This window comes from Triturus cristatus, chromosome 4_2 (genome assembly GCF_964204655.1).
Source record: "Triturus cristatus chromosome 4_2, aTriCri1.1, whole genome shotgun sequence".
In the NCBI taxonomy this organism is placed as follows: Eukaryota; Metazoa; Chordata; class Amphibia; order Caudata; family Salamandridae; genus Triturus; species Triturus cristatus.
In genome coordinates this window covers 213375981-213664338 of record NC_140586.1, presented here as the reverse complement: position 1 = coordinate 213664338, position 288358 = coordinate 213375981, and the positions used below count along the sequence as shown (strand labels likewise).

General features: G+C 47.1%; 3 protein-coding genes across 12 annotated transcripts in view; 2 read left to right on the top strand and 1 right to left on the bottom strand.

Moving 5' to 3' along the window:
• TNRC6B (trinucleotide repeat containing adaptor 6B) overlaps positions 1-31610 on the top strand; it is a 1192955-nt gene extending 1161345 nt beyond the window's left edge. For all 10 annotated transcript variants that reach the window (XM_085601248.1, XM_085601251.1, XM_085601245.1 and 7 more), the window contains one exon: positions 19930-31610. In XM_085601248.1, the coding sequence (XP_085457374.1) occupies positions 19930-20302 (373 nt within the window). In that variant the 3' untranslated portion in view covers positions 20303-31610. The remainder of the gene's footprint in view (positions 1-19929) is intronic.
• Positions 31611-63363: 31753 nt separating this feature from the next.
• On the bottom strand, positions 63364-64938 carry LOC146833426 (actin, cytoplasmic 1). The gene has a single exon (XM_085601240.1). The coding sequence runs from the start codon at positions 64856-64858 to the stop codon at positions 63731-63733; it is 1128 nt and encodes a 375-aa protein (XP_085457366.1). The 5' UTR covers positions 64859-64938; the 3' UTR covers positions 63364-63730.
• Positions 64939-138830: 73892 nt separating this feature from the next.
• Positions 138831-276446, top strand: ADSL (adenylosuccinate lyase). The gene is made up of 13 exons (XM_085601239.1): positions 138831-139146; positions 231497-231700; positions 232090-232134; positions 239555-239634; positions 242997-243168; positions 263560-263606; positions 268221-268311; positions 269689-269758; positions 270105-270252; positions 271726-271816; positions 274338-274427; positions 276022-276198; positions 276308-276446. The coding sequence occupies exons 1-13, from the start codon at positions 138997-138999 to the stop codon at positions 276392-276394; spliced, it is 1452 nt and encodes a 483-aa protein (XP_085457365.1). The 5' UTR covers positions 138831-138996; the 3' UTR covers positions 276395-276446.
• The last annotated feature ends 11912 nt before the right edge of the window (positions 276447-288358 follow it).

Here is a 288358-nt window from a genome sequence, read left to right as displayed (position 1 = left end):
GCGTTCCAGAAGGTTGCCGGAGTTTGTGTCTGTGGGGGTCGTCCAGGTGGAAGTTGAGGTCTCCGAGGAAGATGTAGTGCTTGGACTCGGTGGCTAGTGGGGCTCTGAGGTCGGTGATTGAGTCGCAGAAGCTGGTGCGTGGTCCTGGGGGTCTGTAGGCGAGAGAGCCTCTGACGGTCATTTGGTCATCGTGAGAAGTTGGAATGTTCCATGATCGGTGTAATGTCTTCGGTGGTGCATCGGATTATTACTTTGTGGCTGGTGGCAATACCTCTTCTGTGTTTTTTGGTGCAGTCCTGATGTGTCATTTTGTAGACGTTGGGTGTTGCTGTGGTGATGTCAGGACGGAGGAGGGTTTGAGCCAGGACTCTGATGAGGCTAGCCACCGCTATTTCGGAGGACTGCTTTACAGTCTATTCACTTCATGTGCAGCTATAGCTACACATGCCTTGAACGGGAAATGTTACTTAACCAGTAAGCATCTGTTCGTGGTACGTAGTGCTGTAGTTTCAAAAGGCATATTCATCACAAGTCTGTAAATAAAAAGCTTACAAGGTGTCATCCTGTCACCCAGAAGTCCATCTAATTACGTTGATTCTGATACGTATCCCTATCTGTGTCCCCTTACTTTTCTCAAATAGCATTCTTCTCAATTCAGAGGACCCGTTCGAAACCCTTCTAGATATTGTGAGATACTTAAATCGAAACCGAATCACTGTTATTTTCTCCCATTCTATTTTCACATTGTCAGATGGGGAAGAATTAACAGTTGCAAATCATGTATTTACTACAATGTTTTCAAATAAATGTGACCCATAAGGAACGATACATCAGTTTCCATGCGACCCAAGATCACATGCATACATATCCAAATAAAATGCATCCCAGCACAATGAGTACTCTCCGTGTTCAAGCTAAATACATTACAGAGAAAGTAATATTTATTGTAATTCCTCCACATTCTCATTTAGAAAGGTCAATAGGGGAGCGATCTGTCTAGCTTTATAAAAATTACTTAAAAACGTATACATAGCATTACCTTGTGGAGGTCAAAAAAAGCGGACACCTCACCCAGATATTGAGGATTTAAACATCAAGCCACAATAGTAGATAAAGGAATCAAAGATGGAGCCACCCGAAGGCGAGTGACAGCAAGCCCTCTTTCTAGAACTAAGTACGCAAGAAGTGTGAATATAAAACGAGATCAGAGATGGCGCTCACCATGAACGTGGATGGAGAGCACGCCGTATGCCGGGAAGGGTTTGACTTTGAAACGGGTGAGTTGAGATGTCCATTTCTTTTGAACCCTGCAAAGTGACACTATGAATGCGATTTTAAGTAATGCTTATTAAGCCGGACAGATCTCTCCTATGGACCCTGCTGTTCTTGGATACTTAATGACAATGTAGAGGAATTATAAGAATTATTACTTTCTCTGTAATGTATCCACCTTGAACACTGAGAGTACTCTATGTGCTGGGATTCATTTCATTTGGATATATGTATGCATGTGATCTTGGGTCTCAGAGAAGCGCATGTGTTGTTGCTTATGGGTCACAATGATTTGAAAACATTGTGGTAAATGCATGGTTTGTAATTGTCAATACTACCCTATCTGACAATGTGAAGATAGAATGGGAGAAAATAACAGTGATTCGGTTTCGGTACATGGTTTGATTTTAGGTATCTCATGGAATTTCTAGAAGGGTCCCTAAAGGGTCCTCTGAATAAAGTAGATCAGTAGAACGTTATTTGAGAAAAGCAAGGGGACACATAGAGATACGCTTTACAAGGAACTTAATCATATGGACTACCGGGTGACGTGATGACACAATGTATGCTTTTTATTTACAGACCTGTGGTGACTATACCTATATGAGATCTAGTGTGGATATGCATCATGAGAGAATGTACTTAATTTGAAAACAAGAAATTATACAGTATTGCTGTCTGCATTCATTCTTGTATGTTGGTTTGGATGAGATTGCCCCATAGTGGGATATGTGGGAAATTAATACATCTATCTGAAAGAAACACGTTAGTAAGATTCCTTACCTTAGAATATCCCCAGGCGTCAGGCTGGATCCGGAAAGATTTTTCGTCAGCAGTACCCCTGCGCATCGGTAGGCGTCGTCTGCAGCTCCGCGTCCGTCGTTGGCGTCGTGATCGCTGGGATTGCGTCGTCTGAGTACTTAGACGCCGCCCTCGCGCGCTGACGTCAGTTTTTCTTTTTTCCGCGCCAGCAAGCGCAGATCCGGGAAGAGCTTACCCTTAGTCATTTTTTGACTAACTTTTTGGACTTTTTGTCTATCTTTTTTGAGTCATCTTCAACTCCTGGTGCCGGTAGGGATGCCCGTGTTCCAGCCGTGTGACGTCTGTAACCGACTGATGTCGGTTACCGACTCCCACCATCGGTGTCTCTGCTGTCTTGGGGCCGACCACGATGACAAGTCGTGCCCCGACTGCCGGGCCTTGATCCGGCAGTCGGCTCCGCGCCGCTCGAGGTCCCGGTCGAGGAGAAGTCGAGGGACCGGTCGCGAAGCCGCAGTCATCACCGCTCATCGGGATCCAAGTCCTCGCACTCAGGTAAGTCGAGGCATGGCAAAAAGGTCGAAGAAGCGACATCGCTCTTCTGACTCCCCTCGGCCCAGGGTTCGGGTGGCACCACCCGCGTGGCTCTGCCGGAGCCGCAGGAGTCTCGTCCGGCCCCACACCCTCCGGTCCCTGGGCTTCATGCGACTCCGGGCGAGATTCGAGACTTCCTCGTGGCCATGAGGACTCTTTCCGCCGTAGAGGCCTGCCGGCGCGCCTCCGGGCCCCGCAGGTTCAACTGGGGGGTCATAGCGAGCCGGCGGCTTCGGCCCCGGCGCGGTCGTCGACTTCGACGCCGCAGACCCCCGTGGGATCAAGACCTGGATCCCGGTCGACTCCAGTTGACCTCACGACTCCTCCGCTGGCGCCGACCCCATTGGAGTCGCTCCTGGCGCTGTCCTCGGACGCCGCCGTCCCTGGTTTCAGTCTGGCGTCGGAGCACCGGCGCCGATGGGTGAGCTGTTCGCCTATGACCCGGCTCCTTCATTTCTACCTGATTACCAGGACGCGGATGAAGGGGAGGACAGGGAGGAGTCTGAGGACCCTCTGGCACAGTAGTGCCAGTTAAGTCAGGACTAGGCAGATGAGCTGGGTGAGGCCAGTGGTCTAGACACTTCGCCTGACACTGGTTTCATCTCTCCTCCTTCCGTGGCTACGGAGGAGGGTGCTACTTATGCTTTGGTGCTGCGCAAGGCGGCCAAGGCCTTGCGCCTGGAGCTCCCTGCAGCGGCCGTGAGGACTAACCTCCTCACTGAGGTGCTTCAACCGCCAGTAAGCTCTTCGGAGCCTCTGCTGCAGTTTAATGAGGCCCTCACTGACGTTCTGATGGGCACTTGGTCCAAGCCCTCCACATTCTCTCCTGTGGATCGGAACGTGGCCCGGCTCCGGGTGACCCCTGCTTTCTGTCCGTACACCCCACCCCTGAGAGTCTGGTTATCCAGGCCTCCACGTCCCAAACCGCTTTCCCGTCCGCGCCTCCGGACCGGGAACCCAAAAGGATGGAACAGTTTGACAAGGAACTGTTTTCCTCCCTCAGTCTTGGGTTGCGGTCCATTACCATACCGCAAGCCTTTTGGACCTTAACACCCACTCTCTGTGGGATACGGTGGCGGACGTGCTGCCCCAGTGTCCAGAGGAGGCCAGGACACGGCTCGCCCAGGCTCGTGCTGAGGGGTGTGATGCAGCACGGTATTCCATTAGATGTGGACTTGACACCACGGTCTCGCTGGCAGAGCGATTGCAACGACGGTGGCGATTCGTCGCCACGCCTGGCTGAGGTCCACAAACTTTTCAGGGGATGTCCAGAGCACTCATGGAAATGCCCTTTGATGGCCGTCGCCTTTTTGGCGACAAAGCAGATGGCGCGCTGGAGCGCTTTAATGACTCTAGGGCTACGGCCAAGTCCTTGGGCCTGTCGGCCCAGTGCCAGCAAACTTCTGCTTTTCGCCCCTTTCGTGGCCAAGGAAGGGGTGCCCCGCACGTTCGTCCAGCCACAGGCCGCAGAACCAGCCTCAACGCGGTCGCAGACGTGCATTCCGCCGTGGCGGAGCAGGGGAACAGGGAGCCGGTCAGTCCACATCCGCTCCCGCAGCATCTGCCTCAAAGCCTTCCTAGTCCGAGCTTTCAGGCCCATTTCACGCCAGTGGGAGGCAGAGTTCGCCATCACCTGCTCCACTGGCATGCCATCACTTCGGACAGGTGGGTGCTGCAAATCGTCCGAAGGGGCTACTCCCTCCCCTTCGAGGCGACCCCTCCAACCATGCCACCGCAGTACCACCACATGTCGGGGGATCACTTGCAACTTCTGCAGGAGGAAGTTATGGCCCTCTTGGCCAAGGGGGCCATCGAGCGCGTTCCTGGCCCAGAAATAGGACGGGGTTGTTTCTCCCACTATTTTTTGGTTCCCAAGAAGAGCAAAAGGGGCCTACACCCTATCTTGGACCTCAGGAGCGTCAACTCTTTCCTCCGGAAGGAGAAGTCCAAGATGCTGACAATGGCTCAGGTTCTGTCTGCCCTAGACCCTGGAGACTGGATGATAGCGTTGGACTTGCAGGATGCTTATTTCCACATCCACGTCCTGCCGGCCCACCGGCGTTAACTGCGGTTCACGGTAGGCCACGAGCACTTTCAGTTTACCATGCTCCCATTCGGCCTCACCAGTGCCCCTCGGGTCTTCACGAAAGTGATGGCGGTGGTCTCAGCTCATCTGCGCAGATTAGGGGTTTCAGTCTTCCCCTATCTCGACGACTGGTTGTTGAAGGCGGGCTTGCCCCGAACAGTCGTCTCCCACCTCCAGACTACGGCCGACCTCCTGCATTCGCTGGGGTTCTCCATCAACGTGCCGAAGTCACATCCGAGTCCCTCCCAGAAGCTTCTCTTCATCGGAGCGGATCTGGACTCGGGTCAGTTTCGGGTCTATCCTCCCGAACAGCGGGTTCGGAATATTCAGGCTCTGATAACGATCTTTCAGCCTTTATCCCGGCGGATGCGTGCTCTGCAGTGGGACCTGAAGGTCCAGTGGGCTCAGTATCAGGGCAACCTGTCCGAGATAGTCCTGATCTCGGAGGGCACTGCAAGACAGTTGCAGTGGTGGCTCACGTACCGCGATTGGGTCAGTGGCAGACCCCTCTCCCTACCCCAACCGGATCACGTAGTGGTGACGGATGTGTCCCCCCTGTGATGGGGGGGCCACATGGGAGAGGTGGAGATCAGCGGCCTCTGGTCTCCGGCGGAGTCCTGGCTCCATATCAACCTATTGGAGCTGCGGGCGATCCGGCTTGCACTCAAGGCATTCCTTCCCTCTGTCCGGGGAAGTGTAGTGCAAGTGTTCACGGACAACACCACTGCCATGTGGTATTGCAACAAACAGGGCAGGGTGGGGTCATGGACCCTCTGTCAGGAGGCTCTGTGCCTCTGGACATGGCTAGAACATCAGGGCATCACCCTGGTGGTTCAACACCTGGCGGGCTCTCTGAACGCCAGGGCGGAAGTACTCAGCCGTCGGTGCATGATGGATCACGAGTGGCGTCTGAACTCTGAGGTGGTGCAAGGTCTCTTTCGGCAGTGGGGATAGCCTTGGTTAGATCTATTGGCCACCGAAGAGAACGCGCAATGTCATCAGTTCTGCGCGTTGGATTTTCCAAGGCGGCACTCACTTGGAGACGCTTTTCGTCGCGAGTGGAGTTGCGGTCTGTTATACGCCTTTCCGCCTATACCACTTCTGCCCAGAGTGCTAAAGAAGATCAGGCGCGACCGGGCCCAAGTCATCCTTGTGGCTCCTGATTGGGCACGAAGATACTGGTATCCCGAGCTACTCAGTCTGTCAATCGATCCCCCGATTCAACTGCCTTCGTTACCTTACCCACCTTCTTTCCGCATCCCTCGAAAGAGGAAGAGAGGCTCCACCGTCTGAACCCAAAACGTGCGCTCTCCTTTTATCTGGATCGCACAAAACAGTTCCGAGTGGACGACCAACTCTTCGTTGGCTAGGTGGGTGCTAAGAAGGGGCGAGCAGTGCACAAGCGAACCATCTCTCGGTGGGTCGTTTTGTGCATTAAGGTATGTTATTCTTTGGCTAAGAAGGATCCTTCTGTGGGGCTGAGGGCCCATTCCACTCGGCCACAGCAGCTACTACTGCCTTGGGGCGGGGAGTCCCTCTGCAGGACATTTGTCAGGCAGCTACGTGGGCCTTGCTGCACATGTTTGCCAAGCATTACTGCCTGGACAGCAAAGTCCGGAGAGACGGCTTCTTTGGCCGTTCCGTTCTCCAGGACTTCCTGGTCTGATCTTGGTTCGCAGACCCACCACCGGGGTTGGTATTGCTGGGGTATCTATTCTAAGGTAAGGAATCTAACGTGTTTCTTTCAGATGCACAAGTTACTTACCTTCTGTAACGATATATCTGTAAGAAACATTAGTTAGATTCCTTACCGCCCCACCCATCCTCCCCGTTCTGCGAACAGATATCTAGGGTTAAGGTCATCCCTTTCAGGTCCCTAGTTTCATGGAACCAGTGTCGGTTTCTTACATGGCTCTGCGTTCCTGGCGCGGAAAGCTATGTACAGAACTGACGTCAGCCCGCGAGGGCGGCGTCTAAGTACTCCGACGTCATCACGCCGCCCGACGTGGAGCCACAGACGACGCCTACCGACGCGCAGGGGTACTGCTGACGAGAAATCTTTCCGGATCCAGCCTGACGCCTGGGGTTATTCTAAGGTAAGGAATCTAACTAACTAATGTTTCTTACAGATATATTGTTACCGAAGGTAAGTAACTTGTGCATTAGGGGTTTTATTAAGGATTATGAGAGACACTAAACTATGATTATAATAACTTATGACATGATTGCTGAACCCTCAGGATGCAACGTATTTTAATGGTCCACTTTCCACATTAGGATACAATTGTTGGATAATAATGTTTTGTGATTGATAATTGAGGTGCTCAGTGTTGTGCAATATTGATTACTATATTAGAAGTAGAATGATTATATTTGTTCTTTTCTCTTTTTTAAAGAATGTGTATATTGAGGATTTTAAATGAGTTTAATGTATGTATGTGGATCTTATTTTAGCCCTGAAGTGGTTCCTAGAGCATGAAACACATTGACTCTGCTACAAATGACAAATTATGACTGAAAATGTAAACATCAATCAAGGATGACGCATTAACTCAAAACTGTGGATCATTACTACTTTTTTGGAGACTGTCTCACTGTACATTTGAATGTGATATGTTCCTAGTTTATTAGGTCTCGCCTGGCGAAAGCAGCGCATGCGTTGCTCTCGCTGTGGAGAGCACCTTTTGGAATCGATTCTGCGAGGGCTCGCATGCGCGCGTCTGCAATGGACAAAGATGGCTGCTCTCGCCATTTGTCCATTGCAAACAGCATGCGCGTGTCCGTGGGACTGTGGACAGTCCCTCGCCATTTTGTTCCCATAGCAACTAAATTCCGCTTTGCGTGTGATTTTCTTTTTTTTTGCTGTCAGTTCCCCCGGGCACAAGCAGGCATCCACTTCTGTCTTTTTGATGCAATCAGCTTTCCTGACAGAAGTGGATGCCTGCTTGTGCCCCAGGGTAACTGCAGGACAGCTCATTGGCACCGAGTCTCTTGCTTTAAAGCTGCAGACGTTTTGAATCTATTTTGAAGATCAAAATTATTGCTTCGATCAGTCAGAATTTCGAGTGGGCATTAGGAAAAATGGATCAGTGCTCCACATATGTTTTGTGAAATAATACACCATTACAAGATAACTATGGGATTATAGGTTTCCTTTTGTGAGTTTCAACGTTTGCATGCTTCATCCAACACACGTTTTGCTCACCAGATGCTCCAATGAGTTTGTTCAAGGCTCCCGGAGTATGCAGAGTCAGGGTTCAGAATCAACAGAACAGACGTCACGAGTAACAACCTAATTGTCCCACTTTTCTGAATATTAGTCACAATGTTGTTCCTCGTTGCAAAAGTGTTTAACAGTAATCTCACACATGCTCATGTAGATATCAAGAAGTTGTGCCTTATTCCTCTTTCCTTCCCCTAAGACAGAGAGGTGAGGGGAATCCCGTGGTGGCAGTGACCGTCCCAAGAACATGCAGAGCAGGGTATCCCTTCCTGGGAGAGGAGACCTAGTGCAGTGTTTGGGAAGGGGAGGAGGGAGTGCAGGAGCAGTTTGGGTTGGGGGGTTGAAGTGTGTGTGTGTGGTTGGTTGTGTGTGTGGTTGGTTGTGTGGTTGGTTGTGTGTGTGGTTGGTTGTGTGTGTGTGTGGTTGGTTGTGTGTGTGGGTGTGTGGTTGTGTGTGGGGTTGTGTGTGTGTGGGGTTGTGTGGGTGTGTGTGTGTGTGTGGGGGTGTGTGGGGGGGGGGTGTGTGTGTGGGGGTGTGTGTGGGTGTGTGGGGTTGTGGGTGTGTGGGGGGTTGTGTGTGTGTGTGGGGTTGTGTGTGTGTGTGTTTTGTTTTGATGTTTTCCTTCCTGGAAGATGGAAACTAAAAGGAAACTCCGATACATTCAGCGGTTTCCCAGTTTCAATAATTATCAGGTGTAGGAGAGTAGGGTCTGCTTTCTATGTTCACCCCCACTTTTTGCTTTTGCTCCACTTAGATGTGGCTGTGGGCCTGCTAATCAGACCCACAGCCCAGCTGTTCTCTCTCTAAACTGATACTATGTACTTTAGGTGCATAACCCAATTGGATAGGATCACCTTATTGGCCCCTGTACAGTGTACCATAGGTACCCAGGGCATAGGTGTACCCTAGGCCTACCAGGGGCTGCAGCATGTATTATGCCACCCCTGGCCTGGCCTTCCATTATGACACAACTGGCTGCTCACTCAGCTGGGGCAAGGTCGTGTAATCACCCCTTGCTTAGGTGTAATATTCCTATACCTACCTTATATATAGACACATGTGTACCTATCAGCCACTCCTATGGCAGGCCTTAACAATCCTGGAGGCAGAGTGCTTGGTAACATGTGAGATGGTGCTCTAGCATGAGCTGAGCCTGTCTGCAGCTTTCGGAACCATGTCCTTATAGCTGTTCCATGATATAGCCTACCATATACTCCTAAAGTACCTTATAATCTTAAACGGTTATGGTAACTATGGTTTGGCTTTATCGAAACATGTCGTGTAAGGTGTCTAACACTTTGGAATAATACCCCCATACCATTGCTGGCAATGAGGATATTATTCCTCCCTTCTAGAGGGAGAAGACATGTTGAAACCTACTTACCCGGTTAAAGTTAACCAGAGCCCCAGCATCACAAAATGGATGCTGCTGCCACAGACACAAGTCTGACCTCCTGCTGCTGGGAGTCCTTCCAGCGAGGGAGGCTTGGACAATAGGTTTCCTGCCTCGGGAGGTGCGAGCACCACCCTAGACAGGATTTAGTGTATTGGGGCAGGGAGGGTTAAATGAAACGAGATACTGCCTGGGGCACACAAGGTGTCCCATGCATAGTCCAGTTCAAACCGGTGCTGGGGCACTCCAGCCCCAGCTCTGGCGCGAAACTGGACAAAGGAAAGGGGGTGTAGCCACTCCCCTTCCTGGTCCCACCCATAGGAGGGACCTTGCAGGTAGCCCAGCCCACTAGCCCAGTATATTAGTAGCTAGTTGAGCCCTGCTAAATTAGATTAACCTGAATCTGCAACTTGAACAGAATCTCTGGACCTTCGACATTCGACCTCAGGACGAAGACTGAAGAAATCTCCCTTGTGGCCAAGGAGTGACCACCCTGGGCAACCAGGCACCATCCAGCGACCGCTGCTTGCTTTGCGACTGAATCCTACGAGGGACGACTGCAGAGACTGACCAGCGCCGAGACTTCCAGACACCTCTGAACCAGATCCACATCTCCAGCGAAGCTGAGACCCGTGGAGGCGACGAGGGACGTGGGACCGGCGACTTGGGTAAAGTGGCTAGTAACTGACTAGCGCGACTTCTGAGGCTTCCTCAAGGCTGTGCTTGGGGAATTGAGAAGCCCCACTCCCGAGCATCATCTGCAAAGAAGATCACCCCCCACACTTCACGTGTTCTGCGTGGGGCCCTTCTGCACCTGTGTTGCTCGACGTGTTGTCCGGTTGCTGGCCCGTTGGCTAGTAGCCTCTGCGACGACGAACCTTTGTTTTCATCTTGCTGGTCCGGCTCCTCCAGACTGGCACCCGCTCCTCTGTGAAAGAGAAGCACCCCAGACCTTCCTGGTCTGCACCAGAAGCAAGTCCTCCATCCTGTGTGGGTTCCGCTTGCCAAGGCTTGTTGGGTCCTGACTCGACTTCGACGCCGCCGACAGCGAGTGCCTTCGTGGGACAGCTCACCTCCTGGTCCTGGTCGTCCTCGACGTCTCCTGGTACCCGTGGCTGCTGCGACAAGCTTCACCTCTTCACCTGCATCTTCACGACATCGCCTGGTTCCTTACTGGTCCCTTCCCGGCTTCTGGCTGGTGACCTAGACTCTGTCCCTTCTGCTTGCAGGTTCCTTCCTTCTTGATCCCCACCTTGGGATCCACCGGACACTCTTCAATGACTGCCTGTCAGCAACTTTCCTTCAGGCATCCATAGAAGTCCACGACGAAACCCGACGCAAGTTCACACCTATGCACCCGCAGCCCGTGGGCTAGGTAACTTGGGTACTTCGGTGCTCCCAAGGGTATTGACTATCCTAGGGTCTAGTTTCCGAGTCTTGACTTTCTAGCTATACCAGAAGTGTCCTAAAACTGCTTATTTCTAACTGCTAATGATTCCATCGACTTTTACGCATTACGCGTGAGTGTTTCCACTCTGCACCAGAATCCCGTGGGCCTCCCACTTCCTAACTGTTGGTAGTATGGTGTAGCCCCAGCGATGGCCTAGGCCTATCCTGTGTTCGTGACAGTGGTCCTTATACCACTTACTTAGTATATGGTTTGCGTGGCCCCTAGGGCCTAACTGTATTACTTACCTGTGTGACTTAATGTATGCTTAAATAAGACTGTTGTACTTACCTCGAATCTCATAAAGAGTGCTGAGGGTTTGACTAGAATAAATAGATTCTATTTTTATATATATCTGTTGTGGTGTCCTTTCATTTGGTATTCAAGGGATTACATATGGTATAACAGCTGGCTTCACATGCCATTCAGAGTTTAGCCTAAGACTGCTCTTGTCCATGCTACCACTAGGATAGCTGGTCTATAAGGTTGACTTTACAACCAATCACCATAAGGGTTGTTTGGACTGATACAGGGTGCACACTAGAATTAGTGACATCATATATCGGGCCAACTTCTCACATCAGGCGTGAGTTACAAAGCTGACACTGATGCCTGAGCAGTAGGATTGGGGGGGGAAATGCTTGAGTATTTCGCGATGGTGACAGTCTTTTTCTTTACTCTACTTCTAATAAACCAAGGACAAACGCCACTTAAAACATGGAATGTTTTGGCAGTGAACAAATGACAGTTATTATGAAAAAGGCTAGTCCTTGTGGTTAATGATGTGGAATGCAAGAATTAGCATATGCATTCTGTTGCCCATTATATTTGTATTATAACTCACACTAGTGCACCTAAATGAACAACTGGTGTACACATTTATAAAGGGGAAATATACAATTGTATACATGGAATGCAACGGGGGGGATCCATAAGCAGAAACGCGGTCATCCTTTCAATATCCCATCACAGCGCACTCAGCATGAAGTGAGTGGTACTACGCAGCAATAGGTGAGGGCCCTTTGGAGGGCTTAGTGCCTCACAGGAGAAAATCCACCTGTCGGTTCTAGATAGATTTTCATTTCCTCTCATGGTACCTGTTGAAGCATACTGGGTCAATAAACTGTTTAATTAAATCTGAAAGAAACACGTTAGTTAGATTCCTCACCTTAGAATATCCCCAGGCGTCAGACTGGATCCGGAAGATTTTTCGTCAGCAATACCCCTTGCGCGTCGCTAGGCGTCGTCTGCGGCTCCGCGTCCGTCGTCGGCGTCGTGCGCCGGGATGACGTCGTCGGAGTACTTAGACGCCGCCCTCGCGCGCTGACGTCAGTTCTTCTTTTTTCCGCGCCAGTAAGCGCAGATCCGGGAGAGCTACCCCTTTTAGTCTTTTTTGACTAAATCTTTTTTGATCTTTTTTGATCATTTTTGATCCTTGTCTGTCGACATCTGGTGCCGGTAGGATGCCTGGGTTCAAGGCTTGCGAAGATTGCCATCGACTGATGTCGGTGACCGATCACCACCGCCGGTGCCTTTACTGTTTAGGCCCCGACCACGACGCGGAGTCGTGCTCCGATTGCCAGGCCCTGACTTCGAAGGCTAGGCGGGAGCGGTCCCGCAAGCTTCTCGAGCTTCGCCACTCGGCTCCGCGTCGTGCGCGATCCCGGTCCAGGAGGAGGTCCAAGGATCGCTCGCGGAGCCCTAGCCGACGCCACCACCGATCGTCCGGCTCCAAGTCGTCGGGTAAGTCCAAACATTCTAAGAAGTCCAAGAGGCGACATCGCTCTTCGGACTCCCCTCGACGGTCGCGCGACTCGGCCGAGGGTCAGGGTGGTTCCACCCCCGCGCCGCGTTCGTCCCCACACCCTCCGGTCCCTGGGACTAACGCGACATCGGCGGAGATCAGTGCCTACCTCTCGGCCATGAGGAGACTGGCCCCGCCGTCGACGCCCGCTGGTGCGCCTTCGGGCCCCGCGGGCTCGACTGGGCGACCTTGCCTGCCGGCGGCGCCGTCGACGACTCCGGTCTCGACGCCGCAGGTCCCCGCGGGGCCCATGCCTGGGCCCCCGTCGACGCCGGTTAACCTAATCACTCCTCCACCGGCGCCGGCGAATGAACCACTGACGCCTTCGCCTCCGGCGCCGCCGACGCCTTCGGCGCCGACTCCGGACGGCGTCCAACCCCAGTTTAGCCCTATTCCGGACCCGACGCCGCAACGGCGTCGACCGACGCCGCGGCCGGCGCCGCTTGAGACCTATCATCTCTACAGTCCGGGTCCGATCATTCCTCCTGTCTATCAGGAATCGGAAGACGGGGGCGACTGGGAGGGGTTCGAGGACCCTATGGCTGTTCAGTCACAGCTTTCACAGGACTGGGCAGATGAACTGGGGGAGGCCAGTGGGCTGGACACCTCGCCAGACACTGGATTCACTTCTCCTCCGACTGTGGCTTCGGAGGAGGGTGCAGCATTTTCTGTGGTGCTGCGCAAGGCAGCCACAGCCCTTGGGCTCGAGCTGCCAGCCGTGGCTGTGAGGACTAACATCCTCACTGAGGTGCTTCAATCCGCAGCAAGCTCCACTGAGCCTCTGCTGCCGTTCAATGAGGCCCTCACTGACGTTCTGCAGGGCACCTGGTCCAAGCCCTCCACAGTTCCTCCTGTGGATAGGAACGTCGCCAGGCGCCACCGCCCTGCTCCGGGCGACCCCAGTTTCCTGTCCCAACACCCCACCCCCGAGAGTCTGGTTATCCAGGCCTCTACCTCCCAATCCTCCTTCCCGACCGCTCCGCCGGACCGGGATTCCAAGAGACTCGAGCAGTTTGGCAAGAAACTGTTCTCGTCCCTTAGTTTGGGCCTGCGGTCTTTGAACACCGCCTGTCTCTTGGACCGTTATTCCCATTCTCTGTGGGATACGGTGGAGGACGTGCTGCCCCTGTGTCCGGAGGAGGCCCGGACACGCCTTACCCAGGCTTTGGCCGATGGGAGGGATGCAGCACGGCACGCCATACGCTGTGGGCTTGACACCACGGACTCGCTGGGTCGGGCGATTTCCACCACGGTGGCGCTCCGCCGCCACGCCTGGATGCGGTCCACGTCATTTTCCGGGGATGTCCAGTCCACCCTCATGGACATGCCCTTTGATGGCACTCGCCTGTTTGGTGAGAAGGCGGACAGTGCGCTGAACCGCTTCAAGGACTCCCGGGCTACGGCCAAGTCCTTGGGCCTCTCGGCTCCGCGGGCGCACACCTCCGCTTTTCGCCCCTTTCGTGGCCAAGGAAGGGGCGCCTCCTCGCGTCCGCAAAGCCACCAGCCGCAGAACCAACCTGCGCGCGGTCGCGGACGTGGTTGCAGCCCACCTCCACCCCGGCAGCATCCGCCTCCAAGCCCTCCTAGTCCGAGCTTTCAGGCCCATACCACGCCAGTGGGCGGCAGAGTTCGCCATCACCTGCTCCACTGGCGGTCCATAACATCGGACAGGTGGGTGCTGCAAATCGTCCGAAGGGGCTACTCCCTCCCCTTCGAGACGACCCCTCCAGCCATGCCACCGCAGCACCACCGTATCTCGGGGGATCATTTGAATCTTCTCCGCGAGGAAGTTTCGGCTCTCTTGGCCAAGGGGGCCGTCGAGCGCGTTCCGAGTCCAGAAGTAGGTCGTGGTTGTTATTCCCACTACTTTCTGGTTCCCAAGAAGGGCAAGGGGGGCCTACGCCCTATCTTGGACCTCCGGAATTTCAATGCCTTCCTCCGAAAGGAAAGGTTCAAGATGCTAACGTTGGCTCAGGTTTTAGCTGCCCTAGACCCTGGAGACTGGATGGTAGCGTTGGACTTGCAGGACGCATATTTCCATATCCCCGTCCTGCCGGCCCACCGGCGTTACCTGCGGTTCACGGTGGGCCAAGAGCACTTTCAGTTTACCGTGCTCCCCTTCGGCCTCACCAGTGCCCCTCGGGTGTTCACGAAAGTGATGGCGGTGGTCGCAGCTCATCTGCGCAGATCAGGGGTTCCAGTCTTCCCCTATCTCGACGACTGGTTGTTGAAGGCGGGCTCGCCCCAGGCAGTCATCTCCCACCTCCAGACTACGGCGGATCTCCTGCATTTGCTGGGGTTTTCCATCAACGTGCCGAAGTCACACCTGAGTCCCTCTCAGAAGCTCCTCTTCATCGGAGCAGTTCTCGATTCGGCGCAGTTCCGGGTCCATCCACCGGAACAGCGGGTCCAGGATATACAGGCCCTGATTCCCATCTTTCGGCCTCTATCCCGGGTTTTGGTCAGGCTAGTGTTGCGGCTTCTGGGGCTGATGGCCTCCTGCATCCTACTAGTGCATCACGCCAGGCGGCGCATGCGGGCTCTGCAGTGGGACCTGAAGTTTCAGTGGGCCCAGCATCACGGCAACCTGTCCGACCATGTCTTGATCTCGGAGGGCACTGCACAACAGTTGCAGTGGTGGCTCACGGACCGCGAGTGGGTCAAGGGCAAGAGCCTCTCCCTTCCCCAACCGGAGCATGTCGTCGTGACGGATGCGTCCCTCCTGGGATGGGGTGGCCATATGGGAGAGGCGGAGATCAGAGGCCTCTGGTCTCCGGCGGAGTCTCGTCTCCACATCAACCTGTTGGAGTTGAGAGCGATCCGGCTTGCACTGAAAGCCTTCCTTCCCTCTGTCAGGGGAAGTGTTGTGCAGGTGTTCACGGACAACACCACCGCCATGTGGTATTGCAACAAACAGGGCGGGGTGGGGTCGTGGACCCTTTGTCAGGAGGCTCTGCGCCTCTGGACATGGCTGGAACACCAGGGCGTCACCCTGGTGGTTCAACATCTGGCGGGCTCTCTGAACGCCAGAGCAGACGTACTCAGCCGCCGGTGCATGATGGATCACGAATGGCGTCTGACCTCCGAAGTGGCGCAAGGTCTCTTTCAGCAGTGGGGAGAGCCTTGGTTAGATCTATTCGCCACCGAAGAGAACGCGCAATGTCAGCAGTTCTGCGCGTTGGAATTTCCAAGGCGGCACTCGCTCGGCGACGCTTTTCGTCACGAGTGGAGTTGCGGTCTGTTGTACGCCTTTCCGCCTATACCACTTCTGCCCAGAGTGCTGAAGAAGATCAGGCACGACCGGGCCCAAGTCATCTTGGTGGCTCCGGATTGGGCACGAAGATACTGGTATCCCGAGCTACTCAGTATGTTGACCGATCCCCCGATTCGTCTGCCCCTTCGGGAGGATCTTCTGTCGCAGCAGCAGGGGACGGTCCTCCACCCGAACCTGTCCAGCCTCCACCTCCATGCGTGGAGATTGAGCGGCGGCAGTTGATGCCATTTGACTTGCCTCCTGAAGTCTGATATCATTCTGGCAGCCAGGCGTCCCTCCACAAAGTCGGTATACGCCTGCCGGTGGAACAAATTTGTGGCATGGTGCACAGCAAAGGCTGTGGATCCCCTTTCCGCCCCTCTTTCTGAGGTTCTCCTCTTTCTTCTTTCTCTGGCCCGGCAGGGCTCTGCCCTGGGCACCCTGAAAGGTTATCTTGCTGCCATCTCCGCCTTCTTGCGGCTTCCTGATCAGCCTTCTCTTTTCAAGTCCCCTGTGGTTACACGCTTTCTCAAAGGCATTACACACACGTTCCCTCCGGTCCCTTTTGTAATGCCTCAGTGGGACTTGAATCTGGTCTTGACATTCTTGATGTGCGCTCCCTTCGAGCCTCTTCACAATTGCCCTCTTCGTCTTCTGACTCTTAAGACTGCTTTTCTGGTAGCCATCACCTCGGCTAGACGGGTGAGTGAGCTCCAGGCTTTATCTTCAAAGCCTCCTTTTCTGTCTGTTCATCCGGACAAGGTTGTCCTTCGGCCTCGTCCCTCCTTTCTTCCTAAAGCGGTGACTCCATTTCACCTTGGGCAGTCTGTCACCTTGCCCACCTTCTTTCCGCCTCCGCATCCTTCCAAAGAGGAAGAGAGGCTCCACCGTCTGGACCCAAAACGTGCGCTCTCCTTTTATCTGGACCGCACAAAACAGTTCCGGGTGGACGACCAGCTTTTTGTTGGGTACGTGGGCGCTAAGAAGGGGAAAGCTGTGCACAAACGGACCATCTCTCGGTGGGTCGTTTTGTGTATAAAAATTTGCTATTCCTTGGCTAAAAAGGACCCTCCTGCTGGGCTGCGCGCCCATTCTACTCGGGCCACGGCGGCTACTACTGCCTTGGGACGGGGAGTCCCTTTGCAGGACATCTGTCAGGCGGCGACGTGGGCTTCGCTACACACGTTTGCCAGGCATTATTGCCTTGACAGCCAAGTCCGGAGGGATGGCTTCTTTGGCCGTTCTGTCCTCCAGGACTTTCTGGTGTGATCTTGGTTCGCAGACCCACCACCGGGGATGGTATTGCTTGGGTATCTATTCTAAGGTGAGGAATCTAACTAACGTGTTTCTTTCAGATGAACAAGTTACTTACCTTCGGTAACGATGTATCTGTAAGAAACATTAGTTAGTTAGATTCCTCACCGACCCACCCATCCTCCCCGTTCTGCGAACTGACATCTAGGGTTAAGGTTATCCTTTTCAGGCCCCTAGATTTTATTTTTGGCACCAGTGTCGGTCTTTGCATGGCTCTGCGTTCCTGGCGCGGAAGGCTATGTACAAGAACTGACGTCAGCGCGCGAGGGCGGCGTCTAAGTACTCCGACGACGTCATCCCGGCGCACGACGCCGACGATGGACGCGGAGCCGCAGATGACGCCTAGCGACGCGCAAGGGGTATTGCTAACGAAAAATCTTCCGGATCCAGTCTGACGCCTGGGGATATTCTAAGGTGAGGAATCTAACTAACTAATGTTTCTTACAGATACATCGTTACCGAAGGTAAGTAACTTGTTCTTTAATGCATGTTTACGTTAGATTTGTTAGCCTTTGGGTGGTCTTCCCCCCACCCCCAAACTTTTTGCCTTCTCCCCTTTTATTTAGCTGAATTTGTTTTTGTTGACCGTAGGACTTTAGCACAGGTCAGCAGTGGTAAAGTTATGTTAAGAAGTTTTTTTAAGCGCTTGAATGCCCATGGGTGTCATGGTGCTAGCTGAAACACCATATGAGAGATACCCCGAAGAGATTGTTGGCATGACCTGAGCCAGGTTTTTAGTGATTTCCTGAAAGCCAGCATATTTGGTATCGATTTGATGGAAAAATTAAGTTTATTCCAGGCTTTAGAGGCACCCACGACAAAGACTCTACTTCCCCAGGTGGCTCGCCTGTACATGGGTATGGATACTATTTTGGCAGAAGCGGATATTAAGGATCTAGAGGGTGAATACCAGCTAAGGTTCTTAAAGAATTCAGAACCTTGGTTATGCAAGGCCTTGTAGACAATGCAGAGAGCCTTAAAAAGCACTCTGTCTCACAGAAAGCCAGTGTAGCTTTTTGAAGGGTCCTTGCTGCCCTATTCTGTAGTGTCTGCAATTTGTTTAACCCGTCCTGATGGGCATTTAGGTACAGGCCATTCGCATAGTCCATTCTAGACCACACCAGAGAGCTAACTACTGATTTCTGTAAGGGTTTAGGTATAAACGTAAGCATTTTTTAAATTAGTTTCAAGGTATAACAAGCATTGGCATAGCCAATAGGTCTCGCCTTTGGGACCTTATAAGTGTTTAGCCATGCTACAGTTGATGTTGTTGCACCAAAGATCTTGTGCTGCATAACTAAAAACTTATAAGGTCCCAAAAGCGAGACCTAGTAGCTATGATAATGCTCTCTGCCCCCCAACACACACTTTTTTTTTTTTTTACTTTAATAAGCGCGGCGAAGTCTTCACGGACACCGCGCTATGCACTGCAATAGGTGTTGCTTTTGGTATTGTAAAAAACAATGCCTTTTAAGTTTTTTTAAAGACATTGCCATTTACAATGTCAATAGCTCAAAATAATGTCATTGCGAGACCTATTGCATTGCAAATGCTTGTTATATTTGCACTGTATAAGACACTATTAGCACAAGGCTTTGATACAAAGACAGTGTGCTGGGCCAAATATGCATATCATTTGAGTTGTTCTCATTTAAGTGTGTGGTGTAATGACTGCTTCCTCAGTCCACGTGCACCTACTGTGACATGGAATAATTGATTTTGGTGATAGGGGCATGAGCAGCGGTGGTCTTTGTAAAGCCTCAACCATTTTTTTTTTTTTTTTGTAAAACCTTCATAATACTGATGATTGGCATATGATTAATTGTAGGAAACCAGACGATTTTTAGGTCAGTATTACCAAATGCTAAAAGTTTGTTGTGGACAGTTAGTAGTATTCCTTATTCATTGGTACAAATCTGTCTCAATTGTGATTGCTCGATTATGAATCTACCCAGATTGGATTCATCCACTCCCCCATATTTTGATAAACGGTGAAGCTTGGTTAACTACTATTTTGAATGTGAAAGTATTACTCGCAAAAAGAGCACTTTAGGTACGATGCAATTTTTAAGGGTTAGAGACCCTTTGAAATGTATATTTTAAATGAGCATTATTTAGCCATTGCTGCTCCTTCTATTAGCTCGTGTATTTAAGTTGCTAGGAAATGGCCAATTGAATTGTCTTCTCCTGTTGGATACATTCTTCTAACTGTTCATCTTGATCTGATGGTGATTGTGTATTATTGAATATTGAATTCACTTAAAACAGTTTTATTAAAGGTGGCACTCTTTCTTTATCTGTAATATTTTTTTTCTCTGTGTTCCCTTTTTCTTCGAATAAAAAATGTGATGTCAAATGCACCCAACCTCACCTTCAGTGAAATTGAAGATCAGCAAAGAAGGGGCACAGTGCTCGTTAAAGTCCTTGACCTCTCTAAATGAATACAATTTCATGGAAGAATACAATTTCAAGATGGTGTCTGGGGCTTTGTGGATTTCAGGTCAATGTCATGGCCATTACAAACATGTATGATCTAAGTCTATTTTTCAAGTTTTTATATTTAAAAAAATCCAAACTCAGCCATTCGGTAGCAAAACTATGCACTTCATTAGAATTTGCAATAGTGAAGGTATAAAACTATTGTAACAGGCAGTCATTTCTTTTGTCTCGTTGACACATCATCCCTCGTCCAAACATCCTTGAATGGAAAAATTGCCTGGAGTGGACATGAATTAAAAGCCTCAAGCAATACCTAACTTGTCGTTTTTTTTTTTCTTTCTTCAGGTGCGTTTTGGGGAATACCACCATTCTGGCAGAGTTTGCTACAGATGACGAAGTTAGCCGCTTCCTTGCACAATCCCAGCCTGCTACGCCAGCTGCCACTCAGACTAACCCCAATGCCGGTTGGCAGTCCCTGGAGACTGGACAGAACCAGGCCGACCCGGTCGGACCCACCCTCAATCTCTTTGGCGGATCAACGGGGCTTGGACAGTGGAGCGGTGGTGGTGGTGGTGGAGGGGCCGACCTTGCTAGTGCATCACTCTGGGGGCCCTCTAGCCTATGGGGTGTCTCTAGTGTGGAGGATCCCCATCGGATGGGCAGCCCGGCTCCCTTACTACCTGGCGACCTCCTAGGAGGGGGGTCAGACTCAATCTGAACTTTGAACCTTCAACTCTGACCTCGTGTGACCTTTTTTGGAGCAGCAGCTGCAGCACTAACTTAACCTTCACCCCCTCCTCAACTTGCAATAAACACCATTTTCTTTTCTTTTTTTTTTTAAAAAAAAAGACTTAAAAAAACAAAAAGAGAGAATTTGGAGCCAGATTGAGTGACCGTTCAGAGGTGGGTTTGCTCCATGTCGTGGATTTCAGAACATACCGTTTGCCTCCCTGCATTTATAAACATTTTTTGTCTTTTTTAAAATTGGGAAACCAAAAAAAAGACAAAAACAAACATTAAAAAACCATATCACTCTAGAAATACTTGAATTGTGCAAAAGCTATGGCCTAATAGGACAATGTGAAGCATGAGCGCGCATCATTTGAAATTCTGAAAAACAGGAGTGGGTGGTGGGCGGGAGTGAGGGAGGGAAAAAAGACACAGGGGGAAAAAGACAAAAAAAATTAGTTTCTAGTTTTTCACTTTTTTCATGTTATACTGAAGTTGTTGCTAAGAAACATATATTCTGACAAGACGAAATAGCTTTTTAACTTTGGTTGCACTGGGTGTGTGTCTGAGTGTGTGAGTGAGTGATTTGTCTCCATACTTGGGGCGCTGCGAGCAGGTATTCACCAATATTTGTCGTTTGTAAGGGAGGGGGTGGGGGGGTTGTGTGTGTGCGTGTGTAAAGGACATCTACCAAGACCTCACTTTAAAAACACACGAGAGGGTTTTTTATTGGTGTGAGTGATTAGTCCCGGCATATGGAACTGCCTGGTTGCATGTGCAAGGCGTGTAGTCTTGCACGGGTGGAGGCGTTTGCGTGCACTTACATGCCTCTCGTTCATTATGGCTCTGCGACGCTGATGGTGTACAAGCTGGCATGAATCCCTAAATCTCCGCCTTGATTCAAGCCCCTCTGCACCATATGTTTTACAGGAGGTGGTTGATAATAAGTCTGTTGCGTTATAAACGCTATTTCTTTTCTTTTGTTAAAGTAATTATTGATGCACAACTTGGTTCCACGGTTCGGCAGAAGGTATATACCGGCTGTGGCTCGAAACTTTCTCTTCCACTGTGAAGAATACTTGGTAATATATTTCAAGTTTTGGTGCCCTGACTTAACGTTGTTGCATTAGTGTGTATTTTTTGTTGTGTACATGGTCAGTGTGCGGCTCCCCCTGGAAGGCACTTCCAGCTTTCTAAGTCTCTTTTTTTCCTCTTGAATGGACTCCCTATTTGTGTCTATGCCATCTATTTGCAAGTATGCAAGGATGCATTAACAAACATGATTGACAGACGCACTGTATAAAAGGGTTTGCACCATTTTTATCATGTGCTCTTTAAATCGAGCAAGGTTGAAGGGGTCCCACAATGCACGTGAGATTACAGGGACAAAAGAAACATGAGCCGGTGTTTCAGACGGGCCTCTAGATGTGTATTGGCTCGTCCACAAGTGTCCCCTCTTCCAAAATAAAAGGTGGAGTTTGAAAACAATTTACATCTGACTTTGGTCAGTGTGTCGTCAGCTGGCGATTTTCGTGCACTCAGACCGCACATACTTTTGTACTAATGACTGCCAGTCTGAGTGCTCTGAACAAAGCCCTTAAATGGGTGTCTAGCAAGAACTCACAACACCATGCTTCCATCTTAAATTCAGTGCCTGCTATTTAAGAGGCCTCTCCCCTTTAGGGTGCATACACTGTACACCCTTCCCCTTTGACTGCGGTGATCATCGCAAAACTACTCCTTAGGCGATGTTATGTTGTAATTTTCCAAATTGTCCATGAAATTGACAATGCCAGCTTGTCATCTTTCAGTTTGTAACCATGAAACCAGTTTTGGGGACACTGGATGGGACGGGGAAGAGTGTTCATAAGTTCTGTCCTTTCAGAAGAGCATTGCCTGTGCCAGGTCTAGGTGCTTGTCACCGTAACTGAGCCTTCACCAATGAGGGCTAGGCGCTAAGGTGGGGCTTAAGAAAACGTTTACTTAATGTTCTTTAAAAAAGAAATAGTGCATACTTCAGGGCGTCTTACGTTTCATGTGCAAGGGGTTTTTAATTTCATTTGTATTTGTGTCTGTTATAATCTCTGCCTATCTCTATGTTCCCTGCCAACCACAAATTTCTGCTTAGTTTTTAACGAGCAAAGTTTTCCCTTTTAAGTGTTGCACCTTTTTTAAATTACCTGTACTTGCTTTTAAAGAAAAGACAAAAAAATAGAAATATAATTTTTTTTTGTTTTGTTCTTGTCCTGTATTTAAAACGAATTGTTGGTATCGCGTAGTGTTATTTCCTCTTGGCAAGTCAGGCAGCTTGTGGCAATCCGTATGCCTGTGTTTGCTAATCATACAGATATATATTTTAATATTGATTGCGCATTGGTGAGGAAGAGATAGAGCCGAACGGTGACTTGAGCCTGACCAACTGGGGAGCCAGTGACTTGAACTTTCCAAATAGGGCTCCTCCAACCCATGAACTTGATTGTGGTGACAGAGGATCAGGCAATTCACCGGAGCACATTGGGTAGCCATCCTGCCACAGTACCACATTGGCTTCCAGGCTTTGAATGATCCGAGTGCCTAGTAAGGTTGGAAGGCATACCTCAGAGCTTCTACATTCAACCACTTTTATCATTGCTGGATGCCCAGCTTTACTTAAATGGTAGTGGTTGAGTAGGGAATGGGAATTTGGACCCTGAAGCAATTAAGCACCACTCCATCCCCACATGTCCCTTAAACCCAAGACTCCTGTGTATTTTTATTGCTCTCCTTCCCCTCTTTCTCAAATGTCCTGTCAGGCTTCTCTAATCAGTCTTCCTGCGTGGACTTGCAAGACCAAGTAACTGCATATTGGAACTCACTTTGGTCTGCTCCATTGGAAGGGACCAATCTGCATCACACCAGGTAACAGTCTGCTTTTTTGTGTATTCTTGCTGTAGGAGTGTATGTTCTGGTTGAAGGACGGGGGTGGTTTGCTAGTGTCATAGTGAGTCATGTTGGGAGGGCATAGCAATCCAGTGTGGTATATTTATTATGGAAAGCATCTGAACTCCGAATGGTTCTCAGTCGCCTTCTTCTATCCAATACCCTTGTATTTAGGAAATGTTTGAATTTGTTTTGGTGATGTTGTCTTATCCTTTTACTACCTCCTAGCGACTGGCAGACACACACACTATTCCTGTGCCTTTTTGAATGGTTCTTGCCAGAATAAAAGAAACTCCCTTTGTGGCATATAACTGCTTTGCCATACTAACGCTAGCTCATGAGCTTGTAATGATGGAATCCGTCTGTTCCGTTCTCTAAAAAAAAGTGGCAGGTGCAAATGCTGGTAAGCCAAGTAGGTCTTGCTTGCTCCTTTGCTGAGTAGGTATTGGAAACTAACTGTGTAAGACATTCTGAGGATGGCAGCTCTTTTCAGGCTTTGTGTGTTAAAGGTTGGGAGCACACTACCAGACCTCTGTGCTGCTGGTTAATTTTTCAGGTCCTCCACATACCCATCATTTCAAGTCGTCACCATTTGTTTATGCTGTTTCTTTATCCAGCCCACTTAAGCCATTGACCCCTTTTCTTACAGCTTAATTTTTCCTGATTTTGTGTTATTGATGCCGGGGTATCTTGCCATGCCGATGCAATATGAAATCCCAATTGCAAATGTTCGACCCTGATATTGTGGTGCCACATGTCTGCTCCCGATGCAATGACTAACAATGTTGTCCGCTGTCCTTTTGGTCTCTCAGCCTATATTGGATGTAAGATGGGCATAATTGGTGCATATTTAAGAGCACCGAATAGATTATTGAGTCAAAAAATGAACACCCATCTCTAGTCCCAATGTTATGTTTGAGGGACTAAATCATCAAGCGAAGTAAGGATACCTTTTGAGCACCCTTGGCTGGTACAGAACAGAATGCAATAGATGATAATTTCGCTGTGATCGACACATACTTGGGGTTTCAGGTACATACATCTACATCTCAACACTGCATCTGCTGTAGCATCCCCCTTTGTCTCTGCGTGAGCATGCCTATTGCAGATCATATCGCTTTGATGTCTGTGGGACATTAATCACTAAGAAGTCTGGTGTGCTCGCATAATAAATTCAGTCTTGTTTGCTTGGGCACCTCGGCTAGCGTTTCCTGGCTGAGGCGACGGTGAATGTCTGAAGTAGCACGCTCATACATTGCCCCATACAGGTTGCTAAGGTTCTGGGCTTCTATTTGTCTACATATACTACCTTGCTAGATATTGCAAATTGATGTCTGCTGGAATATGTATGTGTTTGGTATGGAGCTTCTCATTCTCTCATGTGCATCCATTCTACTGTCATTACCTTGCCCACAAAAAATTGGCCTTAAAGAATTTAAACATCCAATTCTACTTTACTCTGTCTTCCAGAATGTTCTTAGTGCCCTTTATGTGGAAACCTTGCACCCACTGCTAAATCGTGGCCCTCACCCTCTCCTTAGCTTGCTAACAGGGTAGCTAACCATCCTGTGCACTGCCATCTGAGCTTGTGAGAGATTTTCCACACTGTTCCTAGTGTTACCTGCATTTCAGAGAGGCTATCTGGCAAAAGGTCTTCCAATAGCCCTTCTAATCTTGACCTGTAACTTACTCTGCCTCAGCTGCATTGGATTATTGGGAAAAACAACCAATTGCCAGCCTTGCAGCACCTTCCCCGGGAGCCTGATTTGTCATTATCCAATCACTGCAACCCATTTCCGCACCATGGTGGCGTAGCCAGTGCCCACAGTTCTTGTATTAGCTGGGTAAAAACAGGTACTGGTGATTAGTTTGTCTTTTGCATCTAACTGATGCTACTTTTCAAAGGCTCTGTCTGCAGTTTCACCTTTGCGAGGAGATGTGTATAGCTAAACAGGTGGTCTAAGCTCCGGTACTCGCCAGTGTTAAGGTTCTTTACAGGTTGAACCTTAGCCCCAGAAGCCAATCCTTTTCTGCTAAAGGTGGGATTTGCCATTCTCAGATATGTAGAAAATTAATCTGGTCTTTAAAGGTTTGTGTATCAGAATTTCTGTGCCTAAAACCTTTTGCTTCTTCCCCTGAACAATGTTTTGGTATCTGCCAGAGATGTATTTTCAGTTTTCATCTGGGATCATATTAATGTTTTCCTCCGTTGAGTAAGAGTTGCTTCCGTGCTGGATTTCAATTCGACTGACAACGTCTGAGCTTTGTTAGGGTCTGTTCATTGTTTTTCCTATTTGGGGTTAGATTTCCAAAAATCTATCTATTTTTCCCCGGAGGGGTGAAGGTGATTGAGATGCAGAACGAACTCAGATTTACAGTGGAGTTAGCTGAACTCTGGTTGGGGGAGTTGGCATCTCTCATTCCATTGCCTCAGGGGTCAATACTACAGTTGTTTGTTTGGAAGGCTGACCAAGATTGGTGTCTTTTAGGCTACCTGCAGTTGACAATGAGTTCTGGTTTCTTAAAGTATAAAAGATGCACTTTCAGCGCAAAACTTAAAACCTTGCCACTTTAGACGTATGTGCCTCTGGAAGGCATTCACCAGGCTACTTTATTGTCATTTTAGTGCTGCAAAGAGTTGTGTATTGATCGTCAGTGCTGTTGTCATAGTGTCCGTTTGATGCATTGCTGCATGAACAGAGGTTTGTTTTTACCAAGACTGCCTTTGAGCTCCAGAACCCATTGACGCATTATTTCTTCCCTTGCCTCCGAGACGGAAATTCCACAATAGAGCTTTGTTCAAAGAGTCACACTTGAAAGGAACTGGTCTTCCCTGATATTTGTTGACCAACTCCATGTTTACATCTAGCTGCAGATGTGAAGCTAGTGGTGTGTACAGGTTGATGCAGGTGTTAATTTACTTTAAATAATTTTGCCCTAGAAGAGTCTGTTGGTATTAGTGTGCCTATAAATGTGTGTGATACAGCATAGAGCCCAGTGAGGAGTAGATACAGCAGCAAATGCTGCATCTTGATTCTTCTGTTAGCGGCAGTTGCTATGGTCTCTCTCTGTAGAGTAGCTGCACCTGCAACGGGTCTTGTGGCTTCTGTTGTGGGCAGTGATACCGTGAGCTGCCCTCTGGTGTCAGAAGGTGGGACAGGTCTGCTCTGCAGGACAGAGCCCCCCACCCCATACAGGCACTTGATGTAGATTTAAGTGCCTGTGTTACTGCTTTTACTCTGTAGGAAAGAACTGTCGGCACCACTGTGAAATGAATACATAGCAAAGTTGCAACATAACCCAGTGCACAGGAATATTGGAGATGGTGGATATAACTGGAGGGGACGAGAGCACTTGTTTAGTCAATTTTCTTAACATTGTTTTACCAGGTACCTGGTGTAGTAAAGCCAGTAGCACATGTTCATGTACTTTTCATGATGAATGTGTTGTATGCGTCAGTCATGACATTTTATTTAGACTTTGTTTTTCATTATCTGTGTTTATGGTAGGTGCTTTTAAATCTGCGCAAGTGTTTGAAATCTCGGAAAATATACAAAAACTCAAATTCCTCTCTGGTGTCTGTACATTTGCAGTGTGTATACTAAGACCACAACCTGTGACTGGACAAGCCTGAGTGTCTTTCAAACAGAGGGAGGCTATCCCTGTTGTACCAAAAATAAAAAGCCAGTCCATTACCTAAGAGAAGTTTGGTAGAAGACGGCTAGGCCTCCAGCAGGTGTACTTTAGGTTGTGTTAGGAATACGTATGTGCAATAATGCACAGATACGGCCTTAAACTGCTTACATTTTTTTGACACTACCAGAGGGCAAACCTTTAATTTGTTGTATCATAACATTCCCCAATAACCCCTCAATCGTAACATGCATTCATTTCCACAATTAAGCAAATCTTTCATGACTGTTAACCCAATGAAAGTGTTCTTAATAATTGTGTATACATTGAGTGCTCTGCAAACTGAGGGAACGTTCAAGGAGTGGAAATAGGTTTATCAAAGCAGTCTCCTACACAGAGCTCATGTGTTTTTATGTTTTTTAAGGACACTCCCTTGGCCTTTTAGCTATAAAGAGATTTTCCTTCTGGGCGTTGCTGAATTTTTGATTTGCAACCAACTGAGTTAACTTGAGTTAGGTAGATCAACTGGTAGCCACTTTACTGTGGGAGGGAGAGGAGAGGAAATAATGCAAAAAGTCTTCAGTCAGTAAAACATCTGTCTCACCATGTTTCAACATTTAGCTGTAGTAGGATTGTGATTGCAGATAAAAGGCGAAAGAAGCAAGTGGAACTTATGTTTTTTAGTCTCCACTACTGGCGTTCTGTGTGTGTGTGTGTGTATATATATATATATATATATATATATATATATATATCTTCCTCTACCTTCCACAAAGAGGAGACTGCACCAGATTTCCTTAAAGCCCAGGAAACAACATTCTGCCTGTTTCAGTGTCCACTTTTCCTAGGCTCTTTCAGCGTTAGTTGGGAGAGCTCATCCAGGCTTTCTGAAGCGAAGCCAGGGTGGGTAGGGGGTTGGATCGAGAGGGAGGTGCACAGCAAACCAAATGCAAAAAGTTGTCCTCATCTGCTTACACTCCATCTCTGTGGTGATGTGTAGTTGTCAAGCCATAGAATGTCAAAAGGGTGGTAGAGTGAATTGGACCCCACACAAAAATGATAGTTGGGTGTGTATGTGTGTGGGTTTGAGGGGGAACTCTAGTATAGTGAAGGAATTGACTTTAGGCATATGAGAAAGACATTGTGAACAACTTATTCAATTTGCAGACTTGTGACTGATATCTGAGGTAGTTGCTTATTAGCAGTCAGTTTCTCAAGCTCATAGAGGGATTTACTTGTGCATTCAAATGCTTTGTAGGAAACCTGTCAAGGTAAACATTGTTTGCAAGTAATGCTGCACTCGGGAACTTCTACATTTGCAGGTTCTTTTGTGTAGCCACACTTACATAACCTCCACAGCATTACTGACTGTGGATCCACTGGCCAGTTTTCTTCTCTGTTCTTGGTCCACATCATACAGCCAAATCAAAGTCCCTCCTTTCTGTAAAGCTCCTCTTCCCATCTGAAGTCACGAGTGTTAGTGAGTAAGGTTTGTAGGGCCGGGGCTCATTACACTATGAAAAGCCCTTTTCCTACAAGTGCTGTATTCGTCAAGTAAACATGCAACTATTACTGATGCAACGTGTGTGCTACATTGTGTTCATGCAGCCTGCCTTCGTGTTTAAGCACGGGTATTATTTATTATGATTAGTGTATTAAAAGGGCACAGCCAGGTGGATTTCTGTTCCTCCCCCGCTCAGGAATTCCCTCCACTTTCCTGTGCTTTGTTAGCAAACTGTTTAAAACTAGCATGTTCCCCCAACTCCTGGTACCCATTATGTCTCGTCTACAGTCGATGTGGAAGGGTAGGGCTACTGGAGGTTCGAAGCCATAATTCTGTTAATGCAGTGCAGCTGTTTTGTGAAATACTTTTCTCTCAGACCTGAAGACTTCACTAGACACTTCTTTTTCTCAAACCAACAAACTTTTTTTTCCTGCCTGTCATTACTTTCTTGCCATTTTGAGAGGTGTTGTGGCTTATTGGTGAATTCAGGCTTGTGTAGTGTCTCATTTTAAGCAATGCGACTTCCTTCAACAGTTACAATCTAAACCATCGGATCTCCCTGCCTTTTTGATGAATCCGGTTCCTTGCTCTTAGCAACTCTGTCTACCCCACAATAACCTCGTCCAGTTAGCTTGCTCAGATTTGTTCTGTGGCACCAAAGTGGGTGTCTGGAAAAGTGTTTTCACAATGTCCCCTCGTCCTAGTTCACAAAAATGCTCTCTAACTTTCCAAATGACTCTAGGTAAAAGTTGGTGTGTCGGCAATCAACCCCTACTCAAACATACTTGGAAAAGGCACAATTTCTACCTAGTGGCGTTCAGGCTGTGCTTGCATACTGGTATTCCTGGTCAGTTCTCACTTTTATTTCCGCCTGGTCAAAGTGTCCATCACTGTTTTTGCTCTTTTCTTGTGGATAGAAAGCCTGCTTGTGAAGGCTGCTACAGAAAACAGGGGTGGGTGAATTTGTAAGTCAGGTAATCAAGTGAAATAGTGATAGTGCTAATGGGAGTTAGCTGTATCTCAGACACAGCCTGACTGGCCTTAAGTAGTGAAAGAAAGCACAGTCTTTGCTGATGGATAAAACCCATTACTGAAGACCCTGGATAAGATCCACTCCTCATCTAACATCCCAGCCTCTGTGCTGTTGCAATTTCCATGCAGTACACATATTGGCCCAGACTCCTTGTGCCTTCTTATGGGATGCAGCATACATGCTAGTGTCTGACTAGGATGAGGATGGAGATTTAGCAACTCTGTGGTCACTATGCTTGAAGTTATATGTGCATTTGATGTCAGAAGGCATGTGTTACAGCTTTCTTTAACACAGTATTTACTTTAAGGAAGATTTTACAAGTCTTTGCTTTTTGGGAGCAGAATTAGGGGGGAGAGTGGACTTATCTTCACTCACCAATTCACTTATGCTTCCCCACATTCTAGCCCTAAAAGGTATTGGCATATGCATTTTCCCTCAAAAATCATTGTTACTTGAACGGTGTAGCTTCCACACAACTCAGCTGTTTCCACAGGAGGGCTATGGGAGAGGATGGGGGAGGTGGAGCAGCCACAATAGATAATTTGTTGTTATGAGCGAGATGAACGATAATGTTTACAAAGTAAGTGTAGGTTGTTAGTGTATAGTGGCCTGACACATGACTGGTCGATCTTTACCCCCTTCAGGGTGAGAGTTCGATATGTGTCAGATTCCTCTCCTGCCATCTTTTCGCAGGCCTACCACTATTGGCAGTAGTTAGACCACGATCACCTGGTTTCCTCTAGTTTACTGAGAGGCTTTCTTGTTCCTCACCTTCCACAGGGAACTTGAGGACATGCTTTTATTTCTAGCTGGCAATGTTTCATAAAGAAATGGTGGCAATGTAGAAAGCTTTCTGCCTTTGAGCAGATAATGACTGTCAGCAAACTACCAATCTGGGAAACATGCTGTAACACGTTGGTGAGGGGAAATGTTATGACAAAGTAATGTTGAAGTTTGAATACATAACTCATTCGCCAAACTTGCTCTCCTGTATCTCTGCCTATATATGAAGTGATAGGTTGGCTTTGTGATAAACTGGTATATGTGTGGGCACAAGAGATGGTGACTGATGTACTTGACAACCTGCATTCACTGGGTAGAGGAGCCTGCTGGCCCAGCCAATACAAGGGATTGGGGGGTGTAGATAAGTGTGACAATTGCCATTACTATGGGTAAAACTTGTGAAATGTTCATTGACTATTCACTGATGAGATCTTTTGTGTTTGGGGGGCATGGACGCAGGGGCAGATGTGGGGCACACCCAGAGGTCTCAAGATCAGAAATGCTATACTTCATTCCAAGGACTTCTCGGCCCACCCACAGATTAGGATGACCTGGAGCCTTGCCGGGCCTGCCAAATTCCTGTTACTGCCACAAACCGATGCCCACTGCAGCTATGCAACATCATCTTTCTCACTTTTCTGCTCACTGCCCCCCTTCTGTGCATTTGCCTTCCCCAGAGCCCAAACCCCAGTTTTCCTCCCACTGAGCCTGTATTTGTCTTGGCCCCTCCTTCTGCCATATCAACCATGCATTCATCTCAGGCTGCAATTCTAAACTACAGTGCAGCTGCCTGCTTACCCTCAAGTTGGCAGTGACATTGTCTAACATCCCCTTGCCTGTTATCATTGATTGTTTTGAGTATTTGCGGTACTTAAAGCGAGAGACAGCGGCAACATCCAACAATCACTGGGTCACTAATATTTTTATTCTTGCCGAATGTACAAATAAGCTTTATGTGTGGTTTACTTTCAGGAGGGGGTTGGAATGGGACTATTGAGGATGTTGCCATCCAGGTACTGTATTGTTGTATTATTCCTCCTTTATGCTGGATTTTAATTGAAAGGATTATAAAAAATATTTGTTCATTTTCTGTTCTCCCTTGGTCCCCCACCTCCTCACTGGCTGGCGTTTGTCGACTTTTCTGCCAACATCTACAAAATAAAACAGTTGGAAAAATGCCTTTGACAGATGGTGTAATAGCATAGATTTTCAAAAGAGCAATGTTTTTGAAAGGAGGGGAGAGATGGAGAATGGCTTTAACAGCTTATCTATTTTGTTTGTTTTCCCCCTTGCTTTAGAAAAAAGACTCACATGTATTATGTCCGACAGTTGCTTACAATATTAATACATGAAAAGAAATATTTTTTTGGTTTCTGGAAAAACAAAGACTTATAAAAAAAAGTGTTTGGCTGCTAAAGCATTTGATCTTGTGGTCTCCTGTCTTATTTTTTGCTTTTTCTTTTACTTTATTTACAGAGACTAAAGATAACAGTTGTGTGAAGTACTTCCCTTTACAATCTCCCTGGAACTTCAGTGTCTCTCTGTTTGAGCACATGTACTGTGATGATCGCACTAAAGACTACTCTAAGATACACCACCCTATAACTAATTACCTCATAATGAACAGTGCAGAGTCCCCATGACTTAAATCTTTTGTTCACACAACACTCTCTCTTCCTTGATTACAAACTAAGGAAAAGAGCGTAAAAATAATTACAACTGGCTTAGGAGGATATTTTTGCAGTGATTTACTAACCAGGAAAAGAGTAAAGCCTGATAGTTTGTAGCTCTTAGTGATGTCCAAGGGCCCCCCCTGAGTTTGTCATTGGTATAAGATATTCATATGGACATCCGCTTTACTCATCTCAGGCTGCGGGTATGCTGCCACAAAGTGAGGAAAATGGAAACTGCTTCATAAGTAAAAATACATAGCTTTGTGTTGGTGCTGTGCTCACATCCTCGCTTAGCTCATGCTGAGCAAATTCCTTATGCAGGAATATTCTTGATAATCACATTTTTGCAGCATAAAATGTCTTCTAGATTCACATGCTTAGCAGAAATCCGCCTTCTAGTGGTTGGGTTAGGAAGTGTTTTTATTGTAAAACATTTGTATTGTGAGTTGGCGTTGAACTAGGTAGCGACGTAGTATGACATCAACCGTAATCTCACAATGCCCCTGTGTGTGCGCCCACCATCTTAGATTATCTTTTTCACCCCTTGGGTGCAGAGGTGTATCGAGCGAGAATTTGTAAAAATCATTAAAAGACTTTGGGAGAACTTCAAAGCAGTCAAGTGAGTGGCGGAAATTGATGTTGGATTGGGATGTCGGGGGCTTTATTGGGTAGGATTCAGCTTAGTTGGAGAATGATAATGTGGAATCCCGAAGGTTCTTCAATACACATACTATAAACACGCTCTATACATTTTGCTCAAACTGCCATTGGAAGTGGACCCAAATGACGAGGATCTGATATGTATGTTCTGCCTGCCAAAAAAACACTAGTAGCAGGATTGTTCTGCATGCTCATTTAGTCCATTGAGAAGAGTTTCTTGGACCATTAGGCGGCTGCCGACATTGCATGGGTCTTGGAGTCAGTAAAACAGTAGAGGTGCTCTGTCAATGGGTTTCTCTGTCAACATTGAGGAGGTTTAGGGGGAACAGAGACCTTGAGAAAATTACACCAGGGGTAAGGGAATCCAGTAAAAAAATAAGCAATGTGAAGCCTACAGTGACCCATACTAGAAAACCCTTGGAGCAGTTGGAAATGTGATCCAAGCTACTACCTAAGATGACAAAGCACACATGTTCGAGTGAAACCAGAGTCCCGTAAAAATCAAGCCCTCAGCTCTGAAAAATTCTACAGTCAGAGGAGCTACAGTCTTCCTATCCTACCGGGCAAGATAAGAGAATCGGTAAGGGTTTGCCAAAAGAAGTCACTACGGCTTCTTAGGATGACAAACTGTGAATGTAGAAGAAAAGATAAGCACCCTCGAAAGAAAAGTCCCATGTGGACAGGAAAACTTCTGATATCATTGACATAGAGAGGAAGAAGTGGCAATTGAGATAGCAGACTTGATGGGGGGAAAAGGAAGCCTTTGAAAACAAGGTCTCTACTGAGGGATGGTAAGGTTTTTGAGGATCAAGAAAAAGGAACGAGAAATGCACCAGGACATAGAGATGGGGTAAGAGAATACACTTGCACTCAACGTGATTTGGAGTAAATGGGCTTACACACACGAGGAAGCGATACTGACTGAAGATAATGAAGCAGATTCTCCACAGTTAAATTTGCTTGTGTGATGGAAATGGAATTAGTAGAAAGACACCTGTTTTCTCCTAGGAAAACACTGAGCCCCATCTACAATAGAAATCAGTTCCTCCCCTTGTCACCAAACTTAATCCAGAAAAGGAGAGAAGTGTTCACAAAACCAGCAACATCTAAGGCAATGACCCCTCATATAGAGAGGAAAAGTAAAAGGCATCTTAAAAGGACCTAAAATGTATTGAGGGACATGTTGAGGCAGACTCGCTGTCTCCTCAGTGAGAAAGAGCAATGTCACCGGCCACTGACAGAGTAAGAGCTTGGAGGCAGTGGGTCGGAAGATTGAGTGACCAGCTGTAATCCATACCAGCATAGGGAGGTCATAGAGGACCTTGGATCACACTTTCTGGGGGAGTATCAAAAGAGACAAAACTACTGTTGAAGGCAAGAACATTGACAACTCTCACCTAAAGTTGTCACTTGGACACAGCAAGCAGACAACTCTCTAAATAGTGCAGCCCTTAGAAGACTGTGTCTGCACATCTCAGTGTGGTGATACCCACTCACATGAGGCTACCTCTTTAGCACAGGAGTAGATCAAACTCTGAAGATAAACGAGACAACTAATACTATAGGGATTCTACAGAGTTTCTATTATAAGCGGAATCGCATCTGACTGGAGAGGCCATGGAAGGCCAGCCTATAATATGCAGGCCTTAGGGCAAACTGCAGGTAGACCGTTCTCGTACTCCACCCAGTGGCAGTTAGAGAAGCAGCCAAATACCTTTTTCCGAGGCAGAGGAAAACCAAGAGGACGCAACTCCAGAATTCATCCAAATGACTCATGCCTGTTTCTGGACTGACACCCCTCCCCCCGCACACTCTTCTGTTGGGGGGAATTATAAAGGACTTCTTAAACAACTGGAATAGGAAACAAGTGGATATTAAACAGAATAAAGAGACAGCTACCCTACAAAAAATAATTGTAGGTGAATCCTACAGTTCAAAAATTGCTGCAGAAGGATATCATAGAAATTGTTGCACTTAAGGAAAATAAAAATGGTATACTCCCTTCTAGATCCAAAACAAGACCTGAGTATGTGATCTATATTTTATCTATTGTTTGTAAACATGTGTCCAGGCATATGGGCTGCAATCGCACACTAGTGCATAGATCTCCATCTGATGGTGGGCCCGGATGATTACACTTTGTTGTTGTCCTGGAAGAGTCTTTGTATGGTAGATGACTCCTCCTCTGGAGCATAGTGCGCATGGGCATCGGCTCCATCTTCAGATTGTTTTTTTCCGCCATCGGGCTCGGATGTATATGTCGGTCCCACTCTGTTAAGTTACCGATCTCTCTTCGACGTGGATTCCCTGATCCGTACCGTCGGCATTGTTTTCGATCGAGACTCCCTTCTACACGCGTCTCGAACAACCTGCACTTTTCGATTCCGGTGCTCGTCGAGGGCCGTCGGGCCCAACTGCGCCATTGGGCCTTCGGCTCATGGAAAGAACACCATTCAAAAAGTGCCCTCGGTGTGGACACAAATTCCCCCACACTGATCTTCATGAGGTGTGCAATCTGTGCTTGTCCCCAGAGCACGAGAGCAGAGATTGCCAGGCCTGTGCTTCGTTCCGCTCCAAAAAGACAACAAGGGACCGTCAAGCTTGGGGTGTCATGGAACAATTGTCTTCATCGGCACCAGACCCCCTCGTCCCGGAGACTCCAGTCCAACCGGAGTCCAAAGAAGTGCAACAGCAGGAAGAAGTCATCATTTCCGAAGCAGAGGATTCAGCTTCCGTAGCCGACGAGCAGGCAGATGATGACGATCCCCTTCCAGCTGGTCAACCGGTCGTAAGTACAGATGACCCTATTCCTACCCCAACACCTCGTGAGGCTTCGGTTCCACCTCCACCTTCAGGCCCAGGTGCACACCGATCACAAACTTCCGATGCCCCACCTTCGGGCCCGGCAACGAAGACTTCCAAAAAGCCTCTACACGACTCGGGCTCGAGTTAGCCTTCACTCAACCCCGATAAACAAAAGGTTCTCAAACCGAAAATGAAACCGATACAGACTTCGGCACCGAAGAAAACTTCGGTTCCCAAAATTGTCGAACATACGTCCAGTCCGACACCGAAACAAACTTCGGCACCTAATACAATCGAACCGAAGCCATGCCTGGCGCCAAAACAAACTCCGGCACCGAAAACGGTCGAACCGAAGCCAAGCTCGGCACCGTAGCCAACTTCCACATCCAAGCACACTTAGGCACCGAAAACTGTCGACCCGAAACAAACTTCAGAACCAACAACTCCGAATCCGAAAAATTTCTCCGATCCAAAGAAAAAATTCGAGCCGAAAAAAGCTTCCGTCCACAAGTCTTCAGAACTCAAACCTCAATCTGCTCCTAAGACTGTACCGGACACCGGTAAACCAAGCAAACGGCTCGATTCCAAACAAGACAAATCGTCCCTGAAGAAGGATTCGTCCATAGAAGAGCTTTTCCGCCCAGACCCAAAACAAAAGACTCTTCATATCCATCCAAAGACTAGGCATCTAATCACTGTACCTTACAAAAGAAAACTGGAACCTCCTCTTACACCTTTTGTTACACTCAAAAAACATGCTCCAACTTCTCAGTCAGTCAAAATATCTTTATTCGACTCAATTAAAATCATACAAAGAGATTAAAAACATTTCATACAAAAAGTTAGGAAATTTCATGCGTGTTAAAATATGACAATAAAATAATTTACATTAAAACAAATCTAGGCATACAAAAGTTAAAAAGGAATAACGATGGATCTAATGGGTATGTTTTTTCATCCTAACTGCAGCTACCAAAAAATTGGCTATACAAAAGGTAATATGTATGTTGGGCAATGATTGCAAGAAGAGCAGAGCCGGTCTCACTTGTGTGAAGCCCGCCTCCTTCAAAGCTGATACCAGATATTTTTTCCTTGGCTCTAAATAAAACCCACAAAACATAACAAAATGCATGGTGTCTTGGGGTGAGAAATGATCGCAACTGCAGGGTAAGGCTATTTCCGGTTTTTCCCATGTTTTAAAAGTGCCTAAATAAAAATGTAACAAATTAAACCTGAACTTGGTTAAAAGAAACCTATGGAATGGATTTGTAACGAAACCAAGATACGGTGCTAAAGAAAATGAATTAACAAGTAAGTAATGGCCCCTTACTGATGGTTTCACTAATTCCCTTTCTTCACGAAGTGCTCTTGCCCTCCCCATAAAATGCTTTTTGACAAGATCGATGTCTTGGACCTTGATATCTTGGGGGGAAGTAAAGAGCTCTGGTCGTCCCAAATCCGAGAATACCTTCAACAGATTGGCCAGCCAGGGGATCTTTTTACAATGGTCTAGGGACAAGACGTCGGACATGATCTTTTGGTTCAGTGGGAGGTCTTCATTAAGCCACGTCTTTAACCAAAAGATCAGGGGAGCCATATTCAACCCATCAGTAAGGAAATCTTGGCCCACCTCCAAGTGTATTGAGTAAGTTGGTGTTGACTGCGCCACAGAGAGGAGTGTCCGTATGAATCTGTTCTCCGCTCTCTGGATTGGTTCCACGTTTACATAGCCCCAAATTTGTGAACCATATAACGCAACGGCGACAGGTTTACTCTTGTAAATTTTTAACAACGCTTCCATGGGCCTGGCACCCAACCTGCCCGCAAAGCCCATGAGGGCAGACGATGATCTAATAACCGCCAACCTCTTCGCCCTCACTTGAGGACCCCAAGTTCCTCTCTGGTCAAAAAGTACCCCCAAGTAGGGAAAAGTGTAAACTCTAGAAACCATATCCCCTCTACACGTAAAGGTTATTGTTCTCCTCTTACTACTTTCTCGGCCCACCACCATGGTATGCGATTTACTAGCATTTATTTTTAAATCAAGCTGTTCCATGAATGTGCAAAAGGCATTTAAGAGGCGTTGAAGGCCGACACCCGTGCGCGCAATTAGCACGGCGTCGTCCGCGTACAGGAGCGCTGGGATCTTAACTGCTCCCGCACGCGGAACGTCGACTTCCTTCTCCTCCAAATGTGCCCCCAGACCGTTAATATAAATTGTGAAGAGCAGAGGGGCCAATATGCAGCCCTGCCTTACCCCCCTCAGGGATTTGAAAAGGGACGTGCACCTACCCTCATTTGTAACTCGTACGGCCGAAAAAAGCTCCTGGTGTAGGGAAGCCATAAATCTTACCAATGCCTCGTGGATCCCCATTTTCAGCAAGGTCATCCATAACTTAGCCCTGCTCACCAAATCGAAGGCCGAGGAGAGGTCCATGAATGCTAGAAACAAGGACCCCTCCTTGGCCACCGTATACTTTGATATGAGCAGGTGTAGGTTGGAGCATTGTTCGATTGTGCCTTTCCTCTCTCTAAACCCATACTGGATCTCTGACAACCCTCCACAACTCTCAACATTATCCCTCAGCCTGGACAAAAGGACTCTGCCTAAGATCTTCACCGACGAGTCCAAGAGGGATATGGGCCTATAACACCCGGGGTCGTCCCGCTGGCCCTTTTTAAAGATGGGGACGATGGTGGAAATGTCCCAGGAAGATGGTGTAGGGTTGCTATTAACGGCGGTAAAGACGTTGGCCAATACCTCTGCCCACAACTTTGGGGCATGTATGAAAAAATCGGCTGGCACCCCGTCGGGGCCCGGGGCCTTATGCTTGGTTGTGGCCAAGATAGCTTTCTCCACTTCTGTACTATAGAAATGAATAGGAGTGGCGTCTAAAGTGGCCAGCGACACACCCTGGGTTGCCTGATCATTATCCCCATACACATTTTTAAAATGATTCAGCCACTTGTCATCTGGGATGACACAGTCCATGGCCTCGTTATTTTGGTCGGAAAAGAATGGTTGTTTAATTATATCCCAGAATTTCCGACTGTCCTTCAGGACAGCCACGGATAGGAGATTTTCCCAGGCTTCCCGTTTGATGCTTTCTTGTCTGATTTTTATAGCTGACTTATAGGTTTTCCTCAATCTAACACTCTCACCCCTTACCCTAGGTATTTTTTTCAAAGCTACCATCAGAGACCTGTGTGCTTTTGAACATGCGGTGTCGAACCAGGGCTTCTTATTCGGTTCTCCTTTCTTTGATTTAGCCTGGAGGTCATGAGACACCTGCCCACAGATCGACTCAAAGGCCCCTATAGTTTCACAACCCGGGGCACGAGGGTTCTGGCAAACCTCAACCTGTTCCTTAATTTTCGGGAAAACCTCAGCATAGAAGTTTTCTGGGACCACCTTAGCCCACTTAACTCTCCTACCCTGATCAGAGGTACGCAAAGTATGGTCCGACCTCACTTTCCCCGGATTTGGCCCCATGTAATCTCCCCAAGCCACTTCAAGTAAGACAGGGTTATGATCACTGTGGTGAGATAACACAGTGCAGTAGGAAAGCACCGGGTTTAGAATACCTTGTGTGGTGAAAATATCAATTATGGTTCCGGGATTGGTGCCAGTGAAGGTAACTATTCTTGGGCACCCCTCTGGTTCGTACAAGTTGAAATTTGCCAGGAAGTCCTCTAGCTCCTCTCCCTCTGTGGTATGTTCAAAGTGAGGTCCCTCGGGACCATCACCCCATTCCTTATTACTTAAACTGCATGCTAACGTGCAGGGATGAATGTTAAAATCACCTAGTAGGATATACTCTATGTCAAGCTGAGTAATCTGGCTGCCTGACCTTAATATAGCGTCTAAAGTGGCGATATTGCTAGCGCTGTTGTCCCTATTTCCTGAGTTATAAAAATTGATGTATAAGAACCTCCTAGTGGGGTTAATCTCTCTCTCTACGATAAGTATGTTGTGCGAGTCAGTACTAATCTGTTTTAGGGAGCCCTTCAATTCTAGAGAGAATAACAATAACAGGCCTCCCTTAGCTCTGCCGCTGCGGCTAGGAATAGCTGCCTTGGCGAAGCTAGTGAACCCATCCCACTAAAAGTTAGCAGTTGTATCCCAGGTTTCCTGGAGGGCAATAATGTTATGTCTTACGACAAAGCTTGACCACTCCTTATCATTACGTTTGGAATTAAGTCCCGCTACATTCCAACATAGTATCTTGCATGTTTCTACAGTTCTCTTCGCCACAAAATCGGTCAAGGAGACCCCATCTTTTGCTCGTAGGTAGGGGCTTCCATTAGCCGATAAGTTTCCCACTCTCTCTACTGCATTTAACTGATCATGCGAAATATCATTATCATTAACAATAACATTCTCGTTCTCCTTAAGGGAGCCACCAACGATCACACCCACAATTTGGTCAGGAGCAGTTTCTCTTTCTGGAGCAACTTGCGCTTTGCGGCCTTCCAGATTAATTGTCTCAAACATGTTTATGCCATCTATAAGACCTCTGCCCCTATCTTTGGTGTGGCTTATTATGCATGGGACCCTTGATCCATTTTTTAACGTATTTGGGCCCCCCATACGTCAATCGCAATCATTTAAGTTTGCCAAAACCCCATACCTATTCACTGTACCAAACCCCCAATCATAGGGTGGGGCCTCCAATCCCCATCCATTTGTTGCTACATTCCACCTTGGTAATGGGGTATTGGGACGCATCCAAGACAGCTCATCAACCGGCCAAGCTCCAAACCCATTTCCACAGATCCCGGGGTCATTTCGGTCGTTTACCGGGACACCTGCCCCCCACCTATTCATTATATTCCAGTTTGATCTAGGGGTCTTAGAAAATAACACATTCTGATGATCACCTGGCCCTACAGCGAATCTATTTGCTAGGCCAATACCATGGTCATTATGTATGGGTCCAAAACCCCCACCCCATCTGTTACTTCTTGTGACCCACCCTGGTCTTGGAATATTTGGATGGATCGCGTTTTGCTGCTCACTATAGAAAAATTTTAACGCCTTGCTTGTCAGAGATGAAATAGATTTTGTCTGGCCAGGGGGTAAGATGGGTACATTCGCTAGTACCAGTACCAATGGTGAGGCTTCCACTATAAATTGTGTGGGGTTATCCCCTAGGGATGGCGGTGTTGGTGCGGTAGGTGGGGGTATAGGGGCCTCTCTTGCTGCTTCCTGACTAGGTACAGCTGGTGGTGCCTGACCAGGCGGAATGGTCTCTGATAAGCCTTCATCTGCTACTATATCACCCCCATTATTTCCCAACACAGTGTCTACTGGTTTAGTGCCAATGGTTACTACATTCTCTGTTCCTTCTACTACTCCCATAAGGGTACCTTCACCAGAACTGCAAGATCCTATATTTCCCCCACACACTCGCCACTCAGCCCACATAACCCTGATGACGATATTTCTGAGGAAATAGAAGATGAGCAACCCTTAGAGGACACAGACGATATTCCTGGCCCATCAGGTGATCCTTGGGAAGAATACAATGCACCAGATGCCCCTGATCTACCCCAAGATGATGTATACCCCTCTAGGCCATCTCCTCCAGATGACAGCATCGGGTTTACACAACTCATTCACAGAGCAGCAGCCTTTCATGGGGTCGCTCTTCCTACTGACCCAGTGGATGACGACTTTCTTATGGACACACTGTTGCCCTCTCATAAGACCACAACCATCTTACCAATGCTCAAAGGGGTTACAAAGCACGCACCAGACGTATTCAAAGATCCCGTCAGAGCTAGAGTAATTAACCCCAGACTAGAGAAAAAATACAAAGCCGCTCCATCTGACCCAGCCTATATCAAGGGCCATCTGCCATGAGACTCTTTAGTGGTTTCCAATGCACGGAAAAGAGCAAATTCTCAAACAGGGGACGCTCCACCCCCTGATAAAGAATCCAAACTATTAGATGCTTCAAGCAAACGCATGACATCTCAAGCCGCCAATGTCTGGAGAATTGCCAACACCCAAGCTCTGTCGGTGAGATACGATAGGACTCATTACGATGAGCTTGAAACCCTTATACAACATCTACCAGACAAATACAAGACCAGGGCTACTGATATAATACAAGAAGGGAAGGTTATTACTAACACTGGGTGGCTGCGTATTTCTGGTTTCAAACCAGAAGTACAAACATCTATTCTTAACCAACCCTTTGACCAACAGCATCTGTTTGGCCCCTCAGTTGATGCCTCTCTTGAAAAAATGCAAAAGGACACTGACACCGCAAAATCCATGGGGGCTTTGCAAAATCAGACTCCCAGAGCGTCCTTTAGTCGCTCCTCATATAGGGGCACCTCAACAACTTTTCCTACCAACACTGCATCCTCTTCTTATAAAACTCCCACCCAATCCTCGCCCAATAGAGGTTTTTACAGAGGAGGATACAGAGGCAACAATACTAAAGGCAGAGGTAACAACACCTGTGCTACCTCCGCCCCCAAACAGTGACTGCCCTCCCTTCCCCCCAGACCATTCCACTCCTGTCGGGGGAAGATTACAACGGTTCAAAAGACGGCTCCCTCAGACCTATACTGGACCTCAGACCCCTGAACCTTTACATAGACCACTTCCATATGATCACATTACAGCAGGTCCTTCCTCTGCTAAAACAAGGCGACTTCCTTGCTACCCTAGATCTCAAGGACGCCTACTTTCACATTCCCATTCGCCAAGCTCACAGGAAGTACCTTCGGTTTGTAGTGGACGGTCAGCATTACCAATTCAAAGTCCTCCCCTTCGGGGTCACTACAGCACCCAGAGTTTTCACAAAATGTCTCCCGGTAGTAGCAGCACACTTGAGAAGGGTAAACATCCATGTCTCTCCATATCTGGACGTCTGGTTAATAAAAGCCAAGTCATACCAGCAATGCGTCCAGCACACACACAAGACCATTCACCTCTTACACAAACTCAAATTCACTATGAACAAAACAGTCGCACCTCCAACCATCCCGGTCTCAACAGTATCTAGGTGCCACAATAGACTCCTCCAAAGGACTTGCATCCCCCTACCCAACAAGAATATAGGCCAAGCAAGCTCTTATACAAAAATTTCAACTACAACGCTCACTAACAGCTCGAGTGTTCATGCAACTAATTGGAATGATGGCCTCTTGCATTTTCGTAGTACCGCACGCAAGACTCCAGATGTGTCCCCTACAAGAGTGCTTAGGAAGCCAATGGAGCCAGGCTCAAGGTCAACTAACAGATCTGGTGGTGGTGGACGGCCGGACACATCGCTCTCTGCAGTGGTAGAACACCATAAATCTTCCCAAAGGAAGGCCGTTCCTAGAGCCAGTTCCACAGGTGGTGCTAACCACAGACGCATCCCTCATTGGCTGGGGAGCTCATCTGTCTGAGCACACAGTTCAAGGCAGATAGACACCGCTACAAAAGCTACTCCACATAAACCATCTGGAGTTGCGAGCCATTTTTCTAGCACTAAAATCCTTTCAAAATTACCTATCGGGCAAGCCTGTCTTAGTCTGCACAGACAATATGACAGCCATGTATTACATCCAAAAACAAGGAGGAACACACTCCTTACAGCTCTCCCAGCTGACGCAGAGCATATGGAGGTGGGCCATTCTGCAAAAAATGTACCTACTAGCTGAGCATCTACCAGGAAGTCAAAATCAGATTGCGGATCTGTTGAGTCGTCTGAGCCAACAGATTCACGAGTGGAAACTTCATCCGCAAGTTCTTCAACCTTTCTTTCAAGTATGGGGACAGCCACAAATAGATCTGTTCGCCACACACCTAAACTCCAAATGCCCAAGCTTCGCCGCCAGGTATCCACACCCATTGTCCAAAGGCAGTGCGATATGGATGAATTGGTCAGGCAAATTTGCATACGCTTTTCCGCCTCTCCCACTCATTCCGTTAGTGGTGCGCAAGCTGCAGCAACACTCCCTCACACAGATCCTAATTGCACCAACATGGGCTAGGCAACCGTGGTACACCACACTACTGGAACTTTCAGTGGTACCACATCAAAAACTGCAACTCTCACCACATCTGTTAACACAGAACCATGGAGAGATCATGCATCCAGACACCATGCAGCTCAACCTAGCAATTTGGCTCCTGAGGTCTTAGAATTTGGATATCTCAACCTCCCACCTGATTGCATGAACGTTATCAAAGAAGCCAGACGTCCTACCACTAGAACTTGCTATGCAGCCAAGTGGAAAATATTTGTTATCTATTGCCCCAATAACAACATCAACCCACTAGATATTTCCATCCAAAACATCATATGCTTTTTGCTGCATCTCCACAAATGCAATTTAGCATACTCCTCAATCAGGTTACATCTTGCTGCCATAGCGGCCTACCTGCAAAACAGACAGCATCTATCATTGTTCAAAGTTCCTGCCGTTCAAGATTAAAGCCTTCATGGAAGGCCATAAAATAATAATTCCTCCCAAAGTACCACCCTCCCCTGTATGGAACCTCAATATTGTTCTCACCTGGCTCATGGGCCCTCCAATTGAGCCTTTACACAAGTGTGAATTACAATTCCTTTCATGGAAAGTTGCCTTTCTAATTGCTATTACATCACTCAGAAGGGTGAGTGAGATCCAGGCACTAACAATTCAAGAACCATTCTTGCAACTACATCACAACAAGGTGATTCTAAGGACAAATCGCAATTTGTTTCCAAAAGTCATTTCACCATTCCATCTCAATCAGTCTGTTGAGTTGCCAGTATTTTTCTTCCAACCGCAAACAGTAGCTGAGAGGGCTCTCCAAACCTTAGATGTTAAACAAGCTCTCCTCTATTATATTGATAGGACAAAGGACTGAGGCGTGTGCAGCGTTCCTACCAAAAACGCCAAGGACACGCCAAAGTCAGACAGGCCCACTACGCCACAATGTCACAGACATCGAAGCAAACCTCCCTGAGAGACCTGGGCTTCTCGAGCGATGAGGAGGAACACGGAGCACCAGTGGAGTCGATGCACGAGGGATCGGACGGCGAGGTCCTAGAGGGGATTCCGAAAAAATCCACGCCGAGAAAAAGAAGATGGAGAAGGTTAGACACCATAAAGATTTGTCGGAACCAAAAGGCCACGAACATAAGGTGCACAAGACAGCCCCTATGCAGAGCAAAAAGGCGAACGAAGGTCAGCCGCAATTGAAATAACCCCACGGAACCCAACCGAAGGTTACCGAGGAGGCAAAATCGCCGAAACAAAGGGTCGACACAGAACCCACAAAAAAGGGCACTACATCGCCAAAGACTAACGTGGGGAAGAGAAGAAAATCTCCAGCCACCGACGCCGAGAGGGCCCTCGAGGTTGAAAAGAAGACTCGAGGAAGAAATGGCAGCGCTCCTACAAAAGAAGGACTTCGATGCCTCACTGAAGGATTTTTAAATCCCGAAAATACTGGCGGCCTAACCAGAGAACGTCGGCGCCAAAGAGGCAGAAGACGCCCAAGGAGAGGAAGAAGGGATCTTCGACTCTCCACCGACACCAGAACCTCGAGGCGAAGAACCCGAGGAATACGGAGACCTACCTGAAGAGGAGGAAAACTCCGAAAATTAAGCCGAAGAGTGGAATGACCTCGACACAGACTGAAGAGATTTGCAGCTACCCTTCAAAAGCTTCACCGCCAGATGACATAGCTTTCTACAATGATATTGTCAAAAGGGCAGCAAATCAATTTGGAGTACCCTTAGAGGAGGAAAAAGGGGACACATGTTCCTTGTTAGAAACACTGGCACCAGCTTCAAGAGGAACACAGTATCTGCCTATGCTGCCAAGTATCCAGGACCAAGGCAAAGACACATTCAAAGAACCAGCTTCAAACAAGGGGGTAACCCCCAGAGTACAGGAAAAAGTACAAACCCCCCTCAAAAGACCCAAAATATATTCATGGAAGTACAGTACTTGACTCTATTATTGTCACCACAGCCAGGAGGAGAGCCAATGCAGTCTCCAACACAGGGCCACCACCTGAAAAGGAAAGTAAGAGGATTGACATGGTGGGGAGGAGAATGGAGAAAGAGGCAGCAACACAGTGGCGCATTGCCAACTCTTATGTTTTGTTAAACAGATATGGCCACCAACAGTGGGATGACATAGAAGAGTTGCTGAACAAACTCCCAGAGGAGGACAAAAAGAGGGCAACATCTATTGTCCCAGAAGGGAAATATGTGGATAACACCTGCCTAAAGTCAGCCCTAGATGTAGCAGATATTGCAAGCAAGCAAATGTGCAAAGGAACCATCCTCAGAAGGCATGCCTGGCTCAGGATTTCTGGCTTTAAACAAGAACTTCAGACATCAATTATCAATAGACCATTCAACGGAGAAGCTCTGTTTGGCAAGGAAGTGAATGAATCCCTTCTGCAAATTAAAAAAGAAAATGAAACAGCAAGGGCAATGGGGGCCCTACAGCAAAGAAGTTCTTTTAAAAGAGGAGGCTTCTCTAACAGAAAACACACAGGTAGAGGCAGCTTTGATCAAGGACAACAGATGCCCCGCACATCTACCACAGAGCCAGGGTCGTCTTCGCACCCGAATTATAACGCACCATCAACACCACCTTCAAAACAGGCCCCTTCCCAGACAACTGGAAGCACGCACAAGTCAGACCCCTTCTCAAGAAGCCCACAGTTGACCCCACCGACCTCAAGAACTATCGGCCCATCTCGCTCCTCCCCTTCGCAGCCTAAGTTGAAGAGAAAACAGTCAACTGGAAACTGACATTATTCATTGAAGAGAACGCCGTCCTCGACCCGTCCCAATCTTGATTCTGAAGCAACCACAGCACAGAGACCGCCCTACTCGCCACCACAGACGACATCCGCACCCTCCTGGACCAAGGCCACTCCGCAGCCCTCATCCTACTCGACCTATCAGCGACCTTCGACATCGTCTCCCACTGCACACCAGTCGCCAGATTACACGACGCAGGCATACAAGGAACAGCCCTGGACAGGATCTGATCATTCCTCACCAGAAGAAGCCAAAGGTTCAGACCCACCCTTCCTCTCCGACCCCATGAAAATCACCTGCGGAGTCCCACAGGGTTCATCAATGAGCCCCACCCTCTTCAACATCTACATGGCCCCCCTCGCAGCCATCGTCCGACAATACAGCCTCAACATCGTATCCTATGCCGATGACACCCAGCGCATCCTCTCCCTCACCAAAGACCCCACCACTGCCAAACTCAACTTCCAGAAAGGAATGCAAGACGTTGCAGTCTGGATGACCAACAGCTGCCTGAAGCTCAACGCCGAGAAGACAGAGGTCCTTGTCCTCTGTACCACCCCTTCTGCATGGGACAGCACCTGGTGGCCGACTGCCCTCGGAAACCCACCTACCTCCTCAGACCACGCCAAGAACCACGACATCGAACTAGATTCATCACTCACCATGAATCGACAGGTCAAAGCAGTCACCTCCAGCTGCTTCAACACCCTCCGCATCCTCTGCAAGACCTTCAAGTGGATCCCCCCTGAGTCAAGGAAGAGAGTCACCCACACACATCACCAGCAGACTGGACTATGGAAACTCACTCTACGCCGGCATCAACAAGTCCCAACTCCGCATACTCCAGACAATACAGAACACCGCCGCCAGACTCGTCCTCGGCTTCCCCCGACACGAACACATCAGTCAACACCTACAAAGTCTCCACTGGCTCCCCGTGGAGAAGAGTCACTTTAAAAATCCTCACTCATGCCTACACAACAACGGACCCGAATACCTCAACGACCGAATCAACTTCCACGTACCCAAAAGAAACTTCCCATCTTCCAACCTCGCACTGGCCGAAATCCCACGCATCCACAGAGCCAAAGCAGGCGGAAGACCCCTTTTTCACATTGCAGCCAAGACCTGGAACGAGCTACCGGCAGACATCAGACGCGCCCCCATCCTGAACACCTTCAGGAAGACCTTCAAGACCTGGCTGTTCGGCTAAACAGATCTGCGGACCCCCCTCAGCGCCTTGAGACCCTCATGGGTCAGTAGCGCACTTACAATTCCCTGATTGATTGATTGATGCCACAATAATCTCAGGGACAAAACCCAAACCAACAGATGGGTCAACAGTCTAGCTACCAAGGTTGGCAACAACAGCAAAAGCAGCCCTTTTGAGGAAGAGGGAATGGCAGAGGAAGAGGCCAATCCTCTAGAGAAAGAGCAAATGGGTCTAACTGACTTGATCACGGAAAAGGACCCACACAAATCACCAGTAGCGGGAAGAAAATCCTTTTTCCACACACAATGGAAAAGGATCACAACAGACAATTGGATATTAAATTTGGTACAATACGGATATTGCATAGAGCTCACAAAGACACCACCTGCAAATCCACCCAAAACAAGACAATTAACCAGATCAGAACACACTGCTCAACGCAGAAATCTAAGAACTATGCCAAAAACAGGCAATAGAAAAGGTACCAACACAAGAGTGGTACAAAGGAAACTACTCTCCATACATCCTAGTACCCAAGCAGGACCAGACTCTAAGGCCAATCATGGACTTAAGATTCATAAACAAGTTCAAACTAACACAACACTTCAAGATGTGTACACTTAAAGAAATAATCCCACAGATTCAAAAGGGGGATTATTTGGCAACAATAGACCTCAAGGACGCCTACTTACATATCCCTATGAACAAAAGACACAGAAATTACCTAAGATTCCTACACAACGGAACACACTACCAATTCAAGGTACTCCAGTTCGGCATAAAATCTGCTCCACAGGTGTTAAAAAAAGTGTGAAGCTGCAGTGGCGGCACACCTGAGAAGAGAAATAATCCACATCTACCCCTACTTTAATGACTGGCTAATAAGGGGGCACATGAAACAAATATGTCACCATCATGTTAAAAAAACAATTCAAATTCTACAAAGCCTGGGTTTCTCAATAACTACAAGAAATCTTCTACAACACCAGAAAGAGAAAAAACCTTCCTGGGACCAAGACTGAACACCGCAAACGCCAAGGCTTATTCCACATAAGCCAGAATACAAGCTATCCATCACGAAACAGCCCTCTACCAGAGGGGTCAGTCTCTGACAGTCAGGAAAGTAATTAAACTAATGGGCATGATGGCATCATGTATCCCACTCATCCCTCACGCTCGCCTACACATGCGCCCATTTCAAGAATGGCTCACCAACAGCTGGTCACAAGCCACAGGAAGTTGGGTGTAACTAGTGGTTCTTACACAAAGGGTGCAAGCAGAGATACAATGGTGGGCATCCAACAACATAGCACAGGGGAGACATTTCAGGGACCCAACTCCATCTGTGACAGTCACCACGGATGCATCCCTCAACGGATAGGGTGCACATTTCAGCAAGCTGAAAGTTTATGGTCAGTGGAGCAACCAGGACTCCACAAAACATATCAATTTTTTGGAGATAAACAGTTTTTCTGGCACTCAAAGCATTCCAGAAACATATTCAGGGGAAAACAATCTTAATGCAAACAGAGAATACAACTACAATGTACTACCTGAACAAAAGGGGTGGAACAAAGTCCTTTCCCCTGAGCAAACTTGCATAGGAAATCTGTCATTGGGCGATGCCACAAAAAATCTATCTATAGACAGTACACCTACCAGGGGTAGACAACATTACAGCAGACCGACTGAGCAGACAAAACTACTCCCACAAATGTTAGTTGAAACAAACAGTACAGTATCTATTCAACATCTCGGGAACACCAGTGTTGGACCTGTTAGCAACAATACAGAACAAGAAATGGAAAAAGCATTGCCTCAAGGTTTCCACACCACCTGTCAAGGGGAAATGTACTTTCACTCAATTGGTCTCAGACATTTGTTTACGCCTTACCACCAATACCTCTGATGCAAAGAGTGCTACAAAAAGCAAAGGAACCAGGAACAAATATGATTCTCATTGCTCCTCATTGGCCAAGGCAAACATGGTACTCAACTCACCTAGAACTATCCAAAGGAGAAATGGTCAGGATCAAAGCAGAGAAAGTCCTGCTGACAATGCAACCGGGCCAGATTTTTCACCCGGAACCAGCAGCACTACAACTAGCAGCCTGGCTCCTGAATACATAAAATTTGGGCATCTCAATCTACCGCTCAGAACCATGGAAATTCTAAAAGCAGTGAGAAAACAGTCAACAAGAAAACGCTATACAGCAAAATGGAAGTGATATACCACATGGTGCACCGCTAATAACGCTAATTCTATAAATACACAATAAACAGTTATTACATATCTTACTTACCTCTTGGACAGCAACATCAACTTTCCAGCCTTAAAGTGCACCTTGCTGCCATAGTGGCATACACAAGAGAAAAAGCATGCACATTTTTACAATGCCAGTCATCAAAAGGTTCTTAGAAGGAGCAAAAAGAATAGCTCCACGAAGAGTTACTCCTGTACCAACATGGAGCTTAAATACAGTACTTTCTCAACTGATGACAAAACCCTTTGAGCCCATGCATGCAGCGGACCTCAAACACATTACTCTCAAAACAGCCTTTCTCATTGCTATAACATCACGACGAAGAGTAAGTGAACTACGGGCATTAACTATACAAGAACCCTACTTGCAAATCCCCAAGGATAAAGTAATCTTAAAGACTAGCCCACAATTTTTGCCAAAAGTGGTATCTAAGTAGCACTTAAATCAAAACATTCTCCTGACAGTTTTCTTCAAGAACCCAAAAGCTAAAGCAGAGAGAATCCTCCATACTCTGGATGTAAGGAGGGCTTTACTGTATTATTTGCAGAGAACCGATCAGGAAAACAAAGCAATTGTTTGTTGCTTTCGCACATATCAACACAGGATCAGCTGTCACAAAAGCAACTATTGCAAGATGGTTAGTACAAGTTATCCAATTATGTTATGCCAATGCCAAAAAGGAACTAACAATGCAACCAACAGCTCACTCTACTAGAAAGAAAGGAGCAACGCTGGCATTTATGGCCAATGTACCCATTGAGTCCATTTGCGCTGCTGCAACATGGGCATCACCACACACCTTTACAAAGCATTATTGAGTGGATATACAAATGAATAAAGAAGCTCAAATTGGACAAAGGGTGCTTCAACACCTGTTTGCAAGGTCTTCCTTTCTCCACAGCCTCCCAAACACGGGAGAAACTGATGCATAATCTGTTGCACAGCATGTAAATCCAGAAAAGGATTCACGCTGCAAAACGAAATGGTTACTTACCAGTAGGAGTCGTTTTTCAGCTTGAATTTTCTGGATTCACATGCAACCTACCCTGTCTCCACTATAAGGAAAACAAAGAGGTGGGGAAGCAAAGGACTACATCAGTATTTTTACAAAACCATCTCGAGGATTACCCAACATAAGAAAAACAGAAAAAAGAATCCGAAGATGGGCACCACGCACATCGACCTCCAGGATACCGTCTGATGTCACACAAGGGACGTACCTGGCACCAAATGGTGGTCGACAGCAACCAAAACAAGAAAAAAAACACAAAGGCAATTCCGGACCCAACAACTAGATGGCAGAATGATGCCCAGCCTGTGAATCCAGAAAATTCTTCAAGCTGCAAAACTACTCCTACTGGTAAGTAACCATTTCGATCTCCTTTACCAAATGTCTCAAAATGACAGTGACTACAGTAAAGAAGTTGTTGGGGATGGTGACGTCCTGCATTCACCTTATTCCAAACCGAAGACTAATTATGTGACTGGTTCCAGATTTATTAAACAGCCAATGGTCAAACGGGGACATTTGGAGGATCTATTAGTTTTAACAGCCATGGTCCACAGGGAAATCAAATGGTGAAATGCAGAGAGCCTGCTTAATGGGAGACACTTCTCACTAAACTTCTCCCAGGTCATCAAAACACCAGAAGTCCCACACACAGAATATGGAGTACACATGAAGCCCCTCAAAATAAGGGGACTGTCGTTCACATAGTAACAAGCCTGACACATCAACTACTTGGAAATTATTTCTATTTTCCTAATACTGAAAGCTTTCCAGAGTCTAGTGCACAACAAGACAGTAGATGTACTAACAGGCATGTATGCTGGCAATGTTCTACCTTAAGCAGAGGTGAACAGTATCTTTACCCACTCCTAGAGATAGCACAAGCCGTCTGGAGATGACAAATGCACTGATGGCCAACTATGGCCCAGGAATAGAAAACTTAAGCAGATGAGTTGAACAGACAGACCAGCAGCATTCATGGGAGCTAAAACAATTTATAGCAGGCACATTTTCCTGTCATTGGACAATGTCACAAATGGATCTTTTGAAAATTGTAAAATGCCATTCCTTTGCATCTATTCTCTACCACTTTCCACACTCTGGGGAAATCTCATGAGTATGCGGATGCAGCATATTTCCTTGCACTTTTCCCCTGTACCACTTATTCCAACAGTTCTAGAAAAATTAAGAGTATCCAACATTAAATTGATCTTAATAGCGACCTGCTTGCATTTACAGCCCTGTTTTTCACACCTAGTGCCGCAACTGTCAAAGCAGCATTATGTAAAAATAGCTCTGCACACGGACACTCAAATGGTGCAGCTCAGGAGGGTGTTTCATCTGAACCCAGTGAGACTTCAGCAGATAGCTTGCGTCCTGAGATAGCAGAGTTTTATTATTTACACCTAATTAGGAAAACACTAAAGATCACCAGAGACACACTCATACCTTCTACTAGGAAGGTGCTATGCCATCGGGTAAAAAATATATCTAGCATGGAGGTAAGCTGAAAAACTCCAGGAAAGCCTACATCTGAAAAGTCATAGTTGGGTACCTTACCCACTAAACTTTTTGTAAGCTGTCGTATGCTTCACTGAGAGTACACTTATACGCTAGTGTGACTTATTTGAGATCACTGCATACTAAGTAAATGTTATTGATGCCACTATCTAAAAAGCATCCATAGATATAGTCAAAAGGCTATTCCATATATTATCAGTTCCTTCGTGGAACCACAATCTGGTATCATCAGTATTAATGACGGTGCTATTTGAGATTATACACAAGGCTTCACTTAAACATTTCAGATTAAAGACTTTCTTATTAGAGATCGTATTAAGAAGAGTAAGTGGGCTACTGGTATTCACAGTCCAAGAACCATACATAATCATGCATAAGATAAATGAAAACTCTTAAGTTCTTGTCAAAGGTGGATCACCTTTACATAGCAATCAATGCACAACCTTACTTGCTTTTTCCAGATGTCCTCCAATGCAGCTGAAACAGCCTTAACCTAGTCAAAAGGGCAATTATGCACTCCGTGAAGATTACTCATAACAGAAAAAACAAATAGTTTCTCGTAGCACACTCCTTGAAGTTCTTGGGTACAGCACTAAGTGAAAAAAACAATTGCTAGATGAATAGTACAGATCATTGAACTGTGTTTCTTGTTCGCCAACAAACCATTAGTGGCCAAACCAAGAGAACATTCAGCCAGGCAACCAGAGACTACACTAGCCCAAATGGCCAACATCTCCATGCAAGACATCTGCATGGCATGGTCATCAGAACACATCTTAACAAAGCATTAGTGTATACACCTACAATCACTCTGAGGTTGCAGTAGAATTGAATCTATTTGCATGCACTCTCTGCTAAGCCTCCTTCCCAGTGGAAGTAATACCACTATATAGTTTGTGCGAAGCGTAGGAATGTCGAAGAGATTCCATGCTGCAAAAGAAACCAGATTTGCAGCTTGAAACTTTTCTGGATTCAAATGCCTTGTATCATTCCGCCATCTACTTCTTCTTATTTCTTGTAGACTCATCCCCTGCCCTCACTGGGCTTTGTCGAACATATGACATCAAACACCTACCTCAGAAGCCTCAGTGTGATCACCATCTTTAGTTTCTTTTTTCAACCATTGGGCCTGGAAGCACAACCTAGAGGTCCAAAGCAGGAGAAGAACATAAAGTAACGTTTTTACAAAGAAATGTAAGAAATCGCAGAACACTGAGGAATTCAAATGACCCGTCAACCCGTTTCCAGGAAGATAACCAAGGCATCAAAGTCAACTGCATTTTCATACAGTTTCCAAATAAATCTCCTCAACTACATTGATCAGAGAATGAGCAAGGGGTATGGAGCAAACCCCCTTTACAATTTGTACGTAGTGGTACTGCAGGAATCTGTAATCTGTATATACTATACCAAAGTAAGGTATAGTGTGCACAGTTCAGTGGATACCCAGAGGTAAAGCAGAGGCTGAAGTAGATAATACTTTACTCTCTTTTGTGATAGTGTAGGTGAGCAGTCACGCTTATCAGGAGTGTAGTGTTAAGCATTTGTTTTACACACTCGGGCAAGAAATTATTTCACAGTCAGACTGAATCCAGACCAATTGTTTGTATAAAAAGTTATTCTGTTATTTTATTTGTAGAACCAAGTTCTTCTTGATAGCAGGTATGTTAAACTCTTCATACAATGTTGCTTTCCGCAAGACAGTGAATACTGGATTTGCAGGAACATTCGGATTACTTTTTGCAGTAAAGAAAACAGTTTAAAAATGTTGGTAAGTACTATTTTGCTTACTTTTGGTTACTCTTGGATTTCAGTTTTGGTTGGGTACGATACACATGCATGACTCAGTTTATACCAAACAGGACATTTCTAAGCAGGTTAACGCTTGTGCAAGCGATTGATTACTCTTTGTGCAGTACAAGAGAGTTCAACACTTAAAATAATTTTTAGAGAAAACCCACCATTCTATCCTACGGGAAAAACAAAGTGTTAAGTTGCAGGTGAGTGAAACGGTTTTGGAATTGGAGTTTTGGGGGTGGAACCAAGGTTCCCCAAGATTCAGTTTGGCACTCAAGGGAAACCGCCAGCGGCACTAGGGCGGCTGGTGTGCAGGGTGCCACTGTTAGCATATGGAGCTAGGGGACACCTTGGTTGGGGACTGCTCACGGGCTGGCCAATCTGTCTCAGAAGCCAAGCTCCTAGGGTTAAGGTCATGGCAGACGTCGAGGTGAAGGTCCTCCAATGCTGGGGACCTTGCTGGGATATTGAGCCACTCATGCCGTGGGCGTCAGGTGCAGAGAGGTGAGGACTTGTGGATCTAGTCTGATCTGGAGTTCTTGTCCTGGGTTGGTTTTGGACAAATCCAGTGGCCACGGGAGATGGGAGTTCTTTGTGAAGGCAGGTCTCTGGGGTTATTGGAGGCTGCTGGCTGGCAGATAGGCCGCTAGGTTCAGCTAGCAGGGGTCCTGAGCAGGAGACAGGCCGGTAGGGTTGGGGCCAAAGCAGTTGTCATCCTCCTCTTCTGCAGCACGGCTCTTTGGTTCTTCATGTCATGTCGAATCTGAAGAGGCAAAGTTCAGGGCTGCCCCTAAATACTAGATTTAGGGGCACCTCCCTTATTGGCTAGGTTTTCCCGATGGTTCTCGTGCCCAAAATGGGGGACAGAACGGGTGAGAGCCGGCTGCTGCTAGCAGCAAAAGGCTGGGGGTGCTAACAAAGGTGACAGGCCTTTGAAGCTCCCTCCTCAGGACCCTGCCCATCCCAGGGGAGGAGGCATGACGCCTCTGCCCAGGATGTGCTTTGTTCCCGGACCCAGAGAGCAGAGGGCTCTAAACCCAGCGGTCCAGAAACCTGTTTGATGGTGGCATTTAGCTGGGGAGCCAGTCAGGAACCGCACCAGAGTTTGTCGTTTTCCAGGGGACATCTCTGAGATGCCCTCTGTGTTCATTGTGAAGGCAGGTCTCTGGGGTTATTGGAGGCTGCTGGCTGGCGGATAGGCCGCTAGGTTCAGCTAGCAGGGGTCCTGAGCAGGAGACAGGCCGGTAGGGTTGGGGCCAAAGCAGTTGTCATCCTCCTCTTCTGCAGCACGGCTCTTTGGTTCTTCTTTTCATGTCGAATCTGAAGAGGCAAAGTTCAGGGGTGCCCCTAAATACTAGATTTAGGGGTGTTACAGGGGTGTGCAGGTTGGGACCAATGGGTCCCTTCCTTGGGATGTCTACACCCCCTAGTATGCTACCCTCCAGTTCGGGGGAGGCATAAGCCTCTTCCTGATTGGAGGAACCCCCCCCATCTTCAAGATGACAGGGACTCGGATGTATGCTCAACCATGCCTCCCCCACCTGAGGGGTGGGGTTGGTAAAGGTGGGCACACCTCCCTTACTGGCTAGGTTTTCCCGATGGTTCTCGTGCCCAAAATGGGGGACAGAACGGGTGAGAGCCGGCTGCTGCTAGCAGCAAAAGGCTGGGGGTTGCTAACAAAGGTGACAGGCCTTTGAAGCTCCCTCCTCAGGACCCTGCCCATCCCGGGGGAGGAGGCATGACGCCTCTGCCCAGGATGTGCTTTGTTCCCGGACCCAGAGAGCAGAGGGCTCTAAACCCAGCGGTCCAGAAACCTGTTTGATGGTGGCATTTAGCTGGGGAGCCAGTCAGGAACCGCACCAGAGTTTGTCGTTTTCCAGGGGACATCTCTGAGATGCCCTCTGTGTTCATTTTTCGTTAAATCCAACACTGCCATCAGTGTGGGTTTAATGTGCTGGCAAGTTTGATACCAAACTTCCCAGACTGCAGTAAACCCATCATGGAGCTGTGGAGTTAGTGCTGACTAACTCCTAGCCCATATACTCAAAATGGCTTCACTTACAATGTCTTGAATGACACAGACACTGTAGGGGATTAGTGCTCATGCAGCTATGCCCTCACCTGTGGTATGGTGCCCCTGCCTTTAAGGCTGTAAGGCCTGCTAGAGGGGTGACTTACCCATGCCTCAGGCAGTGTAGGTGAGCATGGCACACAGGTGTGTGTACCATTTCCACTCTTTAGTTTGGTCTACACCAAAGCAGCCAATCTGCACAGAGAGGAAGGGTGTGTTAAGGTGTGAGACGTCTCTGAGGGTGGCATAATACATGCTGCAGCCCTTGGAGGCCCTCTCTGGTCACACGGACCTTGGTAAGAGGGGCACCTTTTATAAGGCACTTGCATGTGGCCCACAGGTGTCAATTGTGGGTATAAAGGTACAGTTTGGGGAAAGAATACAGGTGCTGGGGCTGGTTAGCAGGATCCCAGCACACACTCAGTCAAGTAAATTGCAAAAAGTTAAGGGGTTACCACGCGAAAGGGGGCACTTTCCTACACTCCCCTCCTCCTTTCCCCCCAAATTAACGAAAGGGGATGAGACTAGCCTTTTCCAAGAGTCTTCATCATTTAAGTGGAAGAACTTGGAAAGTCCATCTGCATTGGCATGGGCAGTCCCAGGTGTGTTCCACTGTAAAGTCCATTAAATCAACCACCTCAAGAGTTTGAGGTTTTCACCTTTAATTTGCATTAGCCATCTGAGAAGTCTGTGGTCAGTTTGAATTAGGAAGTGAGTCCCAAACAGATAGGGAGGGTCTCAGCTTCTTCAGGAACCAAACTACGGCAAAGGCCTCCCTCTCAATGGAACGCTGTGAGAAAGTGGCTCTGTATATACTGTTCCCAAATAGGTACAGGGTGTACAGAGTCCACAGTCCCCAGAGGTTTGGCAGAGGTTAAAGTTAGATATAACCTTACTCTTTAAAGTGGTAGCTTGGTCGAGCAGTAAGGCAGTATCAGAGGACAGTGTAAAGCATTTGTTGCACACATTCAGCCAGCAAATGGTCTCACACACTCCATAACTGAACTCTAGGCCAATGGTTTATATATAAAAAAAAATATGCTTGTTTTATTTTAGAACCAACAATAGGTATTAAAATATACTTTCTCAGAATGAGATGCTTTATATAAATACTTTTGCAATATGCAATTGACTTTTGTAGAAAGTTACAAGTGGTTGCAATAGGCAACACAATTGTAAACACAATAATGCATTGAGTTCAATGGAAGTTTCAAGTTAATTGCCACAGATTACTTTTAGGATTACTTTTTGAATTACAGGACTGGATCCTAGATTCAGTCCTGGGTCAGTACTTGGAATCAAGTGATAAAAGTCGACTTATGTACGGTATGTTCTCGTTACTTTTGTAATCCAGTACTGGGTGCCTAGACTCAGTACTGGGACCTTTATCCAAAACAGGTAAGTAATTACTTTTTGAGATATTATACGATTTTTAAAAAATATTAAAGATTGAAGAAATTTCACAGAAAAACAGTCAATGATTTCCTATGGGAGAAAATTGGGTTACTGGTAAGTACAGTTGTAAGTATTTGTCAGAGTCCGTGCTGGGCACCAAGATCCAGCACTGGGAGCTCACCTAAGAGCAGGTGAGTGTTTTCGTTACTCGGCTGATTTTTGGTGAATATTTTAAGATTTGAAAAGTTCACACTTGTAAGAAATTTCAGGAAAAAGCCAGTCAATGTTACCCTATGAAGAAAATAGAGTTATCGGTTTAAAGGTAAGTACTCGACTGGCAGAGTTGAGGTTCTGGGCATCGACTCAGGGGTCCCCCAGTGTCAGGTAGGTACAGTTGGTTCACCCTCAGCGACTCTAGGGCGGCCGGGTGCAGAGAGAGTTAGGCCCAATGTTATCCTATGAGGGATAGGGGGGGCCCTTGGTTGGTGGCTGCTGACTAGCAAGCCACGCGGCTGTGAGAGCTGGGCTCCTGGTCACTTACTCAGGGCAAGTGGGGAAGTAGGTAGGCGTAGAGGTTACACTGCCAGGGCCACTCGGGCGGCTGGGTGCAGGGTGGTTTTGAGCCTTCGGGCGTTCAATTGGTTTCAATGGGAAATCTCCGGTTTAGAAAAAGACTGCAAGCTCGGGGACGAATATTCTTCAGGTGCCACCACCACTTCGAGAGCTAAGTTGGGTAGATGGAGGATAGGTAGGTACCCCGGGATTGGGTACAGGGGGCCGCGGGGCGCCGCGTGCAGGGGTGCCTTTTGGTGTCTGGAAATCTTACCCTCTGTTGATCGCGGTAGGGGGGGCACCTTGTTCTGAGGCTGCAGGCTTCTTCAGGAGTGTCGAGGGAGGTCCTTGGGTGCCGGACTCGGGGTCACAGTCGCCGTGGGGTCGTCCTCGTGGTCTTAGTTCACTCTGGCACTGGCCAGGCTTGGCTGGTGCAGAGACTGCTGGGTTCGCGGTTCCGGGCTGCTGCCAGGGATTAGAAGTAGGTTTTGAGTAGAGCTTCTACTCATGGGAGTCCCAGGGGCTTAGAGCTAAAAGGTATCCAGGTCCTCCGGGGTTTGTGAGGTTGCTGGCCACAAGAGATGCCGGTTTGGAGCAGGTTCGAGGGTCGACAGGCCGGTAGGGCTGGGGCCAAAGCAGTTGGTGTCATTCTCTTCTTAGCAGCTGCAGGGCAGGTCTTCTTTCTTCTTGCTCTTCTTTGTATTTTGGAATCTGGGGAAGGAAGGTTCAGGGTGCCCCTAAATACTAGATTTAGGGGCGTTACAGGTAGGTGAAGGGCAGGGACCAATGGGTCCCTGTCCTGGGGTGGGTACACCCCCTATCCTGCCTCCTTCCTGTGGGAGGGGGGCAGGAGCCTAGTCCTGATTAAGCAGGGCTTCCCATCTTCAAGATGGTGAGGGCCCGGAGATGTGCTTCACCTCGCCTCCCCCACCTGAGGGGTGGGGTTGGCAGGCTGGCACATCCCCTGTCCTTATTTGGGGTTTCCGGCCAAGCTTCCCACCAGAGTGGGGGGTTGCAGTGGCCTGGGGAAGCTCACAGAGGCGGCATGCCTTTGAAGCTTTCCCCTGTCCATCCTGGAGGCGGAGATTTAGCAGCTCGCCCAGGATGTGCATTGCTGCAGACCCAGGAGAGCAGGGGCTCTCCTACCCAGGGGTCCAGCAACATGTCTGCTGTGTGGCAGCCTAGGCAACCTCAGAACAGACGTGGATTGTAGGTTTAGGTTTCAGGGGGCCTCTCTAAGATGCCCTCTGTGGTGCTTGGTACATTAAATCCCACACTGGAATCAGTGTGGATTTAATGTGCTGAGCAGTTTGATACCAAACTTCTCAGTCTTCAGTACTGCCATTATGGTGCTGTGGAGTTCGTGTTTGACAAGCTCCCAGCACCATATACTCTTAGATGGCAGCACTGCACTTACAGGACCCAGGAGTGGACCTGGGTACTGTAGGGGCACAGGGCTCCTGCCTCTTTGCCCACACCACTGGCATAGGGCACCCAGCTAGAGGGGTGGCTGATGTGTGCCAGGGCAGTGTAGGTGTGGGCATGGCACACAGGGATGTGTGCCATGTCGACTCTCTGTTTTGTCTTGTATCCAGACACTCAGCCTGCAAGAGCAGTGTGTGTTAGGGTACAGGGCCTCTAAGGGTGGCACAATGAGTGTTGCAGCCCTTGGATGCCTTCCCTGGTCACAAGGCCCTGGGTACCATTTACCAGGGGCTGACATGTGGCCAGGGTTTCCCAATTTGGGTTTTTGGCTGTTAGGCAGTTTTTAGGGAAGGAACTCAGGCCCTGGGCACCTAATTGGCAGGAGCCCAGGGCACAACAAGAAAAAGTGCATCAGCTATTAGGCAAAAAAGGGGGGGGGGTTACTGCAACAGAAACCCACTTTCTTACAGAAGGTTTCTGGGACCCACCCTCCTGAACAGGGTTTTGGAGCATTTAGAAGACTCTTGGTTTTTATTTTTGGCCGGGGGTGGGGGGGGTGTAAGAAAGTGCCCTCTTTCTACATGGATGCCCCCACTTTTTGCTGAACTGCTGATGTACTTTGACTGAGTGTGCCCTGGGCTCATGCCAATCAGGTACCAATGGCCTATGTTCTTTCTCTAAAACTGCATTGAAGACAAAACCCAATTGGCGCACTCTGGCCACAGGTCAGCCCCTGGTAAATGGTACCACAAGTACCCAGGACACTGTGACCAGGGAAGGCCTCTAAGGGCTGCAGCACTTATTGTGCCACACTTCAAGGCCCTGTACCTTTACACTCACACACTGCTTTTGCAGGCTGCGTGTTTTGGTGTAGAACAAAGTGAAGTCAACATGACACATTCCTGTGTCCCATGCCTACAACCCACTGCCCTGGCCTAAATCAGCTACCCCTCTAGCTGGGTACACTTACCAGTGGTGAGGGTACAGGTACATGAGCCCTGTACCCCTACAGTGTCTAAGCCTATTCTTTGACATTGTAAGTGCAGTAATAACATTAAGAGTATATTGTGCTGGGAGTTTGTCATTACAAACTCCACAGTACAATAACTGCTTTACTGAAAACTGAGAAGTTTGATATCAAACTTCTCAGCACATTAAACCCATACTGATGCCAGTGTGGGATTTAATGAAAAATGCACACCGAGGGCATCTTGGAGATGCCCCCTGAAAAATGACCTAACACTAGTGTCGAGACTAAGTGGCTGCTCCCCAGCTGCCACCACCAGACATATTTCTGGATCCCTGGGTTGCGAGCCTACTGCTCTCGGGGTCTTAAACAATGCACATCCTGGGACGAGGTGCTAAGCCTTCCCCAGGATGGGCAGGGTCCACGAAGGGGAAGCTTTAAAGGTTTGCCACCTCGGTGAGCTTCCCCTGGCCTTTTCTGCTTACAGCAATGAGTCCCCACCGGTTCTGACCTTCACCTTGGGCAGGAGAACCGGCAGAAAAGCCAAGTGAGGAAGGGAGGTGTGCCCACCTTTGCCAACCTCACCCTCTCAGGTGAAGCGCAACTCTCAGTCCCCGCCATCTTGCAGATGGGGGGGACCCAGCCAGCCAGAGTGAGGCATATGCCCCCCTTCCACTAGAGGGTGGCACAATAGGGGGTGTACCCACCCCAAGGAAGGGACCCATTGGTCCCAACCTTTACTTGCCTGTAACGCCCCTAAATCTAGTATTTAGGGGCACCCCATAACCTTAACTCCTCAGACAAGCAACGACCAAGAAGGAAACAAGCATTTACAATGCAATGGTCTCGGCATTGTTAAAGTTAGAGCTATTGGCATTGCTCATAACCCCCACCACAAATATTCAACACAACACTTAACCAGCACTCTGAACTGCCACCCAAGACAGCACAGATATTCCACATGGGATTGGATTATGCCGCGCCTATGTCTTTTTACCAATAGTATGCAGCATAGCCGATGCTGTGCAGCATGGCAAAAGGGAAAAAATGCAGTGACAGTCATGTACATGCATCACCATGCTTGTGCATGCGTACCAAATGATACAGGTGCCTTTTTTATTTACCAATATGAGTTGTATTGATGAAAAAATAACAGGAGCGTAAGATCAAACCTTTTTTACTTCAAAATCTTTCAAAAGAGGAGCCGGTCATTTAGAGGATGGGGGATGCAACAGCATAGAACACAAGGCAAAGGGAGAAGCACATAGGTGAGAGATGCACACAGACAAGAAAGGAATATCGAGAGTGGGGCAGAAATGTACATGGGCAAGAAAGAGAAACACGGAGAGCTGTGGCAGAGAATCACGAGCGCAGGTGGTGTTTGAAAAGCACATGGTCAAGAGAAGCACACAGACAAGAGAGCAACACTAGCACAGGAGTGGCAAGAGAAACACACAGGCAAGAGAAAAAAAACACACTGAGTAGGTGGCAGAGAAGCATATCGGCGAGAGACGAATACGGTGAGCTGGGTCCAAAAAGCACACAAGATCTGTGGGTGGTTGAGAAGCACACGGGTGAGAGAGCAACACAAGCACAGGTGAGGGAAAAGAGGAACACAGACGAGAGAGAGCAACACAGATAGGAGGGTTGGTAGAAATGCACATGGTCGAGAAGAACAGAGTTAGGGGGCAGAATATCGCACGGGCAAGAGTGCACATCAAAGCAGAAGAGGACAGAGGCAAGTAAGAGTGACAAGTGCGGGTGGGGGGAAAGCACACAGACGAGAGAAATGTGGAGCATGCAGGGTAGCACACGGGCGAGAGGGGATTACGGAACACAGAGGGGAGAGAAGCACGCTATCAAGACAACTGGAAAACACATGCACTCGCATTGAGTGCTTAAGCTACAAAAATCCAATGGCTCTAGATTAGTAGCATCAAATCACCAGAATATTGGGTCGGCACTGTTCTGGGCTTTAAATAATTACCTGTTGGCACTGATTTGTTAAATGTAATCACGTAAATGGAAACAAGGTAGCTAGCATTCTGCGACAACCCACTTAGTCTTCGTGAACCTACAAACACTTTATTCCCTTGACAGCTTCTGCCATGACAGCTTCGGCCACAACGCCCTTTAGCTCGCAAGACAGTACCGCTCCTTCACCATCACCGCTGCCAACTCCTGCTGATCCACCGCCTGAGCCCAGGAGTCCAAAATTTTTAGTTTGCAAGCGGCAAAGAGCCGGCAATCTTCCGCCGAGCCTGGTATCAGTGCAGTCACTCGGGCTAGGCAGGGTAAAAGAGCATCCGGCTCCGGAAGTACTTTGTGGGAGAAATTAGAACGTGGAGCCAACCGGAAGTTGCTGTCAGAAAGAGAGGACTGGGAGGGAGCGCAACCGGAAGTAAAAGAGTGAGAAAACGTAGGGGAGAGCGACGCCGTCATAGGCTCTTGCTAACCACAGTGGGTTGTAACCAAATCGCTGTGTGTTTTTACCGGAGACTGCAAGTTAGGCTTAGCAGTGCCTTCCATGAGGAGGCACAGTAGAAAGGGAACGGTGCTCAGGCTGAAAGCATTTACACTGTGGTTTGTAACCGAATCGCGATATGTGTTTACCGGAGACTGCGAGTTAGGCTTAGCGGTGCCTTCCACGAGGAGGCACAGTAGAGAGGGAACGGTATTCAGGCTGAAATCATTTACATTTTTTAATTAGTAAATTGTTAATATTAGGTACACATGACAAAACACAAGATTAAGGGAAAAGGAACGTTCTTTACGGAAACGCTTGAACATCATGTGAAATCGTCAACATGCATTCTCTTCAGTTATTTGCAGTATTTCGATTTGCGAATACATTCTTTTTTTTTTTTTTTTTTTTTTTTTTTTTCACTCCTTTAACATGTACACTTTATTTGAATGTCTTCCAATTAAGTGTACAGGTAAGCCCCCCTCCCCACATAATGGCACCACATCTTACTGATGTCAGAAGAAAGTTTGTAAACCTTCAAACAGCTAATTGGGGATTGTCCATAAAGGACTAGAGGAACAAAATTGAAGATACGGACCAAGTGTTTTAAGGCGAAAGATACAAAAGACTTGTTGGGTAACATAACTTCACATACAAGCAATACTATCACCAATATATGATTTCCGTACAAGTCCCATGGAACTGGGCAGCCTTCACAGAGGCAAGTAATGTCCTGTAACAATGCATTTGAACAATTTGGAATGACAAAGTACAATCAAGTCCTCCATGCATTGTAGAACATGGGAATGTTTGCTCCACAATACTGCCATCCTCCTCTGTTCCAGTTTTCAATCCTGAGTCAAGCGCCAAAAACAAAGTAAAAAAGCCATGCCTCGTCTTGGTTCTTTTTTGCGAAGTTACGTTCGTCAAGTTGCATTGAGCTACAGTCATTTAGAAGCATTTACGGTGGACAATTGAAGGCCCAGATTCATCGTACTCCTGCTTGCTGATCCACATCTGCTGGAAGGTTGACAGGGAGGCCAGGATGGAGCCACCAATCCAGACAGAGTACTTGCGCTCAGGTGGGGCAATGATCTTAATTTTCATTGTGCTTGGTGCTAGAGCTGTGATTTCCTTCTGCATTCTGTCTGCAATACCGGGGTACATTGTGGTACCACCAGACAACACTGTGTTGGCGTACAAGTCTTTTCGGATATCAACATCACACTTCATGATGGAGTTGTATGTGGTTTCATGAATACCACATGATTCCATACCAAGGAAGGACGGCTGGAAGAGAGCCTCTGGGCACCTGAACCTCTCATTGCCAATGGTAATCACCTGACCGTCAGGCAATTCATAGCTCTTTTCAAGGGAGGATGAAGACGCAGCAGTGGCCATTTCCTGCTCAAAGTCCAGGGCAACATAGCAGAGCTTCTCCTTGATGTCACGCACAATTTCTCTTTCGGCTGTAGTTGTGAAGCTGTAGCCTCTCTCTGTCAGGATCTTCATGAGGTAGTCTGTCAGGTCACGACCAGCCAAGTCAAGGCGCAGAATGGCATGAGGCAGGGCATAACCTTCATAGATTGGCACAGTGTGGGTGACACCATCACCAGAATCCATTACAATACCAGTGGTACGACCAGAGGCATACAGCGACAGCACAGCCTGGATAGCCACATACATGGCTGGAGTGTTGAAGGTCTCAAACATGATCTGTGTCATCTTTTCTCTGTTGGCCTTGGGGTTGAGTGGAGCTTCAGTTAGAAGTACAGGATGTTCCTCTGGGGCAACACGGAGCTCGTTGTAGAAGGTGTGATGCCAGATCTTTTCCATATCATCCCAGTTGGTGACAATACCGTGTTCAATGGGGTACTTCAGGGTCAGGATACCACGCTTGCTCTGAGCTTCATCACCAACGTAGCTGTCTTTCTGGCCCATGCCAACCATCACACCCTGATGTCTTGGGCGCCCCACGATGGATGGAAAGACAGCACGTGGAGCATCATCTCCAGCGAAGCCGGCCTTGCACATACCGGATCCATTGTCAACAACGAGTGCGGCAATATCATCATCCATTTTGATCTTTAGGTGGGCGGTTCCGGGGAGATGAGAGACAGGTCCTTAGGCACGAGAGTGGTGAGGAAGCTCAGAGCGACTGCAAGAAAAAATACATTCTTAATAAGGGTGCAGCAAGACCCTAGCCTCGGAGCTAACAGGCCAAACGATGGAGGCGGAGCTATGCTTAGAGTCATTACAAGCCAAGCGCCCGCCATTCCCGCTGTTTCTTTTTGTATCGCGCTTTCACTTAAGCGCGATTCAAAAATAAACAACGAAAAGCTATATTTTAATTTTCAAGGTTGCTGCTTCTAACAAGTCTTACGTGCTGCCGCGGCGAGCGAGCCCAGCTGCCAGTCCTTGAGGGAATCGCCCTGAACACCACCGCCTTTCTCCGAGGTCAAGTAGAAATGCCTCGGAGAAACGCAGTGGTGTTTTCGGATTCGGGGGCGTGTTTTTCTTTCTCAACTCTTGCCATTGGCTGGAATGTTTACATTCCAGAGGAGAGAAAGAATCGAAAAAACACGCCCCCGAATCCGAAAAAGACAGGGCTTGTTTGGAGAGACAATGCTCTTCTCCAATGGCTGACCAGTATTTCAGAGGCCAGCCAATGGAGAAGAGGTAAAAAAAAAAGGGGTGGGTTAAAGCCCCACTCCTAAACATTAAATCTCGGAGCGAGACCTAAAACGGAGGACTGAACAGCTGTGCCGAAGCTAAGAGGAGGACGCTCACTGACTTGGCCCCTGCCCTACCGGCCTGTCCCCACCTCAAACCTGTAGAAGCGAAACTCCGGTGTGTCCTGCAGCCAACCACCTCAAGAACCCCAAGGACCTGCCCTGCCTTCCAAAGAAAAGACTTTGTCACCTGTGAACACCGCATTTGTTTACCCACAGACTCCAGCTCCGGCCAAAGCTGTGATTCTGCACCCATGGCCCGGGTTCGAGTGGCCCAACACCACGTTGAGGTCTCCCTGGTGATTGTGACCCGAGATCTGGTTATCTCTGACCTGCCTCGAATCTCCCAGGTAAGCCTGCAGCCTCTTTCAGGAGGATCCCCCCGACGGGAGCTGGTAGAGAAACCTTACGCCTTAAGCCACCCCTGTACCCAAAGCCTTGGGTGGCCCAACCGATGGTGTCCTAGCATCCATCGGCATCCCAACTTACCCCTCTAACCGGTGGTCACCTCCAGAAGATCTTCCTCCCTGAGCCTGCAGCCTTTGTTGAAACCGGAGAATCCCCATTGCAATCAACCGGGCACCCGACGCCAAATCAGCACCCTGCACCCAGCTGCCGCTGCGGGTGTACTTTTTGTGCCAAACCGGATCTCCCTTTGCGCTGAGCCTAACAGGAGCTTTGCTTCCACAACCCAGTGGCCTGCTTGTAAGCAGCCACCAACCGGAGGCCCCCTATCCCCATTGGATAACATTGGGCCTCAGCACTCTGCACCCGGCCGCCCTAGTGCCGCTGAGGGTGTAACAAGCTTGCATCCTTGACCCTCGAAGAACCCTTGTTCTAACCCCAGAAACTCAACCCCAAAGACAGAATACTTACCTGGTAACCGTTAACTTCATGTCTCTCCATAGGAACCTGTTGACTTTTTTTTCTAGGTGTGGAGTTGATTTGTATGGAAACCTTAAAAAATTACAATTGTGCAAAACTGATTTTACTCCTCTTTTCTCTAGGAATCCCAGTGTGATATCTAGGCATATCACACGGAGTAGAAAAAGTAACTTCAAAAGTAATTAAAACGTAATCTGTACAGTAATTTCAATACCTTGACTTACCTGTATTTCAAACAACTGCATTTGAACTTGCATTCACTTGTAAACACTGCATGATATTTTGCAAAGCATTTATTTCACTTACCTGTGCCAGGCTTGGCTTGGTTCTAGAAATAAAATAACTTAAAAATATTTTTATACAAACAAAATTGGTCTGAGTTCAGTCTTTGAGTGTGTGACCTCATTTGCTGATTGTGTACAACAAATGCTTAACACTACCCTCTGATAGAGCCTTACTGCTCGCCCACACAACCACAAATATGAAGAAAGGTGTTATCTACTTTTACCTCTGCCTACCTTTGGGGTTCCACTGGACTTTGTGCACACTATACCTCATTTTGGTATAGTATATACAGAGCCAGCTTCCTACTGGGGGGTATCACCTCCTTTCCCCTGGGGAGGTATTGTAACCCTTTTCTTTTGGTCACCCCAGTGGACGTTTTGGTCAACCATGTCTTGACCCAATGGTCTGCCGCCTTTCCTAATTCTTGGGGAGAATTTAGACCTAGGTCTACCAGATACTGGTGCAACTTTTCATTAGTGCAAGTACTTAACATGTCCATTCATCAGGAGGTTGTAAAGCCCAATAAAGTCATGCACAGCACTTCCAGTCAACCAACCATGTAGTGTTTATACTGAGTAGTCAACGAAGTCAACTCTGGATTGGCTTGGGGTTTTGTGAGCCCCCCTGAATGTAATCCTATATGCCTCAGTTGTGAGTCCAAAGCCCTCTATCATGGTGCCCTTCATGAGGTCATAGGACTCTGCATCTGGCCCACTGAGGGTCAGTAGTCTTTCTCTGAAGTTACCAGCGAACTGTTCCCAAAGTAAAGCCCCCCAGTGTGACAACTTCACTTGCCTCATTCTACAAGCCCTCTCAAAGTCTGTAAACCATTTGCTGATGTCATCGCCTTCCTCATGTTTGGGGCCAATCCCTTTGGGGACTTTAGCGTAATAACGTTCTCAATCTCTCTCTAGGTTTGATATTGCTGCCACCATTGATGGTGGGTAAGCCCATCTCTAATCTTTCTTTTTCTAGAGCCAGGAGCCTGGACTCTAGGTCTAACCTTTTGGTCAACCTTGCTAAAATGCTGTCCTCTTCCCTGAGGTTTTCCTCAGTGATCTCACCCAGACCTGGCCCACCTGTGTGGGTTCTAGGTGCTGTGAGCACTATCCTTTGAGTCAGGGGTCCTGTCCTCCCTATTTAGTGGTGAGGGTTGGATGAGATCCTCTCCATCACCGGTTTTATCCACTTATGAGGTGGAATCTTCCCTAGCAGAAGGGTGGTCCTTTGAATATTCTGCCAAGAGCTCCTGGAGCTTGACCTTGGAAAGATGTCTTGAGTTTGCATAGAGATCTTAACTCTGCCATCTCTAAATGGAGGTAAGGGGTGATGTTGAGTTCGTCCACCCTATTCTGTCAACTGTTATTGTATTCATGTTTGGGATCTTTTTAAAAGAGGTCATAAAACTTCCAAATCTGTATACCGCTAACCATAGTGAGTTTGAGACTTTTTAAATATCTAGAGACTTTACCAAGGCCCTACCAAGACTTTTAAGAATTTAGAAAGAATTGTCAATTCAAAAAATGAGTTTAACTGAAGGGATATATCTGGGATTGTAGTTGTTGACAGAGTAAACCAACAAATGTAAAGTTGTATACCCCACCGCTGATCCACCAAAGTAGGAAACTGGCTCTGTATATACTATAACTTAACAACAAGATAGAGGGAAATTATTTGGAGCCACACTTAGTCCCCCAAGGCTAGTATAAGTAAACAAAAGAAGAGTGTATCCGTCAGGACTGAGCAAGTGAAAAAGTGTTAAAAAGGTGAATCACTGTGTTTTAAAAGAACCCTCACTCACCAACCTAGTTGGTGACATGCTTCTTCATTGGGTTCCCACCGGAGAGACCGAATGTCTCCCCGGTGTGCTGCGACGCCTGATTTACAGCGTAGCTGGGTTTTTTTGTGTGAAGACAGTGCAATCTGTGAAAGTGCTGATTTAAAAAGGTGTCACAGTTTTAACCAATTGATAACTTTAATGGTGGTAAACTGGATACGGTTAAAAAGGGTGAGGTGGACGTGTAAACTCTGGTGACAATTAGACCAGCTACGTCCTAATCAAAGTGCAAAGTGGTCAACATGTTTCTGCTTCTGGTGATAATACACGAAGCATTCGTCAGGGCCTAATTGTGGACAACCACGGCGGTATGCGCACGCTAAGGCGCACCCTAACCAGTAGTGTCTAGAACCGCTGACACTTACGGTTTTAAGACAGGCCTTTAGGATTTCTGAAAGCTTTAAATGAGTTCTGTTGAAACAAAAAAAGAATGAAAAGACAAAACAAACAGTGATTCACAACATACATGTATATCAACAGGAAACAAAACGTGGAGAAAATACCAATCTGTAAATACTCTCCACGTACATAGACGGTAAGTTGCCATAATACCTGGACGAGTGGGAATAGACATTCATATCAGCCCATGCCGGTATAGTAAGTTGTGGTGGCGCAATTGTAGTGATGCCAGTGAAATTGACAGGGAAACAACTGTGTAATGAGAGCAGCACCCTCATTGGTGGTGATTATGACAGAGGAGAAGTTTACCCATGGCGTGTGCTCTATACAAAAAGTAATAGCCATCAAACTATGAATCAGCAACAGAGTTTGGCTGACTGAAGGAGGCAAAATAGCAGGCTTAGGTACAGAAATGGAGAATACAAGGCTTTACATACTAATTTGAAACGCAAAAGCGGGACAATGAGTCTGATGAATGGCGCTTACGTGATGTTGAATTAAACGTCACAGCATGAGTCCAGGTGGGGGGGGCGAGACTTATAGTCACACTCTAGGTAGAGAAAATGAAGTAGCATCGTTAGGTATAACTTAATGCCTACACAGCAGGGTCAAAAAGCGGAGCCTCTACTTACTACGCCAAAATCTCCAACCCACAGGAAACCTCCTTGTCCCTCCTTCAGACTCGGATGTTATCGTTAGCCCCGTGAGCGATGTAAATATAGGAAGTGCTTTGCTCCGGGAGCACGTAGCGTCATCGCGCTAGTCACGTGGTGTGCGTAACGCAAAATCAAAGACTAGACCGCTTGGATGACCATTGGAGACGGTCTAGTAATCGGGGCTTCGCTATCGTAACTATTAAAGCATTAAAAATTAGAAGGTAGAAATGTTCTTATCGGAACTGAAACAGCAAGAGGTCTACGGATGTAATCAATTTTTAGGGGCTACAGCACAAGCATAGCTTCATCACGCTAGTCATGTGATGTATCTAACGGAACACAAAACTCGACCGCTCAAATGACTATTGGAGGCGGTCTAGTAGTCAGGGCTTCGCTACCATGACTAATAAAGCATTGACTGTAGAAGGTAAAGAAGTATGTTTTTAAAATTGAAAATAAAGCAGCGAGAGATCTGCGAATGTTATAAGCTTTGTGAAGGAGCAACTACACGAGAGGAGCTAACACGCAAAAACGTGAAAGACCAGTAATCTGCGTAGCTTCACAAAGGGTCAATAAAGCATCATTGAAATTAGGTGCCTTAACTAAAGTAAAAGATTAAAAAGAGCTTGAAAAAAGCTTGAAAAAAAGCTATGGCATTCTTACCAAGGGCAATGGCATCATTAGCGTGAAACAGATAGACCCATTGAGTTACAGGATTCAAGTATATTAAAGAATTCATCAAAATAAAAAACGAGAATGAGGGGATGGCATGGTTACACATAGGTGCCTGTATGTAAAGGGTAGTGTAATGTAACCTAGCGTCTGAGCACCGTGCCCTAAGAAATATTATCATTGAATCCCATTGTGTGAGTGGAAAGGCGGTAAATCCATCTTTGTTCTTTTTCAAACAGGATGTTAGCTGACCTGTTTCCTGGTTTGATTTGTTCAATTACTGTCTAGTTTAGATCGTTGAGGGTATGTTTAGCACGTGCATAATGCTCAGTTAGTTTGGTGATATTTTTCCCACATCGGATGTTGCTCCTATGTTCTCCAATACGCTGTTTTATTTTTCGTGTAGTCATACCAACGTATCTTGTACCGCACAGGCATGTTATCAAGTATATTACGTTGGATGAATTGCAATTCGTATGTGCACGTTGGGTCCAAACTTTGTCTTGTTCAAGATTTAGGGTTTTGCTGGCTTTTGTGAGGTGACATACACTGCACGAACCGCAGGGAAAATGGCATGTCACTTGTGAGAGCCCCCAGGCCTGGAGTACAGAGGGAGTGTTGTCATTTGGTACTGGCCTTGGTCTAGTGTGTACTAAAGCATCCCTGATGCTTCTTGCTTTCTTAAACGAGCAAAGGGGTTTCTCCCATTTCAAGTTGTTACTTACAAGGTTGCCCCAATGCTTGCGGATGGATTTTGTCACAGCATTAGATGCAGTGCTGTATGTAGTCACACATGTCAGTGGGACTTCCTCCACTGGTCTTACTGATTCCTTGAGGAGGGCTTGTCTATGTTGGTTCTTTGCCCTCTTGCAGCTCCGTTTAAGGATTTTGGCAGGGTAGCCTCTATTTTTCAGCTTTTCAGATAGACTTTCTGATTGGGAGCGATAGTCTTCCATGCGACTACAGTTACGTCTGATACTTAAATATTGCCCAAACGGGAGATTTTCTCTCAGGTCGCGGGTGGAAGCTGGAAAAAGCTAAAAGATTATTTTTTGAAGTTGGTTTATAGTAAGTTTTTGTCAGGAGTTTTCCTTCAAATTTGGTAATGACCAGGTCCAAAAAAAAAAAAATTATTTCATTTTGATCATAGGAGTTGGTGAATTTTAGGCTGGGGTCACATGTGTTGATCCAGTCAAAAAAATACAGACGTTGGCTTTCGGTTCCTTGCCAAATCAAAAAAATATCGTCTACATATCTTTTCCAGAAAGATATATAAGACGAAAAGGGGTCGTTAGAAGTTAGAATATACTTTCGTTCAAAATCGTAAACGTAAAGACCTGCCACACTCGGGGCAAAGATACTCCCCATAGATGTACCGGTGGATTGAAGGAAGAGGGTCCCTTTATATTCAAAAAAATTATTTTCCAGAGCGAGAGTAGCACAATCTACGATGAATTGTTTAGATGTCTGGAACTCCCAGGGGGTAGCTTCCAGGGTATCATGGATAACCCTGATGGTGTCTTCCTGGGGTATGCTGGTGTACAGACTTTCAATGTCTAAAGAAACCAGGAAAGTGGGGTCGTCTTCCAGAGTAATATCTTGTAGGAGTACCAGCAGGCTTTTGGTATCCTTAAGATAAGTTGGTGTGGACTGGATCAGTGGTTTAAGAAAAGAATCACAGTAGATGGATAAGGGTTCCAAAAGAGATCCGATACCCGAGACAATCGGACGGCCAGGAGGTGGAATTTTATTTTTGTGGGTTTTGGGCAGCGTATAGAAATATGGGACGATACCCTCACTTTTAGTGAGAAAGTCAGCCTCATGTCTACTTATGTACCCGTTGGTTTCAGCATCTTCCACTAGGTTGAGGATCATTGCTTTTAGCTCGAGTGATGGATCAGTGGCTAAAGGGGTGTAGCTGATTCTGTCATCAAGAAGGCGTCTGCATTCCTTATCATAAGCAGAGGCGTCTTGAATAACAAGGCCGCCACCTTTGTCTGTTGGTTTTATAACAACCAAAGGGTTAGACTGAAGTGTTTGTAAAGCCTGGAACTCAGCGGCACTCATGTTCTTAAATGTGCCGGTATCTTCATAAGTCTCAATGTCGTTAAACACTGCCTGCTCAAAAGCAATGAGTTCTGCTGGGACAGTGTGAGGGGGTGGTGTGAAAGTGGATTTCAGGCGCAGTCCTGTACCACTCTCTTGTGTAGATGGATTGATAGACTGTTGATTTTCAAAGAAGTGTTTGAGTTTTAGTTTCCTAAAGAAATCCGCTAATTCACAATGCAGACGGAAACGGTCTAGACGTGCTGTGGGAACAAAGCCTAGTCCCTTTTCTAAAACCTGTTGCTCTACGTCTGTAAGTGTGAGGGAAGACATGTTGGTCACTAGGGTCTCTGGTTGCTGGGCCCTGCTTGTTGTGCCCCTGATTTGCTCCTCGTGTTGATCCCCATCTCTTCGTCTTGTTCCCAATGTACCTGGCTTCTTCTCTTTCCCCGGCCCCTTCGGCCCCTCTCTAAAAAAGGGGGGCGGTACATGTTAGGAGGGTAAGGGGGAATAGGCATGAAAGCCGGGTTCCAACCCCTCATTGGGAACTGTTGAGGTTGGTGATATTGGTTGGGAAAATTACCACCCTGGTTGGAAAAAATAGGCCAGTTCTGCTGGTAGTGTTGGTGTCTGCCCCTTCCTCTACCTGTATATACTATGCCAAAGTAAGGTATAGATCTGAAAGAAACACGTTAGTTAGATTCCTCACCTTAGAATATCCCCAGGCGTCGGGCTGGATCCGGAAAGATTTTTCGTCCGCAATACCCTTGCGCGTCGCTAGGCGTTGTCTGCGGCTCCGCGTCCGTCGTCGTGATCGCCGGGATGACGTCGTCAGAGTACTTAGACGCCGCCCTCGCGCGCTCTTGTCAGTTCTTTTTTCCACGCCAGTAAGCGCCGATCCGGGAAGAGCATACCCTTTTAGTCACTTTTTGATTAAACTTTTTTTTTTTTTTTTTTTTTTTTTTTAACTCTTTTGGTTCTATTCTTGTCGACCTAGACTCTGGTGCCAATAGGGATGCCTGGCTTCAAAGCTTGTGACTCATGTCACCGACTGATGTCAGTCACGGACCACCACCGCCGGTGCCTCTATTGCCTTGGGGCCGACCACGACGCCGAGTCGTGCCTCGACTGCCGGGTCTTGACTTCAAAAGCTAGGCGGGAGTGGTCCCGCAAGCTGCTCGAGTTCCGGCAGTCGTTCAAGGTCCCGGTCCAGGAGGAGGTCGAGGGACCGGTCGCGGAGCCGCAGCCATCACCGCTCGTCGGGGTCCAAGTCTTCGAGATCCGGTAAGTCGAAGCACAGCAAGAAGTCGAAGAGGCGACATCGCTCTTCTGGCTCCCCTCGCCGGTTGCGCGACTCGGCTGAGGGTTCGGGTGGCACCACCCGCACGGCTCCGTCGGAGCCACAGGAGTCCTGTCCGACCCCATACCCTCCGGTCCCTGGGTCTGATGCGACTCCGGCGGAGATCAGAGACTTCCTCGTGGCCATGAGGAGCCTGGCTCTGCCGTCGATGCCTGCAGGCGTGCCTTCGGGCCCCGTAGGCTCGACTGGGAGGCCTAGCGAGCCGTCGACTCCAGTCCCGACGCCGCAGGTCCCCGAGGGATCCAGGCCTGGATCCCATTCGGCGCCGGTCGACCTCACGACCCCTCCCCCGACTCCTCCGGTGCCGCCTTCGCACGACGCCGTTCCCCGGTTTAGTCCCGGTCCGGGCCCAGTGTCGGACGGCGCTGCACCCGACGCCGATGGGTGGCAATTTCATCTTCCGCCCGGCTCCGATCATTCCACCTGTATACCAGGAATCGGATGACGGTGACGACTGGGAGGGGTCTGAGGACCCTTTGGCCCGGCAGGGCCAGTTATCTCAGGACTGGGCAGACGAACTGGGGGATGCCAGTGGTCTTGACACCTCCCCTGACACTGGCTTCATCTCTCCTCCGACAGTGGCTTCGGAGGAAGGTGCTACTTTTTCTGAGGTGCTGCGCAAGGCGGACGAAGCCCTTGGGCTGGAGCTGCCTGCTGTGGCCGTGAGGACTAATCTCCTCACTGAAGTGCTCCAACCGTCAGCAAGCTCCTCGGAGCCTCTCCTGCAGTTTAATGAAGCACTGATTGGCGTTCTGAAGGGCACCTGGTCCAAGCCCTCCACAGTTCCTCCTGTGGACCGGAACGTGGCCCGGCGCCACCGCCCTGCACCGGGCGACCCCCACTTTTCTTTCCCTGCACCCCATGCCCGAGAGCCTGATTATCCAGGCCTCTACCTCCCAGACCTCCTTCCTGTCCGCTCCCCCGGATCGGGAATCCAAAAGGTTAGAACAGTTTGGGGAGAAACTGTTCTCCTCTCTCAGTTTGGGGTTGCGGTCTATCAACACCACGTGCCTTTTGGACCGTTACTCCCACTTTCTGTGGGATACGGTGGAGGACATGCTGCCCCAGTGTCCGGAGGAGGCCCGGACACGGCTCGCCCAGGCTCTTGCAGAGGGGCGGGATGCGGCACGGCATGCAATCCGATGTGGACTGGACAGGGCAATGTCTAACACGGTGGCGCTTCGTCGCCACGCCTGGCTGCGGTCCACGAGTTTTTCTGGGGATGTCCAGAGCACCCTCATGGACATGCCCTTCAATGGCAGTCGCCTTTTTGGCGACAAAGCGGATAGTGTGCTGGAGCGCTTTAAGTACTCCAGGGCTACGGCCAAGTCCTTGGGCCTCTTGGCCCCGCGCCCACAACCTTCCGCTTTTCGCCCGTTTTGTGCCCAAGGAAGGGGTGCCCCCTCAAGTCCGCCTAGTCACCGGCCGCAGAACCAACCTCCACGCGGTCGCGGATTCTGCCGAGGCGGTACTAGGGGACAACGTGCCGGTCCGTCCACATCTACCCCAGCAGCATCCGCCTCAAAGCCCTCCTAGTCCGAGCTTTCAGGCCCATTCCACGCCAGTGGGTGGCAGAGTTCGCCATCACCTGCTCCACTGGCGTACCATCATATCGGACAGGTGGGTGCTGCAAATCGTCCGAAGGGGCTACCCCCTCCCCTTCGAGGCGACCCCTCCAGCCATGCCACCTCAGTGCCACCGAATTTCGGGGGATCTCTTGCAACTTCTGCAGGAGGAAGTTACGGCCCTCTTGGCCAAGGGGGCCATCGAGCGCGTTTCTGGTCCAGAAGTAGGTCGTGGTTGTTATTCCCACTACTTTCTGGTTCCAAAGAAGGGCAAAGGGAGCCTACGCCCTATCTTGGACCTCAGGAGCGTCAACGCCTTCCTCCGGAAGGAGAAGTTCAAGATGCTCACTTTAGCTCAGGTTCTGGCTGCCCTAGACCCTGGTGACTGGATGGTAGCGTTGAACTTGCAGGACGCTTATTTCCACATCCCCGTCCTGCCAGCCCACCGGCGTTACCTGCGGTTCACGGTGGGCCAAGAGCATTTTCAGTTTACCATGCTCCTCTATGGCCTCACCAGTGCCCCTCGGATGTTCACCAAACTGATGGCGGTGGGCGCAGCTCATCTGCACAGATTGGGGGTTCCAGTCTTCCCCTATCTCGACGACTGGTTGTTGAAGGCGGGCTCGCCCCAGGCAGTCGTCTCCCACCTCCAGACTACGGCCGACCTCTTGCATTTGCTGGGGATCTCCATCAATGTGCCGAAGTCGCATCTGAGTCCCTCCCAGTAGCTCCTCTTCATCGGAGCGGTTCTGGACTCTGCGCAGTTCCGGGCCTATCCTCCGGAGCAGCGGGTCCGGGATATTCAGGCTCTGATTCCCAACTTTCGGCCTCTATCCCGGGTTTCGGTCAGGTTGGTGCTGTGGCTTCTGGGTCTGATGGCCTCTTGCATCCTGTTGGTGCATCACGCTAGATGGCGAATGCGGGCTCTGCAGTGGGACCTAAAGTTTCAGCGGGCCCAGTATCGGGGCAACCTGTCCGACTATGTCTTGATCTCGGAGGGCACTGCAAGACAGCTGCAGTGGTGGCTCACGGACCGCGATTGGGTCAGTGGCAGATCCCTACCCCAACCGGAGCATGTAGTAGTGACGGATGCGTCCCTCCTGGGATGGGGGACCCACATGGGAGAGGCGGAGATCAGAGGCCTCTGGTCTCCGGCGGAGTCTCGGCTCCATATCAACCTTCTGGAGCTGAGGGCGATCCGGCTTATTCCTTCCCTCTGTCCGGGGAAGTGTAGTGCAGGTGTTCACGGACAACACCACCGCCATGTGGTATTGCAACAAACAGGGCGGGGTGGGGTCGTGGACCCGTTGTCAGGAGGCTCTGCACCTCTGGACATGGCTGGAACATCAGGGCATCACCCTGGTGGTTCAACATCTGGCTGGCTCTCTGAACGCCAGAGCAGACGAACTCAGCCGCCGGTGCATGATGGATCACGAATGGCGTCTAAACTCGGACGTGGCGCAAGGCCTCTTTCGGCTGTGGGGAGAGCCTTGGTTAGATCTATTTGCCACCGAAGAGAACGCACAATGTCAGCAGTTCTGCGCGTTGGAGTTTCCAAGGGGGCACTCGCTTGGAGACTCTTTTCGTCGCGAGTGGAGTTGCGGTCTGTTGTACGCCTTTCCGCCTATACCACTTCTCCCAGAGTGCTTAAGAAGATCAGGCACGACCAGGCCCAAGTCATCTTGGTGGCTCCGGATTGGGCACGAAGATACTGGTATCCCGAGCTACTCAGTCTGTCGATCGATCCTCCGATACGACTGCCTCTTCAGGAGGACCTTCTGTCGCAGCAGCTGGGGACGGTAGCAGCTGGGGACGGTCCTCCACCCGAACCTGTCCAGCCTCCACCTCCATGCGTGGATATTGAGCGGCGGCAGATGATGCCATTTGACTTGCCTCCTGAAGTCTGTAATGTTATTCTGGCAGCCAGGCGTCCCGCCACAAAATCGGTATACGCCTGTAGGTGGAACAAATTTGTGGCATGGTGCACAGCAAAGGCTGTGGATCCCCTTTCCACCCCTCTTTCTGAGGTTCTCCTCTTTCTTCTCTCTCTGGCCCAGCAGGGCTCTGCTCTGGGCACCCTTAAAGGATATCTTTCAGCTATTTCTGCTTTCTTACTGCTGCCTGATCAGCCTTCTCTTTTCAAATCCCCTGTTGTTTCTCGATTCTTTTAGGGCATTACTCAAATGTTTCCTCCTGTCCCTTTCTTAATGCCTCAGTGGGATTTAAATCTGGTATTGACGTTTCTGATGTGCCCTCCCTTTGAGCCACTTCATAATTGTCCCCTTCGTCTGTTGACACTTAAAACTGCTTTCCTGGTTGCCATCACATCTGCTAGAAGGGTGAGTGAGCTCCAGGCTCTCTCTTCTAAACCTCCTTTCCTTTCTGTCTATCCGGACAAAGTTGTCCTCAGGACTCGTCCTTCCTTTCTCCCTAAGGTGGTGACTGCCTTTCACATCGGACAGTCTGTTACGCTGCCCACCTTCTTTCCGCCTCTGCATCCCTTGAAAGAGGAAGAGAGGCTCCACCGTCTGGACCCCAAACAGGTGTTGTCCTTCTGTCTGGACCGCACCAAACAGTTCCGGGTGGACGACCAACTCTTTGTTGGCTACGTGGGCGCTAAGATGGGGTGGGCGGTGCACAAGCGAACCATCTCTCGGTGGGTCGTTTTGTGTATCAAGGCCTGTTACTCCTTAGCTAAAAAGGAACCTCTTGTAGGGCTGAGGGCCCATTCCACTCGGGCTACATCGGCGACCACTGCCCTGGGCCGGGGAGTCCCCTTACAGGACATTTGTCAGGCAGCAACGTGGGCCTCGCTGCACACTTTTGCCAAACACTATTGCCTGGACAGCCAAGTCCGGAGAGACGGCTTCTTTGGCCATTCTGTTCTCCAGGACTTTCTGGTGTGATTTTGGTTCGCAGGCCCACCACCGGGGTTGGTATTGCTGGGGTATCTATTCTAAGGTGAGGAATCTAACTAACGTGTTTCCTTCAGATGAACAAGTTACTTACCTTCAGTAACGATATATCTGTAAGAAACATTAGTTAGATAGATTCCTCACCAACCCACCCATCCTCCCCGTTTTGCGAACCGATATGTAGGGTTGAGGTCATCCCTTTCAGGGCCCTAGAATTTTTTGGCACCAGTGTCGGTCTCTTGCATGGCTCTGCGTTCCTGGCGCGGAAAGCTATGTACAGGAACTGACGTCAGCGCACGAGGGCGGCGTCTAAGTACTCTGACGTCATCCCGGCGATCACGACGACGGACGCGGAGCCGCAGACGACGCCTAGCGACGTGCAAGGGTATTGCTGACGAAAAATCTTTCCGGATCCAGCCTGACTCCTGGGGATATTCGAAGGTGAGGAATCTAACTAATGTTTCTTACAGATATATTGTTACCGAAGGTAAGTAACTTGTTCTGTGCGGAGTCCAGTGGATCACCAGAGGTATAGCAGAGGCTAACGTAGAAAATACCTTACTCTCTTTTATGATCTCTCTTTTATGGTAGTGTGGTTGAGCAGTCAGGCTTATCAGGAGGGCAGTGTTAAGCATTTGTTGTACACACTCTGGCAAGAAATTATTTCGCACACTCCGACTAAATCCAGTCCAATTGTTAGTTAATATTCTGTTATTTTATTTCTAGAACAAAGTTCTTCTTGATAGCAGGTACGTTAAACTCTTCATACAATGTTATTTTCAGCAAGACAGTGAATTCTGGATTTGCAGGAACGTTCAGATTACTTTTTGCAGTTGAGAAAACAGTTAAAAATGTTGGTAAGTACTTTTTGATTAGTTTTAGATTACTCCTGGATTACAGTTCTGGTTGGGTACAATACACACTCCTGACACAGTTTATACCACACAGGACATTTCTAAGCAGCTTAACTCTTGTGCAAGCAAGTGATTACTCTTTGTGCAGTACAAGACAGTTCAACACTCAGAAGAGTTTTTAGAGAAACCCCACCATTTATCCTATGGGAAAACGAAGGGTTGAGTTGCAGGTGAGTAAAAGGGTTTTGACATCGGATTTTCTGGGGGGTAGAACCAAGGTTCTGGTTTGCACTCAAGGGGCGCTGCCAGCGCCACTAGGGCGGCCGGGTGCAGAGTGCAATGTTAGCCAATGGGTCTACAGGACACCTTGGTTGTAGACTGCTCACGGGCAGGCCACTCGGTCTCAGGAGCCAACCTCCTAGGGTTAAGGTCAGGGCAAAGGGGAAGTCCACACCGCCCAGGAGCTTTGGAGGTGTTGGGTGCCCTATGCAAGTCAATGGAGGATATCTGTCATGGAAAAGGACTGCAGGCAGGAGCCAGAAGACTGGAAAAGGAACCAACGACTGGAGGATGAAGTTGAAGAGTTGTAGGATGCAGTCGGTCAGGCACCTCCGGATGCAGGGGTCTCCTTTCGTGTTGGATTCTTCTCGCTGGTTCTGGTCGCAGTTGGCTGTGATCCTTCGGATTTAGGCTGCAGGCGTCGAGGTGAAGGTTGGTGGAGATCGTCCAACGCTGGCACTCAGGTCAGTATCGCCGGGGGGGGGCCTTGCTGGAATTTTGGGCCACTCGGGCCATGGGTGTCGGGTGCAGAGTGGTGAGGACTCCGGCTTGGGTTGTTGTTGGACAAATCCAGTGTACACAGGAGATAGAAGTTCTTTGTGAAGGCAGGGCAGGTCTCCGAGGTTCTTGAAGGCTGCTGGCTGCAGGACAGGCCAGGTTTTGCTTGCAGGGTTCCAGAGCACGAAATGGGCCGGTAGGTCTGGGGCCAAAGTAGTTGTCATCATCCTCTTCTGCAGCACGGCTCTTCGGTCCTTCTTGTCACGTCCTATCTGTAGAGGGAAGCTTTAAGGGTGCCCCTAAATTCTAGATTCTGAGGGATACATCTGCCTGCAGATTCCTCACCTTTTGAATTACCCCTTGGGTAGCATTACACAGAACCTTCTCCATATCCCTTCCCACGTCGACATGGACGTCACAATGGAACGGCTCTGCATGCGACTCCACGTGACGCCATTGGAGCCATAAGAGGACCTAGTCAGCGTGCGAACGTCAGTTCCCTTTTTTACACGCATGACTGTTTGTTTCCATGGCACTCCATTTCTCGAGTTTCATTGTTGCAGGATCTTCCTGAAATTGTAGCAGTGTCATGGGAACCCAGAAGAAGCCCGGTTATAAGCCTTGCCGGGAATGTGGGGGTCATATGTCTATCATTGACCCCAATGACGATTGTTTATGGTGCCTCTCGTCGGACCATGACGTCAAGGGGTGGTCATCATGCAGGTGCGTGAATCCGAAGACCTTAAAAGAGAGTGAGGCCAACCTGTTTATGGCCAGGGCGAAGAAACAGAAAAGGGGCCTGAGGAGGATGAAATCCAAGTCGCTGACTTCACACACCTAGAAGTCGTTGAGGAAGCACAAGAAGCACCATGAATCCAGACATAGGTCATCGGAGGATGAAATGCAGACATTTGGGTCCTCGCTACTCCGACGTCACCGCAAGGATGGAGTATCGCCTTCCCCATTCGCCTCAGGTGACCCCGGCACACCCTCCAGCTCCAAGAGTTTCACCGGCACCCAGAGAAGCGACTCCTTTGCTTCCAGCCACTCCACACCTGGCTCCAATGTCTCTGGCGCCTCAACCGGAGCCAGTCAGACTGCCTCGTCAAGCGATCTCTGAACTGGAGGTACCGGATCCATATTCACCCATTCCGGCTCCCAAGTACGGATCCTTTGCATTTCTTGAATGCGATGTGGGTCATGTTTGCCAGAGTGGCTAACCCTGATGGTGCGCCGTTTGGTCCCATGGGACCACTTTCATTCTTGGAGGTTTGCCACCTCACTTTGCTCAGGCACCATTCCTGCCAATGACCCCGGGAAGTTCGCCTCTCCGGACGCTGAGATTCTCGACTCCAGTGCAATCTCAGGAGGGAAGAGTGCAGTTGGATGGGTCTTCTCTGGCGCCGTCCGGCGCCGGTTGGCACCTTCTACAATTCCTGTGGAGCCTTCGCCGATGCCGGTCCCGAAGTCACCGGCGCCGCGTCGGGCACCACAGATGCCAGTCGCTAGGATGAGATCCAGAAGGGAGGCACAGAGGTTGCTGGAGGAGGAAGACTATCAGGAGCAGCAGGAAGAGGCTGAGGAGGGTCAAATTGTTGACATTATGCAGGAATTTGGGAGACTGCAGGAGGCAAGTGGATTGGACACATCTGAATGGGAGCTCTCTTCACCAAAAGGCCTACCATCGCAGGAGGTTTCCTCTTAGCATTCTATAATAAGGAAGGCAGCTGATCTGCTGGACTTTCCGTTACCTATTGCCGAGTTAAAGGCAAATATTTTAACAGAAGTTCTTCATTCTCCTTCAGCATCGGAACCTCTGCTTCCATTTAATGAGGCTTTGACTGAGACCATTTTAGAGGTGTGGCAGAAGCCAATGTCTGCTCCTGCAGTGTCCAGATCAGTTGCAAGCAGATATAAAGTGGCTGCTGGACATCCTGCTTTTCTTTCCACACACTCCTCTGCTGAGAGCTTAGTAGTCCAAGCATCATGCTTTACTAAGCAGTCTACAGGCTCTTTCCCAACCGTGCCTGGAGATAGGGAATCCAATAGGATAAAAAGATGTTTTCTAAGACCTGTATGGCTGAAATCCACAAATGCGCAATGCCTGCTGGGTCGCTATATCCACGCTCTCTCTGATGGATTCGCCAAAGGAGGTAGTCCCCAAGCTTTCGGAGGATGTTTAGGGTTATTTCACAGAGGTTCTATCGGACACAGAAGCTGCGGCCCGTCAGGCCATTGAGTCAGGACTTGATACTGTGGGTCTCCTCCTCCTCCGAATCCTCCGAATCATCCTCCGAATCCTCCTCCTCCTCCGAATCTTCCTCCTCCTCTGAATCCTCCGAATCCTCCTCCTCCGAATCCGAATCCTCCTCCTCCGAATCCTCCTCCTCCTCCTCCTCCGAATTAGCCACATTTCCCCCAATACATATACAGCATTTCCTGAATAGGATAAGGATGACTGTCTTCTTTCACTCCAAAATCAATGCAAGCCCTCCCATCACACAACCTATGTACTTAGCAACATGGTCCATGCTGTTAATTATGTGGACTTAAGCGCTATGTGAATGGAATTACTGAACGCTCTGACACAAGTGCATGATGACTGCTGCTCGGATTTTCATACCAGCCTCGGTGCCCGGAAGTATGCTTTTATTACTTGTCACTGCTGGTCTGAAAGGAAGTCGGTGTAATTGCAGTGGAACACCCCATAAGTGTGTTTTCCCGTGTCTGCTCGCAGCGGCCTTTCAGGAGCCATGTGTTATCTGCACAGTCTCCTGCTGAGTAGCAGCGTCTTGCCCTGAGAGCCAATCAAGGGAGCGTGGCGATTGGCGAACAAGGAACCTATTGTGCAACTAAAAGCGTAAAGCAGCGAGACTGCTGTGTGTACATCAAAGTTAATTACCATTTAAACATCTTCCAAACAAACCACTCGCCCCAAGCGAGGTTGTCCCTAAGTACCACAGGCGGCCAGCAATGTCACATAGTCACATAGCTAACTAAGTCGCGGCTCACAATACTTTTGGGGGGGGTGGGGGGGGGGGGTTGCTGATTAGTGGGGCATGCTGCTGATTAGTGGGGCAACGCCCCCAATGGACGCACCACCACTGGGTTTATAATCCCGTAGAAAATTGGTATGCCCTTACCTTCTGGGAGTTTCCCGCTCCTTTCCCCCATCACCAAAGTTGGTGCTTAGAAGAGCACCTGTTGCTTCTACAACAGAAGGTTCAATCTTTCCTGCAGAAAGTGTGATGGAGGTGGTTCCGGAGCAGGAAAGAGGTCAGGGATGCTACTCCCGGTACTTCCTAATTCCCAAGAAGAACAGTAGATTGAGACATATCCTAGACCTCAGGGTCTTGAATTTTTACCTCGGGCAGGAGTTCAAGATGTTGACCCTGGCTCAGGTTTTTCTTGGGCTCCAGCAGGAAGACTGGATGGTGTTGATGGATTTGCATGATGCATATTTTCACATGCCCGTCCTGAAGTCTCATTTGAGGTATTTCTGTTTTACGGTGGGATCTCAGCACTACCAGTTTGCGGTCCTGTTCGGTCTTAAATCCACACCATGGGTCGTGATGGCGGTGGTAGCAGCACATCTCAGGAGATTGCAGATTCCTGTTTTTCCCTATCTGGACGACTGGCTGCTCAAAGCAAAGTCGCAGGAGATGGTGCTGCATCATTTGCATGTGACAACGCGTCAGTTGTTCGATTTGGGTTTTTCAATAAACGTACCCAAATCTCTCCTGGTGCCCTCTCAGTGCAACCTGTTCATAGGGGCAGTACTGGACACTACTGTGAATCATGCCTTCCCACCTCTACAGAGGATTCAAGACATCCAGGCTATGATTCAAATTTTTCAGAATGGAGTGGCTGTTCCAGTCCTGAAGGTCATGCGCCTGATCGGTCTGTTAGCTTCCTGCATACTGTTGGTCAGCCATGCACACTGGCACATGAGGGCCCTCCAGTGGTATCGCAGCAGGCAGTGGTTTCAACACAACAGAGGTGGTCAGAATCACCAGAGACACTGCAGCGAAGCTGTTATGGTGGAGTGTTTCAAACAACCTGCCTCAAGGGAAGCCGCTTCAACCTCCTTCTCCGGTTGCCACAGTGATAATGGATGCCTCCACTCTAGGGTGTGGTGCTCATCTGGGGGATTTGGAAGTCAAAGGCCCTTATTCTCCAGAGGAAAGATTGTCTCACATGAATCTTCTGGAATTGCAGGCGATAAGTTTGGCTCTCGGGGCTTTTCTTCCCTCCCTTCCTTTCCTCTCATTGCACCCTCCGCTCCGGCTCCCTCTCAGGGCAGACCTCCTCTCGCAGGGGCAGGTTCTACACCTTCACCTCCAGAGCTTGCACCTTCATGCCTGGAGATTGAACCGGGCAATGTGAACTCTTTCTCCCACCGGATGTGGTGAATGTTATTTTATCGGCCAGAAGACACTCCACCAAAAATGTCTTTTCCGGTAGGTAGGCTAGGTTTGTAAAATGGTGTAGAGAGAGCCTGTTGATCCATTATGAGCCATTTATCAGATATTCAGAGTTTCTCCCTTTCCCTAGCACAGCAGGGTTGTGCAGTGGCTACGGTTAAAGGCTACTCTTCTGCCTTGTCGGCTTTTTTCTGCTTACCAGACCAACTCTCTTCATTGAAATCTACCATAGTCATGAGATTTATTAAGGGTCTCACTAATAGGTTTCCCCCCACTCCCTGTATCATTCCTCAGTGGGATTTGAATTTAGTTCTTACTTTCTTGATGGGGTCTCCCTTTGAACCCCTGCATAGTTGTTCCTTGAGATTCCTAGCGTTTAAGATAATATTTCTGATTGCAATCACTTCTGCTAGGAGGGTTAGTGAGCTGCAGGCTCTTCGCTCCAAGCTCTCATTTCATGCGGATAAGATGGTTTTTAGTACCAGAGCTGCTTTCCTGCCAAAGGTGGTCACTCCCTTCCACCTAGGGCAAACTGTCAGTATACCCACTTTCTATTCTCCCCCTCACTCTTAAGGAGGAGGAGAGAATTCACTGCCTGGACCCTGAGGGCGATCAGCTTCCTGGACAGGACAAAAGACTATGGGTTGGAGGACCAACTGTTCATTGGATATGTGGGCAAGATGAAGGGCAAGGCTGTCCACATGAGAAGGCTGTCCAAGTGGATCATCCTCTGCATCAAGTTCTGCTACGCCTTGGCCAAGAAGGAGCCTCCTGAAGGTATTCAAGCTCATTCCACCAGAGCTAAGTCTTCTTCTGCTTTAGCTACAGGTGTCCCGGTTGTAGACCTCTGCAAGGCAGCAAAATGGGCCTTTCTCCACACTTACGCAAAGCATTATTGCTTTGACTCGGAGGTGAGGAGGGATGGCCACTTTTCACGTTCTGTGCTCCAAGATTTTTTTGTATAGGTAGACAGGCACCCTCCTTGGAGAGAGTGACTGCTTGGGGATTCATCTCAAAAGGTGAGGAATCCACAGGCAGATGTATCCATCAGAAAAGCAAGTTACTTTCCTTCGGTAACGCTTTTTCTCGGGTAGCTAACAAAGGCTGCAGGCAATTGAAGCTCACTCCTCGAGGACCCACCCCATCCTGGGGAGGAGACATGACACCTCTGCCCAGGATCTGCTTTCTTCTGGTAGCCATAGAGCGGAGGGCTCTCTACAGAGGGGTCCAGAAACCTGTTTGGTGGTGGCATACGGCTGGGAGCCAGTCAGGAACCGCACCAGAGGTTGTCGTTTCCAGGGGCCATCTTTAAGATGCCCCCTGTGTTCATTTTTCATGAAATCCAACACTGGCATCAGTGTTGGTTTAATGTGCGGGGAAGTTTGATGCCAAACTTCAGTAAAGCCATCATGGAGCTGCGGAGTTAGTGTTGACCAACTCCTAGCCCATGTACTCAAAATGGCTTCGCTGCACTTACAATGTCTGTGAATGGCACAGACACTGAAGGGGCTTAGTACTCATGCAGCTATGCCCTCACCTGTGGTATGGCGCCGCTGCCTTTAGGGCTGTTAGGTCTGCTAGAGGGCTGACTTACCCATGCCTCAGGCATTGTAGGTGGGCATGACATACTGGGGCGTGTGCCATGTCGACCCTTTAGTTTGGTCTGCACCAAAGCACCCGGTCTGCAGTGGCAGGATGGGGGTGCTAAGGTAAGGGGTCTCTGAGGGTGACACAATACATGCCTTCAGAGGCCCTCTCTGGTCCCAAGGCCCTTGGTACCAGGGGTACCTTTTGTATGGGATTTACATGTGGCCCAGAGGTGTGCCAGTTGTGGGTATAAAGGTACAATTTTGGGAATGAACACCGGTGCTGGGGCCTGGTTAGCAAGATCCCAGCACACAGTCAAGTTTGCATCAGGTATCTGGCAAAAGATTAAGCTGAACCATGCAAAAGGGGGCACTTTCCTACAGATACCACATACTCACTCTGAACGGCCATGACTGGTGCAATGTTTGTATCCCAAAGGACCACAAGTGCATGTGTCGAATTCCAACCTAACACCCTGACAGCAATAATTAACAGAGGCTGACACAATATGGTAGTCTCAGCACAAATACTTTTTATACTTTTCACTTAAATATCTGTGTAGGAAAGTAGGATCTGCTTCTATGGTTACCCCTACGTTTTGCCTGTTGCTGAGCTCTATTTGACTAGTCTGAGTGAGATCCTTCTAATCAGGACCCCAGGCTATCTGCTTTCTCCCTTAAATTGTTATGTTCAGTACTTGGGTACAGCCCAGATTGGATACTGGGATACCCTCATCTGTCCCTAGTATACAGTACCAAGGGCATAGGTACCCTTAGAGGTCCCCTATGGGCTGAAGCATGCATTATGCCACCCATGGGAGACCATTTAAAATGGAACTGCAGACCTGCCTTTGCAGCCTGTGTAAGCTGGTGCTAGCACCACATACTAACGTTTTAGGTTTCCTATGTCTAGGCTCACAACACTTACTTATAAGTCTCCCCTTTGCAATCCTGAAGGAAGGGTTCTTGGTTCTAAGTGAGAGGGCTCCCCTGCATGAGCATGATACCCCTACAGCCTACGGAGTCCATTCTCCCGGGTTGTCAGTGAAGCAGCCGTACACTATATAGTGAGGCACCGCATAATTATTCGATGACCATCTCGAAACTGCCTGCAACGAATCCTATCATGTTTGGTATCAAACTTGTTGGAATCATACCCCTGCACCGTAAATGGTGTGGGGGGGTGAGGTATTATTCCAAGCACTGGAAGAGCCCTCTGTTAGGCTCTCAGTGTTCCCGGTTCCAGCCTTCTTGACACGGACAGCACAAAATGGTTCCTGCCAACCAGAGACACGATTTTGACCTCCTGTTGCTAAGACGAGCTCCAGCAGGGGAAGAGACACCTCCCAGACAGGATTTAGTGTATTGGGGTAGGGTGGGTGCGCTTGCCAGCGCCACTCAGTCTGCATGAGGGGCACATTTGGTGTCCACGTGTATAGTCCAGTTCAAACCAGTCGTCGGAGCTGTTGGCTCCGGCTCGAAACTGGACAAATGACATGGGAGTTACTGCCCCCCTGTCCAGACCCTACCCTGGGAGGGTCCCCTGAATCGTCCCAACCCTTTCCCTAGGGTACTTAAGGGCTTACCTGGGTGTAGGTCACTAGATTCATCGTGAGATTAATCAGATCAGACCCCCACCTCTACTTCTACCATCTGGGCACTCTAGACTTCGTTTGGGCTCGACTTCGTCTCCCTTCCAGTCTGCTGCATCATCTGTGCCTGTGCACCATGCAAGCATCTCAGACACTTGAAGGAATCTCCCTTAGAGTGATGGAGTCACTCCCCTGCATTTGCAGGCACCGCAGCTAACTCGACAGGTCTAGTTATCCTGAGCTCCTCCAGACTTCGTAAGGTTTTGCAACACAGGTGGTGGTTTTTCACAGCTCTCGAGGCCTGCCCTCTCACCAAGTTTGAGGCCAGTATCCCTCGTGGGGGTTGAAATAACAGAATCCCTGTGCACTGTCAACTTGCAGTTGCAAAAGCTTGTTGGCTTCCTTCCAAGAAGATCTTCGTGCTCTAAGTAGCCCCAACTTCGTGCACCTCCAGTGACCAGAATGTTCAGCCACACTGCATCGTGTGCATAGTGGCGTTCATCTTTTGGTGGGCTGCTTGAGGTCCTCGCGTGACTCCAGTGCCTCCGGCCTGAGGGTCCATTTGAGGGTCACACTTGTTTTTTTAGGGCTCCCCTGATTGCTCGGGCCTGCCCTGACTTCCCTGCTTGTGGCGAGTCTCCTGGACCTTGCTGGTCCCGACTTTACTCCTTCAATTCCTGCGCTGAATGTATTTGTCAAGGCTTGTTGGTCCTCTTGCCAGACACCGCCCCCCTCAGCACTCAACCTCCTTTGTTCAAACAGCTCGTGCATGGTTCCTGGTCCTCCTCAGCGTCACCTGGTTCTCACAGCTGCAGAGTAAAGGTCCTCATCACTGATCCTGCAACACCCGACTTTAGAGGGCATTCGTCTTTCAAGTCTCCTGGTCACTCCTGAGTGACAGACTCTGTCCTCTCTGCTTGCACGTAACTCATCTAGAATCCACCTTCAGATTACACCGGACACTTTCTCCCCCTATAGCAGCGGCACTTTCCTGAAGTCCTCCATTGTATTTGATGGTGATTTCTGACACCACTTCACATGTATGCATTCTGCTTCCTTGATGTAAGTTACATGGGTACTAGGGTATCTACGGGTGGGGTGGCTCTCCAACCTTCTGTCTTCCATGGGGTTTCTTCAGGGTCCACTAGGGAGGGCCCTTAATCTTAGAAAATCCAACCGTGACTTTCACGTAGAGTTGTACGGAGCACTCGCTTGTGTTTCCACACTGCACACGCTCTCCTTGGGGACCCTATCTACTCTTCTACATCCTCTCGACATGGTCTTGACTCGAGTCGTGGTTCTTATACCACTTTCTTGGTATATGGTTTTGTCCCTCCTGGGGTCCACTGTGTATTATGTGCTATGTACTGTGTTTCTTTGCCAAAGTATTGTGTACATTGTGTTTATCTCCGTGTAGGAGATATCTAAACGTGTCGGAGTATATCATAATAAATACATATTTTTATAAATACCTTGTTTTTTCCCCCACTTAATCTATACTATAAGATTGCATTCTGGTAGAACAAGCTGCTTTACACTCCTTCTGGACTAAGCCTGAAGGCTGCTCTCCACAGCTACCACTTAGAGAGCTTTCTAAGGTTGTCTAATACCTCTAAAATCACCATAAAGATTGTCTGGACTAGTGCAATGTGTCCACTTACATAAGTGAACATCATATACCAGGCCAGCTTCTCACAATCTGGGATTCTCAAGCAACAAAGCAAACCCACAAGAAACTGAACAGGCACAAGGAAGAGGCAGGCTCTGATCTCAATCAAATGGTCAAGACTGACCAAGGAAAGATATGAAGTGTGACTTGAGCGAGGGTGATGTAGGAGAGTAGGGTCTGCTTTCTATGTTCACCCCCACTTTTTGCTTTTGCTTTACTGGTTTTCGACTTAGATGTGGCTGTGGGCCTGCTAATCAGACCCACAGCCCTGCTGTTCTCTCTCTAAATTAATACTTTGTACTTTAGGTGCATAACCCATTTGGATAGGATCACCTTATTGGCCCCTGTACAGTGTACCCTAGGTACCCAGGTGTACCCTAGGCCTACCAGGGGCTGCAGCATGTATTATGCCACCCCTGGCCTGGCCTTCCATTTTGACATAACTGGCTGATCACTCAGCTGGGGCAAGGTCGTGTAATCACCCCTTGCTTAGGTGTAGTATTCCTATACCTAACTTACATATAGACACATGTGTACCTATCAGTCACTCCTATGGCAGGCCTTAACAATCCTGGAGGCAGAGTGCTTGGTAACATGTGAGATGGTGCTCTAGCATGAGCTGAGCCTGTCTGCAGCTTTCGGAACCATGTCCTTAAAGCTGTTCTATGATATAGCCTACCATATACTCTTAAAGTGCCTTATAATCTTAGACGGTTATGGTAACTATGGTTTGGCTTTATCGAAACATGTCGTGTAAGGTGTCTAACACTGTGGAATAATACCCCCATACCATTTCTGGACATGAGGATATTATTCCCCCCTTCTAGAGGGAAAGACATGTTAAAATCATACTTCACTGTTAGCCTCTGACCAAAGCCTCAGCATCACAAAATGGATGCTGCTGCCACGACACAAGTCTGACCTCCTGTAGCTGGGAGTGATCCCAGCCAGGGAGGCCTGGACAATAGGTTTCCTGCTTGGGGAGGTGCTAGCACCTCCCCAGACAGCCTTTAGTGTATTGGGGCAGGGTGGGCTGAAAGGAATGAGACATGCCTGGGGCACACAAGGTGTTCCTTGCATAGTCCAGTTCAAACCGGCGCTGGGGCACTCTGGCCCCGGCTCTGGCGCGAAACTGGACAAAGGGAAGTGGGTGTAACCACCCCCTCCCAGGTCCCACCCATAAGGCGTGACCTAGCAGGTATCCCAGCCCCCCAGATTAGTATGAGAGTGGGAGTTGGGCCTCAAGACTTTAGATTATCCTGAACCTGCAAACTTGAACAGAAACTCTGGACCTTCGACATTCGACGAAAGAAGAAGACTGAAGAATCTCCCTTGTGGCCAAGGAGTGGCTACCCTGTGCAAGCAGGCACCATCAAGAGACTACCCTTTGCTTTGCCCAAGTTCTACGAGGAACCGACTGCAGAGCCTGACCAGAGCCTTGACTTCCAGACTTCTCCGACCCTGATCCACATCCACAGCAGAGCTGAGATCCGTGGAGGCGACGAGCGACGTGGGACCGGCTACCTGGGAAAAGTGGCTAGTATCTTCAAGCGCAGCTTCTGAGGCACCCTCGAAGTTGTGCACCGGGGATTGAGAAGCCCCACCCCCAAGCACCATCTGCACCGAAGATCAGCCCCTCACACTCCACGAGTTCTGCGTGGGGCCCTTCAGCATTTTCCTGCTTGCCGCGTCTGTCCGGTTGCTTGCCCGCTGGCTAGTGGCCTTTGTGACGACGCACCCTGAAATCTTCATCGCTGGTTTGGCTCCTCCAGACTGGCTCCTGCTCCTTTGAAAAAGAGAAGCACCCCAGACCTTCCTGGTCTGCACCAGAAGCAAGTCCTCCGTTCTGCGTGGGTTCCGCTTGCCAAGGCTTGGTGAGTCCTAGTCCAACTTCGACGCCGCCGACAGCAAGAGCCTTCTTGGGACAGCTCGCCTCCTGGTCCTGGTCGTCCTCGACGCTTCCTGGTCCTCGTGGCTGCAGCGACAAGCTTCACCTTCACCTGCAATCTTCACGACATCGCCTGGTTCCTTCCTGGTTCCACGTGGTCACTGGCTAGTGACCTTGTCTCTGTCCCTTCTGCTTGCAGGTCTTCTCTCTTCTTGATCCCAGCCTTGGGATCCACCGGACACTCTTCACTGACTGCCTGTCAGCATCTTTCTTCAGGCATCCATAGGAGTCGACGACGAAACCCGACGCCACTTCACCCCTATGCACCCGCAGCCTGTGGGCTAGGTAACTTGGGTACTCCGGTGCTCATTAGGATAGTGACTATCCTAGTGTCTAGTTTTCCAGTCTCGACTTCCTAGCTACTCCGGAAGTGTCCTAAATCTATCGATTTCTAAACTGTACTATTGCTATTGACTTTTACGCATTACGCGTGAGTGTTTTCACTCTGCACACGAATCCCGTGGGCCTCCCACTTCCTAACCTTTGGTAGTATAGTGTAGCCCCAGCGATTCCCTAGGCCTAGGCCTATTCTATTTCCGTGACAGTGGTCCTTATACCACTTACTTAGTATATGGTTTGCGTGGCCCCTAGGGCCTAACTGTATTACTTACATGTGTGACTTAATGTATGCTGAAATAAGACTGTGTTGTACTTACCTCTAATCTCATAAAGAGAGCTGAGGGTTTGACTAGAATAAATACACTTTATTTTATATATATCTGTTGTGGTGTCCTTTCATTTGGTATTCAAGGGATTATATATGGTATCACAGCTGGCTTCACATGCCATTCAGAGTTTAGCCTAAGACTGCTCTTGTCCATGCTACCACTAGGATAGCTGGTCTATAAGGTTGACTTTACAACCAATCACCATAAGGGTATTTGGACTGATATAAGGTGTGCACTAGAACTAGTGACATCATACATCAGGCCAACTTCTCACAGGTGATACCAGGAAACGCCAGGTAACAATGCAAGGGTGCAGCAGAGCCGAAGTATTCGGACTCCAAGCTCATTAAGACCACTGTAATGCCAGAAACACCAGTGATCAAGGGTAAGTCATTAAGAGCCCCACGGTTTGAGGCCAAAAGACAGGCAAGTCATCAGAACCGATCTCAACTTCAGAAAGTGATTGAGTGTGTGGAAGGGATAAGTAGTTCTGTGAAAAGGAAAATTGAACGCTAAACAAAAGGCCCTTGATGTCGAGAGGTAAAAACTGTGCTGTTAGGCCAAAATGGAGGGCCCGCTAAGAAGGAAGGATTTGGACAATTCCTTGAAAACCTTTTGTATCTTCACAAACACCCAGGGAAAAGGCCAGTGAAGAATGAACAAAATTACATCATCCAACCTTGCAAGAACCTAGGGAAGAGCTAGAGGACTTCTCTAAATACGAATAGGAATTAAAGGAGGGGTTTTTCAAGCATGATTCTGTTCAGGGAGTTGAAGCTACAGATGGGTGGCAGGACCCCTTCACAGATTTCCCTAGTAAGGTGTTGACACATACCCATCCAAAGCATTGCCATCAGACTACCCTATCAAAAGGTACAGCTGCAAGAGGGACACACTGATAAATGCTTCCATCTTGAAACACTGCTATCTTTATAAAGGGCCAGTAGCTGTCTTTTCTGCCCAGTGTCTTGGACCAAGGACAAGAAGGCTTCAGAGATCTAGCTGCAGCAAAAGCTGTAACACCAAGGATAGAAAACAAATAGAAGCAGTCTACATTGTACCCCTCTTACATCAGGGGCAGTTTGATTGTAGACTTCTTCATAGTCACCAATCCATGTTAAAAGGCAGACGCACAAACCACAATAGAATTCCCTTCTAAATGAGTGGACCTAGTGTGCCACAAGATGAAAAGATGAGCAGCAATCCCGTGGTGCATTGCCAATTCTAAACAGATGTTGCTGCCATCAACTATCGGAGGAAGTTGAGGATCTAATGCAGCATCTCCCTGAGAGTACACGAAGAGACTGAAGACTGTTGGACTGGAGGGCAAAACTATCATGCATACGTAGCTAAAATATGCACTTGATGTGGACATGACAAGCAGGCAGCTGCATTTGGGCACTTGCCACCTAGCCACGGGTGTCCTTTTTTTCAAAAAAGAGGTGCAAGCCTCTGTCAAAAATGTGCTCTTTTGGGGGGGGGGAGAGCTTCTTTGATAATGCAGTGGATGACTTTATAACCTATGAAAAAGGACAATGAAGCCGCTAGTGCCGTGGGGCCTTCTAGATCAGAGGTCCTTTTCAAAGAGGCCTTACACCCAGGAAGCGAGGGTAGATTCACAACCCTCCACACTGCATGCTGCCTTAAAACTGCACAAATTGCATGACCCCATGCCTGCACAGTGGTAGTACCCCTTCACCTCAAGACAGGCCTTTGAGCAAGAGTCAGAGGAAAAGGAACTGTCCCACAGGGTTCAGACCATTCAACAAGTGACTTGCCAACAGGCGCCTCCTAAACAAAACACCTGTGGGAGGCCGAATCGGGGGATTCGCCCATGAGCAGAAGAAAATCACCTTCTCACAAATGGATATCCAACATGGTGACTGCATAGAACTCTTACGAATCCGAGTACCCCCCAACAGTCAAATCCAAAACAAAGACCTGCAGCAAAGAACAGCTGTGTCTATACAAGAGGTCACAAAGAAGATACACTCCCTCTGCTGAAACACAGTGGTACAGTACTAGTATTACATAGCACTACAACCAATCCAATTATACTCGAATCATAATGATATGTTACTCACATTTATTATGCAAAGAAAAAATATAAAACAATTAGTGTACACGTATTTTATAAAAACTGATCATACATTAGCATGAATGTTAAAAACACAAAATTACACACCATGTACTCCTAGACAGTTATTAAAAAACATATAACAACCTGTTTTGAGCCCGCAAAACAGAAAACAATATGAGACAATATTCTTTGTCATTTGTTACACATCCTATTGGGCAGTAAATTGATGTCCGTGGTTTGTGATATGTTACACAATTATATCTACTCCTAGAACCACGGTTTTCCCCAGATTGTGTAGTAAGGAAGCGTCGACGCGTTTCGATGGTAGACCTTATTAATCCATCTTTATCAAGACAAGTGTTATAGGCTTTAAGTCCTCGTTATTCAGTCCGGGACCTATTGAGAGAAAGAAAGTTTTTTATTTTATATCGCCATTGTGGAGTGAATACTCCATTTTTGGAGTGCTGGCTTAACCAGTGTCACTCAAATTATCAAGCCTGACTACTGGTGCATACAAGAATACTCCGTAGGGCACTATTGCCTTCCACTACAATTATAAATACTCCTAACTTGTGCAAAATCTGATTCTTTTAAATACAATTATTTTCAAGAGGAAACTATCTCCTTCGTACATAAGGAGCCAACGCCATGTATATTATAGTAAGAGAGAACCACTTACTTCTCTATATTGAAAAGCGATGATAATATTTGTCAATAATGGTCCTGATATCTATTGTGCATAGAGGAAACAGAGGTCCGAGCTATCTGTCCTCATGGGCGACTCACCTAGTAAAAAATATAATAATATGTACTTGTGAGAAGCACTTCTAGAATGAAAGCTACGTTAGTCTTATTATTCAAGTAGCGTAACTCGCATAAACCAGCTGGCTCCAAGAGTTATACCACCATGTTTGTTTTTTATAATCAGCGGTGCACAAAGAGACTACTTACTTGTCTGTTTCCAATACGAGTATCCTAATGCGTATTTAAGGCCGCGTGACGGGGATTCTTAATAATTCTCTCACATTGGACGTCACTTGTTCACCAAATCAATCGCGTGTGCAGGTAATGGCGCCACAAAGCAGCTTAAGATACCGTGACGGGGATCCGTAATAACTTTCCCTTGATATGCGTCACCTGTTACAAAAACGTGTGTAAGTATTCGCGTTACACAAATAACCTGACCAACTCACGGGGCATAAAGTCCCCTTTAGTACGTACTATCGTTTTTAAATTTCGTTGCTAGTGCTCTCACCTCTGCGTTCGATGTTACCGGTCCCGAGTGCGGAAATGCTCCTATTTACTCTCGCCTCACCTAGGCACAAGGCGTCTGCTTATTTGTTGGTACTGTCGAATACTGTGATAGGTCGGTGAGCACACCTGACATTATCACGTGTCATATGTAGCTTTTTTTAAAATTTTTATTATTCTATTTATTTACATCTTTATCGAGACAATTACTAAATGTAAACATCACGGATTTTAAACGAAAGGCGCGTAAGGTAACTGCTAGTTAGTATATATATACTCACATTTGCTAATGGGGTCAAGACATCCGCGTGACTACAACATCTCTAGTATGTTAATGACCAAGGAGATGTATCGTCTTTTTTTGAAAGGTGTGCCACGCATCTCCTTAATAAAGTGGGCAATGCATTACAATATATAGATGGTTATGCGAAGAATATCTCGACGTAACCTCGCTGATGGAAATAACCTGATTAAGTGGGTAATCAAGGTCCTGCTGTCATCATGACCAATAGTTAATTATATCACGTAATCCCATCCGTAATGTTCTTTCAAGTATTTCCAACTTTATCTTTACACTTTTTCATAATCCTAAGTACATACATACGGACATACCCAAAAAAACTCTTATAATTCATTTACATATGTTATCTTATACATTTCTATACAGAATATAAGATTAACCACGTGTTTCGGTACATTGTAACATTTACAATATAAAGTAGATGTAATTAAGCACAGAAACAGTTCTCCTCTTTTCCTCATTTCTAATATCGCTTACATTCGTTAACACCATATTATAGTAATTGCAATATTAGGTGGATATAATCAAGAACAAAAACACTTCTCTATTATGTATCCAATATGATTTACAATCATCAAACCCACATCTAGTGCAGACAGAGCTTATTCCATTACATATCACAAAAACTATAATTGGACTATTCTCCCTCCATTCACATATTCCAAATGACCCATATATAGGATATAACAGTGATAGTTTCTAAAGTTTCAACAATCTATCATATCTACTGAGGTATTACAGATGGTCCATATGCAGGGTATAACAATAATATATTCTAAGATTTCTACTTTCTACTATGTGAGCTCGCATACCTTCGCAGTATATAATTTTCTCAAGTGGCTATGATACTCATCCAGTCCTCTTTCGAGTTGAGTCCCTTTTCTACTGTATTAAGATGGCAAATAAACCATTGTTCTCTCTTTTTCCTTTTTGTATTGACGTCTCCGCCTCTTCTATTGACTGTCACTTTTTCTAGAATAAACCACTGTATTTGATCCCAATTGTGGTTCTTTTCCAGAAAGTGATCTGTCAAAGGAGCATTTACTTTTTTTGTTTTTATTGCCGATTTGTGTTCTAACAGGCGGGTGCGTAGCTCCCTACTCGTTTCACCTACGTACCCAAAACCACATGGGCATATTAATAGGTAAACGATATTCTTGCTACGACAGTTGTTTAAACTTCTCGCCCAGATCGTTTTGTTATTGTAAGTGAGGCTTTTTGCTTCAAGGCATAGGGGACAAATGGAACACGTTCCACATTTGTAATTCCCTGTTGCTTTACCTCCTGTGACCGTAGTTTGAATTTCATGTTTATCGTCATATGTTCTAACTAACGAATTCCGTATTGTTTTGTTTCGCCTGAATGAAAACAGAGGCTTTTCTAAAGTTGTTTCAGCTCCGTAGTTTAAAATCTTCCAATTCTTATTCACAATATTTTTGATCCTATTACTAAGATTGGAAAATTGCGAAACAAAAACTATGCGTCCTGTCATTTTATCATCTTTTTTCTCTTTATTGATCTCCAGTAGCTGATCACGATTATAGAATCTCGCTCTTTTGAACGAGTGTTTGATCAATTTGCTAGGGTAACCTCTAGCGGCCAATTTTTTCTTCAGTGTTTCAGAATGGAGATAGAAGTCTGAGAGGGTAGTGCAATTGCGCCTCAGTCTTAAAAACTCCCCAAACGGAATATTGTCCTTTTGGGAGCGAGGATGGTTACTGCCATATAATAAAAGTGTGTTTTTATCAGTAGGTTTGGAATATAACTCTACCTGCAGGGTATCTGTGACATTTTTGATTTTTATGTCTAAAAAGGCAACCTCAGAATCGCTATAATGAGCCGTAAATTTCAAATTTGGGTCGCCCAAATTGATCCATTCCAGGAACAGCTCTAAATCCTGGCTGGCACCGTTCCAGACAAAGATGATATCGTCAATGTAACGGTGCCAGCAGGTAACATTTTCAAAGAATGGAGCCATCTCATTGTACACGTGTTTGGTTTCAAAGTCCCCAACATAGAGGCATGCCAGGTTCGGCGCACAGGCAGCCCCCATGCTGGTTCCTTTGATTTGGATATAGGCTTCATCTTTGAATAAAAATATATTATTTTTAAGTACCATTTTGATACAAGACATAATAAAGCCCTTGTTCGCTCCCGCCAAATCCTCTTGATCTAAAATGTTCGAAATGACTCTTATGGTGTCATTCTGGGGGATATTTGTGTACAGGGCTTCAATGTCAAGGGTCACCAACAACTGGTTGACCCTGTTGAAGCCCTGCCCCTCAAACACTGAAATAGCATGTGCTGTATCCTTTAAGTAAGATCTTTGTTTCTGGACAATCGGTTTAAGAAAGTGGTCTACATATTTGCTTAAGGGCTCCAATAGTGATCCTACACTGCTCACTATGGGCCTCATTGGTGGATCAGTGATACATTTGTGTATTTTGGGAAGTCCATAGATGGCCGGAGTCATGGGGTGAGAGTTCAATAAAAATTTATATTCATTCTCACATATCCATCCTAGTTCTTTCCCTTGATTTAAGAGTAATACCACCTCTTTCTTAAGGGCATCAATAGCTGTGAGGCGTATGGGTTGGTAATGCTCTCTCACATTTAGCAAGTCTCGCATTCTCTTATCATAATCTATAGTATCAAATACGACTACGCCTCCGCCTTTATCGGCAGGTTTTATAGTTATTTGGTTGCATTCCTGTAGTGTTTTTAATGCCTTTTTCTGATCAGGAGGGAGATTATTGTTATAATATTTTGAAACAGCCTGCCTCATGTTTTTTATTTCCATTTCTACCACTCTCTCAAACAATTCCACGTTTTTATTGACCTGGCCTAAATTGGGAGTGAATGTGGACTTTGGTTTTAAACCTGATATATTGGGTGCAGGTTCATAATGCTTATCCTCGAAAAATTTATTAAGCCTAATTTTTCTGAAAAAGCTTTTTAAGTCACTTTCTAGCTCATATAAATTGTGCGGGGCACTTGGTGCGAAACTAAAACCTTTTTTTAAAATTTCATTTTCATCTTTGGTTAAATTTAAAAACGATAGTACGTACTAAAGGGGACTTTATGCCCCGTGAGTTGGTCAGGTTATTTGTGTAACGCGAATACTTACACACGTTTTTGTAACAGGTGACGCATATCAAGGGAAAGTTATTACGGATCCCCGTCACGGTATCTTAAGCTGCTTTGTGGCGCCATTACCTGCACACGCGATTGATTTGGTGAACAAGTGACGTCCAATGTGAGAGAATTATTAAGAATCCCCGTCACGCGGCCTTAAATACGCATTAGGATACTCGTATTGGAAACAGACAAGTAAGTAGTCTCTTTGTGCACCGCTGATTATAAAAAACAAACATGGTGGTATAACTCTTGGAGCCAGCTGGTTTATGCGAGTTACGCTACTTGAATAATAAGACTAACGTAGCTTTCATTCTAGAAGTGCTTCTCACAAGTACATATTATTATATTTTTTACTAGGTGAGTCGCCCATGAGGACAGATAGCTCGGACCTCTGTTTCCTCTATGCACAATAGATATCAGGACCATTATTGACAAATATTATCATCGCTTTTCAATATAGAGAAGTAAGTGGTTCTCTCTTACTATAATATACATGGCGTTGGCTCCTTATGTACGAAGGAGATAGTTTCCTCTTGAAAATAATTGTATTTAAAAGAATCAGATTTTGCACAAGTTAGGAGTATTTATAATTGTAGTGGAAGGCAATAGTGCCCTACGGAGTATTCTTGTATGCACCAGTAGTCAGGCTTGATAATTTGAGTGACACTGGTTAAGCCAGCACTCCAAAAATGGAGTATTCACTCCACAATGGCGATATAAAATAAAAAACTTTCTTTCTCTCAATAGGTCCCGGACTGAATAACGAGGACTTAAAGCCTATAACACTTGTCTTGATAAAGATGGATTAATAAGGTCTACCATCGAAACGCGTCGACGCTTCCTTACTACACAATCTGGGGAAAACCGTGGTTCTAGGAGTAGATATAATTGTGTAACATATCACAAACCACGGACATCAATTTACTGCCCAATAGGATGTGTAACAAATGACAAAGAATATTGTCTCATATTGTTTTCTGTTTTGCGGGCTCAAAACAGGTTGTTATATGTTTTTTAATAACTGTCTAGGAGTACATGGTGTGTAATTTTGTGTTTTTAACATTCATGCTAATGTATGATCAGTTTTTATAAAATACGTGTACACTAATTGTTTTATATTTTTTCTTTGCATAATAAATGTGAGTAACATATCATTATGATTCGAGTATAATTGGATTGGTTGTAGTGCTATGTAATACTAGTACTGTACCACTGTGTTTCAGCAGAGGGAGTGTATCTTCTTTGTGATATTAGTACCCCATTCCCTTGGTAAATACAAGGGGTCGCTCTCGTTCAATATATCTAATCTATACAAGAGGTCACAGACTTCTTAAACAAGAAGTCAATAAAGAAGTACAAAGAAAAGAGAAGCACCTAGGAATCTACATGATGTTCTTTCTCGTAACAAAATCAGACAAGACACTCACACCCATGGGAATTTACAGGTTTATAAAAACGCAAAAAAGAATGACAACACTACAGGAAGCCACCTCATGCCTGGAAAAAAGGGACTACTTGGCAACGATAGATCTCAATGACATGGACCTGCATGTTCAAATCGGCAGCAAACGGGTAGATGTCTGATGATGTGCACTGAGTGCGAGTCGCTGCAGTGTTTGTGCCCACCGTGTTAATTCTCTCTGAACTCTGTTCTCCGGACTGGGTGTACGGATGGGAAAGAAAATGGGAGGCTGAATTCTCAGAATCCGGTACGAATACTGCACACTAGAGTAGTAAAGAAAAAATAATTGCTTCTTAAGCCTGACCACTTAAGATTGACAAAGAATTAAATTAGGAAATATATAGCTATAGTGAGTAATGGTGAGGCGGAAAATAAAATGGACCCTTTAAGAGTTGAAGACCGAAAGGCTCATAGCAGTCCAATGGAGGCTCTTGATGAAGATGATTTAGTATCCCAAGAACACAGAGAAACCTTAGAACCCACAGCAACCTTGGTGGAGGAAAAAGATCAGTCAAAGGCATTTCTTATTGAGCAGGTCATCCAGGTTGACCAGATCAGTCTGGGTACAAGTACCGCAAATGCTCCCAGGGCGAACGTGCAAGTACACTGTGATAGAAATGGCATCCCCTCTTGAGCTATAAATGATTCATCTGAGCGGGTTGCAAAAAATATAGAAACATGGTTAGATATAAAGTCCCAGTATGCGTGCAAGGGGTTTTCTAAAGATGTTAGGGTTGAATATAAGGACTACTAAGTATATATTGGCGAAGTGACAAACGTATGTTAACGGTTTTGAACGAGGATTTAACTGCGCATTAAGAGATGCCGTTACGCTCTATCAGAGAATATGGAACAGTGGGGAAGATCCTCAAATCCTGTGAAAGGGGCAAACCAGATACTGAGGAAGATACATAAAGATGGTTGCCAATGAAGATTCTCTCTGCCTTCTTTGTTTGACTTGTCCTCCACGCAAGATGAAGAGGTTTTCAGGCTGTTAACTAAAACAGGGAGGGAGATTATGATGGAAAGGGGGTGCGGACTTGCCACAAGATAAAGGCCTAAAATGGGGTGAAATCCCAATTAACACCAAATGGCTGCAGTCTTTGAATAACACTGGAATCTATAACCCTGTTGCTGATGAGACTCGCCCATGAAACTGATCATAGCCGTGATATAAATGTTAATATTGCAACGTCTTATAAACCTGGAGGCTAGGACTCAATTGTTGAATAAAGAAGAGTTTAAGACCCATGCGCACCTACAACAACCCAAATCACATGTACAGAAGGCTAGTGAGATAAACTTGCAAATCGCTGAACTCAAACTAGGAGATGTAGCCAAATCCCCACAAAATTGTGATTATCCTAAGGATCAAGCAGAAGGTTTGGGGAATGGAAAACAGTCAGAACAATGCAGGCAGAGCCAGACATGTTCCAACAACTCAAGGGCAACCACGCTTGACTTAAATATGTGTGGTTAAGGCAATGCGCGGTCTAGATGGGTGGGGAGAGGAACAGGAGTCATCGGGACAGTAGGCTCGCCGCACACAGGTAAGAGGGGCTTGAGAAGTGGGATCGTTTTTAGGGGGGGTGGGGTCACGGTAGTTTTTAGGACTTGGGGTTGGTGTGGTTTAAGGCTCCCGGAGTCTAGGGCTCAGGGCCCGTTTTAGTTTCATGCATATTGGAGTTGGCAGGGATTTAGGGTTGGTGCGGGCTTGGATTCCCGGAGTTTAGGGCTTGAGCCCCATTTGAGTTTCATGCATATTGGAGTTGGCAAGATTTGGCTGAGATTTAGGGTTGGTGTGAGCTAGGGCTCCCAGAGTCTGGGGCTCAGTGCCCGTTTTAGTTTCGTACATAAAGGAGTTGGCAAGATTTGGCTCGTATATAGTGCGTTTTTGACTTGTTTCGATTGACTTTTTTTCTTTCTTCAATGACCAGGGGTGGGGGCTCTTTGGGTCAAATGTCGTACCCCTTCCTGTGATGCAATCGAGATTAGGATTTGTGAGGTACTTGGGGATAAGTGAGGCTAGTGTCCCTTCAAGTTTCAAGAGGATTGATGCAGTGGAACGGGTCGAAACAGAATTGTTTGTGAAAGTCTGTTTTGCAATGTTATTCAATGTGCTTGTTTTGGGGGTTGTCAATAAATGATTTGGGGTGGGGGGGGGTACCAGTTGCTCCAGGTAAAAACTGCTTCTGTCACTTATGGTTAGGGATGTCTACTGTGCCTCTGAATTTCTTTTGGGAGGGGGGATCGATCCATGGGAAAGGTGGTTTTGGCCTAGTTTTTAAATGGGAAATTGCCTGCATTGGGGCCTATGGAAAGGAGCGGGTTTGCATGTTTTTAGGGGTATGATGAGAGGGTGTTCCAGGTGGCTCTGAGGGGAACTGCTTGGATGGGTGATTAGCTGGGAACTTAGTTTCGATTTTACTAAACATGTTCCTTTAGCAAGCAAGCCTTTACAACAAATATCGTGATAAATGAATGTGTGGTTGAGACTCATTTGTGGTTGGGATCATGCAGTAGAGGCACACGTGATTCAGCCACTCGTGCCTCTGTCTTACAACCTTGGAGGATAGATGTGAGCTCTGCACAAAACTAATAAGGATAATGATACTGTGGGTTCCAATGACGCCCTTAACTTTGAGGTAAGGGATAGGCAAAAACATAAGGCCCAGAGAATCTTTTCTCAATGTTCCAAAAGAATAGTGGTAGGAAGAGAAATCAAAAAAATCATTTCCATAAAATGTCAAAAAAAGAGGAAGCATCGAAGAATAAAAAAAAATGGGAAGAAGAATTGTTAGGATTTCACTCCAGCCAGGGAAGGATTGCCATTCTTTGGTAGAACTTAAACCTAAGAAAGTAGAGCCGGTTGCGTGTGAGCAGTTTATTCTCAACCATTGTTAATGGAAAAGCAGGAGGAAAATACATTGAATGGCTCTAGTGTAAAAAAAAAAAGGTACATGCAACATTATTGGATGATACGTCGGAGAATATCCTAGTGGAAGCGTCCCCCAAGCCATTGAATAACAACACTATTGGGTTAAAATTAATCCTCCACCTAAATCAGTTATGCTGAATACAGCAGATGAGAAGTCTCCAGTTAGTAGAGGGAGATGCCTTGATAATGGTGTAGCGGAATGTTTAGGAAAAACTAAGAATTCGGAAGCATCAAATAGATGATAGAATATTCTTGTTGTTTGACATTTTTGCTGGTGGAGGTCAAACATCGATTGCAAATTGATCAAGAATTCAGACCATATTTTCCTTGCTCCCTCAATGGTCAAATTTAACATCTAAGATATATCCCTGGTCACGTTGCCTAACTACAATAATTATGTAGGGCACATCGCAGTGATACACTTCCATTCGAGATTAGTAGCTCAATTGGTCCTAGATCGTGTTGACGATTTTTTTCCGGCTAGGATGTCTATGAAAATAACAAGAATATTGTCTTGAACCTGTAAGATGACTTGAGGTATAAGGAAGACCAAGGGCACATATATCTTCAAGTAGAAAATGCCCTGATTATAGCCAGTGCTCAGACAGATGTGAAACAAGTCAATGGGGGTAAGTGAGCGAATCATGATAACAAAAACTGAGCCGGGAAGATCTATATACATAGGGATTGTAATAATAGTTGCCCACTGTAAAAGGATCACTGGGATTGGATTGAGATGGCAATAAACTAAAAAAAAAAAAACGAATTTCTCAGTGCTTACCTTGGGAAAGGCCATGACTATCTAATACGCTGAATGCCCTGGAATATTGCTGGGCTAAGAAGGTACTGGCAGTCATTCATTCACAAACTGAGGGACATGGACATTACTGTGGTTAATTTACAGGAAACTTTGGAGTCCAGGAATGTGATAATGAATGATTTTACCACTGATAATATAAAGGCAGTGAAAGGGCAATTTAATAGGGCATCAGGGGATCTTTTAGCACTAATATCTACAAAGAGAGACATAAGGTCAAGGAGGATCTGCAAGGAATTAACAGACTTTTTAACAATTTTATCAACAGTGCTGAATCCCAAGGTGCTGTCTAAAACTAACAGAGATAAAGACTTTATTGACATAAATACATATTTTCAGCCAAATAACCAGTAGGATAAACAAGTACAACAACTGACACTCCTCATGGATAAGATAAATATATCCTTAAGATGAGGAAGGGTTGGAGTCATATGCGGTATGCGATGGCACCTACTCGTGTGTACGTCAGTGTAGAGTAATTTTTAGTGAGATACGGTGCTACAGGCGGGGGGATAACCCTAAATCCCCAAAACACACACAAGGTCAGCAAGTTTTTGTACAGGAGGACTGTGCACACATTATCGTAGTCTGCAAAGCAGATTCTGCGTATCTGAAATTATGAAATATTGGAAAAAAACACAACAACGATAGTCGAACAAGTAATATATAAAAACACTCCAAATGTCACGTGTTCTCTGTATTTAATGTAGACCGATTGCCCAGCCAACACATGTATCGTCAGGGTGGAAAACCCATTACTTCTTCAGGGCTAAAAAAATGTACAATGGCATGACATCAGACACTATAGCACATTACAATGTCAGTGCAGATACTAGGCGACACGTGACTGTAGTGCAACAACACCCTTGGTGACATACCCTCAATTGTGGTGATCATCACTGCAAGTGGACATAGTCCTACAGGTAGGGTGAGAGCCAGTGTGGTGAGAGGGTGTCTAAAAGACCTTGTATATTATGCACAAGAGTTATATGTGAGCACGCTATTGTGATGTCAATTTTACAGGTCAACACCTATTAAAACCAAGGCGTGACTAATAAGGTTTACACATTGCCCTAATGTACGCTGTGATATAGCACTCCGTAAACATGACAGTTGGCCAAAATATACAGTGTTATCTACATATCAACATAGTGGTAAGTGGCGTAATTATTTAGTTTCTAAATTCCTTAGAATAGCAGGAAATGTCTATCAGAGTGGAAAGCAGGACAGAATCTATCTGAGAGCGGAGGGTAAAAAGGGGGGGAAGGACAAAGGAGTGAAAATGGAGTGTCTCAGACATTCTACGGGGTCATGCAAGCTAGTGTTCGGGGTATACACTCTTACCGATTGGACAAGATAGCTGATTGGTGATCGATCTGCAAATACAAGAGTGTGTGAAATAAAGGTAAATCATCGGTCCAAGCTGTGGACTCGATTGCTGCACATATGCGTGTGCGTGGAAATACCAAAACAAGGAGGGAGGCTCACCTCTCCGCCGGTCTAATTCCGTCCGGGCTGGCCTGGGAAAGGTACTTCAGAGAAGTGGTGTAAAACTTGATGAGTGGAACCGTATCAGGTAAAGTGTCACTAGGGACAAAGAGGAGGCAACATATTAATGTGGCAATATGGCGAGGTGCCTATTTAGTGTCTACCGAACACCTCAGAAAGGGGCTAAGTTGAACCCCCAGAGTGGAAATAAAGGCCTGACTATGTATGGTGTCAAGTAAATAGGACGCCGCAGTGTGTCAATGCCGCATGGCATAGGTAAATGTGGGATGAAACATATGCCGGATATATATTAAAACCAGTGTTTATCTAAGAGGCAAATATGTAAGAGACCTCAGGTGTATGGTGTCAAGGTTGGCATTATTAGTCTGGAGCACAGAAAGAAAGTGCCATCTAGTCAGGGCATTAAGTAAAAATAGCATGCAAGTATGTAGTGCGGCAGAAATGAGGTAAATATGCACCTCAACCTCTAATATATAGCAAATTATGTTAGTGTTAAGTCAGGTGCACAGGCATAAAGTGCCACCTGAAATGGGCTATGAAAGGGAGCGCACGGGAAATATAGCGGCAAACGTGGAGACTGTAGACAATTGCAGAATTTTACCTTAAAGGTTCGCCTGTAAAGATTGCAGCGTACACGTTGGAAAGAGCCGGGTAATGCTCATTCCTGGGAGCGTGGTCCTGTAGATTAAAACAGGCGTAAGCTATAATGCAGATAGTAAGCGTGAGGCAGAAGTCTGGGATCAGTTAAGTAGGAGTCCTTACCTCTGCGCCGTCTGCAAGGGGGCAGCGAGTACGCTGTTGTGTCCGTGGACCTGTGGCGATAACCGGAAGTGTGGTTATGTCGCGGGCCCACCTCTTAAGGAAAACAGTTAGAAAAGCTGCACCGTCAACCTGCATTCATGAAGTGAACCAGGAAGTGAGTAAAACGCAAGAGAAGTGGGACGGTGACCGGCAAATCCCTATGTAACGCGTGTATGTGTGTGTCTAAGTAGATTAGACGGGAAAAGTCAAGCTGTACATGAAGAGGATAGAATTTAAAGATAAAAATAATAAAATACAAAATCTAACATATTGGCAATACGCAGGTTGCCACATGGTTGTATTAGTTACACAATCAAGGTCATGAGGATATTCTCTTATACTTAAGCCAGGGGAAAGCGACATTTTGTGTGAGTTATAATTTCAAATTCAAATGACAAACAGTTTCAGTATGAATGTCTTTGATTAACAGGAGGACATGGTAATTATTAGTATTCAAAGCTGCAGTGTTCAACTTAACAGACAAATTACATGACCTTGCAAAGGATTCAGAAGTCAGTCATGGTAGTGGACTACTTAAACATTTTTGGGGGGTTATACGTGGGTCGATAGTCAATAGGTAATCAAAAAAAGCCCAAATTTCATGTTGTGCAGGAGTCTCAAACCCACTTACTCGGGGTATGAATCTGATCTGGTCGTTTATAGTTTACAGCTACGGGGGTACATACTAGCTATGTTTTCTTATATCAGTCCCCTAGGAAAAATTATAATTAATGGTCTGTGTTGAGCCCAAGCTCAACCACTTTCAAACGCATGATCCAAGTAGCTTCTACGCGACGCAGTGGGAATGCCCTATCTCCACCCCTCTGGTTAGGTTGGACTTGTTCTATTCCAAAGAATGAAAATTGTTTCTAGGGGCCTTGTGCCTTGCAGCTCATGGCATGAGTCGCGATCGGGCATCTAACATCCCCTTGTTTGAGTGCCTGTGCGTGTTCGCTGATGCGCTCCTTAAGCATCCGTATAGTGCTGCCCACGTATTGCTGCTGGCATTTACACATAATTATATATACGACATAACGTGTCATGCAGTTGATATTCTGCTTTATCTGGTATTCGCTCCCGTCTGGGCCGTGGAACCCTTTAGTGTTATGAGTAGCCCATCTGTAAACACCGCAGCTACCGCATTTGTGGAAACTCTGTGTAAGTTTTGTGAGCCAGTCATTTTCTTTGGTGACGGACGCAGCAGTGTATTCGCTGCCCCCTTGCAAATCGATGAAGACCAGCTCGAGCCGAGAGGCCTCAAGGAGAACACCAAACCTTCGGAGGCAGAAACCACCACGCCAAGAAAGAGGACATCCCTGACGAAAGACGTTGAAAGGGCCCTTGAGGTGGAAAAGAAAACGGTTAGAGGCAGAAATGGCAGAGCTCCTTAAACGAAAACAGGAGTTCGAGACACTAAAGTAATTCAGAATTCCTACAAGATCTTCCACGACTTCGGTTGCTAAAGAGGAAGATAACGCCCTTGAAACACCAGCACCCCTGAACCTCACGAGAAGGAAGTTTACTATATAAGGGGAACTTCAGAAGAGGGGGAAAAAAAGTGCGTTCCAAATTTCTGTTGGTGACTGCTAATGAGGAGGGTCGATTTGCTAGCACGATTGCCTGGTCCTTTGGCTACCTTTGGGACTGTGTCGTACTGAGCGAAAGAACTTTCCCGGACTTATTTGGGTCTTAACCTGCGTTTGACTGTACGATTTGACCAGAAGGGATTATTGATTTATGCAGGGCTGACGGGTTTTCGGGAAATGGTCACCGGTATAAAAATTTAGGTAAATATAATTGCTATGAAAATTTGTGCTAAAATATTCATTGAAACTCTGATTTGATTAAAATGCTGACTATGCCAATGAAAGTGAATTGATTAGATAAACTAAGCATTAATTAACAAATTATGAGTCCGTGATTCTTTTAATAAGGTATTGATTAATTGAAAGGGTCCGAACTTTGAATGTGTTTTAGCTGGTTCTAAATCACCATCAACCAGTCCAACTAATTGGTCCATCGACCAAGTGGTGGAGTGCCTTGATGTTAAAGTTAGGATTCTATAGGTGCTGATGTATATAATGTAAAGATCTTCTTCCTATAAGTAACAAGGTACACCACATGTCCAGCGCTTCTTTTCTCCTGTATGCAGACTCGAAGTGAGACGTATGAGTGTTGGTGTTATGGGCCCCAGCAATGAATGCATGCGTGAATGAGTTAGTGTGACGACGGGTCTGTGACCCAGGGAGGATATATAAATTTGCCCTTTTCCAATGGAGCAGTTTTTCTGGTAGCAGATTAATGGTTTTATTGTATTGGTTTGGTGATTATTGATGATTGATTATTGATGATTGATTGTTTGTTGATTTATGTTCTAACATTCTATGTTGAATTGCGTCGTGTTCTATGTTGTTTTTTAGACTTCCGGGATGTAGTAAGTTGGATGCCCTGTAGGTACATGGGGAAAGCGTGTGGCAAGTGAAGTCGCATGGTGTATTGTCTTGTTGCCCTGTAGGTACACGGGGAAATGTGTGGCAAGTAAAGTCACACAACGCATTGTCTGGTTTCGAATTGGTAACATCGTCGTGTGTTATCGTTGGGGACCTTTCTGTGTGAATGTGCGTGAGTGCAATAGCAACAGGTTCTCTTGTGAAACTCTGGCCTTAATTCTCAGGAGCAGTGTAGTCTCCACATGTGTTTTATCCCCAGAGAAACGGTTAGCCTTTTTGCTTGTTAGAAGGGTAAGGTAGAGGGAAGTGCTACTTTATCGGCGAAAGTGAATAATTCTGTGGTAGGGAAGAGGTAAGCGCTGCCTACTGGAAATACAGAATTCTTGTGTAAATGAACAAAACTATCTCTTTGGTTTAGCGAAACAGGCAATGGTGGTGTTTTTATGTCGTTACTAGCAGATGTTTGATTGAAGAGAACGTACGGGAAGTTTGCCGATAAATTTTGTAAAGGAGCGGTCAGCAGGAGTATCGAGAAAAGCTGACGTCAGAGAGACCGCGCTGAGATTGGCCAGCGGTAGGGAAACACGGCATTCACAGAGTAGTGCGGAGATCTGAGCCGCGCTAGGAGTGGAGAATTGCCAGTTTGACGTAGACGCACAGGATTTGGTGCGTTAGTGTGAACCGCGCTGGGATTGGAGAATTTCAGAGTGACGTAGACGCTCCGGATTGGTGCGTTAGTGTGAGTCGCGCTGGGATTGGGCAACAAACAGAATAGTCGTAGAGAAGCGATTTGAGAAGTCTAGTGATACAGGACTAAGAAAAAGAACAATTATGTATTACGATCCACCAGTGAAGGAGAAAAAGTCATGGTTTGGGAAAATTAAAAGTCTATTTTAAAAGGATATGCCAATTGTGACTAGGGAAGGACAGATCCTTCCTCCACCGAAATCGCCTGCATCCTTCATGGTAGCGAAATATGGATACCATACATGTATTTGGCTAGATAATTGGGCAAAGTATACAAAAGAAGATGGAGTCTTAGCGTTTCCAGAAAGTGGTTCATTCAGCTTAGCTGTATTGATAAACTTAAGAGAAAGAATGATCAGGTTAGAACCAAGACCTAGACCCACTCAGTTTGAGGCTTTGACGGAGTGGGAGGAAGAGATGTATGAGAGAGAACGACATCGGGGTGGAAGAAGGTATAATTACTTGTTTTGTAGACCGTGTGTGCAGGAAAGTCATGATGACCGGATGAGGAGATGGCGAAGTGCAAACATGACGGATGGGATGTTTCCATTGAGAAATACTGAAGAGACAAGTGGTAGAAAGTGCACAGAGAAGACAAACCATATAGGGTCAGAAAGCTACAAGTATGGAGTGAATGAGTCGGAGGATGATGTGCTAAAGGACATGTTTTATAAAAATCCTCCCCCGTATCAACCAAACTCTACGTTGCTGACTCCGAGTGCGCCAGTAAAAGAAACCGTGCGAAATAAAAGTTTTGAGCAGACGCCACCTGATTTAGGGAAAAATAATCAATTTAGAGACGCTGAAATAGCACAGCCTGTCAGGATTGAAAATGAAAATTCAGCCGAATTAGCTAGGACTACTCTGGAACTAACTGAGAAAATTAGGGACTTAACTAAAAACATGGAAGCCGTAACTGTACCTGAAACCATAGGGCCAGTGATGCCCGTTTTTGATAAACAGAAAGATACTGAACATTGTCTAACAATTCCCTACCATAGTAATAAACCAATTGAGATAGAAAGAAGCGGATCTGGAGAGAATCCATGGGGAAAATTGGTGGGAACATCGGGTTTAAGTACACCTAAAAATTTGACGATTAATCAAAGTCCAGCAAGTAAGACGCTGATGACAACTGAATCAGCACCAGAGACTCCAGAAAGAAATACGGAATGAGTTAGAAATGAAACAATCCCTGTAGGTCCCACTTCTGATGAACTGAGCGATTGGTTAAGGAGTTTACAGCGAAAAGATACAGAACCTCAACCTCTAGATGTGGCAAAATTAAAGATAACATTAGAGGAATTGATAGTAGGGACTATTCCAACTGAAAAATTAAAGGCATATGAGGATGAAGAGCTAATGTTTCTTTGCAAAAGTATAACTTGGAGAGCGAGGAGTTTGCATGAGAAACTTGAAGAAACGGCAAGTGAAATGGGTATTGATTTTGAGAAAATAAAATCATTACAGAAGCCATATAGATTAGATTTCTCTGAAAAAGATATCGAAAATCTGAATACTGCAGGAAGATTGACTCAAATTAAAGAATTGATTGCCTTGTTAAGAAAATGGGGTGACGTAGACAGATGGAAAAGTAGGTGGTTTCGGAAGAGAGAGGACACAACAGATAAGACTTTTTCGGCATTTCCGGTAAGAGAAAAGGAGACAGTAGTCACGGAATGCCCTATGAGGGAGATTCCAGGAGGAGGTTATGTACATGTTCCATGGACTAGACAGGACATTTTATCTTTTACAAATGATTTTCCCAGGCTCAGGGAAAAGCCTGTGGAATGGTATCGACAGGTAGAAAGGTTCGTTAAATTATCCAAAGTATTGTGGATTGATTTGAATGGTCTTTTCTATATAATTGTGCCGGCAGATCTGTGGGCAGAATGTAAAATTACCGTAGGTTGGCCCACTCAAGAGTATCCTAGGGATCCTAAGACGAGTGCCCCTGATCCAGAAGTAATGAGAAAGTATGAACAGGTAATTACTTTTCTGAAAAACAAAGTACCACCAAAAGAAACTGATTGGGTAAAAATTTATAGAACTCACCAAGAAGTTAAAGAATCTGTCCATGCCTATTATGAAAGGTTTCTGTTAGCTTTTAAACAATACAGTGGTGATGAGCAATTGAGTGAGAAGGATCGAAGTCATTTTGTGTATCGATTTGTTTATGGTCTAAGACCTGAAGTAAGCGAAATGATTAAACGGCATACAGTGGATTGGCAAAATAAAAAGATAGATAAAGTATTGAGACATGCAAAATATTTTAGCGATGAAATTGAGGCAAAACAACGTAAGCTGAAAGAGAAGGCCATGTGGGCACAGGTTAACGTAGTGGAGAGACAAGAGGCTCAGCTGATTGAACAGGCAAATGGCATGGGTCAGGTGAGACAAAAACCTAATATTGGAAAGGGAAAAGGACAAAATAGCTTAGACGGAGCAAAAAAGAAATAGCCATGTCATAATTGTGGAAAATTAGGGAATTGGAAATCAGAGTGTAAATTGCCCCCGAGTGCTAATGGTGATAATGCATCATTGAATCCGCAGGTGCAGAATGAGGTGAGTTGTCAACCGCCGCGACAGCAGCAGGTTGTTACCCAACAGTGTCAGGTGCCAAAGCCATCTTTTCCACAGAGCGTAAATCCTCAGAGATACAGTAATGAGATAGGATTCTACACCGAGGAATAGGTAACCAAGCTACCGCGCGCTCGTGCTGTTTCGCAGTATTGGCTGCAGCGCCATGAGAGTGAGTCAGAAGAGAGTTATTGACGGTGCCCAGGAGAGGAAGAGGAGTGTGTACTTGGCGCAACTCTAGAAGGAGACCAGACAGGACCTTTTGTGGACGGAAAGGTAAATGACGAGAACATTACTTTCCTAGTAGATACTGGTGCTACGCGTTTAACTGTTAGATCAGCTGACATTAAAAATCTTTCTCTCTCGGGTGACACAATCCAAGTAGTTGGAGTTTCGAATAGACAGATGAAAACCCATTTTACTGATCCTGTTAAAGTCAAAATAGGGAAATTTACCAATATGCATCGTTTTGTTGAGTGCGATACTAGTCATGTGAATTTGTTAGGGAGAGATTTGTTATGTAAGATTGATTGTACGATTTTCTGTACCCCTGACGGCATAGCTTTTGAAACTCCTGATGAGGATGTGCTGTATAGAATGACAATGGCTAATCTGGAGCCCGAAATCACTGAGGCATTTGCTGTATTTGACCCAGAAGAAATGCCTCAGAAATAAAAGAAAACAGTGAGACCTGAAGTGTGAGATTTCACAGAAGAAGATATGGGATTGATGAAAAGGGTAGACCCTGTGAAAATAACAGTAAAGGAAGGAGTGAGCTACCCAAACATTCCCCAGTATAAATTAACACCGGAAATACTCGCAGGAGTGACTCCGGTGATAGACAAAATGATTGAACAGGGAATTTTGAGAGAAATAATGAGCAGTCCATGTAATTCACCAATTATGGGTTTGAAGAAGCCTAACGGAACTTTCAGGATAGTGCAAGATTTGAGAAAAGTGAATAAAATTGTTGTACCTTGTTGTCCCATTGTACCAAATCCTTCAGTGATTCTATATCAGATTCCCCACGATGTAGAATGGTACACGGTCATTGACCTGTGTCACGCTTTCTTTTCTATTCCATTGCACCCTGACAGCCAACAGATTTTTGTGTTCCGGTTTGGCGAACGTACTTTGGCATGGTGCCGAATCCCACAGGGGTATACAGAAAGTCCCTCGATATTTAATCGGATTCTAAAGAAATCCCTGGAAGATTTAAAAATGCCTGAAAGCTCAGTACTAGTGCAATACATCGATGACCTATTGGTGGCATCGAGAACACGAGAAGCATGTGTGGTAGATACAGTTGCATTGTTGAATCATTTGGCGGATGGAGGACTTAAGGTATCCCCATTGAAATTACAATTTGGTAAGAAAGAAGTGCAATACTTAGGTCATAAGATTGAGAAAGGCATGAGGGAAGTGACTGCACACAGAATCAAAATAATCAAGGGAATGCGAGCACCAATTACTCAGAGAGGTGAGAAGGTTTCTTGGAATGGTGGGATACTGTCGTCAGTGGATCAGCAACTTTTCGCTGATTGCAAAACCTCTGGTATGCTTGACAAAGAGTGATGTGAAAGACCCCCTTGAACTGAACAAAGAGGAGATGAAGGCATTCAGACAATTGAGAGACCGTTTGTGTGAAGCACCAGCACTAGGAATGCCTGACTATGAGAAGGAATTTCAGCTCTGTTGCAGCGAAAGAAATGGGTGTGCACTTTCTGTGTTGGTACAAAAGCATGGAAAACTGAGACGACCGATTGCATACTTTTTAGCAGTATTGGATCCTGTAGCTGTAGCATTGCCTGGTTGTTTGAAAGCAGTGGCTGTTACCTGTAAGAGTTTGGAACAGAGTGAAGGAATTGTGATGGGATACCCTGTGAGAGTGTTTGTACCCCATGACGTTGCGATCCTTTTAACAAGGAGCCGCACGCAGTTCATGACGCATAGTCATCTAACTAAATATGAGAAAGTAATTTTGGGTGCGACGAATGTGAGCCTTGTGAGGTGCCTTAATGTAAATCCCTCAACATTGCTACCTGATGCTGTGAATGCAGAAGTGAATGATGAAGTGGATCACGATTGTTTGGAAGTGCTTGATTTTTGCACTAAGCCCCGACCGGATATAAAAGATGTGCCTCTGAAAGAAAGTGATTGTGATGTTTGTGGATGGGTCGTGTCTGAGAACGGAAGAAGGAATTTTGAGTGCAGCATATGCGGTCTGTACTGTAGCGGCTGCATTGGAAGCATCTTGCCTGAAAGGAGTGAGATCAGCTCAAGTTGCTGAATTGTTTGCATTAACGAGAGCATGCAAGTTGGGAAAGAATCTGCGAATAACTGTGATTACTGATAGTCAGTATGGATTTGGAGTGGTGCATGATTTTGGGCAAATATGGTCCCAAAGAGGGTTCTTGACATAGAGTGGAACTCCTATGAGGAATGCGGAAGTGGTTGGCAAATTGCTTGAGGCGATACAGCTGCCTAAACAGATTGCTGTTGTAAAATGCACAGCCCACTCAAGGGGTACTGATTATGTGTCAGCTGGAAATGAGTTTGCGAATGGCATGGCGCAGTACAGTGTGCGAAACGAAAATTCAGTCAATCGGAACCGGGAAAAGGAAATAAACTCATGTCCCTTACTCTTTACTAACACTGTGAATACTTAGGAAGAAGGAAAGAGGCAGGAGAAGAGGAAAGGAAACAGTGGATAAAATCAGGATGTGCACCACGAGAGGCAGACAGTTTGGGTTTATCGGGATGGAAGACCAGTAGTGCCTGATAGCATGATCTCTACCATGGCACGGATGTACCATGGACAAGCACATGTGGGTAGGGATGCTATGATCAGACTTTTCAAACAGACCTGGTACAATGCAAAATTCCGGCTTGTAGCTGAGAGCCTTTGTCATAGATGCCTTATATGTCAGCAATACAATCCAGGAAGGAAAACAGTGGTGAGTTTGGGAACCATAGGACGGGAGGGAGGTCCTTTCACCAGAATGCAGATTGATTTCATTGAAATGCCCCCATGTAATCGGCTATGGTATGTTCTAGTAGTTGTTTGCCTGTTTTCACGCTGGGTGGAAGCGTACCCGACCAGAAGGAGTGACGGGGTTACAGTAGCTAAACTCCTATTGAGAGAATTCATTCCTAGGTTTGGCTTTCCAGTGACGATTGAATCAGATAGAGGAAAGCATTTTCAGAATGAAATAATAAAATTGATTTGTGAAGCATTGAATGTACAACAGAAACTACATTGTGCCTATCTTCCAGAGGCTTCTGGAGTAGTGGAACAGATGAATGGCACCATTAAAAACCGAGTGAGGAAAATGTGTTTAGCCACAGGTTTAAAATGGCCTGATGTCTTGCCTCTAGTGCTCATGACTATTACGTCGATTCCTGATAGGAATACTGGCCTGAGCCCCCATGAAATTGTTATAGGTAAAGCGATGAGACATGTTTTCATTCCTGTCAACAAACTACTGCCTATATCTGATGACTTCGTGTTGGATTATTGCAAGAGGTTGGCTGATTCCGTTCATTCTGTGTTTCATCAGGTTGGATCGGATGCAACCACCCTTGAAAAGAAGCCAGCTCATGATTTAAGTCCTGGAGACTGTTGAGGATTAAAGTGCATAGAAGAAGAAATTGCCTAGTCCCACGGGGGGAAAACCACGTCAAGTGATTCTGACCACGATGACTGCTGTGAAATGTGCCAGATTAAAGAATTGTATTCATGCTAGCCATACTCTTCGAATCTCTAGTCCTGTAAATAGACCTGAGGAAGAGTATTTGGAAGAATCTGATACCAGTTCAGAGTCAGAATCAGCAGAAACAAGAACGAGACAAACTTCAAGAAGGGGAGAATTGGAGCCGAGTGAGATTGCAGAGCCAGAGAATTTACCATTGAGGAGACGGCTGGAAATCTCTGATAATAGCTCCAAATCAGATACTGAGCAGGTGGAGATACAAGAACAGGTAAAAGAAAATATTGAGGAAACTGACAAAGAGATTCTTGATAAAGAAGCCCCACATGCGAGCACAAGAGAAATTCCACCTGAGGTTATAGAAGTAGAAGTTGAGGAATTAGATACAGAGAGTGAGGGTAAGACTGTTGCGGAAGACCCCCAAGGAGGTGTAGGGACAACACACACCCAGGTAGAAGCAGGGACAGTTAGTCAGCAGGAAGATTGCGTGGAAGAAACACGAGGAGGGAAAACTGTAGATAGGGAGCCTAATTGCGGAGCCAGAGAATTTATCATAGAGGAGACGGCTGGAAATCTCTGATAATAGCTCCGAATCAGATACTGAGCAGGTGGAGATACAAGAACAGGTAAAAGAAAATATTGAGGAAACTGACAAAAGAGATTCTTGATAAAGAAGCCCCACATGCGAGCACAAGAGAAATTCCACCTGAGGTTGTAGAAGTTGAGGAATTAGATACAGAGAGTGAGGGTAAGACTGTTGCGGAAGACCCCCAAGGAGGTGTAGGGACAACACACACGAGGAGGGAAAACTGTAGATAGGGAGCCTGAGGTCTCGAAGGAAAAATCCAAAGAAGGTAAAGGTCACACAGATACAGAATCTGAAGAGAGTGAAGGAGAAGACCAAGGACTAGTTTTGAGGAAAAGAGCTTGGAAAACTGAGCGAGGTGAGAAGGGAAATAAATTGAAACGACCGTCGAAAGAAGAAATCTGGCCCAATAAAATAAAAAGACAGATACCGACTGACGAGAGTAAAATCATCTAAAGCCGAACAAGTGAATGAAGTGTCCAGTCAAGAGAAATCAGAAGATACTGATCAGACACATTTGAAGAAAGAAAAAAGAATCAAGAAACCCAACCAGAAGTACAAGTCGCCGGAATGGACGTATGTGGCACTTCCTGAGATACAAGAGGAAGCAGACAGCCAAGAAAATCTAGGAGTGACTGTATCGGAAGTGGTTGAAGAAGAAGAAGATTCGGAAATCCTGAGAGTTATCTGATATCAGAGAAGAGACGGATGATCAGGAAATTCTGAACCAAGACTGTGAAGACAAAGACGATCACATGCCAGATTGATGCACAAGAAAGAAAACACAGAATAGTTGAAATATCGAATGAGACATATTACTGAAAGAACCAAGGAGGGGCTTAGAGCCTTGGGTTTAGATAACATTTTTAGTTGTGAATAAAAGAGGCTAAGCCAAAAGACACTGATCATTTCCGAAATGGCAAACACAGAGGGTAGAAAACCTACATGTGGGTTTCTCCGAAGATGGTGCAAGGTGTGTTGTTGTTGTACAGGATTACTAATGCTTCTATGGATCGTATTAGCGATAATAATTTCATTTAGAGTAACATTTGAAAGGGTAGAAAATCACACTGAGAATAAGACTAATAGAGAAGAGGTTCATGGTACTTGTGCAACTAAACAGGTAGATAGAACTGACTTACACAAGGATAGGTCTATAACTGACGTTTCTAACAACGTTTTTTCAAAGTTATTGTATGAATATGTAAAGATTATGGATGTTAGGGATTGCTATGTGTGTATGCAGTTACCTGCAGCAGTGTCAGAGGGTGTTACCTATCACCACCTTCCTGTGACATATGGAATAACATGTAGTGTATTAGCAAGTTTGTTCTATAAAACAGGGAAATTAGAATATCATTACTCGGATGTAGATAACATTTTTGCACAGGTCCCTGTAGTTCCTGAACTAAATAAGATAAAACCTGGTAAAGTTTTAGGTGAATATTTCCTAGAAACTAGAGAATTAACTTTAGAAGAAGTGTTTAGAAACAATCTTACTTGTAGTCTGAGAAAAGAAGAGAAGACCATGGTGGAAGAGAGGAGAATTACGATGCAAAGAAAGATACCTGAGGGAAAAGGAGAGACGACAGTTTGGGATGTTGAAAAGGAAAAACATTTGAAGGGAGAAATCAGTCCGGCTATGGCTTTAGATTGGCCTCAGAAAGGGAAATTGTGCATTAGACGAAATGAAACTGTTTATGACAATTATTTTGTAGGTGCGAGTGAATGCCATGATGTCTATAGAATCATGGGAGGATGGGGATTTAAAGGAGGAAAAATCCGGTATTCCCTGGACTATATTTCATCTGTGGGAACAGGTCTTATTATCGGTTACCGGACCATTGGTATGGCACATGCTACCTAGGTCTGGTCTTCCCAAAGATATTTCATGTGGGAAGGGGAAAAGACGGTGTACACAAAATAGGTAGACAACTCGTAAAAGGAGGGAAAGTTGGTCAGAAATTGTAGGGGATATTTTTGGAGCACTGATACCAGCAGTTGGAATATGCACATAAAATTAGAAAATTGTCAACAGTAGTGGATCGCTTATCGACAAGCACTGCTGGAGGATTCTTACTTGTGAATACTGAAATGGTTGATATGCGTGCCATGATAATGCAAAATCGACTTGCCCTTGACATTATTTTAGCAAAAGAGGGAGGAGTCTGTGGAATGCTGAAGGTGTAACATTGTTGTACTTAAATTCCTGACGAGAGTCAAAATTTAAAGAAATATATTAAGAACATAACTGAGTTGCATGAGCAAATTGTTCCACTGGAGGCTGAAAGTGTTTGGGAAAAGATTGGTAAAGGATTTTCTACTATAAAAAGTTTCTTAACAAAATTAAGTAGTTCTTTTGTAGGTAAGATTTTGATACCAGTAACTTGTGTAGTAATACTAATATTGGTTATGAAGTTAGGATGCGTGTGCATCAAAAGAAGAAAATTACAAAATAAGATAAAAAGGGAAGTTGCGAAAAGAAAGAGAAAAGAAATGAAAGAAAGAGAAGTAGAGGATATAGAACTGGAAGAATGGAAGGAAAGTATGTATAAGAAAACAAAGGGGGGATTGGTGGAGCAGATAAAATGAAATTTTGTATACCTTCTCTATTTTGCGTGAAAATACTAATTACGTAATCATTTTAAATACTAACCTGTATTAATTGTTTGGAGTGTTGGGATTAATCAACTTTACACCTTGATAAACACAAGATACATGTGGGACTAAATGCAAGTTGTATAGCTACTAAATCTAATGATTAATTGTGATACGCAAACTAAGTATAGAATGTGTTGAAATAGAAAATTGCATGATTTATGTTGCTTTTGTGATGGTTTGTGCTCCTGGTATTGCGGAAAGGTGAGTATCATTGCATTAAATGTTGCTATGAGCTAGGAAAATACTAATACATATTGGGATTAGTGTGGGTTTAAACATTAGAATCTTCATTTCCGTATATTAATTATTTTGTTTATCTTTGCTTAAGTTGACATTCGGGCCTACTAGGCCGCGATCTTCAAAATGGAGTTCGGAAGTGGCCACCGTCGTGTGAGCGCGATGTCTACTGCGCAGACTTGGATGGCTCTGAAGATCTCCAGGCGACCTCCGAGCCAAGACTACATGTTCCTTGTCAAGGATAGGAACGTGGAGGATTGCCAGAACTCAGCTAGTGTGAATGACTGAAAACACAATGGTGACCTGTATCCAGAGGTCTACATGTTGTTACTTCGGAACTTTAAGCATGAGAACTGTACTAACAAATACAATTTAAAGGATGACATGTTCAATTCCCTGAGAACCAAGAAAATCTGGGAACAGAGTTCAGTATTTAAAATTTTGTGGTCTTAGCCAATCAGGACTCCCCTACACCTAGAAAATGTTGCATATTATCCTAGAATTTACTATATAAGGGGAACTTTAGAAGAGGGGAAAAAAAGTGCGATCCAAATTTCCGTTGGTGATTGCTAATGAGGAGGGTCGATTTGCTAGCACGATTGCCTGGTCCTTTGGATACCTCTGGGACTGAGCTTTCCCAGACTTATTTGGGTCTTAACCTGCGTTTGACTGAATGATTTGACCAGAAGGGATTATTGATTTATGCAGGGCTGACGGGTTTTCGGCAAATGGTCACTGGTATAAAAATTTAGGTAAATATAATTGCTATGAAAATTTGTGCTAAAATATTAATTGAAACTCTGATTTGATTAAAATGCTGACTATGCCAATGAAAGTGAATTGATTAGATAAACTAAGCATTAATTAACAAATTATGAGTCCGTGATTCTTTTAATAAGGTATTGATTAATTGAAAGGTTCCGAACTTTGAATGTGTTTTAGCTGGTTCTAAATCACCCTCAACCAGTCCAACTAATTGGTCCATCGACCAAGTGGTGGAGTGCCTTGATGTTAAAGTTAGGATTCTATAGGTGCTGATGTATATAATGTATATAATGTAAAGATCTTCTTCCTGTAGGTAACAAGGTATCCCACATGTCCAGCGCTTCTTTTCTCCTGTGTGCAGACTCGAAGTGAGACGTATGAGTGTTGGTGTTATGGGCCCCACCAATGAATGCATGCGTGAGTTAGTGTGACATTGGGTCTGTGACGCAGGTGCTGGAGTGGGTTCTATTTTTAAAACAATTGTATACCCTCTCCACTTGGCATGTTTTTATTATTAAGAATAATTAACTAATCATAATTGTATTAATAGGATTGCTGTGGAATTTAATCAACTTTATTAATAAGAATACACGTGGGAATTGCATTTGCATGGCCTAACTAATACGTAAACTAAATTATGTATGCATATTGATCATAGATAATTAGAATTTTGCATGAATATATGTTGCTTTCGTGATGTATTTGTGATTGGTGCTTTATTAATGTGAATATAACCTGCATTAAGTGTTGCTTCTGCTAGATAAATACACACACATATGGGTATTAGTAAGGGGATAACATTCTATTAGTCATTTCCATGTATTAATTAAGTTTTTGTGTTTCTTTGCTTAAGTTGACCATTTGGTGGCCACAAAATGACCGACATCCCTATTTGACGAACACAACTCTATTGTGAAGATCTCTGGGTGAAGTGCGCATGCGTCACCATCAGCAGCAGTGGCCTCTACGCGACCCTAACTCAACTGTGCCACTCAAGGACGCTCTGGGCTACCAGCCAGCTGCCCTGAAAGAAACAATAGAAGATACTTTTCCGAAGAAATTATGAACTATATCTAAAGACACATTTTCCGCATGGGAAACTGGTGGAACAGATCTCACCAACCAATCAGAGACATTCAAAAATATTACTCGTTAATTTTGGAATGTAATTTTACTATAAAATACCATAGAATAGAGAGGTTAGGAGCGAGACCCTTCAGAAGATTTTCGATTTCCTGACGTTATGCTGACGGAGAGGACGGTGACACTGCAGGACAGCTGTTTCCTAAGACTCTGACAGTGTGAACTGATGACCAAGATTTTGACTTGGAGGACGACTTTTAGCCAGAATAGGTCAATATGATGGTCTACTGCTTGATTAAACAAAAGATTCGATTTCCAATTATTTAGATAAAGATTTAAGATTTATCACAAGAACTGTGTTGGGTCGTTATTATGAAAGTGTGTTTATGTAAATAAATTATAGATTTAGTTATCACTTCAACCAGCAGCTAGCTGATTCATGGCCTATTCATGGGAGGAGTACTAAAAGGTGAAGTTTAGGCCTTAATAAATAGAGAAAGGTAGGGAAATCTATTAGGGATAAATGAGTACTTCCTTCCATTACAGCAAATGGAACAATCGCCTCCTTGGAAACAGGTTAATAGAGGATGAATGTTGGTATTATGGGCCCCACCAGCGAATGTAGTGATTGAGTGTGATCTATGATCTGTGACGAAGGGAGGGATTTTGCATTCCGCGCTGCATCAGTTTTCTTGGTACCAGAGATATGGTTAGCTACTGTTTTGGTTTAGTGATTATTGCTTGTAAATAGCTTATTGACTATTGATTGGTATTGATTTATGTACTAACACTATATGTTGAGTTACGTTAAGTTATATGTTGTTAGCACGGCTTCTAGGATTCGGAAGTCGGAAGTTTGTAACAGTTCCGTAGCAGAGCAGAGGTAAGCGCTGCTCTCGGAAAAGACGGAATTGTTGTTGCCCTGTAGGTACACAGGGGAAACGTGTGACAATTGAAGTTGACGGCGCATTGTCTCGGTTCGATTCGGCAGCATCGTCGTGTGTTTCCATTAGAAATATTTTCTGTGTGGGTGAAGTGTGTATGATAGCAAAGGTTACCTGTTAAATTTTGGTCTTTAAGTGCCAGGAAACCAAATGGCATACCGATAACGCTTATCACTGAAAAGGTAGCAGGTGTTCTCTGAGCTTGTTAGAAGGACAAAGTAGAGGGAAGCGCTGCTTTGTTAACGAATGTCATAATTCTATAGTAGGGCAGAGGTAAGCACTGCTCTCCGAAAAGACAGAAGTCTGTGAAAATGGTCTACATTTTTATAAACAACCGCAATGGACCGCATTCCGCTAGCTCCTCCTCCGGGTCGCCCCAAGGGAAGCTGGTACATGTTATCCCGAAACCCGAGCCATGTCTCGGGCGATATTTTAAAACCCGGGACATGTATCGGGTCTAGAGATTATCAACAAGTACTTACTTGCACCCACTGGGGTGAGCCACTTAAGAACTTCATGCACCAGCTTCCCATGGGGCGACCCGGAGGAGGAGGTAGCGGTGTGCGCTCCATTGCGGTTGTTTATAAAAATGGCTCCCTCGAGCTTTGAGCTGACGAGCTCCTGGACGACGCACCTGCGTGCCTGTGTGGGCACTGAGGCCCTTGACGATTGCTTGGCGGCCCTCTCTTCCACCCCTAACTATTTTCTCTACTGAGGAGGGAAGTTATCCCGAAACCCGAGCCATGTCTCGGGCGATATTTTAAAACCCGGGACATGTATCGGGTCTAGAGATTATCAACAAGTACTTACTTGCACCCACTGGGGTGAGCCACTTAAGAACTTCATGCACCAGCTTCCCATGGGGCGACCCGGAGGAGGAGCTAGCGGTGTGCGCTCCATTGCGGTTGTTTATAAAAATGGCTCCCTCGAGCTTTGAGCTGACGAGCTCCTGGACGACGCACCTGCGTGCCTGTGTGGGCACTGAGGCCCTTGACGGTTGCTTGGCGGCCCTCTCTTCCACCCCTAACTATTTTCTCTACTGTGGAGGGAAGTTATCCCGAAACCCGAGCCATGTCTCGGGCGATATTTTAAAACCCGGGACATGTATCGGGTCTAGAGATTAACAACAAGTACTTACTTGCACCCACTGGGGTGAGCCACTTAAGAACTTCATGCACCAGCTTCCCATGGGGCGACCCAGAGGAGGAGCTAGCGGTGTGCGCTCCATTGCGGTTGTTTATAAAAATGGCTCCCTCGAGCTTTGAGCTGACGAGCTCCTGGACGTCGCACCTGCGTGCCTGTGTGGGCACTGAGGCCCTTGACGGTTGCTTGGCGGCCCTCTCTTCCACCCCTAACTATTTTCTCTACTGAGGAGGGAAGTTATCCCGAAACCCGAGCCATGTCTCGGGCGATATTTTAAAACCCGGGACATGTATCGGGTCTAGAGATTATCAACAAGTACTTACTTGCACCCACTGGGGTGAGCCACTTAAGAACTTCATGCACCAGCTTCCCATGGGGCGACCCGGAGGAGGAGGTAGCGGTGTGCGCTCCATTGCGGTTGTTTATAAAAATGGCTCCCTCGAGCTTTGAGCTGACGAGCTCCTGGACGACGCACCTGCGTGCCTGTGTGGGCACTGAGGCCCTTGACGGTTGCTTGGCGGCCCTCTCTTCCACCCCTAACTATTTTCTCTACTGAGGAGGGAAGTTATCCCGAAACCCGAGCCATGTCTCGGGCGATATTTTAAAACCCGGGACATGTATCGGGTCTAGAGATTATCAACAAGTACTTACTTGCACACACTGGGGTGAGCCACTTAAGAACTTCATGCACCAGCTTCCCATGGGGCGACCCGGAGGAGGAGCTAGCGGTGTGCGCTCCATTGCGGTTGTTTATAAAAATGGCTCCCTCGAGCTTTGAGCTGACGAGCTCCTGGACGACGCACCTGCGTGCCTGTGTGGGCACTGAGGCCCTTGACGGTTGCTTGGCGGCCCTCTCTTCCACCCCTAACTATTTTCTCTACTGAGGAGGGAAGTTATCCCGAAACCCGAGCCATGTCTCGGGCGATATTTTAAAACCCGGGACATGTATCGGGTCTAGAGATTATCAACGAGTACTTACTTGCACCCACTGGGGTGAGCCACTTAAGAACTTCATGCACCAGCTTCCCATGGGGCGACCCGGAGGAGGAGCTAGCGGTGTGCGCTCCATTGCGGTTGTTTATAAAAATGGTCTACATTTTTCCCTGTATGACAGTGTGTGTATGAAAAAGGCATTCCGATTAATGGCGAAACTCTAGTGTTATTTCTCAGGAGCATTGGGTCTCTAATTAGGTGTCTTAATTCTAGAGAAGCGATTAGTTGATGCTTGTTAGAAGGGTAAGGTAGAGGGATGTGTTACTTTATCAACGGAAGTAACGATTCCGTAGTAGGGCAGAGGTAAGCGCTGCTCTCGGGAAAGACGGAATTCTCGTGATGAAGGTCTATTGCTATTCTTTGGTTAGCGAAGCGGACAATGGAGATGTTTTAGTGTTGTTACTAATAGAATTGTAAAAGTTGCAATAAAAGTTCACGGAGCGGACTTGTAAAGGAGGGGTAGACAGGAGCAGAGCTGCCGCAGCGGCTGCTGACGTCAAAACGACCGAGCTGGGATTGGACAGTCGGTCAGAAGTGTAAAACGCCGGATTGGTGCGTTAGTGTAAAGCTGCGCTAGGGTGCAGGGTGACGTAAACACTTCCCATAGGTGCGTGTGAGTGGACAGAATAGCAGTACAGTTGTAAAAAGACTAGCGATACACAGAAACCAGGAAAATGTATTACCAGCCACCAGATAGGGAAAAGAAGTCCTGGTTTGGTAAAGTTAAGAAGTGGTTTAAGAAAGATAAACAGGTCAAAACTAGGGAAGGACAGTTACTTCCTCAACCGAAAACTCCCGCATCTTTAATGATTGCGAAATATGGATATCATACCTGTATTTGGTTAGATAATTGGGTAAAATATACCAAGGACGATGGAGTCCTGGCATTTCCAGAATATGGTTCCTTTAATTTGGCCGTTTTAAGGAATCTAAGGGAGAAGATGATGTATTTAGAACCAAGACCTAGACCGACGCAGTTTGAGGCATTGACGGAGTGGGAAGACGAAATGCATGAGCGAGAAAAGCAAAGAAATGGTAGAAGTTACAGATATCTGTTTGGCAGGTCATATGGACATGAAACACATGATGATCGAATAAAAAGATGGCAGAATGCAAGTATGACTGAGGGTATGTTTCCTGTAAGAGTGATAGGAGAGAATGAAGGAAGAAAATGTGTGGAAAAAAGGAATAATGTGGAATCAAGAGGTTACGGAGCAAATGAATCGGATGATGATGTACTGGATGATGTGTTATATAAAAATCCACCACCGTATCGACCAGAACCAGAAATGTTGGCACCAAACGCCCCAATGAGAGAAACATTACGAATTATCAAGACTGAGACTATGTCACCAGATTTATAAAAGAGAAACTCCATTAGAGAAGTAGAAAAGAAGTCGGAGAATAGAATAAATAGTGAAAATTCAGCGGAATTGGCCAAAACAACTCTAGAATTAACAGAGAAAATAAGAGAATTAACTAAGAATCTAGAAGCTGTAACAGTTCCAGTGACCATAGGTCCAGTAATGCCCATTTTTGAGAAGCAAAAGGATAGTGAACATTGCTTGACGGTACCATACCGGAAACATAATTTAGTTGAGAGTCCAGAACGTAGTCAAATTGAGAATCCATGGGGACCGACAATAAATATGTTTGAACCAAATGTTTCAAATATTCCCTTTATAAATCAGAATTATGCTGAAAGGAGTAGAACGACAGTAGAAACTTTGTTGGAACCCCAGAGAAATCCAGAACAGAGTAGCATAGAAAACCCGGTAGGACCTTCTGTGGAAGAACTAAGTGAATGTTTAAGAGGGTTACAGAAACAAGATAAAGAATCCCAGTCAATAGATGTGGATAAATTACGGATGGTATTGGAAGAATTAATTGTAGGGACTATCCCCGTAGAAAAATTGAAAATTTATCAGGGTGAGGAGTTGTTATTCCTATGCAAAAGCGTGACATGGAGAGTGAAAAATCTGCATGAAAGATTAGGAGAAGTTGCGAATGAAATGGGTATAGATATTGATAAGGTAAAAGCCTTACAGAAACCCTATCGAGTTGATTTTACTGAAAAGGACATTGAAAATCTGAACACCACAGGACAGATAGGTCAGATTAAGGACATAATCATTTTATTGAGAAAATGGGGAGACGTGGATAAATGGAGAAGTAAATGGTATAGGAAACGTAATGATGCCTCAGAAAAGACAGTTTCAGCATTCCCTGTTAGAGAGAAAGAAAAGGCAGTAACTGAATACCCCATGAGGGAGATTCCAGGAGGAGGATATGTATACGTCCCATGGACAAGACAGGACATTTTGTCATTTACGAATGATTTCCCTCGACTACGCGAAAAGCCCGTCGAGTGGTAACGGCAGGTAGACAGATTTGTAAAATTGTCGAAAGTACTATGGATAGACTTGAATAGTCTATTTGATATAATAGTACCGGCAGATTTGTGGACAGAGTGCAAGTTGATTATCAACTGGCCAACTCAAGAGTACCCTAGGGATCCTAAGACAGGAGCTCCGGACCCTGAGGTAATGAAGAAGTATGAGCAGGTTATGGTATTTTTGAAAAACAAAGTGCCCCCTAAAGAGACAGATTGGGTAAAAATTGATCGAACACATCAGGAAGGAAAAGAATCAGTACATGCATACTACGAGAGGCTAATTCAAGCTTTTAAGCAGTTCAGTGGAGATGAGAACCTGAGTGATAAGGATTTGAGTCATTTCGTATACAGATTTGTATATGGTTTACACCCAGAAATTGGTGACATGATAAAACAGCATACGGTTGATTGGCAGAATAAGAAAATAGATGAAGTATTGAGACATGCTAAATATTTCAGTGACGAAATTGAGGCCAAACAGCGAAAATGAAAAGAAAAGGCAATGTGGGCACAAGTAAAGGTAGCTGAAAGGCAGGAAGCTCAGTTGGTCGAACAAGCAAATAACCCAGGAACTAGACCAAGATTTGGGCCAGGGAAAGGTAATATAGAAGAAGCTAAAAAGAAGTTCCCACGCCATAATTGCAGTAGGTTAGGGCATTGGAAATCCGAGTGTAAATTTCCTCCAAGTACTAATAAAGAAAATGCATCATTGAATCCGCAGGTGCAGAATGAGGTGAGTGGTCAACTGCAGCAACAGCAGCAGGTGGTTACCTCACAGAATCAGGTGCCAAAACCACCTTTCCCGCAGAGCAGAAACACTCAGAAGTATAGTAATGAATCTGGATTCTACAATGAAGAAAAGGTAAATAAACCGCCACGCGCTCGTGCTGTTTCACAGTATTGGCTGCCATGCGATGAGAGTGACTCAGAAGAAAGCTATTGACTGTGCCGAAAGGAGGAAGAAGAGTGCGTACTTGGCGCAACTCTAGAAGTAGACCAGACAGGACCATTTGTAGATGGGAAGATTAATGATGAAAATATTACTTTCCTAGTGGACACTGGTGCTACTCGATCAACTGTTAGATCAGCTGATGTTAAGAATCTTCCTCTTTTGGATGAAACAATCCAAGTAGTTGGTGTGTCCAACAGACAGATAAAGACATTTCTGACAGAACTAGTGAAAGTTAGTATAGGGAAATTTTCAGAGATGCACCGCTTTGTTGTGTGCGACACTAGTCCAGTGAATTTATTAGGTAGGGACCTGTTGTGCAAAATGAATTGCACCATATTCTGTACTCCAGCTGGAATAGCATTTGAAACACCAGATGAGGATGTACTGTATAAAATGACCATAGCTAACAGAGAAAATGAGGTTACTGAGACCTATGCAATATTCAACCCTGATGAATTACCTAAAGAACTGAAGCAGTCTGTGAAAGCATAATTGTGGGATTTTACCGGAGAAGATGTAGGACTAATGAGAAATATAGATCCAGTAAAAATAACTGTGAAGGAAGGAATAAGCTATCCAAATGTCCCTCAATATAAATTGACACCTGAGATAATTGAAGGAGTAACTCCAATAATTGATAAAATGATCAAGCAAGGAATTCTAAGAGAAATAATGAGTAGTCCATGTAATTCACCGATAATGGGACTGAAAAAGCCTAAAGGGAAATTCAGGATAGTGCAAGATTTGAGAAAGGTAAACAAAATTGTGGTATCATGTTGTCCCATTGTACCAAATCCATCAGTGATTTTGTATCAGATTCCCCATGATGCGGAGTGGTATACAGTAATTGATCTATGCCATGCTTTCTTTTCTATCCCATTGCATCATGACAGTCAGCAAATTTTTGCATTTCGTTTTGAAGGGCGGATTTTGGCATGGTGCCGAATCCCACAGGGGTATACAGAAATCCCCTCAATATTCAATCAATTGTTGAAGAAATCTTTGGAAAGTCTGCAAATGCCTGAAAGTTCAGTACTAGTGCAATATATCGACGACCTTTTGGTGGTGTCAAACACGTGAAGCTTGCGAGGTAGACAAAATAGCACTACGGAATCATTTGGCAGACGGAGGATTGAAAGTGTCACCAGCAAAATTGCAGTATTGTAAGAAGGAAGTACAGTATTTGGGACATAAAATCGAGAAAGGATTGAGAAAAATAACAATAGACAGAATCAGAATTATAAAAGGAATGAGAGGCCCCATGACCCAAAGAGAGGTGAGAATGTTTCTGGGAATGGTGGGGTATTGCCGTCAGTGGATAAGTAATTTTTCCCTGATCGCAAAACCTTTGGTACGTTTGACCAGAAGTGATGTAAAAGATCCCCTTGAATTGAACAAGGAAGAATTGGCAGCATTCAAACGATCGAAAGAGGGTTTGTGTGAAGCACCAGCACTAGGTATGCCTGATTATGAGAAAGAGTTTGAGTTGTATTGCAGTGAGAGAAATGGATGTGCACTCTCTGTGCTGATCCAGAAACATGAAAGGTTGAGGAGACCAATTGCATATTTTTAATCAATGCTTGACCCAGTGGCTGCAGCTTTACCTGGGTGTCTGAAAGCAGTGGCTGCAACATGTCGAAGTTTGGAGCAGAGTGAAGCAGAGTGAAGGTATTGTGATGGGATATCCGTTGAAAGTGTTTGTACCTCATGACGTGGCGATTCTCTTGACAAGGAGTCGTATTATATGACACATAGTCGGCTGACTAAGTATGAAAAGGTCATATTAGGTGCAACAAATGTGAGCCTTGCGAGATGTTTGAATGTGAATCCTGCAACATTGTTACCAGATGCTGAAAATGTGGAAGTGAGAGATGAAGCAGATCATGATTGTTTGGACGTGCTTGAGTATTGCACGAAGCCACGACCAGATATAAAAGATGTACCTTTGCCAGAAAGTGATTTTGTGTTATTCGTTGATGGGTCATGTTTGAGAACAGATGAAGGAGTGCTAAGTGCAGCATATGCAGTATGCACGGTTGCAGCAGTGATGGAAGCATCTTATTTGAAAGGAGTGAGGTCAGCCCAAGTAGCTGAACTTGTTGCTTTGACCAGAGCATGCAAAACCGGGAAATGTGTGAGAGTGACTGTGATAACTGACAGCCAGTATGGCTTCGGGGTTGTCCATGATTTTGGCCAGCTTTGGCTACAGAGAGGTTTCCTGACCTCAAGTGGAACCCCTATTAAGAATGCTGAAGTGGTTGGAAAATTGATAGAGGGGATACAGCTGCCTAGACAATTGGCTGTGGTGAAATTTGCTGCCCATAGTCAAGGTAGTGATTACATCACTACCGGAAACAGGTATGCGAACGATATGGCACAGTATTGTGCACAAAATCAGAATTCGGTCAATCGGGCCAAGGAAAGAGTAATGTCTTCTTGCTCAGTAATGTTTACTAACGTTGTGGGAACTTGGGAAGAAGTGAGACAATTGCAGGAAGAGTCAGGAGATGAAATGAAACAGTGGATAAAAGCAGGGTGTGTACCAAGAGAAAAGGACCGTGTGTGGGTTTATCGAGATGGAAGACCAGTGATGCCTGATAGCATGATGTCTACCATGGCACGGATGTATCATGGCCAGGGACACATAGGGAGAGACGCCATGATTAGGTCCTTTAAGCAGACCTGGTACAATCCAAAATTCAGACTTGTAGCAGAAAGTCTATGTCAGAGATGCCTAATATGTCAGCAATACAATCCCGGGAGAAAGACAGTGGTGAGTCTAGGAACCATAGGCCGAGAAGGAGGGCCTTTTACCAGAATGCAGGTTGACTTCATTGAAATGCCTCCATGTAACAGACTGAGGTATGTTCTGGTTATAGTCTGGCTATTTTCCAGGTGGGTGGAAGCATTCCCAACAAGAAGAAATGATGGGATGACAGTGGCTAAGCTACTTTTGAGAGAATTCATCCCCAGGTTTGGGTTTCCAGTGACTCTTGAATCAGACAGAGGAGGACATTTTCATAACGAGATTGTAAAATTGATTAGTGAAGCATTGAATGTACAACAGAAACTACATTGTGCCTACCGACCAGAGGCTTCTGGTGTGGTTGAACAGATGAATGGTACAATCAAAAACAGGATTGGGAAAATGTGTTTAGCCACTGGTATGAAATGGCCTGATGTCTTGCCTCTAGTATTAATGACAATTCGAACAATACCAGACAGAGCCACAGGGTTAAGTCCTCATGAAATAGTCATGGGACGAGCGATGAGGCATGTGTACATTCCAGTCAACAAGCTGATGACAATAACTGATGACATGGTGTTGGAATACTGTAAAGCCTGGCTGACGCAGTTCATTCTGTGTTTCATCAGGTTTGAGCGGATGCCACCACTCTTGAAAGGAAGCCAGCCCATGATCTGAGCCCAGGGGACTGGGTAAGGATAAAAGTCCACAGAAGAAGAAATTGTTTGGTTCCAAGGTGGGGAAAACCAAGACAAGTCATTCTGACCACAACAACAGCTGTGAAGTGTGCTGGAGTGAAAAACTGGATCCATGCCAGCCATACTTTGAGGATACCAAATCCAGTTGACAGCAAAGGAAAAGAGTACTATGACAAATCAGAGTCAAGTACTGAATCAGATAACGAAGAGCCAAAAACACAAGAAAATCCTGAAAGGGGTAAAAAGAATCTGATCAAATATTAGTCCCCAGAAGTATCTCTCTGAGAAGACGATTGCAGATTTCTGATACCAGTTCAGATTCTGAAGACGAACAAGGGAGACAAGGTCCCAGAAAAGAACACAGAAAGAAAATAGGAAAAGACAACGAAGAAGCAGTAAAAGAAATTCAAGAGAAAGAAGTTTCAGATGAAAGACCAAGAGAAATTCCACCAAAAATAATAGATCAAAGTGAAAAAGGGACAGGTACAGAGAGAGAGGGACAGATTGCGGAAGACCCCCGAGGAGGTGTAGGGAACTGCAACATCAGGAAGATTGCGTGTCGGAGACCCGAGGAGGGACAGAAGTAGGGAAAACAAAACAAGTGGTGGAAAAAGAAGTTGTTGAAAAGAAAAAGCAAGTTGAAATAGAATCTGAAGAGAGTGAAAATGAAATACCAGAAGGTCGAGTTCTAAGAAAAAGAGCTTGGATTGAAGAAAAGAATAATAAAGAAGGTAAACAGAAAAGAGTTAAAAAGGACGAAGTATGGCCAAACAAAATAAAGAGATTGAGATATCGGCTGACACGAGTGAAATCACCAAGGGCAGATCAGGTGAATGAAGTGACAAGCCAAGAAAAATCGAAAGAAGAAGAGACTAATCAAAATAAGGAAGAAGGAAAAAGAACAAGGAAACCTAACCAGAAGTATAAGTCACCGGAATGGACGTACGTGGCTCTGCCTGAAAAGGAAGAAGAGGCAGATAGTCAAGGAAATCCAGAGGAGGCTGTACTGAAAGTGGTTGAAGAGGAAGAAGAAGCAGGAATCCTGAGAGTTATCTTATCCGACATCGGAGAAGAAGAAACGGAAGATCAGGAAATTCTGTACTTGTATGAACAGAAAGAAGTGAAAAACGATGAAATGCCAAACTGAGAGTATCTAGAAAACTACTGATGAAGGAATAACAATTGAGTCAAACGATAAATATTGGTAGAACCAAGTAGGGCCTTAGAGGCTAAGGTTAGAAAACTAGTTGTGAAGTAAAAGAGGCTAAGTCAAAAGACACAGTCCAAATTAACAAAGATGGCTAACATAGATAGTAGCAAAAGTAGATGTACATTCATAAAGAGATGGTGTAAAATGTGTTGTTGTTGTACAGGATTATTAATGCTTCTATGGAGCATTCTTGCTCTTTTGATTTCTTTTAAGGTTACTATAGATACACTAGAAGGACACACTGAAAACCTTACTAACATAAAGAAGATTCAAAAGGTAGTTCCGACTAGAATAGATAATAATTATTTACATAAAGATAGGTCTATTAATGATTTTTCAAATAATGTGTTTTCAAAGTTATTGTATGAATATGTAAAGACTATGGACGTAAGGGACTGCTACGTATGCATGCAGTTACCTGCATCTGTGTCAGAGGGAGTGACTTATCACCTTCCAGCAATGTATGGAATAGCATGTAGTGTGATAGCTAGTTTATTTTATGAGACAGGTAAATTAGAATATTATTTTTCAGATGTAGATAACATTTTTGCGCAAGTGCCTGCTAATAACCAACTAAACAAAGTAAGACCTGCTAAGGTATTGGGTGAATTTTTCTTAGAAACTAAGGAGCTAACATTAGAGTATATATTTAAAAATAATTTGACATGCAGTTTGAAGAAAGAAGAAAAGACATTCCTAGACATGGTCGAGGAAAGGAGATTGAAAATGCAAAGAAAGGCATCTGAAGGAAAAGGGGAGAAAACAGTCTGGGATGTAGAAATGGAAAAACATATGAAGGGAGAGTCTAATCCAACATTGGCTTTAGATTGGCCTCAGAAAGGGAAACTGTGTATAAGAAGGAATCAAACGGCGTATGACAATCATTTTCTAGGGAATAGTGAGTGCCATGATACATACCGAATCATGGGTGGATGGGGATTTAAAGGTGGAAGAGATCCAGTTTTCCCTGGACTTTATTTTATCTGTGGGAACAGGGCATATTATCGTTTGCCAGACCATTAGTATGGCACATGTTACGTAGGCCTGGTTTTTCCAAAAATCTTTCACATGGACAGAGGTAAAGATGGTGTACATAGTTTAGGTAATCATTTAATACGTAGTAAAAGAGAATCTTGGGCGGAAATTGTAGGTGACATTTTTGGAGCATTGATACCAGCAGTGGGAATATCTCTGAATGCGAACAATATTAGAAGATTATCAACAGTAGTGGATCGCTTGTCAACAAGCACCGCTGGAGGATTCTTATTGGTTAATACTGAAATGGTTGCCATGCGTGCTATGGTAATGCAAAATCGACTTGCCCTTAATATATTATTGGCAAAAGAGGGTGGAGTCTGTGGAATGCTGAAAGTTCAACATTGTTGCACTTACATTCCAAATGAATGCAAAGATCTGAAAGTTTACATTAAAAATATGACTGAATTGCATGACGAAATTGTACCACTGGAGGTTGAAGGTGTTTGGGAAAAGATTGGGAAGAAGATAGCTGCTATTAAAAATGTCTTAGTAAAAATAGGTAGTACATTTATAGGTAAGATATTATTTCCATTAACATGTGTAATTTTCGTGTTATTAATATTAAGATTAGGTTGCATGTGCTGTAAAAATAAGAAAACAAAGAATAAAATAAAAAGAGAAAAACTAAAAGGAAAAGAAAAGGATCCAGATAGAGATTTAGTAGAGATAACTTTAGAAGAATGGAAAGAAAGTTTGTATAAAAAGGCAAAAAGAGATGAAGAGGAAACTGAATTATGAATAAGAGCAAGAATACATTTCAACTATCCGTAAAAGGGTGAATAAATTAGTGTTGTTATGGTGATAAAATCACCAAAGGGGGGATTGCTGGAGCGGGTTCTATTTTAAAAATGTTGTATACCCTCTCCATTTTGCAAGTTTTTATTAATAAGAATAATTAACTAATCATAATTGTATTAATTGGATTGCTGTGGAATTTAATCAACTTTATTAATAAGAATACACGTGGGAATTGCATCTACATGGCCTAACTAATACGTAAACTAAATTATGTATGCATATTGATCATAGATAATTAGAATTTTGCATGAATATATGTTGCTTTTGTGATGTATTTGTGATCGGTGCTTTATTAATGTGAATATAACCCGCATTGAGTGTTGCTTCTGCTAGATAAATACACACACATATGGGTATTAGTAAGGGGATAACATTCTATTAGTCATTTCCATGTCTTAATTACGTTTTTGTGTTTCTTTGCTTAAGTTGACCATTTGGTGGCCACAAAATGGCCGACATCCCTATTTGACGAACACAACTCTATTGTGAAGATCTCTGGGTGAAGTGCGCATGCGTCACCATCAGCAGCAGTGGCCTCTACGCGACCCTAACTCAACTGTACCACTCAAGGACGCTCTGGGCTACCAGCCAGCTGCCCTGAAAGAAACAATAGAAGATACTTTTCCGAAGAAATCATGAACTATATCTAAAGACCCATTTTCCGCATGGGAAACTGGTGGAACAGATCTCACCAACCAATCAGAGACATTCAAAAATATTACTCGTTACTTTTGGAATGTAATTTTAATATAAAATACCATAGAATAGAGAGCTTAGGAGCGAGACCCTTCAGAAGATTTTCGATTTCCTGACGATATGCTGAGGGAGAGGATGGTGACACTGCAGGACAGCTGTTTCCTAAGACTCTGACAGTATGAACTGATAACCAAGATTTTGACTTAGAGGACGACTTTTAGCCAGAATAGGTAAATATGATGGTCTACTGCTTGATTAAACAAAAGATTCGATTTCCAATTATTTAGATAAAGATTTAAGATTTATTACAAGAACTGTGTTGGGTCGTTATTATGAAAAGTGTATTTATGTAAATAAATTATAGATTTAATGATCACTTCAACCAGCAGCTAGCTGATTCATGGCCTATTCATGGGAGGAGTACTAAAAGGTGACGTTTAGGCCTTAATAAATAGAGAAAGGTAGGGAAATCTATTAGGGTTAAATGAGTACTTCCTTCCATTACAGCAAATGGAACAATCGCCTCCTTGGAAACAGGTTAATAGAGGATGAATGTTGGTGTTATGGGCCCCACCAGCGAATGTAGTGATTGAGTGTGATCTATTATCTTTGACGAAGGGAGGGATTTTGCATTCCGCGCTGCATCAGGAAGGATATGTAAATTTGCCCTTTTCCGCTGGAGCAAACCATTTAAACATTCTCAACCAGTAGTGCAGTTATATATTCTTGCTTATTTTTTATGTCATTGTATAAATGGGGAGGTTGTGTAGTGGGTTTATCTTCACTGTAGAACTGTAGCTATCTAATAGGTTAAGACGTGGGAGATGTTAAGTGGGTTACTTCTTTACTAAGGAGCACTGTCATTTTGTCGGCTGGGTTGAAGGAAAATTGTAATCCTTCGTCTATTTTTGGGAAATGTCGCGGTTTTTGGCTTTAAAATTCTGGTCACCCTAGCTTAACAGAATTAAAATTGAGTCTTAAAAGCTAAGAAATGTTGTACTCTAATTCGCTGTCAGGTTGGGAGGTAAAGTGGAACACAATTGCAAGATGGCTTTCAACGCAGCTCTTTTTAGGTCTCGCCTGAGACAGCGCTTCAGCGCTGCTCTCGCGAGAGCTTTTGTTAAAGGGGGATCTGGAAGTGCAAACGAGTGCTTTTCAGGCCTCCAAATACAGTGCATGTGCGCCGGGCGTGCGCACCATTTGGCAGCCTGAAAAGCACTGCCTGATCCCTTTCACGGCCGCTTTGATGTCCTCAGTGAGCCGCGCGGCCACTGAGGACATCAAAGCGGCCGTGAAAGTGCACACCATTTGCCACCCCCTTCCTGCTTGTTTTATCAGGTTGACTGCAGGCTGTAAGACTTTCAACAGGTGTGTGGCAGAGATGCTGGGTAGGACAGCATTGCCTCTGTCGAGGTGGCCGGAACCGGTCTAAAAACCAGCACGGAAGAAAGGACTTGGCAGCAGTGACATTTGATGCCTGGTGGCTTTTGTCGTGTCTGGATCTCGAGGCAGAGATTGGTGGCAATGTCATTATACATTATGCATTACTTAAACTGAACGATACTCCTTTTTAGTGATCCCAGAAATAATAAAACAGTGAGTTCGCATTGCCTAACCTGGAGACTGCGACTCACATGGTATATATACTCTGCAACAGGCGTTCAACCCTCTGAGCTAACCTGAAATAGTCGCCTGGTACCGACTGAAACTTTACTACTCCTGGAAACACTCTCTTTCCATGAAGCGTGGCCTCATGTTTGGACCCTCTGTCTGCAGCGATGACCATAGCATCATGCCCTTATGGCAGGAAGCATAGCTGGGAACTAGCCCATGCCATGATGGCCACTGTCAGTCTTGGCTCTTCAGCTGCCACAATTATGCATTCAGAGACTCTAGTTTTGGTTTTTTCCCATAAGGGAATAGAGGCCTAAAGTCCCAGCACTGATATAACTATCTGCTGAAAAGCCACCCTCACGCCACCATAGAAGATGGCATCGAAACTGGTCTCCACTTATTCCTATTGGCCAAACTTTGCCACAATCACAATAAGGACAGTCACTCACTGACAGGCTTGGCAGAATTGCCAAGGATTGATGCACAAAGCACTTCTAAACCAAAAGCTGGACAAAGTCTCCCCATGGCCCCTAATGATCATACACCAAAAATACCAATGTAGTGTGGGTCTTCTCAGTTCTGCAAGAGGGTGCTACGAGGTCACAGAAAGGGCTCTTAGTGCTATGGAACAGAAAGCAACACAACATGTAGATTCAAAGGCCTTTCTCACACTACAGGCTGTGATTGCAAGATGACTCCATATTCTCGGGGACATTATGCTCCAGCCCTGGGCTTGCATTTGTATTTCACCACGTAACGCCACCTGGCAGTTGCAGGCCTGGTTCACTTTAATAGCACTGAAGTTCCAGAGTGCATTGGTTTGTAGAAGGTAAAACTAGATTGGCAAAAGGTGCCACTGATGTGATAGAACCCAACATAGCATGCGTTTGCAAAGCGTGCCTTCACCCTTTGGGTGTCTTGTCACAGAATTACAGATGTCTGCTGTTACCTAACTCAATGGTACTCACTCCAATAACCTCGGGAGAGTGAAAGGCTGACTGGATCCCCAGGTATCCGAACCTGTGATCACACACAGATTTCTGGAGTGGCTGCTTGGGTCCACTGCGCTCCACACCTTCACCCCTTTATTTAAGGCGTAATAAGCCAAGCCGCCATGCTAGACCCCTCCCTTAGTGTGGCTGTCTACAGCGCCAGAGCTCTCATACTCAATTTTTAGGTCTCGTGTGACGTAAAGCAGCGCATGCGCTGCTCTCATCTTACGAGGCTTCTTGGAATCGATACGATTGTCATGTCATGTCATGATAGGCTGCCATGAAAATTGTGAGAAGCCTCCAAAGGCATGCACGGAGCCTCTCGGAAGGAAGGAGGCGGGACAGAGAAGAGCCTACTTTCCGCATTTGTTTGCACTTGTCACCGTGTCACAACACACCGGAGCGAGCCTGCAAGGGGGACGAAGCGTTCGGTGTCTTAAAGTAGCTTCGTGAAGCCCAGATAGAAAGGGGCCTCGCCAGGGCGATTCGGTGTCTTAAAGTAGCTTTGTGAAGCTCAGATAGAAAGGGGCCTCGCCAGGGCGATTTACAGCTTAGGGTAAAGCACAGCACTTTGTGTACATGGTTCACAGTTGCGGGAGGGGAGTGCCAGCATTCCAAGATTTGGAAACATTCGTTTTATGTCACTACGTGCGTCTATATAGTGCCTTTGTGCGATCCCAGAGCGTTTTCGGAATCGCGGCGCCCTTTTCGAGTTTAATGTTTGGATACTTTATGCACATGGTCGTAGAACAGCGGCTCCGTTGATCGTTTTAGTTTGTTTATATTTAATGTTCAGCCCAGAGCACACGTATAGTCGGGGGGACTAATTATCATATGCAAATCACAATCGCATCGCAGGAAATGACATCACAATAAGTGGTTTTATGCCCTTATAATAATTTGTTGTTGTTATATTTTTTAGACACCACGTCTATATTTTCCACATTTCAATTGGGAAATAAGCTCGGAAAAGGCTGAAAGGGCAGGTGAATCTTTGAAATTTCATGTTTACACGGCTTTTAGTAAGTAGGCAACTTGTATAGGATGTATTCCTTAAACATTAAACTTGATCTTAATGTGTGTTTGCTTCCTGCTCTAGTTCTTTATCCAGCTTCGAACCACAACAGTTACTAAATTGAATTCGCGTTTTTTTTACGAAGGAGAGCTGTTTCCACATTGTCTCTTTTTGGGCGATCTTTAAAGGTATGCCCCTTCACAGGAAATGTGTGGGCTGGAATGTGGTGTGCAGTAATGGCATGGAGTTTCCTGTATGTGCTGAAGTGATGTCATCTAAGGAGCCCTAAGGCCTGTGTTTATCCCGCATAGCGACTGCTATCAAACAAGCATCGGCACAAATGCGATCGCCCCAAACACACTTTGATTGACGTTTCAATGAACGCGTGTGTTGTTTGACAGTGTTCTTTGCTTATCTGCCAATTACTGCTTCAGAAGGCACGTGTGCCTTTTCCTCCAGGCACCAAATTAAGAATATCTGTAACAGTTGACTGCTCACGGCTCTAGTGCCCTTTCGCATTTCCTGTCACCCTTCAGCTCAGTGGCTGTATTCATAACAGCTAGACACCGACAACATAAAGATAACAAGCATTTGCATTGCAATGCAATAGGTCTCGCAGATACGAGAGTTTCAGCTATTGGCATTGAAAATAACAATGCCTTTTATTTATGCTTAAAAAAAGGCATTATTATTTGTAATGTCAATAGCTCAAACTCGCGTAAATGCGAGACCTGTTGCATTGCAAATGCTTGTTATGGTTTATTTGTCACTGTTACAGTTTTAATCAATGCAATGGTCACGTGAAGCACGTGTCTCACGTGTCTGCAGCCCAAACAAAGATGGCCGAAAGTAACTAGTGCCCTCGCTGTCTTGATCATCTTGGATCAGGTTGCGTGACCGATAGGCAGGCAGTTGCGGGAACACGCCCTTTTTCAGAGATGGTGGGGGCGTGGCACACAGCCCCTATCGTGGTTGTCCATGCCCATTGCCTTCTACCATGGCGGCGCAGGAAGACGACGAGCTGAGTCGGTACCGGTCTCCGCTAGTGTCCCGGTATGCGAGTCGGGACATGGCCTTCAATTTCAGCGAGAGGCGAAAACACCGCGCATGGCGCGTACTCTGGGCTCAGCTTGCGCGGGCGCAACGGGTAAATACCCAAAGTTAAGGGATGTTTTTGGGATAGGATGTGTGCCTGATCTGGGTGTTTATAAGTAATTCGGTTCAGTGTTCGCTGTTGCACCCCCTTTCTTTGGCAGCGGCAAGTTGCATTCTGTAACTTGTAGTTTCAGTCCCCGCAGGCATTGCGTTGTGCTGTTACCAGTTTGCTTGACTGTCAAATCATGGGTGTGACTTTCAGTCCCTCATGCATCCCTCCACTCCTGCAAATATCTGAATGTAAGCTTTGACCTATATGTTTATTACCATAATGAATATTCAGAACTTGAAAAATCATAAAAATGTTTCCAGACCTGCAGGTCTAGTGTCTTGAATAGTTTATCCGACCTAAATGTAATGCGCTTGACTTATAAACGAGGTTCAAATTGTGTGATCCTAGGCAAATATTGTATTCACATAGTTGCCTTTTTGACACCTATGAGAGCTCATTCATATAAGTGAATTCAGCATATGTGTTGTATAAAACTCTTTTGCTTGTTTTAATAGACTAAACTTTTGCTCCATGTGTAAGAATCTAACCCGCTCATAGGGTACACATGACCCCTTACTTGCCTCTTAGGTCGCTAATATCGTTGTAATCGGGACAAGGACAAGATTGTTTCTCAGTTCATGCTTATAAACTCTCACTTTTAATAAAGGTATTACTAAAGCGTGACCTGGGAGTGCACTGTCATTTTACAGACAGCACATTTTCCATTCAAATGGTCACAAGCTTTCCCACTGACATGCAGGTTTACTGATTAAACTCTATGGTTTACAAAAATATGTTTAGAAATCGGGTTTCAGCAAATATTCATAATTTGCACATCACCAGGAGGCTCCCCTAGATGGTACCGGTGGGAGCTGGCATTTTTTTTCTTAAGGTCGGTGCCCACCCATGGCTCAACTTTTTCAGGGGCCGCTGTGGGAGCCCCCAGCCGGTTCCCCTGGTGGCAACCAGCACTTTAGAAACTTTTCTGGTGGGTGCCCACCTGGGACAACCACACCGCTGGCTCTGTTGGGGGTCACAGGGAGCAAACAAAGGCCCGGGGCCCCAGCATGCTCCCCACCTTGGCAAGAGCCGCATTCTTTTTTTTACTTCTGTGGTCAGGCGGAAGCAACGTTGAGTTTCCTGCTCAGTAGAGTGCCGGCAGGGTATGCCCGCACTCTCCCATGCAGGGAACCACAATGTCCCAGGGGTGAGCTCCTCGGGACACTCAACAGTATCAGACTCATGGGTAAGGGGTCCCCAGTGCAGACATCAATAATGTGCAGTGGCATGCAGTCCCCCTTCTCTTTTAAAATAAATTCGGCCCCGGGGAATGAGGTCCCCAAGGCTTGAGAAGTCTTGGGGATAGGGGTCCCCAGGCCGCCCTCTCCTTTTATTATAATTCGACCCCAGGGGATGGGTCCTTTGGGCCCGTAGAGGCAGGGGGAGGGGGGCAGCATCCGCCCCTCCCCTTCAAATGTATATCATCCCTGGTGGATGTGGTCCTTGGGGCCTCGACGAGGCTCGGAGAGGAGGGGCAGTGCATTCCCCCCTCCTAATTATTGATATGGCTTGGAGTGATGGGTTCTGCGGTGGCAGTAGAAGGCTTGGGGAGGGGGCTGAGTGCCCCCCTTATTAAATAATGGGCTTCAGGAGATGGGGTCGAAATCGGCTTGGAGAGGGGGGCCCCATGCTCTCCCCTCTCCCCAAATAATTATATTCATTGACCCCTGGTCCATGCTCGGGGTCATATTAATAAAAAAAAAATGTCTGCAATCCCACAGGAGTAATGCGGTATGTGGGGAAAAAAACGAACATTTAAAAAATGTTCCACCCTAGGCCGCTCCACAAGGGCTGCGGGGAGGGGGGGGGGGGGAGAATGCTGGGTATCCTTGCTCTGCTACCTTATATTATTTTTTTCTTCTTCAAGTTCAGGACTAAAGACTAGGTCCCAAAGTCCTGTAATGGCCACCGCAACATTTTTGTTCATATTGCGCCCAGCAAGTCGGATTGCGTGCTCCCTCAGGGCCCTCACTCACGCCCCTCACTCACTGCAGGACCAAGATGACTCAAGGGGGGGAAAAAAAGGCCCCCTTGGCCAATCAGAATGCTACATATTTTGAAGTTGTGCTTGCGTTACTCTCGCTAGAATCCCTCATACCTAGCCGTCCAGATACACACATTTGTGTATCTTAATTTCTCTAAAACTACTGAATGGGTTTATTCCGAATTACAAAAAGCAAGTTTTATGGACCAAGATGTGCTAAATTTGGTGTAATTCCGTTCAGCAGTTTTCTCGCTATCTCTTTCCAGAAAGGTCTATGGAAAATGCACGTACATATTGCATTTTGGGAACCCCTTACCCTTTTTATCGGCCCCTACTTGGCGGATCACCCCAAAACTTTCCATGAGGGGCCTGAGATGGATGAACTTTTCGAAAGTTTCACAAAGATTCGTCAAATGGTGCCAAAGTTATCAGCAAACCAAAAAATGCTTTTCCTATGGAAGCACAGACCTAACTATAACCACCCAGTCGTGACCTTCACTGGGTAAAATTTTATAAAGCCTCTGCACTCACGGGCGGGTGCTCAACTGTGCAATGGTGAACTTGCAAAAATGAATTTCTGAAACAAGTGTTAAGACCGATGTGTTTTGGCAAGCGTCTTCATCATTGACGAAGGCGCTTGCTGAAACGGGACGGTCTTCAATCTTGTTAGATTAAATTTATTAAATTCCCCTCCTGAGAGTACGGGCCAATTTGTGTTGCGTGGAGCAGAAAAATATATATAATATCCACAATTCCTCCTCAATGTAAGAGGGCCAGCACTCAAGACGTGAGGTTAATATCTGTTTATTGCATCAGTCAACACAGGACGCATTTCGGCTCTACACAGTCTTTGTCAAAGCCGAAACGCATAGTGAGCCCTGTATTGCTTGATGGAATAAACAGTTATCAACCTCGCGTCTTAAGTGCTGGCCCTCTCTTACATTGGGGAGGAATTGTGGCAATTTGACAGCCCTAGCGAAACGTCCTGCCAAGTACCTCCAGCGGTCAGGAAGCAAGCCTGCAGTCGCAGTGTTTATTTAAAAAAAAAAAAAATCAAGTTTTGTGTGTGCGCATAAGTATGTCTGTATGCGTGTGTGTGTGTGTGTGTGTGTATGTGTGTGTGTGTGTATATATATATATATATATATATATATATATATATACACACACACCTTCTAGAGATTATAGGGTGCTTGCTAACAGGCCTGTTGGCTATTGTAAGATGGACCTTCAGAGGCTAGAAAGTTTGAAATGCATATTATATCTGTTGCCACGTGATTTAGATCTCATTCCAGGCACCAGCCAGGCCACCTGTTTCAGGCCTATTTGTATCATCTGTGAAATGCGTCTGGCCAAGCTTTGTCAAAGAGGTTAAGAGCTTGTTCCGAAAGACCTATCACTTTACAGCATCATCGCAACATTACCACACGCAATTAGTGAACAATTACTAGTGAATGAGGTTGGCCCAGAGGGTCCAGGAGCAGATCCAGAATCTGACGAAGAAGTATTGGTGGTTTTCAAGAATATTCTAGGAGAACAGGGAACCAACTATAAGTTCTCCATAAGGGAGAGATCATGAGTAGTTCTGCTTGTTTTGATCTGACCTTAAGGTCTACCCTCAGAAGCACAGAGAAGGTTGTAAAGGCAACGTTCAGGCCTTTCCAACGCTAGAGAAATGCATCTGTTGTCGCTGCTAGAGGATCCGCTTCTAACTGGATAATTGGGACGCTAGAAAAGAAGCAAAGAGGTCCACATGACACGGGCCACATTCTAGCATTATCTTGGAGAATAAAGATAAATTCAGATTCCATTTGCTGGAATTTCAGAGAACATTCCGCTACTGAATTGTGTTTGCTTGGAAGGTGCATGGCTATCACTGAGATATTTTGAGTCAAACAATAGTGTCAAAATTCCTGGCAATCTCTACTTTGAAGGCATGATCTCGTCCCGCTAAAACGGTTGACATGATGAACTGCTGAGACATTCTCCATTTTTAAAAGAATGCAGCAACTGACTTGCTGATGGGAGAATGAGTGTATCGCAAACAATCCTGTCAAAAGCTCTAGAAAGTTGATATAGCGGTTCCGTTTCACTTTGGACCATCTGCTCCCTGTCCATAAGACACCCCTTCTTGCTCCCCAGCTGTGGTGACTTGCGTCAGACTCCATAACCATGCCCGGAACAAGATCAACAAGCATTGGCATAGCCAATAGGTCTCGCCTTTGGGAACTTATAAGTGTTTAGCCATGCAACTGTTGATGTTGTTGCACCAAGGATATTGTGCTACATAACTAAATACTTATAAGGTCCCAAAGGCGAGACCTATTGGCTATGCCAATGCTTGTTTCTTTGTGCAATGCATTTATGAAAGCAAGGCAAACACAAATTTGGGGTGAGGTGGCAAAGTGAGCAAAGGAACAATGATGGATTCAACCAACATCTGTGACGTGGGGGGGGGGGGGGATCTGAAAAGTTTCAGCGCTTCGTCCATCATCTCTTTATGTTTGCTTCATGAGATCAAGTACATAACATGATTGGTCACTGCACGTCAAATCGTCCCACTTCAATTGTACAAAAGTTCAATAGGAGACAGCTTGATACACCAAAGATCAAATAGTATGAGGTGAGTGAGACCTGAAGCTCCACCGGAGGAGCCAAATCCAACTGCGTATATTTTAACGAATTGCAAACACCCGTGCCCCAGAGGTGCTCTGTCAAGCCAGACCATAAAATTCAACAGATACTGTTTAAGTAGTGCAAGAGCCGAATGTGCCTTGTAAATGTTTGCTATTTACAATAAAATAAAACACATTCTAACAGGGAGCAGGGATGTAGCTAAAATACCCGTCTGTATTGTTGATTTGGTCAGACTTTAATCTAATCCCCGGCACTCGGGGCCCACGGTTAAATTAAGGACTAAAAGTCATTAGTTGAAATTACATTTGTGCTGGACCTTAACTAATGATATATTAGGTGAGCTGAACGATGGCACAATGTGCAGTTTCGGAATTTAAGACCGTGCAATTGCCGCCTGTTTTTGCTAGCTGAAGTGTCAGACTGTTTTTCCGTGGGGGGGCTGCGATTTTACTGCACAACGTAGAATGATTGCAAACCGTGGCTGTAGTGATAATGATGTTTATGCCAATTTTTCGTCAACTGGACTTGAAGGAGTGTAGGGGGTGGGTGGCGGCGGCAGCAGAAGTAAAATAAGAGTTGGATTTGTGCTGCAAAATAGTAACCGGGAAGGACAGTGTCTGTTAATCATATATCCAACAATCTGCAGCTCAGCTAATCGAAATTGAGATATTCCATTGAACCCATAAAGAGGTTTCAAGGTCACTTTAGGATGGACCAATGATAGTGTGGCGAATTTAGTTTGGCAGCGGGACCCTGAGTGATGCTGTGGTGACCCTGAGTGATGCTGTGGTGACCCTGAGTGATGCTGTGGTGACCCTGAGTGATGCTGTGCTGGCGCTGCAGAGTGATGCTGTGGTAGCGCATAGTGATGCTGTGGTAGCGCATAGTGATGCTGTGGTAGCGCATAGTGATGCTTTGGTGGTACTGAGTGATGCTGTGGTGAAGGTGAGTGATGCTGTGGTGGTGCTGAGTGATTATACTGAATCCATTGTGCAGACTTAGTGACAGGCACAAGAAACTTGATAATAGGACCCCTAGGTAGCAAACTGCATGACAACTGCAGAAGCCACGCTGAGGTCAACTGCAGCATCCATTACTCAAGCACATGACGACAATATATAATCAGCTTACATAAGGAATTGCATAATAGAGTGTGATAAATCTGCAAAACTGCACAGCGGCCTCAGGATAAACCGCTTGACAAACTGTAATCACGCTGCACAAACTAATTGCTGACACTTGGACCCAACAGCGTAGCTTGGTACCGGTCTGCAAAGCACTTCAGCGCCTCCTCAGCAGTAGCAAGCGCTATATAAAGACCCATACCATACTTGAAACTGACACTTGTTCACTTAAATGGCATGTTGAAACCACTGCACATGGTTTAGATACCTTCAAATAATTTGAGAAGATCAGAAAGCAGGCCCTGATGCATTGCTGTCGCAAAGCGACAAAACCATACAAATAAGCCATCCAAAAATAAAAATATTAGTTGATCAATGCCAGTTGTATTAGCTGATCCCAATACCCTCTGGGAAACATTGTGCCCCACATTTTCCAAAGATTTGAACAGGCACTGGCGTGATGCAAAAGACAGCTTCATATACTTATCATTTTCAATGCCTGGGTATGTAGGACGTGTGAGCGCCCATACAAAGTATAGTAAATGTGGGTCAAATTTTTTTTTATAGCCTAGCAAATTTCCAGCCATATAGTCCAACTGGTAGCATGATTAAGAACTTGGGTGCTGTTGCAAACTCCAGCCATGCCCATAACTATACAAGCCTGAAACACAACATTGCCCCCCTGAAACACAACATTGCCCCCCTCAGCAGCATGGAGCAGAAAATCAACAGTGCGGCTGTGGCAATGCCACTGTGTGCAAGGACAGTGAATTAAATGTCCACACTAATGGGGATCAGATTCTTGCTAGTGTTTGGGTCTGGCATCAGGGGGTGACTTGCGTGGTGGAGTTATCTTGTACCTTTGCCTTATCACCAGCAGCTCCCTCGACAGAAGCCTTGAATAAACACTGGAAAGGCGCAATGCCAGGAAGGTGCTGATCAGGGACACTGATTGAGAGGCCTGGAAGGGGAGAGGAGGGGCAAGGAAATGGGGAGTCTGACACGGCTAGATAAAATAAATATCACCGTTATCAGGCAGATCTGTCTTTCAGTGGGGGCTTTCAGCAGGAAGTTGAAAAAGACATTCATGAACAGCAGCAGAGGTGTTCTGGGGTTTAAGGGTCTAGAGAAGGAAAGGGAAAAAAGGGGGTAGCTTGCATCAGACTAGGTCGGCCAGTCAAACTAGGTTATAAAGGCTACTTCACTTCACTGCAGTAGTGGGGGCCCGGAAACATGTCCTGTTTGTGGCCTAACTCTCCTCGAAGTGGTTTAATAACACCCATGCCTCAGCCGTCCGGTACATGCCTTGCTGAATGTTTTTGGCACATGCAAGATCAAAAGGTGCACATTTTCTCACATGATAAAATGTGGCATAGGTGTATTTTTTGTAACCAAGATCCTAAAGTTGGCTGTCAGTTGGGTTTCGGGGTGTAACCTTATCCTCGGTGGCTAGTTTACTGCAGCATAGACCGAGTCTATTTTTGTAGAAAAGAAAATCGGTGGTATCTGCAAGCAAAAAAAATACAACTGTGCTTGGCATTTGGTTCTAGACTAGATAGCTTATTTCTGATCCATACAGCAAGTTGAATAAATGGTGTAAAAGAAGTAACTGAAAGGAAGAGCAAAACCAGATAAACACAGGTTATCTTTGAGTAGCAGTTTAAATAAAATACAAAATGGTGGATGCCTCGTGCCATAACTGCATGCATGCTTGGTGACGCATGTGAATGCATACATATCAGTGCGTTTTTTTATTTTTCTTTGCCGATGCATTTCAACACCAGAAAGCAAGCATTTTTGTTTTTGCCAATGCGCAAACGGTATCAGCAAAAAAACATTAACAAGGGAGGCTGCATTGCTTTTAAATGAAGAGACAGGCTGGCTGTCAAAGGCTTGTTTTAAATTTTTTCATTTAACACTAAACACATACAACCCCTTCCATCTGCCTCTAATTGATTCCGCCAGCACAGCCAAGAGAGAGTCTATGGGTCCAGCGTTTCCATTCCCTTCACCTTCATAAATTAAATTCCATCAATATTTACACCTTCAGAAGTTCAGCCCACACACATTTCCGAGGGAGGATTTAGGAGACCCCTCTGAGCTTACTGCATAGGCGGTGGGAAGATTATTCCTTCAAGCAAACACTTAAAAAGCAATCAGCCACGCTTTAAAACTTTGATTGTCGGTAAGAGGATGCGAAACGGAGGCAACTTCGCATTAGTCTGCACAGAAGTTTAAACAAGCCCGGGAGTGGGAAATAAAAAAAAAAAACACCTGAGTGGTGCGCGCGAAAGTGGTGGCCGCGAGTCACGTTCTGTGGTGGGGGAGGGGCGAGCAAGACAGTGAGGCACCTATTACCTTAGTGAGGTAATAGCGGGGAAGAGCAACAGTATAGGACGAGAGAAACCAGCAGTGAAAGAGACGCAAGGTGAGAGGGAGAAGCAGTAGGTGAAGAGAAGTACGGGGAATGGTAGGAAAGAGAAAACAAGAGCTGATGCAGAAGCCGGAATTAAAGGAAGAACAGTGGGGGAAGTAACTAAAGAGAAGCCCGGGAGTTGTGTTCGAAAGGGAAAGTGCTCGCGATCACGATGCACTTAAGGAGGCCAGCAGAGTGACGAGATCTGTGGTGGGGGAGGGAATTGAAGCGTGGAGAGAGGCACGCAAAGCGCGCACCCGGGCACATGCACTCCAGCTCTAGGCCGGCCATGCAGCATCTGGTAGCACTTTTTTTTACCCCTTTACTAAAAGTTGAGCAAGCAGCGCATGCGCTGCTCTAAGCTCGACCTAAAAAGGGCTAACGCTACCCCTTCTATACCCAATTCCTCAAGCCGCTTCAGCAGAAGGTCATGATTGCCCGTGTCAGAGGGCGTGGTAAGGTAAAAAGAATGAGGGCAGCATGGACCCCATCATCCACTGTGGCCCTAACCATCTCTGTAGCTGCAATAAGAGCAGAGTTAGTAGTAGAATGCCCCTTGCGGAACCCATATTAGGAATTGTCCAATAGCTGATTGCTATCCAGAAAGGCTGATAATTGACGGTTCATTTCGTTCTACAGTATTTTCGCTGGAAATGGCAGCTTGGAGATAGGTATGTAGCTTTTGGGCTTGAGCGCATTAATATTAGCTTTCTTTAGTAGTGGGAGAATTGAGCAGCTTTCCAATCTTTAGGAAAGAGACCAGTCCTAAAAGCAGCATTAAAGATGGAAGTCAGTTGGGCAGCAATCTGGTCAGGAAAAGGATGTACTATTCTAGGAGGGCAGGGATCATGAGGTGAGCCGGACTTGGAAAGAATTAGCTGTCTAACTTGATCTACTGAGAGAGGATTAAACTCAGCGAACAAGACCTTCTTGCAGTCCCTAAGATGAATGTCCGTCCTAATAGGAGGCATTGTTATATTCAAAGGGTACTTATTAACAAGCATTGAAAATGCAATAGGTCTCGCCTTTGATTAAGTTAAAGCCATTTGCTTTGCTAATGGTGTTGTATAGCAAAGCAAATGGCTTTAATTTAATGAAAGGCGAGACCTATTGCATTTTTAATGCTTGTTTTTAGGAAGCAGGGGGGCAGTGGCCACTGTCCTGTTGCTGCAGAGGTCCACACTGCAATGGTATTTAAGAGGGCTGCAAGAAGAGAAGACCTCGCTGTTTCTCGCACTGGGTTCCTGGACACCAGGGTTATCTGCTCTGCAAGAAGGACCGTGAACGGAACAATATCTGCTTTGACCTTTGCAGCAAAGTTATTGCAATCAGACTGGGTTCCAACTATCTTCAGAAGACACGGGCATGGTAATTGGAAGGCACCCGACGTTATCTGCGCTCGTCGCTTCATTCTAATTTCACCCCATGTATTGTCTACCGAAAAATGTGCTTTTTTTTCTCCCATTAGGACAGCGCGTCCCCGCAAATAAATCGGGGGAAACGAGACGAACAATGGGCCAGCTGGAAACACGTTTATCCTCCCAGGCCATACCCAGGACTTCAGATGAGGACAGAAGAAAGGCCGCAGGGGGAAGGCCACACTGACATGCTTGAGAAACTGGTTCGGGAATAATTAAAACCGCTCTTTAGCCGAGGATTTTGCAGGATCAGCTTTTTACACACGTGGGCCGCTTTAATGAAAAAGCCTCAGCATTAAGGAAATGGCATACACCACTGCACTCTCTTCACGAGCGGGGATATCTAGTGAGCAACGCAATGCACACAAACACACCCTGCAGACGCAAGCGCACACTGCAGAACATCCTGAAATCTGTTTTCTTGACATTACGAACTCGTGCGTTGCTGTCCAAGGCCAAACACAGGCCGCGCTGCGCCCGTTTCCCTTTAATATGCACAGGTATTAAAAACAAGGCGAAAGATCAACAAGTGGGAGAGGAGGTGAAGTACTGGGAACAGGCACCCTTGGAATGCCTGTGCCCGCGGCTCGTCTGCTTAACAGCGGTCGTGAAGACTTTTCTTATCTGCTTCTTAAATAAACAAGCAGATAAGAAAAGTCTATTGGCACAATATGGCGTCGAACTGTCCACTGTCCGTACATACACGTGCATGCTGTAAGGTTTGGATAAATGGCGAGAGCAGCCATCTTTGTCCATCCCTACGCATGCATGTACGGCTTTCAGAGAATCGATTGCAAAAGGCACTCGCATGGCGAGTGCAGCGCATGCGCTGCTCTCGCCAAGCAAGACCTAAAAATGAGCTCTACTTTATTAAATAAGAATTGAGCTATCGAGTCGTATAATTCCTGATTAATATTATCCATATTCATAAACGCCAAAGAGGAAAGTTTGGAAAAGAGCTTTAGAGATCCAGCAAGCTTTTTCAATGGAATTGATAAAGTACTGTGATTTGTTTTCCTTTGTTATAAGCTTTTTATAATCTGCCAGTAGAGATTTATATTTTTCTTTTTCTTTACAATTGTAGTTTTCCCTCCACCTGCGTTCTTGTTTGCGACAAATTTTCTTAGCAGCTCTCCACATTTCCCCGAACCACGGAGATGTAGGTTTATTTCTTTTGGAAACCATCTGTTTGACTGGATAAGGTGAAAAGATGGGAACCATTAGATAGGCGTCCTTCAGGTCTAACCTGACCATGATGTCTCCTTCTCTCAGGAGGTCCCACAGCAAGAGTACACCTACCGGTACGAAGTGCCTGTACAGGATCCGGGGGGTTAAACCCTGTAGATTGATGACTAGGTGAGAACCTGTGCCTTTTTTTTTCCACAAGACCTTGTTGAAGAAACCTGGAGGGTGAGGTTGGCAGGGTGCTATGGCTTGTTTATGGAGTAAGTTTGTAATCCCTATGTACATGAGAAATTTGTGTGCAGATGGAAAGATAATTTCCCTGGGTGGGGAAGTCTGGACCAGGGAAGCATAACATTTGGACCACATGGAAAATCCACATGTCCTTTTATTTGTTGCCAAGCGTGGAGGAAAAAACCTGATTTGCACCCCCCTTAGTACTCGAGTGAAAGAAGGGGGATGGTTTACCTTGACAGCCGCCATGCTGAAATCGGCCTCTGTAGCCTCTGGCTCGTGAAGGAAAGAAGGGGTACCCCTCTGGTTGGTATTCCATGACCGCCATCTCGAGTTTCTTCGATAGACTGGAGCCTGGTAAGCGAAATGGCTGACAGAGTGGCTCCCGTCTCTGTATGCTCTGGTAAAGAAGTAAGGCTGGAACACTTTTTTTTTCTTCAAAAGCTGATTGAGCCTTGTTCAAGGAGATGAAGGTGTTCACGAAACTGGACTCCTCTTTGACGAATGGGTTGCCAAATAATAGATCATCCACACATTGGGCCCCCCTCATTGGTGCTAGGTCACATCATTTTGGTACAATGTAAGGAGGATGTACCGACAGTGTTCTGATGATGGGGCTCAATTTGCACTCCCTAGGAGGTAGATAGCACGTTAACATCCATCCTGCCAGGACGTCAGAATCAATTGATCAATTCAGTGTGTTTGCCCTTTAACCAAAAGGCCAAATCAAGGGTCTTGGCAAGTGGTCTGTAAAGATACAAAAGCTTGTCTTGGTAAGCTTTCCATGATCTATTGGTTCTTTTTTTTGGGGTCCTTCACAAACTTTGCCAAGAAGGTGGACAATTTGGAGTCAGTCAGGTTTTATGGCAACCTTACCAGACAAAGAAGGGCATTGTGCCCGGAGTCTGTTTCAGGCCTCTTTGGGAAAAGGTTTTCTCAATCTAGTTTGCCGATATGCAATGGTCTTCAGGACTCAATCCATTTTGAAGATCGGGGGTAAGTTATATGTTTGGGATCAAAGGTCCCATAAATTAAGAATCGTTGGTTAAAGGGATGAGCCCTCTCTTTCCTCTGGGCCATAATGTTGCCTTCTCTTAGACGCTTGTACCCAAGAGCGATTTGTTTTCATTCTCTGAGGCGTCTGAATTAATATATGCCTCAGGAAAGGATGTCACACTTTTCGCATTGTCTTTGTCTGGGACTACAGCCAGATATTCTAGGTTCCCCTTTTTTCAGATTTTCCAGAGCGTCTTGCTTTCCCTATGTAACGTTTGCGCAATGAAATCCCTCTGGGTCTGCTTGTTGCTCATTAAGACCACCTCTTGATAGCCTTAATTCTGCTTGCTATTACGGCCGAGAATCTTAAGGTGATCAAGTGAGGGAAGAAAGGGAACAGCAAGGAGGGAGACCTGTAAAACAAACACAAAACGCTTTTATTCTGATACTACTGCAGCAATTCTTAATCTATTCCCTGATACCATTAGTTTACCTGAAAAAGAAAATGTCTTGGTTTTAGCTTCGGACACCAGAGGGATACCATGTGGCTTCAGCAGTTCTATGTTTTCTCAGGATAAGTCTGCAATAGTAAGAGAATTTTACTTCTAGCAGTCTCGTTACTACTCCACTTCTCCCTAACCAGTTAATTGGATACCTACCAAACAAACAAAATAGCATTGCCTCACAGGGGGTGAACCACCACCAAGGACTCCTAAAGACACAATTAGAGATTTAGAATATTACACCTTGCCTCTTTCTTTCACTTGGCATGTTTGTAGGTATGGATATCAGCAATTTATTATTTCTACATTATCGTGGCATTCGGAAAGCCTTAGCAATCCCAGTTTCTCCCTCTTGCATAGAACAACTGAAACAATGCTGAATTTATCAGCAAGTCACGAGTACCCAATTTAGCCAAATCCAGTGAAAAGAACACTGAGGTCCTGTATTTATATTGGACAGAAATTGCATTCCATCATCCAATACATATTTGTATATCCTATCACAGGAAAAATGCAGCCTTTATGTGCTTGACCTTCCGAGCACGCTTTGATTCTCCCCACATCCGATTTGAACGACTCCCAAACCAAACTGCATTCACGAGCCATCACTCTTGCCGGGAAAATACAGCTGCCATCAACATAGCAGCTCCCCCTGCTGAAATAGACCAAACAAAGGCGGGCACAGCTTCTCTTGATGAAACTATTGTGGGGCGAAGCACCCTTACCACCACTAGCGCTCCGTTTTCTATCTGAGATGCAACAGAAGGAATCAGCAAGTGCAAAACGAATAATCTGCCCCACAATGATTGTGGAAGTAGTACTTAAAGGTTCCGGTTCAAATGATCGGCGGCCAATGAGCTCCACGGTGTGTTCCAGCTGGGCCAGAGAGCTCATGGGAGATGTGGTTTTTTTAAGGCTCTGCAAAAAGGCTCTGTTTTATCCTCTGATTTTAAGAGACGGCTTTTAGCCCAGGCGACCAATACACTGAGGACGAGAATTCCCTTCGGATTAAATGCACTCAATGGATTCGTCACGTAAGGGGCTCTTGGTCACTAATCAGGTATGATATTATCAGGGCTAAACAATACACATCCCCTGAAGCCCCTTTGGATTATATTGCCCTAACACTCCCTCATTTTCACCTAGCCAAGAATCTTGTAGATTTTGACATTCGCACCCAAGAATTCTCCTGTTCCAATTAAACCCCCCTGATCAAATCACACGCCCAACCTCATCAACTCTTAAGGAGATAGATTGAAGGTTGCTCCCACTCGTGGGAGTCTCGGGTGAACAATACAGAACGTCATTATAGCCGACCCAGTTTTGCCTTTCCCAGTACCAACTACAAAATCTACAATCCCGCTTAGTGTAGTAGGAGTGTCGAACATCTTGGGAAATACGATCTCCAGGGCTAGTGAGCATGATGAGCATTATCATATGATTTCCACATTAAAAGTAATGTATTGGAATATAGCTGGTCTAGGGGCGTATCATTAGGGTGGCAAACCTTTATCGAGCACCAAGATATCTACCTCTTCCAAGAAACGTGGCTAGTAGATCCCCTTTTCCATCCAGGGTATTTAGACTATCATATTCTGGCCATAAGGGGAGGGGGGGGGCGGGGCAAGGTTTGTCCATCTCGGGGCTCATAATCTGGGTTAGACAGGCTATCTGCTACAAAATCTGGGAGCTTCCAACCGAAAACGATATTCTCACCATTCGGCAGTTGGGGGGGACCCCTTGGAAATATCAATGTTCACAACGTTTATGTTGGGGGGCTTAGTCGGGGGAAGAGATCAGAAGTAATAGCGACTCTTGATGTCCTTTTAGATCAATGGTCTCGAGATTCATTAGTGATAATTGCAGGGGATTTTAATTCGACATTTGAGCCCCTTGGCAGCGAAGACCAGGAACTTGCAATAGAGAAAGATGCCCAGTGGGGAATTTCTAGCCTGGAACTACCACCCATCAAATGATGGTCAGATGTCGTAATCCAAATCAAAGCTATTGCCCTAGAGAAAGGATTGCAGGCGACCAATGGAAGAACTCCCTCTGATAGGCATGGGGCCAATACCTTTAACAATGGCCGTTATGCTAGTCGCATAGACTATTTGCTAATTGACCTAAAATTATGGCATGCCCATCTGGACATGGTAGTGAGGTATCGCATGGAAAGCGATCACAACCCACTATGTTCCTCTTTTAGGTTTAAGATGTTTTTATTATTATTGCAGTGCATAGAAACAAACAGTATGACACATCGAGAGTATCCAAGTACAGCGGCGAAGTCAGATGCCGGGCTGGAGGCCCTGTAGTGAACATTTTAATAATACAGTAGCCCGCTGTAACCCTCGATGATAAACAGTGCCGTAACAGTCAAAAACAGTCCCCCCCCCCCCCCTCCCGAACCGTCCTCCCCTACCCCTAATTCCCATACCCCCACCCCAAACCCTGCCCTCCCCCCCCGTCCAGTGCGTGGGTTTGATCTTCTCCATCTCCCCCTCCCCGTCTCTCCCAGAGGGACTCCACTACATTACCAATTAAGAGGCCGATTCCTCCAGTGCCGTAAGCCGCAGGAGGCGAAGATATCTCGGGCAGGTCAGTTCCCTAAATTCAGTAACCAGCAGGGACTGAAACGGCTGCCAGAGATCATTGAACTGCTCTATATCCCCTGCCAGTGTAAGCGACAATTTCTCCATCCCCAACACATGCCATAATCTGTGAAGCCAGCCCGTGACAGTGGGGAGTGTCTTGGAGCGCCAGTGCGCGAGGATATTCTGCATCGCCGATCCCAGTGCGATAGCGATCTGTCTACCCCTGCGGGATTTCAAGGGATACATCAACCCGTTCGGGAGGCCCAGTAGTATGTATGCGGGGAAGCGTGGCAGTTCAGTGGCAAAATGGGAGTCGATATCGTCGATCACCTCCTTCCAATAAGAGTCGAGGAGCGGACAGCCCCACAGGATGTGTAGTAGTGTGCCCACCCGCCCGCATCCCCTCCAGCAGTTAGCGTCTTTGCTGTGATCCATGTCGTGTATGCGCTCCGGGGTGTAGTACCAGTACGTCGAGACTTTGGTGAACGTGTCAGTGAGTCCCATATGGTACGCCGAGTGCCTGGCCCCATATGCCACCTGCTCCCATTCCTTATGGCTCAGTGACCTGCCCAATTTCTTCTCCCAGCGCTCCCGTCCCGGATTATAGAAGTGTGAGGAGGGTGTTTGTAACAACTTGTAGAGATCGGTGATCAGCTTCGCATCGGACGTGCGAGTCAGAAGCCATCGCTCATACGGGAGAAGTCTCCTATCAGCCGTCTCTCGCACCTGTGGATGCAACGCCCAGTGGCGAGCCTGTAAGTAGTGCAACCTCTCCGTCTCCGGGAGCGCGTACTCCTGTCTGAAGCGCACGAAGGGGATGACCCCTTCCGGGTCGTACATATGACACAGGGCCCGACACCCCGCCTCCCACCAGAGAGCGAAGGCCCCCCTCTCCAGTCCCGGGGTGAAGTCCGGGTTATCCAGCAAGGGTGTGAGAGGTGAGGGGAATGTTGTCAGGCCGTGCACCGCGTTGGTAGCATCCCAGACCCGTAGGGGTACTCGCGTGACGAAGGAAGCATATAGATTCGCCGGGCGGTGAGCCCTTCGAAGGAACGGCACCTCCTGCAAGGGCCTACCCGCCACCGCTTGATCCTGAAAAAGCCAGTGCTTGTCGGATTCCCACCTACTCCACTCCACCAAGTAGCGTAACTGCACTGCCTGAAAGTACCTGCGGAGGTCCGGGATCCCCAGCCCCCCGGCCTCCGGCGCAAGCATAGAGAGCGCCCTCTTCATCCTGGGCTTCTTGCCCCGCCATATGAAACGCGCCAGGTCCGACTGCGTCTGCTGGATCCAGCCTGCAGGCGCTGCAATGGTAACGCCCTAAACAAATACAAAATCTGGGGCAAAACAGTCATTTTGATGGCAGCTATTCTGCCCAGCCATGACAAGGTGCTGCGATCCCACCGGCCTATCTCCTCCCGAATCTTCCTGCCCAAAGCGGCATAATTAGCCGCCACCATAGCCGGCAAGGTGGGAGCCAGCTGGATCCCGAGATAAGGCACCAGATCTTTCGACCAGAGCATCGGGAAGAGGTCCTGCAACGAAGTCCTAGTAGCCGGCTGGAGCGACACGTCCAACGCCACTGACTTCCCCATGTTCATTTTGAATCCCGACACCGCGGCAAAGAAGTCCAACTCCTCGATACACGCCGGAAGGGCAGTGAGCGGATCATCCAGCGACAGTATGACGTCATCCGCATACAGGCTAATGGCATGAGTGAAGCCTCCGAACCTCACCCCCTTTACCCCTGGGTTGTGACGCACCCGTTGGGCGAAAGGCTCCATGTACAGGGCGAAGAGCAGGGGCGACAGCGGGCAACCCTGCCTCGTGCCCCTCTCAATGGCAAAACTTCTGGAGCTGTAGCCATTCACCCGCACCGCTGCCGTCGGAAATTTGTAGCAATTGAGGATCCATGATCGGAATCTGTCCCCTATCCGCAGAACCTGCTCCAAATAAGGCCAGTGGACGCGGTCAAACGCCTTTTCCGCGTCCACCGAGAGCATCATTCTCTCCCTTGGGATCCGTGATGCTTTTTCTAAGAGGTGAACTATCCGCTTGGTGTTGTCTACCGTCTGCCGTCCCGGGACAAAGCCCGCCTGGTCAGGATCTATAAGGCCTGGTAGGTGGGGAGCCAACCGGGCCGCTAGGATCCCAGTGTACAGCTTAAGATCCACGTTCAAGAGTGAGATCGGCCTGTAGGAACTACATTGCGTCCGGTCCTTCCCCGGCTTGGGGATAACCGTAATAGAGGCTTGTAGCAGGTCCGGTGGGATGGCCCCGGGAGCAGTGAAGGAGTTGAAGAGGCGCGTGAGAAGCGGAGCCAGCGTCGCACAAAACGTTTTATAGAAAAGGGATGTGTAGCCATCCGGCCCCGGGGCCTTCCCGTGTTTAAGTCGGGCGATGGCGGAAATCACCTCCTCAACTCGTATATCCCTGTCAAGGTGCTCTGTCTGCAAAGGCGTCAAGGAGGGGAGGGCAATCGAGTCCAGATATGCCGCCGTCGCATATGCATCCGGGGGGTCCCCCGAATAGAGGTCCGCGTAAAATCCCCGGAAAGCCTCAGCTATATGGGTGTCCTCCGTAACCGTCGACCCCGTGGAGTCGGAGACCTCCTTCACTAACTGTTGTTGTCGAGCCGCTCTAAGCCTGTTCGCCAGCAGCCGGCCACATCTATCCCCTCCCGTGTAGTAGGCATGGCGCAAGCGCAAAGCCGCGTACTCCGCGCGGTCCATGTCCAGGGCCGCCAGGAGCTTCCTGGCCTCCTTGAGCTGCCGCCATACCCGGGGAGCCCCTGTCCTGCGGTGCACCTGTTCCAGTTCGCGGACCCGCTGGGTGAGCTCCTCCCTCTTGTGCCGCCGCTCCTTATTGTCGGCTGAGGAAAGAGCTATAAACTCCCCCCGTATCACCGCCTTCATGGCAGCCCACTGTGTCGCCTGCGAAGTGTTGGAATCCGCATTATGGGACAGGTAGTCCTGAATGGCATGCGTCACTTGCGTGACTACTGCCTTCCTATGCAACAACGTGTCCCGCAGGCGCCAAACCTGCGGTGGGCCCGAGATCGGCGGCAGTCGAAGCTCGACGGTGACCGGAGCGTGATCAGACAGGGAGACCACCCCCATCTCTGTCGCGGTAGCCATCGCACATACCGGCGCGGTGGCCAAAAAATGATCCAGGCGCGCGTAAGTTTTGTGTGCGTGGAAGTAGAATGAATAGTCTCTATCAGTAGGATGCATGCAGCGCCAGAGGTCGTGGAGGTCCAGCTCCGCCAGCTGTGTCTTACACCCGGCCGAGAATTCCCCCGCTTGCGGAGAGCGATGCGCGGATCTGTCTAGTGCCGAGTCAAAGACCATATTGAGGTCACCCCCGATGATAATGTGCCTGTCCTGTGAGGCAGTGACGTCCTCCAAAGCTGCGCGTAAGAAGCGTTCTTGTTGTTCGTTTGGGCTATACACAGATCCCACTGTGAAGTGGATACCCCCCACCCTGAACCTGTAGGCTAATAGTCTCCCTTTCTGTTCGGATTGTTTGTGTAGGATCTCTCCCCTGAACTGCTTGGCCACCAAAATCGCCACCCCCGCCGTCTTAGAGTTGCCAGAAGAGAAGAGTTGAGTTGGGAATTTGTGGGATCGGAGCCTGTGGCAGTCCCGAGGCAACAAGTGAGTCTCCTGTAGGAGACAGATGTCTGCTCGGGTGCTTTCTAGTAGGGATAACACCGCGAGCCGCTTAACCGGGTTATTGAGGCACCGGACATTAAGTGTCACGAGCTTAAGAGTGGTAGGCGGCATAGGGAAGGACAGGTGAAGTAGCGCAAAGCCTCCGCAGGCGCGGAGTTCGTCTCGAGCGCCGCCAAGGCGGCCGTAATCCCTGTGGTGCACTGGACGTTCCCCCCTCCCCTCCCGAGCCCCCCCCAACACTCCCACTCAACCCCCCAACCACTCCCTTTCCCTCCCGCAACCCCACAACCTAAGCGAACCCCCCCTACCCCCAATAAACAACCCCTTGAACAATAGTCGAATAACCCCACCCTTCCCTCCCTCCCTCCCCCGACCCCAATGAACCATAGTCCCAGTCGAGTCCCACGAGGGACTAGTCTGTGGTGAGTAACTTAAGTGGACGTCCAGCCACAGTCTCCTCCCCACTACCCCCTCCACCCCCAGAGCCCCCAAACCTGCATAGTGAAGTAAGCTGTGATGATCTCCTCCCGGAGTGTTCTTACGCCGTCAATGCGACGTCACCAGCGGCAGTGTCTCTGGCCACCTCGAGCACCGCGCCGGCCATGCCGGCCCTGATGGTGGGTGAGTCCGGCCTCTCGGCGTGGCCAGAAGTGCTCCGCCCCGTCACCCGCTGCCAGCAGTCTCTAGTAACGCGCCTCCGGTGCGGCGTAGCCGTGTCTTCCTCCGTCTCAGGAATGCCCAATACCCCGCAGGTCTCCCGCAGTGAGCGTAGTTGGTGCAAAGTGCCATTCCACCGAAAGATGAGTCGGAAGGGGTGCCCCCAGGCATAGGGCGTGCTGTGCTCCCTCAAAGTCCGTGGCAATCCTGAAAGCTTTGCGTTTCTGAAGCGTTATGGCAGATAAATCCTGATACAGAGCCACTGGGTGTCCTCAAAGTCAGGGATGGCTTCTTCCTTGCCTCAGCCAAGATGCGCTCTTTGAGTGGGAAGTCCGGTAGAAAGGCCAGAATATCCGGCGGTGGTGCCGACGTGCATCTCGGCGGTCCCACCCTATGTGCTCTGTCGATCCGGACGGGGAAGTCCATCGCCTCTCCCAAGATCTCCCTGAACAGGTTCTGTAGGTAGCTGGTCACATCGGACCCCTCATCCGCGTGTGGAACTCCCCGGACTCGAATGTTCCGCCGGGATCTGTTTTCAAGGTCCTCGTTATGGGCTTGAAGGTCGAGCTGCTGGTCTCGGAGGCGCAGCACCTCCTGCTGCAACTGCTCAATGTCCTCGTCCCTCCTCTGACCAGCACCCTCCATGGAGGCCACCGCTCTCCCAGGCCATCCACCTCTCTGCGCACCTCTCGCATCTCCCCGGCGACCTCCTGTTTCAGCGTTTGGAAGTCATCCCTAAGGGAGCTGAAGAGTGACTCCATGAAGGCTCTAGTCACCGGCGGCTCTCTCGTCCGTCTCCTGCGCACCCCCGGAGGAGCCCGGTGACGGTTGCCCCCTGTCCACCCTCTGGTGGTTCCTGCTGAGCATCTCCGGGAGAGTGCGGTCCCCCTTCTTGCTGCTTCTGCTGCCCGCCATTGGTAGGGGGCGGCCGGCTCCTCCTGTGTCTCAGGTGCTCCACTCGCCCGCCGGCGTCGCCAGACCTCGGGGGCTCGCCCCACGCTCCTTCGGTCACCCGTCCTCCTGCTGCGTCGTTTGGTCGGGCGGCACCAGCCCACCACCACCAGGGCCCCGCCGAGCCCACACCTCACCTCTCGGGCCCGTTGACGTGACACACCGCAAGAGGGTCTCCTCAGCCTGCTCCGCTCTCGGGCCTTCAGCCCCGCTGCTGTTGCCTCTCACCCCTGGGTGGCAGCGCGAGTCCGTGGGGCTTACTTCCTCTCTCTGCAGCCCTTCCCAAGAAACAGCGCCGGCCGGGGGGGAGGGGAACCGTCCACTCCGAGACTCGCCGGACACACTAGTCCTCTACCCGGTCCCCGGCTACGCGGGTGGCGCCCTCCGCAGGCCCTTGGCCGTTCCTCGTAAGATGCCACGTGTCCTCCCAGGGGCCTAGGTCGCCCGATCCGGGCCCAGTTCCGCTGTTGCAGTCCTCCGGGGCTCACCGGCTACTCCTCAAAGCGAACTGTCCGTCTCTGTGCAATACAGGGGCGACTCCCCCAGGCAGATGCTTGCCGGGCCCTTGGCCAGGCCGCCGGGTGCACCTCGACCTCTTCTCCGGCCACGCTCACCCCTCACGCTCCTCCACACTCCTCACTGGGCCCTGTACTTCTCTGCTGCTCCTCCGCTGACGTCAGGCGGCTAGCGGGCCACCCGTTGTGTCCCCCGCGGAATCCAGGATCGACTGCCGCCCAGGCTATCCCGCCAGAGTACCTCTTCACCGGTGCCTCCGATGCGCGGCTCCGCTGTCGCTCTCCACCTCGTTGTCCGCCCGTAGGCCGCTCCCCCGGCTCCGCGCAGTACAGTGGCTCCGGGCCCCGGCCTCGGCTCCGCCTCCCGCCGTCCTCAATCGACCTCTCCCGTGAGGTTCCTTTGGCAGTCCCGTTCCCGGTGACTCCGGCATTCGGGGTTGGTTCTCGCCGGCCCAGCCTCGGGAGTGCTTTGGCTCCGCGCCGTGGTCCGCGTCGGCAGGCTCCGGCTCTCGGCCCCTCCCTGCTGCTCCGTCCCGCGCCTGCCTTCCGCGACCTCCTGCGATAGCGTTCGGGGGCCTCGCCGAGCCCCACCGCCGGGTCGCTGGTAGCCCCCTTCTTTCTCCTCGATCTCCTAGCAGATATGGGGGAGATGCTGCTAAAAATCTCGGTCCAGGGGCCTGGGGTTTCAGGAGCTCACGGAGAGTGCGACCGCTCACTCCGCCATCTTGGCCACGCCCCCATGTTCCTCTTTTAAACTATTGACTCATCAAGAACCTTTGCTGCCTGAGAATCGTCTAATCATCTGTGACCTGGTTCCTACTAATGACCTGAGGCACCTCAAGTGGGAAATGGTTCTGAAGAATCCAGACATCGTAGCTGTAATTGCGGTGGAAACTAAGCATACTCTTGTTGAACTAGAGGCCCTTTCCTCCAGCCCTGACTCTTTATCATTGTACCACATAACCGCACTACATAGTAAATTCTTTACCTAGCAGCGTTCTTATTTCATCAAAGAATGCAGGCCAAGGAGTACCTCTCTAAAGAACATGTGCCACTGGTTCAATGAGGCTTGTAAAACTGCTTGCCGACATCTCAGTGAAGCGATTGGGTTGAAAAATCTATTGGGTGTTCGGACAGCTAGGACAGCATATAGGATGGCCCCGTTGAAGGCAAAAAAGGAATGGGATGAAAACAGATGACCGGATCTTAGATCGGCCTGTGCCAATAACAATTCCCAACGGTTTTGTAATCTGGTAAAATGGAGCAAAGGGGGGCTGCTGTCCCCAGCCTCAGAATCGTGTAGCCCAGGACCAATGGGTAATTGATTTTGAATCCCAGTACGCAATCTGGCCTGAAGATGCCAATGCCGTAGCACTCCCTCACAATTACTACCTTGACAAAGTCTTTACTGCAACTGACATTGATGTGGCCCTTAGTTTAATCACGGGGGGCAGGGCGCCAGGGATTGACGGCATTCCTGCAGATATTTTCTTCCACAATAAGTCTTGGTGGAACAGGTATATCTTGACATTGGCCAATGCGATTGCCTGTGGAGCCCCTGTCCCTGATTCTTGGAGAGGGGCAGAGATTGTTCCATTATACAAAAAGGGTGACAAGTCCCTTCCAGGGAATTATAGGCCTATCAGCCTAATCGACTCTATCTAGAAGACAGTAGCTCGATTGGTGCTAGACAAGGTCCAAGATTGGATAGAGGAACAAGAAATTCTCATCCTGCTACAGGCGGGCTTTCGGAACCACATCAGCACGATCAACCAAGTATTTCGGTTTAGGCTATTACATTGGCGAACCGTGCCCTTAGGCAAGGGAAGCATGTATGCTGCCTTTGTCGACCTTAAGTCCGCTTTTGGCATGGTTTCGCGCAGTAAGCTTTGGGTTGTTTTGCTGGACCTATGGATACCTCCTAAACTACTCTCACTAATAGCGCGCCTTCATGAAGACCACTTTGCTCCAATACGTTGGGGGCTGGCAGGGGAATGTCACTAGTCCCTTTCCTGTAGCAAAGGGGTAACGCCAAGGATGCGTATTGGCCCCTACCCTATTTTCCCTTTTTATTAATGGCATTGCTGAGTTTTTATTAACGGTTCCTACAGATGCTCCAGTCCTTTCAGGTTCTCCAATTCCGATTTTAATTTTCGCCGATGATACATTGATCATTTCTAAAACCCCTAGTGGATTACAGCGAGCTCTAACTCTCTTAAAAAAAGTATGCTCCCTACGGGGCCTAGAAATCAATGTGGTGAAAACAAAATTCATGGGACTTTTAACCAACAGATCTTTTAAAGGAAGTATATTTTTAGATGAGGCCACTAGAACAAGTTAACGCATTCACCTATCTAGGGGTCATACTACAAAAAGATATGATGGGGGCACCAGATTGACACTGCTTCGTTAAAACATCGGCAATTATTAGCGGCAAAACAAAGAGTTTAATGCCTCCCTGACGAAGCTAGTTAACCCGGTTTTACAAATTTATAATATGAAAGTGGTCAGCTCAGTGCTATATGGGGCAGAACTTTGGGGGTTCGAAAACCTATCTAAGCTATCACTCTCTGATAACCGGTTCCTGAGAAACATCACTGACCTCCCCCAAAGTATTCCGGCCCTTCCCCTGCTACAAGATTTAGGCTGGAAAGCATTGGCCGATCTAGCAAGGCTGCGTCCCATCTTGTACTAGCGGCTAATATGGTGTACTTTAGAATTTTCACCATACGCCGCAGGCCTTAAAGATGTAATCATGTCAGATCGGTTTCATAAGATCATGTGGCTGAGAGCGGTTAGAGCTTCCCTGGTGAGTATTGGTATGTCTGAGCTGTGGGAAAATCCATTGTGTTGCCAATTCCCCTCCAAAGAGATTATAAAAGAAAGATATTGGGAATTGGTTTACCACAATAGTCTCAGAGATAGTGATAGTTCATCGCTAACCGGGGCTTTTTTAACAGTCAAACCTTGGCCAAGTCTGGAACGATACTGGGACGTCATATCCAAACCCTTCGATCGGAAGTTGTACTTCCAATTCAGAGTGGTAACTCTACCATTAAGAACTTATACAGCAAAATGGGCCAAATCAAGCAATAGTAACTGTCCCTGTTGCAATGCTTTGGATGAGTCCTATGCCCATGTACTGTTTGTCTGTCCTTCCTACTCTGGCCCCCGCAAAGCGTGGCTGACCCCTATTTGTAGGAACTTGGGTTCTAGAACAAGTAGTACCGCTCTAAGAATATTGTGCACTGACACATTGCCGTGTTTTACAATAGCAGTAGCCAAGTTCCTTAGCTGGATGTGGATAATCCGATCCCGTACCACAGATGTTGCATGAAAATCCTCCAATCTCATCTGACTGTGTGCTTCAGATATATTTCAGTGGTGATGTCTGAAATCAAGTTCCCCTAGCCTTTTTTTTAGTCACTATGGATCTTAATACTAATATGATATGTATTCTTTTTAAATCTGATAATGTTTTAACTTGATTCATGTTTGTTGTATGAAACTTTAATGTTTTATTCTATGAATTCATGTTATTTTATTATTGTAAATTTATTGTTGTCCTATCTGTGATCTTGCTTTCATGACCTCAACTGTCGAATAAAGCTTTTGGAATGAGTATCTTTAACCATGGATCATACCCATTTCCACCACCCTGTTAGGACCTGAAATAGTGTTTTTACATTAGCAATAGTTAAGAAGGGAGTCACTAGGGATGACAAAATAAACTTTTTCCTATCTCGGATTGCATTAACTACTTGTGTTCTTCGCTGCCTAGTTGAGTGTGTAACTGCCCGTGATTTCTTGCCTTCTTTTGGGCTGGAGCAGAAGCTCCAGAAGACATAGTGAAGGGGGTTCCGGTAGGCATGTAAAAAAGGTTTTGGGCTATAGGTCCCAGAGAGGCGGTGATAGATCTTTGGACATAGTTTTGCAGAACATGATCCAGCGCCAGGCCCTCTGAGCCTTAAAAGAAGTCTTGGTTATTCTCAGTGATATCAGCAGGCACATTATAGGACAGCTTTTTGTGAAATGGTAATAGCCACATAGTTTGGCAGATTCAATTCAAGTCTCCAGTTGATAGGACTTAATTATTCCGGGGTAGTTCTCGCTTCTGCCTTAGTTGCCACAAGCGGAGTTTGGCCTTAGCAAAGATAGATAGATATGTATCTCTCTCCAGGCTTGGCCGAAACGCGTCAGGGTGAACTATTGTCAATAAATCATATTGCCACTTATACTTTTAGAGTCTGTGCACAGGGTTTGATGCAACACTATATGAAATGGGATTGGAGTGTGTATATATATTTTCACACTTTGCTTCAAAGGTATGAAGACGAGCCAGCAAGGGCTTTTGTTCCCCCAGTATGTTTTGGTCATATTCAGTCTTTCTGCCCCCTGTCCAGAGCACTAAAATGGAGCACAAGTTTAAAGTACACAGTTGTAATGTATAATCTCTTGGGAAGCAACTTGTCTGACCCATAATGAAGAGCAGAAGAAAAGAAAAAGGAGAGGTTAAACCAGATCATGGCGGGCCGGCTGAACAGGCTCCAACTCCATGACACAGTAGTCTGCCCAGTGCTTCCAAATTTTAAAATGCTAACGTGGGCACCCTCTGGCAACAAAAATGCGAATGTCCAAGCCCATGCAGAAGTCCAGCCCATCCTTCCATGCAGAGACAGAGGGCGCCACTGTCGCCTTCCAGGCTTTAGCAATGTCTCTTTTGGCTAGGGTAAAGCCCAGAAGCATGAGATGTTCTTTATAAATATTGCCCCCAATATCGTCCATTACATGTAGGAGAACCAATTTCGGTGAGTAAGGGAGATCCCACCTCAGATAGGCAGGTCATGAACCCCCTTCAGAATCACGCCAATGCGTAACAGTGATAGTATGTAGCAGAGTACCCTCCTCGTGCTTGCATCTGAGACACACTGGGGAAGCCACCAACCCCACCTTCCATAACCTAACTCTAGTATAATGTACACAATGGAGGTATTTAAACTGGATAAGCCTCAGGCTCATTGCATTAGCTGCTCCCCGTGGGGAGGCTAGGGCCTCCGTCCAGTCTTCCTCCTTCGCCGGGCATACGTCTCCCTCCCAGGCATCCCGAAGACGCTGCAGCGAGGGAGAGATATGGATAACTAGGGACTGGTAGAATTTGGAGATCTTGTGATCCAGGAGGTCACCCATAAACACCTTTGCCTCCACCGGGCTGAACTCTGCCAGTGTCTCCAACCCCTCCAGGCTAGAGGAGATGGCATGCTGGAACTGTAGATATTTAAAAAATTGGGTTTTGGGCATATGGAAGTCTTTTTGTATATCCTGGAAGGATTTCAACACGGGGCCCCACATAACATCAACCAGGGTTGAGATCCCAATATTATCCCAATCACGAAATCCAGGCAGAGCAGCCAGCTGCGGCAGGCGCCCATTGTGCCAAAGTGGGGTCTCCCTGGTCAGCCTATTCCACCACCCCATCCTCCGTAGCGCCTGCCTCCAGATCTGAAAAACAATCCTCCTGGCAGACGGCAGGGAGCGCCTCAGCTGTGCAGAGTAAAGAATTGTGTGTAGTGTGGTCGCCCATGTACCTCCGTTCGACCGCGTATGCTGGATCAACCCGGTCTCCATACCACCATTCATTAAGGACTAGCAGATGCGAGGCCATATAATACGATAGAATATCAGAGGTGGCTAACCCCACACAGTACGTAGACTGAAAGCAGGTCCGCAGGGCCACCCTCGCCACCCCAGAGAAACTGATCCAGGGCCGCATTGACCGGACAGAACCATCTGGGAGGGATCGGATATTGATGGTTTTGCAATTGGTACAGCAGGCGCAGGAGCAAAACCATCTTGAAAATGGCCGATCGGCCATACATAGACAAGGGCAAGTGGGACCAGGTTTTAACATCCTCCCGGACACGATCCCATACAGGCGCCAAATTCCTTTCCCAGGACACAGTAGGTGAATCTAAAAGGAACACCCCTAGGTATTTCATCCCCCCATAGACCACCTGCACCGCTGAAGCCCAGAACCAAGATCCTCCTCCCCTCCTAAGACCCAGAGGGTAGACTTCCGAGGGTTCATGTAGAGGCCTGAGGTCTCCCCATAAATGCGTAACAGCTGCGGTCCTGTCCTATCTAGGTTAGTGAGAAAAAACAGCACATCGTTGGTGTATAGGGCAATACGGTCCGACAGCCCATGTTCCCATTCAAGACCAGTCACCTGGGCATCAATCGCACCCAGGCAGCAAGGGGCTCCATCGCTAACGTGAACAGATAGGGGGATAGCGGACACCCCTGTCTGGTGCCCTGTCCAATCGAAAATGTAGAAGAGACAGCGCCCGCCACACGTACAGAGGCGGTTAGATCTGTATATAGTAGGGTTAAATAGGACAAGAAACGCGTCCCTATGTTTAACCTGCGAAGAAGTGCGAATAGATAAACCCAGCTTAGAGAATCGAAAGCCCTGTCCATATCTGCCAGCAAAAGCGCCGCCCGTACCCCCGGGCCCTGAACGGCCACGACAGCGACGTGTGCTCGGCAAATATTATGGTGGGTCGCCCTTTGGGGCATAAACCCGGCCAGGTCAGGATGAACCAAGGAGGTAATAAGCGGTCGGAGACGATTGGCCAATGCCTTTGCCAAAATCTCGGCCTCAACGTTTGAGAGAGAGAGGGCGGTACGACACATGTTGAACTGGGGTCCTACCAGGCTTATGGAAGACCACTACTTCCGCATGTCTCCAGTCACTAGGCAAGCGGCCCCGTTCCCTGGGATTTTGTCATTTTTTAATTATAAAAGGGGGTGGGTCTACCCAGAATAGGCATACCAATGTCCCCCTCCCCCACAAAAATGGGCACAGTCTTTCTCCACCGCCCTACCCCACCCCCCTCGGACATAGAGGGACTATAGCCCCCGATCTTCCCCTGGGGGGTGCAGGGAGCCCTCTAGGCACCAGGGACTATTTTCTTTTCTTATTGTAGCGGGGGGGGCTCTGCCCAGAATGGACATGCCAATGTCCACCCCCCCCACAAAACAAATGGGCTAACTTTCTGCCCCCTGGGAACATATCGTGGCAATAGCCCCCAAACTGCCCCTCCAGGGGGGTAGAAAGCTTACTAGGCAGCAGAGACTATTTTTTCCCTTGTGCACTGATGGGAGCTGCCATACCAATGCCTCCACCTCCCCGAAAAAATGGGCACCATCTTTCTGCCCCCCCTTGGGGTGCCAGATATTGGCAACAGCGGGGGGGGGGCAGAGAGCCCACTACACACCAGGGTCTATTTTTACTTTGTGGCGGAGATATTTATAGGCATGTCAGGGAGTGGCCCCATAGTCCAGGTTCGCTCTCACTTTTTTTAGGCACCCATTTTAACAAAGTAGTTGAATTCTTGCAAATCAAAGTCTCAGTCTTGGAAGGCAGAATTTTTACAAATCTTTTTTTGAAAAGAGACAGCAGGCAACAGCATCCTTCATGGCTCCTCTCATCACACTGATAACCTAAAGTGACGAAATCCCTTATGGGGAATTCCTCAGGGTAAAGCGTAATTGCAACACGAAGGAAGAATTCCCTAATGAACTTTCTTTGAAAAGATTGTTCAGACAAAGGGGTTATCCTGAAAGCGTATTACTCCAAGCAGAATCAAAAGTAGCCAAGGTTACCGAAGAACAATGTCTATTTTCTTATAATTATACAGGGATTTTAGAAGATGGAACTTCTCGTTTCGTTTGCACATACAATAAGGTTAGTAAAGAGACCAATAAAATTTTGAGGAAACACCGGCATCTAGTTAAAATGGATCCAATTTTGGGTGCAGAAGAACCTAGTAATCCTAGGATTAATTTCCGCAAGGCCAGTTTATTGAAGGACATCCTGACATCTAGCTATTTACAACCTGGAGATGACACTAGTTGGTTAAACCAGAAGAAGGTTTCTTTAAAAATGCAACACCTGCAAGGCCTATAAGTTCAGTATGAATTGTAAGACCTTCAAGTTACCTATAGGAAAATTTAAACCGATTCAGCAACACATTACGTTCTAGTGATTACGGTGTATATGTAATTAAATGTCCTTGTGAACGTATTTATGTGTGAAGTGATATCTCTTCAATGCGCAAATGTATGCTAGAACACATGTGGGCCATAAAGAAATTGCGTTAATACATACCCTGTAGTGAGGCATTTTGTAACAGTGAAAACATCACAAAATGGATACTACACCAGTTTATAAAAAGCCAATATTTATCTAAACAAAACAAGACCAAAGCAACAAAATTCCAACATACACAAGCAAAGAATTTAATTTCTTAAGGATAAGGCAAAAATACAGTTCCTTGAAGTCGATAGCGTGAACCGGGTCTATTACGGCATAGTGACCAACCAATCCAACAGTTTAGTTTGACCGCGATGGAGTCTAGGGCCGACTACAGCATCGGGGAAGACTTGCAAACAGTACCTTGGAAATTGAGTGGGCCTCAAGGACCTTGCGCTGAAGTACTGCGGTAAGGTATTGCTGGTGTTGGTGCTACAAGTCGGCGCAGAAGTCGGTGAGCCCTCGGAGCCACACATGTTGCAGATTGAACTCCGTCAGATGGAAGTCAGTAGCGCTGACATCGACTTTGTGTTACTGTGTTTATTTTGTACATACACTTTGCCTCTGAAATAAGCCTGACTGCTCGTGTCAAGCTACCACGGGGGTGAGCAGGGGGTATCTTACGTGTGTAATCCCCTTATCCTGACTAGAAGGAAAGGTCCCTACTTGGACAAGATGCAAGTCACTGCCAACCAGAGACTCCCATTTCTAACACTCCCTGTCAAAATGCGAATCACAATTTACACAGAGAGTATATGCACTTTAGCACTGATTAGCAGTAACAAAAAAAATTGACCAGAGTCCTAAAGCCAACAAAAAGAGGGTCAGAATGGTAAAGGCAAAGTTGGTGATCACCCTCAAAAAAGGCCAGGTCCAGGAACCGGAACCCTGACTTTTTCAAATTTGTTGGCATGGACAGGGTACAGAGGAAGGAAAGAGAAGGTAACAGAGAGAAATCACTGAGACAGGGGGAGTGCTGGTATATTCCGGATTTGGATGCAAAGTACTGAAGGGTCATAATGTAGAGTAGGAACTGTCAGTTTTTTAATACATTTATTTTGTTTGGCTTTCTTGTGTATTGATGTTTCAAATTTTAAAACTCGTTTTAGTAAATGGTTTGTGATATTTGGCTGCATCCCTCTTTGGCCTATATTCTTTTGTTTTTTTACTCTGTCTGATATCCATTATTTGTCAGGGGGTCCTTCATCAGCAATCACCCACCTGGGATTTAAGGCTGATAAAGTTTTGGGTAAAAAAGTTTGCCACCTATAACTGTTCAGGGATGTTTATGCATTGGGATCAGCAAATTATTGCAGGTTATTACTATATTCCATCTTCGTAGGTTTGCACTTTGAATTTACACTTGCAATGAGCTGGCAATGTTTTGTATATATCAGTTTATAAATGGATTAAAAGATAGTTCTCTGCTTATATTCTGCACTTGTACACTTTGGGGATATATTTATACATACCATTAACATTGTAAGGACATGTAGCCTACTGGGGCGTTTACGCCAATATTCCTGAATTTTATGTTTTCGGAGTATTTACCATGTGAGGTACTAGTTAACAATGTACTGTAATTTTGAATCAAGGAATTAATGTGAATACACTAACTATACTTGTTTTACGAAGTTGTACTTCTAGAACTTGCATTTATTTAGACAACTTTTTCTAATCTTATTGCTGCCGATGTATGGTAGTATGTCCTTTATTTCTGTGATGCTGTGTTTTTGTTTCTATGGAGTGATGGGGCGCACTAGTTTGATGGAGTTTATTCCAAAATACATTGCCCAAATTTCTGTTGGAAAGCCACTTTGGAGTTTCAGTTCGTCATCATACTTTTGAAGCGGAGAGATTGGATTTATAATGCAGGTTGCTGCACCTGTGTACTAGCACCAATGCGAATGTTGGATGCAACCAGTGATTGCAAAACTGAGATGATTTTTTTATATATATATATATATATATATATATATATATATATATATATATATATATTATAATCCCCACACTTGCCCGTGACGCACTCGAGCAGCAGTTGACTCCTTGTGCAGCCTTTATTCTCTGAAAGACAAACAATCACATTCTGATATCATTCAGCCTGACGCGTTTCGGAGCTCCTGCTCCTTAATCATAGGCATAGTTACAAACAGTCCGCAGCATTGACACACCTATATGCAATCAGATGCCCCCTAATAAGTCACTCAGATGAGCATTGCATGATGGGATTCGTAGTGTTTTTTTTTTAGGTTTGTTTATTGGCATTTGCTAAAAATACAACAGGAACACTGTTCATACGCACAATGATAAGAAATCAGTTAAATCAGAACATATAAAAAAACAAAGCAGAGACAAAACATTCTAGGTATGGAATGGTTTGATATTCCATAGTTCAAACGGTGCTAAGCAGTATATGGTAAAGACATAATTGTAGAATGGTGTCATGTGTAAGGGAGCTACACAAGAAGTGATATAGTGCTGGAGTACTAGATACTGCCTAGGATAGTATGTTACACATCCGTAGGTGTTCGATCACTGCTAGGAGCAGGTGAAGCACCAGGGGCAGGAGTTGTATTTTGAGCAGCTAGACAGGGTAGGAATGGTCCCCAGATGTCTTTGGGCCTGGATGCTTGTGGAAGCAGTTCCCAATATATGCTCAGTTGCTCCTGGCAAAATGTAACGTCTAAAATCCAGGTGTTAATATCTGGAGATTTACGTTTACTCCAATGCATCGCTACTCTGCGTTTGGCTAGCAGCAGGAGCATGGCCAGCAGTCTGCGATGGCCAATCGGAGCCTCCTTAACATATCCTATTAGGGCCACTTTGGGCGATGGGCTCATGTCAGTCATCAAAATATTTATTAAATATTACTGTCCAGAATTTCCCCATGATCGGGCAGTATCCAGCAATATGAAGGAATGTGGCATTGGGCGTGCTACATCACCAGCAGTTTGCGTCCTGGTGTAGACCCATGCGTTTAAGTTGTATCTGGGTTCTATAAATACAGTGTAAATATTTGAAGTGTACAAGTCGTAATTTGTAGTTGGGCGAAAGCATTTCCAGTTGTCCACAACAAAACTGCCATTGTGTGTCTTTAATGGTGTCCTCTAGCTCCTCATTCCAGCACGCTAGAGCCTTCGGTTGAGTGACTGGGAACGAGCATTGCATGGATCTATATAGGCGGGTGATAAGTTTGCTGGATGAAGAGTTTGAGAGTATTGAATCCAAGGCAGGAAGAGGAGCCGGAGGGGAGGGAAATGTATCATGGATGTTACAGCAAGTGCTTCTGATGCAGTAATATAACATTAAGTCAGAAAACCTGTATCTGTTTCCAGGATCCGCCCCAGGGGAATTTATGAAGTGATCATTGGGATAAAGGTCAGTGAAGGTGTCCTAGCCCAGGGTGTGCGCTCATGAGGAATTGCCTTTGTCTCGCAGTATGGGTAGTTGTGGATTATGCGCAAGTGCAATAGAAGGCGCATATAAAAAGTCAGGTGTCCTGCTCTTAGGTGGACCCTGTCCTAGGCCCAACGTAGAGTTTCAGCAGTATTTAGGGTGGTATGTTGGCATTTGTGGGGGCGGCAGAGAGCTACCGCTAAGGGCACTGAGTCTTCAGTGTCTGTTTCACTTCCACATGAGGTTGAAAGGGGGTGGGACAGATCCAGTGGTGAAGAAATTGTGCCTGAGCACAGAAGGCATATAAGGCAAGTTTGGGGGCACCCAATGCTCCTTGGGTCAATGGGAGCGTGAGAACTTCCCAGGATATACGTGGTTGTTTCCCAGCCCATACTAGTGAGATCATTAGAGATCTAAGATTTTTCAGGAATGCCTGAGTGAGTTGTAGCGGTATATTGACGAATAAATATAGCAATTTTGGTAAGACTATCATTTTAACGGTAGCGATGGGTCCTGCAAGAGAGAAGGGGAATCTAGACCAGATAGCTGACTTCTCTTCCGGCCCATCCGATTCCTCGCAGTCCCCTTTATTGCGCAACATCTTAAATCCAGGTGATATTGTCCATCTGCATTCCGCAGACTGGACGTCATTCCCCAATACCACAGCCTATTTACAATCTGGACTATGCAAACCTTTCCCCAAGGAGGTCATGAGCCACTTGCACTCAGGATGTCCACAACCTACCTTAGAGGGCAAGGTAGCTTTGACCCCTGACATCGACCCTAAGCTTTCCACCTTCATGGGTACATTTGTTAAGGACCACAAGAAAGGGATCAATAGTTCCTGGAAAGCTTACCAGGATTAACTCTTGGCTATTTCTGATCCCTTGTCAATTTTTTTTTTTTTTTGATTTGCTGGCAAAAGACAATGCTACCCCTTATTGACCCTGTTATATTGGCTGGTTGGGCACAACATGCTGTTGGCTTTTGGGCAATGCCAACTGTGCTTTGTCGTCTGAGCATCGCCGCTCTTTTGTTCTTCTGTTTTGGGATCATTTTGTTTAGGTTGCTAAGTTTGTAAACACACTTACTTCCTTCCCTGGACTGAGCTCAGGCAGCATTGTAAAAAGGTTTTTCAAACCCATCTTTTTTCCAGTGCTGTTTGAGATTAGAGCCACTCCACCAGCCATTCACAATATTTAGGCTCCTCATTTCTAGGCTAGAACAGACGACGATCCTCGTGTTGGAATGACGGACAGGGAGGAACTCCCTTCTACCCAAGCACGGGGTTTCTGCAGACTATTTCTCTGTGGAACTGCTCATGGATCAGCTTCCAACACTTCTTTCCAAGGTGAGCCCTCACCTCCCCCCCCCCCCCCCCCCCATAGAACTTAGAGGCAGAATTCACCTTTTTCTTCAAAATTGGCAGTACATTACACACAACACATGGGTTCTTCAGACTGTTCAAGGTTTCCACAAGACTTTTATTTAGAATTCAGCTCCTCGACCCCCTCTGTTTTTCAACCAACATAGATCGAGAGGTGTCTTCTTTCAAAAAAGAGCCATTGCCTCCTGTCAACCCCTTCTGGATTTGAAAGCAACATCTTCCTTGTGGATAAAAAAAGGTCAGAGGCTTCCTCCCTCCCTCTCAACTACCCCATAGAGTTCAATTCTTTTTTTTTTTTTTTTAAATTTTATTGAACAATAAATCAATTACAAGCATGGGCCTACAACCACCAGGGCCGGCCGCTAGATTCAGAAAGGATCATACAGTTATTAAGGCAGTAGTCGACTCCCGGGGCCCAGCCCCGTACATGGCTCCGGATAGTACTAGGGAAGCAGGATACATAGGTTTAACATAAATAACAAATAAAAACAAAAGGCGAGGCATAAGGGCAAAAAGTGTGGGTCCGGCTACCTCCGGGGGACTCTACTTCAGACCTTCAAATAGCTATCAAGAGGAAGGAGTACTGATAGGTCGGGGGGGGGGTCACGGGAGAGGAACGTCTATATTCGGTTATTCCAAAAGTCGCAAGGAATCATCAAGGGTCAGGGGGACAAAGCAATATCGGTGTCCACTAGGGGGGGAGTACAGATACCCCCACGATACGCGTTCCATTGCCCCCAGATTCTACCCCATGCCCCCGGTTTACCACGAGTCACATACACAGTCTTCTCCCTGAACATGCACCAGTCCATGTTCTCCTTCCATACGGACACGGTGGGAGGCCGCTGGGAACCCCAAAGCTGCGCTATATCTCTCTTGGCAATCATGTTCCCCAGGGCCGCCCACCGAGTCTGAGCCGCGTTATAATCATTGGGCTCCCACACATTCAGGACACAGCGACGCACCTCCGGCAACAGCGCAACCCCGGTGACTTGTCCCATGACCACATGAACCCGGCGCCAGTATTCAGCCACCTCGCGGCACTCCCAAAGGATATGGAGAAAGGTGGCACTGAGCCCACATCCCCGCTTACAGAGCCCGTCTTCAGAAAATCCCATCGAGACCAAACGGGGACCCGTCACATACACCCGGTGGAGAATCTTAAGCTGGACCAGGCGGAGACGGGCTGGAATGGCGACTTCCTTGGGGGACGACAGTGCGGACTGCCAGTCCTCGTCGTCCAGTTCCACCCCATCCCCCGTCCACGCCTCCCGGAGGCGCACCAAGAGGTCAGCCCGATTATTGATAAGTTTTTTATAAATTAAAGAGATAGTACTGTCGGGGACATGACCATCGAGTATGCGGTCCTCGAGGGGCGAAGAAGCCGGGATCTTGGTCCCCTCCCCAAAAACAGAGAGCAGGGCATGCCGAACCTGGGCGTAGCGGAAGAACTCCCTTTCCGTAAGTTCGTATTCGCTCTGGAGCGCCGCGAACGTTTTAACCGCACCCTTAATCCATAAGTCTCCCACTCTACTAATACCAATCGTGTCCCAACGTTCAAACCCCTTCGTTGTCCAGAGGCTTCCCAGTCGGTCGGAGGCAAACAGGGGAGTAGCACATGTTAATCGCTCACTCCAGCCCATGGCTACATTGGCCGCCTTCCAGATCCGTACCGCAATCTTAGTAGGGCCCGTAAGGGTCCGTCCAGCCGAGCTGGAGTAAAGTGCCCTATTATAGTTTCCGCCGGGAAGCAGGAATTTATCCATCTCATACGCCGGATTCAAGCCAGGCGCATACGTGGCATGGTTAATGGCCGATAGCTGTGAGGCCCAATAATACCTGCGAATGTCGGGAAGCGCGATGCCCCCGTCGTACCAGGGGAGAGTAAGCTTTGCCAGAGCGATACGCGCCCGTCCGTCCCACACCAGTCTCCTCTGCAGGCTCTCCACCTCCCGAAAGTAGGACACAGGAATGACATCGAAGGAGTTCTGAAGTGCATAGAGGAATCTGGGAAGGGACATCATTTTAAACAGTGCTGCCCGACCCAGCGGGGACAAGGGCAGCTTACACCACCGAGCCGTGTCCTCCCTCAAACGCCGAAGTGGAAGCAGGAGATTCTGCTCATAGCGAGCCACCGGGTCCATCGAGACGTATATTCCCAGGTATTTAAAGCCGGACAGAGATAATTGGATCGGAAGCCGAGGCGGCAAGAGAGGAGGGTCGCCGGAGATAGGATAGACACAGGATTTAGACCAGTTGATCGTTAGACCCGAATTTCTCCCAAAGGAAGTCAGAACATCAAAGAGAACATTAAGCGACTGCCGCGGCGAGGTGAGATACAGGAGAATATCGTCCGCATACAACGAGACCCGATCCTCGAAGCCCGGGGCCCACCGGATCCCTCTGATCGAGGGCTCCCAGCGGAGCCAAGCAGCGAGCGGCTCCAGGGCAAGAGCAAAGAGCAGAGGGGACAACGGGCACCCCTGCCTCGTACCCCTACCGAGAGCGAAGGGCCGAGAGACCCGCCCATTAACCACCACCTGAGCCATGGGTCCCGTGTAAAGAAGCTTCACCCAGCCAAGAAATCCGTTCCCAAAGCAGAATTTGGTCAAGACAGCCCAGAGGAATGGCCACTCGATGGTGTCAAAGGCCATCGTGGCGTCTAAAGAAACCAGCACGGCTGGTTCGGAGAGGTACTCCGCCCTGGCGAGGGCGCCGTGAAGACGCCGCAAGTTAAGAGCGGTGTTACGGTGAGGGATGAAGCCGCATTGATCAGGATGAATCAGATCGCAGATGACGCTCAACAAACGATTGGCAAGGACTTTAGCCAGGATTTTAGGCTCTGCGTTTAGCAGTGAAATAGGCCTATAGGAGGCACAGCGGTCTCGTGGCTTACCGTCCTTGGGGATCACGACTATCGTAGCCAGACGCTGGTCGTCAGGAAGGGAGCCTGCCGCAAGTGACTCCTGAAACATACGACGGAGGAAGGGCGCGAGTTTATCCGGGCGCAACTTATATAATTCAATAGGCAGACCGTTGGGACCCATCGCCTTGCCCGAACGAAGGGACCGAATCGCAGTTGCAATTTCATCTACAGACAAGGGGGCGTCCAGCTGCTCACGGTCTTCGACGGACAGGCAGGGCAAAGCAATATCCCTCAGCAGAAGGCGAGAGTCTTCCTCATCCCTATCAGTCACCGGGGAGTACACGGCCCGGAGGTGGTCAGCGAAACATTCCACAATCTCACCAGGCTCAGTCACACACACTCCATCCGAGACACGCAGCTCCGGGACCACACGATTCACTCTCTCCTTCTTATCCAGCCACGCAATCAACTTTCCCGCCTTGTCCCCGGCATCATACAATCGACCCTGCTGCTCCCTATACATCGTTTTGGCAGCGTCAGTGACAAGAGACCTGTATTCAAACTGTTTCAGGCTGAGGGCATGGAGCCCGTCCGGAGTGACACCCGTCTCCAAGGCCGACTCCAGCCCCGAGATGTCAGTCTCCAGCTTCACCACTGCCTCACTCTTTTTTTTTTTTTTTTTTTTTTTTTTAAAACCTTTATTTCGATAGATGCACAATACACAGCGTCTGCCTACAACCCCCTCGGGGCCGGCCGCTATGACATTGGAGAACATAGAACAATAATGTCAGGATAAGAAAAGGTTTAATTTTATGGTTTTGTCGAGTACAACGTAGTGTACTTCGAACAGAGTCGAAGCTAATCGCTGACCAGGAGAGACATCACCGTTCACGGAGCACCCAGAAGGAAGCGTTATTTAGGAAGGCATTGGTGAGGAGACAGGTGGCCACCATCCAGGGACGAAGAGCATACACTATACCACACAATGATAACACACAATAAGCTCCTTACTAACACTGAACCCCGACCCCGAAGAAACAAAGAAACATAAAAGAAAAGGAAACCAAAGAGGAAGGGAGAAAGAAAGAGAGAGAGGGCCATAGAGACGAAGAAGACATAGAACACATCCCATCCCCCCACCCTGCATACCAGCGGAAGGCCATGGCCCACCCCCCCCCAATAGGCATGCCTGTCGCCCCAAATGAACCCCAAGTAGGAAAGAGAGTCCGGAGAGTGGGAAATAACCTCCCAGTCTCCGACTCCCAGAGAAGGCAGGAGGAGGAAATGTTACATACTCCCGGTCACCACAGCCCATTAAGCATCCCCCACCCTGAAAATCATCAGCACAACTGAAGAAGCAAGCAAAGCGGCAGGTGGGGAGACTCCATTTCAAATGTGCGAGCAAAGCAGATAATTAGCAGCCTCATCCTAGTCCCCGCCCGCCAATACGTACAGCAAACTAAAGAAAATCGCCCAGCCCCGGCCCGATCCTGAGCGGCCCCACAGATCCACCCCCGCGGTAAACAGTAGCAATTTACACACATGCGGCACAACCGATACATAAGCAAATATTCTAGTCCGGGTCATGCCAGGTGGTCAAGCAGGATCATCAAGGGAGGCAACATCAACCCTGGCCTGAACGCGGAGACCCCACCAAACATGGCCGCCGCTGGGAGTGTACCTCAGGCAGAACAAAGGAGCAAGATGGCCGCTCACGGCAAAGAAGACGCAGAGGGAGAAGAAGCGAGAGTTCCCAGTCATAGACCATCACCACATCGATAGTGACAAACACAGTGTTCCCCACCGAACGGCACACACTCCGGCGATGTTGAGGCAGACACGGCAACACCCGCAGAGGCAGAGTCTCAGCTTGTAAAGTGGAAGGGAGCTTTGTATCTGCAACTTGATCATTAGACAAACCCTCGACACTGTAACCAGGGAGAGGACGATCCATAGTACCCCCCTGTCGCCAATTTGTATCCGCCTCGAAGGGAATGAGAGGCATCGGGGGGTCAGACAACCGCAGTAGTTCCCTGGATGGCATAGCAGCATCGATCTTCCACTCCAGTTCTCGAGTGCGTTGGCACCATGTCGCCCGCAAGTCCCCCAGGGCTAGAAGGATATCACCATAGGTCAGGTCTGCTCCCTGCTGCAGCATGCCGACTGTATGTAAAGGCGCCACCGGGACACCCTCCAGCTCGACAGCAGGCAGTGAAGCCTGCGTCAGGGACATGGCGGCCTCCGCCTCTCCGGCGAAGCAGACCGGCACCGACACCATTTCCGCCGCCAGCCCACTTCGGAGGGGTGAGGGCGACTCCATAGGACGGAGGAACAATAGTGAGGGCAAGAGGAGTTGCTGCACGCTATACGGGGCTCACACGATGGGAGAGCCCTCGGCTGTGTTGCAATGCGGGTGGTGGGCGCTCTCAAACGGTCACCGCTCTGACCGCTGGTAGGAGGACAAAGGAAGATTCGCCAGCCCGGACCCAATCGTACAGGAATTCTCTCCGTCGCGAAGAAGGCTCCGCCAGGCCGCCCACTCCACGTCCGGTCACATTTCCCCCGGCGCCGGTCCAGCCCCAGGTCGTCTCACCGTACGTGATAAGCGGTGTCCGGCGGTGGTGGTCGGGCCAGAATGCGTGGGCAAAGTCCAATGTCGGCAAACTCTATGAATCCTCGACCAAAGAAGCCGGCGGGAACATCGGAGGAATGCGGGAAGTATCAGCGCATTCGTGGTTACATTTGCTCGCGCCGTAGGCAGGATTAAAGATCAGGATGTCATGTAAACAGCAGACGGGCTGCGGAGCCGGGAGCTCAGACGTCCTGTCCGTCCGCCATCTTGGCTCCTCCACCACTGCCTCACTCTTGAGCTTCTTAGCCACCACTATCTGGGAGAGGGCGTGTCCGCGGATTACGGTTTTAAAGGCTTCCCACAGGGACATTGCGGACGACACCGACCCCTCGTTTTCAAGGAAGTATTGGTCCATAGCCTTAACCAGGCTGTCGCGAGTCGTAGGGTCTCGCAGGTACCACGGGTTGATGGGAGCGATCCGCCCTGCAGACCGCGACTCGGTGTCAAAGAGCAGCCACAGCGGGGAATGATCGGAGATACCCCGCGCCAGGTGCCTAACCTCTCGTATCCGACCAGTCTGTGCCGCGGGCATAAGGAAATAGTCTAACCTAGAAAGACTCCCATGCGCCCCAGAGTGAAAGGTGTACTGACATTGGGTCGGATGCATTAATCTCCAACTATCTACCAGACCGAAGGTCTCCAGCAGTCCACCAAGCCATGCCTGGGCAGCGGGGAGGGCCCTGGGTGGGTGACGATCCAGGTCACCCGAAACCACCGAATTAAAGTCCCCGCCCATAAGGAAAAGACTATCCGGAAGTTCAAGCAGCATTCGACCCAAGTCCGCGAAGGTGGAGTTCTGGAGGCCCGGGGGGACGTAAACTGAGACCAGGGAAAGGGGCTGCCCCTCCCACCTCCCAATCAGACACACATAGCGCCCTCTGTCATCCGAGATTACCCTAGTGATATCCAACGGAAGTGAGGATCGCAGGAGAATGCCCACCCCCCTGGAACCAGTTGTGAAACCAGAATGGGCCACGAGGCGGTATCCCCCCCTGTTCATTGCATGACAAACATTACCAACCAGATGCGTCTCCTGGATAAACACCACATCAGGAGTCAGACGACGCAAATACTGCAGTACTACACCCCGTTTGATACGGTCCCCCAACCCATTGACGTTCCATGACACCAGCCTCAACCCGTCCCCCCCCATCCCCTCCAATAGATCAAAGGCCCCCCAGTCAGTAGCAAAGTTCCCGAATCTGGACAAAAATCAGTACCTCGCCCTGCAAACAAAAAACACACAGCAAAACAACCCCTCCCTCCCCCCAACCCCCCCCCAAATCCAACTCCCCCCACCCTGCACCCCTGCGGGCCAGAAAACCCCCCCAACTTGCAGTGTGCCTGTCGCCCTACTAACCCCATTCTACGAAAAGACCCCGGAGGAGGAAAGGGACCCGTCCCCGCCCGCCCCCCACACAGGTCCTAGTGAGACAAAATGAACAAAAGAAATAAAACCCAGCTGAACAGTGCAAAATGGCAAAATCAAGGACCAAAAGTCACTCCAAAGGGGACCCGTCACCTCCTGCGCCTGCAGAGGGCCCGGGACGGCCACCTCTGTCCGGCAGCGAGTCCAGCCAGTCACTCACGGCCACTGGAGAGTCAAAAAAGGCAGTCCGATCCTCATGTTCCACTCGGAGTTTTGCAGGGTAGAGCATAGAGTACTTTAGGCCCAGTTCACGGAGACGACGCTTCACCCCCTGGAATCCCATCCGCTGTTTCTGGACAAGTTGGGTAAAGTCCGGATAAAAGTTAATGGATGAGTTCTCATGACGAACCGGGCCGTGGACCCGTGAGGCCTGCAGAATCGCATCTCGGTCTCTATAGTGGAACAGTTTGGCCACGATAGGCCTCGGGGGGGGCCCCCGGCCGTGGCCGACCGCCCGGAACTCGATGGGCCCGCTCCACGGCAAAGAACTTACTTAGGCCTGCAGGGGCCAACTGTTGGAGGATGAGTTCCTCGACCAGGAGGTCAACCGGGCGGTTGTCGGAGGACTCCGGTACGCCTATGACACGGATGTTGTTGCGTCGGGCCCGTCCCTCGAAGTCCTCCAGCCGCCGAGCCATCTGATCGTTGACCGCCTTAATGTCACCAAGCGCGGCCTGCAGGTCCGACACATCCGCACCAAGGGTGGAGGTCCGCGCCTCGAGAGCCTGAACCCTCTCGTTAGTTTCGGAGAGATCTGCCCGAATTAAGGTGACATCGATTGCCACCGTGTCGATTTTACGGGCCAGGGCCTCGTATTGCGTGGCGATGGTTTCCCTGATGCCATCAATGGCGCCCATGATGTCCTGCAGGGAAAGCTCCGGAGAGACGGTCGTGCCACCGCCGGCGGCATCCGGGGGGGGGCCGGTCGCTCCAGGGGACCCTCTGCCCTGAGTGTAGCGGTCCATGTTGTTGGCCTGGACCGGTCCCCCGCGGAGGGAGGCCTTAGTCTTACGCCCCTCGGGGCCCCCCTTGCCCCCCATGTGGTCACGGACACCGAAGGGGACCGCCGATCAAGAGTCGTAGGGGCACCGGCACCGCAGACCAGCGCCTCACCAGGGACCACAATATAGCGGTGCGGGGGGACCCAAGGCGATGGGCACACTAGTGGCAGGTGGAGACAAGGCCTCGTGCAGAGGCCAAGGAAACACCCCGCCACATCAAGTGCGTTCGCAGGCCAGCCCCCCGAAGTCCGAAAGTGAAACCGAAAGTGGTAGAGCGGCCACTGGCACCGCACTGCAGCCGCTGTTGTTCAATTACGACACGGCTCCACGGTTCACCTTCGCCCCGGGCACCTCCGTCGGGTGGGTCCCAAAAGTTCGAACAACGACAACTCAGGATTCCCAGGTCCGATTCGAGTTCTGAAAAGAGATACGTGCTCAGCCGGTCTTCATCTGCCAGATTCCATAAACCACATCAGGATATTCTCAGGATAAATTCCGAGGAGCAGCAAGGGTCCGGGGAGCCCTGTGCTCACGCGACCATCTTGGATGCGCGCTAGGCTCCTCCTAGAGTTCAATTCTTGGATCCTTTATTGCCATTTCAAAATGGAATGGATTCCCTTGTTATGCAATCTGTGATGGAGAGTACTAAATGGTCTGTCGGACCTGAGGGATGCCTACCTAACAGTCCCAATCTTGTCTCCTGACTGGCGTTTTCTGCCATTTCAATGGTGGCATTCTACTAACAAGTTTTTCACTGCCCTTTGGGCTCTCATCTGCCCCTTGGTGTTTACCAAATTGCTCTAGCAAGTCGTAGAATTCTTGAGGGAAAAAGGAATTTGCTTGATTGTCTACCTAGACGACTTCCTCCTGATGTCTCACGAAACAGTTGAGTCTCTCGCTTTCCATGTTGAAGCCTCTGGGTTTTGTCATCAATTATGACAAGCCTGACTAAAATCCTGAATAGCAGATGACTTTTCTGGGATTCTCCATCAGTTCTGTCTCAGCCTTTCTGGCTCTTCCACTGCAGAGGCTCAGAGCAAAAAAAAGGACATTTTCCAAGTCGCTCGCCTAACCAACAATCACTCTTCGTTGGCTAGTGGGTCTCTCTGCATCATCTATCCAAGCCATGTTTCTGGGCCCTCTGTATTAATGGGCCCTTCAGTGCCTGAAGACAGCCCACTTGCGCAAAGGGTTACCCTGTTCGTATCAAATTGCTGTCACTCAGGAAGTGTCAAGAGTTACAGTAGTGGCTTGACCACTTGGAAGGCCTGGAATGGGAAGGCCATTTTTGGTCCTGTTACAGATATGGTGATGGAGTCAGATGCCAGCCGTTGGGGTGCACGATGCGGCACCTGTTTCAACAGGAGGACGTTAGCCCAAAGCAGAACTCTTTACACATCAGTTGTCTAGAGTTGATGACTGGTTCCTCTGTAATTCGTTCTTTTTCACACCATAACTCTCGTTGTATCCTCCTGAAGATGGACAGCGTGTCAGCAGTCCAATATGTCAATTGTTTAGGAGGCATTCGATCTCACCTTCTGGCGGAAATAGCAAAAGATTTCTGGCATTATAGCCTTCAGACCCAGATCTCGGTCATGGCATTTCACCTCACAGGCTCACAGAATTCAGTTGCAGATTGAAACTCGCAGCCCCTAAGGGATGCCAGCGATTGGAAGTAGATTCTGATGCGGTTCTCTAAGATCATGCAGTGGTGGGGTTCATGTCAGATGGATTTATTTGCGTCCCGCCTACCGTTCCAATTTCATCCTGATCCACTAGCTCTGGCAACGGATACCTTCTTGCAAACTTGGACAAGACTCAGCTATGCTTTTCCTCCCTTTTCTATGCTGTTGACTTTTTTGGAACTGTTTTGCGAGTGCCCTCTGATACTTTCTTGTTTCCCGACTCTCCTCCTGGACCCTCTTGGGAAACTTAATCCTTTAGTCTTGTCTAATCAACTCCGGTTAGTAGTTTGGAGACTTTCCGGAGATGCAGGCAAGTGCCAGGAAGTTTGGAACAGGCTCTCAACCTCATTGACCGAGCCTGGACAGAAACAATACAAGTCAGTTTGAAAGCGATGAGGTAGCTGGTACTTGGAAAGGGATTTGGATCCCCTGGCAGTGGATGTGATTCACGTCACCACTTTCTCTCCTCCCTAGCGGTGGAGGGACTTTCTTATTGTACTATCAATTTTTAGCGATCAGCGATATCTGCTGTACTCTTTCTGCTCTCAAACAAGCCAGTGGGGGAACATCTGCTTGTATACAAACTTCTCAGAGGGATGCGTTTGCTGTTCCTCCTCATCCAAAATATTCCTGTCTTTAGGATGTTTCCATTGTTCTTGAATTCCTTCAATCTTGGCCTAATAACTCTTTTGATTAGGAAGCAATTGTCAGCGAAGATGACACTCTTGTGGTGCCTCCTCTCCTGCAAGCATGTCTCCGATGTTTGTGCGCTTGATCTCGCAGGTAGGTATTTTACGCCTGAAGGTGTTTCCTTTCTGATCTACAAGCGAACAAAGTCAGCAACCAGACAGGTGGTGTTTCTGGCTTTTCCAGCGGATAAGAAACTCTGCATAGTCTAATGTTTACTGGATTAAGTGAGGGTTACTGCCCCATTAAGAAGCTCTCCTTCTGGTCCTTTATTAATTTCTTTAGTACAACCTTCTGACCCAGTGTCTTGTCCCACTTTAGCACGCTGGGTTAGATAGCTTCTTTCCGACGGGGGAATAGACCCTTCCTCTTTGGAGCGCACTCTGTTCGAGGAGCCATGGTATCAAAGTCCTTTGCCGTTGGAGCTAGGTTGGAAGTAATTATCGACATGGCGGACTGGTCCTCAGATTCCTTGTTTAAAGAATTCTATAAATCATTAAGTAATCCTTTTTCTTTGGTGGTGGACAAGCTTTAAACGTACATAATCTGAAGCCTCCAGTTCTGAATCGAAAACTTTATCATTCGCGAACAAGAATTTTCTATTACGTACACTGCCATATTGGAAGATGTCGCCGTTTTATACATTAATCTATGGGTATGGTAGTTTATTTACCTTCTTTACGGTGTTTTTTCCCTATAGTGGTATCTCATGGCTTCTGTGTTTATTAAAGCAGAGAAGAGAAAGAACAATCAGAAAGCAGCCTCTGGTCCTGACAGAATCTGTAACCTGAGCAAGTACTGGTTGAAGTTTTCTTACAGACATGGCGCAACTTGACAGCTAAGACCCGACTGGGCTGCCTTGCCTGCCGGTGGCTCTGGCCCCGGCGCCGTTGACGGCTCCGGCCTCGACGCCGCAAGCGCCCGAGGGACCCGTTCTCGAGTCCCCGTCGACGCCGGTTGACCTAGTCACGCCTCCTCCGCCGGCGTCGACACCGGTACCACCCCCGACGTCGACTCCGCTCGACGTCGTGCCCCAGTTCAGTCCCGCTCCGGGCCCGGCGCCGGTCCGGCGTCGATGGACGCCGAGATTGACGCCGCTAGAGACACATTTTGTCTACCGCCCGGCTCCGTTACTTTCTCCTCTACACCAGGAGTCGGATGATGGGGACTACTGGGAGGGATCCGAGGATCCTATGGCCGCTCAGGCCCAACTGTCCCAGGACTGGGCAGATGAACTGGGGGAGGCCAGTGGTCTGGATACCTCGCCAGACACTGGATTCATCTCTCCTCCGACTGTGGCGTCGGAGGAGGGTGCTGCTTTCTCCGTGGTGCTGCGCAAGGCGGCCGCAGCCCTTGGGCTCGAGCTACCTGCCGTGGCTGTGAGGACGAACGTCCTCACTGAGGTGCTTCAGACTGCAGCAAGCTCCACTGAGCCTCTGCTGCCGTTCAATGAGGCCCTCACTGACGTTCTACAGGGCACCTGGTCCAAGCCCTCCACAGTTCCTCTTGTGGACAGGAACGTCGCCAGGCGCCACCGCCCTGCTCCGGGCGACCCCAGTTTTCTGTCCCAACACCCTACCCCTGAGAGCCTGGTTATCCAGGCCTCCACCTCCCAATCCTCTTTCCCGACCGCCCCGCCGGACCGGGATTCCAAGAGACTAGAGCAGTTTGGCAAGAAACTGTTCTCTTCCCTTAGTTTGGGCCTGCGGTCTTTGAACACCGCTTGTCTCTTGGACCGTTATTCCCACTCACTGTGGGATGCGGTGGAGGACGCGCTGCCCCTGTGTCCGGAGGAGGTCCGGACACGACTTACCCAGGCTCTGGCCGATGGGAGGGATGCCGCGCGACATGCTATAAGATGTGGGCTTGACACCACGGACTCGCTGGGTAGGGCCATTTCTACCTCAGTGGCGCTTCAACGTCACGCCTGGCTGCGGTCCACGTCATTTTCGGGTGATGTCCAGAGCTCTCTCATGGACATGCCCTTTGATGGCACTCGCCTTTTTGGCGAGAAAGCGGACAGTGCGCTGAATCGCTTTAAGGACTCCCGGGCTACGGCCAAGTCCTTGGGCCTCTCGGCCCCGCGGTCGCAAACTTCCGCCTTTCGCCCTTTTCGTGGCCAAGGAAGGGGTGCCTCCTCACGTACGCCTAGCCACCAGCCGCAGAACCAACCTGCGCGCGGACGTGGTTTCCGCCGAGGCGGTTCTGGAGGACGATGAGGTCAGTCCACATCCACCCCGGCAGCATCCGCCTCAAAACCTTCCTAGTCCGAGCTTTCAGGCCCATTCCACGCCAGTGGGCGGCAGGGTTCGCCATCACCTGCTCCACTGGCGGTCCATCACATCGGACAGGTGGGTGCTGCAAATCGTCCGAAGGGGCTACTCCCTCCCCTTCGAGACGACCCCTCCAGCCATGCCACCGCAGCACCACCGTATCTCGGGGAATCATTTGAATCTTCTCCACGAGGAAGTTTCGGCCCTCTTGGCCAAGGGGGCCGTCGAGCACGTTCCGAGCCCAGAAGTAGGTCGTGGTTGTTATTCCCACTACTTTCTGGTTCCCAAGAAGGGCAAAGGGGGCCTACGCCCTATCTTGGACCTCCGGAACGTCAATGCCTTCCTCCGGAAGGAAAGGTTCAAGATGTTGACTTTGGCTCAGGTTCTAGCTGCCCTAGACCCCCGGAGACTGGATGGTAGCGTTGGACTTGCAGGACGCTTATTTCCACATCCCCGTCCTGCTGGCCCACCGGCGTTACCTGCGGTTCACGGTGGGCCAAGAGCACTTTCAGTTTACCGTGCTCCCCTTCGGCCTCACCAGTGCCCCTCGGGTGTTCACGAAAGTGATGGCGGTGGTCGCAGCTCATCTGCGCAGATCAGGGGTTCCAGTCTTCCCCCTATCTCGACGACTGGTTGTTGAAGGCGGGCTCGCCCCAGGCAGTCGTCTCCCACCTACAGACTACGGCGGATCTCCTGCATTTGCTGGGGTTTTCCATCAACGTGCCGAAGTCACACCTGAGTCCCTCTCAGAAGCTCCTCTTCATCGGAGCGGTTCTCGATTCGGCGCAGTTCCGGGTCTATCCACCGGAACAGCGGGTCCGGGATATACAGGCCCTGATTCCCATCTTTCGGCCTCTATCCTGGGTTTCGGTCAGGCTAGTGTTGCGGCTTCTGGGGCTGATGGCCTCCTGCATCCTACTAGTGCATCACGCCAGGTGGCGCATGCGGGCTCTGCAGTGGGACCTGAAGTTTCAGTGGGCCCAGCATCACGGCAACCTGTCCGACCATGTCTTGATCTCGGAGGGCACTGCACAGCAGTTGCAGTGGTGGCTCACGGACCGCGATTGGGTCATGGGCAGAAGCCTCTCCCTTCCCCAACCGGAGCATGTCGTAGTGACGGATGCGTCCCTCCTGGGATGGGGTGGCCATATGGGAGAGGCGGAGTTCAGAGGCCTCTGGTCTCCGGCGGAGTCTCGTCTCCACATCAACCTGTTGGAGTTGAGAGCGATCCGACTTGCACTGAAAGCCTTCCTTCCCTCTGTTCGGGGAAGTGTCGTGCAGGTGTTCACGGACAACACCACCGCCATGTGGTATTGCAACAAACAGGGCGGGGTGGGGTCGTGGACCCTTTGTCAGGAGGCCCTGCGCCTCTGGACGTGGCTGGAACACCAGGGCGTCACCCTGGTGGTTCAACATCTGGCGGGCTCTCTGAACGCCAGAGCAGACTAACTCAGCCGCCGGTGCATGATGGATCACAAATGGCGCCTGAACTCCGAAGTGGCGCAAGGTCTCTTTCAGCAGTGGGGAGAGCCTTGGTTAGATCTATTCGCCACCGAAGAGAACGCGCAATGTCAGCAGTTCTGCGCGTTGGAATTTCCAAGGCGGCACTCGCTCGGCGACGCTTTTCGTCACGAGTGGAGTTGCGGTCTGTTGTACGCCTTTCCGCCTATACCACTTCTGCCCAGAGTGCTGAAGAAGATCAGGCACGACCGGGCCCAAGTCATCTTGGTGGCTCCGGATTGGGCACGAAGGTACTGGTATCCCGAGCTACTCAGTATGTTGACCGATCCTCCGATATGTCTGCCCCTTCGGGAGGATCTTCTGTCGCAGCAGCAGGGGACGGTCCTCCACCCGAACCTGTCCAGCCTCCACCTCCATGCATGGAGATTGAGCGGCGACAGTTGATGCCATTTGACTTGCCTCCTGAAGTCTGTGATATCATTCTGGCAGCCAGGCGTCCCTCCACAAAGTCGGTATACGCCTGCCGGTGGAACAAATTTGTGGCATGGTGCACAGCAAAGGCTGTGGATCCCCTTTCCGCCCCTCTTTCTGAGGTTCTCCTCTTTCTTCTTTCTTTGGCCCGGCAAGGCTCTGCCCTGGGCACCCTGAAAGGTTATCTTGCTGCCATCTCTGCCTTCTTGCGGCTTCCTGATCAGCCTTCTCTTTTCAAGTCCCCTGTGGTTACACGCTTTCTAAAAGGCATTACTCACACGTTCCCTCCTGTCCCTTTTGTAATGCCTCAGTGGGACTTGAATCTTGTTCTCACATTTCTAATGTGCGCTCCCTTTGAGCCTCTTCATAATTGTCCTCTTCGTCTGCTGACGCTTAAGACTGCTTTTCTGGTAGCCATCACCTCGGCTAGACGGGTGAGTGAGCTCCAATCTTTATCTTCAAAGCCTCCTTTTCTGTCTGTTCATCCGGACAAGGTTGTCCTTCGGCCTCGTCCCTCCTTTCTTCCGAAAGTGGTGACTCCATTTCATCTTGGGCAGTCTGTCACCTTGCCCACCTTCTTTCCGCCTCCGCATCCTTCCAAAGAGGAAGAGAGGCTCCACCGACTGGACCCAAAACGTGCGCTCTCCTTTTATTTGGACCGCACAAAGCAGTTCTGGGTGGACGACCAACTTTTTGTTGGATACGTGGGTGCTAAGAAGGGGAAAGCGGTGCACAAACGGACCATCTCTCGGTGGGTCGTTTTGTGCATCAAAATTTGCTACTCCTTGGCAAAAAAGGACCCTCCTGTTGGGCTGCGCGCCCACTCCACTCGGGCCACAGCGGCTACTACTGCTTTGGGACGGGGTGTCCCTTTGCAGGACATCTGTCAGGCGGCGACGTGGGCTTCGCTACACACGTTTGCCAGGCATTATTGCCTTGACAGCCAAGTCCGGAGGGATGGCTTCTTTGGCCGTTCTGTCCTCCAGGACTTTCTGGTGTGATCTTGGTTCGCAGACCCACCACCGGGAATGGTATTGCTTGGGTATCTATTCTAAGGTGAGGAATCTAACTAACGTGTTTCTTTCAGATGAACAAGTTACTTACCTTCGGTAACGATGTATCTGTAAGAAACATTAGTTAGTTAGATTCCTCACCGACCCACCCATCCTCCCCGTTCTGCGAACCGACATCTAGGGTTAAGGATATCCTTTTCAGGCCCCTAGATTTTCTTTTTGGCACCAGTGTCGGTCTTTGCATGGCTCTGCGTTCCTGGCGCGGAAAGCTATGTACAAGAACTGACAGCGCGCGAGGGCGGCGTCTAAGTACTCCGACGTCATTCCGGCGCACGACGCCGACGACGGACGCGGAGCCGCAGACGACTCCTAGCGACGCGCAAGGGGTATTGCTGACACAAAATCTTCCGGATCCAGTCTGACGCCTGGGGATATTCTAAGGTGAGGAATCTAACTAACTAATGTTTCTTACAGATACATCGTTACCGAAGGTAAGTAACTTGTTCAACGTTGCATGTTCCGGATTGTTGAAAAATAAATATAACAACCTTGCGCAGATTCACCCAAGTCACACCTAGTTATAAACACACAATTGCATATGTAGTCCGAGGGGCTCACATAACCCTCACATTCGTAGAAGGGCCAATCCCAGTACGGGGTTGTAGCGTATCATGGATCCAAGGTGATAAGGGGAGGTAATTCTATGCCTCGGTAATCTGTCCACTGCGCCCATATTTTCACATGTTTCTGGGGGCATCCCCTGGCCTGAAACACCGATCTCTCTGCATTCATACATTCATCTATGGTTTTTTCCATCAACTAATCTTCGGAGTAGACTCACTCTTCCACTGCTGTGCAATATCCCTCTTAGCGATGGTAACTGCCAAGAACAGTAAGTGCTGCTTGTATCTATTCCCCCGATACTATCTGTGCTGTGTAATAACAGTAGCTTCAGATCGAGAGGCAGATCCCACGCCAATACCTCACTCAGGCAAGCCACCACCCTCCGCCAGAATGGTTGTAATGCAGTGCATCCCCAGACTGTATGTAGGAATGTCCCATCATACGTCCCACATCTCAAGCACACCAGGGAGTGGATGACACCCATCTTCCAAAGTCTGAATCAGGTATAGTATACTCGTTGCAAATATTTCATACTGTATGAGGCGGTATCTTGTGGAAATTGCCGCACCTCTGGGGCTAGCAAGGGCCTCTCCCCAATCATCATCCGTTATGTCCGGTATGTCCTCCTCCCAGGCCTTTCTGGTCTTATGTAGTGTGGTATGGTTGTATCTTGTCAGGGTTTGATAGATTAGACGGATCTTATGTGCGCCTATGTCACCCATCAGTAGGCGCCCTTCTAAGGGATGTAATTCGGGCAAGGTGTCAGTCAGTGGTAGTATGGGGGTGAGTGCATGCCTAAGCTGAACATATCTAAAGATTTGAGTGTTGTGAGGTCTAAACACCATTTGGAGCTGTCTTAACTATTTCAGAGCGGAGCCTCTTATCACGTCCCCCAAGGTGCTTATTCCCATGATGTCCCACCCAAGAAACCCCACCCAAAGCCGCGACCGAGCGCAACATGGTGCCGTGCCACAGCGGGGTCGCCTGGGTCAGGTGGCCGCGTCACCCCATCTGTCGGACCGTAGCCCGCCATAATCGGATAACGGGTCTGCTGGCAGGGGGTAAGAAATCTAGATTCTGAGCACTATACAAAAGCTTAAGGGCGGAACATTGCCCATTGCCGTACGGTCTAAAACAAACGCTGGCTCCAATGGTGAATTATACCACCATTCATTAACCACTTGCAGATGGGAGGCCGCGTAGTAGGCGTAAACATCTGCTGCCGCAATTCCGCCACAATAAGTTTACTGCGTGCACGTGTTTAGTGCCACGCGCACAGCTCCGTCTCGCCAGAGAAATTTGTTATGTATGGCATTCACCTGGTCCGCGGGATGGCATATGGGAAGTTCTGGAGCCTGTAGGGTATTCTGGGCAAGGACACCATCTTAAAAATCGCCAAACGTCCGTATAGGGAGAGAGGAAAAGCGGACCAGACTGTTGTCCCGCCCTTAAGACTTTTGACCAGTGGGTTGATATTACGAGCCCACGAGGTCTGGGGACACGGTGACATAAAGATAACAAGGTACTGAAATCCTGCAGCTGCTCGCAGCAATTGCTCGGCACATTTCTCTCGGCCCTGGTGCCACTTTTTTCATCCAGTGTGTTCCTAGCCTTGGTGATGGCGGCTAGCAGTGTCGCATTATCCGGCATCGCACAGTTTGCTACACCCCCAGTGGCGCCGCCCAGCGCAGAGGCAAACTGGTCCAAGGTACTCTGCTTGGGACCGGCCGCACCTTGCTTGTCCTTGCTCTTGGCGATAGACGATCCAGTGGCAGAATAGGGGTCCCGGATCTCATGGCAGGATAGTGGGGGCGAGTACATCTCTTGTCTTCTTCCCCAGATGCCTGTCAGCCGCTGCGTTGGCAAGAAGGGGGCGTGGAGGACCGGACCTCACAGAACCCGGCTGTTGCGGACCGCAAGCCGCACTGAGCCTAGCTCGCCCGCTTCCGCAGCCCTTGACCGCCGACCAAGTAGGCCCAACTAAATAGACCAGACTCGCTGGACCACCGATCCACCACACGACTCCTGTTGCCTCAGTATTGCACCCCTACCACTAGGCACTATGGCTCACCCCTGTACGTTGCCGTGAGGCAGCTGGGTCATCCGCACCATTTAAATCTTCAGGGCCCCTGTAGATTGGTCATTGGCTCGTCTGGGCCTCGGCCAACTGGGGACACAGGTAGGGTTATAAGTTGTGAGGAGAGGATGGGGCCCCCAGACTCCGAGGACCAATGTAAGGCCTCCAAGCCTGTAGACATGCAATCTGGCGGCCGTTTGCACAATCACAGGGGAGCAGGTAGGAATTACCCCCCCCCCCCCCCTCCCCTCCCCCGAGGAGGCCCCTCCGGAGGACACTTTGGGCACGCAGGCAGTGCCAGGCTGACGGGGATCACACTATGCAGGGCGCGCCCGCCTGCAAACACCCGCACCGGTCGCAGCAGCCCCAGGGCAACAGCATTTGCCCGCTCAGGCTGTCCCAGTGCCTTGCGGGACCTGAAGGATGTTAGTCGTACCGCGGGGAGGTCCGAGGAGTAAGGCCCCCCCGCCCGGGTCCAAGCAGATGTGATTGCGGCCGGCGGGCTCCGCACCGCTACCTGTCAGCCCAATCCCCTGGGTCACGATCCCTGCCCGGAGCAGACCAGGCAGCTCCCATTGTCCCAGGCAGCCTCCGCCTACCTCGTGAGCAACGGCACTCCAATCGGGACCTCCAGGCAGCAGACGACGATCAAGGCATAGGCACGGGCGGTCTTTCGCCTCCCGGCAGCAGGCCCCAGCAGCAATCTCAGCCCTGCACGCACTTCCCTTGTGCTGGAAATCGCAACACGTGATCCGCCGGGTCGTGGGAGATGTCGGCCGTGTAGGCAGGGAGTTCAGCAAGACAGGATTATGTTGGATTTGCGGAGGTATCGGCGTTGATGTGTGGTGCTCCGTTAAGGTGCATCCGCCATGTTGGCTATCCAAGCTACGCCCCCCGCATCACACTTTCTAAGCTCTACCATATAACACCCCATTCCTGCACAGATAGGAGCATTTGTTTACTATCCATCTAACCATGTGTATACGTTCCTGACACCATATTAATTAACATATGCATACACTTCAACAAAGCAGGCTTCAGTTAAAAGAAAAAACTCTGCTTTTAACTCCCTACTGCTAAAACTTTTACCTCTTCTATATTCACACCTAGTCTGCCTCCATCCACTACTGGACCACTGCCAGTCATCTGTATATAAAACTGAATTACCTGTGCTACTTGCATATGTTCCAGCCCTACCAGATTTTACATTTATAGTTATTTTATTATGGTTTGCCGGCAGTTGACTAAAAGGGCAATGCGGCCAACTGTAATGTGTAGCTCACTATATGCTAATATTTCAGCTTTATAATTAGGAAAGCCTTTGCTGACTTTACCAGTAACTGCCTTTTCAATTATATAAAGGTAAGCGTTATCGACAGGCTGGTAGTTTCATTGTTTTCAATTGAAAGTTTACTATTATAAACATGTTAGATTGGGTCCGTAGGGGATGACTATTACATTTACCCTTATTGCCCTTTTAATAGTTTGCAGACAAGCATAATTAATCGAATTGTAATTGTTGATTTTTTTTTTTAAGATGCTTATACAACTCACATGCACCCCAGCGACACACATTACCCACATGCATCAGTACAACACACACCATATAACAACCACCACATTCCCCAGCTTGCCACTGCCCCCACGTCACTTCACTAAGCAGAACTTAGACACCATGTTTGCAGTACGGAGCACAGCAGCCACACTGCTCTACAGCATACCTACAGCATACCTTAAAAACATTGCCAAAGCTACTAGCTCTGGCTAAACACTTATAAGGTCCCAAAGGCGAGATGTATTGGTTATGCCAATGCTTGTTATTTTAGCCTTTGAGAGCTGGGGGTTGCTTGTAATAGCTACCCACGGACATCTCGGGCACAGATCCCTCTCCGATTTGCTGCAGGATTAAGTTTAAGGCAGAGGGCTTCAATTTGTGGGGCATGACCCCCAGGTGGGCCATGGAGTCCTAGGAACTGGGTTGCGCGGGGGCCCATTAATTCCGATCGATAAAATACTTCAGGTGAAGTTTTATTAATTGAGTCTCCTGTGCTGTTAAAAAAAAACTTTGTGCCAGGGTGCCTGCTTGCCTGAATTAAATGCAAATGTGTGCTGTGAGTTAATCTGCAAGTATGAAGGGTGCTTGGGAACATGTTCTGGCTTTAATTGATCAATCACTCCAAGCTTTGTGATGACAAAGATTTGGTGTTTTTGAGTGGTAGTGCAAAGAGTTAACAACTGGGCTGTGAAGTGAGTGCTTTTAATCGTAATTGTATTTACTCAGCCCTTAGTACCCCTAAGGAAGTGTTGATGGGGCAGCTATGTACAAAGAAAAATGCATTTCACACGCTCTGGTATTACTAAAATCTACATTTTGGAAGCACTGTTTTATCATAAAACTATTTGCACGTTTTGTAGCAGTCTATCTTAAACTGTGTGTAATGGAAGTATAATATAATGACATGCATCTAGCTTTCTGTCAAAGGCTGTGACCTCATAGCACTAAAAATACACCAGTCACTATTATCCACTGCACTAACTACGATTTAATTCTATGGATCTCTGGTTACACACAGACCTCTGCAGTGCATTAACTAATACTGTACTTTAGCGCATTTCACACTAACAACTTTTAAAATGTATTTTTCATTTAAGCTGCCCATTATTTTATATGTAGCTACCTGATGGTGAAACACATAAACGTACAGAATATTTTGGTGCTTACTTGTGAAAGGCTTGCGGTGCATCGCTTTTTTTGACGCTCTGGTGGCGCAAGCATCTCAACCATACCTATGAGGCGACGCAAAGTGACCCTGCATGGCTTTGCATGGCCTCTGCATTGCCTTACTCTCCAATGTAACACATGTATTTTGATGCTGCCCCAGATTTACTTAATCACGTAAACCTGGGGCAGCACTAAAACCATATGCCTCCCTAGAGCAGGAGTAACGAGGAGAAATATTTTTATTTCTCCTTGTTTTTTCTCTTTCCGTGTTTGCCGCATTCTGCAACTCACATAGAAAAAGGAAAACGCCTCTAGGGATTGTTTTTCTGAATGAAGGCACCCCTTCCTGCACAAAAACAATCCTGCCTGCGTTGGTGCTTGGCATCAGTTTGTGCGCCAATGCAAGGGAAAAGGACCAGATGCATCGTATTTTAAACTCTTTCACATTGGCGTAGAGCAGCGCAGCTAGAAGACTTGTGGTACTGCCCTATGCCAATTCCTCATAAATGAGGCCTTTTGTTTTTAGCTACACCTTTGACCACACTCACTGACCCTTAGTTTTCTAAACACAGTTTAATATTAGTTCCCCAACGTAAAAATTATTTGCTGTGGGATTTGGGTGCGTTTATGGTTGTCGATGATGAGGAGTACCAGGTTCCAGAAATTTATGTCAGGAGGGGGTCGTTACGTATAAAACTTTTTGACAATGGGGTCTCTGCATCAAAATGTTTGATTAAGGAGACAAATTGGCAGGACCTGGAGCCTAGGGTTGCCATGATTAACACAATGTACACCCAACACAGAGGGTGTACATATGCTTTTATGAGTGGTAAGCTATTTCAACGTTTTTATAAATAAAGCACTTCATAGAGTTTTGCGGCTTCTAAGTGCAGGCATTGGTGTTAATACCAAATCTAATGACATGCACTGGACCGATCTCCCAAGAATAGAAGACTGAGTCAGCCTTTCCAGAATTTCAAACGCATGACCTGCAGATCACCGACTTTTTCAGCAGCAAGCGTTTAACTCATTGAGGCTGCTGCTGATTAGTAGGAGGACCAGATGGCTCTGAGCCTATAGAAACAAGGCAGTTAAGGAAAATGCTCAAATTACATGAGGATCATTTGTTTACATTTCAGGACTAGGCATTCTGGACGTGCTGTAATGAGGCAAATGTGATATATCCACTTGGACATACATGAGCATCATTCGGAGAAAACACGGAGGTAAATACCCGGGATCGAGCACTGTGAGGTGCATGGATTGATCATGAACCGGATCCATGTGCTGATGTACTATTGAAAGCTGATAGTTATGGGATCAAGGGTCAGTGTGCATATTGAGGCCAGCACAAATCCATGCTAGGCACTACTGGACATATGGAAACCAGGGATGACTTGTAGATACATGAGCTATATATCTCACGGCATTTGGGGACCAGATCTGTCCAAGAAATATCACTGCTGCACATTTTAGGGCAACTTGAGAGCTGGCAGTGTAAGGAAATGAAAAGGAAACTAGCCTGTAGGGTAGTTTACACTGTGTACAATGCTGTGGGTTGCTAAAAAAAAACCCTTATGGTACAATCCTTTTTTAAAACACAATAGTAAACAAATTAAACCAATCTGGTATATGTATTGACATTTGTATTTGGGGTCAAATTGCACAAAAATATGTTCAATGTATTAGAACAAACAAAAAGATTATGTATTCTCGCCACTATTCAATTTTTTTGGTTTGTCAACAAATAAATGCATCCTAATCATTACAAATAAACGATGTACATGGACATATTAAAGAGAGCCCGATGCATTTCGGGACTGACACGTCCCTTCGTCAGGGGCAACCTGTGAATAAAAATGTATACATTACATGCCTGTTTGAACTAGGGTTTCATAGACCCACCCTGTTGGAGACCAAAACATAACAGCATAATGTGTTTGGGTGGTTTAATTAGAAACAAACGAGGGGTAAGTACTCGAATATATAATAGAATGGTCGGTCATATATTAGGTCATAAGTGTGAATTGATAGTGCTGTTAGTATAGACCAAAAAGTGATGAAAAAGATCCGCAAGATAGAATAAATAGGTACTTTAGTGGCAATATGCAAGTTAATCTGAGATATCCACCCGAGTGTGTTGTATGCCGAAATGAACGAGTAAAGCGGAGAAAAAAAGAGAAGAAAAAGGAGTGAAAATAGGTGCCTATAAGTAACTAAATAGAGGTGTGCTCAGCTCAAATGGAAATAATGGATACAAAGCAGTGGTCAGCTGTAAAAACGGGGCAAGCTGAAACCGCATATAAGAGAAAAATGTGCACTTCAGTATCATCTGTCAAACAGACGATTTAAAAATGAATAAAGCTACATTGCATGAAAAGTATAGACTTACCTCGTAGTCCGTATATTTCACAAGACTTGCGGAAAATAAACAATGTGAAAAAGTGGTCGGCAAATCACTCTGCAGTGGCAAAACAATGATCTAGTCATGAATATCTCCACTAAGCCACTTAACCCACAGGAAACAGCTGTATTGGGTCGAGGATTGTCATTTGTACCTACCAAAACTACAACCCCTCTACAAGTACAGGGAGAATTCTTTAAATTCATGCGGTCCCGAAGACTAAGACATTTTTTCACCAATGCGATACCTCCAGAACAACAAACATTAGCACCATCTTCTCTGTTTTTTAAACCCAAAAGTACGTTATACCTCCAGTCTCTCATAAAACACTGGATACTTTTGAAACTTTGGTTAATAAGGATATTCAAAAATTGTCATTTCAATCTAAAAAAAAATACGATAATCTAACAAAATATGAGGGGAACATCATAGAATCTCTAGCCAACGATACCGCAATCACCATGCAACTAGCTGACAAAGGAGGCGCAATCGTTGTGATGGATACTGAATATTACCATTTCAAAGTATTTGATCATGTGGCAGATTGTAACACTTATTTGAAACCTACGATCCTACTAGTCAACGTCAGGATATGCTTACCAACCTTTTAGTAGAGGCTTGTGAAAAGGACTGGATTAATGAAACCACACAACTTTCTCACCACTACTAATCCGCGCAGACCAAAACTTTATATGATTCCCAAAATGCACAAGGACCCAAACAATCCACCCTTTCGCCCTATTGTCTCCGGCTGTGGGTCTATCTTTGACCCAGTCGGTATATTCCTGGATTTCTACTTGCAAAAGTTCGTGCAGCATTGGAGTACGTATCTCAAAGATACTACACACTTTCTTCAAAAATTGAGAGACCTGCATATTGATCAAAATACTACCACCTTATTGTGTACCATCGATGTAACTGCTTTATATACCTCAATACCTCATGCAGCAGGCCTGGAAGCTACAAAATGGGCACTTCTTCAAACAGACTCCATAGACATAGAAAAGCTCTTTATTCTTCAACATTTAAAATGTTGTCTTCACAATAGCTATTTTGAATGGCAACAACAATTATATGCTCAACTCACAGGCACATCTATGGGTTTTTCGGGGGCCCCCTCGTATGCCAATATCTTTGTCTCAATATGAACATGAGAATATCATGTCAAACGCCAGTTGGTGGCCCAAAATCAAATTATATTGTTGTTACATTGACGACATTTTTTTACTTTGGATGGACACTGAACAATCTTTTATATCCATGATTGATTCTTTGAATGACAACAACCCGCACATACAGTTAACATACAACATCCAAAAGGAAACTATCCATTTCCTTGATGTACAGATCATCAAAACACTGTCAAATCAATTTGAGACATCAGTTTATCATAAACCTACTGATCGCAACAGCATTTTGGCATACTCAAGTTTCCATCCAAGAAGTCTAATCAAAAACTTACCACTTTCTCAATTTATTCGGATCTGCAGAATTTGTTCAGACCCCCAAACGTGCACTATGAAACTACACGATTTTCGACAACGGTTTCAATCACGCGGTTACCCTGAAGAGGTGCTAAAGAATTGTCTTGATAAAGCATTGGTCAAATCTCGCACCGAACTACTCACTAAACAACGACAGTCAGATCAACGAACTGTATTTGTATCTAGGTTTTCTATTGTATCCCAATCTATTAAAAAAATAATTAATGCCCAATGGGAACTATTACAAAATGACTTCAATGGTTTATTCCTAGTCAAACCTCTCTTTGCTTACAACAAAGGGCAAAGCTTACGTTCTTTATTAGCTACACCAAACCCTTGTTCAAAACCAGAGGCTTATCTTGGTACCAAAAAATGCACCACCTGCATCCACTGCAATAATGTCATAACTGGGAATATTCTAACTCATTTTGTATCAGGCTCTAAAATCAAGTTAAAACACACCAGTGACTGTAACTCATCCCATGTGATTTATTGTATAAAATGCCCCTGCGGGAAAACATACGTGGGTAAAACTGAACGTAAAGTAAAAATCAGAATAACTGAACATAAAAGTAAAATTTGGAACTAAAACACAACATCAAGTATAGCTACCCATTGGGGTGATGCAAAACATACAATATCCCAATTGCGTTTCCAAATTATTGAGAAAATCAATGTACGTCCAGGCATTGATATCACTAAAACCTTACTCCAAAGAGAAATTTTTGGGATCCAAAAACTTCAAACAATGTCCCCCACAGGGCTCAATGATCGATTCGATATTAGCTGTTTTCTGTGATGCATTGAACGAACACTGTTACTAACTAATCACTTTGCTGGTGAAGCTTTTTACCTACACTCCCACCTCTTTCTCTTTTCATTTCACATACCGCTACTCACATAGTATTTTTTCTGCATTTTATTAGTTATTGTTTTCTCTTTAGCGAGCAACATCTTTATTCTGGTCCAGTTTGTCATTAGCTGTTCCCTCCTATGTTCTACATTCATTACATTTGATTCCTTTTCTTGATCTCTTACTTCCTTCAGTTCCTTCTCCAAGATGGCCACCACCGTTTTATTTTATAGTCCTGTTTCTATGTCTATCATCCTCGCGCATATTTCAGAGATGAGCTCTCTGGTTCAACGTTATCACTATCGCCACTGACCCGCTTTTCGCGTTCAGCTTCGAGTAATCTTCCAAAACGGTAAGCGTCTCGTTTTTTCAGCCAGTTTCTTCTTAGGCTCTTTTACACTTTCACAGCACGCTCAACTCTGTTTTACTGTTGTATCCTTTACAGATCATCATCACGACCACTATTTTACATTGTTTATTTTCCCCAAGTCTTGTGGCATATACGGACTACGGGGTAAGTCTATACTTTTCATGCAAGGGCTTTATTCATTTTTAAATCGTCTGTTTGACAGATGATACTGAAGTGCACATTTTTCTCTTATATGTTGTTTCAGCTTGCCCCGTTTTTACAGCTGACCACTGCTATGTATCCATTATTTCCATTCGAGGTGAGCCCACCTCTATTTAGTTACTTATAGGCATCTATTTTCACTCCTTTTTTTTTCTTCTCTTTTTTTTCTCTGCTTTACTCGTTCATTTAGACATACAACACACTCGGGTGGATATCTCACAGATTAACTTGCATATTGCCACTAAAGTACCTATTTATTCTATCTTGCGGATCTTTTTAATCTTTTTCATCACTTTTTGGTCTATACTAACAGCACTATCAATTCACACTTATGACCTAATATATGACAGACCATTCTATTATAAATTCGAGTACTTGCCCCTCGTTTGTTTCTAATTAACCCACCCAAACACATTATGCTGTTACGTTTTGGTCTCCAACAGGGTGTGTCTATGAAACCCTAGTTCAAACAGGCATGTAATGTATATATTTTTATTCACAGGTTTCCCCTGATGAAGGGACGTGTCAGTCTCGAAATGCATCGGGCTCTCTTTAATATGTCCATGTACATCGTTATTTGTAATGATTATGATGCATTTATTTGTTGACAAGCCAAAAAATTGTATAGTGGCGTGAATACATAATCTTTTTGTTTGTTCTAATACATTGAACATATTTTTGTGCAATTTTGACACCAAATACAAATGACAATACATATACCAGATTGGTTTAATTTGTTTACTATTGTGTTTTTAAAAATGATTGTACCATAAGGGTTTTTTAGCAACCCACAGCATTGTGCACAGTGTAAACTACCCTACAGGCTAGTTTCCTTTTCTGTTCAAATTCATATGCTTGAATTGACAGCAAGCATAACACTGTAGCTGCTGGGTAAAAACGATCTTCTTAAACTTGTGTATATAGGAGCAACAGGTGTGCGCTTCCTCCTCACTTCTCTAAGTGTAAGGAAAGATCACAGTTGGACATGTACGGGTTTGTAGGGCTTTGGTAAACGTCATGCCCGGGCGTATAGAGACTTAACTGTCATAAATTCCCTATCTGGATATTGATACAAATTCGTATTGAGCAGGATGCCTAAATATGTAGACCAGTTGTGTATATGGTGGCTAAAATACCAGGGCTTGGCATTAACTGGGATTTAAAGGCTGGGCATAGTAGATAAATACACTGATTTGGCAGATTGAAATAAAACCGGTAAATACGTCCGCTAGACATTAACGGGGGGCCTAGTAATCAGGCATAACTAGGATGCTGTACTTGTGTCTTGTAGAGACTGGGCACAGTACCAAAATTCCAGAACCAGGCATTAATGTCTCGTAACACCTGTCAATAGGCGGTAAATATAGGCACCGGATGTTAACTGGCGTATGGGAACTGGGCGCAGTGGCTAAATAAGACATTTGTCGCAAATTAGTTGAGGGACCCTTTGTCGTCAATGGGTATAATGCTAATTGGTCAGTAATGACTGTGAATGGCATATGAAACGCATTCAGCGACCAGGTACTACGCAGCAGGCCTGTGAGGTAACAGGTGTGTAGAACCAGAGTAAGCATATTGCGTATGGGCTTTGGACATTAACTTATTTCAAATACTGTACATACAGCAAATAATGGCGGTGCTGGCTAGTAATGAGTGTGCAGGAACTTGGCACATAAATACCAGATGTGAGCACTAGGGAGTATGGAGCAAATGGATATAGTAGGTAAATTGCAGCGCTGGGCGTCAGTATGACGTGTATAATAAAGTGCAGAAGACAAAAAGTTCAAGTTAGCTTTATGTGGCATAGGGGAGCAGGCGTGTGGCTTAATATTGGGACCTTGCAATACTGGCAGTGTGGAGGTCCAGGTGTGTATTTACTCACACTAACAGAGCTCTTAACGTGTAAAATGTGCTCACGAAGGGCTTGCGTGGGACAATAATATAACATGACTGGTCCTTAAGCTGTGGCCACCTGTGGAGGGTGGTTCCCGACCCAGGACCACAGTGAACTCGAGTCAGAGACGCCCCCGCCTTGGAATATTCCCAGCTATATTTAGTCTCGGTGCCCTTTCAGCTGTGGCACCTGCTGTCCAGTGTTTACTCCTTCATGCAAGAATAGTTCATAGATTCGCCCCCACCTCTCTCCGGCAGCGCTCTGACACGACTGTCCCTCTGGTCTTAACCCCCCCCCCCCCCCCCCCCCTTGAACTGGTATGACTCAAACAACAACATGCTTAACCCGCACCCACGCCTCCATAGCAACGTCCCACTGAACTACCCTCGCAACCCCAAGCCACACCACCACCACCATGCAAATCCTCACAGGAGTGCCCCCCTCATGCAGCACCCACAGGGCCTGTCTCCCCAAGCCTCCTGCAAAAGCTGACCAGACTCCACCCCACAGGAGCCGCCTCCCCTGCAAACACCCACAGGCCGCCCTTCTCTTATTCAACAACACTGCACAGAACTTCCCACTACCACTCAAGAGGAGAGCACTCCTCCTCTCCAGCACCCCCACTGGACTGCCCTCAGCCTGCCGCACCCACAGCCACGAGATGTTGTTCTGCAACGCCCCAGAAGTCTGCTCGCCCCCTCTGGACTCCAGATAATTCCTCCCTCCTTCACGTTTACATAGACCCCACAGTACCTGGCCCTGTCAGTAAAACCAGGGCTTTAAGTGGGCTGGGACCTACCGGTGCTCAGCACCGGCAGTTCTAAAAAGCAGGTGCTGAGACGGGTCCCTAAAGGGGTCTCTATTTCTGCTCTCACTCTCCGGTCAAAAAAAAAAACTAAACTCTGGAGCAGTGCCAGCCTTCAGTGACTTCCAGGTGACTTCAAAGAGACTCGGTATTGTATTGTAATTGGAATTGTATAACACTTACTACCCCTGACGAGGCGTCGAAGCGCTTTTCGGCGGGTAGCACGCTTCTCCGGGACCCATAGAGGATTAGTGTTGAATTAGTATAGTGAAACATGCAAGTAAATTTTAAGTGGTGGATATGTTAGTCAGTTATTTAGATGCAGAAGGATAGAAGAGGAAAAAAGGTTTGTATTTATATAGCACTTCTTAGCCCTGATGGGGTGTTGAAGCGTTTTTTTTTTTTTGGGGCGAGTAGCACGCTACTCCGGAAACCCAATTAGTGGTAAATTAGTATGGTGAAATATGAAAGTAATTTGAATGGTGGATATTAGTCAGTTGTTTGGAGTGAGAAGGATAGCGGAGGGATAGAAGGGAAAGAAAGGTTTGCATTCATATAGCGCCTGTTACCTCTGATGGGGTGTTGAAGAGCTTTTCTGGTGAGTAGCAGGCTACTCGAACCCATAAAGGATTCGTGTTGAAAATTAGTATAGTGAAATATGAAGTAATTTAAGTGGTGGATATGTTAGTCAGTTATTTGGATTGAGAAAGGTTGGGGAGGGGTAAAAAAGGGAGAAAGGTTTGCATTTATATAGCGCATGTAACCCTGATAAGGTGTTAAAACGCTTTGTTGGGGAGTAGCACGCTAATCTTGAACCCATAAAGGATTAGTGGTGAATTAGTATAGTGGAATATGGAATTAGAGAAGTGAACATGTTAGTCTGTTTATTTGATTGAAAAAGGATAGTTGAGGGATAGAAGAGTGAAGGATTTATTTTTTTGGGTCATAGCAGGAGGAGGCTTTTGGATGAGTAAAAAGGGTTTTTGGAGGGGGAAGTGTCCGAGGGAAGAGTTTAGAAAGGTTTGTTTTGGGGGATCGGTATAGTAAAAGAAGTTTCAGATGCTGCAAGGAGGGGTAGAGTAGGAGAGAGTCAAGAAAGGGTTATTTTGGGGAACATAGCTTTGGTATGGGGTTTGGGATAAATGCGAGAGTGGGTGTAGAGGATGTAATGATAGATGTATAGGTTGAGAGATAGGGTAGTGCATTGGAAAGAGTAGTAGAAAAAAGTTTGAGATGAGCCCGAAAGTTGGGCTAGAAGATCTATTGAGAGAAGTATAGGCTGAGAAATAGGGTAGTGCATTGGAAATGCTAAATAAGAAGAAAGTGATAAATATATAGATCCACAAGTACATTGAAAGTATATAGATGCATAAAGGAGGTAAGTAGACGCAGATTAAAGATATTGATAGAGGTACAGGATGAGAAATAGGGTAGTGCATTGGATATGCTTTTTCAGGAGAAAAGTAACAGACACACAGATCCAAGTACATGGAGGTGTATAGATGCACAATGGAAGCAAGTACATGTAGACCAAAGATGATCTTTTTTTTTTTTTATTTTTTTTTTTTGAAACCGTTTATTACAGAATCCAAAAAATACACAAAGATGGGCCTACAACCTTCAGGCCGGCCGCTAGCAAACAGAAGGAGCATGTAATACAGACAATAGAACGCACGTTGCGGCAAAAGGGAATTCACAGGAGTTGAAAGAGGCGTTGGCAGCCACACCATCCGGACCCCACATGACGGTTTCATTTTTATATAAATAACAACAAAAAAGCAAGTCCACAAGGCAACCCACAGTCGGAAACAACAGCATGTGCTCCCCTAGGGGGGGGACCCCACTGATTCATAGGAATATCGAGGGGGGGGAATAGGTCAGGACGGGGACTAAGTAAACTCATTGCCCAGAACCGGGAAGACAAACAGGCTAAGGAGACGGGGCCGGTGACGGATCAGGCAGTAGCGGCGGGGTACAGATTCCCCCACGGTAAGCGTTCCAGGGGCCCCATACTTTCACCCATGTCCCAGGCTTACCTCTCGCAACATACACCACCTTTTCCCGAAACATACACCAATCCATGTTGTCCTTCCACGCCGAGACAGTGGGCGACCTCTGGGAACCCCACAGTTGCGCAATGTCACGTTTGGCCACCATATATCCCAGAGTCGCCCACCACGTCTGCGGCACTGAGTAGTCGGTTGGCTCCCATACATTCAAAAGACATCTCCTCGCCTCAGGCAACAGCGGCACATGCGTAACTACCTGCAAAACCTCATGCACACCACGCCAGAATCGCACCACCTCCGGGCATTCCCACAGAATATGGAGAAAGGTCCCCAAAGAACCACACCCACGCTTACACAACCCGTCCACAGCATAGCCCATACGCATCAGCCTCGGCCCCGTAACATAGACCCTATGGAGTATCTTGAGCTGGACGAAGCGAAGGCGGGCCGGTATGGCCACCTTTTTCGGGGAGGCCACCGCAGACACCCAGTCCTCGTCATCCAGCTCCAATCCATCAGCCCCCCACGCCTCACAAAGGCCGGTCAGCAGTCCCGAACGGTCATTGATGAGCTTTTTGTAAATTAATGAAATCGTGCCGTCCGGGACATGCCCATCTAGCACTCTATCCTCCAGAGGTGAGTACTCCGGGATGGAGGCAACGTCCGGAAATACGGAGCACAACGCATGACGGATCTGCATATAACGAAAGTACTCCCTGTCCTGCAGCTGGAATTCTGTCTGCAGCACATCAAACGTTTTGAATCCCCCCTCGTCCAGAGATCGCCCACCCTGCTGATGCCTATCATGTCCCACTTCTCAAAGCCCTTCGAGGTCCACAGGGAGCCCAGCCGCTCAGATGCGTATAGTGGCGTCGCCCGGGTCAAGCGATCCTTCCACCCCATCGCCACGTTAGCCGTGTGCCACACCCGTACCATGACCCCCGTGGGGCCCGTCAGCCGCGCGTCATGCGAGCTAGAATAAAGCGCCCGATTATAGTCACCGCCCGGCAGTAACATTTTATCCATCTCAAAGGCCGGGTTTAGGGCGGGCCCGTAAAGGCCGTGATTGATCGCAGCCAGCTGGGAGGCCCAGTAATATCGCTTGATATCTGGGAGGGCAACCCCCCCGTCGTACCACGGGAGCGTCAGCTTCGCCAGGGCGATACGCGGCCGACCCTCCCAGAACAGTCGGCGCTGCAAACTCTCCACCTCGCGAAAGTAGCGCGCCGGGACAGCGTCCATTGTATTCTGCAAAGCATACAGGAAACGTGGCAGCGACATCATCTTAAACAATGCCGCCCGGCCGAGCGGCGAGAGCGGCAAGCGCTTCCAACGCGTGACGTCCTCCTTCAGGCGCTGGAGGGGGGGAAGCAAGTTCTGGCTATATCGGGCCTCCGCGTCCAGGGTAATGAAGACACCCAGGTACCTAAATCCCCGCGGAGCGATCTGGATAGGACAACCCCGCGGAAGGATAGGATCCTCCCCAGAGAGGACATACACACACGATTTAGCCCAGTTGATGACCAGGCCGGAGTTGAGGCCAAATGAGTGCAATACATCAACCAGTACTATCAGTGATTTACGTGGGGAAGCCAGGTACAGAAGAATATCATCAGCGTAAAGAGATACGCGGTCCTCATACTCGGGGGTCCATCGGAGACCACGAATAGAAGGTTCCCACCGCAGCCACTCCGCCAGGGGCTCCAGGGCAAGCGCGAAGAGGAGCGGTGATAATGGGCAGCCCTGCCGCGTGCCCCTGCCCAGCTCAAACGGAGCCGGCACTCTACCGTTCACAACCACCTGCGCCAGCGGTCCTGAGTACAACAATTTCACCCAACCGATGAATCCCGGGCCAAACCCAAACTTCGCCAGTGTCGCCCAAATATATGGCCACTCAAGTGTGTCAAACGCCATAGTGGCGTCCAGGGATGCCAAAATGGCCGGTTCCCGTATAAACGGGACACGCGCGAGCACCCCATGCAAGCGCCGCAGGTTAAGCGCAGTGTTGCGATGGGGGATAAAGCCGGACTGATCCTGGTGAATCAAATCGCACACCACGCCAACCAGCCGATTGGCCAACACCTTGGCGAGAATTTTGGGCTCCGCATTCAGCAGCGAAATAGGCCGGTAGGACGTGACCCGGTCCCGCGGCCTCCCCTCCTTGTGAATGACCACGATAGTAGCCAGACGCTGGTCTAGCGGGAGGGAACCCGCCGAACGGGCCGCGAGGAACATCGCACGGAGATGCGGCGCCAGCGTATCCGGTCGCAGCTTGTACAATTCGATGGGAAGACCATTAGGACCCATGGCCTTGCCGGAAGTGACCAAGCGTATGGCGAGAGCAATTTCTTCAGAGGTTGGGGCGGCGTCCAACGACACTCTGTCCTCCTCCGAAAGGGAAGGCAGCGCGATATCCATAAGCAGGGCATGGGAATCCTCTTCCGAGCGGGAGGACACCGGGGAATACACCCCACGGAAATATTCTGCAAAGCAATCGACCATTTCTTCCGGTTCCGTGACACACACACCATCCAGTTTCTCAATCGACGGGACAACTCGACTCGCCCTCTCCTTTTTATCCAGCCACGCAATCAATTTCCCAGCCTTATCACCCACATCATACAGTCTCCCCTGTTGCTCTCTACTGAGGCCCCTGGCCGCCTCCGTGACGAGGGCCTTATAGGCCGCCTGCTTGAGTCGGAGGACATGTAATTTGTCATCCGTCACCCCACATTCGAGGTCGCCCTCCAACTCAGTTATTTCAGTTTCAACACGGATCACCTCCTCCCGCTCGCGCCTCCGGGAATGGGAAATAAGGGACAGGGCATCCCCCCGAATCACCGTCTTAAATGCCTCCCATAGCGAGACCGCAGATGACACCGACCCCACATTATCATCAAAATATCGCTTAAGGGACTTAACCAACTCTGCGCGAATGGTGGGGTCACGCAGGTACCAGGGATTAATCGGGGCCACCCTACCCTCTCCCCTCGGGAGAATATCGAAGTGCAATAAGAGCGGGGAGTGGTCTGAAATACCCTACGCCAAATGGCGCACCTCCCCGATCCTCCCCGCATGCGCCGCCGGCACCAGGACATAGTCTAGTCTTGATAGACTGCCATGGGCCCCGGAATGAAAAGTGTACTGTTTCTGCGTAGGATGTTTCAAACGCCAACAATCCACCAGCCCCAAGGCATCCAATAGGCCAGACAACCACGCTTGGGCACGGGGGAGATCCCTAGGGGGGTGACGGTCCTCAAGTCCGGAAACCACAGCGTTAAATTCCCCCCCAACCACCAGAATCCCCTCTGGAAGACCAAGGAGGAGGCGCCCCAGATCCGCAAAGGTGGTCGTCTGCAACCCTGGCGGGACATAGACAGAAACAAAAATAATCACTCTGCCCTCCATTCTACCCACCAGAACCGTGTAACGTCCCCTGTCATCATGGAGTACCTCATCAACTTCCAACGGGAGCGAGGTCTTGGCCATGATGCCCACACCCCTTGAACCCGACGTGAAGCCCGAATGGGCCAGAAGGCGGTAGCCCCGCCGGTTCATAGCACGAAAGGAGTTGCCAATGAGGTGCGTCTCCTGCAGAAAAACTATGTCAGGTGAAATTCGTTTCAGGAACTGCAGGACCACACCTCGCTTTATCCTGTCCCCCAGTCCATTAACGTTCAAGGACAAAAGACTCAGTCCCCTACCCCCCATCATAAACTAAAGCAATCACTCGTCCCCCCGAGAGCACTTTGGGAATAGCACGACAATACTTTTGCCTTGTGGTACAAATGAACAACACCCCACCCCAACCCAACCGCCCCAACAACACTCCCCCCTCCCTGCACCCCTGCATGAGCCCAAACAGCCCCCCCAACTTGCAGTGTGCCTGTCGCCCCTATATAGTTGAAACTAGGTAAACCCCCTAGAGGAGGAAAGAGTACCCCTTCGAGACCCCGCACCACCTACCAAGGAGGGAGAACGAGTACAAAAAACGAGAGACCCTAAGCTTGGCCGAAAGCGGCAGCATCTTCGTCCAGAGTGAGTCCCAGTATCAGCACCTCAGTCCCGGTCCAGTGGGCCCTCTCCTCCCGCAGCCCCTCCCCCGCCATCCCGATCCCGACCCCCAGACAAAGTGTCCAGCCAGTCCCCGGCCGCTTCAGGACGGTCAAAAAAGTGAGTGCGACCATCCACCTCCACCCGCAGCCTGGCCGGGAAGAGCATGGCGTATTTTAAGTTCATGTCCCGAAGCCGCCGCTTGACGCCCAAGAAGCTCAGTCTCTGCTTCTGGACCGCTTGGGTGAAGTCAGGATAAAAGTTCACCTCCATGTTCTCCAACTTAATCGGCCCTTGCAGTCTGGAGGCTTGCAGAATTGCATCCCTGTCCCGAAAATTAAAGATACGGGCAATGAGAGGCCGCGGAGGGGCTCCGACCTTCGGCCTTCCCCCGGGAACTCTATGAGCCCTCTCCACCGCAAAAAATTTACTCAGTCCCCGAGGCTGGAGATGGGTAGTGATCAGGTCCTCCACAAAAAGATCCGTCGCCGACTCCTCCCGTCCCTCAGGTACTCCGATGATGCGGATATTATTCCTCCGGGCCCGGCTCTCGGAATCCTCCAGGCGCCGATCCATGAGCGCACTCGCCTGACGAAGCCGGTGTACCTCCGTCTGAAGGGCCGCCACCTCAGTCGTGAGGCCCGACGCGGTGTGGGCCAAAGAATCGACCCGGTCGTTGGTCTTCGAGAGATCAGCTCTCACCAGGTTGACATCAACGAGGACCGCGTCGATTTTATACGCTAACGTGTCAAACCGCTGGCCCACCGAGGCCTTCATCTCAGCAATGGCGCCCATGACGTCTTGCAGAGTCAGATCTGTGGGCAAGTCCGGGGCATCCGGGGGGCACTCAGAGGACTTGTGCGGTCCACCGGGAGATCCCTTCGGGAGGGTGTAGCGGTCCATGATGTTGGCCTGATGTGTGGCGCCACGCCGGGTCGACTTGGCCTTCAACCGATCTCCATCTTGTTTAGTGGCCATCGTCGCGGGTCTCACACCCTCACCAGCCACGCAGTAAAAAGCGAGCAATCAAGGCCACGAGCTCCGGGGGGCCACCCCAGGACGGCGGAGCGGGCCACAGCAGGCAGGCAGGCAGGGTCTCCCAGCGAGGCCACCCCAACACCAAGAGCGCCGCGATCCCACTTGCGAAGACAGCAAGGGGGCGCGAAAGTGAAAGTGCGGGGTACGCGACTCGCCAGGCCCAGCCCGCCGTTGTTGTTCACTTTGCCACCGGGTCGCCCCCAAACGCGAATCCGGGGTCAGGAGAGAAGTAGGCCGCAAACTTCAATCGGTGCTCACTCCGGCACCCGAGGTCCGATTCGAAGACGGGAAACGGGTACCACCTCGGCTCAGGCTCACCGACACAGTTCCCTCAACCGATGCAGGATGAAGTCAGGATAAACGTAGGAGGTTGCGGAGGTCCTCGGGAGCCTCGCACCTACGCGGCCATCTTGGTTGCGCGCTAGGCTCCTCCTCTGATTTTTGTTTTTTTGTTTTTATAACAACATCATTATTCTACATGTTTATACAAAGTAATACACAAAGATAGGTACATATCTATAGTGAAATTAATGCTTGTATACAGAGGGACACATACATAGGGTGGGTATTAATGAATGGGAAAATGGGCAGCATTTCTGGCCCAGGGCCCGACCAGTCTTGAACAGGCACTCACCGTTGTCCTCTCCACTCTTAGCCTCGACGTCCGGGCTGAGATGCCCTAAGCGTTGGCCATTTATAGCCCTAGTAGTCAGGTGACCCCTTCAGCCAATGAGAACCCTAGCCCTAACACTATCCAAACACAACACTAGCCCTAAAATCTAGAACCAATAGGAGACCAGGACCTTTCAGCCAGTCTTAGCCCTAGTCCAAGCACCCAATCAGTTTCAAAAACCCTGATCTCTATGTCCAATAGAGGCCCTAGCCCTACCAGTAGTCACAACCCTAGTCCAAGCAACCAATGGCACAGGAAGCCCTAGTCCCTACTTCCAATAGAAAGCTTAACTCTACTGTTAGTCCCACACCTAGTCCAGCAACCAATAAGACCGACCCAGAAACCAATCAGAACCCTCAAATACCCAACCAATGAGGACACTAACCCTAATCCAATAGAAACATCAAATACAACCACCAATCAGTGTACACATGTACCAAACAATATTAGACAATATAAGGTCCCAGCTACCTCAGACAAGGTTTGCTGGCCAGGGAGTTGGAAACTACTCCTCTATTCAGAAATCTCCTAGGAGAACGGCTGAATCCACACTTTGGTAAGGCCCTAACAAACTTGTCCTCTAACAACACTATTTGTATAAAGCTTTACTCCCTCTGCTGGACAAAAAACGAAGTGCACAGTCCCTATTAAACACAGTTTAAACAGTTTACAGCAGATCACTGCTGTCTCGGGGGTAAGGGGAGGCTGGTTTCACTGACTTGTTAACACAAAATGGTGTTCTAGTCTTTCATAGTCTCATCATGTCAGAACTGAAGATTTTTCAATACTCTATACAACGAAACCATAGTTTCTTATTTATCTTATGCAACTAACAACCCTTGACAAAGCCAATAGTCCTGGCTTGTTGTAGGTATGTTACGTGTTGTATTTTATATCTGGATGCAATTACCGAAGTACAAAGTACCAGTCGAGTGGCACACTATGCTAACTATATATTTTTAGCTTCCCTTTTTGTAAGCCACACCATTAAATAAATCGGCCACGTCCCTTTGGGGGACCTCCTAGTTTTTTCATCCCACTTAAAGTCCTGTATAACACCAAGACTGCGCCACTTTATGAAAAACTGCACGGCCCTGATTTACTCACCACGCCCTACAGCCATGCCCTATAACACCAAACAGCCCGACTCACACGTTCTGTAACAGGAAATAGCTCACGGTTCGTCCGCCATCATGGAACGCCCTCAGCTCGTCCCCCTGCTATAATGCCCTGCAGATGCCCCCCAGCTTCCACCCCCCTAATATTTAGTAACCAGGACACCATCCTCTGGCCCTTTAACGTCCATTAGCACAGTTTGTGCATTCCTAGTGTCTCACTGGCACAATTACCCCTTCTCCTGCCCTGCTCCAGAGTCAGGACTCCCGTCCAGCAACAGCAAGTGCTCGGCCCCATCTATAGCATTGCTCCAAATTACAAGCTACACACTTGCACCTGCTGGTCCTCCGACATGGTAAAGGATGGAGGAAACAGCGCCAATACCTCTATTGTAAACTCTCCACCAAGAAGTTTTATTTGAACCCACAAATGTTGTTTAATATAGAGATCAGGTTCCCTAGAGATTACGTCAAATGCTCACTGTGAACTTATTGGCTGTTGGGTATGTTTTTTGAGACTCGTATGGCTACACCTGCAAATTCCATTAATCTTTTAAAGATGTCGGTAAAGTTTTTAGATCTCGCCTGACCCAGCGCATGCGCTGGTCTGGCGAGACTTTTTGTGAGGGCTCAAAAAATGCTACCATGGCCAGCCTAGAGCTACAGTGCATGTGCGCGCGCTTAGGAGCAGAGGCTGGCAAACCTCGTCATGCTAATTAAGCGCCCGCGATCACTTTCACTTTCGCCCACGATCACTTTCGCGGCGCCCTTTTGATGTTCTCGTTCAAAGAACATCAAAGAACATGTTGTGTTAATGCTTTGCTGCGCCTGTTTGACTTACAATGTGCTTTCTCTTTCCACAAACTCGATGTTTGTGTTCCTTTATTTTGAGATGCTTTTAGTATTACTGTTTTGTGACTTAAAGAACATTAAGGAAATGTTACTGTGAAACTGGACAACGTTCACAGTGTTTATTTCTGATCGCAGCGGCTGCTTCATGTCCGTTGCACCATTCAGGGAGTCCTTTTGTTGGCGCTTTCATGAGGACATGATGAGGAAGCTGGAAACTTTTGCCACATTCTCTTTAGAAGCACAGCATGTTGGCGACTGGTTAATCGATTATACCTATGTAGCTCTTTAGATCTCAAAGCGCTATGGTGAGTGCAACTCACAAGGAGGGGGCAGGTTTGAGTGCACATTGGCTGCAATCGATCTCTTAAGATGATGGGCTGTGTGTATCCATTATCAGCACTCAGTCTTCGCTAAGTGATCTTGTTTGTTTTGTTGTTGTGTTAATGCTTTGCTGCGCGCGTTTGACTTACAACGTGCTTTCTCGTTCCACAAACTCGGTTTGTGTTCCTTTATTTTGAGATGCTTTTAGTATTACTGTCACACACACAACCACACACACAACCACACACACACACAACCACACACACAACCACACACACCACCACAACCCCACACAACCACCCGCACAACCACACACACAACCACACACAACCACACACGCCCACAACCACACACCCCTACCTCCACACACCCCTACCTCCACACACCCCCAACCACACCCCCACCACACCCCCCCAACCACACACCCCCAACCACACACCCCCAACCACACACCCCCTAACCACACACCCCCTAACCACACACCCCCTAACCACACACCCCCTAACCACACACCCCCTAACCACACACCCCCTAACCACACACCCCCCAACCACACACCCCCCAACCACACACCCCCCAACCACACACCCCCCAACCACACACCCCCCAACCCCACACGCACAACCCCACACGCACAACCCCACACGCACAACCACACACGCACAACCACACACGCACAACCACACACGCACAACCACACACGCACAACCACACACGCACAACCACACACGCACAACCACACACGCACAACCACACACGCACAACCACACACGCACAACCACACACGCACAACCACACACGCACAACCACACACGCACAACCACACACACCCACAACCGCACCCACAACCCCACACGCACACATGCACACGCACAACCACACACACGCGCACACACAACCCCCCCACACACAACCCCCCACACACAACCCCCCCACACACAACCCCCCACACACAACCCCCCCCACACACAACCCCCCCACACACAACCCCCCCACACAACCCCCCCACACACAACCCCCCCACACACACAACCCCCCCCCACACACAACCCCCCACACACAACCCCCCACACACAACCCCCCCACACACAACCGCACACACAACCCCACATGCACACACAACCCCACACGCGCGCACAACCCCATGCACACACAACCACACACAACCACACACGCACACACAACCGCACACGCACACACAACCCCATGCACACACAACCCCATTCACACACGCGCACACACAACCACACACGCGCGCACACAACCACACACGCGCGCACACTACCACATGCGCGCACACTACCACATGCGCGCACACAACCACACACAACCCCACATGCACACACAACCCCACACGCGCGCACAACCCCATGCACACACAACCACACACAACCACACACACAACCCCACACGCACACACAACCCCACACGCACACACAACCCCACACGCACACACAACCCCATGCACACGCGCGCACACAACCACACGCGCACACACAACCACACGCGCGCACACAACCACACGCGCGCACACAACCACACGCGCGCACACAACCACACGCGCGCACACAACCACATGCGCGCACACAACCACACGCACAACCCCACGCATGCACAACCCCACGCATGCACAACCCCACGCATGCACAACCCCACGCATGCACAACCCCACGCACGCACAACCCCACGCACGCACAACCCCACGCACGCACAACCCCACGCACGCACAACCCCACGCACGCACAACCCCACGCACGCACAACCCCACGCACGCACAACCCCACGCACGCACAACCCCACGCACGCACAACCCCACGCACGCACAACCCCACGCACGCACAACCCCACACACGCACAACCCCACACACGCACAACCCCACACACGCACAACCCCACACACGCACAACCCCACACACGCACAACCCCACACACGCACAACCCCACACACGCACAACCCCACACACGCACAACCACACACACACCCCCACACACCAAGCATTCGCATAGCCAATAGGTCTCGCCTTTGGGACCTTATAAGTGTTTAGCCACGAAACAGTTGATATGGTTGCACCAAGGATATTGTGCTGCATAACTAAATACTTAGAAGGTCCCAAAAGCGAGACCTATTGGCTATGCCAATGCTTGTTAAGAGTTGCCTTCGTCATCACCCCAGTCTGTAGTCTGTATTCTCGTGGACAAACGTAATAACACTGCCACTGGATTCTGAACAAGACCACTTTAAACCTTTTACAGTTCAGCCACACTTGAAATAATAGTGGAATGATTCGCAGGAGTCTGTGTCTGCTCAGTCTGCTGTGCCCTGTCTTACTTCAGAATGAGTGTGTTCACCTGTTGCCCAGCATGCATGTAACTCCCAATGACGCCACACCATCCTTTGATGTTCCCTTAAACTGTCATCCAGAATAGGTCTGAACGAATTCCTAATTAAAGCGCAACATTTAGGTAATGTACAAATGTGACATTACATCGTTTTTCATCATTTTTAGGTCGAGGGACCGTCCGATCTGCCGAAGGCAGAACCGGAAGTCCGGAGATCTTATGTTTCTGAGAGTGGCTCTTTAGCCCGCCTCTCTTTTTGGCTCTCCTCCATTGGCTGGCTTCCTAAACGGAGGCCAGCCATTGGAGGAGAGAGCCATCCCTCCAAATAGGCTCCGTCTTTTTCAGATTCGGGGGCGTGTTCCGTGCTGTTCTTTTCACTTTTTAGCCACGCCCCCGAATCTGAAAACCGCCGCTGCGTTTCTCCGAGGCATTTCTGCTTCACCTCGGAGAAAGGCAGTGGTGTGCTTGTTACTATCTGTTCCACCGACTCCTGCGCCTTCCGCACCAATGGCGCCCACTTAGCATTCCACTCGGGGGAAACTCCTTTACGATCGGTGCATTCGAAATGAGGGGATGCCGGTGCACATTAAGGAGTAATAGGAGCCAACTTTAGTAAAGTACTTGTCCTATCTTTTTTATTTTTATTTATTTATATAGCGCAAACTCGCCCGAAGGTATTGGAGCGCTTTACATGCGCGCCGGTTACGTTGCGCATTCATGCACGAGGGGAGGTTAAGTGATTTACCCAGGATCACGAGAGTTAAGGCCACAGCTTGCATCTGTTCCACCGACTCCTGCGCCCTCCGCACCAATGGCGCCCACTTAGCATTCCACTCGGGGGAGACTCCTTTACGATCGGTGCATTCGGAATGAGGGGATGCCGGTGCACATTAAGGAGTAATAGGAGCCAGCTTTAGTAAAGTACTTGTCCTAACTTTTTTTTTTTTTTTTAATTTATATAGTGCAAACTCACCCGAAGGTATTGGAGCGCTGTACATGCGCGCCGGTTACGTTGCGCATTCAGGCACGAGGGGGGGTTAAGGGATTTAGCCAGGATCACGAGATGTGGACGCGACCCTGAGTGTCGAACTCTGGTTTCCCGCACCAAGGTCCGCAATCTAGCCGCCGGACCGCATCCGCTCCCCCGCTGCTTAAGCCCTTACCCTGCCACTGCTCTCGGCGCCAAGAACCTCCTCTTCTTCGACTGGGGAGCTGGGGGTCGCTACTGCATCTTTCTATCTCACTAACTCACTTTCACTGTCTCTTTCACTACCTCTCTCTATCTCACTACATCACAACACCACTCTGCTTACATCTCACTACTTCACAACATTCCTCTCCCTCACTACATCACTGTTTCACTACCTCACTCTCTCTCACTACATAACTCTCTACCTCACTACTCCACTCTATCTCACTACCTCACTCTCTCACAACTTCTCTCTCTCAAAACATCACTACCTCACTCTCTAGCTCACAACCTCACAACTTCCTCTCTCACTCACTACCTCAATCACTCTCTATCTCACTACCTCACTCTTTCTATCTCACTAACTCACTTTCACTCTCTTTCACTACCTCTCTCTCTATCTCACTACATCACAACATCACTCACTACCTCACTCTCTATCTACCTCACTCTCTATCTCACTACCTCACTCTCTATCTACCTCACTCTCTCTCACTACCTCACTCTCTATTTCAATACCTCACTCTCTCTATCTCACTACCTCACTCTCTCTCTGCTAATGCAATAGGTATCACATATGCAAAAAAAAAAGCTAATGACAATGCCATTTATTTAGGGATACAATAATGATAAAAAAATGAGTAATACCAATAGCTCTACCTATAATATTAACGAGACCATTGCATTGTAAATGCTTGTTTTTTTTTTGTTGCAAACAGAAGGCTCATTTACCCCAAAAATGTCTTGCCGAGAGACATTTTCTTGTGCGATTTTGTTATCCAACGTGCACGCTGTTTTTTGTGTGGAAAAAGTGACACGACATGCATACAAATCACATTTGACTTTAAAAGCATCATTTGCACAACGTTTATGGAATTTTGAAGAACTTAACCAAAAAGGCTGTGCTTTTGCGCATACCATAATCCAGCATGTATTCTCTGTTTTTTTAAAGAATACGTATTTCTATTTTAACTTCTACCCAGACCAGTTGAAATAGAAACCGTTTCGGTGTGGAGAACTTCAGTTTTTTGTCTCTTGCTAATGTTAAAATCTCTGCTTGTGGGATTTGTGGCATGCGCTGTGGTTTTCTTAGCGAAATGCGGCTTTTCAAGGCCGTCAGCCCGCAGTGAGCAGACCAGTCCGTCCAGGCGCGCAACGCCCATAGGGCTACAAGTGATTCAGCCCTTCCCGCCCACCTCTTGTGTCTCAGCCCGGGCTGCTGCTTGACTTGCTGGGGACTGGGCAATGTTTCGGGTCTTCTCTCCACCACACCCGAGTTTTTTACTGGTCTTTAAAGTACCATTTACCTCCCTTTGGAACTGGTGAAGGAGGCTTTGTTCGTGTTGTTCACGGATTCCAGTACCTCCTGGGTCCCCACTCTGCCTAGTCACTACTCCTTACATTTGCCTCATGTATTCTGTATTTGTATTACCATATTCGCTCCAACTTTTTGTATTTTATAATCTTTAATGTGTCTGTAACTTGTTAATTTGCAATTTACCTTATTTGTAACTTACTTAGCCTATTTGCGCCACCTTTTTATGTATTTGATAATATTGAATGTATCTGTAAATTAAGTTGTAACTTTCATCATGAGTACCTATAAGTAGTTGTACCTACTTTCATGGTACTCTCATTCCTTATGTAATTTACAATGCTGTATTGTAAAGTGCTCTGACACCTCTGGGTACAGTAGGCGCTATATAAGATTGCATAAATAAATGAAAGAAACAAACAGTGGGAGAATGCATTTAGTTAAAAGGCATCTCGGGAGTAGAGATGCCACATTTCCACAAGACAAATATTGGGCATTTGTTGTTTAAAGGCCTCACCTTGAAACTAAATGGGGCTGTAAATAAAATGGTATGTATTCATTTGCAACATGACTTTGTCTTTTGTTTCCATTTGTTTAATTAAACTTAAACTGTAATTATTAGTCATGGATCGTTAATGCAGTCCTAGAACGCATTTAAAAGTGCTTTCTATTTGTATTTGCTGTTTGAGGTATGCACAGATAAGTGCTAAAAATACCGGCTTTAGGTGATTTTGCTTATTTTTGAACTGACTGGTGGTGCTAGCTGGCAACTTAAAAAAAAACATATAATCATTCATGTCAGCTTTATTTCGGTCACTAGGACCATTAAAGAGTAAAACAAATAAACATATAGAAAAGTACATACACTCTGAATGAAAAATAAAATGAATCATGTAAAATTAAACCGTAATTGTCAAAAAGAATGTTCAGTTACAGTGTTCAATTTTATACAACGGTTGCGGCTGAACCACATTGCTGTTAAAAATTTCGCAACTCCGATTACTGTAGAAGCTCATAAATCTGTTTTTAAAATTCTATAAGATGGAAGGTGCTGCCTAAAACCCAGGTTTTTTAATAGTGGAACCAGCCAATATTTCCTTGGTCTTTGGTAGTCTCTGCAAAAAAATATGATGTGCAGGTCAGACTCAGATGGATGACCACATGCCGGGCGTTGTGCTGCAGACTGCAATTCTGACCAACTGGCCATATATGCCCTAAGGGGAAGGGTGCCATAGCGCCATTGCAAGTAAAGTTTCCTTGTTAATGGTGGTCCTATATCGTCGAAGACGAGCTCTCGATGGTATGTGTCTTTACACCTCAGGAAGTAGTCGGTAAGAGACCCAACCCGAACATTCATGAGTGAGACACGTAAGTTATACTCGTAATAGGCCAATGAAATAGATTTGCGTGGGGTTCTGCGGCATGCATTGGCCGGATCTGACCACAAATCAGGACTTCCTAATGATTCACAGGTTTGTTTCACATACTTTAGCCATGGAACTTGGGCAACTTTTACAAGGTGCAAGATCTCTTGGAGCTCCATTCTATAATTCTGGAGCTCTGGTGTACACCAAATTTTGCGCCAAAAAATTATGGGTTTAAGTCCAAGCTCCTCAGTAAAGGGTCTTAAACCCAGGTCCAATCTTAATGGAAGTAATGGTGTACTAGGCGGTAAGGCTGTCAAGTGTCTTAGGAGGTTGTTTTCGATAACCTGTAGTTTCTGGTTAGCTGTATGGCCCCAGATTTCACCCCCATATAGCCCTGCCGCCCTCGCCTGGGTTTTGTAGATGTGAAGACAAGGGCCTAGTGGCTTGTAAGTCGATCCTTGCATCATCCTACAAATGGCACCCGTCATCTGGGTCAACTTCAGTTTTACCTTAGTATGGTGTGAATCCCACATCATGAACTGATTGAATATAACCCCCAAGTATTCAAACGTGTATACCCTCTCAAGTCTAGATGCCCCTATCCGCGGACTCAGTCGTGTTGAGGAGGGCGGGTTGAAGATCATATACTTAGTTTTTGAAGTGTTGATCTCCAAACCGTGTGTCTTACAAAAGTCCACGAATCCATCTAGGACTTTTTGTATGCCCATAGGAGATTTGGAGAGCAGCAGGGTGTCGCCTGCAAACATGATTGCTGGCACCCTGCTGCCAACCAACTTAGGTGCATCAATGTTGCTTAGGTCGTTTAGGTGGCTAAAAACCCCGTTGACAAAGAGGCAGAAAAGGGTCGGTGCAAGCACGCAGCCCTGTCTAACCCCCCTGTCAACGGGAAAACCATCTGAGAGGGATCCTCCTCTACCACACCTTACCCTTGCGAAGTTGCCCTGGTGTAGTTTCCTCAAGATTATCAAAAGATCAGCGGGGACCCCTAGATCTGTCAAAACGGCCCATAGTTTGTCCCTAGGGACTAAATCAAAGGCCGCTCGCAGATCAACGAACACCGTATATAGGCTACCCCCCTCAATTAGTACAGACTTCCAGTAGAGGAGGTTCAGGCGGAAAATTTGGTCCACCGTTGACACCCCTCTCCTAAACCCTGCTTGAAAAGGGCTCAAAATTTGACAATCATCAAGCCAGTCCTGAAGGCGATTCAATATCAGTCTACCGAAATTTTTTTGTGAAACATCGATAAGACTGATAGGTCTATAGTTGGCTGGGAGCAGAGGCGAACCCTTTTTATAGATGGGGACGATCTCTGCGCCCAGCCAAGTATCCGGGACCTCCATTCCCTCCAGGATAGAATTAAATAGTAGAGCTAAATAGGGTGCCCATACATCCGGTTCCTGTTTAAAAAGATCGCCCGGGAGGCCATCCAGGCCAGGAGCCTTGCCTGATGCCAACCCGGCGATGGCTGCTCTGACCTCCTTTATTGTAAGATGCACCACTTTCACAGTGTTATCAGCCGTCGATAGAGGAGAAACCGCCAATTCCCCGTCGGGTAGGTGATATAACGATTGGAAGTGGTCTGACCACACCCTAGCTGAAATATTTGGCTCCACTGCTGGGGCCAAATCCACGGAGCCAGTATTCATGGTGCGCCAGAATCTGCGTGAGTCCCCCCTAGCAAGAGAAATGGAGAGGGTTTCCCATTTGGACAGTTCCCATTCGCTTTTTGCGTTGCTAATTAAGGTTTTATAGGCAGATCTCTTAGCCCTAATTTCCTCGCTTCCCATACCCGCCTTGATGGAAGTCAATAAGTTTGTTTTTGCGTTGCGGCAAGCCTTGTTATTCAAAACTGGTCCTGCAACACTTCCGTTGGCCCTTTTTGGTAAGCAGGTAAGGATTACAGATACTGATTTAGAGAGGTCTTTGTGAAACTGCCCTAATTGTTTTTGTGCACTCTGAGTTGTACCATGGGCCATGAGTGCCTGTATCCTTTCAAATATGGGAATGACCCTCGCATAAAGCATGGGTAACTTCTCTGGGCTGGACACTAATCTCTCCCATTTTACTCTGCGTCTGTTGTGTGTAAGGCCAAGCCCCGCCTCAGATGTCACCCTCTGTCTCACCTTGGGGTCAAGACCAGGATGGTCGTATTCCAGTTCCAACGCATTGTGGTCGCTGTCTGCCCTAGGTGTCACCCGGAAGTCAGTGATGCGTGGCCACAAAGCTAGTGGGACGAGAATATAATCCAGTCTTGACTCCCTACCCACTCTATTGTAGGTATGTCTAGCTGGTATATCTGAGTTTGTCCTGCCATTACAGGCCCGAAGGCCATATTTCAGAATTAGAGAGGTAATTTGTGTGGCTAGAGGAGTCCAGGCTCTTGGTGCCGATGCTTGCACGGGAGGTTTAGACCACTCCAGGTCCTCCTCCTGAGCCAAGTCCACCAATAGGCCCGGGAGGGGCTCAAAATGGCAGTTAAAATCTCCTCCGATTACGATGGGAGTACCCCGGGGAATTTCATCTAGAACGAGTGCCAACTCCTCTATCGTGCGTGAAACCTGCGAAATATTAGTTGGCCTGGAGTACACATTAATCAGCTGGAGACTATTTGCGTTTGGCCACTCGAGCCGAACAGCAAGAATGTCCTCCAATTTTTGTCGGTGAACGACAGCCCTACATCCCAGGTCATTAGCCACCCATATAGCCAAACCTCCCGAGGGGCGTCCTATACCTCCCCATTTTGCTTGCACGACAAATGTTGCAAAGCCTAGGTGGGAAAGGTGTTCTCTCGCCCAAGTTTCTTGAAACAGGCAAATGTCTTGGGCCTGGATGTAGGCACACCAGTCCGGGCAATTTACTTTATTTCCCAAGCCTGCCACATTCCAAGATAAAATCTTAAGGGAGGGGCAGTTACTTCTCTCCATTGCTGAATTTAAAGGTACATCCTCTCCTAGGGCATGCCCTGTAGATGGAATATTGACTAGACTGGCTACTTGAGGTGCAGTTTCCTCTTGTAAGCTGGCCATCGGTAGAAAGGTCCCCACACCTTTCTCCATGTCTAGATAATCCCAGCTGGCTTTAACCTTCTCTGCTGGAACTATTTTCCGAGCTTGGGTTTCCTTGATCTTTTTGGGCACTGCAACCTCCTCACCCGCTATCTTATTATGTCAATCCACCATGTCAAGGCTACTAAATCTATTGTGGGTAGGTACGCAGTCAAGTCTTGATGGTCTGAGATGAGGGTTTATACTTGTAACCATTGGAGCCCGGATACCTCCCCTCCTGGTTACTAGTTCCCATCGCTCTTCTTCCTTTGCTCGATTGACAAGTGGATAAAAAAAAGATAGGGGGAGTGGGTGTATTGATGTCCCTCGTGCCTGATGTGTCCAGCTACATATATGAGAGACGGTGAGGGGGTCCCTAAAATTAATCAGGACGCAGTCGCCTTGGATTGACTTTCTGGTGTTTCCTATCCATGGGACTCGCCTCACCATTAGCACCTCGCTATGTATTCCTGCCGGAAGAGGCCTAAAGGCGGAGAGCCAGTGAATTACCTTATTCTTCAAAGCCCCCTGAGGTTCTCGAGTGGAGGGGTTTAATTCTGGGATACCAGTTAAGATAACTGTATAAGGTATAGCCTCCGGTGGCAAGTCAATGGATCTGTAATTTGCATCTTTATCATAGGTGCCCGTTAAGGGTTCAGCTATCTTCGCTTGCTGACCTATGCCTTGTGCATTCTTTGGAAGGTTAGAATTTAAAGACTCTAGGATAACGGGCATTGGCTGTTGCAAATGTGTGGCCTTTGATGTCCTACAGCCTTCCTCGGTTAAAGGCACAGATGTGGGGATCTCGACAATGTCGGGCAATCTACCACCTTGGGTCTGGTTATTTGTGTTTGGTCCCTCTACTAATTGAGTGATGCCCTTCTGGAGGTGCGCTAAGCATGTTTCTATCTTTATTAAGCAGTTTTCAAGGGGATTAAGTAAATCCCTCAAGAGAGCACCAATATTCAGCAGGGTAAGGCCCTCCTCCCTCAAAGCGACATTTGGACTAGGGTTTTTCTGGGGCAGAACAATAGAAGGTAATAACCCTTGTTCTTGGGATTTGCTGCCAAATAGTCTCACTGTTTGGCGGTGGCTCACTGTTTGGCGGCGGCTGACTATTTGGCAGCAGCTCACTATTTGGTGGCGGCTCCTCTATTTGGGGGCTCTGTTTTTGGCAGCTCACAGGACACATTGAGCCCATTCTTTAATTCTGCTAGTGTACGTAAAGCAAACACAAGGAGATGATGGACGGAGTGCCGAAGCTTTTTAAACTCTCACCCCCAGTCACAGATCTGGGTTGAATCCATCATCGTTTTTGAGCCCACTTTGCCACCCCATTTCAGACGGCTACATGCAAATCAGTCTTGACCCTGTGCCTCATGGGAACAGTCCAATAGTGGTAGCGGCTCACTATTTGGCGGCGGCTCACTATGTGGTGGCGGCGGCTCCTCTATGTGGCGGCGGCTCCTTTATGTGGCGGCGGCGACTCCTCTATGTGGCGGCGGCGACTCCTCTATGTGGCTCCTCCTCCTCCATGTGGCGGCTCCTCCTCTATGTGGCAGCTCCTCCTCTATGTGGCGGCTCCTCCTCTATGTGGCGGCTCCTCCTCTATGTGGCGGCTCCTCCTCTATGTGGCTCCTCCTCCTCTATGTGGCGGCTCCTCCTCCTCTATGTGGCGGCTCCTCCTCTATGTGGCGGCTCCTCCTCCTCTATGTGGCGGCTCCTCCTCCTCTATGTGGCTCCTCCTCCTCTATGTGGCTCCTCCTCCTCTATTCGGCGGCTCCTCTGTTTAGCTGCTCACTATTTGGGGGCTCTGTTTTTGGCAGCTCGCAGGACACATTGAGCCTATTCTTTAATTCTGCTAGTGTACTTAAAGCTTCAGCAATCTCAGAATTGGTACTGAAAATTCAAAAGCTACAAAACAAGCTACTGCAAGTAGGCTGGTGTTCTCGTTTGGGAGGCATAGACTGCCGCCACCCACTGTTTACTAGGGTTCATTATGATAGTTCTATTCTTCCTATATTGCAAGGTAGTGAGATGTGTTTCCCCTTCATTAGTACTAGACCTGGCAAGAGCAAAGTGACCACAAAACTGTGCCGGGCAGAGTTCCGTAAACGGCAGAGTGCATTAGGTCGTGACATTCACGCTTCTTTCTGCCGCTCGAGTAAATAGTCTATTTGAGCTGCAGCAGTTTCCTCCACGCAAATGGAACGTTTCTAAACCATCCGCGACCACCCGCATTGGGAAATCTGGCCAGGAGGTGGTGTGGAGTAAGATATTCCTCACTCAGACTCGCCAACTTATCATTGGTGTATGAGAGCGAGGAAAAAAACTCCGCACTGCGGAGCGGAGCTTTTTTGTTCGTGCAGTTATCTGCACTCTGCAGAGTGGCGTTCGCAGCCCAGGTCTAATTGCTACTACCAGCTGTGATCGCTTTTTTTTGGGCAGGGGTGCTGTTCGTTATTTGCCTGTTAGACATGGCATCTTTGGCGTAGTTCTCCCTAACTTTTGGACTTCAACCCTCCTATTTTTGGAAACTCTGTGTTTGGCGGCTCTGTGTTTGGCGGCCTTTTCTATTGTGGTGCATTTCTTTTGATGGACATTGTAGGAGAGTAGGGTCTGCTTTCTATCTTCACCCCCACTTTTTGCTTTTGCTTCACTGGTTTTCGACTTAGATGTGGCTGTGGGCCTGCTAATCAGACCCACAGCCCAGCTGTTCTCTCTAAACTGATACTATGTACTTTAGGTGCATAACCCAATTGGATAGGATCACCTTATTGGCCCCTGTACAGTGTACCCTAGGTACCCAGGGCATAGGTGTACCCTAGGCCTACCAGGGGCTGCAGCATGTATTATGCCACCCCTGGCCTGGCCTTCCATTATGACACAACTGGCTGATCACTCAGCTGGGGCAAGGTCGTGTAACCACCCCTTGCTTAGGTGTAGTATTCCTATACCTACCTTATATATAGACACATGTGTACCTATCAGCCACTCCTATGGCAGGCCTTAACAATCCTGGAGGCAGAGTGCTTGGTAACATGTGAGATGGTGCTCTAGCATGAGCTCAGCCTGTCTGCAGCTTTCGGAACCATGTCCTTATAGCTGTTCTATGATATAGCCTACCATATACTCTTAAAGTGCCTTATAATCCTAAACGGTTTTGGTAACTATGGTTTGGCTTTATCGAAACATGTTGTGTAAGGTGTCTAACACTTTGGAATAATACCCCCATACCGTTTCTGGCAATGAGGATATTATTCCTCCCTTCTAGAGGGAGAAGACATGTTGAAACCTACTTACCCGGTTAAAGTTAACCAGAGCCCCAGCATCACAAAATGGATGCTGCTGCCACAGACACAAGTCTGACCTCCTGCTGCTGGGAGTCCTTCCAGCGAGGGAGGCTTGGACAATAGGTTTCCTGCCTTGGGAGGTGCGAGCACCACCCCAGACAGGAGTTAGTGTATTGGGGCAGGGAGGCTTGAATGAAACGAGACACTGCCTGGGGCACACAAGGTGTCCCATGCATAGTCCAGTTCAAACCGGTGCTGGGGCACTCCAGCCCTAGCTCTGGCGCGAAACTGGACAAAGGAAAGGGGGTGTAGCCACTCCCCTTCCTGGTCCCACCCATAGGAGGGACCTTGCAGGTAGCCCAGCCCACTAGCCCAGTATATTAGTAGCTAGTTGGGCCCTGCTAAATTAGATTAACCTGAATCTGCAACTTGAACAGAAACTCTGGACCTTCGACATTCGACCTCAGGAAGAAGACTGAAGAAATCTCCCTTGTGGCCAAGGAGTGACCACCCTGGGCAACCAGGCACCATCCAGCGACCGCTGCTTGCTTTGCGACTGAATCCTATGAGGGACGACTGCAGAGACTGACCAGCGCCGAGACTTCCAGACACCTCCGAACCAGATCCACATCTCCAGCGAAGCTGAGACCCGTGGAGGCGACGAGGGACGTGGGACCGGCGACTTGGGAAAAGTGGCTAGTAACTGACTAGCGCGACTTCCGAGGCTCCCTCGAGGCTGTGCTTGGGGAATTGAGAAGCCCCACTCCCAAGCACCATCTACAAAGAAGACCAGCTCCCCACACTTCACGTGTTCTGCGTGGGGCCCTTCTGCACCTGTGTTGCTCGACGTGTTGTCCGGTTGCTGGCCCGTTGGCTAGTAGCCTCTGCGACGACTAACCTTTACTTTCAACTTGCTGGTCCGGCTCCTCCAGACTGGCACCCGCTCCTCTGTGAAAGAGAAGCACCCCAGACCTTCCTGGTCTGCACCAGAAGCAAGTCCTCCATCCTGCGTGGGTTCCGCTTGCCAAGGCTTGTTGGGTCCTGACTCGACTTCGCTGCCGACAGCAAGACCCTTCGTGGGACAGCTCACCTCCTGGTCGTCCTCGACGTCTCCTGGTACCCGTGGCTGCTGCGACAAGCTTCACCTCTTCACCTCTTAACCTGCATCTTCACGACATCGCCTGGTTCCTTCCTGGTTCCTTCCCGGCTCCTGGCTGGTGACCTAGACTCTGTCCCTTCTGCTTGCAGGTTCCTTCCTTCTTGATCCCCACCTTGGGATCCACCGGACACTCTTCACTTACTGCCTGTCAGCAACTTTCCTTCAGGCATCCTTGGAAGTCCACGACGAAACCCGACGCAAGTTCACACCTATGCACCCGCAGCCCGTGGGCTAGGTAACTTGGGTACTTCGGTGCTCACAAGGGTATTGACTATCCTAGGGTCTAGTTTCCGAGTCTCGACTTTCTAGCTATACCAGAAGTGTCCTAAAACTGCTTATTTCTAACTGCTAGTGATTCTATCGACTTTTACGCATGAGTGTTTCCACTCTGCACCTGAATCTCGTGGGCCTCCCACTTCCTAACCTTTGGTAGTATAGTGTAGCCCCAGCGATTCCCTAGGCCTAGGCCTATCCTGTGTTCGTGAGAGTGGTTCTTATACCACTTACTTAGTATATGGTTTGCGTGGCCCCTAGGGCCTAACTGTATTACTTACCTGTGTGACTTAATGTATGCTTAAATAAGACTGTGTTGTACTTACCTCTAATCTCATAAAGAGTGCTGAGGGTTTAACTAGAATAAATACATTCTATTTTTATATACATCTGTTGTGGTGTCCTTTCATTTGGTATTCAAGGGATTACATATGGTATAACAGCTGGCTTCACATGCCATACAGAGTTTAGCCTAAGACTGCTCTTGTCCATGCTACCACTAGGATAGCTGGTCTATAAGGTTGACTTTACAACCAATCACCATAAGGGTTGTTTGGACTGATACAAGGTGTACACTAGAACTAGTGACATCATATATCAGGCCAACTTCTCACAGACATCATAAAGCTGTTATTGCCACTACCTAAACCTCTATCTTTTGACAAAAGACTGCTGTCCTGTCTCTGAGGTAAGTCTGCCAACGCTTATGGTCTTGTACCCATTGGCTTATGTGCTAATAAAGGTATTTATGTAATAAACGTTTTTATGAAAGAGCCTTTTTTTGCATGGTTACACCCCACTTTTTGCCTGACATCTAATACAACCTGACATGGTGTGTCCTGGGTCCCTGCCAAACAGGTTCCCAGGGACTGTGTTCTTTCTTAAAGCTGTACCTTTGTACCCACAATTGGCACATCCCTGGCCACGGGTAAACCCCTTGTAAAAGGTACCATGGGTACCAAGGGCACTATGACAAAGGAGGGCCTCTAAGGGCTATAGCACTTATTGTGCCACCCTTCAGGGCCCTGTACCTGAACACCCATGCACTGCCAGTGCAGGCTGCACGTTTTGGTGCAGAGAAAAGTGAAAAATCGACATGGCTCACATCTCTGCGTGCCATGCCTGCAACCCACTTCCTAAGGCCAAGGTAAGTCAAGCCTCTAGCAGGGTGCACTAGCCCTCAAGTGAGGGCACAGTGGCATGAGCTCTTTGCCCCTACAGTGTATATTTCCATTCTCAGACACTCTAAGTATAGTAAAGCCATAAAGTGTATATGGTCTGGGAGTTGGCCTTTACGAACTCCACAGCTCTAGAATTGCCTTACTAAAAACTGGGAAGTTAGGTAGCAAGCTGCTCAGCATATTAAACCCACACTGATGCAGGTGTGGGATTTAATGTAAAATGCACTCAGAGGGCATCTTAGAGATGCTGCCTGAGACACGACCAGCCCTGGTGTGGTTCCTGAATAGCTGCCCGCCATTTGCCACCACCAGATAGGTTTCTGGACCCCTGGTTTGAGACCCTCTGCTCTCTTGGTCCAGAAACAAAGCCCATCCTGAGCATAGATGTCATGCCATATTTGCCCAGGATGGGCTGGGTCCACAAAGGGGAAGGTCAAAGGCCTGCCACCTTTGGGAGTTGTGCCTGTCTTTTGCTGCCCCCAGCAACTGGCTTCCACCAGTTCTGGCCCCCACTTTGGACAGGAGAATCAGCAGGAAAACCAAGTTAGGAAGATGTGTGCCCCCCTTTGCCAACTCCACCCCTCAGATGGGGAGGTGAGGTGAAGCACACATCTCAGTCTCCACCATCTTGAAGATTAGGGGATACAGCCAATCGGGGAGAGGCTCATGCCCCCCCCCCCCCACCGGAGGGTGGCATAATAGGGGTATACCCACCCCAAGGGAGAGACCCATTGGTCCCTACCTGTACTCCCCTTTAAACTCCCCTAAATCTAGTATTTTGGGAAATCCCTGAATCTTGCCTCCTTGAATTCAAGAAAAGGACGACTGTAGAGCTGACCTAGGAATAAGAAGATATCTACTGCTTTGGCCCCAGACCTACCAGCCTGTCCCGACTCCGAACTGCCTACAGCAAAGAAACCGGCGTATCCAGAGCCCCCCTGAGCCCAGAGGACCTGCCCTGCGCTCCCCTTACAGACTCGGTCTCCCGTGAGCACTTTATTTGTTCAACAAAGACTCCAAGACCAGAATCCGAAATCAGGTGACTACATGATTCTGCGCCACTCTGCAACCGAAGCCCACGGCCTGAATTCGAGTGGCCCAACACCAAGAGGATCTCTCCCCAGCGATCCTGACCTGGGATCTGGAGATCCCCCGACCTCCCTCAAGCTTCAAGAAGATGCCTGCAGCCTCAACCTGAAGGGTTCCCTTGACCATGACCGGAGCTGATAAGAATACCCGACGCCAGAGGACACTCCTGCACTGGACGCCCCATTGCCTTGGGTGGCCCAAACTACAGTGTCCAGACATACCCCCCCCCCCCCCCTCCTCTCCAGTCGGTGGTCGCCTTCAAGAAGCCCCCCTGCCCGAGCCTGCAGCAACTTCACTGAACCGAAGGTTTCCCTTGAAAAGCACAAGGTCCACGATGTTTTTTTGGCACCCTGCACCCGGCCACGCCAGTGCCACTGGTGGTACAGCTCCTGTACTGTTTGTTGGCCTCTGCAGTGCTGACCTTAACCTAAGGAGCTTTGCTCCCACACCTGATTGGCCTGCTCGTAAGCTGTCCCTAACCAAAGGCCTGCTTTGCCCCATTGGCTAACGCTGGGCCCCTGCACTCTGCACCCAGCTGCCACATTTCTGCTGGTGGTGCAACTCGAGTGCCCATCTAGACCTTGGGAAACATTGGTCCTAACCCCCAAAACTCCCACTCTTTAAGTTGTGTACTTGTCTGAGAAACCGCGAACACTTTTTCTCCCTTAGGAACCCATGTTATGAGATGTTGGTTCTTAAATGTTTTAAGTGTTGAACTGAAGGTTGTATGGAGAAAAGAGAACGAAACTGCAAAGTATAAAGTCTTACTTACCGTGTATTGAGATATCCTTAGGTGTGGGATCTAGGCATACCACCCCCAGTCCTCAAAGTAAACCAAAAGTAACTAAAAAATATTCTGAAAGTAATTACTGTGTAATTCAAACTGCTTTTTAAAGTGGTACAAACCTGTAACAACTGCAAATCCATCCTCAATTGCATTTCTGTCTAAAGATTTACAATTTAAAGTATAGTTTACGTACATGTACCAATATCTGGTTGGTTCTAAAAATAAAACACCAGTAAACCTTTTTTTATGCTTACTCAATTGGTCTGGATTCAGTCTCTGAGTGTGTGTATCAGTCTTGATTGAGTGAATACAATAAATGCTTAACACATCATTTGGATAAGCCAACTGCTCTCCCACACTACCACAAAGCGAGCTGTTAGTACTTACCTGATTTATCCTCTGCTATACCTTGGGGGGCTCCCTGGACTCTGTGCACACTATACCTTACTTTGGTATAGTATATACAGAGACATCTTCCTACATCTTTGTTTAGTCAAATAGGCTTAGAGAATGGTGGGCCCGATTCACAGAACTAACTTAAGACAAAATCCTAAACTTACTACCATTTTCATATTCACAGAAGGCACTTACTCATTTTGGTATTCACAGAAGACACTTACTCACTTCGGTATTCACAGAATTTAGGAGTCCTAACTTTAGGACTCCTAAATGCCTTCTGTGAATACCGAAAGTCTTAAAATTTGGATTTTTCTCAGTTTAGGAGTCCTAAAGTTAGGACTCCTAACTTTACTACTACTAAACTGAATAAAATCCTAATTTTAAGGCTTTCGGTGTTCACAGAAGGCATTTAGGAGTCCTAAAGTTAGGACTCCTAACTACACTACTACTAAACTGAGAAAAATCCTTATCTTAAGACTTTCGGTATTCACAGAAGACATTTAGGAGTCCTAAAGTTAGGACTCCTAACTTCTGTGAATACCGAAATGAGTAAGTGCCTTCTGTGAATACCAAAATGGTAGTAAGTTTAGGATTTTGTCTTAAGTTAGTTCTCTGAATTGGGCCCGGTGATCCTCTCTGACAAGGTGTTGGGCATCTTAAAGCTACAGTAAAACATCTATCTGTAAGGGTTCAGGGTAAGGACTTTGGTATGATTCGTGGGTACTTGTGTCATCTTATGGAATTTTCCCCCATTTGAATCAGAATTTTATTAATATCTGCAAATTCAAACCCACATATTGAACTGTATATTAAACTTTCAGAAAATGTCACTAAAAAATCACTGCAACATCTTGCACAGGGTTTAAAAAAATAAGATGACAGTAGACAGAGCAACAGTGATAAGTAGAGGTAGCCTGAAAAGAGAGGTTAAGAAACTGCACTGTCATATTGAATGTACTCATTGGCATAAGGGGCTTATCTGTGAATTTATAGCCTTGGCATAGTGGAAGTAATTTCTAACTCAAGACATTTGAAAATAATAAGATCTACTACTAGCAAAGGCCAGGCTTCCCTGGTGCACCATGAAAATACTAGAACATTTCATGAATGCCCTATAAGGGTCTAAAGCACTTTAGAAATGTTATACCAAATATTTCCAAACATTCTCAGGGCAAAAGTCTACTCCACCTTAAATCATCTATAAGAATTCTGTTAAATATTTTTGCTTGCTGGAATTTGGGGGAAGTATCGCCCCACCACTACTTACATAGGTCTTTTTCCTTCTATAATGACTATGAGGTCAATTCTGACTCAATTTCTGCAATGTTTGCCTTGCGACCGGTAAAGCCACACCTGGCGATGACTTTGTTGGTGAGGGGGTGGGGTGGCAGTGTTTAAAATAATGTGCATCAGGCAGTTTTCAAGGAACAATAAAAATGTCAAGATAACTCTAGTGATTAATGTTGTACTAGTGAGAGTTTGGCTCGTAAAGTAGCGTGGAGGGTTAATGTGCCTGAGGCTAAGAACGTGTACCACGCATATCTCAGAATTGAGTGTGAATGAACTACGAGTAGCACTATAAAAAAAAAAAATGTACGTCAGAGAGAGGCTACGGAGATATGAGGTGCACTGTTGGAGAGTGGTAATGAGGGAATTCATGGAGAAGGTGGTTATGGGGAGGCGAGTGCCAAAAAAGACTGTCGTAACCGCCGCCACCAGCTTTCACACAGACGCTGGATGGCAGTCTAGGCCCCCTCCCCCCCGAAGTTCTGGTCTAGTTGCACCCCTGAGCCAGTCCATCCCACAGAGTTCAGCAGATCAATACCACTGGTCATTTCCTGCTAGCTTTACCCTTCAGTTTCAATTCGTGGTGCCATGGGCTAGGTCTCTGTAACTCTGTAATCCTTGCTTGGTGTTAAGCTATTTGTTATATCAGAATGGCAGTTACCCAATTTACTCCTAAAACACCTCTTTTTAGGGCTGCATGTCTCCAAGTGTAGGGTGCCAAGTATGGATCTAGTTGGTTACCCCTGTCACTTATATTCCTCTCTCAGATCCTCGGCTTGCCCATCACAGAGGAGCAGATCCAGGAAATGGAGTTGAACCTTGACAACATCGATTTCAAGATGGCGGCAGAGGAAGAGAAGAAGCTGCGGCACGATGTCATGGCGCACGTGCACACATTTGCTCACTGCTGCCCCAACGCTGCTCCCATCATCCACCTGGGCGCCACCTCCTGCTATGTGGGTGATAACACGGTGAGTGGGGCCAGGGCACTGCCTTTTTAGTGCTTCTCGATCCTTAGTTACGCTGTCACTTGCAGTTCCTGCTTTGAAACCCATACACAGCTCTGTAAGTACACCTCACCTCTATTATCTTTTTTAACTCCAGTTGTGGAGAACACTCACACACACACTCTCACGCACACACCTCAATCCTGATCTCCAGTGCACCCTACTGATTCTGTACTGAACTAAACGCGCTGCTGTGTCTGTGCTCCTCAAACTTGACCTGCAGCAATCACTGCTATTTAGAAGGGGCCCCCATGCAGACTCTTGTTTTCACTAAGTGAACCTAATAAGATTACCTTGTAGTGCCCAGTCTGGGTTACCTGCTGATAATGCTTCCTCTTCTAATCTTTCCCCAGGATTTGATTGTTATGCGGGACGGGTTTGACTTGCTGCTGCCCAAGGTAAGATAAGGCTTCATGTTCTACGCTTGTGTTTTCGCTCCTCCTTATTACTTCTCTCTCAGATCATCCTCCTAAATCGTACTCCTCTCTTGTTATCCACAGTCCCGCTTATCTATTTCACTCCCTGATTCTACTTTGAAGTCATACAATGCTTTGCATCTTTGTCAATGGCTGCTTTTAAAGGACTTTTATCGCCGTTTCCACTTTTCTCTGACTCGCCCATAGAACTTTTTTTAATGCTCTTTCTCTGGTCGTCCCAGTAAATATATTCTTCTTTCTCTGATCCTTTAAAATCTTCTCCCACACTGGTAGGCTCTTAATTAACAAGGGTAATAGTTATGCACTAATTAGTTCCTCTTTTGCGCAAAGGACACTCAACTCGCGACTTCCTAGACTGGTGCTCTGCAGAATTTTGGACCTTGTTCACTAATAGAGTTCCAAACTGTTTGCCGAAAGGGTACACCCAAGTAGTAGTACTATTACAGGGGTGACTATCGTCCCCATGACCGGGTCATGACACAGATATTGGTTAGTAGCAACTGCTCTAAACCTGTGAGGCACATCACTTTTTACCTGCATCCCTGTGGGGAGACTGGCTGATTGGCTCTCCCTGTCTAAATCTGTCTAGTCGTCATGACCGGCTCACATGAGCGAGCTGTGAGGGTTTGTCTTTTTTGTTTTGACTGTATCTGGTTTCCAAATGTGCCCTTTTCCCTGTAGGCGTCGGGTTCTGGGGAATCCTTTAAGTCACCCTTTTTGAATGAGATGTTGTTCATTGGGTCAATGTTCGCAGTCGATTGTTCAGTCAATGTCTTTCTTTGAACTCCATCCCAGAATCCTGGTAAGGCTCTATTCTTCATCCAGTTTTAAAGAATGGCTCCTCGGGAAACCAGCTAACTATAGGCGCTTTGCCGTAATAGATATTGAAGCCAAATTCTTTGGATCCTTAGTTCTGAAGGATTTGAAGCCATGGGCTGAGCAGCTCAATTTTCTGCTAGCAAACCATACTGGATTTCAGCCAGGAGGCGGTACAACAGCGAGCCTCCTTGCTCTTAACAATATTGATACAGAAATCACTTGCACAAAAAATACTTTACATGCCTTCTTTGTAGATATAAAACCGGCCTTTGACAAGTTTTGAAGACCGTGATTATGGAAAAAGCTTAAACAATGGAACGTTCCGCCAACTTTCTCCTGTACAATTGAGCTGATCTACATGGACTCCTGGGTTGTCATAGAACTAGGTGACGGAGAAAAGTATGACCAATTATAGAATTAAAACAAAAATGTGTGTTGGCTTCCTTGGTATTTAACGTATACATTGCAGACCTAAATGTGTCACTTAGTGAAAAGAGCTTTAGTCCTCCATGTCTTGATTGCAAGCCTTCTATATGCAGCTGAGATGGTGCTTCTAAGAAAGACCGCTTTTGACCTGCAAAGATTAATTTGCGCCTTCGCTGCATATATAAAAAGAAATAAGACGGAGATAAATGTGAGAAAGACTGTCGTCCTAACCTTTGGGGAGCATCCCAAGAGACCTACAATGTGTCGCTTACACATAAAGCCTACCATTATTACTCAATATACTTACCTACAAGTAATATTTGGCATTTGTGTTAGCGTCTAGTCTCACCTGTAAGCGCCAAGGGCTAAAACAAGATCCCTGATATTTGCTTTTAAATCTTTATAGCAAATCTTGAGTAGTCTCTCCCAGGAACCTATTCTCAAATTTATGAATAGCAAATGAATTCCTTCTCTGACATACAGTTCTGAAATCTTCAGAGAGAGTGATGCAAATACGTTGGGCATTGTACAGGCTGCCACCTACAGACAGTTTTTAAAACCATAGAATTACAATACTCCAGTCCATAAATGATTGCAGTTTTATTTAGTGTCCCAGTAACTCATTCGACAAGGGGTATATTTAAATATTAGTAAGAAAAGTCAAGATGCCCCAAGACACATGCTTGGTCACCAAATATAGCTTGAAATAATGCACCTTAAATTTAACAATCCTTGGTGGAATTACTTAGACACAGCTTTAATGTTGTTAAATCTTAAGGATTTTGTGCGATCTACCAGCATCATTTGTGGCATTTAGAAGGCTAGTTAATAAATGTGTAAAAAGAACCTTGTGCATTTGCTATAAAGAAAAAATGCCAACAAGCCACCCTCTTGAATGGCGTTAAACTCATTTGTGCTCCCAACATATAAACCTCTCAAAACTAACATCTCGTTCCGCATTAAAATGATGTTTGTCGTATTGGATCGGGCATTTTCCTACAAAGGACTTTGTTCGTAAGTAGAAAAAGACATGGTCCGACGCAAGCGGCAGGCTATATGGACACAAAGGAGAGACTCTCTTGCACATTTTATGCATGTGCCTAGCCTTGATGGTTGCCCATAGAAGGATGATGCGTAGAAAATGTAATCAGTTACAAATAGGAATTTGGAGGCAGGTCCTGATCAAGTCTAAATTGTTAAAACATTCAGTTAATTTGCAAGATGGTCGAATTCATGGATATTGTTTTAAAACTGTTAGACAATGATTTATTATTTGTAATCAAACTTGGTTTTTGTAAAGCCCAAAATATAGCAAATAACTTGGTTTTATCCTGTGCCCGCTTAGTAGAGGTGAACGATATAAATATGCACTTTGTTGAATGTTTTATAAATGACTGTAATTAACTGCTAAATGGCACTTTAAATAATTTACAGGTTTTTTTAAAACTCATTTTATATCAATTTTGTTAAGCCTGTATTGTGAAAGTTTTTTATTAATCATGCACAATAAATTAGTTACAACTAATATACTGTAGGTGTCACGTTCTGGTGAAACCTATACGTAAAAGTGCAAATAATTGAAGGAGTAACTTGAATTTCTTCATTTTTTTTGTCCTCGCTTTTTAGCATATTTTGTTTCACTCTTGCAAAACCTCTGGGGTTCAAATAACCCAAGTGAAACTACATGTCGTCTACACACATTAGAAGTATACAAAGTATCACAAAATGTGTTATCTTGTCAATTATTTGGATATGGTAAACAAATGTTTTAACCAGAATTGTCAGCAATTTCCTCAGTAACCTACCTATATAAGAAACTTGTATGTCCACAATAATATAACACCTCAAAAGTGCTTGTGAGTAAATGAAATGAGTTCATACTTTGCATGGTGTGATGAGGCTTTTCGGGGTTTCCGGTTGCATGTCAATGGACTTCCACCAGATTTATCAAGGAAGATCCAAAATGTTGGTCCCTTTGGCTGTCTTCTCTGAATTCTTTCTCTTTAACAACTACTTGTGTACCAGAGTCATGGAGAGGTTTAGTTCTCCATTTCCTTGACATAAAAGGTACTTTGGGTGAACAAATGAACTTGAGCCTAATAGTCTTGCTAGATGGGAAGTCAAAAAAAATGTATGCAAAGGTTCTATCAGACAAATTGAAGTGCTGGGTTTCCACATTAAAGTTTATTTCAGTCTTTGTCAGGATTTTGCTCCAATTGTCGGACTGCACACAATATTGTACCTTTATCTTTCGTGATTAGTCAGCCTATCGGCTCGTTCAAGGAGGTCCCATATCTTTTCTTATAGACTACCGGGCTACTTTTAATGGTGTGGATAGGAACCTGCTGTGAAAGAAGCTGGCTTTTTGGTAATTTCTTAATCTTATTACAGGCAATCCAGTCATTATATGTGAATACCTTGGTTAAGATCAAGCTGAATAACACAACTCTGTGCCTAAGATACTATTTGCTAAAAGGGGATTTAAGGAGTGATGTAGGCTGGAACCCTTTCTTTTCAGCCTCCATATTGCAGACGTAGACGGTGAGCTCTCTTAAATCGAGGGTTTATCCTCTAAAATCTTCTACTTTTCCCCAATATACTGACGATACGGTGATTTTAATATTTGACACCTTTTAGCCTTCGAGATTTGAGTGTTCTTGACCAGTGTAATGCTGCTTACAAATTGGAGACCAGTGTTCAGAAGACTACAGTAGTGGTTTTCGGCGTTAAACATACCAAGCATGGTAGATTTGTTATTGTTAATAAAGTGATGGATGCTTAGCACGCTACAGATATTTAGGAATTTGATTCCACATATTGGGAGTCTAAAATGCATCTGGCTAAAATGAAAACAAAAGCAGTTTTTCTGATACATGCGCTGAAACTGTTATGTATTAATTCCCTGTGAATCCTTATTCCTATTTTTAACAATAATCCTAACATAACTAATGATCTCTGCTCTAGATCTGAGGCTTTTTTGTAAAATGTGTCGAAATGGTAGCATCAGGCTTAATATGGGGCATACAAAACTCTCTCTTAGACTCAATTCCACCCCACAAATGTAAACACTTTTGAGATTTACCCTTTGAAGCAAGATCTGGTTTTGAAAGTGCAATTTATTTGCATTGGCTTTTAAATTTGCTGCACACAACAGGCATCATTGAAAAAGATTTTGTGTGAATATTTATGTAATGTTTTCCCAGCTACTTTACATCATTGGGTCCTCTTTATGAAAACATGCACTATTAAATTTAGGCCTGAGTGACAGGACATGGAAATTCCTTATAAATTATTCCAAAACTAGTTGTGTTGAAGTTGAGATTGATCTCACAAAGTGAATTGCTATTATTAAAAAAAAAAAAAAAAAATTATCTTGCATTTTCAAATGAAAACAAATAAGTCACCAGAGATAATACATCAGACTCGCACCTAATGGAAAGAACAAGTCACATACATCTGTATACAAAGGGTTGCATTAGCTAAAGCAGTTACCACCCCAAGCCCCCACACAATGTGCACAGTTCAACAGGGCCATCGTCTGAGTCTGATGAAGACCTAATATGAATGTCAGATGCGCGTAGTGTTTGTGACATCGACCTGTGCAGACCTCCTGTTCGTTATCGCTTAACGTAGGTGGTGAAGGGGGGCACCAGGTTGCATCAAATTTGGCCACCGAATCCCACATATGAGAAGTCAACTTCTTCATAGCATAGAGAGCCAAACTTTCCCCCACCACATAGTTACAGAAGGAGAAAGTGGCTGCTTCCACAGTTGTGCCACACAGAGCTGTACTGCAAGGAGTAGTTGAGATACAGGGCGGCCCTGAGGGGCCACCGAGGGGAAAAAAGGCTATCGGGCCCCTGGATCGCCCAATACAAACATCTGAGGTTCAAGTGGGAGGTGGACACTGGTGATGGCCCGCATTTTTAACTCTGTATCTCTACCCAGAAAGGCTGAATCACAGAACATGCCCACCAAATGTGTAAAAAGGTTCCCCACCCACCACAGCCCTTCCAACATAGAGTAGAACCCCGAAACATCTAGGCCAAATGAACGGGCGTTAGGTACCAACGAGCCAGTACCTTGTTGGCATTCTCTTTGTAACGACTACAGATTGACTATCGTGCCGCTGTCTGCCAGATCTCCTCCGCCCCCCCCCAAGTGTCATCAGATAATTCTGTATCCAACTCTGCCTCTCACTGTAACACATAAGCATGCTTGGATTACAATGATTTTTAAAGGAAAGAAAATCTTAGTGTGCCTTACGATCTTTTACCTTGATCAGAGAACAGCCGACTCTAAGACATTACTGTCCCATAAAATTACATGTTTTAGATTCTGGATGATTCTTATGCAGCGGAGAGATTTTACGCAATTTTATCCTCCTTCAATTTGGTCAGAAGGTTTTTTGCCTTTCAGAATCTTTGCCCCACATTCTGGTAGCAGCTCGAGCTTGGATTAGCAATGAAGAAAGTGACTTAAGCATCTTTTTTTCAATATGGACGGAATTTTCAGATGCAATGAAGCCATCCATGCCTGTTTAGATTGGGAACGTTTAATAGTATTATTGGGTAGATTTAAATTAATGGTGTAGTTCACAACATTGTTAAGCAAGGAATTGGTGAAGCACTGTTACTTTTCCCGACCTAAATATGCTGTTGGAAGACTGATTTTAATGTAACCTAGATTATAAAATGTCTGCCACAGTCAATTGTTTTATTGTTAGTAAAGGTGAGGCCATTACATGATGTGTATTTTTTATGATTTTATGCACTGATTAATCATTTTTAGCTTCTGTAAATGCAAGGACCAGACGTTATGAATCATTGTTTTTTCCTTTAAATCTTGTGGAATGTGTATTTTATCCTAATTATTTACATGTAAATATATGCTTATGTACTTGTTAGCATTATGTAGATAATTTGAGCAAATTATGCATTTCATGCAGTTCCACTACCTGGCCACCACACGCCCCACGTCTGCTTGACCCACTGATTACTCCAGGGTGTAAGAGGTTTGTGCGAGGGGTGCTTAGATACCCTAGATGTATGGTAGCTTCCATTTGGTGTCCTCTTGCCTGTTCCCTCTCCGGGGATCCTGCTGGACCTTATGTCCTATCTCTGCTTCCATCTCTCTCCCTTGCTGATGCTCTGCCCACCCCAGTGGGGATAGGCAGCAGGGAGTGTCTGGGACAGTGAGTTTCAGGCGTGCGAGGCAGTGTTGCAGCTCACCATGACTCCACCCCTGATTCCAGTTTGTGGCGGGGTTAAATACATCATTTAAACAGTCCTGATAGCGCAGGTGCCTTGAGCCGTGGGCAAGACCACTTTCAGGCAATCAGGCTGAGAAGGCTGTAGCTCCGTAGTCCTGTTGTATAGATTATATTGGGTTTTCACAGATGTAACTGTTGGCTGCGCCACCCAGCAAACCTCTCTGCGAATACTTGTTTGCAGTTAAGCACTTTTTAATTAAGAAATAAATAGATAAGTTAGGTAAAATAAAAACGATGTTAAGTTCCTTAGGACAAGTTGGACCGCAATATAAATTTAGGAAAAACAATGCTGCTGCCATTGACAAATTCGATACATTAATTGGGAAGCAAAACCCCTGCCGGCTGAGCAGAAGGTTCTCCACAGAGCATAAAAAACAACTTAAAGAGTTGTGGGCATTGATAAAGAAAAACAAATGTGTTTACCAAAAATTAATTCAACATAAATTAATTTCCCAAAGTCAATGTTCCTTTGATGGCGGTTTATGTAGCCCTAACCCTCCTTAACAGTAGCATGAGAGAACATCTTTCGCCTGCAGGAATACGTCGTAGAGTTCATGCAGTGGATCGTACTACAGCTGAAAGTACTAGAAAACTGAGAAGTCATGATTCCCCGAAGAATATAGTCTCCCTACAGAGTACTCTTCACTGTGTACGACGGTTAAGTTTTCTGTGGTTTTTGAGAGGTCAGAGGGTGCTACTCTGTTGTAAGATGAGGCATTCTGCACTCTTCCTTGAAAGTCTCTTCCCCTTTCTCTGTCGCTCTCTTTTGAAGGATTTCTTCTCTCTTTGGTCCTCAACTGTAGTACAATTTCTTTTGCTCCTTCATGTTTTTTCTGCCCTGCCATTCTTTCCTTTCCTTTTTAGCTTGCCCGAGTGATAAGCCGGCTAGCTGAATTCGCAGAGAAGTATGCTGATCTGCCCACCTTGGGCTTCACCCATTACCAGTAAGTGTGATAAAATTGCAGAGATTTTTTTTTTTTTAAACAGATTTTATTTGTCAAATGGCACATATATAGCAGGGCTCTGTACATCTGAGGCATCTGCACGATCAAAGCATTTTATACTGACTGACATTTTTATCTTGAAACACAGGAAGATGAAGAGCAGTACAAATAAACTCTAACTCCAACCCCTCCTCCCTAAGCCCCCCTCCTCCCCCCCCCCCCCCCCCCCCATCGCACTGAACACCCACGTCGGGATGAACCAGTTTGATCGTACAGCAAGGCTATCCACCGGAATTCCCAACCACACCACACTCCCTGGATCCCCCCAATGGAAAAAGAATCTCTATAGATGGGGGAGCCCGTGCCACTGAGCTCGGCTCAAACAGCAATCCCCGATAGTCTGCCCACCTTTTCCATATTTTAAAGTGTTTGTGCGGGCACCCCCTGGCAATGAAGATGGGTTTCTCCAGGCCCATACAAAAGTCCAAACCATTCTTCCATGCAGCCACTGAAGGGGGCCCCGGGCCTTCCACGCCCTCGCTATGTCCCTTTTAGCCAAGGTCAAACCCAACTGCAATAATTGTTGTTTGTAGATGTTGCCTCCTATCCCCTCCATGACGTGTAACAAAATTGCAGAGATTTTGATGCTTGATTATAGGTTTAATGATTAGAGCTGAAAGATTGAAAGCTAAAAGGTGGTGAGAGATGAAGGATTATTAAAGAGTGGTCTGGATTTCTGTTACCATGTTTGGTTTTCTCCTGTGTCGACCTTGTCCTCTAGTAGGAATTGTTCCTAGAGTATATTGATGTTGGTATTTCGTCTGATCCATCCTGGAATTTAGTGCTGTCCTCTGATGTGGTTTTTGTGTGGTGATGTGCCACCGAGACATGTTCTGTGTGTTCATGAGTGTGTTCAGCTCTCCAGAATAGGGCAACAGTGCTGCGTTTGTTTCTGATGGTTGTGCCAGGTCTGATCTGTGCTATGCATGTTAAGTGCGGCAGTGCATTAGCTAGCTTCTCTCACCTTAATGGGTCTGTGATGCCTTTTGTGTTGACATTTGACTGTGATGAAGTGAGAATGGCTAGTTTGTCATTCTAGGCAACCCGAGTGCATAAATCGGTTGCCGTGCTTTGTGTGCTACAGTGGTGGTATTTACACCTAAGGGGTTACTGACTCTAGATTCACAAGACTAGTCAAGCAAACCTCAGCGAGCTTGTGAATTGGCGTGTGGAGTGCTGCAAAGCCTCATCGCCTTTATTGGCAAGCCTACTTGTGTTGAATTTGTCAAATATGTTTAAAAGCTGTGAAAAGCAAAGCTTTACCAACAACTTAAACTAACACGAAAAACAAAAAACAACAAGCCTTGGCAAAACCAGTGGGTCTGCTTTGGACGGCAACTTTTGGCTTTGCCAATGTTTGTGAAATGTTTTTTGTAAAACTGTTCAGGGGGACAAACTTTAATGTGCAAGTGTGCAGTAACAGAGTGCCATCCCTCCGAGACGTAAGTTAGGGGCTGAAGTGGGTTGACCCTATGCTGCATGCTGTGGTGAGTGGAACAAAAATGTGAATGTCACACTGACCGACCACTGAATGAAGAGAGCTGGCTGAAATCCCTGATAAGGAAGTGTTATTTATGTTTATTTAGAATGAAAAGGTTGCGGCGAACGCTTGACTTATAAGTGAGAAGATGCATTGTCTATTAAGACAAAGACACATTTTCTTCAGCCACTGAAAATTAGTAATACCGTAAAGAAATTCACAAATGAAATAGTTTCGCCCTATCTTGAGTAACTAGCTTTTTAACAATACTAAAATAGTTATCAAAATTCTCTTGTTACTGTAAACAAACTGTGCATTAGATCAGTACGAGACATGACCAAATCTCACAGCCTAAATCAAGAAGGTTTGTAGAAATATTCGAGCAAAGATTAAAGCTCGTGTTGTACGATTAAAGCTGATTTAAGCTAGTGAATCCCAAATCTACCAAACACACAGATTACAAGTTGGAATATACTTGAATTGTAACATTTAAAATGTTGAATACTTACGCCATCTCAAAAAAATTGATCCCTGTGTTCTGCCGCAAATATCGTTTCTCTTTCTGGAAAATTCACTTTTGTCCCATAAAGCCGTTTATTACTAAATGTATACATTTGTTTTAATGTGAAACTGAAGTGTTGTAACCCTCTCACAATTATTTTTAAAAAGCCCGGATTTTCCCAAGGTTTTCACAGCCCCAGGTCCAGTTGTAACAGGCAGCGATGGACCATTTCAAGCATATCTAAGATCCTGGAGACGATTGCTATGTTTCCTCTTAATGATTACAGTGACAACATTCATTTGGAAACAGATTGGCTTTTTAAGTTTAGGCAAGGTTGAAGGCCTTAAAACGCCCTATTATCTTTTTGTCGGCTTGCTAAAAGACCAGGGTTTTGGCTCTCTAAATTGTGCCAACAGAATTAAAGACGCTGAAAGGTGACAACCAAGATGGATGCTGATGAATTTGCTCAGCATAACTCTTCTCAAAACTGATGTCACCACACGTTAGATTGCCAAACTAGATCTATTTCCACAAACCAAAACACATGGCAATATAGCATGTGATTTGGGCTGTTGGTCCCAAGTTTCAGCTGACTATTCCTCTCCGTAAATTAAGCTGTATTCCAATGACACATATGATAAATTTTCTTTAAATTTAGACAAGTGCTAAACCTCAAATCTGAAGGGCTCCTATTAACACCAAAAGAACCCAGACTCTAATCTGGTGATTGTCCACGCAAGGATGATGAAATGCCCACAATTATTTTACTCATCTAGAGAATCATTCTTTATGCCAGGAGTTGTGATGCTGTTTTTGTACTTTTTTAAATAACAGATTTTATGTCAGCTGCCAGAGTAAACCCAGCTCCCCCCTCCTGCAGTGTGCAATACTCAGTATGTGGTAGTGTTATTGGTAGGATACTGTTGGTCCAGGTGTCCTGCAGTTGGGGCCACGGTTAATGAATTGGTGCACGTGGACTGATGTTGGCTTCAGTGGACTGCATGCGGTGTGGGTGCTCTAAACAAATGTAATTTTCTGGCCTGTTGTGTGTTACTGAATAGCTGCCATGTTTTGTGCTTTTTTGTCAGCGGGAATTATTGTGCTTTGCAGCCTCTTCATGTATAAACTGGGACTGGCACATGTTTGCTCTGTCAGTCTAGCTCAGCACAAGATGTGAGATGGTAAGATGTGCCGCATGGATATTTGTTCTGCTAAGAGAACATGTTCTGGCCATTGTCAGGCTGGTCCAGCTCATTCTGGTACTGGTCTGCTTCTTTACATGACTGTCGAAGGCTTACTAAATCTTTCCTCTTTCTTCAGGCCGGCTCAGCTCACCACAGTAGGGAAACGCTGCTGTCTCTGGATTCAAGACCTATGCATGGACCTGGGCAACTTGGAGAGGATGCGGAATGAGTTGCGATTCAGAGGGGTAAAGGGCACCACAGGCACACAGGCCAGCTTCCTTCAGCTCTTCGAGGGTGATCATGAGAAGGTAACGGATTCCCCTCTGCCTCTTTTAGAGAAGTGTAGGTGTTTGTTGCTCTTAATAGTAAGTTCATGTAAACCTTCTTGTGCTTATGATTATGTTCCTTCAGAGTTTAGAGAGGGTTAGCTTCTGTCTCCTGGAGCCTTCCCAAATCCTCACTCTTTATAGATAATTTAAAACTTTGATAGCTTTTTAGATAGCCAGTCATGACATACCAGTAGTGAAGTTAATCCCACAACATGGTTGAAATCCTATACCTGATAGACTTCTAGCCGCAGATTCCTTACCTTTGAATTTCCTAGGTGTCAGACTGGATCTGAAAGATTTTTCATGAGTAGTAAACCTGCGTGCTGGTAGGTGGCATCGTCCGCGCTGAAAGGGACGTCCGCAGCATTTATATAGGCCCCATCTTGGCACGCTGACATCAGTTATTTTCTTCCCGCGCCAGCCAGCGCTGATTCAAAGAACACCTACCTCTTCAGTCACTGTTTGACTGAAAATGTTTTACTTTTTGTCAACTCTTTCTGAGATTTTTTTTCCTCCTGAGTTGGCAGGGATGTCTTCCAGGAAAGCCAGCTTCTATCCCTGCGGAGACTGTCATCGACCGATGTCGGTGACAGACCTGCATCTTGTATTCAGACTGCTGCGCCATGAATCCGAAGACCTTGCTGGAGCGGTCCCTCAAGCTCATAGCCGATCAGAGAGCGACACTGTGACACTGCAACACTCGAGGTCCCGGTCAAGGGGATCCTTGTCCCACTCCAAATTCTCGGGACATTTGGATAAATGCCGGTCCAGATGTGATGCTCCCGGAGCCCACCGGCGGTGCCATCCCCAATCTTATACCTGAAACAAGGCCAGAGGGGTGTTACCTGGTGCTGACAGGAGCCTTGCCTTCTAGCTCGAAGCCTGGGCCCTATTCCCTTGGATTAGGACTCGGGTGGAATGGGAGGGGTCCTTTAGACTAAGGTGGACCTCCTGCATTCCCTGGGTTTCACTATCAACATGCCAAAGTCACACTTGACTCCCTCTCAGATGCTCTCTTTCATTAGAGCTGTTCTGGACACAGTGCAGTTTCTAGCTTATATTTTTGAGCGGCGAGTTCAGGATATTCAGGTTATGATGCAGATGTTTCAGCTTCTGTCCTGGATTTCGGTGAGGCAGACCCTGAGGCTGTTGGGACTCATGGCCTCCTGCATCCTGCTGGTAACTTATGCCCAATGACCTATGTGGGCTCTGCAGTGGAACCTGAAGTTTTAATGGGCACAGCACAATGTTGGAACCTTTCTGACATGGTGCGGATCTTGGAGGGAGCTGCGAGAGATCTGCAGTGGTGGCTCACAAACCATGATTGGGTCAGAGGCAGACCCCTCTCCCTTCCCCAACCAGATCTCACAGTAGTGGCAGATGCGTTACTCCTGAGATGGAGCGGCAATCTGGGAGTGGTGGAGATCAGAGGACTGTGGTCTCTAGCGAAATCCGGACTCCACATTAACCTGGTGGAGCTCTGTGCAATCAGGCTGGCATTGAAAGCCTTTCTACCCTCCATCAAGGGAAGGCTAGTGCAGGTGTTCACGGGCAACACCTCTGCCATGTGGTACTGCAGAAAACAGCGTGGGGTGTGGTCGCGGACCCTTGGTCAAGAGGCCCTGCGTCTCTGGACATGGCTGGAACAGCCAAGCTTATACCTGGTGGATCAATATAAAGCCGGCTCTCTGAACGCCAAAGCGGACTAATTCATCAGTTGATGCCTAGCGGATCACAAGTGGCATCTCCCCCCAGAGGTGGCGCAAGGTCTCTTTCAACAATGTGGAGAGCCTTGGTTAGATCCATTTGCCTTTGCGGAGAATGTGCAATGTCAGCAGTTTTGTGTATTGGATTTTCCAAGGCCGCTGTCGCTCAGAGATGCTTTTTATCTCCAGTGGAGCATAGGACTCCTATATGCCTTTACGCTCATACCACTCCAGGCCAGAGTTCTCAAGAATAACAAGATCGACCAGGCCCAAGTCACCCTTGTGACTTCAGATTAGGCACAGAGAGTCTGGTTTCCCGAGCCATAGAGAATGGCATCAATCCTCTGAGTAGCCTGCCCCTTCTGGAGGATCTTCTGTCACAGCAGCAGGGGAGGGTCCTCCACCTGAACCTGTCAAGTCTCCGCCTTCTTGCGTGGAGATTGTGTGGCACCAGTTGACAGCTTTCAACCTTCCTCTCGAAGTCTGTAATGTCATCCCAGCAGCCAGGAGTCCCTCCCCAAGATGATAGCTGCTGTTGGAAAACATTTGTGGCATGGTGTGCAGAAAAAGCCAGTGATCCCCTTTCTGCCCCATATTGTAAAGTGTTACTCTTCATTATTTCCCTTGCCCAGCAGGGCTCTTCTCTGAGCACTCTTAAGGGATATCGGTCTGCTCTTTCTGACTTTTTGTTGCTGCCTGAACAACCCTCTGTTCAAATCCCCTTTTGTACATAGGCTTCTAAAAAGTCTTGTTTATCTCTTCCTCTTTCACCATTTATCATCCCTCAGTGGAATCTGGTGTTAACTTTCTTGATGTGTGCTCCTTTCGAGCCTCTTCATAATGGTCCCCTCAGGCCTGTGACTATTAAAACGACTGCCATTGTGGCTATTATATCTGCCAGTAAGTGTGGTGCAGGCCTGGTTGTCTACTCTACCTTACTTATCTTGTCTACCTTGACCGCACACAACAGTTCGGAGTGGACGAACGACTCTTCGTGGGGAATGTTGGTGCAATGAAAGGGGAGCCTTATCTTTACCTTTGTGCCAAGCCTGCTGCTGAGCCCGTGCTGCTCTGGGGGTAAACCTGCTGCCGCTATCGCTGGTGAGCCTGTGCTGTCTCTGGAGACTCCCTGCTAATCGCAGTGTCTACAACCTGGGAGAGGACTTCAACCCCCCAGGGTGCAACACCTTTTACACAGCTGCCGCGAGAGAGGGGGAGGCGCGGCCATCGCGCATAAAGGCTGCCTCTCCACCCACGGTGCGGGACACGCGTGGGACGTAGCCCGGACCAAGGGCGAGCCTGTCGGAGGCTGGGCCACGTTATTTGATTTTTGCTCATGGCAGGATCCATTCATTACGCTACATAGACCCTTTGTCGTGGAAATCAGTACCTTGACTGAGACTCGAGCCTGAAAGACTGAGAAACAAGGTACAGATATTATTGTGTTAAAACATCCTCCTCGGGGTCATGGCGCAGAAGAAATTAGTTAAGAGGAAATCGCTAGCGGGTCAAGGGATGGTAGGGACCCTAGATGCCTTCTTTCAGAGGGCTGAGTCAATCCTTATTCATGAAATCGCTCTTACCGAGCGCAGACTTTCTCTTGAGCCCCAACCCCCTCCCTTACAACTTGATACTTCTAATTGTATAAACCCAGGTGTCCATCTTAATCCGGGTTCCTCTGTTAGATCTCCTATACCTCTGACAACCATTATTCCGCCCAACCAGATTCCTGTGTTATGTGCTGCCCCAGAGACAAGCGAAATAGCCGTCAGATCAAAAGTGCACAGGTCCTGGTAAACAAATGTATCCACTATCTAAAAGAGGGTGTAGAGGTGCAGTAAGAGAGGTTGTTGAGGAAACTGAGAATATAGCTGGAAACATAGCGGCCAACACTGCTTCTTCTCCATCCCTCTTACCTTCCTTGTCGCCCAATGATAGTTAAGGGTTCTGGTCCAAATTGGGTGACTTATCAGTTTTATTGAACCCATTGAAGCAAAAGTTGTCTAAATTGGAAGAGGACATCGATAAACTTGCAAGCGCTGTTTCCCTAGACTTGCAGAAGCAGTCAAGCCCTAAGAACACTTACTCCTCTCAGTTAACCCAGGTTAGATCCACCTGCTCTAAATCTGTTCAGCATACTGGGTCTAACCGTAGTTCTAACAGTGAATTTACCAATCCTGGTTTAGGTCTTGTAACGGCTTCCCTTGCCATTCCTCCTAATAGCCAAGACACTAACTGCGCGGGGGCAACCTCACTGAGGGCCACGGACTTAGCCTATATTCCAAACACACAAGAACAGTGCCCAAATATCCAAAAGACATCTCTCCCTAACAAGCTTAAACATGCACGCACTGAGGAAACACAGTCCCAAAGGAATAAGGGTGTTTATAATAAACCAGGGAGCGAATTGATAGGAAATGACGTACTCCATCTGCCCCCGGAAGCAACACCTTACACGATAGTGCTAGCCAATGTCCCCAAATCGTCCACGGGAGCATCGGCACATTGGTCCAATCTGAAAAATAAATCTTTATATGAGTTAAACAGGAGGACAAGGATAGGAAACCCACTTTATTCAAAATTTTAAATGGTGAGACGGGTTAGTTAGGTAGGGAATTCGAACAAGTCTCGAGAAGGTGCCTGTGTAGTAATCTCCTTCGGATCACCCAACTTAGTTCATGCGATTTTAGAAAGGGCATGTAATTGGTTGATGGCCCAAACGGGGATCAGTATCTTACCCCTTGGATATTTTTATAAACATCACCGTATGGCACAGGTACCATTTGGGGAGTTTTTAATGGGGGGGGGGGGGCGGGGGGGGCAGGGCAGAGGCAGGCCAGATATGCAATCCCAGTCAGCAACCAGTTTGATGTTTTTATCCCTTTAGATGAAAATGATTGACTGACCCCTTTGATATCCCACTGGATAGAGGAAGATCCGAGAATGTAGTCCCGGTGAGGGGTAGTTTGCCCAAAGCTCAATCTAATACCGGTGTGGGAGATATGGGGATCTTTGATTTTAGAGAGACGGCAAGGGTCTTAACTGTGAAACCTACTACTGGTAGCCCACATATGGAGTTTGGGCATATTCTGGACATACACACTAATGTGTTACCCATAGTTTTCTGAGCGTTGATAGTGCTCCAACCCACGAGCCTCAGGACGTTAATCTTAATATTGGAGCGGTAGTCGGGAATCCTTTCAACTGTGACTACTGAGGAGATAATTAATACAACCAATGGTGCTGCAGATGCTTTTGGGGGTGTCCCTGTTGGCAGAAACAGGACAAAACAGCTTAACTTTATTATCCTGGAACTTAGCAGGGATACACTACAAACTTCAAGATCCTGAATGGTTTACTGCTATAGGAAACACTGATATCTGTGTATTCCAAAAAACCTGGGCCGTAGATAAGGTGTATATTATTGGCTACACCTCCTATTGTGTGGATGCTCTCTCTCCAAAAACGACAGGTAGGGCCAGTGGCTGATTGTTAATATTGGTTAAAAACACCGTAGCCTATAGGTACAAGCAACTTTTAATAAATTCTCTTGACATTATAGGCATTCAGCTTACATTTCCGTCTGGCCTAATCCTGACCTTGCTAAATGTTTATGCTAGGTCAGAACCTTTTAGCAGTGAATCTATGGTAGTTTCACTATTAGACGATCTAGTGGGAGGTTATCAAGCAAATTCTAAAATTATAGTCGCAGGGGACTTTAACACCGTGTTTGAACCCTCCGCTCTATTAAGTGCTTCACTCGAAGAGGAAGGACGAGATATGGGGCATCCGCAATTTGGTAGCTGGTAAACATGGTCAACGTTACTCAAACGTTTCATTACAGATTGCTTCCTTAACCGCTGGTAGGAGTCTGAGGGCCTGTAACGGGAGAACTCCTTCAAAGGCTACTTTCAAGAGGGGTGCCTACACAAGCATCATAGATTGTATTTTGCTGATGTTAGAATATGGTTATTAGTGGAAGATATGATCATTGAACCAAGGACAGACTGTGATCATATCTCTTTGCTTTTAAAACTGAAGGGCAAGGACCTGGATAGGGATGTTCATTGCCATATTTCCAAATTAATAGAGCCGTGCCCAACCAACAACCGCAGAAGTCACATGGCCTAAAATTCAAGCTGACCAGGACCTCTACACTAGAATATACAAGTTCCTAGTGGCCTCTTTAACCAATATGTGTAGCCATAAGGATAGTACTGATCTGTCTGATGTTTCGTATGTTATTGCAGAACATAAAGAGCTTTTTGAAGCCCTACACAGTCTTCTCAAAACATAGTCGTGATGGGATCGCAGCTGATTTAACGACGACTGCAAGAGAGCTAAGAAGGCCTTACAAATAGCAGTTAGAGAGCGCTCTAGACTTGACATAATTTCTGCTCTTAACATTTATAGAGTAGCACTTAGTAAAACCAAAGTGAATACGCTGACACAAACTGGAACGATCTGGTCTTAGCAGCCCAAGTTAGAGATAGCCGCATGTTTTGGCTTATTGTATCTAGGGGCAGCGTGGAGAACTTTATTTCCAATAACCATCATATTCAGCAGGAGGTTTGGGTGGACCATTTTCCCAGCTTCTATTCTGATGTGGTTACCGTAGGCCCACATACTGGCCAGGCTGCCCCAACTTTAGATATTACTGTTCCTGATGGGACCACAAATAATCCATCGCTAGTCTTTAGCTTAGAGGACACTGTATCAGCAATCGGTAAACTAAAAGCAGGTAAAGTCCCCGGACCCGATTTGATACCGGGGGATCTGTACAAATCAGAACCCATGATATGGGGACCGTACATAAACCTTCTGTCTAACTGTATACTGGCTGGTGGGGATATTCCGGAAACATGGAGGGGAGCAGAGTTAATAATCTTCAAATAGGGCGATCCTGCTATCCCCTCCAATTATAGACCTATCAGTCTAGTAGACAACCTACAGAAGGTTTTTGCCAGGCAAGTTTTAGACAAAGTCCAAGAATGGATGGATGACAATATGGTATTGTCTCCAGCCCAGGCGGGCTTTCATGCTAAAATTAGCACGTGTGACCAAGCTTTCAGATTTTCCCTGTTAGCATGGAAGTCCGTGCTACTTAGGAAACAGTGGCTCTACGTAGCTTTTGTGGACCTGCGAGCCGCATTTGATTTAGTTCCGCGCAATTTGTTGTGGAAGACCATGCTTGACCAAGGTGCCCCGAAAGACTTGGTGTCCATGATTGCCAGATTGCATAAGGACAATTATGCCCAGATCAGGTGGGGGAAAAACGGGGAATTGACAGAGGATTTCGATTCAACGTGGGGTGCGCCGAGGGTGTGTTCTTGCCCCCACACTGTTTTCCCTGTTTATTAATGATGTGGTGAGTTGTTTAATGGGTTGTAAGAATGATGCCCCTTCGTTGAACAATGCAAAAGTCCCCATCTTGCTCTCTGCAGACGATTCTCTATTAATATCTACAACTCCTATGGGCTTACAGGTCTTATTGGATACATTTCTGAGCTTTTGTAAGGAGAGGAAATTGGAACTGAACACCTCAAAAACAAAATGTATGGTGTTCGATAAAGTACGGGGTGGCATACGAGAGATTAAGATCTTACATGAACCTTTGGAACAGGTAAAAAGTTTTGATTACTTAGGTATAGGCCTGAATGAGACGCTTAGTTGGGAATATCAATTGAGGTAGAGCTTCTTAATACTATGCCAAAGATCTAAATCAGTACTAAGATTTTTTAAACAATCTTATACCCAACCCCTCTCACCGGCATTTGAAATTTATCGTGCAAAAGCCCAAAGTGGAGCTCTGTATGGAGCAGAGAAATGGGGATTTACTCCCGTAAATTAACGATTGGCGAGAATAATTTTGCTAGGGCTCTCATCTGGCTAGCTGTTACAACACCACTAACCCCACTTTTTGGTGATCTTGGGATAAAGAGAATCAGCGATCTGGCTGCCCTGAGACCCCTAACTTATTGGTTGCGTCTATGGACTACTCCTCAATTAATTGACTATCGGAACTCCCTACGGGAGGTCCTGGCGCTCAACGGGGCAAAACAACTTCCTTGGTTCAAACATATTGCTAAATGGTGTAAATTATTGAACTTGATGGTTTTGTGGGAGTACCCAGAAAGGGCCACTAGATGCGATATTTCGACCCTTAAAGCTATGTATTGGAAGGTAGTGGTGGAGCATTATACTAATAATCAAACAAGCGGCCAGTTAACATCCAACTTTTTAAATATAAAATCATTCTTTTTATTTGAATCTTTTCTTGACCTGATTTCACCCCCCTTGCTAAAAGTTTGTATATTAGGTTTAGATATGGTAACTTGCTATTGAAATTTCCGGGGAAAGATGCGATCGGTCTAGTTTTAGACACTTGTCCTGCCTGCCGTGAAGTTGATGAAACTGAAGAACACATTTAGTTTTTTTGTCCCAAGTATCGGCATTTACGTAGGAGATGGATTAGACCATTATGCCTCAACTTGGGTGCTAGGCAGTACTAGATTGTGTTCAGAATTTTAAAAACAGATACTTCCGGGCCAATAGAAGAAATTCTTTATTTGGTTTTTTACAACCATAAAAAATAACACTTAAAATTATTACAATGTAAGTTAAAAAAAACAATTTCATGATAAAATACATCATTATATCTGGATATGTACAAAAATGTTCCTACTCATTAATAACCATTTTCACAAGATCACGGTAAAGTGCATCATTATGTCTAGATCTGTACAAGATTTTCCAACTCATTAGTAACCATATTCACAGATTCAATGTCCTTTTTTTTTTTTTTTGTGTCAATCAAGGTTAAAAACTTTACACCTCGACAAATTAAAATGTTTGCTGATCCCCCCCCCTGCCCAGCGGGTAAGTCTGCCTACAAGTACGAATATTAAGCTCTTTTAAAATTGGTTTTAAAAGCGTTCTTCTCGCTTCACTGGCTGTAGGACAGACACATCACGTGGCATTGGGACTCCTTATGATGTCCACATAGTCTACAAGTTGCGTTATGATATTTCCCTTTCCAACTTGGTTGCAAATCCTTAGTTTCGTGTACTCCAAACCGAAACAGCATATACTTCTTTTTTTAGAAACAATCTAAAGTGAGCTGCTAGATAGTCTTGCGGTTTTCATTTTACATAAGAATTGATCACTGTCCAATAGTTTTTGCTCTTAGCCGTTTTTTATTCTCTTTCTGGCTAATTCGCAAAAAATTCATATTATAGTTGTGTTGCCATATTAAACTTTTTTTCCTGTTTATGCTATATACGTATCCTAAATATCAAGCTTGGTACATACGGTTTTGTATCCCAATTATTTGGTGGTTGTATAGCACTTCCTTTTAGCATGACTAGGTCGATTGTATCTGTCTTTTTAACCTGATTCGGGATGTCATTTGGTGCCCTGCGCCCTGGTGCGTACCGGCTCTTGTCCGGGTGGAGAGGCGGATATTGCCTCAGGGTAGCGCTGCCAGCTTGGTGGCTGCAGACGGTGGCAGACCAGCTGCCCCTGTACACATTGGCATTGATGAATGTACGTTCTACATGCAAACTCTCTTCACTTCAAAGCAATTTGTGAACAATACGATTCTCTTGTGTTCGAGGCATGTGGGCTGCTGAATTCATATCTGTGCATAGATCGCCGCCTAGTGTTGGGTCCGGATGTTTGCATGTTGTTGTCCTGGAAGAGTCTTCGAAGTATCCTGAGATAGGTGACTCCTCCCCTGGACCACAGTGCGCATGGGCATCCTCTCCATCCTCAGATTGTTTTTTTCCGCCATTGGGTTCGGATGTGCTTATCTTGACTCAAGTTAGGAAAATTTAGTTTTCAGGCCAAAAGGCCTTTAGTTTCGTCGGTACTGTTCCCGATCGGTATCGACAGTTTACTTGCTAGTTTAGCGACCTTAACAACTTTTTCGGATCCGTTTCATCCGACCATCGACCTTACATCGACAATGGAATCCAGGACCCCATTCAAGCGGTGTCCTGTTTGCCACGCGAAATATTCACATATCGACGTCCACCCGGTGTGCAACAAGTGCCTCTCGCCAGACCACGACGAATCGAAATGTATGGCCTGTGCCCGATTCAGATCCAAAAAGACTCTCCGGAATCGACGAGCCGCGAGACTAGAAGCGCAGCAAGCGGCACCGGCCCCGACCAACATCTTCAGCACCGAGGACGAAGATGTTGAAAGCGTGGAAAACATACACTCCAGCCCCGCTTCCGAACACGGTTCCAGATCGGAAGACGTAGATGAAGAGCTTTTTCACAGGGAAGAAGACGACGATGAGGTAGGAGACTACGATGAGGCCTTAGGGGCCGAAGAAGGTAGCTCTGGTGACGAGCAGGGCCTACCCGTCCAAACGGAGGCTATCACAGTGCGTCAGTCTACGGCTCCGGTCGAAGGATCGCCTTCGGGCCTTACCCGAGATCAATCCCGCAGTTCTTCGGCCCCGCCCTCTGGCCCGGCCTCGGACATCCAGCGAGAGCCATTATTACCCAAAAAGACTGGTTTCCCTTCCACGAAACCAATCATCGCACCGGTTCAACAGAAACCGAAAGTGAAACTGACACTGGTCGGCTCGAAGACCACCACTCCTTCGACGCCAGCCAAAACCGTCGGCTCCGACCGCACCAAAAGGGACTTCGGTGCCGAACTCGCTGCAGCCGATGTCGGCGCCGATCCAAAGAGAAAGGCCATCGGTACCACCAAAGCGCCTCGGCCCCCGGCACAGAAACAATCGGCAACGACCACCAAGGTTAAAATGGCCGCTCCATCGGAATCCACCTCGAAAGCAGCGACTACGGTCCAATCATCGACGCCGTCGACAGCTTCTACCTCTCCTCGACTCGATGACCCTGTGGCTCCAAAGAAGTCCACACCTACCTCTACAGAACCACTCGGCGCCAAAGAACCGTCGGCGTTCCAGGTGCGACAAGTTGCAGCGTCCTTGCAACATATCAGAGAAAAGGCAGCCCTCCAGGCCACGTCGGGCTCCGAGCCGAAAAAGGCTGAAAAGGCACCTTCGGCACCAACCAACATCACCTTTGGTTTGCCGCCATCCACGGCGCCGAAACTATTCGAGATCAGAACACGTGTCACCCAGACAAGGTCCCCATCTACTGAACACTCTCCTACTGGGACATCACCGTCCCACTTCATCGACGCCGACAGGCTCATGCTCCGAAAGCGGAAGATCACTTCCGAGCAGGCTTAAAGCAAAAACTACCGGCTGAATCTGAACCAGTTCTTTATGAACGCCTCCACATCTCCTATCCAGATCCACAGTCCTTTTCTCCGGCGCACTCCGACACGGACGCAATAGAGGACTACATGGGTGACGACACCACCTACCCCAGGGATATGGACCCTGAGGACCAGCGGGACCCTAATAAAGCTTGGGATGACCCTGTAGACCCGGGTGCCGCTATGGATACCCAGGACACGCAGCTTTATGGCGCAAAAACATCTCCCACAGAGGACACTGCTGCATTCAACGCCCTCATTGAACGTGCCGCAGCCAATCATGGAGTGCAACTCCACTCAGACACAATCGAGGACGATTTCTTGGTGGACACTTTTGCATCCTCAGAGAGGACTGTAAAGACTCTGCCCATGTTAAAAGGTGTCCTCAAGCCGGCAAAGGACATTTTCAAGGAAACAACCAGGGCACGGGTAATAAACCCCAGGATCGTGAAAAGATACAAGCCCGCACCTGGGGACCCTACGTACATTAGAGGCCAGTTACCTCTGGACTCCATCGTAGTTGCTAACGCTCGCAAGCGGGCACACTCGCAGACAACTGGTGATGCTCCTCCCCCGGACAAAGAGTCCAAGGTGCTGGAGACCTCCGGCAAAAGGATTGCAGCCCAGGCGGCAGACATATGGCGCATTGCCAATACTCAGGCGCTCCTAGCTCGCTACGATCGCTCACACTATGACACGTTAGAGCCCCTACTCCAACATCTACCAGACGAGTACAAAGAGGCAGCGGAGCTCCTCATCAGGGAGGGACAACTTCTCACAAAAGCATCCATTAAGTGTGCACTGGATGCCGCCGACACAGCTGCGAGAGCAATAAACACCAGCGTCATGCTACGACGACACGCCTGGTTACGAATCTCCGGATTCAAACCTGAGGTTCAAAATAACATCCTCAATCAGCCTGTCAACCCCGACTACTTATTCGGACCAGAGGTTGACACCACCCTAGAAAAGATCAAAAAAGACACAGACACTGCAAAGTCAATGGGGGCTCTGCAAACGCAGACACTTCGTAGTGGCTCCTTTCGTCGCCCCGGAGATAGAGGAGCGGGTAGAGGACAGGGGTCACAGCAAACCTACAATAAAGGGGGCACACAGAGTACCTACGATAAAAACACCCGAGGTGGATATCGTGGCTCCAGCACAAAGGGCAGAGGACGCGGTTACGGCAATACCAGGTCCTCCCCCAAAAACAAACAGTGACGCCCTCACCCTTCCCCCCGACCACATAACACCTGTCGGGGGAAGACTCCAGCGGTTCCTGTCCACGTGGAATGCCATCACCACGGACAGGTGGGTCAAAGATGTTATCCAACACGGTTACTGCCTCGAATTAACCTCCACTCCACGCACAATACCGCCAAAGCACCGTGCTATGTCCTCAGAGCACTTAGCATTATTACAGCAGGAAGTGCTAAGTATGCTGCAAAAAGGCGCAATAGAGGTCGTGCCCGTCCACCAGCAAGGGACAGGGGTGTACTCTCTGTACTTCTTAATACCAAAAAAGGACGGGTCACTCAGACCTATACTAGACCTGAGACCCCTCAACCACTACATTCTCTCAGAGCATTTCCACATGCTCACCCTACAGCAGGTTCTCCCGCTGCTCAGACAAGAAGACTTCCTAGCCACGCTAGACCTCAAAGATGCGTATTTCCACATACCCATACACCCGTCACACAGAAAATATCTCAGGTTCACTATTCAGGGGCAGCACTACCAATTCAAAGTCCTCCCCTTCGGCGTGACAACAGCACCCAGAGTTTTCACAAAGTGCCTAGCTACGGTGGCTGCACATCTACGGAGGCAACACATTCACGTCTACCCTTACCTGGACGACTGGCTTGTTCAGGCAAAGTCAGCCCAGCAATGTGCCAGCCACATGTCCCGCACCATTCACCTTCTTCACAGTCTGGGATTCTCACTAAATTACCCAAAATCACATCTCCAACCCGCACACGTACAACAGTACCTAGGTGCGACCATAGACACTGGCAGCCACAGCTCAGCCAAATTTAGTGAGAATCAACGGCATGCAAATGCTAATCTCAAAGTTCAAACCCAAACGCTCCCTTCCTGCGCGAGTGTTCATGCAGTTGATAGGCATGATGGCCTCCTGCATTTTCATAGTCCCGCACGCGAGACTACATATGCGCCCGCTTCAGGAGTGCTTGGCACGTGAATGGAATCAGGCTCACGGGCAATTAAAAGACCTAGTGTTGGTGAGCGGTCGGGCATACAACTCTCTGCATTGGTGGAATCCACAAAACCTTTGCAAGGGCCGACCGTTCCACGAGCCTGTTCCACAAATAATACTGACAGCGGACGCGTCTCTCCAGGGTTGGGGAGCTCATGTACTCAATTACACAGTGCAGGGACTATGGACAATACAACAAAAGAAGATGCACATCAACCTTCTGGAACTGATGGCAATCTTCCTGGCAATGAAAGCCTTCAAGGTACACTTGTGCAACAAAGTCGTGTTGATCCGGACGGACAACATGACTGCCATGTACTACATACAGAAGCAGGGAGGAACGCACTCTCCACAGTTGTCTCATCTGGCTCAGAGCATGTGGAAGTGGGCCATTCAGAGGAACATATTCCTCATGGCGGAACACCTCCCCGGCAAGGACAACCAGATGGCGGATCTGCTCAGCAGACACAGCCACCGGATGCACGAGTGGGAGCTACACCCGTCAGTACTCCAACTGTACTTCCAACAGTGGGGTCATCCAGAGATAGACCTATTCGCCACAAGCGAAAACGCAAAATGCCAAAGCTTTGCCGCCAGGTTCCCACATAAACAGTCGCAGGGCAATGCGATATGGATGAATTGGTCCGGCAGATTTGCGTACGCTTTTCCCCCAGCGCCGTTGATACCGCTGGTGGCACGCAAACTGCGACAGCACTCACTCACACTCATCCTGGTTGCTCCAACATGGGCACGCCAGCCATGGTACACCGCCTTTCTGGAACTTTCCGTGGTGCCGCATCAAAGGCTGCGGATCAAACCCGCGCATTTGACGCAGAACCATGGAGAAATTCAGCACCCAGATCCGCAACAGCTGAACCTGGCAATCTGGCTCCTGAAGTCCTAGAGTTTGGCTACCTAAACCTGCCACCTGACTGTATGGAGATCATTAAGGAAGCTAGGAGACCCACTACCAGAGCTTGCTATGCAGCCAAATGGAAGAGGTTTGTCATTTATTGCAATAACAATGACATTAACCCGCTAGACGCATCCATTCAAAACATAATCTGTTACCTCTTACACCTATACCGATGCAATCTGGCATACACCTCAATACGTATCCATTTAACCGCAATAGCAGCCTATCTCCAAAACAGGCAGCACCTCTCTTTATTCAGAGTGCCTGCCATCAAAGCCTTCTTGGAGGGACTTAAACGAGTAATTCCCCCAAGACACCCACCAGCACCAGTGTGGAACCTCAACTTGGTCCTCACCCGACTGATGGGTCCACCCTTCGAACCTCTCCACTCATGTGAGATTCAATTCCTCACCTGGAAAGTAGCTTTCCTAGTGGCAATCACTTCGTTAAGAAGAGTTAGTGAACTCCAGGCACTAACCATTCAAGAGCCATTCATACAGGTTCACGCAAACAGGGTTGTACTACGCACCAACCCCAAATTCATGCCTAAAGTAATATCGCAGTTCCACATCAATCAAACTATTGAACTGCCTGTTTTCTTTCAGAATCCACAAAATGTCGCTGAAAGAATGCTCCATACACTAGATGTCAAAAGAGCCCTCATGTACTATATAGACAGAACTAAAGACTTTAGGAAGACAAAACAACTTTTCGTTGCCTTTTCTCCACAACACAAAGGCAACGCCATCTCCAAAGCAGGTATAGCCAGATGGATCGTTAAATGTATTCAAATTTGCTATCAAAAGGCTAAACGCACATTAACAATTCCCCCACGAGCCCACTCAACACGTAAGTTAGGGGCCTCCATGGCTTTCCTGGGAAACATTCCTTTACAGGATATATGTAGAGCAGCCACATGGTCCACTATACATACATTTACCAAACACTATTGCGTAGATGTACACTCAAAACAGCAAGCAGCTGTAGGACAGGCTGTTCTCAAAACTGTTTTTCAGACCGCTGCAGCTGGCACTGGTGGCCGCCGCTAATGGGAGGTACTGCTATGTATTCTATGCACAGATATGAATTCAGCAGCCCACATGCCTCGAACTGAATATGCTACTTACCAGTATACATCTGTTCTTGGCATGTAGGGCTGCTGACATTCATATCGCCCACCCTCCTCCCCGGCGCCTGTAGCAGCTGCAGCTCTCAGAATTACTGTATAGCATGGTCATCACTTTCTGTATCTACTCCATCACTGCCACAATGGCGAAAAACAATCTGAGGATGGAGAGGATGCCCATGCGCACTGTGGTCCAGGGGAGGAGTCACCTATCTCAGGATACTTCGAAGACTCTTCCAGGACAACAACGTGCAAACATCCGGACCCAACACTAGGCGGCGATCTATGCACAGATATGAATGTCAGCAGCCCTACATGCCAAGAACAGATGCATACTGGTAAGTAGCATATTCATTTACAAGGCTAAGCAGACAGCGTGTTCGGTGAGTGAGGAGACTTCCATATCGCACAACAGCTAGCTGAAGCGCTTCTATGCGCTACCAGTCCGACCGGAATGGTTCGAATAATTGTCATCTTCAACACAACTCTGTGGTCGTGGTTTGCTTATCAGACGCTCCTAATTTTGACGGATTTAGAAAATTAGGTTCAGCGAGAAAGTTAGCTTTTTTCACATGAAAGCAATTTTGTTCGATTGCGGAAGCTGAGATTAGAACAAGCAAAACAAATCAGTGGTGCAGGGCCGGGAATCAAAACTAGTGGTGTGCACGCACCACAGAGGAGCGGGAGCGCGGCAGCGAGGCGAACGCGCGCTGCTTCGCATGCTACACACAGACGGGAATGGGCAGAGCAAAGGCGGGACATGCGCCCGCCTTTGCCCAATTGCGTACCTTAGTTTTGTTAAAAAAACACAATGGCAGCCGGGGAAAGCCTGATCACATGCACGAGCGTGTGATCCGCTTTCAGAAACCCGTACAAGAGGTCTCGCGCTGCGTGAGCAGTGCTACGCACTGCAACGCTAGGCGCGAGACCTAAAAACGGAGAGTGGGATCAAAAGTCACAGGAACAGAGGGTGGGAGGGAGGCAACACTGACGGAGAGAAGGGAGGGTGAATGGTAGCGGGTAAAGGTAAAACATACAGATGGGAGAGGGGGCAACACGAAGGAATGTCATGTCTGCAATACAACTAAACCAACACAAAATCAGAAAAAAACTTTTGCCACACGCACTCCGTATGATATGGCCTGTCATTGAATAGCATGAGTTGGCTGGTCATTTATGTAATTGTATCGTATGCTGTGGCCTGGCATTGTATTGTAGGGTAATGTAGAGAGGGGTCAAGAGCTACAGCAGCAGAGGGTGGGAAGGAGGGAGCAGGTAAAAATAACATAGACAACACTGGCGGAGGGAGGGACGGCAACAGGAAGGAAATCATATCTGCAATTCAACTAAAACAGCAAAAGTTAAAAATATTTAAGTGAAACGCACACTTTGAAAATAGACTTTCGCACTTTAGGTGCAGCATATTTGAAGCCGCAACAATGGCGGAGATTCGGAGAGAATGGCCAAAAGGACTGATGATGGGAGGAAGTGGGCAAAGGCAACAAGGAAGGATCCATCTTTCATACCACAAAAACAGCAAAATTCTGAAAAATATAATGTACATGCACTATTAGAAAATCACATTTCTCTGCCACTGTGAAACATGTTTGAGGCAGGAAAGGTGGTGGGTTGGAAATAGCTGGCCTGCGAACAGATGCAATATTAATAAGTTCTTCCTCAAAGATGCAGTATTATGGAGTGCTGCTTCCTCCGAAAGAGTGAAATGCAGGAAATGTCAAAGTGTGAGCAGTGGAAGGACACTCAGTGAGTCAGTGGAAACAAAAGCAGTACTTTGGCCATGCGCTACAGGAGGGACAAACACACAAAGAGGAGAAATAAAGAGCTAATCAAATAAAAGCACAGAAATAAGAGTGATGATATACTCAGTCAGTGGGTGGGCTCTAGGCCCCCTTTAAGCTAAAGAAAAAATGTCTACCAAGTGGCACAGCGCATGCACTATCTCAAGCTAGAACAACAGTTGATGGACAGAATGTAGAACAATGTCATACATTCACCCCAATACAGAGATCTGGGCCTAAATCCATCGTTTTTTGCTCACCATACTGTTCCAGTTTGAACCCAGCCATGTGGAAATCAGTCTTGACCCTGTGCCTCATGGGAACAGTCTAGCCCGAACTGCCAAGCCAGGCCCTCCCTGGACTGGAAACAAGCATCCTAGGACCGTTTTCAGGGTTTCACCCCTCTTCAGCCAGGATAGCTTGATTCCAGTGGCATGGAGAGCAAGGGACTCAAGTCTGAGCATACCCTTCCCACTCGGGGTGACAAACGCAAAAACAGTTGGACAGAATGTAGAACAATGTCATACATTCACCCAAGTACAGAGATCTGGGCCTAAATCCATCGTTTTTTTGCTCACCATGCTGTTCCAGTTTGAACCCAGTCATATGCAAATCAGTCTTGACCCTGTGCCTCATGGGAACAGTCCAGCCCGAACTGCCAAGCCAGGTCCTCCCTGGACTGGAAACAAGCATCCTCGGACCGGTTTCGGGGTTTCACCCCTCTTCAGACAGGATAGCTAGACCTGAAAAGGATTGCGGGTGTTGGGAATTGGTAAGAATGGAGGAGTAGGTGGGAGAAAGAAATGGAAATGCAGCACACCGAGGGGGTGGGTCACCACAGGAGTATTCGGTCGAGGGAGCACCCCCGAGTGCAAGGTGGTGAGGAGAGAAGCGCATGGATGTGGTAGTGCAATATGGTGCCGGAGGGAGAGATCAGTATGATAACACATGCACTCATGGAGAACTTAAACAAAAAAAATGTGAGAGATTAGAATGGGGAGAAAAGCACAGAGACTACAGAGAGCAACAAGGAGCAGGCGGGAGGGAGAGAAGTTCACAAGGGAGACCACCATTAAACACATGGACTCTTGTGGAATGCTTTAGCAAAAAAATAGTTCTCTGAAAGGGGGCAGTAGAAGGACACAAGTAAGGAGGCCATGCTCCAGGAGAGGAACAAACATGATGGACTCAGCAAGCAAGATTGACAATGAAGCCAACCAATAGTTAGCAATGCGTGGGTCTTAAGACCACGGTAAGATCTTGGTCTAACAATGGGTCTCTTTTTCAGTTGTCTTATAGGTTCGACATAATATGGTCTGATTTCCTCCTTTAGTAACGAAATAAAGACTAATAGCGCAAAGAAAACGTTTTCTCACGTTCCTAAGAACAAATAACTATCCATTTCTGTCCACTCAAAGCACTGGGCGGTCTCCATGCTACTGGGTACACCAGAGGTGAAGCTTTTCAAAAACTGAGCACTGACATTGGATGTGCAATGCTTATGAAATTTTTAGGGACACACTCATTTATACTGGCAAACATACAGAGACCCTCAGACAGCTCACTGTACAAGTTTTTTTCAGTTGTCCCTTGTACCCTTTCACTGGAGTTTAAAAATCAGTTGCCCCAAATATCTAGATCTGTTTATTTAAGTCCCAGGTACCATATCTAGCTCAGGCTTTAGTCTTTTCATCCTCATAGTCGTTTTTTTTAACATAAATGTCTAAAATCACAGATTGAATGCAAAGAAGAGCAGAGTAACCACTCATGAATGAATGTTGGTTCAACTTGCTATTCCTTGTTACCCAAAGCAAACTCAACCAAATAAAGTACCCTCTGGGTGGCAGTTGTTAGATGCAGTGGCTTTCTTCTATAGGTTCAAGGAAATACGTTTTCCAAAACAATAAAATATATAGGAAACACAACATTAGAAAGATGAAAGTTGAGGGAATTAAAATTGGTGAAACACCCCTGAGCTCAAATCTTTTCTTCAAAGATGTCCTGAAATAAAACAGAATCAGAAAGGGAACAAATCCAAGTTCTTGTGATTGGCAAGCTTCCGCTAAAGATTTGTGATTTCAGAACAGCTATAATGGCTTCCTTTTAGTGGTGGGTAGAATGAAGGGCTCGAAGTCAGAACCATGTTTGGCTGGTAAGTGTTCTGTGTTGTAAAATGGCTGAAATGTTCAGTCAAAGTCTTGACATTTGCCCTAATAATTCCCACATGTGCTCACTTCTCACTGCACTTACATAGTATGGTATTAGGAAATTTAAATAGGCAACTGAAACGGAATCAAAATAAGCCATTGTGTTGTAAAGGTGGAGAACAAGATTATGATGCACTGGTTCGCATGTGAATGCGTAGAGTCTTACTGTTCCCCAAAGCGTTAAATATGCCACATCGTAGCATGCTGCCCATGTTGCTGAGGATTATAGTGCCACACATAGGGGAAGTGAGCACTACATAAATATAATACTATATTCTCAAAGGGCCACATGCAGAGGACCGCCATTACTTGCGTCTTTCAGCAGTGCTTTCAGGAATGCAGATCCAGTTCTTCCTCCGTGAAAGTCTAATTCCTCTTCCTATAGAAGATGCGGAAGCTACAAAACACTGATCATTTGAACAAATTGGCGCTTCATATGTGATCCCCCTTTTCCCAGCAGGACCAGGCTTTCCTCAAGTGCGGGTCCCTGCCAGGAAACTAGTACAGAGCTACAATGGGGGACATGTGCAGTGCCAGAAATGTCAGTTTCTTTTGGCGTACGCATAGGCGACAGAGCTATGCTGGGTGAGAAGCAGGTGGACAAGAGAGAACAACACTGAGAGGGGGGTGGGAGAGAAGCACACAAGGGAGACAGCTGGAAAACACATGCGCTCTTGTTGAGTACTCGGAACAAACACAAATGAAAGAGAGCAATGCTTGTACAGATGCAGATGGACCCTATAGATTAACACAGAGCAAGAGTTGGAGAAAAGCACACAAAAGAGACAGCTAGAAAATACAGGCTGACTTGTGGAGTGCTTACGCAAAAAAGAAAAACCTAGTTCCCTAAAAACGATCAGTGGAAGAGATGGTGTCCCTGTAAGGTCTCTGCAGCAGCTGGGAAGTTGAAGGTAGTGTGCAAAAGCCTCCCCGGGAATCTAACTACCATCCATATCTTTCAAAATAGGGTGCTATGCAGAGGGTATCATCCTAAAAAATTCTCCCAGGGAGAGAAAAAGACTAAACATTACTGGAAACACCATAAACTTCTCAGTTCTTGCTTGCATAGAGCTCATTCAAGGCTTCTGCTCATCAGCCACAAATTAGAATTTTTCTCTTAAATTTATTTTCTTATTCCAGGTGGAAGAACTGGACCGTCTGGTGACTGAGATGGCCGGGTTTAAACGGTAAGGGTGGAAAATAAGAGCTGTTCTATTTTACATAAGTAAAGGAAATATTCTGTGGCCTCTAGGTCTCCTCTGCTGACTGTAGGTAGACTTGTTGTGTTCTTAAGTTTACCATTACGGTGGTAAGGTATAGGTCACTAGCACTGGTTGACTTTAATAGATTACAGTGAACACAGTTGAGCATAACCATGAAAAGACTTTGTGTCAGTGCAGCAGAAACAGTGGCAAATGCATTTTCATCAGGAACTGCACCTCCTTACATTGATCTAGTCTGCTTCATTTGTGTGTTGCTCCTTGAGGGTTTCAAGATTTTTCAACTTCAGCCATTTGTAATCTAAGGTCTCTCTCACTGGACACTGACGGGTACTAATGGCAACCGGTAGAGGCAATACTTTGCCACCCACTACAAAGATGCCTCTGACTACACTCGTATTGTGTGCCAACTGTTCTCTCGAGTTTTGCTCTTATCATTTTGCCTATGTCACTTCACCTTTGTCTGTTTCACAGGCCATTCGTCCCTCTCTGTCTTTGGGCACCTTGCGGGCTGTGCAACATGCAGCCCGCAACAGTAGTACTTTCCTGCTCAAATAATTTTCAAAAGCGGTTGAACATTTAGGCTAATCAGTCCCCTCAGAAATAATGCAAATAGATTGCAACCCTCACACTGCAAATCATGCTCATCATAGCTCCCCCTATTAATTGAACGTTTTTTATGAGTGACTTCTAAGAAGATTCTGGTTCAGTATGATATTTGTACTTTCTCAAGCCGTCAGTAAAATTGTTAATCGGCTCTCTGAAATTTCATGCCCTCTTTAAAATGTTCAGAGAATGACCTTTAGCTATTTCCCATAGAGGTGAAATGCAAAGAGGGCGAGACGTAGGACAACATGCTTGAGTCTCTCACTCGTTGCTTTCACTGCAGTCTGGCCCTGGCGCCAGTTTCCTTCCCCTGGGTATGATTCCTGCACTTGTTGCTTTCCCATATGGGCTGAATCCATTGCTCTATGCATTCTCCAGGTGTTAGTGACTTACGCCTGCTGCTTTTCCCAGGATCTTAGTCCTGCTCATTGCTTTCCCGAGGGTCCAAGTGCTTCCCCCTTGCTTTTCCTGGGGTGTAAGCCCCTTTGTTAATGCTTTCCTGAGGTTCTGAGACTCTACGCTCCTTGCTTTTCCTGGGATCTTGAATTCTGGATCAATAGATTACACACCTGCTTTCAAGAGTCCACCGCACATTACTTTTTTCAGTGCAATAATGTTTCTTTGTAAATGGGTATTTTATAGTGCAAACCTAGCTAAGAGCAGCAAAGCTCTATACAGGGCCAAAAGGAATACAACTGGTGAATCTTTACAGGATGGGGTTATAGAGGTTGTTGAGTTCAACGAGGGGCGTTCTATGACCTCTATATGCAGTGTTCTTTGAAGAGGTGTCGGGTCTTTCCTGTGTTGAGGAAATATTGAGACCTTCCTGATCGATACAGGGCCGATGTTCCAGATTCTAGGTGTATAGATAGGGACTGGGTACGTAGGGTGTGCTGTCCATGGTGGTGTAAATGGTGCAGCTGGTCTTGAAGAGTTGGTCTTGAAGAGGGTTTGCAGTATGAATGGAAGTCATTGGATTAATTGGTTTTGTGTCGGGCTAGGTGCAATGCGCAAATAATTCCTCAGGCCCTTGAGGTGTGCTGCGCAGAGTAGGATGCCTTACATTGGGGAGGTATGGTGCTTGGGAGGCAGCGAAGCAGTGCATTGTCACCATCCAGATGCAAGACCATGAGAGGTTGGATAACAGCTCTGAACTTGCTCTCCAGAATGGGAAGATTTCCCTTTTTGTTCAGTAGGATTGCAAGGGCCTGCATGTAGAGGTTGACAAAGACTAAGGAGTGGCTAGATCTGTAGGAGGCTTCACAGGTGATGGGGAGCTGCTGGCATCTGGGGGTACCTTTGTGAATGGAATGAGGTTAGATGCATAGGTAGGACAAGACCTTTCCTTGTTACTTTCCCCTCATTGATTGATTGATTGATAGGGGATTTGTATTGCGCAACTTTGCCCAAGGGCGTCAAGGCGCAGAAGATGTAAAAAACAATCAGTCAAGTAGCAGGAAAGAAACATTAGGGATAGGCCTCAGAGAAGAGCAGAGTTTTAAGTGCTCGACGAAACAAAATAGGGGATTCCTGATTCCTAAGGTCAAGGGGAAGCTCATTCCAAAGTCTGGGGGCAAGGGCGAAAAAGGCCCTGCCTCCCCACCTTGCCTTCACAACCCGGGGGACGGTTAACAACTTTAGACTGGTGGATCGCAGAGCCCTGCCTGGGGTGTAGTAGGACAGGAGAGACCTGATGCCCTCGGCCCCTGCGTCATGGAGAGCCCGATGAACAAGGGTCAAAGTTTTGAATTTTATCCTGGCATACACCGGTAGCCAGTGGAGATGTTTCCTGATCGTGGTTCCCGAGGAACGCCTAGGGGCATTAACAACGAACCTTGCTGCCGCGTTCTGAACCACTTGCAACCGGTGGACCAGATTGTTGTTAATCCCGAGGTGGAGGGCATTACAGTAGTCCAGGCGCGAAGATAAAAGAGCAACCGAGACTAGTTTGCGAGCGTCGGGCGTGAGGTAGTGGGTGAGCTTTCTCAACACCCTTCAAACCCCACAGCAGGTGGAAACCGTCCTATTTACCTGTTTGTCAAAGGTAAGAGAGGTGTCAAATAGGACACCCAGATTATGGGCAGCCAGGGAGGGCTGGGGGCAGATTCCCAGAGTCGATGGCCACCAGTCGGTTGACCACACCTTGTTATTACTCCCGAACACCAGAATCTCCGTTTTTTCCCCATTCAAATTTAGGAAACTAGATGTCATCCAGCCTGCCACGGCCTCCATGCAGTTCCTAAAATTTAGGGCTGTAGATCCAATGGATTGAGACAGGGAGACCATAATTTGGGTGTCATCGGCGTACGAGAGTACTTCCAGACCAAAAGATCTAACAAGCCTAGCAAGTGGGGCCACATAAACGTTGAAAAGAGTCGGGCTCAGGGAAGAGCCCTGTGGGACCCCACAATGCAAAGGCTTAGCAGTGGAGAGGAAGTCACCCAATTTGACCCTTTGCTCCCTGTTACTGAGAAAGGAGGTAAGCATACTGAGGGCCAGACCTTCCACACCCATGTCACTGAGACGGGAGGCCAAGATGGAGGGGGACAGGGTGTCAAAAGCCGCGGTGAGGTCGAGCAGGATCAGCAGCGTAGTCTGACCCCTATCGACCTTGGCACGGATGTTGTTCACCACCACCGTAAGGGCTGACTCCGTGCTGTGCTCCCTTCTGAAACCATGCTGAGATGGATCAAGCTGGCGGGTTTTATCCAGAAAGGAGCTAAGATGGAAATTCAGGTGGGCCTCCAACATCTTGGCCGGGGCAGGAAGCAGAGAAATGGGGCGAAAGTTTTTTAAGGCCTCAGGGTCCAAGGTGGTCTTCTTCAGAAGGGGCTTTACAATGGCTGTTTTCCAGGAGGATGGAAAAGTCCCACTGGATGTGGCCCTATTCATGACTGCCAGCATGGGGGGCATTAAGGTAGCCTTACACGTTTTTAAGATTTTAAGCGGGCAGGGGTCAAGAGGCGAACCTGACTTGAGGGAGTCCAAAAGTCTCTCTAGGTCCTGGGCTGTATGAGGAGGAAAACTGGAATAAGTTTCCGCAGGGGGAACAGTATTACCCAAAACCGAGGGGAAAGGCCGTGAAAGATTGTCTGCCTGGAGGGCTGTGTGAATATTTAAAATTTTAGTGTGAAAAAAGGAGGAGATTTGATCACAGAGTTCTTGTGAAGGGACTATAGGGTCAGGATGATGAATGAGAGATAAGGTGTCCACAGTTTTAAACAAGTCTCCGGTGGAGGTAAGAGAGGAGGTGAGGTTGGAGAAATAGGATTGTTTTTCATCCAGCACCGCCGCTTTATAGATTTTAAGAAGCTTTCTATGTATGGTCCAGCCTTCGGCATCGGGCTGGGATCTCCAAAGCCTTTCTTGCCTCCTGCATGCCTGCCTCTGAGTTCTAAGGGAGTCAGAATACCAAGGGGCCGTAGGACGTTTCCTAGCACAGTATACTGATTTAAGGGGGGCCAGGGAGTCCACTGCCTTCGCAATGGTATTTGCAAGTTCCCGTGCTGATGAGTCGATGTCCTGTGAGGGAAAGGACTCAAAGTTAGCAATAAAGGGGCCCAGGGATTGGTCAGTCAGGCTCCGGAAATTTCTCTTCTGCACCCAGCAGTTAGTGTCTTTTCTGAGAGCATAAGAGGTACGGTAAGAGAATTTCATGGAGACTGCATAATGATCAGTCCAGGAGAGAGGAAGAAGAGGACCCACCTCTAACCTAGAATCATTCGTAAACACCCCATCCAGTGTGTGACCAGCAATGTGAGTGGGAGAGGAGACTTTTTGGAGTAGATTAAAAGAGGCCAATGGATCCACAAGAGATGACGTATCACTGTAATTACTATATTACATTCGTTGCTTTATCCCAGTGTCATGGCCTCTAGCTCTTTGCTTTCCTCAAGACCACAGTCCCTTGCTTGTTGCTTTCCCATTTGTTTTCCCCAGGTTCTTAATCCTTAAACTGTTGCTTTCCCCTGGCAGGTCATACTTGGTGACTGGACAGACGTACAGCCGCAAAGTAGATATCGAGGTTCTGTCAGTGCTGGCCAGCCTGGGTGCTTCTATACACAAGGTGAGTACTTTCTCAAGCCTCTCCAGCTAAATGGAAGGCTGGGTGATAGTGGGGCATTCCAAAATACAATGAGAAGAACCCCTAGTGATCTGATACCCCCTATATAAACCACAGAAAGTAAAAAATATTTTCTAATTTTGTTTTATTTATAAAAATATATATAATCAATCAGTATTTTTTGTTTGAGTCAATCATTTTTTCATAACTACACACTTTTGTTTAAATCAATCATTTTTTCATAAATACAGATTTATACAACATGGGCTGTAATACAACCCAAGATTGACGAAGCAATATAATGAACAGAAAACATACAGAATATATACATAGAGATAAAAAAGAAAAATCACATAAAATATCGAAAATACAAAACCAAACCATACATAAACAGTTACGCCAATCAATACACAATTGCGCCGACGCGCGTTTCGGAATCTTCCTTCCTCAGGGCGATATTGGTATTACATGGGCGAAAGGCAGAAAATAAATACAAAAAAATATACAAAAAATTACGATAATAGAACACCATAAATTGACTATATGCCTCGTCAAAGACAGGATTTGCAATCCTGAGCGGAGAGTTCAATCCAGTGAATCCAGGAATGGGTACAGTCAAAAATGATTGACTCAAACAAAAAATACTGATTGATTATATATATTTTTATAAATAAAACAAAATGAGAAAATATATTTTTTACTTTCTGTGGTTTATATAGGGGGTATCAGATCACTAGGGGTTCTTCTCATTGTATTTTGGATTGTATTTTCCCTGCTACTATACCCCATAAATTACCAGTACAGGGACCCTCTGATGTTCTTATTGATAGTGGGGCATGCAAGATCTCTTTGGGGCATGCATGATTCTGCCGAAACTGTTTTGTAGTCTGTGGCCTAAGGCAGATGAGGCTGAGAAAGCTGGCCAAAGTCGGCTATGCTTTCGCCTCAGCTGACTGCTCCCAGCCCGGCCACCATAACTTTTCCAAAGATTTTGCATGTGGGGGGATTCCTAGAAGGCTGTCGCTAATAATGGCCCTAGCTACCGTCCCTGGGGATTTAAGAACGAACAGTGTGGGGAAACTAGTTTGGTTGGGGGGAGGGGCGGAATGTGCAATCTTTAGTACATCAGGTGGTATCCGTTGGGAGGACGACGAGAGCAGGGTGGCGACATTCCTCCGTGTCTATCCTTTCCTAGTCAAGAAAACTAACACACTTCAGTCTAATATTAGTACCTGTTGTTTACGGCGCTGCAATTCTACATGCCTTTGTTCATGCTACTTTCTTCCTGTTGTGTTCCCTTCTGCATCATACTTTTCTTTTCCTGCCTGCCCCCCCCCCCTGCCCCTCCCCCCATGGTAACCCACCCTATTTCTGAAATAGCTCTGCACGGATATCCGGCTGTTGGCGAACCTAAAGGAGATTGAGGAGCCTTTCGAAAAGGAGCAGATTGGTGAGCGGGAGAACTGGGCTGGAGGGTAGATGGGTTATGGTGAGATTTGACTTCGAATAAATCCAATTCTCTTCCCCATCACACCTTAGGGTGACTGTTTCAGAAGTCCCAGCCATTTAATTCTAGCGCCAATTCCTCATGGGTGAGACAGGAGACCTGTCCCTCCATTTGAATAGATTTGACAAATTAAGACCTCACATACCAGACCTATTTCCCAGGTAAAACGGATCTTGCAGGCGCAAGCCTACAAAAAGAGCTATCCATTTGACAAAGAAAGTTGCTTGAACTTGATTGGCTCACCCAGCCCCTGTGATGCCCTGTTTTATTTTCTGCATCTCTGTGCCAGGCTCCAGCGCCATGCCGTACAAGCGGAACCCCATGCGCTCGGAGCGCTGCTGCAGCCTCTCGCGCCACCTCATGACGCTGCTGATGGACCCACTGCAGACAGCGGCTGTGCAGTGGCTTGAGCGTACCCTGGACGACAGCGCCAACAGGTACTGGCAGAGATGCACTTTGTTTTAACTGTGCTGACAAGCGTTTGCCTACAGGATGCTGGTGTGTTTGGGATGTGTCATGGGCAGCAGTTCTTCCCCTAAATTATTTTCAGGCTTTGTTGGACTTTTAGGCCATGGCCTGAGTCTTCGGCACACTGAGAGCAGATTTAGAATACTAGCACATGTCTAAATCTTTGCATGTTTGAGGTAACTTTGTTTAGACCTGGGACTTAAAATTGTGAGGCACAAGCTTTCCGCAGGCAAGGTATTCTGGTCAGCTGTGTATTTTGCACCAACAAACACACTCATGTCGCGGAGACAAGTATAACCCTAGTGCTTACCGTTTCAATACCTGAAAGCGACATGAACAATGAATGATAGCAGTGAACATTTTAAGGTAAAAGGTTGGCTCTGGATTGATATGGTATTCTGAGTGACAGTGAAATGTATTTGCTCACCAAAGTCTAATGTGAAAAGACCAATCCTGCTTGTAGGGTGGCAGTGTCGCCCAGAGTTTTCACTACTGCAGCCTGAACCCTGATCTGCTGAAGGGGGTTCCAGTGTGTGTAGCCTTATACAAGTGTGGTTTCTGCTGCCCCGTGCCCTTCAACAGTAGTGAGGCAATGGTGGAAATTTCTGACCTGAACATGGGCACAACCGTTCTCTCCTGGGCACAGCTTCCTAGGCTGGAAATACCAGACTCACCTCAAAATATATTATCCTATCATTGCATATTTAAATGAGCTTTGAGATTCTTCCTCAAGTCCACTTTAGTTGTGCTGGCTTTGACTACTTCCTGGTCCTGGCATTATCTTAGCCTTTGGGTGTGTTTAATTCACTCAGTCCAGGCATCTCTGCATGTTTTGGACATGTTTGGATGGGCTTTGGTCTTACTCGTGTCCCTCTTTGAGTCAGTATTAATTGGTGTAATTGTACTGGCCTTAGTAGGCTTCTTCTAACTCAACCCCTTGATTGGTAAGCACAGGTACATGCGCAGCCATCATTCATTCTCTTACTTCACTTCACACAGATTCAACATGAGCAGACTTTGCCATACATGCAACACGCTACACCATTTCACACATTGGCCATTCTGCATTCGCACACCTCTCCATCCATTCACTTGTGCCTTATAAGCTTAAGCACCCTGTCTCTCCTTTCACTTCACCGCACACCATATGCCCCTGACACAAACAGTGAAGAGCACAACTCTGATCCTCACATGGATATTGCAGGGGTATGAAGCATTATACAAATGCAAATACAGTATAGTGTAAGACAATGCAATGTTCATGAAGTAGTGGTGAATGCCTTGGGTGCTGAGCATTGTTAGTGACTTTGGAGAGGGGCAGCTGCTTGGTGGTAAGCTGTGTTTGTGTTATTGAGGATGTGTGAGTGGCTGTCTGTGCTTCTAAGGTTAATTCTCCATCTGTGGTGGATCTTGGGAGTGCTCAAAACTGCCTCTCTTTCCAGGCGCATCTGTCTGGCGGAGGGGTTCTTGACGGCCGATATCATCCTGAGCACCCTGCAGAACATCAGCGAGGGGCTGGTGGTGTACCCTAAGGTAAGAGCCAACATCATTTTACTGAAGGGAGCTGCAGTCGGCTCAAATGGCACTGGGGGTGCTGACAGTTGCCCACTTCCCAGTACATGAAGAGTATAGAAGTCGAAAAATGTCCTCAGCACACGTAAACAGTAATGTAATAATTAAAATTGCACGTTGTGAGCATCAAGTAAAAACAAGTTGATTCTTGTGATGTTCTTTCTTTTATTCCTTTGTTCATCCAACAGCCGACACGTGTTTCGTTGCAACTGGGTAATACGCCAGCGACTTTATCCTGTACTCAGAATGGCACGTGAAGCGACGTCTTGACCTTGGATATACAGCATATCAAAAGAGACACTGAGGAAGTTTGGGACGTAATTGGATCCCCGTAGACTGAATCACTGCAGACCAAGACGTTGCTATCTAAGGAACCCCTAATTTGTGGGTTGGAATTATCACCCCAAATCAAAGTTGACTACAAGGAGAACATAGCCTTGATAAAGTCGCAGGCGTATTACCCAGTTGCGACGAAAAACGTGTTGGCTGTTGGATGAACAAAGGAATAAAAGAAAGAAAATCACAAGAATCAACTTACTTGTTCTTACTTGATGCTCACAACGTGCAATTTTAATTCTTACATTACTGTTTACGTGTGCTGAGGACATTTTTCTGTTTAACCAATTGGCACAGGCCGATAGCTTGGGGAGATCAGTGGCGCTCCTCACCTTTCAGCACCGTTACTAATAGAGATAACCCTATGCCTATTTGGATGGTATTCTCCTAAGTGGCGCCATCATTCCTATATTCCAAACTACTGCCCTTTTCTCATAAAGAGTATAGAAGTCGCAGGTTGAGATCGAGGTGTACTGGCAGAGCTTTATGGGTCCCAGTACTCGAACACTTGGGAGAGTTGCAGGATTGGCGTGCAGTTGCAAAGCTGTATCCTGGCCTATGGAATTGAATAGAAGGTACTACAAGTGGTGTCTAAGGTGCACAGGAGAGTTCTCTGCTGCCAAAACAGGGAGTGCTGGATCGAGGGGCACCACAAGGATTGTATGTTGATCCCAGTGCAGGGTTAGCAAGGAATGTGGTAAATAAGGATTGAGTTCCGTTGGCAAAGCTGTGTCTTGACCCTGGTCCTGAAATTAAACGATGCTGCATGTCTGCATTGGCGAATTATTGGGACTGTGTGAACCCCAGTGCATAAGTGTGCAGTGACGTAGCATAGGTGTCATGGCCCTTAATATGAACAAGAAAAATGTGCCCCTTTTCCTCCAGGGTGGATTTTAAAAATAGACATGATTGGAGCGTGGAACTCTTCTATACTAGTGCTACAGCACTACTTTCACTTCTTATTTGGCTGTAAGGTCCCCATTCTACCTGTCTTCCATCATTCTCCTCCCTAACTTCATTTCTTTCTCCTCTTTTTCCCCTTCCTCCCTTTCATTCGCTCCCCTCTGTCCCTTTCTACTGCCTTCATCGTCCCATTCTCCTACGTCTGCTTCCTAAACTCCTCTTTCTCCAACCCCTATTTAATCTCTCTGTACTCTGACCGTCATCCCTTACTTCTTTCCTATATATTCATTTTTGTCTCCCTCTACCATCTCCTTCCTTCGCGTCCACATCCTTATTCTGTCTCCTTTCATGCTCCTCTTTCCCCTTATGCTTCTTGTTGTCTTCTCTTTCTCATCTGTATCAACTTCTCTTTTCTCCTTTCCACCTTTCATGCTCTCCTTTTAATGACCTGTACTCCATGCTCCATTTTGCTCTTGTGAGCTCCATTTTCTATCTTTATTCTTTCCCTTTTCTCTCACCTCGATAGTCTGTATTCTTTTCTGTATAGTGTTCTTTCTCTGCCCTTGCCATGACTGCTGTCCTTTTTTCCCTCCCTCCTTTTCCAAAGACAGGCATGTGACTGCGGTCTGTAACTTTTGGCCTTTCAACAGGTCTGAGGTTCCCAAGAGGACTATGTTTTTGTGTCTTTCAATCTCGTCATCCTTTTTCCTTCTATACCACTAATGTGCAGATGAGCACCCTAGCAGGGAAACTCAAACCAAGTCTCAATAGGGTAACAAAACAAATCATCTGGCAGATAAACTGTTATCAGTGAAAGGGATAAAGGCGCCCCTCCCATCTCTGGGCCCTGGTGGTACTTCACTGGCTGCACCACCTATAGAAATGCCCATGGAAGTGTCAAAGTTGAAGGTCAGGATTGAATTGCAATAGCTGAGCACAAGTTCTCGAATAGGATGTTTGTTAAAGGCCAATACTGAGGTGCATTTGAAGATCTTTGTGGGTCCTGGTGCCGGAATCTCCTTGTCCGCTACAATTCTGCGTTGGTAGAGATGCATGTGGGCCACAAGTAGGAAAAGTATATGAGTTGCAGGGTGTGATTGAGGAGAACTAGCAGAGCTGTGTCTTGTTTCAGAAACATAATAGAAAGGGGTACCTAAAGCCAGGACTGAGTTGCATCTCTAGAGCTGTATGCATATTCTAGTGTCTAATATTGGACTATTTGTTCCTTTCTTCTCCACCTCAGGTGATTGAAAGAAGAATCCGCCAAGAACTGCCATTCATGGCCACTGAGAATGTAATCATGGCCATGGTGAAATCTGGAGGCAACCGACAGGTACGACTTGCCAGCTGCCCACACTCCTACAGAGGCCTTTGCACAAGCTGTCCATTGGCTGCCACCACTCTCTGTACAGCATAACATCTGGAAAGAATCTGCCAGGATTTGACTCCAAATCTGTCACATCAGCTCTGTCTGTCTAGCGTCTGACTGACATTTTGTGTGTTCCTCTTAGAAATTGAGAGGAACAGACCTAAAAACGCAAGGGTCTTATCTCCTCCGCACGCACAGCATATGAATGACCACAGGACTGCCAGAGTAAGCAAAGTATAGAGAGGCTTTAGAGCTTTAACATCACCCCAACAAAAATACTATACCTAAATCCTCTTAATAACATCTGCCAGGGGCAATTCATGCGACCACCCGCTCTTATCTAGTCACTAGCAGCAGTTAGATTAAACAAACGTTGCCAATTCAGTAGGTATTGCTTGCATTTTGAGTCTGGACTAAAAACGTTAAGGCCGAAAAGTGAAAAAGAACAATGTGAGCATGATTGTTTTTGGTATATAACGGATCTGGAGATAATTAATTTAATGTGTGTCTATTTAGTGTACTTTTGAGATGTAAAATAGTCTCTCATGCCATGCAAGCACTCCCTAGGAGGAAGAATGTTACATCAAACAGGCAATAGCATGAGGTGAGAGGGAAACATTCCTCTGGGTGGAGCCAAAGCCCACTCGATGCATATTTTAAAGAATTAAGATAGCAGCGCTGCCAAGCTAGACCTAAAATGGCCAAGAGAAGACCTAGCAGTCTGGCTAAATATTTCAGAAAATGTACTATGGTGCATTTGAGTGTGTACTTTTCTGGAAGAATTCAGCCTTGCTGTTAAAGTTGGATACAGCACCCGGGCCCACTGGAAAATATGTGGCTCTTACCAGAGCTGGTGCCACACGTAGAGAAACAATTTCAAATGTATTTAGAACACTTTTGGGACACTCCAGTCTAATTCCTTTGGGAATCCACATTAGAAGAGAACCTGGACATCCCCTTCTAAGGAGACGTTGTCGCATTCACAGTTACTTTGAAGTAATCCAGGTTGTTCTGCACTCATCCCCTCTGAATTTTTGGGTGGTGGGCAGCACATTTTGCATTTTATGTAAGAAGAGCAATATTTTGCTGAGACTCTAAATAGAGAAAGCGTCTGCCTTCAATTGCTACATTTTTTGTGTTTGGATTTAGCTCTTGGGTTTAGTTAGATTGGTTTCCAGTGTTTGAGCTACGAATATTTGCCTGACCTTAACTGTGATGCTGGACTCTGCCCCTAACATTTCCACAGCTGCCTTCCATAATTCTTCCTCTATTTAAAATAGTAGGCAATACCACAGAAACCTGTCGGAGCCTCGCTGGCGAGTGCTGCTGTCAATAACATTTTCTATTGTCCTGGGAACTCTGGTATTAGATGACAAATGTCCTGGGCCAGGCTCACCTAAGTTGCCATCCACCTCAGACCACATTGCCCCCTTGTGTCCTGCCTGCTTTTTATTCTCTGGTATTCCTAACTTGCATCTTCTCCATATGGTTTCAATTCTCATATTTCTTTCTTTTCTATCCTTCACTGCTCACCTTTGTTCCTCTCCATTCTCCATAGGACTGTCATGAGCGGATTCGTGTGCTATCGCAGGAAGCCGCTGCTGTGGTGAAACAGGAAGGTGGTGACAATGACCTCATTGCCCGGATCCGCGCTGACCCTTATTTTGCACCCATACTGGGTCAGCTGGACAGCCTCCTGGACCCCAAGTCGTTCACGGGCCGGGCCCCTCAACAGGTGAGGAGAAAGGGTGCAGGGATGGAGGATACACGATGACTCCTTAAACACCTACAAATTATCTAATATTGTAACTGGTGGGACTAAAAGCTCTCCTTTCTTCTGGCAGGTAACCCGCTTCCTGAAGGAAGAAGTCTTCCCCATGCTCACCCCATACCAGGGCAAGATTGATGTGAAGGTTGAGCTGGAGCTATAGATTTACTGCTGCAAGACATTAATACTGGAAATAAATATATGAATGAGCACGCCATAGATAAGCAGGAGTCTTCTTTTCAGTCATGTCCAAGTTTGAGAGGCAATAGTAGGAAGGCACGGATATACTTCCCTGCTACAGATGCCACACATCTTTTTCTTCAAAACGGGTATAATCTCCTTCTGGATATCAGAATTGACATTGTTAAAACATCTAGGATTGGAGGGTTTCTGTTGGCATGAGGATGGTTGTAACCAGGGCCATGCCACATTTAAGGAGGGAAGGTGTGCTCATAGCAGTAGAGAAAGCATAGAACTGCTGAAGGCCAAATAACTCCCAATTGTTGAAAGACTGAAACCCACTTGATTATCACAGAAGTTAGCTGGCACCAATAGCATTGACAGGGTCCCAAAGACCTCCATATTTAAAAGTGCTATTACTAAGACTTAAGCAGGATCCTTTCTCGAAAGCAAGACCTAAGTGAGATCTAGGAAAGACTCTGAAAATCAGTTTAAGAAGTAAATCTATCTCATTTGTTCAAAGCCGGCATCCCTGCTTCAAACACAGCAAAAGACTACTAATGGGGAAATGTAAAACCCCAAAATGTGAACTAAACAGTGCAGTAAAACATGCATCACAACAGAAGCTATTCTAAAACTCAAAACAAAAGGCTGGGACAAGAGGCCCAACTAACCTTTCTAATAGCACAATCATCTGCTAAGCAATCTCAGGGGCTCTGGCTAATAACCTGTTGTCAAATCACAAAATCCGAGAGTAGTGTGTGAAACCAATCCTGAGGAAACCAGCACATTGAGTTTTCTGTAAGATTTTGAGTAAATCCTTTAGTCCAAGCATAACGTTAAGTGAGTTGATTGTTGAGTGGTTGTCGAGCAGCCAAGAAGTGTTTTTCCAACTATCAATGACCCATCCATTTTGCCTGCCTATACACAGCTCTGGGCATGGCAAATTATGGACAAAAGGTAGCTGAGAGATGGCCAGTGAAGTAGAATGTAGCAAAGGACTTAAGGTGCCACTGCAATGCAACCCTAGGACGTAGGATTTCAAGAAGATGGGTTTTAAGTAAATTCAGATAAGCAATTCTCTGGAGATGAGATGCTTAAGTAAAATCCTCATGTAAATAGAAAGTCATGTGTATCTTGCATGGTAAGCATTCCTTTCAGGAGTCTGTTGATAAGCAGCATTGGTCCCTCATGTGCTACTCACCTAGACCTGCATAACCCCCTGGCTTACATGCATTCTTCCAGAACTATGGGTACTGTTTGAAAACCCAATGTTTTAGAAGCTACAGCTGGACTTTATTCCAAGCAGTAAAGTTGCTGACCTCCATCTGCTCCTTAGACTGGACAATTCGATCTCTCCTCTGCAAACAGCAAGAGCTACTGAATCTGTGGATTTGGAGGGGTCTGGTGAGGTCTGGAGCACTGCCAATGCTTTTTGTAAATAGTAGGAAGGTTAACAACGGAGAATACATTTTTCTTTAAAGACTTATTACATAAACGTTTGCAATACATATACAGAATGCTTGTTGTACATAACATTTACAGTGGGAAATCACCTAATTGTTTGTCGCCCTATGGACAAAGGCCATAACAGACTGTAATCCTCCCTGTGCTTGACCCTACAACACAATTTCTTCTAATATTTCTCAATATCTGAAGTCCTCTCATACGTTTATCTTAAAGAAACATAACTATATGTTTGAGGCATGAGTGACTGTAGCTACACATGCTCTGCATACATCTGCCATCTAGTGTTGAGCCCAGCTGTTGGTAATTTGCATGGGCATCAACTCCATTGTTAGATTGTTTTCTTTCCGCCGTCTGGCTCGGACATGTGCTCCCATGCTCCAGATGGACACCGTCGCGGTGCTCTTTTAATTTCAGCATTCACAGTTCCTCTTGTTCCGTCTTCGTTCCCTAAACTACCGTCTCCGGGCGACGTCTTGATCCTTCGCTTTGAGTGACTCTTTGGCCGCTCACAGGGTCTCGCCCTTAGGGGCCTCCCCCGTCTAGTCTCCGCCGTTCTCGACAATTCCTCAATGGTGATAAAACTGACACGCTTCAGATAATGTCCTCTCTGTCACGAGAAATGCCATGGACTGATCTCCACCAGGTCTGTAACCTCTGATTCTCATCCAGGGGATCCTCATCAAAGTCATAAGCATTAGAATATTCCTGCCCATGCGCGGGATCCCGGAAACAGTATATTATATGTGCCCCACATATATATATCCATACATATATACCTATATGTATACACAAGCAATTGCAGCCAATAAACCCTAGAGCTGAACCATGCTGTAAGGAATTTCCACTATACATAACAAAATAGCATTATAAACACGAGAAACAACATTATAACTTGTTTAGAAACTGTTTTAATGCTTAGAAAACAGTAGAAATTCTTAGAAAACACTGAAAGCATAGGAAGCTCCCAGGCTGCATTGCAAATACCCAGTCTAAAAAGACTGAAAAGCTAACTAATAGCTGCATAGCAAAAAACTGACACCGTGCCTTTAAGGCACACCTGACCCCCACCTTCCCATCATGCCTCAGGGGTGGCAGTTAGGTCAGTTGTTCTTTCCGGCTCCTTCTGGAAGGATCCTGGCAACAGAGCTCCACTTTTTTCTGAGTTTGTCAGAAAATATTGTCTGTTTTTCAACAGTTTTTTCCCTTACTTCGACGTTTTACATCTAAGGAAGTAAGAGGCTGTCTTTTTTAGGCAGTTTTGGGCATTTTTTCTACCTTAAAATGCCATCTCTTTTCGATCCTTGCCCTGCTTGTGGCAAGAAGAAGGCCAGGACTGACTCTCATAGGGTCTGTATCCTGTGTCTACCGGAGGATCATGATTCCAAGACATGTCCTCACTGCCAGAGCCTGTCCAAGAGAACTTTGAAGGGGCGATCTCCGGTGAGGAAGGGCTCCAAGAGGCCTAGAGATACATCTAGAAGCAAGTCCTCTCGTCCTTCCGCCTCAGCGTCGGGATCGGCGCTGAGGAAAGATCTTCCGGTAGGTCGTGTTTCAAAGAAGAGACCTTCGACAGCGGGCTCGCCGTCGAGAGCAGGTACGTCGTCGACGTCGAAGTTCAGACCGCCATTGTCAACTCGGCGGCGATCGGCGTCAAGAACTAGAGCCTCTCTGCCGTCGTCAACCCGGCGACGATCGGCGTCGAGGAGCATAGAACCTCCACCGTCGTCAACCCGGTGGCGATCGGCGTCGAGGAGCAGGGAACCTCCGCCGTCGTCATCTTGACGACGATCGGCGTCGAGGAGCATGGACCCTCCGCCGTCGTCAACCAGGCGACGATCGGCGTCGAGGAGTGTCACCCCTCCGTCGTCGAGGGCACGATCCCCTCCGTCGTCGCGACTCCATCAGCGATTGACGTCGAGAGGGCAGGGTCCTCCGCCGTCGTCATCCAGACGGCGTTCGGCGTCGAGGGTACCATCCACGTCGACGTCGAGAGTAGCAGCATCTCCGCCGGCGTCACCACGGCGTTCGGCGTCGAGGGAGAGAGGGCCTCCGTCGTCGGCTTCACACTGCCATTCGACGTCGAGGCGGCATTCTTCGCCCGCTGAACATGGCCGCCGGTCCACATCGAGGCGTCGTTCGACGTCGAGAAGGGGAGAGTCCCGGCGAGAAAGAAGGCAAAGCCACGGATCGACGTCGAGACCACGCTCGTCGAGACAGGCCTCGGACAGGTCGGTGGTCCTGGTGACGGAGTCGGCTTCGCGCCATTCCTCCTCACGCTCAGGGGCATCTCCACGACCGGCAATTCCACGAGAGCCTGCCAGCTAACCCCGTAGGTCTTCCCCCTCAGACTCAAGGGACCATTTCTCTGTCGCCCAGATGGCTGCTGCCAGCACATCATTGGCAGGACTCAGGGGCTACAAGGAGTCTGCGGGAATATGTCAGTCAAGTGCATGACTCTCCGCTGCAACGGCTGGTGGAGGCTGTGGACAGAGCAAGTCCTCCCAGACCAGCACGTGAGAAGTCGCCTGACAGCCGGCGACGCAGATCTCGCTCCCCCAGGCGGGAGGGGCGTTCAGCCGGATCACGTGCTCGTGATCATCGCTGGGAGCGGAGGTCACCATCAACGTCATCTTCCTCGTCCACCAGGTCCTCCATAAGGGACTATTCACCCACGCTATCGGGCAGCCCAGTGTCCAGGGTCTCGCCCATAGACGACATCAACACCTACCAGGAGGTGCTGCAGAGAGGGGCGCAGAAGCTGGGGATTGAGATGTCAGTCCCCCAAGTCACCACGTCGGTGATTTTTGAAACACTTCACCAGAAGTCTGCCTCTCGTCCACTGCTACCTTTGGTCCCAGGGATCATGGAACCCATCATGGACACCTTCCTCACCCCGGCGACCGTCAAAGCGGTTCCGGCTCGTATCCTCAAAAAATCTAAGCCGGCTACCTCTGATCCTGTCTTTGTGAAGATGGACCCTCCTGCGGACTCAGTAATAGTGGCGGCTGCAAGAAAGGGTCAGACGGTATCGGCCTCCTCTTCCGTTCCTCCGGATAAGGAGAGCAGAACCCAGGACTCCTGGGGGCGCAGGGCCTGCTCGTCCGCAGCGGCTTCCCTTAAGATCTCCAGCGCGGCGGCGCTGTTGGGCAGATACGATAGGGCTCTCTGGGACTCGATGGAGCGGTTCAAGTCCAAGCTCCCCAAGGAAGACCAAAAGGACTTCGAAGAAATAGTCACTGAAGGGTCTCTGGTGGCTAATCAGTCGATTAGCACGGCGGCGGATGGTGCGCTGCTCTCAGCCCATTCTTACACACACGGCATGTGCGCCAGGAGGTCGTCCTGGTTGCGGCTGACAGGGCGCAAGCCGGATGCGCAGCAACGGATTTTAAACCTCCCGTTCCCTGGCACCTCCCTCTTCGGCACTCACACGGATGAGGAGATGGGGCGCATGAAAACTGAACTGGACACCCTCAAAGCTGTGGGGTTGGAGAAGAAAAAGGAATTCAAGCGCCGTTTTCGACCCACCCAACGCAAGGGGCCTCAACAGAGGGTTCAAACCCCTCAGTGGTCTCAGAGTAAACCCCAAGGAAAATCGCAGTTTCGAGGCGGAAAATCCGTCAGGGGCAGAGGTGGACACCAGCAGCAGTCCTCCACTACCACAAGAGGAGGAAAGTCATGAGCTGTGGCTTCCTCTACGACCGTTGCCCACTCCAGTGGGGGGAAGTGCGTCACAACATCTGGCAGAGTGGGACAGCATCACAAAAGATCGCTGGGTGCTGAATCTACTGCGAAATGGATATGCGCTACGTTTTCGAGCGCATCCCAAAGACATCCCGCCAAAAAGGTCCCGTCCTCACCACTTAAAACTGCTCCAAAAGGAGGTGAGGGCCCTTCTGCAAAAACAGGCCATAGAAAAAGCTCCTCCTTCGCAGGTCGGAAAAGGAGTGTACTCCCGGTACTTCCTTGTGCCCAAAAAAGATCAAGAGCACAAGTTTCGGCCGATTCTGGACCTTTGTCTCCTAAACAGTCATAGTCAAGGAGAAGTTCCGTATGTTGGCGCTTCATCAAATATGTCCACATCTGCAAGTAGGGGATTGGATGTGTTCGGTGGACCTCCAAGATGCGTACTTCCACATTTCAATTGCGAAACATCACCGCAGGTACCTGCGGTTTGTGGTCGGAAGCAAGCATTATCAGTACAAAGTCCTTCCATTCGGGCTTAAGTCGGCTCCGCGAGTCTTCACCAAATGTATGGCAGTGGTGGCGGCTTGCCTACACAAGCAGGGTCTATTCGTCTACCCTTACTTAGACGACTGGTTGCTGAAGGCTCCATCCCAGCAGCAGGTGAAGAAAGACTTCCAGACCTGTCTGAGACAGTTGCACGCTCTCGGCCTTCACGTCAACATGGCAAAGTCCGTGCAGCAGCCCACTCAGTCCATCCACTACCTTGGCTCCGTTCTGGACACAAGCGTGGGAAAAGCGTATCCTTCGGGGGAGAGACTGTCTTCAATGAAGCGGAAATGCAGGCTTATGCAGCAGATGCAGAGGCCGTCAGCCCGGCAGGTAGCATCTCTGCTGAGATCCATGGCGTCCTGCATTTTTCTCATTCCCAACGCCAGACTGCGAATGAGACCTTTGCAGCAAGCTCTAGAGGACCAATGGGATCAGTCCACAGGCCGTTGGGGAGATCGAATCTCTCTCTCCCAGGTGGCGAAATCTTCCATTGCATGGTGGACTCGTCAGGACAATCTGATGGTGGGAGTCCCGTTTCACCAGCCTCTTCCGGTGCAATCGGTGGTGACAGATGCGTCGCTGCAAGGTTGGGGGGCCCACATGGGGTGTCTCCAAATACAGGGTCGGTGGTCTACAAAAGAGCAGGGCTACCACATAAATATGCTAGAACTTCGGGCAGTCCACCTTGCTCTAAAGGCGTTCCTCGCTGCAATCAAGGCCGATTCAGTCCTGGTGCAGACCGACAACACCACGACCATGTTTTACCTAAACAAATAGGGCGGGACTCGGTCACGCCCCCTTTCCCTGGAGCGCACAGGCGATCTGGCACTGGCTGCTCGCCCGGAACCTCTCGGTAGTGGCAGTGCACCTTCCGGGAGAGTTGAATATCAAGGCAGACGCACTCAGCAGGCACTTCGAAGATCAGCCAGACTGGGTGCTACACGACGAAGTGGTGGCAGACCTGTTCCATTGTTGGGGTCGTCCAGAAATCGATCTGTTTGCAGACGACGAAAATTCAAAATGCCACGCCTTCGCGTCCATATTCCACCGTCCAGGGACCAGGGGGAATGCTCTTTTGATGGACTGGTCAGGGACATTTGCCTACGCCTTTCCGCCCCTGCCTCTGATTCCGAAGGTGGTATCCAAGCTGCTCAGATCCGACATGAAGATGATCCTCATAGCTCCGGACTGGCCGCGCCAGTGGTGGTACCCGGACCTTCCCCATCTCTCAGTGCGGCCTCACAGGCGACTACCTTGCAGGCCGGACCTGCTGTCCAAGATGGGCGGGAGGATTCTGCATCCCAACCTTCCCTCACTGAACTTAACAGCATGGCTCCTGAGGTCCTGCAATACGGACATTTAGGTCTGCCGCCTGATTGCATGCATATTCTGAAGGAAGCGAAGCGACCCTCCATGAGAGCGTCTTATGCGTTTAAGTGGAAGAGGTTCTTCATTTGGTGTAGAGAGAATTACCTTGATCCTACGAAGGGGCAGGAGGAGGTCATTCTCCCTTACCTTCTGCACTTAGCGAGATCAGGCTTAAAGTATACATCAATCAGGGTCCATTTGTCTGCCATTACAGCGTACAGGAGGTCTCCCAATCAACCTTCCTTTTTCCAGATGCAGGTGGTCAAGGACTTCTTACAGGGGTTGAAGAAAGTTTACCCCCCTGTTCGAAACCCTTCTCCTCCGTGGGAGTTGAACTTAGTGTTGTCCAAATTGATGGGCCCACCTTTTGAGCCAATCCACAGAGCTTCCTTGCAGCATCTGTCTTGGAAGGCCGCTTTTCTGGTAGCCATTACATCGGCACGCAGAGTAAGCGAAATCCAGGCGCTGTGTACTAAAGAGCCGTACACAGTTTTTCACCAGCACAAAGTGGTCTTGAGGGCACATCCATCTTTTCTCCCTAAGGTAGTGTCTGATTTTCATATTAATCAGTCCATTTCTCTTCCATCCTTCTTCCCGAATCCAGCGACCCCGGCTGAGCGGTCACTCCACTCCTTAGACCTCAAGAGGGTACTTAAATTCTACCTGGAAAGTACCAAAGGCATTAGGAAGACGGATCAGCTGTTTGTCAACTATGGCACCATGAGAACAGGCTTCCCAGCAGCTAAGAGATCCATCTCCAGATGGATTGTTTCCTGCATTACACTAGCCTACCAGCTGGCGAAAAGGCCCTTACCTTTGGCCCCTAAGGCTCATTCTACTAGGGGGAAAGCGGCCACAGTAGCTTTCTTGCATGACGTTCCAATGGCAGAGATTTGCAAGGCGGCCACCTGGAAATCGGTTCACACCTTTACCAGGCACTACTGCCTCGAATCCGATTCCAGGGCGGTTGCCCAAGTAGGCCAAGCCTCCTTGAGGAACCTTTTTGGGTAGCTGGGTCTATCTAAGCATACTGTTCCTTCTCTGTTTCTTTCCTTTGCCCGCAGGGGGATGAGGTGAGGCTCGCTATTCTATTCTAATGCTTATGACTATTGATGAGGTTCCCTGGAAGAGAAGGATTAGTTACTTACCTGTAATCCTAGTTCTCTTCCAGGGGTATCCTCATCAAAGTCATAAGCAACCCTCCCGCTTCCCCGGGCAAAGGTGTGCTATATTTTTCAGTGGTTATTATTTCTTTGTGCCATGACTTTTCAGTCTCCGCAAAGAACAACTTACCTAACTGCCACCCCTGAGGCATGATGGGAAGGTGGGGGTCAGGTGTGCCTTAAAGGCACGGTGTCAGTTTTTTGCTATGCAGCGATTAGTTAGCTTTTCAGTCTTTTTAGACTGGGTATTTGCAATGCAGCCTGGGAGCTTCCTATGCTTTCAGTGTTTTCTAAGAATTTCTACTGTTTTCTAAGCATTAAAACAGTTTCTAAACAAGTTATAATGTTGTTTCTCGTGTTTATAATGCTATTTTGTTATGTATAGTGGAAATTCCTTACAGCATGGTTCAGCTCTAGGGTTTATTGGCTGCAATTGCTTGTGTATACATATAGGTATATATGTATGGATATATATATGTGGGGCACATATAATATACTGTTTCCGGGATCCCGCGCATGGGCGGGAATATTCTAATGCTTATGACTTTGATGAGGATACCCCTGGAAGAGAACTAGGATTACAGGTAAGTAACTAATCCCTCTTGTCCAAGCACGACGAGACCACTTGTGAAGCCTGCCACTCTTTCTGTTCCAAAAAGACTCTCTGCAATCATCGGGCCAATCGCCTCGAGGTGTCGCATAGGAGTTGAGATGACACCCTAGACCTCTTCGGCACCTAATACCTCGAGGAGGAACAACATGCATGGCCATCGGCTACTAATTAGGTTTGTCTCGCCTGAAACCAGTTCCAGCTCCATCCTGGAGTTCAAGGACCTTCCACCTGCACAAATGGTTCCCATTCCCCTCAACACAGCTTGTACAGCAAGTAGCTCACTGCAATGGGGCATCGATCACTCTGGATCCACAGAGGACGGCCTATGAGCCATGGTCGGCATTGACCCTCTGCTTCTTGCACTACACCCAGCCTGGGCTTGGTGCCAAAGAAACCATCCATGCCAGCTCACTTCACTCTGACTGCTGCAGCCTTGGCACAGATTCGCCCATCAGAGCCAAAATCTGTGCCGTACCTGAAGACATCGGCTCTGGTTCCGAAAGCCTCGTCACCAACAACCGTCAAATCAATCTGCCAAAACTCACGGCCCAGATAAACACTTGGCAGCAGCACATTGTGATTCATCTGCACACGGACTGGATCGTCACCAGCCTACCACAGGCCTCTAAATGCCAGCTGAGCTTTGAGGGGGCTTGTGATGTGCTCATTCCTATGAAACATCGAAAGAAATCCGACAAGGCCAGTAGCCCACTGCCAGATATTGACCTACCACCACTCCCAGCTTTTCCACCAAAACCGTAGCACTCTCCATCCCCGCCTGATTCTCCACCTGACCCCTTTTCTTACACATCTCAGGAGGGGTCACTGCTCTCAGACACTTAGACATGGGGGGATTACCTATGATATATCCACAAATGACACCTGGGACTCTTATGACGTGGATCTATGCCCATCCCGACCCTCGCCCTCTGAAAACTCCACATCTTACCATAAGATGGTAGCTAGAGGAGCCTCATACCACAAGGTCGACATGCATGTCAACCGCATAGAAGAGGTTTTCTTCTTTGAAATCCTCTCCTCCACCTACCATTTCAACCATTACCTACCCATGCTCAAGGGCATGCTACGACTAGCCCCTGATATTTTTCACCCAGTCAGAGCCTTGGTGATCATTCCCCGGGTGGTTAAGAAATATAAGGCGTCCCCAACAGACTCCATCTGCATTCATGACCAACATCCCCAAACCCTGCTCCCTGGTGGTACTCACTGCTTGCAAGCAGACAAACTTTCAGGGCACTGGCGATGCTCCTCCACCTGATAAAGAGAGTTAATGAATTGACGCCACAGGTAAGAGGGTCGCTGCACAGTCATCTAATCATTGGTGCATCACTAACGATTGGCCTACTTTCCCCTTATGACCGCACCTACTGGGACAAAATGGAGATGCTATATAATACCTCCCAGATGAGCACAGAAAGACAGGACATGAGATGGTCTTAGAGGGCAAACTCATCTCAAACACCACCATTCGGTGTGCCCTTGACACTGCAAACACTGCTGCTTAAAGCGTCAACTCAAGTATATGCCTCCATAGGCAAGATTGGCTTTGTATCTTGGGCTTCAAGCTGGATGTCCAGCAACACCTGCTCAACATGTCATTTGACGGCCAACACTTCTTCGGCCTCAGATCAAGTCACAGCTGACGTCGGACGCATCCTGACGCTTCATTGATGATGTCTATGCATCATCCTTTAAGGCAAAGTTCCTCTCCTTTAAGAGTTCTTCATTCTACACTTTCATCAGTTTCTTCTTTTCAACAAGCTGCACGGTGACGCACACACCTCCTTGATGTCTACGCACCACCCTTAAAGGCAAAGTTACACTCCTTTAAGAGTTCTAATTTTCACATTTTCGTCAGTTTCCTCATTTCAATAAACTGCGAGGTGACGCGCACACCTCCTAACTGGATCTCTAGAATCGATGACTATCTCTACTCACAGATCTTAAAGGCAAGCTTCAACCCCTTTAAGAGTTTATTCTCTGCATTTTTGTACGTTTCATATTTTTAGTAATTTGCGTGCATGCACACACCACTTCATATATCTGACCCGAACCCTGGAATTAAATTGCGGTGATACGCACACTTTTTGTTGCTTATCATTAAGGTGTTTCCCCCTTCTCTAATTCCTTGGTGAGTTCTTTACGCGCGGTGACGCGCACACCTTATCATTTACACTCAAGTTTACATTTAAAGGTTTCTCTCATAACTTACAAATGTTATTAAATTTCATTCAAGCATGGTGACGTACACACCTCCTCTTCAACAGTTACACTCTACACATTGTGAATTGTACTTCATTTGCTTGTTGTTCATTACTTATTTCACTCTAAATATGGCTCTTCAGACAGCCATCTTCCTGCTCCATTTTTATCAGAACCTGGCACACCTAAAATTAAGTGGAACCAATGGTATAAATCCTTTAACAGCTACTTATTAGCTATTGATGGTGTAAAACTTTCTGCTGTTAGGAAGAATGCCATGTTTTATAATTGTTTGGGTTCTGAAGGTCAGAGGATCTTTGATCACCAAGCATCCTCCTTCTGATGACTGGAATGAGTTTGCTGAAGCAATAGCCAGGTTAGAAAAACATTTCAAGGACGAGCCTAGTGTCATTGTGGAGAGACACAAATTTTATACTCGTAAACAATACGAACATGAAAATATTGATACCTTTCTAGCTGAGCTAAGAGTATTCGCATCTTCCTGTGAGTTTATAGGTCCAATTGAAATATATCTTAGAGATCAGATTGTAGTAAATTGTTAGGATTCTAAAGTCCAAGAAAGGATCTTACGTTGCAGAAATCCTTCTTTAACAGAAACACTGGAAATTGCCAGAGGAATAGAACGTTCTATTACAGCTGCTAAAGAATTAGGTAAGGCTATAGGCATTACAACTGAAGCAGTGAACAAAATTATTCAAAAGCCTACTTTCAATTTTGGGTCTAATAATAATAATAATAATAAATCCAATACTTCCAAACCTGATTTAAAAAAAAAAAACCAATAGAAATACTCAATGCTTCTGATGTGGCTCATAGTTCCACTTAGCCAATGCTCCCAACTGTCCAGCTCTTTGTA

Bases quoted from the DNA above. Each gene is read 5' to 3' on its own strand.
- ADSL (XM_085601239.1), top strand. From the start codon at position 138,997: ATGGCGGCGCAGGAAGACGACGAGCTGAGTCGGTACCGGTCTCCGCTA. The intron at 239,635-242,996 runs GTAAGTGTGATA...CTCTTTCTTCAG, and splicing joins TTGGGCTTCACCCATTACCA to GCCGGCTCAGCTCACCACAG. The intron at 243,169-263,559 runs GTAACGGATTCC...TTCTTATTCCAG, and splicing joins TCGAGGGTGATCATGAGAAG to GTGGAAGAACTGGACCGTCT.
- LOC146833426 (XM_085601240.1), bottom strand. From the start codon at position 64,858: ATGGATGATGATATTGCCGCACTCGTTGTTGACAATGGATCCGGTATG.